The following is a 286,249-nucleotide window of genomic DNA, read 5'->3' on the forward strand; positions in this document are numbered from 1 at the left end:
CGTCTGTATCCGTATCCGTACTGAACGTTGAGCATAAATGGGCCTTGATACTGCAACATCTAGTACATCGCAACAGAAGATGTTTAAAGATGGCGGGGATGGCGCAATTTGGAAATACGGAACCAGAAATGCGTTGCTACCAAGCAAACCAATCACAGCCCTCTCGGTCTGCGCTGGGTCTGCGTCGCCTCGACGTGTAGTTACATTTTTGGGGAGGTGCACGTCAGGCTACGCCGGGGGGCTACAGCGAGCCTTCTGCATAGCCACCTACCCTACGACGTAGCGACGTCGTTGATTTAACGCAGGACCATAAATCAGGCTTAAGGTGTAGCCCTACGTAGAGCCTACAGTGTGGGTTCAGCGTCGATTCAATGTAGAAGTAAAAATGTGATGTTGATGTGGAATTTCTGTTTGAAAAGATTATTTCCATTAGAGCACAAAACGAGGCGTGAAAGAGGCGTACGCCACTTCACACACAAAGAGTTGTAATTTATACAAACAGACCTGATGGGAGAAACTTTGACCGATGGTTATGAACATTTTGGAGACAGGAAATTGGCGACGCAGATGGTGAGGTGGAGCCTGATTGTAGACACATTTTTTCTGGTGCACGCCATTTTTGGCTTTTGTCCATATGTACATTTTTAGTATGAATCCTACACACTGTTTAATAAGTGAGACCCCTGATCAGACAGTCTACAGTGTCATGTGTCGGCCCCTCTGTTTGGTCCCTCTGTGTTTTCAGACTTGATTGAACACAGTCAGTGTCATGAGACACACCTGGGCAGGTGTGCTCTGTGCACACATGAGACAGATCAGCAGCCAGTCTGTACAGGTAGGCCTCCTCTCCACACCTCTTTGCTTTGGTACATTTTGTTTCCTCTTTGTCTTTACAGCACATTTCACCTGTGAACCCCCGACATCACTGACTCAACAGTGGTAAGACGTCTTTACTGAAACTGAACTGACTTTACTTTAGATATTTAATGACATTTTCCTTAAATGTGAGCCGGATCAGCTCAGTTTCACATGTGTGGACGTCAGCTCCTGTGACTCAGACCAGCTCTGGGCCAGTGTCGGCTCTCACAGTCAGACCGCAGCACACAGAGCAGATCAGAAACAGGCTGCTGTCGGACGAAACACCAAAGTCCACTCACAGTTCTGGAGCCTTAAAGCCAAAATCTGCACTTGATGCACAGCGACCTTTGTCTCTCCTTCTGCCTCAGCTCTAGCATCACATCCTGTCACACTGACCTTGCTGCCCGGTCATGAGGCTCGTGTGTGTGTGTGTGTGTGTGTGTGTGTGTGTTGATATCATCGTGTTATAAAGGTCAGACAGTCTGTCAGACTGTTTCCAACTCTGAATCCACAGTGTGTTCACACGTTGTGGGTTAAACATCTGTTAATAAAGTTCCTCAGTCTGACTGGCTACTCATTAACCCTTTACTGAGAACTGACCTCTGCTGAGGTCAAAGGTCGGCTGTTTAAATGGTTAAACTCTCTGGATGGAGATCAGCTTCAGTCAGTCCGCTGGTAGAAGTTTAAACCTCCATCTGCTGAAGACTTCATGTTATTCTGAATCATGGAGCTGCTGTGCGGCTCGGTCGCTTCACCCACTAACTTAACCACAGAGAAGTTCAAGTCATGTTTGGAACCTGTGCGACACTCACAAACCTTAAAATGAAACGTTTCTCCTGAACCCTTCAAATTGTTCATAGAGTTTATTTAACATCATGTAGATGAAATAAATGAGGTCAGAATGAGCCTTCATGGCTGTGACCAGGTTGGTTCTGGACTGATGTCAATTGATTACACGTCATCAGTGTTAAATGAGCACACTGCTCACTCCTCTTCACTCCTATCTAAAGCAAACTCTGCATTTTATTTCACCTTCATTTATTTCTTAATGAGCTGGAAAACACAGAAAAAGGATTGTTATAGATTTTACAGCTGGCTCAGGGAATATAAAGACTCATTAGCAGAGGAGCACGAAGCTTACATCCTCCAACAAAATCATACAAAGTAAATTAAGGTCACAGATGAAGACGTATCATATATTTATATATGTAATCACAAGGAGAAACAGCTGCAGTAAAACAGATGAAGTGAATCGCGAGAAGGTCGTGGACGTCACACCCATCGTTAAAAGTTATATTTTGTTTGTTAAAAAATCTGAAAATATAAATAAGTCTTCATCATAACATAATAATGTTAATAATAAGACCCAACAAACCTGTGGGGCCTCCTGGTCCCCCTAATGTAGGTGTGTTACTCTGTTCAGGTCCTCACAACGTCTTCTAAACAAACACACACACACACTGCACTTCAATACAGTTTTAAGGTTTTTCTGCTTTTCTTGAGATGTCCGACTCACTTTTTAAGTCTCATGTTGATTTGAGTCCAGATGAGATGTGAGGTGATCAAGATGTTGAAGTATTCTCACAGCGTGGTGTTAGCGCTGTTACTGCAGTAAGGTTTGAATGCAGTACTTTTACTCGTAGTGGAGTATTCTCATGGCGTGGTGTTAGCGCTGTTACTGCAGTAAGGTTTGAATGCAGTACTTTTACTCGTAGTGGAGTATTCTCACAGCGTGGTGTTAGCGCTATTACTAAAGTAAAGGATCAGAGTATTTCATGACTGAATGTAAACACACACCCTGAGCTGTAACTGGATCCATCAGGTACCTCGATACCTCTCAGTGATCCGTGGGCTGTAATCACTTTATTCATCACCTCACAGCATTTTGTTGGCTGAATCATGCACAGCTGCTCCTCCCAGTTCTTCACTGGAAATCTGCTCGTCTGGAAGTGGTCCAGCTGTGGCGTCTCTGCACGACTCTGAAACATGACACCAGCTCACATACCGCAGCGTACAAACCAAACTATCGGAGTCCAGCTGATTTCAGAGCAACAGACAGAACTAACTCATGTTAACAACACGGACAGTCTGCAGGCCTGCACAGGATCCACTGCACAGGCTGAGTCTGTCCTGAGGGTGGCGCTACAGGAAACAGCATCAGCATCTAAAGGGTTAAACCTCTGGAGAGCAGAAATATAATCAGGATCATTTCAGAACAATCTGACAAAACTGACACTGAACATTTGTTTTAGACACAGACCTGGATCAATGTAAAGTCAAAATATATTTTGTTGATTTTAACCATTTGAACTCTGCCTGTTTGTATTTTCACTTATTGTGATGTCATTTCCTGGAGTATCTTCAATCACTTCATATCCCTAAAATCTGCACAACCTGAGCTAAAAGGGTGTTTAGTTAAAAAAAAATATCATAATTGATAAAAGTATTGAAATTATGTTATTGCAAAATAAAATCATCACATTTTACAAAATAAAAACACAAAACATTTTGATCCAAAAGATTTTTTAATGTAGAAACATAAACAAAATATTTCTCAACACCTCATAAGTTATTTGAACTATGCAGGGGCGGAAATCCCGGGGGGGACAGGGGGGCATGACTCCCCTTTCAGTAAAGCTGTACCCCCCTAGAATAATTTGACAATTAATAATTTTTGAACAATGCAGTAGTATTTATTAAAAGCACAATGTAAGCGGTGCTCATTATAAAAGCGCAATAATGTGCTATTTAAATCTTAAAAGATTTAGTCCCCCCCTCCCATTCCTAGTAGTGGTATATCCCACACTCTTTCCAACGGGCGGGGCTAGCAGCCGTTAGTACTTGGCAGCAGTTGCAGCGCGTGGCTGGACCCGGCTGCCCACATCGTGCAGGGTAAGATGTTCACTTGCAGACACAGTTTAACTTACACAAGTTACAACACATCCCATTTACTGTTACAACAAGCCCCAGGCCCAGGCTGATAATATAAACTGTCTGCAACATTTTTCCTGCATTGTTCAAAAGCCAGAGTTTAGTGATAGTCAGAGAGGACAGGAGAGAAAGAAGAGGGAGAGGACAGGACAAGAGCAGTCAGTGACGGAGCAGCTCGTAGTTAATATCTGTAGGCTCTCCACCTGTCAGTGAGACAAACATGACAGACATGCAGTTTAACTGATGAGGAGCGGCCATTACGCGCGATTATTATGCACAGTTTTGAGGTGCGCAGCGGCAGATCTCTATGAAATGGGATTCTCGCCCCTGGAACTATGTACATTATTAATATGTACAGTGTTTGAGATATGATCATTTTTATGAGCAGAGTCCAAAGACATTCATTCATTTTCACATGGTTTTGTACCACACGTATCAAATCAAATCAAATCAAATCAAACTCTCAGATCACATTTTGAATAAATATTCACTTGTTTGTGTTTTCACAGTCGTATTGTTGGGTTACTTCTACTGAAGTAAAGGACCTGAATATTTCTGCCTCCTCTGGTTATTTTATTCTAAGGCTCGATCACAAAATCACTCCAGGAAAGTTTTCAACATCACAGACTCATGATGATGATGATGATGATGATGATGATCATCTCATTCCCAGGTTGTCAAATCCCGACACCCCTCCGTGTCTTGAAGCCATGCACAGGGCACCCTTTAGCTGAAACACGTAGAAACAGGTGGTTAATGTTGTGAAATGTTGGTGTTTAGGTTCAGACAACAAAACTACTTGTTTAAGTTTATAGAAATATCATGTTTTGGGTTTATAAATATGTTCGTTATGTAATGAGTGAGTGATGTCAGTGTGAGGTGACTGTACGTCAGTTATGTTAAAATGACTTTTGGTTTCACACAGAGCACGAACTGCATTCACAGTTTCTGGCCGAAATAAATGGTGAAATATGTTTACTTTAAAAAAAATGTTTTAATTTTTAGGAAGAAGCATGTAATTTCTTTTAAACTTTTTTAATTAAAAATAATCAAAATGATTTTTCAAAATTGACAGTGTCTGGCCATGATAAATGTTTTTGGGGAAAATAAAAAACATAGGTGCCAGCCTCCCCCTTAATAAATAAGGCACAGTCCCTAAGCTCTCTGTGATGTTGAATCTATAGAAGCTGCGATTAAACTTAAACACAAAAGGCCTTTTCTTTGTCCGTCTGCCTCCATCAGCAGCTTACACGGTCGCAGAGGGCTGTTACTATGGAAACCAGCCGCTGGGCAGGGGTTGATGGGAGATTTACATTCAGATTAAACTTTACAGTAACTGTGGGAAACATTCAGGATCACTGGAGATTAACACAGCATCACATTTCTCCTGATTCAAATCTCTCTGCAGTTTATTTACACATTAAAAAGTGCAGTTATTTAATATAAACAAACACTGTCACCTTCACACACACACACACACACACAGTATGATTAATATACATGACTGAAAATATATAGTGAGAAAAACAAATGACATCAATGTGAAAGTTGTGAGGCAGCTTTAATAATGTTTTATTATATGTCTTTTATATTCATCATATGATCCATGAAGGTTTATAACATCAGCTTACAATAACAGACAGAAGAAACAATTAAAAACATCTTAAATACATCAGTGCAGTAACTTGGGAGTGTTACGCCTTTAAAACCCTTAAACTCTGCAGATAATCCATTAAGAGCCAGAGTCATCTCTGTGAGCCGAGGATTGCGACACCTTCACCTGAGCTGATGAGCAGAATAACAAAGCAAAGAAAAGTTTTCCCATCATTCACTCTCTGTGTTCAGCCAACAACAACATCACATCAGCAGCTCGCTGTTGGTTCTGCCGCCACACGCTCTGATTTTATTACATTTCTGCTGTTGGAGGGTGAAATACGACGTATCCTCACATATCTACAGCTTCTCATATAGTGTGGAGGATCAGAGTGATTTACAGCTGCTGCAGACTGAGAGAAACGTTATGTCAGGAGGAGGCAGTGATTCGCTGTGAAACAATCAAAAAGAAAAAAACATTGTGAAATCTTCAGGTGAGAAAACGAACCAACCAACCAACCAACCAACCAACCAACCAACCAACCAATCAACCAACCAACCAATCAACCAACCAACCAACCAACCAACCAACCAACACGCCTCGAGCTTCACTTTGAAGCTTGTTTTTTTGGAGGTTTCAGAATCAGTCAGTAACAATAACAGCGATTGGCTGCGTGTCATTTTGATGTGAAAGGACGGCTTTTCTTGTCGATGTCTGACGCCGGAGGTCACTGCCTAAGTGCCAGTATTCGACACCTTCAGAGTGACACTGGGTCAACTGAGACAGCTCGTTCTAGATTTATTTCCTGTATCTGTGTCACATGGTTTTCACCACTCTTCAGGAGACGAGCTGCAGCCCTGTGTCCGTTCAGTCCAAATGGTAACATGAACATGAATACAAGAACTGAGTCTTTGGCCCCAAAGTCGCCGCAGTAAATACTGGACCCAGTTTTCACAAGCCAGATAACTTCTGAACATCCTGACGCTAAAATCAACGTGTTCTCATTCTGACGTCGTCAAAAACGGCTAATCAGTGCGTTCTGGATGAAAAAGCCAACCTTTCACATTGATGTTATTCTGTAACGTTAACCGGCTACTTCTGAGTGGGGGGTGCAGGAGGGGTGGTGTGTGTGGTGTGTGTGGTGTGTGTGCTGTGTGTGTGCTGTGTGTGGCAGGTCCAACAACACATTTCTTAAATTCAACTTTTCCTGTTTCTGTTTCAAAATAAAAGCCCCCTGACAGAGTTTCTGTGGACAGACTCCCTTCATTTATTAACATGAGGCTTTTTACTGTGAAGTTTTTGCTGGACTGTGTTGCTGACAGTGGCTCCATAAATTAGTGACGTACTGGCTACTGAGGAAATACAGTAGGTCTCTGTTTGTTTGTTTGTTTTAACATTGTATTAATAAACAGCACGGAAACAATATGAATATGAACAGATGATCTTATATCAGGCCATGAGATGTTGTACAGGGAGCACAGGTGCAGTGTTTCAGTAGTTTCTGATTTTTGTTTTAATTTAAAAAGAGGGTTTATGTTTGGAAAATTTTGATTTATGAATGTGAGATTTTGTCAGTAATAGAGTCACACTGACGATATGATGCTGATTTGCTTTGGTAGGGGGAGAGCAAAAACACCAAACAATACATTTTTATAATAAAAATAAAAATCATTATACTGGGAAATAAACACAGAGACATCCTGTCAAAAAGCACAGGAGTGGGGACAAGACCAAAACAACTGGTTTACGTCTTCTGGAATCAGTTGACAAAATGAGCCGTCCACAACAATGTCCGTTTTATTTCTTTGAAGAAAAACCTTGGTGGGATAAAACCAGTGAATCATCTCAAAGGTCCCTTCCTTCATTTTATTTGTGACACGGAATGTAGACGGCACCAGATCTTCTTCTGAAGTGAGGACACGCAGACGTTATAGGAGCAGGCAGCTGTAGTGCTACATGTCACCTGACCTCCTGCTTTGCTGCCGTCATCATTACTGGAGCATCACAGTTTGGAGCGTAGAACGTCCTGAGCGTCAGAACAGCTGATGTGACATTTTGGAGGAAACTCACTCAACTTTACATCTGTAAGAAAACAAGATCAATAAACTGTTGAGCTTCATCTTCTTTATCTGTCAACTCTCTTCTTCATTTCTTTCTCTCAACACGTCTTTTGTTCCTTCATCAGATCACCTGCTTCATTCCCCTCAATAAAAATGTTTGTTTTCATCATCATTTTTACCTCCATCATTAATCTTCAGCTAAGACTCAACGGCTGAAACCAGATACTTTTAAAATCTTGATATGCTCATGAATGAATGACACATGATGGAAACAAATAGAAACATTTTCAGTGTGAATGAAATCATCTGCAGACTGAATGAACCATCTTCCAGAGTGAGGATGAGGAGTCTGGAGACAGTGAGGAAGAAGTTTGCTCCTGAGTCACGTTTCCTGCTTAGTGACTTTTTGTTTCTCAGTTTGAGCCTTGCCCGTCGACGTGTAGGCGTCCTCCAGCTTCAGGAAGTGATGCATCCTCCCCTTCCATTGGTGGAACGAGTTCTCAGAAATGAAGCTATTTCTCATTAATATGTTGGTCTCATTGACTTTGAATTCAATTAGCCGTGGTTCAAGATAAGATAAGATAAGTTGAGCTGAGTTAAGTTAAGTTAAGTTAAAATAAGTTAAGTTAAGTTAAGTTAAGATAAGATAAGTTAAGACAAGACAAGTTAAGTTAAGATAAGATAAGGTAAGGTAAGTTAAGATAAGATAAGTTAAGTTAAGTTAAGATAAGATAAGACAAGACAAGTTAAGTTAAGTTAAGATAAGATAAGATAAGGTAAGTTAAGATAAGATAAGTTAAGTTAAGTTAAGTTAAGATAAGATAAGTTAAGACAAGACAAGTTAAGTTAAGATAAGATAAGATAAGGTTAGTTAAGATAAGATAAGTTAAGTTAAGTTAAGATAAGATAAGTTAAGTTAAGATAAGTTAAGACAAGACAAGTTAAGATAAGATAAGTTAAGACAAGACAAGTTAAGTTAAGATAAAATAAGTTAAGGTAAGTTAAGTTAAGATAAGATAAGTTAAGTTAAGTTAAGACAAGACAAGTTAAGATAAGATAAGATAAGGTAAGGTAAGTTAAGATAAGATAAGTTAAGATAAGATAAGACAAGACAAGTTAAGTTAAGTTAAGATAAGATAAGATAAGATAAGGTGAGTTAAGATAAGATAAGTTAAGTTAAGTTAAGATAAGATAAGTTAAGACAAGACAAGTTAAGTTAAGATAAGATAAGATAAGGTAAGTTAAGATAAGATAAGTTAAGTTAAGTTAAGATAAGATAAGTTAAGATAAGATAAGTTAAGACAAGTTAAGATAAGATAAGTTAAGACAAGACAAGTTAAGTTAAGATAAGATAAGTTAAGGTAAGTTAAGATAAGATAAGTTAAGTTAAGTTAAGTTAAGTTAAGTTAAGACAAGACAAGTTAAGATAAGATAAGATAAGGTAAGGTAAGTTAAGATAAGATAAGTTAAGATAAGATAAACTGCATGGCAGATACAACCATCATGTACAGTCAAGACACTTTGCAACACAAACGTTTCCAACAATGTTTGAAGCCACATGTTTGTCATGTCAGAGTGTGACATGAAGAAGAATTCTCGTTCAGGTCATCAGTCGCTCTCAGGAGGTGATTCATGTGTGAAAAATTATTTGAGTTCTTAGTAAATTCTCCACAAGGCGAGTGGTCGGCTGCAGAAACCATGAGTCAGTACTGTGAGCAGTGACTCAGCAGAAAGATGGATTCAGAGGCTCATGTGTAAAAATACAACACCTCAATATTTACAGCATTACCAGCTACAGTCGTGCTTTGTTTCCACATCATGAGTCTGTGTGTCGTCATGGTGACATGTGGTCCTGGCGGCAGCACGAATTACCACGGAAACCATTTATTTTGGTGTTTGAATGTGTCCCTGCAGGATTTCATATCACGGAAAGTAAAGTTTTTTCCTCATGTGCCACTGAGCAACTTTCATAGAAAGAGGCCCCGCCCCCAACGCTGTATCCAGGTCTATTTATACATCCATCGGCATCTCACCACACATCCATCATCCCCTCCACCTCCTGATGAAGTCAGCTCAGATACTTGATATGATCCGTGTGAAACGTGCAAATATAACTAACCTGTGTTTTGCAGAAACGTACGATGGCATCATTTCCCTCTGGAGCTGTTTGTTGCAGGACGAGTTCATGGTGGTTGTTCATGGCTCATGGCTGTTAGCACACACAGACATCCTCAGTGACGATGTTCAGAGCGTGTGGTTCATGATTCAAACAGATCTGTTCTTTATGATTCTGACAGCAGAGCGAACACTGATGATGACGTGAGTGATGAAACACGTTAGTCACAGACCTGTTCTTTATTCATGTCTTTCATCAAACAAGAGTTCATTTATCTGCTCAGTATTTATTTCACCGACGTTGTCTGAAGTTACTCCTGTCTCACACGCACGCAGACATGATGGCTGCCTTAACATGGAGGTAAACATCCAACATGCTAACACACATCTGACGGCATCACCCAGATGTGCCCATCACTGGGACTAAAAGACAAACCTGAGGCCAGCTCCTTATCCCCACTGAGTTCAGCAGCTTCAGGGTGCAAACGCAGAACGTGATACGCTGCAGATGTTTTAGGTACGTGAATGGAAACACACTGAACATGACAACATACAGTACGACATCACCCAGGTGAGTAAAACAGCCTTTAATGTCCTGGTGGCGCTGCAGCTGGAGTGTTACTGTGTGGATGATTTCAGGTGGTCACTACATGACATTGTACTTGTAACGATATTACCCATAATCCTTTTGGTGACATGTTGTTTTACTTTGTTACAGCCTGAAAATAATCTCATGATGAATTTACTGAGAAAAGTGTGTTTAATGTGAAGAGTTTCTAATCAGAACAGTTTCAGTCAGACTGAAGAAATATTGTGGATGAAACCACAGAGGGTCTGTTTCTAATTATCACACACACACACACACACACACACACACGTCACATAATAATGATGCGTGTAGACAGTGTGTTTGTTTGTTCATATTATGAATTGATGTGGGTGTGTGTGACCTGCTGCAGTTTACTGGCAGTGTGTCGTTTAATTCAGCTGTTTTCCAAAGAAGTAACCTCTGCAGGTGTGTGTGTGTGTGTGTGTGTGTGTGTGTGTGTGTGTGTGTTACTCAACGAACCTGTTTTCAGTTGTATTCAAATGTTTTTATTGGGTTTTTAAACATTTACACATTTTACAGTGTGCCAACATGTGCACCCCCCAAACTGTGGGAAAATAACAATAACAGTAACAAATACAATAAAGGATATAAAAACAACAAATGAATAAATGAGACAAACTCACAGGCTGAAATAAAATACAATAAAGTCTCAGTTCTCAGGTTGTTGTGCTTCCTGTGCTTCAGATGGTATTACCGCACTTCAGGAATGATTGCCACACATTTAGGAATTTCTCTACAGAGCTCTGACTCATCTACCTGAGCTCTGAGAACTTCAAACCAGCCATCACCTCCTTCTTTCAGGAGAAATCGTTTTAGTAAAAGTGACGAGGACTCAGCAGCGTGACCTCCAGATTCAGATCCAAACACAAACCGCCAGGTTTTAGCTCCGAGTCTGTTCAGTGTGATGGATTGAAACGTCACAGCTGAGGTTAATTTAACCTGAAGCTTCGTCTCTTTTTTCAACAGTCACTTTACTGAGAATCTCTTCATGTCATAACCAGCAGCGACCTGTAGTTCCTCTAACGTCCACTCGGGTCGGTCCCCACAGACCCCCGTGCTATAACATGTCCAACTGTACAGCAGGAATTAATATGTTTCATAAACATGACTTCTGTTTTTTATTTTGGCTCAGGGTCGGCACATACAGATTTAAATGGCTGTATGTTGTATTTATTATATTTCTAAACAAAACATGCCATCATGGCTCCATTTATCACAGCTGGAAACTGTAAATAAAAAATAATAACAAAAATAAAATGATAATGATGAAAAAAGAAATAATAATAAAACTTTTCTTTTAAGTAAACATGCAGGTTTAGAGGACACGTTTTCTTTAAAAATCTGCAAACATACACAGTTTATCACAGCTGAACACTGTAATTTAAATAAATAAATAATGTTTAGAAAACATGCCTTCCAAACCCTCTTCTCTTTAAAAATCACCAAAATTACAGCCTGTATCGCAGCCAGAAAATATAAAAACAGCTGCCCTCGGACACATCACGTGTGACGAAAGCTTCTGGGGTGCGGGGGGTGGGCAACACATTTAAATGGTTGTATTTTGCATTTATTTTACGACCAGCTTTTAAAAAACGTGCCCTCCACAGCAATGGTTTGTTTAAGAAAATGCCAAAATGTCACAACCACAAACTGTAAAAACAGAAATTATTGTTGGATTTTCAAATGTCTGAACCAAATCTGAGCTTAAACACTGATATTTTATTCTATTTTTACTCTATCATTTGTACACTTTCTTTAGTGTTACTATTTTGCTTTTCCTAAAAAAACAAAACAGAGCACACTGTGACTTGTTTGCATATATCTTGTAATGATGTACAATATTTGCCAATGTGTATATGCACATGTATATATGTTTTCAGTCAGCTCTAATAAAAAATACCTGAGACCAAAAAAGTCACTTTATTCAACATTTCATTTTAATTTGTCCAAAAATAAAGCGTTTGCACTCCAGGATTTCATCTTCAACTTTCAACTTTCAAACATCAAAAGGTAAGCTTTAAAATCTAATAACAGAGGTCCCCACCCCAGAGGTCATGGATTATTCCAACAGTCACTAAGGGAGGGTCAAACTGCACCAGTTTAAACCTCCAGACTAACATGTTGCACATGAAGAAACAAGTTATGTTTCTGCTTCTTAACAGTCACATGGATAAGTCAGAGTTTACAATGAACCTGGGGACAAATCCTAGTTGGCTCACATTAGTTATTTGTTGAGAGCATAAATAGAGAGATGTTGAGCTTTTCAGATGATGATCAGTGAGTGTGTGCTCGTAAATCAGCCTTTAAACCTGTCACACACTGCTGGAGACATGACACACACATTATCTTATACAACCTGTCACCTTGAGTCTGATTTATCATCCATCAATTAGTTTAAAGAGGAAACACGTATCGAGAACAGAATGACTAAAAGTTGACTAAAACATTTTGAATTTTTGTCGAATAAAATATTTTAAATTTTTGCTGATAAAACCTATGAAGGATGAAAATGACTAACATGTGACTTAAACTAATAAAACATTTTTGTCCCAAGAGTTAGACAAAATCTGAAATACCTGTCAGAACGAACACTGACCAGCGTAAATTGACACGCCGTCCCTGAACATCCAGAAGTGACACTGAAGGGTGCCTGTGTAGGGTCACATTTTGAGGTGACAACGTGTCTGTATGTGAGGAGCTGGGATTAAAACGTGTCGGTGCAACAGTGTCTCACTGATGAGGTTTTTACAACAATGGAGGAAGTAGATCTATCAGAGTGTAGACAGACACACTGGACCTGTGAGCAGACACAGTCACTGCTGCTTCAGTCTGAACATGAAGATTAAAAATACAGAATATCATATTTATTTTTATTTCGATTTAGGATTTATTTTATTCAGTCTGATTCAGGTTGACTGTAGAGATGTCTCTGTGTGATCACATGTGAACAGATTCATCAGTGAAGCAGAACAAGTCTCGACTGTTCATCCTCTTCGTCTTCGTCTTCGTCTCCTCCTGTTGCACAGCCAGTAAAAATAGCCTCTGCATTAACTGTTTTTTAGTTTCTGCATCAAACAACAATCAGACAGCCGGCATCAGTCCAGCTGTGAGCTTTTCTTGGCGCCCTCGTCCTCTCTGCACAGTTCACATTAACACACATGTCTCACGTTAACAGGAACTTTACACACATATCTTGAAAACTAATCCTTTAAGGCTGCGTTTTCCCAGAAGCCTCCTGAAAATAATTCCTCCTCTGCTGCTCGGGAGGTGAACGGTGCCCAAAAATGCTTCAGGGAAACCTGGGAAAGTTGCTCTCTGGATTTCAGCCGCTGTCATCATCTGAGCTGAGAGTGCAGCGCGGCACAGCACACACAGGCTCAAAGTTTCACAGGTTGCACGATGTCACGAAGAGGAGAGTGTGAGGCAGAACTTTTTGGGTTTTTGGAGGTTTTTCTTTTCCCGGTCTGAAAGGTTTTCACCCTGAAGTCACGTCACTCATGTCTGTTTTTAAATTCAGCTCTCACATGCTCACTTGTTCAGCTTGTAAAAACTCTCAAACTCTCAAACTTGACTTTGTGCCAGAGAGAAAACTATAAAACTGAGTCTCACATAAACACAACGTGCAGATTCATACAGGAACTATGTCGTCTGTCATCACTCAGGGATTATGGGACAGCAGCGCCATAAAACACAGACGCATGATGAAGTGCCCCTGAGCAGGACACATTCACACCGGACTGTTTACATGCATGCAGGAAACCAGATTACAGAAGAACAGATTCACACTTTACTGTTTCAGCTTATTCTCAGAGAACAGTTCGTATGATGATCCTGTGAGTTAACGCCTGATGAATGACGTCACGTTACATCCTTACATACAGCGTGCAGTTACTGAGGTTTAGGAAACATTAAAATGACTTCACACAGATCTGAACATGTGACTCCAGGTGAAAGTGCTCAGGACTGCTTCCTGTTTACTGCTGTCAGCTCATTGGTCACGTGATCGCAGCGTCTCAGAATGTGTTGGATATGTATGAATCTGGGTGCATTACTGTTTGTACGAAACCATACAAAAACACAGCCTGACTGTTTACATGCAGCTGGTCTGCAATCAGATTCATCTCCAGTTCCAACACCGTCAAACTTTAAGGCCCGTCTACACGGGTCTACACGGATATCTTTGAAAACAGATTGTTTCTGTTCACTGACCATCGTTTTACAAAATATCTCCGTCCACACCAGAACGAAAAAACGACTCCAAACAGCTGGCGGTGTCAGCTGTCTCACGTCTCCTCTCGTCACAAAGGTTGTAAAGCTAACGTTGCCTTTCTCAAACCACCTAGTGGGGATCTCATCACTGTGTATTCTTCATTGATACAAAGATGAGAGAGCTCACTTCATGATTCAACTGACGCTCTGGACATGTGACAGTTTTCCTTTCACTTCTGATTAACAACAGTCCCACTGGAAACTGTCCCACCATCAGCTGGTTTGACTGGTCCTGATCCAAAACCATCCTTCCTGGACGACTGTAAATGTTGGACACCAACAGGTTTTCATCCCAACTCATCAAGTATCAAGTATCAGACAATGAGGCCAAAAGTCACCATTTGCAGCAGGTTGCTACACCGACAGGTGGCATGACTTTCTAACACGGCCAGACAGAACCTTTGGTGGTGTCATGATGACAGCATTGGTTTGAAATGCTGCCAATAACAATGCAGTATAAGGAGCAGGAAAGTCCCTGTAGGGTGGGATATCCAGCATGTAATATGTAGACGTCCAACTCCACTGACAATGCAGTGATAAGTTACGACTTGAGATGAGAACATGTTGAACCTACCTGTCGAAATCTGACACTCTAGGTATCCTCCTGCATCAATTTTGGACGTTCAGGGACGACGTGCCAATTGACGACTGTTACATGCATTGTGTCTTTTCAAAATAAACTTTAGCTTTCACAGGATATGTTCAGTTTCTGCTCGTCACCAGGCCCCCAGGAGCAACACTGAGCTTTGAGCTCAATTTCTGCAGTGGCCGAAAGTGGAATTACACCGTCACATGATGCCGTCTCACCCAAAAATGACTTTCCCCCGTGACGCACACTGGGAAGGACACGTGTGTAAATCAAGTGTCAAACCCCAGCAAAATGATTTGTTTCACTCTCAGGATCTGATGAAGAATTCATAATGAATAATTTTATCCCTATTTAAATTAGCGGAGCACTAAACGATGCTAACACTGGGCGCAGCAGACGCGTCCGTACAGCTGTGAAGTGCAACAGCACAGAGTTAATATATAAAGCAGTCATTAGACCTGTTGGTGCTGACAACACGTTAGCAAAAAGGTAAATTAGTCCGCTGTTGTTGTTTCTGGAACACGCTCATCACACAAAGCAACAATGAGCATGCATGAATTTAGAGGATGATGTCATCGTTTCCCAAATGCTCTGTTTTATGTCCACACAGATAAATAGAATGAGAGTTTAGAAAAATCTGCACCTTAGAAAACCTTTTTAAAAATCTGTTGCAGTGACTTAAACCTCCGTTTGCATGTGGACACGAGGCCAAAACGTCAAGAAAAATCTACATTTACAAAAATATGTGAGTTCGTGCAGACGTTCAGTGAGATCAGATGTCGTCTCTGACATTCACACTGACAGAGTTTGGGCTGATGCTGCAGGAGGAGGCAAAGTTTTTCCTACATTAAAAATACATTCCTGTATATTCTAAACTTCTGCAAACTGACCTCACGTTCATTTTCTGTCACATTTTCATGATCATCGCTGTGTGATGATGTTTCTGTCTGCAGCTCTGGTTCCTCCCCGTCTGAGCTCTCATGTTCACATCTCACTGCAAACATATTCATCTTTTATTTTTACATTTATTTTACAGTAGATGCTACATTTTCAAGCATGGCTTCAAAACCAGATCATAAAATATGTTTATATTTCATATTTAACATTTACCGCGCTGCACCTCACACAACGTCACATAAACAAAGGTTTCATGTCTCAGTGTGTGTGACTGATGATCAATCATCTCGTTTCTCCACCTGAGTTTCTTCTGTGATAATCTTCTGATGATAATCACCTGCAGTGATTGGCTGGTTGAGTTGATTGTGTAGGAGGTTCCTGGATGGTGATTGGCTCCTGACCAGCAGGCTCGGGGATGAAGAACTCCTCCTGCACGTCGCTCCTCCTTCTGCTTCCTGACAGTCTGCGAGGCCGTTTACACGTACATGGTGATTTTGATAAACGGAGACATCATGCTTGGTTTACACGCAAACGGAGATTTCTCCTCTGAAAACGAGTCTTTCTAAAAACTCCAGCCAGAGTGGAGATTTTGGAAAACTCCGGTTGCGCGTTTGCATGTAAACTGAGATAAACGGAGATAAACGGAGTTATAGGCAGCCGACGTCACAGTATGCGCCGGAACTTGCGCCTGTGTCAAAAGTGCGACCTATGTTGCTATGGTGACAATGGATACATGGAAGGCTTGAGCTTGTCGTTACACTGCCACCTACAGGTTTGGCATGCTCTTGTGTATATATACACGGGTAAGTGTAAACGAAGATCTTTTTGAAAACGGAGACAGTGAAATGTCCGTTTATGAAAATAGCCGGCCACGTGTAAACGGCCTCTGTGTGTTCATCTCTTGTTGAGATGTTCTCTGATGTTTCTGAGCTCTATGTGAATATTTCATCTTCTGGTTTCTGCTCCAGTTTAAAGAGATAAAATCAGTTTTAGTTGATTGGGCTCCTTCCTGTTTGTTTAGATGAACTTTTCCCAGCGACTGAGTCCATCAGTAAAAGTTGATTCTTGTTTTCATGTCATGGTTTTTTCTCTGAGCTGCAGTGGAGCATGAACTGACTCATGTTAACCAACAGTAACAGAGTTTCTTTAGTGCATGTAAATGCATCATCTGACAGTTTGAGAGCACACAGACACGATGCTGAGAGTGACGAAGGGCAGCGAATGCCTCTGCAGCCGAGAGAGAGTTTATATTACTGTGTGTGTGTGTGAAGTGTTTCTGTGGTCACTCACTGCAGCATTCCTCACATACTGCTGACCAAACATCAGGAAATCAAACGCACCCTCCTCTTCACACACACACACACACACACACACACACACACACACAGTGTTGACAGACTGCAGCTGTTTCTTCCACAGCTTCACTATGTTAAACTGTGTTGTGTTTATGATTTGTGGGAAAACCAAACCTTGCAGAGTGTAATTTAATATCTGCACAGGATCATTTTATAACTCAGGTGGACGTGAAGCCAGAGACGCTGCAGAGAGCAGAGATGGGGGGGGGGGGGGGTCAATAAACGTGTCTTTACATTTTGTGTCGTTTTTTGAATTTTCTCACAAACAGAAGAATTAAACATATCACACTCTGTGAGCAAAGTTTCTGTGAGCGACCAGAGGCCTTTGGGTGTAACTCCTCACCCTCAGCGACATCATGTTGTCTCTCGCTGTCAGAATGTTGCTGTTGTGTGAGAACATTTATTTATAGCTAAATAAAAGTAGTAACAGAGTAAACATACATATATTTCAGTGCAAATGTACCTGAGTAAATAAGAGTAACAGTATTCTGCATAAAACATTTTTTTACCTGTTTCTCAGACTCCGTCTTTGCAGCATTTGGTTGCTGCAGCGTCACATGTCCACGTTTGGTCGTGGACTCTCCACGTCCACGAGACGCTCAAAGCAGTGGGACGCCGTGTCACCTTCAGCTTGTTACATGCATTGTATAATACACTTCCCCAGGTACACAGCTCCTGGTGAAAACCTCCTGAACTATGAACACTGACAGAATTCTCACAAGGAGAAGTTTCAGCTGGTTGAAATCTGCAATTGTCACTACGAGATACCACTAAATCCTAAAAATGTTACGTACTGCTCCTTTAACCACCACTGAATTATAGAACATTATAGAACATTAGAGAACATTATAGAACATTAGAGAACATTATAGAACAGGACTCAGTGATTTGATTTATTTTAATGTGAAATGTAAAAACACACGAGGTCGCTCTGCTGCGTCACGTCCCCTCTGACACAATGAGGTTGTTATTTTATTAATTTGTAAACAGATTGTTCTGGTTGACACAGCTCTGTGTAGTTTTTACGTATCGGAGAGACGTGAGCTGAGTGTGAAGCAGCGACCAGCAGCGTGACAACAGAGAACAGTCGTGTGATGTCATTCAGGTGAGCGCTGTGTCTGTGATCAGAGGAGCAGCTTCGGGTCATTACTGTATAAAGGACGCGCTCTGCTGTCGCTCCATGTCCTCTGTGTCTCAGCCATAGCACTGCTTGTCTCTCCTCCTCTCCTTGTCTCCTCTCCTTGTCTCCTTTCCTTGTCTCCTCTCCTCTCTGTTTTCTTTCTTGGCTCTTCGTCAGTTTCCAGTTGATTTTTGTGGTTTGTGGTAGCGATGAAATGAAGACGCCCCATTAAGAGATTTTCTGCTTGTCAGTGCTGTGTGCATGTGTGTGTGTGTGTGTGTGTGTGTTTATAGAGGCCAAACTCCAGCAGAGAGGAGGGGAGGAGGTGCAAGGATTTATTGCCGAGCTAAACTCTTATCTTCCTACAGAGGGAGGACACCAAGTCCACGTTATATAAAAGTCCCAGAGCTCTGAGTGTGTGTGTGTGTGTGTGAGAAGAGAGAGGAGTATGGTGCTTTTTCATTAATCTTCAAAATAAAAGTATGACTGTTGCACCAATAAGAAGGAAAGTGAAGGTTTTTTATTGTTTTCCTGAGGTCAGCTGTGTGAATACTAATGAGGTGGGTGGGGCTAACCTCACTACAACATGATTGGTCACCATCCATCTAAGAATAAAAGTAGGAATGCAGAAATCACTGTATATGTGTAGAGAATGTATTTGTTTACGCTGCAGTTATTTTTTTACATTTTATTACAGATGAACCAAACTGGTAGAAAAATATTTCTTTCTTTCACACTTACATCTAAACTTTAAAAGTTTAAAGTGAAACACTGCAAAGAGGTATAAGCGTGCAGAAATCTTTTTTTACCAGTTTGGACTTGTTGATGTTTCCAGCACCTGCCAAGACCAACCCGAGTGGAGTGGTGGTCGTTCTGCATCAATTACAAATGAACCAACGTGCAACCAGCTGTCAAACCTCGGATTCAGGAGGAGCGATGCAGACTCTGTCCCAGCCGTGGAACAGTGATCCAGTGATCCAGTGGACCAGTGGACCAGTGGACCAGCTCTTTACCCTCGCAGGGCAGCCGGAGGGGTCGTGGGAGTTTGCCCATCCGGTCTACATCTGCTCTGTGGACTTGGAGAAGGCTTACCACTGCATCTGATGGAGAGTCTTGTGGGGGGTACTGCGGGAATACGGGGTACCAGGGTTGTTGATACGAGCCATCTGGTCCTATTTGACCAAACTGAGAGCTGTGTCCACACACTCAGCGTGAAATCAAACACGCTCTCAGTGGTTGTCCCTTGTCTCTGATCCTGTTTGTGATACTCATGGACAGGATCTTGAGGTGCAGCCGGAAGAAAGGGGTCTCGTTTGGTGACCTCAGAATTGCTCTTTGCTCTGCTCTATGCAGATGATGTGGTTCTGTTGGCGTCATCACACCGTGACCTCCAGCGTGACCTGGGGCGGTTTGAGTGTGAAGCGGTCGGGATGAGAGTTAGCTCCTCCAAATCTGAGGTCATGGTTCTCTGCTGGAGAACGGAGGATTGTTCCCTCTGGGTTGGGACACAGTTACTGCCCCAAGAGAAGGAGTATCTGAGGGTCTTGTTCACAGTGAGGGTAAAATGGAGCGTGAGATGGATCGGTGGTTTGGCGCAGCATCTGAGGTGATGTGGGCGCTCCCAGCTGAAAGTCCTGGGTTTGTTTGACCCATCCACCTCCTCTCTTCTGTTCGGATTTTCTTGCTCTTGGTACTAGTTGCCAGTGGTGTTACAAACTGCCAGTTCATATCATACCGCCCCAGAGTTGGGAATGAGAACAGGCTGAACTGTGACCTTCAGAATAAAAGCGGGTGAGAAAGTGTTTTTTTAAAAAAGTCACGTGTTATTTATACCCAGAGAACTACAGCACAGATAAATAATCAGTCAGAAAATAAATCACACTAAACACTTCTGTACACTGCACATAATGAAGTGACCGTGAGCCAATCAGAGCAGAGTATATAAATAAAACACTGTAACATGAAGCGCTCTGAAAACTGCATCACACTGAAATATCAAATTATAACTTCCTGCTTTCATTCTGAGCTCCAGATGATTATTTAAAAACTTTAAAATGTCCTTTAAACCATGTGATCTGTTTATTATTATGAACACTCACTGGCTCACACAGCAAAGAAAAATCTATTTTCAAATTAAAGTAATCTGTAAACCCAACAGAGCTTGACTCCACATTGATCCTGACACGCGTGACGTCTGTGGAAAATTTACCATCTTTAAGATAAAGTTTGTAAAGAAGAAGTTTTCAGTGTTTTGTCTCTGATCCCAGGTCAGTGTGTCACACATGAGTCCATCAGTCATCATCATCAGACCACGAGTCTCTGGAGTTTCCTCTCCTGTGACTCTCAGTCACTGTCCAGCTGACGCCAACACACACGGCTATATTTAACCCCGCTGCCGTCGCCCTGCAGTGACCCACCTGCATGATGTCACCGCTCTGTCATCACTGAACAAACAGCAGCTCGCTGACACTGAACCGGACTGTTCACATTCCCCACTGTCTCTCACCAGGAAGTCAGACCATGTGTGTGTGTGTGTGTGTGTGTGTGTGTGTGTGTGTGCAGATTATTTTGTCGAATCATTTCACATCATGATGATGGTTAAATTTAGGCTGAGTGTGTCAGAGCGTCATGTGACATGTGACCACGGTGTCTCTGCTTCATGTGTATAACAATCAGAGGAGAGCACCAGGAAAGTTTTCCACCTTTGAACATGAAGGATTTTATCTGAGTCACTCGTTTGTCGCTGAGGATCCTGTTTGTTTTTGTTTTTATTGTTTATAAGTTTTATTCAGTGTTTGTGTTATTTTAACATGTTGAATAAACTGAGTAAAAACACTCACTGCTGAGGAAACATGGAGACGTGACGCTGTCCTTCAGTGTGATCACTACGGTGACAGACGTGATGAAATATAGATTCAAACTAAAACACTGTAGTAACAGTGATGAATGAGTGAATCACTGGAGGTGACAGCAGCAGTTTGTAGTTTTTGGTAGGAAGAGTTTGTGAAAGCAATAGTAGCTGATAAACTGTGAGAACAGCAATGTAAGTATGAAGTACTTTAATTATTAAAGTCAGTGTGTTGCAGTAAAGTGTTGATGCTGTCAGTATATTAATATTGTACCTCATGTCTCTGGATGAATCACCGCTACATTAATGTGTCTGTGTCATTTTACTGCTGCAGATCTTTAAGTCTGAGTTCCTTTCAGTGATGCACAAAAACACCTCGTGTTTTTCTCCTGATAATGTTGAACCCAGTCAGCAGAATAAATGTTGACACTGTACTCAGGCTGTTCTCACAAATTGTTTCCCTATGAAAAGCAGTGCATCCAAATCCGTACATATCCCACGTATTTTGAAAGGCTTCGATCATGTGACCAATGAGCTGACAGCAGAAAACAAACACCGACTTTCACGTCTCCTAAGACTCTAGAGCCAAACCTTGCTCATTTGTCCTCAACCCGACCACATGTGTTTGTTGTTGAAGGAAAAAACATCAGTTGGTGGTGTTGTACTGACGTAGTGCTTTTATTTTGAAAGAGACTGTATGCAAACTGTACATTTCCTGTGAAAACAGAAGTGTATTTTGAAAACAGACAATGCATGTAACAGGCTGAAGTTGACACGGTGTCCCAGAACGTCAACAACCAACACACCCAGGGTACCTTGGACGTCATATGTGGACGTGGAAAGTCCATGACCAAACGTGGACATGTGACGAGGTCACAGTGAGGACGTGTTGGCCAAAATGCCGAACTCTAGGCTTCAAAACAATGCAGTGGGTGATGTTACCATGGTTACGTCCATTACTTTAAACAGTCTGTGAACACACAACATGTCAAACACTGAAGAAGTTGAAATTTCTCCATAATTTAATTGAGCAGAAATGATCGTGTCACAGCGATGTGACTAACATACAGTATAATTATAGGCTCCTCTCACCACTATTGTCTCCCACATACAGAGTAAACATTGAACTCACCACTGTATCAACAACAGCTCCAGTCCTCCCACAGACTCCACTGGGACTCCATCTGATCAGCTCTCTGCTGCCATGTTGACCCCATTACATCCAGTGTGTCTGCGAGCTCAGGACGCTGAGCGCCTTCCAGAAGAGCTCTGATCAGCAATTAAGACAAGCAGCAAAGAGTTGAGCAGCTGACTCTTTCTTCTTCTCTCCCATCGTGCTAATCATCTCTGGTGACCCTGCAGAAGTCAGGCCCCTCTTCTCTTTATTAGTCATGAGTTTAAACCTTCAGATTAACATGTTGCACATTTAGAAAGAAAGAAAGCCTGAAATAAAGTTATGTTTCTGCTTCTTCATGGTGAGAAAGGTCAGAGTTTACAGTGAACCTTGGTATAAATCCTCACTGATTTGTTATTCATGGTCTCAGAGATTTGAGATTTTGAGCCAAAATATAATAGTTTTTATTTCACACTTGAGTCGGCTTGAGTGTATGTTCCTCATGATGCCAATACAACCTCTTCAAACTGAATTAAATGAAACCTCACAATATTAAAAATCAGTGTGTCTGTGAACACAACAGGGTGTTCAACGCACCAACGGTTCTGTTTAACTAAACGTTTTGTGAACGAAGCTGAAGTTGATGCATGAAACTGATCCGGACTGATCAGAAGTTATTGTATTTATTATTTATTAGGAAACGATTTACAGAGCAGTCTCAGTGCCTGAACGAGGATTTTCCTTCATCACAAGTACAGATATTGTAAAAGTATTATTATCTGAACTGGATGCTCCCATAATGTGAGTATTCTGCTCAACCCTGCACTTCACCCTCATCATTTATTGGCATTAAACAACAACTATGTGCCTTTTTGTCCTCTGATACAGAGAGGAGCGTCTCAAAGTTTATACACAATGCAGAGGTGAGTGAGCCTGCGTTTGTGACACAACGTGACGTAGCATCATCAGCACAATCCAGTTCTTTAAATAAGGATGAGACTGCATGGATGATGACATCACCACAATCTGATACAGACAGAAATGAGCATGCACACTTCTCTTTCTGGCCTCCAACAGAAAACATTTTTTAAATAAAAATAAAGCCCAGCGTTGGTCGAAGTTCAATGTTATTTGTTCTTTAACTCTGATGTTTTTTCAGTGGAGTCTTGAGAAGCTGTAACGAGGCAGACGACATGTCAGGGTTTGTACGTGAGGCTCAGGTGTGAACACGCACAGCGGCGCAGAGTAAACAGGAGCTGGAGTGTGTGTGCTGAGTTCTGTGTGTCACCACAGAAACATTCACACCCACCTGATGACGGCACCTTAAATGATGAATTGACGCTGATGGGATGTAAACAGTGCAGGAAGCTTTGAAAGAGAGGACCAATATAAACATTGGACCCAGAGTTTTGTCTGACAGGTTGGTGATGTTTCTCATTACACAGTAAACTGTTGTGAGGTCAGACCACACCTTCTGCTCCGTCTGTCTTCCTCTCTTTAACTTCTCTATCCTCTGTTCCTCCTCACCCTCCTCACCCTCCCCCCTCAGCCCTCAGGCACCCCCCTCCCCCCTCCTCCCCCTCCTCTCACCTACGCAGGGTGTCTCTGGCCCGGTCCTGCGGGTTTGGCAGGGCGGGATGTTATTGTGCTCTGTGGTTTTGGAGGAACGAAGCGAATGAACCTCCAGCACGCCGAGTCATCAATCAACACAATCTGTCACCTAAATCATGAGACGAGTCATCATGGGGGGTGCACGTCTGTGTGTGTGTGTGTGTGTGTGTGTGTGGTAATCAGACGAGGAAAATAAAAATCCTTCAGGGTTTTCTTTGTTCCTCACTTCTTTAAAGGTTATCTAGTTCAAGCCAACTCTCAGTCGTTCCATTATTAACTCTCATTAACTCTAAAATTAAATCATTAAAAAATCAAAACATCAAAGAGAAAAGATTCACATCAGGAGTTTATTTTTTATGGGTTCATTCAGCTATAATAAAAATAATTTTCATGCTTCTTGTGCTGAGTTTTAAAACAGAGTGTTGAGTGTTGGTGGAGTACCCGTGACGATATTTGCTCAGTGCCAACACTGTACAAATACTCCATTACAACCATGGCTGGATTACTAATGGGGTCTACAGGCACAGGGGCCTGTCACTCAAAAAGATACATCCAGACCAGGTAGAGGCTCAAGATGATCACAAAGAAACATAACGACTACAACGAGAGGTAAAACAGCTGAACCAGATACAGAGACCACAAGTACAAAAAAGGGGCAAAACAATCATAAAGAGACAAAAAACCACAGAGAGATGTATCTTGTGTCTTCAGACAGACACAGAGATGCAAAAAGAGGCTAAACAACTATAAAGTCTGTGTTTCCTCCCCCTGTGTAGAACAGGTGGGGGCCTCTGTGTGTCTGTGCCCAGGGGCCCGGTGTCTGTCAGTCCACCCATGATAACAATGACTTTATACAGTGTTCAGTAGCAGAGGTGGAGGAACTACTCAGATCTGTTGAAGTCTTCAGGCCGGCCACGAGCTTCTGTTACCATTTGGGACTTTTATTTTGAAACTGCAGCCTCCTCCAGGGCCCCCTAAAGGCTCACGTTACCTTCTGGGGGCTTTTATTTTGAAATTGAGGCCGACCCCTGCGCCCTCAGAGAGGTGGGTGTTGTTTTCCTTGTCTAAATGAGGTAATAGGAACACTTAACAAAAGATAAGGATCATTGTGACTGATATTAAAAGTATCTGGCAGCAGTTGTTTTCTCTCAAAGACTAAAATAGCTCATGAAAATACTTTGTTTTAATATTTATCATCTGATCAGACTGAAGTGAAAATAACTGGAGCGAACCTTCAGGCTGTTTTCTGACATTTCTTCAACATGACTCCTGAAAATTCCTCACACAGAAACTAAATAAATATAAAAAGATGCCCAAACTTTACATTTTGGCTCATTTACCAAGACTTGACCCAAACACCTTCATCAGATGCCTTCAGACGTCTCCATCACCTGACTGCTCCGAGCATCAACACACCTGTTCCCGCTCCTCCCATCAGCCCTGCAGGCTCCCTGCATTCATGTGGTGTCGGAAAAATTTGTTCCTGACTGGAAAATTGTATGACTCATCTACCACCCCTCCCACCCACCCTACTCAGACCTCCACCCTTATCTTTCATTGTTGTCCCGTTGCGTTTCCCCCTGACGCCACCAGGCGCTGCTTAGCTGTAATGTCAACCAGCCACTGTCATGCTGATGAGAAAGGAGCGCTTTTTTTGTCTCTGACCAGGTGCCAGTTTTCAATGACTTCAGAGTGAGACCGGTTGGCCTAAAGTATATTAGTCACAGTGGGACTAACACACCCAGATCATGTGACTCCTGCATGTATACAGTCAATCAGACCCAAACTGGCCGAGGCGCTCTGAGCATGCTCCACAGTTTCCGCCCCGGGCTTTGACCCGGAAGTCCAATAGCATTAAATGTGTAAGAGAAGAAGAAGCCGCTAACAACATGGAGAAATCTACATCCAGAGCCGTGACTTTTTGGACGGACCAAATGTACAGAGCTGTAAAGTTGTCCACCATGGTAGCAGTTAGCTGCTAGCTAACCGTAGCTAACTTGTTTGTCCATTGTTTGGTCTGTGACGTAATAGGTCAACAGGAAAAAGGTCCAATACTAACAAGCTGAAAGGGGGCATATCTCCACCTATCGTAGAGGAGTCGCACATACTTGGCTCAATAAATGGATTCCCCTCCCGTGCTTGTATACTGGGACAAGGACAGTAGGCCAGTTAGATGTCCTCGTCCAGCTGGGACTGGAGCTCCACTTCACTGTTTCCTCGGCCCACTTTAAGGCAATCTCCTTCAAAGGAGACAGAGGGAGCCCTGACAGAGCAGCAGGAGGAGGTTTGATGTTCATATTCTGGTCTTGTGTGTGTGAAATGTGTCATTAACACAATAAAGATAAAAACTGTTTCATCTGAATGTTAAAATATAAATTCTCTGCAGAGCTGCTCTCTGCTCTGTTTGGACTTTGGAGTTTTAATTCCAGGGTTAGAGGAGTCGACGTCACAACATGGCGGCGGCTCGTGGCCTGCCATGACCTGGCATGGAGTGGGCTTCAGAGGTTGGCACTGGGTACAGAGCAGCGGCTGTAAGAGCATTAAGGTCTGTGCACATTCTTTGATGAAGAATGAACAAACACAGAACAGCTGAGTGACGTAACGCCACGCTGCTGAATGTTCCTCCTGGCTGCCGCCCTCCGCTCGGAGCTGTTAGGTAACCGTTTTCTCCTCGGTGACGTCCGAGCCGAAGGTGCCGGCCGGCCGGAGCTGAAAATCACACAATCATGATTCGGGTGCATTTTAACGAACGCTGCTTAAAAAGCCGCAACTTCCTGTTTGGTGTGTTGTTAGGCAACCGGCTCAGCCTCGTCCCGTAAACGGTGGCAGGGTTTTTGCAGAACTACCTGACCACAGGACATCAATAAAGAACAACTGTCTTCATCCCTCAGCAGGTTTCAAAATGAGCCGCGTGAAGCAACAACAGTTGAGTTTCAACATGTCCAGCAGCTGCAGGTGAAACTCCATCGGCTCAGGGTCAGACAGACACGCCACCGCGGCTCTGATGACCTCTGACCTCTGATGGAGTGACTGAACCAGATTTAACTGCTGGAAATCCAAACAGTGAATGTAGAAGAAGTTTTCTTTCTTTCTGAAGACATTTGTTTTCTTTAAGTCTGAAGGTTCTGACACACGACGGGACGCAGCTGAGACGAGAGAGAGGAACCACAGAATCATTTCATAACTCAGACAGCTACGTTCAACAGAACAGATATTAATATTCAGGAGGAGGATGATGAAGAAGAGGCGGATGTGGACCGTACACAGAATGTGGAGGACAGCTCCGCCCCTTCATGCAGCTGCAGGGAGGAAGTGATGTCAGTCTGATAGGCAACATAACACATTACGAATTTTTGCAACGAACAGAATAAAATGCATCAGACTCAGCGTGCAAAGGCCGCGGTGGTTTGGAAATGGTTCTCCATCACAGCCCTGGTGGAGAACAGGTTAGAAAATATAACAACAGAGCCACAGTGTGAATACAGTGACTACATTTAGATGCACACTAATATTCCACTATTATTCAGACTGTGACAATATTCAGAGTTTGAGACGGGTCGTATAAACAGTTTGTTCTGTCTGGATACTCTGAGTGAAGCATTTTCAGATGAAGACGTGGGACATGCTGATATGATTCAGGTTTCAGGAGCAGCTGTTGGACATGTACAACAGTTTTCACTGCAGTTTGTGACACACGGCCTCTGTGTTGTCATGGAGACGCTGTGCACAAACTAACAGTGTTTCTGGCTGTGGGATGGAGATGCATGTCCAGAAGAAAAGCCCACATTTCAGGTCAGAGGGAGAAACACTCCCAGGGGAGCGTCTTCCTCGTCAAGGGGAGCAGGAGCACAACGTAGAAGTGTGAAAGGCTGTTTCCTCCCCGGTCCCCAAACCAGACGGCTCACAGCAGGACTGCAGTTCAAAGTTATTTCTTACAGTAACATGAAGCAAATCATGTGACATGTGACCATGGAGCAAAAAACCCACACTGACACAGGGAGAACATGTCGGAGCACCTGGAGGAAACCCACACTGACACAGGGAGAACATGTCGGAGCACCTGGAGGAAACCCACGCTGACACAGGGAGAACATGTCAGAGCACCTGGAGGAAACCCACGCTGACACAGGGAGAACATGTCAGAGCACCTGGAGGAAACCTACGCTGACACAGGGAGAACATGTCAGAGCACCTGGAGGAAACCCACACTGACACAGGGAGAACATGTCAGAGCACCTGGAGGAAACCCACGCTGACACAGGGAGAACATGTCAGAGCACCTGGAGGAAACCCACACTGACACAGGGAGAACATGTCGGAGCACCTGGAGGAAACCCACGCTGACACAGGGAGAACATGTCAGAGCACCTGGAGGAAACCCACGCTGACACAGGGAGAACATGTCGGAGCACCTGGAGGAAACCCACACTGACACAGGGAGAACATGTCAGAGCACCTGGAGGAAACCCACGCTGACACGGGGAGAACATGTCAGAGCACCTGGAGGAAACCCACGCTGACACAGGGAGAACATGTCAGAGCACCTGGAGGAAACCCACGCTGACACAGGGAGAACATGTCGGAGCACCTGGAGGAAACCCACACTGACACAGGGAGAACATGTCAGAGCACCTGGAGGAAACCCACGCTGACACAGGGAGAACATGTCAGAGCACCTGGAGGAAACCCACACTGACACAGGGAGAACATGTCAGAGCACCTGGAGGAAACCCACGCTGACACAGGGAGAACATGTGGGAGCACCTGGAGGAAACCCACACTGACACGGGGAGAACATGTCGGGGCACCTGGAGGAAACCCACGCTGACACGGGGAGAACATGTCAGAGCACCTGGAGGAAACCCACGCTGACACGGGGAGAATATGTCAGAGCACCTGGAGGAAACCCACGCTGACACGGGGAGAACATGTCGGAGCACCTGGAGGAAACCCACGCTGACACAGGGAGAACATGTCAGAGCACCTGGAGGAAACCCACACTGACACGGGGAGAACATGTCGGAGCACCTGGAGGAAACCCACGCTGACACAGGGAGAACATGTCAGAGCACCTGGAGGAAACCCACACTGACACAGGGAGAACATGTGGGAGCACCTGGAGGAAACCCACACTGACACGGGGAGAACATGTCGGGGCACCTGGAGGAAACCCACGCTGACACGGGGAGAACATGTCAGAGCACCTGGAGGAAACCCACGCTGACACGGGGAGAACATGTCAGAGCACCTGGAGGAAACCCACGCTGACACGGGGAGAACATGTCGGAGCACCTGGAGGAAACCCACGCTGACACAGGGAGAACATGTCAGAGCACCTGGAGGAAACCCACACTGACACGGGGAGAACATGTCGGAGCACCTGGAGGAAACCCACACTGACACAGGGAGAACGTGTCGGAGCACCTGGAGGAAACCCACGCTGACACAGGGAGAACATGTCAGAGCACCTGGAGGAAACCCACGCTGACACAGGGAGAACATGTCAGAGCACCTGGAGGAAACCCACGCTGACACAGGGAGAACATGTCAGAGCACCTGGAGGAAACCCACACTGACACAGGGAGAACATGTCGGAGCACCTGGAGGAAACCCACGCTGACACGGGGAGAACATGTCAGAGCACCTGGAGGAAACCCACACTGACACAGGGAGAACATGTCAGAGCACCTGGAGGAAACCCACACTGACACAGGGAGAACATGTCAGAGCACCTGGAGGAAACCCACACTGACACAGGGAGAACATGTCAGAGCACCTGGAGGAAACCCACGCTGACACGGGGAGAACATGTCAGAGCACCTGGAGGAAACCCACGCTGACACGGGGAGAACATGTCGGAGCACCTGGAGGAAACCCACGCTGACACAGGGAGAACATGTCAGAGCACCTGGAGGAAACCCACACTGACACGGGGAGAACATGTCGGAGCACCTGGAGGAAACCCACGCTGACACAGGGAGAACATGTCAGAGCACCTGGAGGAAACCCACACTGACACAGGGAGAACATGTGGGAGCACCTGGAGGAAACCCACACTGACACGGGGAGAACATGTCGGGGCACCTGGAGGAAACCCACGCTGACACGGGGAGAACATGTCAGAGCACCTGGAGGAAACCCACGCTGACACGGGGAGAACATGTCAGAGCACCTGGAGGAAACCCACGCTGACACGGGGAGAACATGTCGGAGCACCTGGAGGAAACCCACGCTGACACAGGGAGAACATGTCAGAGCACCTGGAGGAAACCCACACTGACACGGGGAGAACATGTCGGAGCACCTGGAGGAAACCCACACTGACACAGGGAGAACGTGTCGGAGCACCTGGAGGAAACCCACGCTGACACAGGGAGAACATGTCAGAGCACCTGGAGGAAACCCACACTGACACGGGGAGAACATGTCGGAGCACCTGGAGGAAACCCACACTGACACAGGGAGAACGTGTCGGAGCACCTGGAGGAAACCCACGCTGACACAGGGAGAACATGTCAGAGCACCTGGAGGAAACCCACGCTGACACAGGGAGAACATGTCAGAGCACCTGGAGGAAACCCACGCTGACACAGGGAGAACATGTCAGAGCACCTGGAGGAAACCCACACTGACACAGGGAGAACATGTCGGAGCACCTGGAGGAAACCCACGCTGACACGGGGAGAACATGTCAGAGCACCTGGAGGAAACCCACACTGACACAGGGAGAACATGTCAGAGCACCTGGAGGAAACCCACGCTGACACAGGGAGAACATGTCAGAGCACCTGGAGGAAACCCACACTGACACAGGGAGAACATGTCAGAGCACCTGGAGGAAACCCACGCTGACACGGGGAGAACATGTCAGAGCACCTGGAGGAAACCCACGCTGACACGGGGAGAACATGTCGGAGCACCTGGAGGAAACCCACGCTGACACAGGGAGAACATGTCAGAGCACCTGGAGGAAACCCACACTGACACGGGGAGAACATGTCGGAGCACCTGGAGGAAACCCACGCTGACACAGGGAGAACATGTCAGAGCACCTGGAGGAAACCCACACTGACACAGGGAGAACATGTGGGAGCACCTGGAGGAAACCCACACTGACACGGGGAGAACATGTCGGGGCACCTGGAGGAAACCCACGCTGACACGGGGAGAACATGTCAGAGCACCTGGAGGAAACCCACGCTGACACGGGGAGAACATGTCAGAGCACCTGGAGGAAACCCACGCTGACACGGGGAGAACATGTCGGAGCACCTGGAGGAAACCCACGCTGACACAGGGAGAACATGTCAGAGCACCTGGAGGAAACCCACACTGACACGGGGAGAACATGTCGGAGCACCTGGAGGAAACCCACACTGACACAGGGAGAACGTGTCGGAGCACCTGGAGGAAACCCACGCTGACACAGGGAGAACATGTCAGAGCACCTGGAGGAAACCCACGCTGACACAGGGAGAACATGTCAGAGCACCTGGAGGAAACCCACGCTGACACAGGGAGAACATGTCAGAGCACCTGGAGGAAACCCACACTGACACAGGGAGAACATGTCGGAGCACCTGGAGGAAACCCACGCTGACACAGGGAGAACATGTGGGAGCACCTGGAGGAAACCCACACTGACACAGGGAGAACATGTCAGAGCACCTGGAGGAAACCCACGCTGACACAGGGAGAACATGTCAGAGCACCTGGAGGAAACCCACACTGACACAGGGAGAACATGTCAGAGCACCTGGAGGAAACCCACGTTGACACAGGGAGAACATGTCAGAGCACCTGGAGGAAACCCACACTGACACGGGGAGAACATGTCAGAGCACCTGGAGGAAACCCACGCTGACACAGGGAGAACATGTCAGAGCACCTGGAGGAAACCCACACTGACACGGGGAGAACATGTCAGAGCACCTGGAGGAAACCCACGCTGACACAGGGAGAACATGTCGGAGCACCTGGAGGAAACCCACGCTGACACAGGGAGAACATGTCAGAGCACCTGGAGGAAACCCACACTGACACGGGGAGAACATGTCAGAGCACCTGGAGGAAACCCACACTGACACAGGGAGAACATGTCGGAGCACCTGGAGGAAACCCACGCTGACACGGGGAGAACATGTCAGAGCACCTGGAGGAAACCCACGCTGACACGGGGAGAACATGTCAGAGCACCTGGAGGAAACCCACACTGACACAGGGAGAACATGTCAGAGCACTTGGAGGAAACCCACACTGACACAGGGAGAACATGTGGGAGCACCTGGAGGAAACCCACGCTGACACGGGGAGAACATGTCAGAGCACCTGGAGGAAACCCACACTGACACAGGGAGAACATGTCGGAGCACCTGGAGGAAACCCACGCTGACACAGGGAGAACATGTCAGAGCACCTGGAGGAAACCCACACTGACACAGGGAGAACATGTCAGAGCACTTGGAGGAAACCCACACTGACACAGGGAGAACATGTGGGAGCACCTGGAGGAAACCCACGCTGACACGGGGAGAACATGTCAGAGCACTTGGAGGAAACCCACACTGACACAGGGAGAACATGTGGGAGCACCTGGAGGAAACCCACGCTGACACGGGGAGAACATGTCAGAGCACCTGGAGGAAACCCACACTGACACGGGGAGAACATGTCAGAGCACCTGGAGGAAACCCACGCTGACACGGGGAGAACATGTCAGAGCACCTGGAGGAAACCCACACTGACACAGGGAGAACATGTCGGAGCACCTGGAGGAAACCCACGCTGACACGGGGAGAACATGTCAGAGCACCTGGAGGAAACCCACGCTGACACAGGGAGAACCTGGAGGGCCAGATGAAGGGTAAATTGTAACAAGGACTTTTTAAGCGGTTACATAGCGTCAATCCATTCGTGCTTCTGGCCAGTTGGCCACAGCACCACCAAACAGTGACCTGTGAACTTCCACAGAGACTGGACGTGTTTCAGCAGAGTTCAGTGACAAAGAGTGATTTCAGCCAACAAAAATAAATTCCCTTCTCTTACTTGTAAGAGAGAGTGTAAGACATCAAATCCAGCCAGATATCATGTTAACAACTGTCATGTTGCCTAAAACACAGCCCTGTTTTCAACTGTGTAACCAACTCCCAGCAGGTGTCAGCTAGGCTGGATAACATTGCCACACAGCGAGTTTGTTCTAACACACCACAGCATTTATACCCTAAGACAACTAGCAATGACTCTCCCAGTAGAGCCTTTAAAATACTAAATACCCACAACTAAATACAAGTAAAACACATAAAAACATCTATTTAAACTCACTGTGAACGTATGTGTAAAGGAAAAAACAGAACTGAGAGATGTGTAAAGAAAGAAGACAGAGAGGTGACGGAGACAGACTGACTGTGTCTCAGTGAAGAAGCACGACATGTCGCTGACGTTTTATTCCTCAACAGCAGTTTGTTGTTTCAGCTTCACCTCAAAGCATGCTGGGAATGACTGGCAGCACTAAAACTGACCCACAGACTGACAGATCACACACACAGGCTACATACACACACACACACACACACACACACACACACACACACACACACACACAGTGATGAATGCTCTGAGTTCATTAAACTGTGATTAAACATTTCGGGTCTCAGAAGTCTTCGGTTTCATTTCCCTCATAAATTCTGTTAATTAGAGGACACGTCTGTGAAACATCAAACACATCACAAACTCATTTTCACTTTTTATTTTTAATTAAGCTGCAGACCCTGTTGTGTTTGTGGTGGGAGGCCAGTGAGGGATCATGTTTGTCTCTGCAGCAGTGACTCCTTCAGCGGTGCCGTTCAGCTAACACTGAAAAAGTAACGCACCAGAGCTCATCAATATCCCACTTTATGACTCCAACCATGACCCACTGAGTCGTGTATAACCCGTGAATTTTGGAAGGCTGTGATCACGTGACCAACGAGCTGACAGGAGTAAAGACAGAAGCGTTCCAGTGAGGAGGTACATTTTAGTGATGAATGGGTCACAAAACACAGGACTTTCCACAGGAGACCAGTGTTCAGAACTGTGGGAACTTTTACTTATTTGAAGTTACATCCTCACTGTGTTTCTTTTCCTGAAACCTAACCTCAGTAACAGTAATTGCCTAAAGCCTCCTGCAGACTGTGACATCTTCTCAGTTTAGTGCAGCTACACTGTGTCACATAGATCTAATAAACACATAGAATGCTGCACAATATTAGAGGTTCACGTTATCAAAATGAATAATTGTTATGGTCATTAATTAAATGAATAAAATGTCCAAAAAAGTTGATCAAATTCCCAAAAAACATTTTTAAAATATTCCAAAAAATTTCATGAAATGTCTGAAAAATGTTACAAAAAGTCAGAAAAAACATGAACAAAATGTGAAAAAGAATTCAATCAAATTTTTAAACAATGTCTGAAAAAATGCCAAAAAGAAATCTGAAAAAAATATTTATAAAATCTCTGAAACATAATATAAAGTTTTGCGAAAAAATGTTAACAAAATGTCAAAAAAAAAAGTTTATTGGTCACTATATACTGCGGTGTGTGTGTGTGTGTGTGTGTGTGTGTGCTAGCTGCAGGTGTCTCACCTGGCAGCTGTAGCTCCGCCTCTATTTCCTTCCACGCTTCGTCCTTCTCTCCTCGATCATGGTCAGAGCTGGAGGACACATCAGAAGGTTTTCCTCACATTTCTTTTAGAGCTTTAGTTTTGCCTCCATGGTGAGCTGCTGTCTGTCTGTTTGATTGGCTCATTTCATGCTGCATTTCTATTGGTTGGTTAGTAGACGTAGGTAGTGACAGCATCACACTGTCAGAATTTGATCCCAGGCTGTCTACGACCATCCTTGAACCTCTGACTGTGTGACGTAGGACCACCGTGTTAGAGCCACGCCAAAGATAACGTCACGGTTCTTTACCGCTGATCGTCTTCAGTCTGGAGACAGACCAGAGTCACACAGTGGGTACTGGGGTTAAACTAAACCTCTGTGACATCACTCTTGGGGCGCTGAAGGATATTGTACAAACCTTTTTATGAGGACACGTTGGGTCCAGACCCACACGGTGCCATCTGTATGTTCCTCATATGTTAAGGAAAAACTTTCTATCACCATTTTAACTACTTGTGTCCTCTGTGGCTTTCCGTAGTTTCCTGCTTGAGGTCAAACTTTAAACTTCTGCTCATCTCTAACAGGACATTGTGTGTGTGTGTGTGTGTGTGTGTGTTGTGTCGTCATTAATCCCTGTGAGCTCCGACGTGATCGACTGAAATTAGAAACTCTGCTAATCTACTGCTGACTGTGATCAACATGAACACACACACACACACACACACACACACACAGAAACACACACACACACACTCCTCAGTCTTTAAATAGTAGAAGCTGTGTAACAATGAGGAGGAAATGTGAGCTGTTTACGGCTCATTACAGCTGATACGCCGCCTCTCTCAGTGTTTACACGCTCTTGTCGTCCCGTGTATCTGCCGCTCTGCGGTTCACCGCCGTCCTGTCGAGTTTTCTCTGCAGCTCGGAGCTGTTATTGTGGCTCAGAAACAATCTGTGGAAAACAAATAAACTGCTGTGAGCCAGCTCCTCTCCGCCCTCTCAGACTCTTTGAAAAGCTCTTTAATCTGCTGACGGATTCAATCAATATAAAAAATTTCAAACCAGTAATTACCGTGTCACAACACAGAGCTGCTCATGATGGATGGCGAGCTAATAGTCCCACCGCCGCACTTTAATTAAGGGCAGGGTTGGCCACTGGGCGCGTGGGAGGTGTGACGACGTCACGGTGTGTGATGCGATGTGGCACGCTGCCTGCACAGGTGTACAATGCGGCAGGGCTGGTGTGGGGGCGTAACCACGGCAACACATTAATGCGGCTCATCATTATGGGCTCAGCCTGGTAATTGTCTCGTGTCACAGCACAGACGGCGAGACGATCCAACAACACGTTTACCTGAGAGGCCGTCTGAGGCGTGTTCCTGTTTGTTTATACAACAGGAGGGGGAGGGGACATGATGTCATCCTGCTGGTTGGCCCCGCCCCTCTGCACACACACACACACACACACACACACACACACACACACACACATGAACTCACCTGGAGCTCAAAGAAATATCAGGTAAAGGAGCCTCGTACCTGTTTCTGTGAGTCTGGAGGAGATCATATGTGTGCAGCAGTGTTGGGCAAGTTACTCTCAAAATGTAATCTATTACATATTACTAGTTACCTTTATTTGAAAGTAATAAATTACTCTCTGTGTAGAGTAGTAAGTTCCTCAAGTGATGTCAGAAGAGCTGATGTTGATGTTAAATGAGGGTCATGGATAAATATCTGTGGGCCTCTGATATGAAACACAACAAACTGAATGGCGTGCAAGTCGTCACTATGACGATCACAGATTAAAACCCTGGAGCTGGAGACCCACCTGCAGGTTCCAGTGTGCCGGTCGGCTCCAGCAGCACCACAGAGAGAGTTCTGTTTAAGAACGAGACTGTGTGTCGGTGTTGCTCTGCAGCTGTAGGAGATGTGAACGGAAACACGTCCGACATATACTGACATCACCCAGATGCATCCTTCTATAACATAGTCTGTAATGACATGATGAGACGCAGCAACTTTTGGGGCTGTTTTAGTGATGGTGCACTGGCAGCAGTGGTGTGGATCAGTGATGGTAAAAACTGAACCAACAAATCATTCTGAACAACTCTTATAAACATCAGATGTGTACCAGGTGAGCCTGTCAAACGTCCGAGTGCTCGTGAATCCCTCCTCCCACTCAGGGTTACTGTAGGGTATCAGTCACGCTGCCTGTGAGTGAACGAGATGCAGCTAAATCAGACTCCAGCTCAGACAGCCTAGGACAGTGGGAGGAAGCTGGAGCACCCGGAGGAAACCCACGCTGACACGGGGAGAACTCTACACAGAAGGGCCCCGGTCAGTCGGTGGATTCGAACCTGCAGCCCTCTTCAGTAAGGCGACTGTAGCTCCTTTTACACTGCCAGATTTTCGGCGAATGTTGGGCCGTTTTGCCGGCAAGCAGCGAGTGTTTAGACACACAGAGCCGGATTGGCGAGTTGATCCGAGGTGCCCAATTTTCCGTCTCGTAGGGTAGACATATTGGTGGAACCCTTTTAGTTTAAACAGACCGAGGCGGCCTTCCGCAACGGGAGGGGCTGATGATGACTTGTGGGAGGGGCTGTTGATGACGCCGCACGTGCGAGCCACTGGCGGTGGATAAACGGTGGGAGGAAACGATTTTGGTTTTATACTGCCAATGCTGAAAAAAGACTGATTGGGCTTTCCTGCAAATTTGCACAACTCCTGTTTAAAAAGGGCTGGAGTGTGAACACCAGTGCATCATCGCACTGACTCAAAAACGTATCAGAGTAAAAAGTAAAAGTAAAAAATTGAAAGTATTCCTTCTTAAACAGATCTTATGCTTTGCTCAGGAGGAACAACATGGAGAGGAAGCTGCTGGCGGCGTCCTGCAGGGCAACAACACATGTGTCCTCACATACTGCATCTGGGTGTGGTCTGCAGGCTGCACTGCTGCAGATAAACAGACTCTACAGAGTCATCAACATACAGATGACTGTGAGGAGTAAGGATCAATCATGGGACATTACACAGTTTCAGCATTTTCACATACGTCAGAAATGGTCGCCATGTCCTTAAAAATGTACCAGTTGAGCCTCCCAGCATACACTTGATTTTCTCCAGGTGTAGAAAACTCATAAGATCCCCAGCCCACTGGACACAGGTGGGAGGGGCCTCCTGCTTCTACTTTATAAGTATAAGGCGTCTGGCAATTAAGGAAGTAAAAGCAATAACATTCGAATAGGGAAAGGCGTGTTCTCTGGTGCGACTCCAAAAATTTCAGTTAGGGGGGCTAAGTTCGAAAAATGTTTTACTCCCAGAGACAAAGAGAGCAATGGTGTGACCTCTGACCTTCCCTGCAGCCTTCGCCTGCTCCGACTACAAGACGACCACGACGTCAGTCTGCAGCAAAGATGGTGAAGGAAACACTTTCAACTCACTTTCTGTGGCAGCACATAAAACCTAAACCCTCTGAGTGCTGGATAATTATAAAACAAACAAAAACTTAACTGCTAATTTAAAAAGAATAAATCCTGTGTTTCAGTTGAATATTTTTGGCAGTCGTTACTGATCGATTACTGGAAAACGATCATTCAAATTATGAAAAAAAAGGTTAATAATGGTTTGGGGTTTTTTTTTTTCAAACACAGAATGTCAGATCCTCCATCTTCTGCTTCTTCTTTCTTCTGCTTTCAAAATACCACCAGTGTGACCAAAAACACCAGAAGAGAGAACTGAGACCAACTGAAGTCTTAAACTGAAACTCATTAAAATCAAACTGAAGACGGAACAAAACTGAACTGAAATTGAAATAAACACCAATTAAAACTGTCACTTTTCAGTTTTTTATGTTTTTACTCAGGAGGACGTCTGATGCTAACTATAAGCAGAGAGGACGAGACAGCAGGAGGACACAGAAACTGTTTCACTAGATACAGACTAATGTTTGTGTGTCATCACAGTTGAGTATCTGTTGTTATGATCTCTGTCGAGCTCACATCGTTCTTCACTAAATGAAGCTGTTGAAATATGAAAGCCATCTGTCTGCTGGGAGGAAGCTCACTTCTAATCCCTCACATCCCTCACAGGAACTCAACTCTCCCCGTTAACGCTGTCATATCTCTCTGCAGGGGAAATCAGTCCTGTTGGCTTCATCAGCCCCGGCCGCTATCGCAGCAATTTATGTGACTGCATTAACCTTCCCTCGCCAGGCACCAGCACGCCCGTACGGAGACGTTTAGAGTTCAGAGGTCATAATAACAGATTATGCAGAAATTAAGCAACGTGCATTAAATGTCCTCCTTATCGCAGCTGTAAATTCAGTGGAGACACCGAGGTGTAGAAGAGAGTCTGGACTGGAAGCATTCAGAGAGAAACCTCAGGGTGAACTCGCCTCTGAAATATGTTCAGCTCAGTTTAATGCTGCAGAAAAAAATCTGTTTACTGAGCCAAGAAACAAACGTGAAGCAAACATCTCGTCTGTTACTGAGTCTGTTAGTTACTCACTGAGTCTCAGGACCCTTCACACCTCGTTAGATCATCACTGTCACACTTCTCAGTTTGATCCCAAACAAATTTACAGGTGTGAACCGTCCCAGGACCAAAGTGCCAAACTGGTCCAATGAAAAGAGACAGGTTAAACTGAACGGTGGTTCGATTTGTTTCTCGTGTTTTCAGTGGGACGGTTTGGACTTTTGGACCAATTACAAGTTCTGGCAGAAAAATCAGGGTTCCTGCATTTTCATGGACAAAATTCTAAACTTTTTCCTGACTTTCAAGGACCAATAATCAAATTTCCATTTCAGAATAATACACACTTCTCTGTGTCTGCTGCACCTGCCGACCTGGTTACATTATGTTTCTACACACACATGCAGGAGAGTCTCGCTGGTCAAGTCAAAATGACCACAGATGCGTGTTGGCTTGCTGCAGCAGCCTAAAATGAGCTCCAGGTGCTGGCAGCATGGAGGGAAGCTGCTGTTTATCTGCACACACAGAGACGACACAGAGCTGGTTGACAATCTGCAAAGTTTCCCTTTAAATCATTGAGATTATTATAAAGTTAAAAACATATTTGTTCAACAAGAATAAGAAAACAACCTGTTGCACTTTCATTTAAGATCTTTTTGTATTTATTTTCTTGCTTCTACTACAGAGAGAACGTGAGAATGTTTTGGTGATATTTTTCAGACTGTAACTGTTTTTGTGTTGGAAACGGTGGTTCTGGAGAGCTGCAGTGAATCAGCACAAACACTAAACTCTCAAGAAGCAAGAAGTGGTTTCAGCCACTTCCTCTTTCAGGTTTGCCAACAGAAGAGACGAGAGTGAGACACATGATGGACAGCAGGGAGGAGGACCAGAAATACAAACAACAAACCCTGCAGAGCGGTGTTTGAATCCTCTTATGGACCATGTGCCTGCTCGTCACCGCTGCACAATAACACACAAACAGTCCCAGTTATATAAGAGTTCGTATGAGCTGCGAGGCTGCAGCAGAAGGAGCCGTAAAGAGCTTAAAAAACCTCCAGTCAGCATGAAACGCACTTAAAACAATGCTCCACGTCACACAACTGAAGGTCACTGCACACAAAGCACCTTCAAATAACTGTTCTGAATTTGGGACAAAATCTGTGACTCTGCAGAGCCAAAGTTCTGACGTAACTTCCAGCCTGGCCTCTGATTTACTGCTCAGTGTAGGACAAATACGTCAGTTCATTTCAACAGGCTTTTTTGGCCTTTAACACATTTAACGTGTTGGCAAAGCACAAATAAAATTAAAAGGCAGTGAATGAAATTTACATCTGATTACACAAATGACAAAAGGCAACAGAGTGAAACAGGTAATAAAATGTATTCATTCATTCATTTTCCATGACCGCTTATCCGCTGGGTGAGAGGCAGGGTTCACCCTAGACGAATCACCAGACTATCACAGGGCTGACACATAGAGACAGACAACCATTCACACTCACATTCACACCTACGGACAATTTAGAGTCACCAATTAACCTGCATGTCTTTGGACTGTGGGAGGAAGCTGGAGCACCTGGAGGAAACCCACGCTGACACAGGGAGAACATGTCAGAGCACCTGGAGGAAACCCACGCTGACACGGGGAGAACATGTCAGAGCACCTGGAGGAAACCCACACTGACACAGGGAGAACATGTCAGAGCACCTGGAGGAAACCCACGCTGACACGGGGAGAACATGTCAGAGCACCTGGAGGAAACCCACGCTGACACGGGGAGAACATGTCAGAGCACCTGGAGGAAACCCACACTGACACGGGGAGAACATGTCAGAGCACCTGGAGGAAACCCACGCTGACACAGGGAGAACATGTCAGAGCACCTGGAGGAAACCCACGCTGACACAGGGAGAACATGTCGGAGCACCTGGAGGAAACCCACACTGACACGGGGAGAACATGTCAGAGCACCTGGAGGAAACCCACGCTGACACGGGGAGAACATGTCAGAGCACCTGGAGGAAACCTACGCTGACACACTTTGGAAATGTGTCAGCACTTTCAGTGCAAGATGTACTGATGACAGTGTGATAGTGGAAGTTAAGACCTGCCCTGTTAGTGATAGATGCTCAAGTGCAGCCCGTGAAAGAGACGTCTCCTCCGCTGGATTTGGAATTCAAGAACGGGACGGGAGCCTGGGGGGGTTTCATCATGGTGCAGGGGAACTGTATTTAAAGGTCATTGAGCTTTGGGCGTGTGGGCAGGTGGTTTTTTGAAAATGGAACCGTGCAGGACTCTGATAAAAGAGCCCCACCTGCAACGCCGTATCCACCTTTCCTCATAGATCCATCCATGAAACTCATCAGTACAACAGATTAACACCTGCATAAGAGCAATATCTCAATAAAACTTGAATTTTGAGGCTTGTTTGTATAAAACTAAATTTCCCATGGTGCATTTCTTCGAGACTAGATGTGAAGTTTTTTTTTCATGTTGCTTCATTTGTTTGTAAAAACCACCTTAGCTCTGACATGAGGAAGTGAACACTGACCTTTGGTTTTGGTCGATGATCTCCAGACAGAGCGCCCACTTGCTCAGGAACACCCCGAGCAAGTGGGTGGGCGGGGACTGACCTATGACTGACACTCATCAGAGGCATTGTGGGTTTGTGTTGTGGAAACTGTGGAGCTGATGAACATTTAAACGACCTTTAAATAAATGATTTTTGCTCTTTAATTTTATTTTGTTTTGGGTTTGTTGTTATTGTCCGACTGTGTTTCCTCTTTCCTTAGTTTTGTTTCCTTCTACGTGCACTGATGTCTCCTTTATTTAGCTCCTCTGAATTTTCATGTTTTGACCCAGAGACATATGCACACACTCACAGCAGGTCACACGCAGACAGAGTTTTGTTTTGGACGGTCACAAGTTGTAACTGATGTAAAACCAGTTCTGTAAAGATGACGCTGTGATGTTACACTGAACTCATCACAACAGCTTCACTGTCGTCATTTTGTTGAAGTGCAATTAAATTTGCAGCTGCATCTCCACGTAAGAACCACATGATCAAGATATGTGAGAAAAACAATACAAACAGACTAAATATATGAAATCAAATTTAAAGAAATAATCTTGAGAATTTTCATGTAAATAAATGTCTTTTTATGAAACAGTGTCAGATTCAGGAGGATTTAGTGACGTCTATCAGTGAGGATCAAAGATTACAGATCACAGATCACAGATCACAGATTACAGATTACAGCCAGATGAAATTTCTCCTGGTTAGAATTCATTCAGTGTTCAGTGCTGAGGAGCTGAATCATCCTCAGAGGTCTCTTCCTCTCAGAAACAAACACACCAGCTGATTCACACCAGGAAACACTCTGAGTCATTTAAAGGTACATCCTCACCATGTTTCTTTTCCTAAACCTAACCACAGTAAGTCTTACTGCTAAATTCGTAGGATATCATCAACTATTCTATGAGAGTACGTTGAGAGACAACATCACACGCTGCCGTTACTCATCAACCATTTCTTTAAATTCTACTTGATAAAAACAAAACGAGTACATCGATTATTTGACAGTTTCCTCTCATCAGCTGTGTAAGACAAGACGAAAGTAAAAAAAAAAGGTCAAGCTTGGGGCGTCAAGGTAACATGATATGTCGCCATAAAGTGCTGTCCCATTCCTGTATATCCAACATGTTCTCATCCCAAGTTGTCCAATACCCCCGCTTTGTCAGTGGACCTCAACATATGATGCCCCAGGTACCTCCACTAGCTTCCTGTGTCAATGCTGTATGTTCAGGGACAGTGTGTCAGTGGGGTCGTGGATGGGACTTTCCCCTGGAGTCACGTGATCAGATCTGTGTGAGTCATGTTAAGTTTTCCAAAACTTCTAACAACATTCAACATTTTTACTAATTCCATGACTTTCCAGGTTTTCCAGGACCATGGGAATCCTGAAAAATGGAAAAACAACTAAACAAAACAAGTTGCTGCAGCACATGAAGATAGGAGGAGAGCACATGTTTAACTGATACCATTTTCCCACCAACATTAGTGCGTGTCGTCGAGCTGAGCCGAGTACTCAGATGAAATGAGTATCTGGTGCAAATGATGTACTTTTTACCTTATGAGTATCATGTGAGTAAAATGTGTAGATACTCCTGATGAAAATAAATCCTCCTTTGGGTCGCTGTGTTCCTGAGAGCTTGAACCTGAGACTGTTCGTTATATAGTTTTCTAATAAATAATATCTAATCAAACTGTTCATATAATATCCTTTCACAAATTCACGCACAACAGTTTGTATGATATCCTACATATTTGCGCCCCGCAAATGACGTCACGTCCTTAACGTGCAGTTATATAATTACTGTAAAGTTCCAGAGGTTAGCTTTAGGAACAGAAACACGGTGAGGACGAACCTTAACATGACGGCAAATTTATTTCCTGTGAGTTAATTGTTGATATAACGAATCAGCTGCAGGAAACTATGAGGGGCCGTCAGGGACATTATTCAGAATTACCTCTCACACACACATGTGAAATGCTCTTACATACACTACTGAAACACTCTCACACACACTACTGAAAAATTATTCGCTCGCATACACTACTGAAATTCTCTTACACACACATGTGAAATGCTCTCATATACACTACTAGCAATATATATGAGAGCATTTCAGTAATGTATATGAGAGCATTTCAGTAGTGTATACGAGAGCATTTCACATGTGTGTGTAAGAGCGTTTCAGTAGTGTGCGTGAGAGCATTTCAGTAGTGTATATGAGAGCATTTCAGTAGTGTGCGTGAGAGCATTTCAGTAGTGTATATGAGAGCATTTCACATGTGTGTGTAAGAGCGTTTCAGTAGTGTGCGTGAGAGCATTTCAGTAGTGTATATGAGAGCATTTCACATGTGTGTGTAAGAGCGTTTCAGTAGTGTGCGTGAGAGCATTTCAGTAGTGTGTGTGAGAGCATTTCAGTAGTGTATATGAGAACATTTCAGTAGTATATATGAGAGTATTTCAGTAGTGTATATGAGAGCATTTCAGTAGTGTATATGAGAACATTTCAGTAGTATATATGAGAGTATTTCAGTAGTGTATATGAGAACATTTCAGTAGTGTATATGAGAGTATTTCAGTAGTGTATATGAGAACATTTCAGTAGTGTATATGAGAGCATTTCAGTAGTGTGTGTGAGAGCATTTCAGTAGTGTATATGAGAACATTTCAGTAGTGTGTGTGAGAGCATTTCAGTAGTATATATGAGAGTATTTCAGTAGTGTATATGAGAGCATTTCAGTAGTGTGTGTGAGAGCATTTCAGTAGTGTATATGAGAACATTTCAGTAGTATATATGAGAGTATTTCAGTAGTGTGTGTGAGAGCATTTCAGTAGTGTATATGAGAACATTTCAGTAGTATATATGAGAGCATTTCAGTAGTGTATATGAGAACATTTCAGTAGTATATATGAGAGTATTTCAGTAGTGTATATGAGAGCATTTCAGTAGTGTATATGAGAATATTTCACTAGTGTATATGAGAGCATTTCACATGTGTGTGTAAGAGCATTTCAGTAGTGTATGCGAGCAAATAATTTTTCACACGTGTGTGTGAGAGGTAATTCTGAATATTGTCCCTGGCGGCCCCTCATAGGAGACCGGCTGAGCATCAACATTGCGGTGCAGTAGAGGCATCGAAGGCAAATGAACTCCAACAACATATTTAATGCTTCGTACAAATGGCAAACTTACACAGTTCTCATTTTCTCATACCGGCCAAGCCCTTGAGACTTTGAGCCTCTAATGTCAGGTTCAGTCTACACGATGTCGGCCTGATTACAGCCCAACGCAGCGTCGTACAGTATCGGCTCGGATCGTTAATGACAGTCAGTGCTGTTAGTGATAATCTATTGTTCTATCTCGTGTAGTGTGTCATAGTTGACACATCAACCAATGCCACCCTAACCCTAACCTGACAGTCTGGCATGTTTGATTTTCTTTTGGTCTTCCACGACTTCTCCCATCACAGCCGTCACGTTGACCAATAGGAACACAGAGCGATCTGTTGCCATGGGAACTGTAGGACAACAACAGCTCAGCCTTTTAGATATTTCCTGTAGGGACGTTAGCACACAGAGTAAAAAGCACTTTATCAACCTGGAGTCATGGAAGAAGTAAAAGTCACTGAAAGTTTTGGAAAACTCTGTAATTAATAAACTTTTTGTGATGAAATGAATTGTTACAGTAATCATAAGGTAACAGCACATTTATTTTCTCTAAGTTAGTCGTTGACATAACGTAGCTCTAATAAGCGTCAGCGTAGGGCTGCATGATCGTCTGAGCATCGACACTGTGATGAACAACAGTGACACTGAAGGATGTGTAATGTCAAGCAAATGAACTCAAACCAGAGTCTAACATGGGTCCATTCTTGATGACCTGCACCCGCCGCAGTGACACGCCGAGCAGCGACACATGTCAGCCGTCAGTTTGTAGCTTCATGTCAGCAGCTTCTATTGAAAATGAACTGTGGACTGTTGCCGTGACGCTCGCAGTGTGAACGCAGCGTGACTCTGTGGAGCAGCGTTGGATCAGATGTTTGAATCCATCTGAAGTCTGAGAGCGAACACAGTGATCAGTGATAAAAATAGATCTGTAATCACCAGTGACATTAAACACTCGATCTGTGTCTGTTGTTCCAGCTGGTTTCTGTTGTGTCTCACACACACACACACACACACACACACACACACACACTGTAACACACACTCTCAGAGAGGGTTCATCAGCCTGCAGTTTATGAGCCAGAAGAATGAGCGGATCAGGTCTCAGTGGAACAAACAGAAAACCTTTTGTCCTGGTGGTGACTTCCTGTTGTGTGTTGGCGGCGTCAGACTGTCAGGAGTCTCTGCCAGCTCGAGGTCGTCGGCCGCGTCTCAACCTGCGGTCTGAAGAAAAACAAGAGAAGAAGAGAAAAAGATCTGCTGCTGGAGCTGGAGTTAATGTGACCGACCACAGGAACGTTTCCTCTTCCTCCTCCTCTTCCTGACTTCACTACATCCTTCTCTTCTTCCTCATCTCCTTCTCTACTTCACCACCTTCTCATTTCCTTCTCTACCTTCTTCTCTCCTTCTCTACTTCTTCCTTTTCTTTACTTCTTTCCTTCATCCCCTCCTTCTTTTTTCTCTCCCTTCTTCTTTCCATCTTTATCTTCCTTCGCGACCTTCTTATTTCTTTCCCTGCATTCTTCTTTCCTTTATTAACTCCTTTTTCCCTTTCCTATGTCCTTATATCCATCTTTGCCTCTTCCCATTCTTCACTACCTCCTTCCTTCCTTCCCTCCTTGTGAGGTGTGACATCATCACTTTGAAGGAATGTTGATATAAATTTGACTGATGTGTTGTTTTTGCTGTGATGAATCAATCTGTGTTTTCCTTATACATTTATGTTGTTTCTGCCTCGATGTCCAGCTGCTCTGTGATTGGCTGTACAGTGTGACATCAACACAGCTGTACTGGACATTTGATCACTACCTGAGTTTATCTCCGAATTTCTTTCTGTCTATTTCAGTGTTTGAAACTTATCTGTGAAGATCAAACGGCTCCATCATCAGGTCACTTCAACCTCTGTCATCGACACTGAGTTTAATAAAGTTTTAAGACCGTTTGAAGTGGATCACCGTGGTAGATTTTTTTTTTATGACTTGTATTTTCATTCTTTTTATTTCACTTTAAATACACTCTGTTTTATGTTCTAACAGACATTAATATTCAGTGAACTTGTTCTTTTATCTGAATCAATGACAGAAACATTTGCTGCATTACAAGATCTCTTTATTCATTTAATCAAAAGATCAGATTTTAACAGACTGTTAACATCAGTCAAATTAAAGAACAAACACTATCAAGATATGAATGCTCTACAGAGGCTGAGTCTCTTTTCTCTCTGCAGGCCCAGAGAACCCTGAAAATGTTGTCTGAAATCTAAAAGAACATCAAATATGGTTCAGAATGTTCTGCAGTGATGTTTGATGCCAAACCATGAACCAGAGGAGAAGGAAGTGCTCAGATCTTTATCATCTCACAGTTTGCCTCAGAGGCTTTACAGCAGACGCCATCCCTCTGACCTCTGACCCTCACAGAGGAAAGAGAAAAAGTCCACAGAAAACCTCTGACAGGGAAACAAATCTCAGGGAGAGACACTGAGGAGGGAATCCTCTTCATCGACCCTTTTAGGGCTGACGTCACGATGACGTCATGTTATCAGCTGGAGGTGCAGCTGCCCCTCCCCCACAGGGCTGTAGGCTCCACAGGAGTGTTAAAATGTGTTTGTCTTGTTGTGTTATTGGGAGCCAGAATAGAAGGAGTCATGGCTCAAAACCAGCCGCCACTGCCCGTCAACAAAAACAAAGACAACTATGGTTAAATGTGATAAGACCAAAGGACTGGACGGAGGCCATCATCAAAAATGCTCACATGTGCAGCGCACACTTCATATCAGGTTAGGGAAAAAGTATTTCCTGTTGTAGGGATGAATAAGGTTATGTGTATTAAGGGTTATCATGTCCACCTCATCAGAAACTGGGGAGGGATTAAGAGGAAGATTGGATTTCTCTGCAACGCTAACTTTTTAGCACATTAGCTAACGTTAGCTTCCATAGCAAAACAAACAAGTGTGGTCCTCCTTTGTAAGATTGGCTTCCTGTGACATCATCCATCCACTGAGTGAGAGCATACGGGTCGGCCAGTCTGGTCCCGTTGGTCAGTGTTTACTTATTCCAGTAACACTGGCGGTCCCGGAGAGTGAGTGACCTGACATGGTGCATTGGTAAATTCAGTCTGACGCTCTACACTAAAATGAGAGCCCTGTTGGTGGAAGAAACGCAGCGTTATATTTCTACATGAATGAACCAACGGTTAAGTTAATCACACATTCACTCCGCTCGGCGCTCTGCTGCTCCGTCTCCACAGACAGAGTGTCCAGAGTGCGCTCTGCCACTCTGAGAGTGCGCTGCTCTGGATAACCCAACGCTACATTCAGACAGCGCTCCCAATTTATCAACGCTCCAGTTTGTGTCAGAGTGCGCTCCCACACTCAGAGTGAGTGTTTCTGAACGCACCACTCACATCATCTTCCTCCATCGTCTAAAACAAGACAACACAACTTCTAAGATAACAGCGTCACACTGTTTACTAACAGTAACAGAGTCCATAGATGTCCTGTGTACAGAACAGACTGACTAAATGTACTAAGTTACAATCCATGACTTTGTCGAGGGGCTTTAAACCGTCTCTGGTTATTTATTTGTTCGCCCCCCCCAGTAAGAGTTTTCTGGTGACATGGACTGGAAATAAAATGGAGAGAGGGTTTTTTATAAACATCAGACCTGCTCTTTAAGGGAGCAAGGACGCGGGGTGTCAGCGGCGCCTGGCACTGCCTTGGCTCAGGGGCATAAGGTCAGTGACAGGACGCTGCAGACTGTGTGCCATTCCTCAACAGATTATTCACTCACACTTTCCTCCTGCTGTGTACATGCTCCCAGAGAGCAGCCCTGATCTGTGATAAGCCCCTCCGCCATCTTAATCTGCAGTAAAAGTGAGGGAGCGAACATGTGACTGCAGGGGCTGATGGGAAACCCACAGTGGCGTGTTTGTTTAGGTGACATTTTCTACAGCATATGACCGCCGCAGTCAGATTAAAGGTAGCACACAGTTCGCGGTTTCTCAGAGGAAAACACTACCTGAACCTGAGGTCACACAGAGGTCAACTGGTTTGAGCTTAAGCTGATTGGACCTCATGCTAACGGGTTAATACGAGCGGATAACGAGCGCGATCACAAAGGCGAATGGTGTGAGATAAGTCATGAAGAAGTAATCTACTGGCTTTACCTTGACCTGCTTCTCCCACCAAATCTGATTTAAGTCACAAACAAAGGTCATACAGAGGTCAACTCCAAGTATGATGTGGAGTTACAGGTCCAGTGTATATACATATCCACACAGCTCGTTAAACCTCATTATTCATACAGTCATGGATTAAGGGACTGTACTTCATGTATCAGAGGAGGGTGGCTGGGCTGTGACTTTGTTTCTTATCTTGCCCCTCCCTGGAGCTCGTGGCACTGCAGGGGCAGCAGCCGCCACAATAATATCAGCAAGTTGGCACAGCGGCTTTTATTAGGGTCCGGGCAGCCTAAGCTGCCCGGACCCTATTGTTTTGCTGCATGTTCTTCTTCTTCTTCTTCTTCTTCTTCCGAGGAAATCATACTTCCTATGCGCGAAAAATCACCAAATTTGCACAAAGGTCCAGTCTCATGCCAGATTGCCTCAGCTGCAAGAACAAGTCAATAGTCCTGATGGTGGCGCTACAGCAAGCCTCTAAAGTTCAAAACTTTGAAAATTCATAGCAAATCAACCATATGTGCTACAGCTTTGGAACTTTCACTTTGAAATGTGCTTTTCCATGACATGGACGGCTGCTGTCTGGCACCCTGATGCTTGGCTTAGTCAATCTGTGAAGCCACACATGAACTGTCACTTGCCAGTTAGCTCAGTGAGATAGAAGACGGACCTCAGTCTCAGAAGTTGTGAGTTTAAGCCTCAGCTAAGGCAGAACGGACGTTCTAATGTGAAAGTCCTATGTTCAGGCATCACGCTATGTGGATTAGAGACTACCAAGGTTAAAATAATTATGATCCAGGCAGTTTTGCAGAGAGACAAATACTCTTTATCAACACTTTTCCCTGTTATCCCTCGTCTCTTTTCCCTGTTTATTTGGCTTAGCTATCAGTCAATATGCAGAGTCTATCCAATAGCTACTTTTACATTTTAAAAAATGTTTTCATCTTTGTCACCATGGATAATGTTTAGCTTTAAGCTAGATCAGGCCAGTTTGTTCATAATTGCTAGCAGTTACTGTTATTCTTACTTTCTTGTTCTGAGTTTTTTCTTTCCTTTGTATATTATGAGTCTGATCACTTCAGCCACTCATCCACAATTTGAAGGGCATGCCATAATTATATGATGTAACTTCTATGTTGTGATATGCTTTGTTTTAGTGTGTGTGTTGCTCAGAATTGCCTAATTTTGCCTAAAACTGCCCGGCCCCGACCATTGCTGCGCAGCACCTATAATTAGATTTTAAAATCATCTCTTTACTGTTTTACCAGATCTGGTTTGTTCGTACAGAAACTTTATTTCAAATGAAACAAATGAATAAAGTGATGTTGATTAATTATCACTATTTTATGCTGAAATTTGATTATGTTTCTTGATCATTCAAAAATACACCTAACGACACCTGAATGGCTCAGGGTGTTTTCATACTACCACTGATTCGTATCATGCTCGAGTTCTTTCGCATTAGTAATGTTGTCCAGCACCTGATTACACTGTGTCATCATCTGAAGCCCTTCTTACACAGAGATGGCGCTACGAAGTCCCGTCTTTACGCGTCTTTCACATGTTTACACAGAACCAAATGACGGCAACTCATGTGGCTCCACTGTGTGATGTCAGACAGCTTGATGACATCACAGAATCCAAAGAGGCGTTACATGTCACACAACAGCGTCGTCCTCTAGTGTGACATGTAACATACGTCTCAGCAACAATAACAATGACATCACATGTCAATAACAATCATTTAGCGTCTCTGTTATATGGCGGCTGATCTCGTCCTAGACCTCACTGTTTTCACCATTTGTGGTCATTTTCTGTTCTTCCTCTTTGAGTTAGCTGCTAACGGCTAACAGTTGCTTTTTAAATCGCCCATGGTGGTCACATGTGTAACACATCGTCAAAACGTCACACCCGTCCCATCCGTGATCCTATCCTGCTGGCTGTTCCTTTAACGTACATGTTGATTTGGTGCTGGTACTACCTCCACTGTGGACTTAAAGTAGAAACAGCTCTGTTTCTCATTCTGGGACTGTACTTTTCATGAAGAAAGACAAGGTGGAAAACAGGGGCAGTGTAAAAGGGACTCAAGTGACATTTTTGTTGAGCTGCAGTGTAGAAAAAGGCGCCATGGACGGAAACTGCTGCCCTGGCAACTATCATGAGCAGGGACCTGCAGAGCAGTGAAGATCCTGACTCTCAGGTGCAGAGCTGTCTGCCTCCCACCAGAGCTCCGACTGCAGGTTGAAGGTGGCAGCAAAGCCCAGTCTGGTCTTGTCTGCGGCGGGCTGTGCTGCCAGCTGATGTCGAGGCATCAGTATTAAATTGAGACAGTTTCATAACTGGTAAAAACGTGACGGTGCAGCTGGTGCTCACCCTGATGTGTACCGATCACATGAGTACACATCAACCGTACTCAAGACCACCTTTTCAAGTGGACACGGTCAGTGTACCATGACCACGTACAGTACATATGTTCACACCAGTCAAACAAACTGGACTTCAGACTTTGGGGTCGGGGTTCTCAGAACTGGGCACCGATCCCTGATGTGAACAGAAATGAGAACAGCGCTGTGAGCATGGAGCTCCTCAGTAGCTGAGTGGGTGGCAAGTTTGATTCCAGCCATGCAAACCATGCAGCAATGATCAGTTATAGGCGATGACGACAGGACGTAGGTATGTCGTATAGATCATAAATGTCCTGCCTGATTTGATCAGACTGTGTCCAGCTCTGCAGGCAGTGTGAGTTAGCTCAGTGTATCTCTGCAGCATCTCCAGATTCTGTTGGAGGTTTTTCAGCTCGACTGACTCAGAGGTTGCGTCGACCTCTGGGACAAATATTGACCGTGTGTTCTGTTCTGAGATCAGATAAACGCTCCGCACTGTTGAATTAATCCCAGCAGAGAAATAACTTGCAGTCTGAAGCCTCCACAAAGTCTCCACCTCTCTTTATTACAGCTGCACACCAGCTTTTATTTCCACTTTACAGCTTTTCTCAGCCGCAGAGACCAAGTGTGAGGACAGCAGCCCAGGGAGCTTCAGGGCGTCCGGGCCAGCAGTGAGGAGGTCAAAGGTCACAGCACGCACATAATAAACTAAACAAACACTCCCGTGATATTTAAATGATCACGATCATGGTGAAGTTTCCCAGAATCTCATTCCTTTCTTTCCTCTTCCTCTGTTCATTTCATATCAGCTGTTTCAGTGTGTGATTTCTCCCCTGGATGAAGAGCAGTCTTCACTCATGGTCGAATGAAGCGAACAGCTTCTTTCACATGACGTCATAAAGCAGAGTGTCTTTCAGACGGAGGGCAAACAACCTGAGGATGGTCACCAGTGACCTCCAACACTGCAGCAGTGCCTGCAGCCTGGGATACATACGTCTGATTCAATCTGTTTACATCGGGGAAAAAAGACGTGGGCCACTTCTGAGTCCCACAAAAATAGTAAAGGAAGAGGTTAAAAATCACTCACAGAGAAACGTCAGCAAACATGCATCAAAAACCTTCGTAATAAGTCTGGAGGAGCAGTTCTGAAAATGCTCCTGAACATGTGACGACTTTGTGAAAGATAACGTTGAAGCCAAAGTCACTTTGCTTCCTGCATAGCTAAAACATTAACAACAACAGGCACATCAAAATATATGACCAAAGTGAGAGCTGCGTCTGTAAGTCAAACACATTCTTGGTGGGTGTTGTCCCTTGTCACCGATCCTGTTTGTGATTTTCATGGACAGGATCTCGAGATGCAGCCGGAAGAAAGGGGTCTGGTTTGGTGACCTCAGAATTGCTCTTTGCTCTGCTCTATGCAGATGATGTGGTTCTGTTGGCTTCATCACACCGTGACCTCCAACATGACCTAGGGCAGTTTGAGTGTGAAGCCGTCGGGATGAGAGTCAGCACCTCCAAATCTGAGGTCATGGTTCTCTGCTGGAGAACAGAGGATTGTTCCCTCTGGGTTGGGACAGAGTTACTGCCTCAAGAGAAGGAGTTCAAGTATCTCAGGGTCTTGTTCATGAGTGAGGGGAGAATGGAGCGTGAGATGGATCGGTGGTTTGGTGCAGCATCTGCAGTGATGCAGCTGATCCTCGTGGTTCAGAGGGAGCTGAGCTAGAAGGCAAAGCTTTTGATTTCCTGGTCCATCTGCATCCCAACCCTCACCTGTGGTCATGAGCTCTGGGTAGTGACTGAAAGAATGAGGTCACAGATACAAGCGTCTGAAATGAGTTTCCTCTGTAGGGTGTCTGGGCAGGAAGTCGTGCACAGAAACAAAATAAAACATCGGCTAATTTTCAAAATAGCGGATAACCAGCGCTGCCGTTCTGCAACGGACACGCATCCAGTGGAATTCCGGCGTCAAAATGGAAGTGAGCTCCTGACCTCTTCATTAACACCTCACTTGAGCCAATAGGAGCTTCCAGTGATGTTGTAATGGCCTCAATAGCCAACCAGAGCCTGAGCTGAAGGAACGTATGTCACTGACATTTCCGGTTGTTGAGAGGTATTTAAAGAGCTGCTGTTTCCTTCATTAACATCGAAGCATAAAAAGGTAAAACAAACTAAAGACTGAAGCAAAAACAAAGAAAAAATGTATGAGTCTTAGTTTAATACATAATGTATATATTTATATATCATTTATATTTAGTGAGGGCTGTGAGGCACCATTTCTGTTTTTCTTTGTCTCTTTTTGTTCCTGTCACATCCACACATGTTCACGATGTTGGTACAGTAAATAACCAAATAAAAACAATAAAACCAGACACAAATGAAAACATTAACTTTACACGTAACAGTCACAAAACAAACATTTACAGATTTACTGAAACTGAACACTGAAGTTTTTGGAGCTGCTTCGGTTTTCATGCAGAAAAGATTTGGAGTAGTACAGATGTGAAGGTTTTTCATCATCATCATCATCATCATCATCATCATCACTAAATGTGTTTTTGATAATAAACTGAAATGTTTGCAGTGAGAAGGTCCAGTTGTTTACGTGCAGAAACTTTCAGAATAATCCTCTAAATATTCAGAGAATGTTTCAGGCTGACACGTTACTGACTGACTTTCTGTCTCATCTGTGTCTCTGTCACCGCCTGCGTTGTTTTCTTTGCCATCTCATTTGTCACTGTGTCTTTGTCGTCTTTGTCCTTTTGTTGTCTTGTGTCCAAGAGGAGAAGCGACCTGTGAGGAATGCGATCAAGGAAAATTACATAACAGCATGACAAAGGAGGCACATGTTAGCAGGTCCTTTTCTACAGAGACAGTCAACATCAACATGTGTTGGACAAATTAAAATAATTTCTGACTGTAACTGAAGCTCGTACAGCGACTCTGTGTTGGATTATTTTTACAGAGCAGGGAGGCGGAGGAGTTGGCTGACTGACGGCTGCTGACAGCAGGACAAACAACTGTAATATCACGTTTTATGAAAAACACTCCCTCATTGTTTCCCATCGACCCACACAACAATCAAACTGGAGTCAGCACACACACACACACACACACACACACACACACACACACGCACTTCAGGACAGAGCGAACACACTCAGGGTAGATTGAGGCCCTGATCACACAGGAAGTGTGTGATCTGCGTTTTTTCCCAGCCCCTGCATCTCTATGAAGCTTTGCAGTCGTTGCCATCCTCCACCTGTCCCTGTCACCACTGTCTCCACCTCCCACATCACCTGCTCACCTGCGTCTCATTCTCACCTGTCAGTATTTAGACCAGCCTGTTTTCCTTTAACCTCTCATGCCTGAACCTGAACCCAGATCAGTGGCTGTGGACCTTCCTGTACCTTTTACCTGCCCTGTTCCTGCTCACCTGTGGATCAAAGGAGGAGCTACAGGTGAGCCTGGACGGACACAAGCAAACCCAGACTGACAATCTCTCCACTCAACCTGTCGACGTTACAGATCAGAAGCACAGAGAGTCGCTGTACTTTACGTACTGTAACTACCTCCTGCTGATGATACTTTTACTACAGTAAAGTTTTAAGTGCAGTACTCAGTATCAGTACTTTTACTCCATTACTCTGGTTTCTGGCTGATGTCTAACAGTCTCTGTATCTGTAACAACACTCTGGATCTGTTTTCTTCAGGCTGCAAACTACCCAGAATCCCCCTCTGCACTGCTGCTCCTCTGGATCTGCTGCTTTCCCACCCCTGCCTCCATCGACCCCCCTTTCTCAGTCCAAACTCTCCCTGTCTTTGTCCAAAAGGCCTCCAAACTCCTCCAAAACCCTCCTCCTCTTCCTCCTCCTCCTCCTCCTCCCCCGCACATCAGAGCTGGCAGCTCGGCGCGCCGCGGGGAGCGTCCTGCCTCAGCTCCAGATTTTTTTATTTTATTTGCACTCCCTCTCCCCGATGGATTGTATTTACTCCTGACGGGGTTTTGATGATGAACAGCCGCTATCTGCTCTGCTGGATCACATGACCTCCACACTGAAGACATGAAGACCAGGACCAGGCCAGCTAAGACTGTTAGAGTTTACTGACACATTTGGTGGGTTCCATTTCCCTTTCAATGATTCCTTACTTCCTTCTTCCAATCCCCCCTTTCTCTACTAACCCCTTCTCCTTTCCCACATCCTTGCCTCCTTGCCAGCCTCAGGTCTTCCTTCTGTATTTTCTCCTTTAATTTCTCCTCCTTCTCTTCTCTACCTCCTCCCTACATCTGTTCTTTTCACTTCCTTACTTCCTTTTCTTTTCCTGCCTTTGAGCATCCTTTCAAACCTCAGGCCTTCCTTCTGTGTTTTGTGCCTCCTTTCCGTCCTTATCTCCTTCATCTTAAACTCCATGTTATCCTTCCTCTTGCCCCTTTGTTATCCTCCTTTTCGTCTCCTTCTTTCCCTCCCTGTCTCATCATCTCCTTCTCTACCTCCTCCTTTCCTCCCCTATCCTTCCTTTTCCTTTTTCTTCCTTCTTTCCTTCTCTACCTCCTTCCTTAGTTCTCTCCTCTTCACCTCATCCTCCATGATGTCCATCGTCTCATCTCCTCCCTCAGATTTTCTTTTGTCCCTCTTTCCCTTTCTCTCTTTCCTTCATCTTTCCTTCTACCTCTCCAGTTCCATCTCGACTTTCTTCCTCGTCCTTATCTCCTCCATCCTTTCCTACCTCCTCTCATGTTTCCTCTCCTTCTCTTTAACTCGTCCTCTGTGCCTTTCCTCTCCTACCTCCTCTTTATTCTGTTCTTTCCATCTTTTATAACCTCTGTCATCCTTCTCTCCATCATCCTCCTCTTCTTCTACTCTTCGTTTGATAAGCGAACGCACACACACACACACACACACACACACACACACACACACATGCACACACTTTCATTTCCTTTTAAATTATTTCTTCTTCTCATGCCTCCTATTTTTTACTTCCTACCTCCTCCTTTCCACACACACATCCTGCCTCTCTACTACCTTACTTCCTTTCCTACCTGCTCATGTACTTTCCTCCCTCTCATCCATACTTCCTCCCTTCTTTTGCTACCTCCTACCCTCCTTGCCTATCACCTTTTTTCCTCTTCTTCCTTCTCCTCTCCTCTAATCCCTTCCTTTCCTCCTGTACCTTTTGCTTCTTTTACTATCGTTGCCTTTGCTTTTCTACATCTTACCTCCTAACCTCCTTCCCTATTACCTTCTTTCCTTCTCTTCCTTCTCTTCTCAGTTTCTTCCTACCTTGTCCCTTCATTTCCTACCTCCACCTCTCCTCCTTTACCTCCTGCTTCTTTTCCTAGCGTTGCCTTTGCTTTCCTACGTCCTCCTTCTTTTCTCTACTTCCTTCCTTCCTTTCCTACCTCCTACTGTGTCTCCTTCTTGCCTAGTTCTTTCCTCCTGTATCTCCTGCTGTTTTCTATCCCTGCATTTCCTTTCCTGTTTCCTCCCTTTCTTCTCTACTTCTTTCCTTTCTTAACTCCTTACCTCCTCTAGTGTCTTATTTCTTCTCTCCCTTCTCCCCACTTTTTCCTCCCTACTTTGTCCTGTCCTTTCCTACCTCCTCCTTTCCTCCTCTTTCTTCTCCTCTCAGTTGCATCCCTAACTTGTCCCTTCCTTTCCTACCTCCTTCTTTCCTCCTGTATCTCCTGCTTCCTTTTCAATTGCTGCCTTTCCTTTCCTACCTCCTGCCTCACGTCTCGCCTTTCATCCCTTTCCTACCTCCTAACCTCCTTCCCTATCACCTTCTTTCCTCCTTTTCCTCCCTACTTTGTCCTGTCCTTTCCTACCTCCTTCTTTCCTCCCTTTCCTCTCATTTTCTTCCCTAACATGTCCCTTCCTCTCTTACCTCACTTTTTCCTCCTGTATCTCCTGCTTCCTTTTCTATCACTGCCTTTCCTTTCCTACTTCCTCCCTCTTTTTCTACTTCCATTCCTTTCCTACCTCCTAGCCACCTTCCCTATCACCTTCTTTCTTCCTCTTCCTCTTCATCTCCATCTTCTCCTCTGCTTCACTCGATTCACCTTCCTTTATGCAGCCTTTTTATCCTCTTTTCCGCGCTCCTCTTCTTCTTCGTCTTCTTCTCTTCTTCATGTTCGTCTTTGGATGCACACACACACACACACACACACACACACACACACACACACACTCTGTGGGCAGAGTTGCAGTGTGTTGCCTCATGCAGCAGACCTGCAGAGGGAGATCAGAAGCAGCTCTAAATGCTTTAGTCATGACTTTCTCTCCAGCAGCCTGAACGCTGGTGTCTTTAATATTTCAGGCGGCTGCTGCCGGCTCGGCGTTATCGCACCATGATGACATTTAGAGCTGAGGAGGTGTAACGCTGCTCCAACACAACCTGAGGACATGAACAGCAGCAGAAGAAGAAGAAGACGAAGAAGAAGAGCAACAACAACTCACATCCTTCACTTCAGCTCAGGATGTCATTTAAAGTCATTTCAGGTTAAAGAAAAGTAAACACACACTTTTTTACATTTGTTACGTTTCTCTCTTCGCTCACTTCACTTTTTACAAACTCTCCTCACAGTAACAGGAGTCAGTGTGACTAACCTTCGTCGCTCTTCATCACTGTAACACAGAAAGTATTCAGTGACCACATCGATCAGATCTCACACCAACAAACCTCCGTGTGTTTACGTTGTGTTTCACACCTTTACAGACCGACCCATGACTCTGCAGTTTGTTTCCTGCTGCTCTGTCCACATCTGAAGAAACCTGAAAAACATCATCATCATCATCATCATCATCATCATCATCATCGTCATCATCATCGTCATCATCAAGGGTCCAAAGCTGTGGGACAGTTTATTCTGCATCCTTCAGTAAGAGCCAACATAGTTTAGTTCATTTATTCTTTTTTATTCCAGTTTCCCCACAGTCATGGAAAACCTGGAAAAGTCATGGAATTCCACAAACTTTTTTCTAGACCTTTCCAGTCTTAGAATCTTGGAAATCCTTGAAAATCATGTTGTTGTTGTGTGTAATAAAGTTAATAGTTACAGTGATCTGCTGCAGATAAACTTCCACATAAAGCAACATAACAGGGAGTTTATTTTCTGTAGCTGCTGACGTGAAGCAGCTCTGATACGCACTGATGTTTATTTACCATCACATGTGTTTCGTCATTTACTCCCCACACTCTGTCTCTTCATGTCCAGCTGCAAACTGGACTGATGTTTGAACAGAGTTTGAAGCTGTTGTGTTTGAATAAGAAACATCAGTGTTGTGACAGTGAGATTTAACATCATGAACCCCACAGTTTCCCCCTTTGCCCAACTTCTACCTTTAAATCTTACTGCTCTGTTGAGATGGAGCGATGTTCATGTTCTACATTGTGCGTGATCATGGAGATATTGTAATGGGTCCTTGAAAAGTCGACCTGGTCTCACTCTGGAGTCGTCAGAAACTGGTTCTTGGGCAGTGACTTCCAGCGTCAGACACAGATGAAAACAAGCTGTTCTTTTACACATGATACACGGCTGGACGCCATTACTGTTTAAGGGCACCCAGCGGTGTCAGGGTAAACAACAATGAATTTTAAGGTACAAAAAAAGTCCAAGAGCAGTGGGTGGGAGGTTAACAGTCACCTGGCACTTAAAATTAAAAGCTCTGTGCCTAAATTTCACTAAAATAAAGTGTGGTTTTTACAAACCTGACATGTTTACGTTGCACGACAAGAAAATGTAACTGATGCGTTACCAACACTCAGGAAACATTGACCTGCTCCTGCTGTTGCCTCAGAACACTGTGGTTAATGTGTGGTCAGGAAAAAGTCGTGTTTTGGCTTAAACACCCAGTTTTGAGGACACAATCATCCCTGCTGGAAAAACAACAACAGGTTGCTGCAAAACATCTGAGTTTTGTGCCTGAGAAGCTGCTGGAAATGCAGTAACCTTTTATACACAGAGGTGGCGCTACAGAGCTGCTATGAAGTCCCTTCTTTACGCCTCCTTTGCATTTTGACACAGATCCAAACACTGACATCATCATGTGATTCCAGTGTGTGATGTCAGACAGCATGATGACATCACAGAATCCAAAGAGGCGTGACATGTAACATACATGTCAGCAGCTCTTTGTAAACAATAACAATGAGATCACATGTTCATTTAGCGTCCCTGTTATATGGCGGCTAATCTCGTCCTCTGCTTGGAGAGTAAGGAGCTCTTGGACCTCACTGTTTGAGTTAGCTGCTAACTGCTAACAGCTATTTTTAAATCTCCCACAGTGGGTCGCACACACAAGTCATCCAAACGTCACACCCGTGCTGCCCATGATCCCGTCCTGCCAGCTGTCCCTTTTATACAGACGTTGTTTCAGCCACGCGGCCTTCAACATGACACAACTCTGTTCCCCTTTTCCACAATTACACCTTTTCTGCAGGAGACCATCAGGATGGATCAGACATGTAAAGAGGTGGAGCGGAGGATCATCTGTCGGTGTGTTAGAGGAGAGGACACAAGGTGTGATGATGTGAGAGGACTGTGTCTGTCTGTTTCTGTCCTTTATAAGTGACGCATACATGTTTGATTTTGTCACATAAATGAAGCCGACTGAAGCATTTTGCAGCGTTTTGGATTCGTTTCCTGTTACACATGTAGAACAATCCATGACGTAAAGATCTGCCTTCCTTTACTGTAATACACTCTTAGTTTTGAGACGCAGTACTTCAGACATCGTTGCTTTCATAACCACTTTAAAAGTCTGACAGTTAAGGTTAGATATTAAGATTTGTTCCGATTTTTCCCACCTAGAGTCAAAGGTTGGTCAGACGCTGGTTGGAGGTTTGGAGAGAAGTTGGTCTTCGCTGACTCTAACCTGACCCAGTTACAGACGTCCGGCTCTGACGCTCAGTGAACTCAGCGCTGACCTCTTTGTTTACATAAAAAGATTCGAAGCCGACTGAACTTTAATGTTGATTCGCTCTTTTCAGTTGTTGTGTAATCGTCTCTGTACATCGTCTGATGAGATCATGAATTTTTTAAACCCCAGAGAGGATCTACTTCTAAGACTGTGTTGGAAATAAAATGTGGGATGGCAAATAAAAAGGAAAAACAAATGAAATCTGGGGTTTGTACAAAGATATAGAAATAAGATTTGACAGTGTTGTTTGTGGCGTGGGTTTGTTTAAACATCGGGGTGGACACACGTAACAAAATTCAAACTATTTGCTGCATTTTGATCAATTTTATGCTCATTTTTTGCTTCTTCTGCATCAGTTTATGGTTTATATGGTTTAAGCAGTCTCTCTGTGGGCTGCTCGCTCTTCCTCTCTTGATCCATGTCTTTCTCACACACCTTTTGATTTTTTTTTTCTTTTGAACAAAGTCAGCTTGCTTGTTGTCTGTCTCCTGAAGCCTCATTTCCCAGACAAAGACATGACAGTGTACGTTGGTGCTGCAGCAGGTTAAGCCGTCATTTACTCGACTCTCATTTAGAGACGAATCTTAGTGCAGGGTTGGACTACACTGTTTACTATCATACCTTTAAATCCTCCCACAGACTGAGAGATGTGATCAGTCTGATAAGTTTAGTGCAGCGACACTGTGTCACATGGATCGAATTAACTTGGGTACAACATCAGGTTTAATGTCAGCACACTGTACGATGACAGCCGACTGAATCACAGGCTACAACGCACGATGTCACAGCTTCATGTACTGAGTGATGCTGCAGCGTTATTACTTCAACTGTGAAGCACAACATGGAGGGAACATTAATAAATACGCTGAAGTTTAACTTGGACTTCAACTTTCTCGCTTTCTCCTTGACTGCTGTAACACTGGAATTTCTCAATTATGGGATCAGTAAAGGTGTATCTTATCTTATCCTATCTTATCTTATCTTATCTTATCTTATCTTATCTTATCTTATCTTATCTTAACACCAAAGACTTGTGACCTCACTTTGAGCCTTTTTGTTTGTTTGTGTTTGGTGATCAACTTTTTATTCAGTTTCTTTGTAAAGCATTAATCTCTTCCATATGTGTCCCGATGTTTTACAAATTTTGTGGTTATTGAAACTCCAGAAGGAAAACCCTCCTATCCCTGGTTGGCTGTGACATCTCAGGGTGACAAGAGAAGGAAAAAAAACATACAGGAATAAACAAGAAACTGAATAACTTCAAAACAGGTCCATACTCAGATAATAAAAGTAATAGGTCTGTCACTATAAATGTGCTGCTTGTACACAAACACTGTGTACCTATACATGTGCCTTCACATATCTTTATAAAGCACAAACAGATACATCAGTACATGTATGAACATATCAATCATCCTCATCCACATTCAGCACAGTGAACCAAAGAAGACTTGAGACTTGAGCCTTTAGACTTGAAAACACTTGAAACTTTCCCCCAAACTCAATGATTAAAAAGTTATTTAAAAAGTTTGCCCATATCAATAAAGTTCCTTTCATTAACTGAATGAACTCTCCCTAAAGGTCATCACTTGATTTTCCAGACCTGCTCTGTCTGAGCTGATCTGACAGCATCAAAAAAAGGAAGAAAGATGATGCAACAGATCATTTTGTCTGGATACAAAAACTCTGCTCTGGAAAAAACAAACTGCAGTTTGCAGAACGTGCTGTCAGAAATTACAGAGAAGCAACAACTTCCAACAAACATGTTTTAACCAATAAAAACAAACGTAAAGAAGAATTTATGATGTTTGTAAATGTCACATGTCACCACTGTGTTGGTACAATAACAACATCTGGTGAGAAGCACACTGTGAACTCAAAGTTTAGGACTCAAAACTCAAAGGTTAGGACTTGGGACTTAAATGCAAAAACTTGAGACTTGCTTGAAACTTGCAGAACAATGACTTGATCCCACCTCAGGTTATGACTCTGAGAGAGAGTGTGGTTTCTGACATTAATAGCATCAAACAGCTGCTGAGTGTTTTATGAATCCTGTGTCCAGCTGCTGCAGGTGTGAGGATCTGTTGTGATCAGCTGTGAGGATCAGTTGTGATCAGCTGTGAGGATCTGTTGTGATCAGCTGTGAGGATCAGTTGTGATTAGCTGTGAGGATCAGTTGTGATCAGCTGTGAGGATCAGTTGTGATCAGCTGTGAGGATCTGTTGTGATCAGCTGTGAGGATCAGTTGTGATCAGCTGTGAGGATCTGTTGTGATCAGCTGTGAGGATCAGTTGTGATCAGCTGTGAGGATCTGTTGTGATCAGCTGTGAGGATCAGTTGTGATCAGCTGTGAGGATCAGTTGTGATCAGCTGTGAGGATCTGTTGTGATCAGCTGTGAGGGTCAGTTGTGATCAGCTGTGAGGATCTGTTGTGATCAGCTGTGAGGATCAGTTGTGATCAGCTGTGAGGATCTGTTGTGATCAGCTGTGAGGATCAGTTGTGATCAGCTGTGAGGATCTGTTGTGATCAGCTGTGAGGATCAGTTGTGATCAGCTGTGAGGATCTGTTGTGATCAGCTGTGAGGATCTGTGTGCAGAGCTGCAGAGCTTGTGGAGAAAACTGTGTGAAAACTTTTTAAAAAGTGAACTGTCTGCAGAGAAACCAACTGAGTAAAGTTTCATTGTGAGGAAATCTTCCCATCACTGATACAACATGTAAACTTAGTAACCAGTTTGTCACTGGTTGCATCAGACGGCTGCATCACGCTGTTGTTGTTATTAAGCTCAACGCCTCGTGTCGATGCCGTCTGCTCTGAGCAGTTTGTAGATTTCCCTGCTCTCAGATCAGTGAATGGATCACAGAACAGGATGAGAAAAAACCTCTCAGTTAATCAGCAGATAAGAAAAGAAGCTGAGGCAGACGGAGCTGACGGCTGCCGTGTTTGTCTCCAGCTGTGAGATCTGCAGAGTAACCACTGACTCCAGCCGACAGATAAAGAAACCTGGAGGAATGCAGAGCAGGAAAGAGTGGAGTAACTTTAAATGCGTAAACCATGTGCAGAGAGCGACACCTAGTGGTCACCAGCAGGAGTTACTGTGAACAACTTTAACTGATGTTTGTAATATTTGTCCTTAAAAAGCTTCGAGGCCTCATCGATAACAATCTTCTTCCTCTGTTTGATGGGTTTCCCTCAGATCTGAGGATCATATATTCATAAATCTGTTTTACTGCTTGTTCATTTATGATGGGGAGAATTAATTATTATAAGATTTGTTTTCCTGCAGTGAATGGATGAAATGATCGGAGGACTGAAACCCCATTTTATTTATTTATTTATTTTTTCTTTGATTTCCTGATATCCTGAAGGTGACATTCAAATCGACCAGCAGGGGGCACCACAAATGCAAAAAATGGGGCCTGCCATACCACAAATCAGACTGAATCAGAAACTGGTCAGTCATCACAAAACATGAAGGAAATGTGAAATAATAATGTTGAATCAAGTGTGTAAACAGTTGCAAGGGGGCGTCACCCGTTCCAAACAAATTTTAGCCATAAATCAACGACAGTTTATCCAAATATTACAAAACAAGATTTGGATGAAAATGAATGAGCATCCGTCAGAAAAACTGTTGGTTATCTTTCATGAGGGCGTCATGAACTGTCAAAGGTCTTGATCCTACCAGCTTTCAAGTTTTAAAGGACCATGCTGGCTTGAACCCTGGAATTGACACTTGCAGCTACATTTTGTTTTAACGCTCTTTGGATTGAGTCGAGTTTTGAGTCACATTAACAGCTGTTTTATCTAAATGAAACGCACCATGCCCTGTCAGAGCTGCACCTCACACTCCTGCTATGAGCACAAACACTACAGACTTACGCAAGTTTTCTTTTAAAGAACTGAGACGACAGATGAAGTTCAGAGTGAAGCTAAAACTGTGAAATCATCACGGCTGAATACGACACTGATGGTGAATTCACAGACAGATTGGAGCTTCTGCAGCAGCTAAACCTGCACAATAAAAGACATACAGATATCTTCAAATGCACCCATAAAGGGTGAAATGCACCCCTAACTATGCTGCCAAGCAAACAGCACCTCCGCGCTCTTGGTTCTGTCCTGGCTCTATCTTGACTATCTTCTGGTTCTGTCCTGGCTGTATCTCGACTATCTTCTGGTTCTGTCCTGGCTCTATCTCGACTATCTTCTGGTTCCGTCCTGGCTCTGTCTTGACTATCTTCTGGTTCTGTCCTGGCTCTGTCTTGACTATCTTCTGGTTCTGTCCTGGCTCTATCTCGACTATCTTCTGGTTCTGTCCTGGCTCTGTTTTGGCTATCTTCTGGTTCTGTCCTGGCTCTGTCTTGACTATCTTCTGGTTCTGTCCTGGCTCTGTCTTCACTATCTTCTGGTTCTGTCCTGGCTCTGTCTTCACTATCTTCTGGTTCTGTCCTGGCTCTATCTCGACTATCTTCTGGTTCTGTCCTGGCTCTGTTTTGGCTATCTTCTGGTTCTGTCCTGGCTCTGTCTTGACTATCTTCTGGTTCTGTCCTGGCTCTGTCTTCACTATCTTCTGGTTCTGTCCTGGCTCTGTCTTGACTATCTTCTGGTTCTGTCCTGGCTCTGTCTTCACTATCTTCTGGCTTCGTCCTGGCTCTATCTTGACTATCTTCTGGTTCTGTCCTGGCTCTGTCTTGACTATCTTCTGGTTCTGTCCTGGCTCTATCTTCACTATCTTCTGGTTCTGTCCTGGCTCTGTCTTGGCTATCTTCTGGTTCTGTCCTGGCTCTATCTTGACTATCTTCTGGTTCTGTCCTGGCTCTGTCTTGGCTATCTTCTGGTTCTGTCCTGGCTCTATCTTGACTATCTTCTGGTTCTGTCCTGGCTCTGTCTTGGCTATCTTCTGGTTCTGTCCTGGCTCTATCTTGACTATCTTCTGGCTTCGTCCTGGCTCTATCTTGACTATCTTCTGGTTCTGTCCTGGCTCTGTCTTGACTATCTTCTGGTTCTGTCCTGGCTCTATCTTCACTATCTTCTGGTTCTGTCCTGGCTCTGTCTTGGCTATCTTCTGGTTCTGTCCTGGCTCTATCTTCGCTATCTTCTGGTTCTGTCCTGGCTCTGTCTTGGCTATCTTCTGGTTCTGTCCTGGCTCTATCTTCGCTATCTTCTGGTTCTGTCCTGGCTCTATCTTGGCTATCTTCTGGTTCTCTCCTGGCTCTATCTTCACTATCTTCTGGTTCTGTCCTGGCTCTGTCTTGGCTATCTTCTGGTTCTGTCCTGGCTCTGTCTTCACTATCTTCTGGTTCTGTCCTGGCTCTGTCTTCACTATCTTCTGGTTCTGTCCTGGCTCTGTCTTGACTATCTTCTGGTTCTGTCCTGGCTCTTTCTTCACTATCTTCTGGCTTCGTCCTGGCTCTGTCTTCACTATCTTCTGGTTCTGTCCTGGCTCTGTCTTCACTATCTTCTGGTTCTGTCCTGGCTCTGTCTTCACTATCTTCTGGTTCTGTCCTGGCTCTGTCTTCACTATCTTCTGGCTTCGTCCTGGCTCTATCTTGACTATCTTCTGGTTCTGTCCTGGCTCTGTCTTCACTATCTTCTGGCTCTGTCCTGGCTCTGTCTTCACTATCTTCTGGCTTCGTCCTGGCTCTATCTTGACTATCTTCTGGCTCTGTCCTGGCTCTGTCTTGGCTATCTTCTGGTTCTGTCCTGGCTCAGTTCAGGGAACTATATATTTCACCACCAAACTGACCCTCCGTTCCCCACCCTGAGCTCCATCCAGCTCTTCCCAGGTTCAGTTGGTTTAAACCCCCTGAAGTTTAGCAGCTCGGTCGTGTTACACCGAGCAGGAGGCTCTGTGTTTTCTGTGTAGTCGAGGGGGTCTCAGATTTGGAACTGTGTGGAGCCTCGGCTTTCTGCTGAGCCAGGCGTTTGGTGTGTGTGGAGCAGCGTGGGTTTTTATAGATCACTGAGGGGGTTCTGAGTGATTCCAGGCTCAAAGAAAACAAATGACAAACTGTTGTGTGCTTTGGAGGGATATTTGATAACTGACACCTCTGCTCCTCCGAGGCTGGACGTTACACAGTTCTTTAATAAGAAACATTAAAACAAACCATCTATCTATCTATCTATCTATCTATCTATCTATCTATCTATCTACCATTTTACTGTCTACACGCCATGAGAGTTGTGGAAAAATAATTTTCAGTCCAAACAGAATTGTAGATTCCATTTTGTCTAAATCTCTGACCACTGGACTCCAGGTTTCTGTGTGCACCAGCTGTTCGTCGTCTCCTCCCAAACTTCAGGAGGTAAAATAACTGCCTGTGGGCCAAATGCTGCTCCATCTAAAGTATTCTCCCTTTCACTGTCCCCGTCATAGTTTACAACAAAACTTTAGATGATTTTTCATCAGTCTAAGGTAGATAACAATATAAATACGACCCTCATGTAAATCCAAACAAACGACTGTGTGTCATCTTATAATAATCACAAGCACCAGATGAAGAGAGACATAAAAAGCCAAAGCTAAAGTGTCTCATTCAGCACACAGTGTTAGATAAACTAACTAACTGAATACCTCTAATAAACACATCAGACTGAAGGGAAACTGCATCCATTTTGAAAATGTATACACTGGTGAAAGATGTTTTAGATGACAGTGAATGCATTTATGAATGACTCGTTTATGATCAGGTATTTGGAGTATCCTGTTTGTGTTTGAGCATTTACAACCATATCACGTTTATGAGAATATTCTAGCAAAGAAACTAGGATGAATACAAGGAACATGAATAACCTGATTACTCTGTGCTGATGTAAACACCATATCCCTAATATGGTCATAACCAGGATGAGCCTCATAAACAGATTATTCGGGTATTCACACTCACTGAGAGCAGCCAGGGGGGTGTTCTCAGTATATGGGGACATATTTAAGTGGTGTTCTCTTGTAATATCAGATAAATTCTCATATATATGAAATGGTATTATATTATATAATTCATCTATATATTTATTTATTTCCACATGTTTTTGTTTTGTATTTCTAAACCGGTGGTGTCTGCCCTTCCCTTCTTTAGGAGGTATGCAGATGAAGAGAGTGATGCTGATGGGGACTTTATGTTTTGAAGTTAGATTATTTTTAAGAATATTTTCACTCTAAGGTATTAATACTTTCATTAAAGAAAAAGAAAAGTAGCTGCTCCATTTCTGTTACACGAGTCAGGAAGGTTTCAGTGTTTCACCACCAGGTGTCGCTCTTTATTAACTATGACTGATAAACCCTTCGCCGTAAACTGCGAGGTTTGTCCTTCCGCTCCCACCGTAGTTATAGTAAAACATGGCGTCCGACAGTGATAGCGACGAGGATTTTGTGACTTACGGGACTCCTCTGGAGCCTTTGGAAGAAGGCACAGTAACCTTTAATACTTTCACAACACGTCCGTTTGTAGTTTAACAATCTCCGGCTGTGTAATGTGGCGGGAAATGAGCCGCCATGTTTGCAGCGGTCACTTTAGCAAACCAAGCTAACGAGCTAACAACAACTTCTGAGTTGTTAGCCTAGCCGAGGTCTGTCACCAGACTCCATTCAAATATCTGCCTGTTTCATATTACTGAGTCACCGGCTGAACACACACAGTCAGTGGATCATCAGTTAAGATATTTTATAGATCTTTAGTGTTCAGTTGTTAATTCGGCTCATAAGTGATTCTCTAATTAGTAAATAAGAACCGTTAACTTTACTGTCAGTCCTCTAGAAAAGGAAGGTGCTGTGTGGAGACACAGGCGGTAACAAGTGTAAAATACTTATAATAAACGTGTCTGTTGAAGCTGATGTAGTTTAGTGACTCGTGTGTGAACAGTCAAAGAATGGTGTAAAACTGTTCAAAAGTACTCCTGACATAGATTCTGTATTGCAACAAAATATGCGAGGTTTCTGTATGAAGTTTGGTTCTGGAGGGATGATCACATAATCTCTGTCAAAACCATTTTGTGTAAACACAGCTTATCTTTAAAATGTGTCATTGCTTTGATGTGTACTTTAAAGAGAGAGAAAAGTAAGTTAATTTTCTAATATTTAAAAAAAATAATCAACGTTACTGCTTTTTGTCACACTCAACATTTTTCCTGTACTTCAGATGGAAATATTAAACTTTTCACTCCACTGCTATAAATCAGTTTTGTTACTGAAAATATTTTGCTGCTCAGATTTTCACAATTTGTTTTACTTACCTAAGTGAATTATCAAATGTAAGAGCTCTGCAGGAGTATTTTTAAAATGTGAGATTATAATATTACTGAGATAAAGTACCCGAATACTCTGTCCACTCTGGATATACAGACATAAAGTTATATATGTGTGTGTGTAATGTGCATAGATTAAGTTTGCACCTTGCTGTTCATTGTCTATCTCTATGACATTTAAATTCACCTTTATTAATTTCTGGCATTGCTTACATTTGTTTTTTGCATCTTCCTTATGAGCTTTGCTGTTTTATATTTTGTGTATTTGCACTCTTTCCTGCTTTGCTCTGCATTTATCTCAGGATAAATAAAGTATGATCTCATCATTTATGATGTATTGTGTGTGTAACATGTTTTCTGTGTGTGTGTGTGTGTGTGTGTGTGTGTTGTAGATGAGCCGTTGAAGAAACCCGTCCCGCTCCACGAGCAGACGGTGAAGGATGAGAAGGGACGGTATCAGAGGTTCCATGGAGCGTTCACTGGAGGGTTCTCAGCTGGTTATTTCAACACTGTCGGCACTAAAGAAGGTCAGTGCTGCTGCATCAGAACACCTGCACTCACCTGCATCATGAGTCAAGTTTTCAAGCTGCATATATTAATGATAATTATAAACTGCACTGATAGAACACTTTTCATACAAAGGGATACAGCTCAAAGTGATTTACAACAGAGATGCAAGACACTAAGAAGACAGTTGCAGATAAACAAAATATAAAAGTGAAGATAAAAAGTAGAGACCAGTAGGAAGAGTTGAAATTAGAGAATTAATTTAAAGTAATAATAATAAGAATTACATTAATTCAGGGATACTCAGCTTGCACTGCCACGGTGCCGCTAAATGAGAGGAAGTCAGGAGCCAGTCAGCAGCCCTGAACATGTAAGCAGGGGCGTTTCTAGGATTTGAGGACATTTGGGGCTGAGCATTGACACTGTTGTGACACCACAGCAGGCATAAACCTTGGTTAAGAAAAAAGCAAATGTGGGTCAAAGGTCATTTCACGTTTTAGTTTGTCTGCAGCATATATTGGCTTCTTATCCCGAGCTTGTTGTCTTGTTGTCTTCAGGCTGGGCCCCGTCAACCTTCGTGTCGTCCCGGCAACAGAAAGCTGAGAAACATCATGCCAGACCGGAAGATTTCATGGACGAGGAGGTACTGAGAGGAGAAGAGTTTTCATTCATCAGAACTCTGACAACACTGATGACATGAGCTCTACAAATTGTTTGTGATCATCACATTCACACTTTAAACTCCAGCACTGAACATTTTCATGACAGATTACACACATTTAAGGAGAAGTCACAGAGATTAAAGATAAAAGTGAAGGAGAATATTAATGACATTTTTAATGTGTTTCTGTTGCTGAACTCAAGCAAATAAATTACAGCAGCTAACTTTGTGTGTTTGGGTCCAGAAATAAAGAAACACTTTGTAAAACAGGTCAGTGTGAATATTTGTCAGTGGCAGGATGGAGGATTGAGAAACAATGTGTTTCTCATTCAGTCATAAAACCTTTGCTTTGAAGGCAAAAGTTTGATTTTATATGATCTGTCAGATGGTTCCATTTACTTCTCTGTAGTAAAAGGTTAATGCAGGAGCATCATTAGTTTGCTGCGATCATCACTGTAAGAGAGCTGTGATTTAATCTGTTAGAGAAGAGCTTGCTTTGATGGTGATGCAGGCTCAGTGGGACTGATTGTTGTTGTTGTTGTTGTTGTTGTTGTTTGTCAGGACTTCAGCGAGCACGGCATTGCTCCCAGAGAGATCACCACCAGTCAGGAGTTCTCGTCCAGTCGCAGAGACGCGACCAGAGAGAAGGCGAGAGCCATCAACGCTCAGGCGGCGCTGATCCCTGGAGACACTCTGCTGGAGGAGCTGATCGCACCTGCCAGGTAACTGAAGACATCCAACGCCTCTGCTGAATAAGTTCTGACGTAGTGAACATTAAGGTCACATGACTGATCAGCTGTTCCTGCTGTTAGAATCATTGCAATTAGACTTAGTCTTCAGACAACATGGTCAACATGAGCGTGACATCGAAGGTTAGATGGCGACTTGTTTTATTTCGGGTTTGTAACTCTTCTTCTACTGTTTAGTGGCAGATTACAGTCATGAGTTAAGTCACGCCTACACCGCCACATTTCTTTTTCACAGCATTTTAAGAATTCGCTTAAAATTCACTGAAGGTTTGAATGGCGCCGCCGCCGCTGACTGCTGACCTGTTTTCATTCTGCCTCTGCGTCAGCAATAGTCATGTTTTCTGGTTGTACGTCCGTCCATTCATCTGCCTATGCTTGTGAACACAATATCTCAAGAACACCTTGAGGGAATTGCTTCAAATTTGGCACAAACATCCACTTGGACTGAAGAATAAACTGATCTGAATTTGTGATCGAAGGTCAAAGGCAAAATTTCACACAAATGTCCAACAGGATAAAATACGGGTCGGCTTCAATGTGTTTATATTCAGAGGGGTTTTTCTCCTGATGTGCAGTGTGAGTTTGTCCTGAGGTGCGTTTGTTTCGTCCCACAGCTCATCCATCGGGGTGGAGCTGCTGATGAAGATGGGCTGGAAGGAGGGTCAGGGTGTCGGGCCTCGAGTGAAGAGGAAAGCTCGCCGACAGCAGACGGGTACACCTGAGAGCTCACGTCCTCACTGAGGGACTGTGTCCACATGGCATTTTGTTTGTTTGTTTGTTTGTTTGTTTGTTTTTTTGAGCTGAAATGCTTTTTCTGTCTCTGCTGTGAGGGTTAGACAGCAGCTGAGCTAAAGAATGGTAGTGATGTCATTAGTTCAGAGATATTCAACTTAAAGCACTCGGAGCGGCTGCACGAAACAGACGGAGCGCTCTGAAAAAAGACCCTGGGCACGTTGCTTTTCCTCCAGGCGGCCACTTGCTGCCACACAGTCTCTCCTCAAAGAGAACAATTTAAAGATAGACACTGGTGTTGATTTCATTCATTTTAAAACAAAAACAATCTCCTGTATTGTAATTCAATATCCATGTTGAATTAACTGCTGGTAGTCAAGACGAAAAGTTTCTGTCAATGAAATGAACACTGTCAGAGTGGATGTTGCCTGAGAGTCAGATCCAGTTTACAGCTGCTCTTGAGGGGATTTCTCTCCTCTTGTAGACGGAGAGGTCGAACTCTGCTCTTTGATATAAAGCTGCGATTGGCTGTCTGTTATAATGGAGTCTGATCGAGACAAGTTTCCACTGTGGAATAAATGTTTAAGAATGTCCATTACCATAAACCTAAATTCAGATTCATGCTCAGCCCGTCTGAATGAATCCTCTACATGATCTTGAATTAATGAGCCAAACAAGTTTCAGCTGTCATATTCATTTAAAATCATAGTAATGAGAATTTGTTGTTTTTAGCTTTAATGATGAATATATAGTTTGGTGTTCAGTCCAAATGTTTTGTCTTCTGTCCGGCTTTTTCTTTCCTCTGTGTACGAATTTAAAAATGATCTTTGACTGATTCTGTGTTTTCATCTGTAACATTCAGTTGTCTTTCTTCTTCTCTCCTGACAGATGGGAGCAGCAGAGTTTTGGGCCCTGCGCTGCCCCCTGCTGGATCAGAGCACTCAGAGGTGGGTGAGACAGCTGACACCAGACTGATGTTTGTCCTCTCAGACAGACAGACAGACGGGCTTTAGGAAGACACCAGAAAGATGACGTTGTTTTCAGTGGTTTTCTTTTTGTGGCTCAGAGATCTGTCGTCTCTGCAGTTGTTTCAGTTCAGGACAAAATCTCACATGATACTGCAAAGAAACATTATTCACTGTTGAAATATTTTTTAGTTTAATCACTTTTCACAGAGAAACAATAAACACAACAACACACAGCTGATGGTTTACTGTGTTAAACAGAACAGACTCAGGCTGCATCCCATAATAATCATGAACCCACAGCCTCTAATGTAGATCTGATGGAAAACACAGCGAGATAACTTTATAACTGTCTCATTGTTTCATGATCACTGTGATTACACGTCTGTTAAACACATCATAAATCTAAATCATGCTAAAGTTATAAATATGAATCAAAATGAAAATGTCCCCGTCTCCTCCTGTGAAGAGTCCAGAATGATTTCACACTCAGAATCATTCGTATTTACTGTGGTGATTGATTTTAGGAGAAGCTCAGCTCCTCATTGATCTGTCCTGACCGGAGTCGTCTGAGTTTGACACCAGCGTCGTCTTCACTGGAGGACGCTGGTGTCAAACTTATCAAACTCTAAAATAAAATAATCACATCAAAGCTGCTTCATCAGAACATTAATATTCAAGTTCCTTCCTCTCTCTGCCGGCAGGATGATGATGATGATGATGATGATGATGATGAAGAGTTTGCTCCAGAGAACGTGACCTTTGCTCCGAAGGATGTGACTCCATTTGACTTCACTCCCAGGACCGGGGTTCAGGGTCTGGGGTACCGTGGTCTGGACCCGGGCCTGGCTCTGCTGGGCGGAGGGGCACATGAACACATCGACCTGTTCAGGCCGCAGTCTGAGGCGAGGAGTCGGCTGTTTGGAGGCGCTCACAGAGGCTCACGAAGAGGAGGCGTGGCCGGACAGGTGAGACCTCTGACAGCTCTGACATCATGTCATAAGAGAGCAACTGTATCTGTAACTGTGACCTTTGACCTGCAGGCGTTCGGGGTGGGGGCGCTGGAGGATGATGATGAAGATATTTATCACAGAGACTCCATGTCCAGATATGACACAGTGCTGGGAGGAGAGGAGCCTGGAGACGGCCTGTACGGCTGGACGGCGCCGCAGCAGTACACCAAGAAAAAAGGTAATGCTGCCTGGAAAAGACCTGGAGAGTCCTGGAGAGTCCTGAGTCAGTTAGAACACGAGCGCTATGAATAAATTATTGACCATAATTTATCTGATGTTTAATAAAATGAACCAGAATATCTGTTCAGTAAAATCTGTATTAAGAAATGTTGGAAGATTAAATATTTTGTCTTGTTCCCAGATAAAAGCAAAGACGCATCGTACCTTGGTAAAATCCTGGAGGGATTCACTCTGGCCCAAAAATCATCTGAGGAAAAAACAGTGAGCAGCTCATGAAGTCTGATGACGCATCATCGTCTGTATCTGAAATAAAACCTCCGTCACTGATCTGATTTTCTGTCTGTAGATTTTCCCTCCTCCGTCTCTGCCCAGAGATTATCGTCCTGTCCATCGTTTCCGTCCGTCACTGGATGTTTCGGGTCTCTCTGGGGTCAGTCCAGCGTTGGCTGAGGCTCTGAGGAACTCCAGGGGTCACATGGTCACAGAGGAGCCCCAGCAAGGAGGACGCCACCAGCTGGACTCCGGCCAGAGGAGGGCGCTGCTGGGAGAAGACACCCTGCAAGGTGGGAGAAGAGTCTGTTGTCATTTATCTTTAATTTGAGCCTTAAACGTTTCAAGTTTGTCCTGAGAGTTTTGGATTGATGAGCTCTTTTAATCCATGAAGAAAGTTTGAGACTTTCTAGTTTTGAGTTGTTGTGATTCTGGTCGTATCGTCTGGTGACCTGTTCAGGGTCGATGATTCGACGATACCCTAACCCTTCCACCCAGTGTCAGCTCCTCAATTTGAGGAGATTATTTCCTGTGAATATTAAATGACACATGAGTTTTACTGATATGTTGTAGTAACTTTTAATATAAGTCTCTATTTCTATTATGTTTTTTCTTACATACTTCTTCTTTGACAAATTAAGTGTTTTCTTCTCCCTGACGCTCAGCCATTGTTCTGTGAGCTCTGTGGTTGTTTTAACTGCAGGACGAAGCTGTTCAGCAGAGTGACGGTTCTGTGAACATATAACTTGTGTTCATGTCGTCACTGTGAGATAAAGTTTATATCTTGAATAATAATCCAAATTTTACAGCACAGAAATGAATAAAAAGCTGAGATACTCGCCCACTCTCCTTTTTCTTACACAACTTAAAATTAAAAAACCCTCACGACCCCCCATGAAGGTTTGGTGAGCCGTAGTGGGAGTCAGGACCCCATATTGGGAACCAGTGATATAGACCAGCAAGATTTTAGCAACCAACTATAGAAACTGTATCGAAGAAACAAACTAATCACTACATCAGATTTGTTTTGACCTCAGTAAACATCAGATCGAATAAGTAACAGATGGATAAAACTTCACCTTATCAATACTGATTGATATCTTTAAAGACTTATTGTATGTACATTATTATTATTATTATTGTTGTCCTGATCAGGTCCCAGTTCAGTCATGGAGCTCCTGAAACCTGAAGACCGACAGCGACTGCTCAACCTCCGCAACTCCTCCAACCTGCCCTCCACCAAAACCACCACCCCGCCCTCCCACGATACGGCGCGGTCGTTGGCAGGGTCGGTGCCTGCAGCCTCCTCCTCTGTCTCCTCCTCTTCTGTCTCCTCCTCCTCGTCTGGTTTCCAGCAGCAGCAGGAGGCTCTCACAGCTTGGAGAGGAGTCCAGAGCTCCTCACAGACCTTCAGACCGTTTGAGAAGAACCCGAGCAAACAGGCGCGCTACGAGCTCTACCTGAAGCGCCTCCAACAGGGAGACAAAAGTAGGATGCCCACATGTCCCAGCATGCACTGCAAGAGCGTCTGTCTGCAGCAGCTCAGTGTTGTTTATCTGTACAGCAGCTGTCATACAAACTAAGAGCTTCTCAGGGCAAAACTGAAACAACACTAATATAATAAAATCAGATAAAATAAACACCAGCGATAAAAATATTGCAAAACCTGCACTTAGAAATTAAAGGCTATAACATGACACATTTCTAATGGAGTGTAGAGTTTTATAAAGAGCTGCATTTCATTCACTGAATAAAAAATAAGTGACTAAATAAAAAAGACACCTCATCTCATAATTATGAGATCCTGGTCTCGACAGGTATGAAGGTTCCATGTGCTTTTGTTGTTGTTTAGCTCCAGCGTCCTGGAGTGTCAACGGCAGACGTCAAGGGATACCTGGGGCGCAATATACAGGCGTGAAAGGCGACTGCAAAGCAGCGATACGTGACGACTTCAGAATGAAAAGTCAAGATAATAAATGAGAATGAAAATCAGTAAGAGAGCAATGAAACAGCTCAGATAAAACCAGGATCTGCTTTCTGATAGACATATGTTTTTGCTTTTTGCCATTAATGAACAGGACATAGTGAAAGAGGGTGCGAGAGAGAGTAGGGGTTGACATGCAGCATGGGGTTGCAAGCTGGAGTCAAACCTGCGACCGCTGCAGCGAGGCATCGCCTCTATACGTGGGGTGCCGGCACTAACCACTACGCTACCGACGCCCCTGATAGACGTATGTTTTTTGGAGAGACCTAGATAAAGACAGTGACTCAGACAGCTTTGTATCCTCGGGCAGGTCGATCCAGAGCCTCAGGGGCTGATCTCAAATGCTCCGTCCCCCTTTAGTCTTCAGTCTGGACTCTGAAACAGACCGACAACTTCTGCCCAAGGATCTCAAACTACACAGAGGTTCATAAGGGACTAACAGGTTTAAATATATAATCTGGAGCCAGGATGGACTTCAGCAGATCAGGACCAGACATAAACACATGATTCAAAGTGCTGATATTATAGTTTGAAACAGTTATTCAGCATTTCATATGTTAACGTCCTCCTGATGAATCATAGAGTCAAGTATTAATGTGGTTTTATAGAAGCTGCTTTTATCAATCAATCAATCAATCAAAGTTTATTTATATAGCGCCTTTCATAGATCAAAAATGCAACCCCAAAGCGGGTTGCCCACCTTTAACTCCGCTGTGTCTCTGTGCGTCTCAGACGGCCTGGAGCAGAGTCTGGACCCGGGGATGACGGAGTGGGAGCGCAGCAGAGAGAGGGAGGAGTTTGTCCGAGCCTCCATCCTGTACAGACCCACCTCCTCCTCGCTGTCCTCACGCTTCACCAGGGCCAAAAACTCAGAGGACGACGAAGACAGCGTGGAGGTCGTCCGGGACGAGGAGGTAAGACCCCGCTCTGCGGGACTGTGAATACTCACACACGTACAGTAATACCACATGCTAATACTCCTGTAGTAATTAAAATGTCCCACAATGCACCTCTGTTTTATTATTACCTCTGATGTTGAATCTTTAGTTTTCAGATGCAGACTTTGTTTGTTGATCTGTGTTTGTTTGTTTGGTTCCCAGGGCGACGTGGATGACAAACAGGCCGCCGTAAAAATGAAGATGTTCGGAAAACTGACCAGAGAAACGTTCCAGTGGCATCCTGACAAACTGCTCTGCAAGAGGTTCAACGTCCCCGACCCTTACCCCGGGTAACACACACACACACACACACACACACACACTTCTTAAACTGGAAGTTGTGAATCCAAACTATAATCTAATCAGTGGTGGAAGAAGTTCCAGTACAACAGTATAAAATCCTCTGTTACAATGAAAGTGCTGCGTCACAGTCCTGTTCTCGACACGTCACAGACAGTTTGAGAATTATATCCAAAACACAAGTTTCACTCTCAGCGGTTTCTGTGCGTTTAGAAATTCTTTATTAATTAGTAAAGTCACCTGACGCCACAGTTTTGTTTTTCACTTTGGAGGAAAATAATAGAGTCCATCCCCCGACACGTCGATGGTGAATTTACTGCGTCCTGTCAGATTTGAAAGGTTCAGGGACGCAGGCCGTGTACTGAACAACATCACTGAAGAAAGTTATCTCTCACACACTGATCTGTTATTTCTCTTGTACTTTTCTTGTAATTTTACCTCTTTGGACTAAAAACAATAATTTAAATGGAACCGTGTGAGAAGTTGAGAGGAGAAACGTCTCTTTGGAGCTGACAGCAACTCAAACATCTGAAACATGACGAGAGGCTCAAACTACACTCTGATCTTTGTAAGACGTCATGTTCAAATAAAAGCAGGGAAACACTGGTTTGATACAGGGAGTCTGCAGGTCCTTAAAAGTCTTCTTAGTATAAGGCCTTAAAAAGTGACATTACCATAAAGCTTCCTTCAGCCTGACACAGTGACCATAAATAGCATTTATGACAGCGATGAGATATTGATTTCTTTTCACATGAAGACTTAGAGCTGCTGTGAAACTGCAGCAACTGATGGCAGCAAAGAGTTTATCTTGTGTTTGTCAGTACAATGGACAACCGGGAAAGGACGGCAGAGGAGACACCTGCACACCGATACACCTGGACTGGACTGACACATGAAAGATTCACAGGCTGAGACCAATGAACAAAATCTGTGCACACAGAGAAGGAGCTCAAAGTGCAGAAAGTCATAAAAAGTGATAAAAACAGCAGCAAACGTTTCAGTCCCTGACCATCATCAATGCACTGTTGATCAGTGTGTATTTCCACAGCAGGATTGGTCTTAAATTTCATACAAGGTGGTTTAAAAGGTCTTAAAAAGGTCTTAAATATAACTTGGTTGTATCTGTAGACACCCTGTGATGTTTGACAGTGTTGTAGTTTAGAAACTTCTCAGATGTTTTTATTGTAAATCTGTACAGTAACACCTGAGATGTAGAGAAGAAGTATAAAGTCTCATAAAATGTAAACATTACCTCATCACTGTACATCAGTGCAGTGATGAGGTAATGTATTCGTACACAACATGACCTGTGATCCTGACAGGAAGTGGAGTCTGAATCCAGCAGAGAGTTTCCTGTTCAGTTTCCGTCTGACTGCTGATTTAAAGAATCTGACTGTGACTGTTGTTGGTCGTTCAGGTCGGGTTTGGTCGGTCTGCCCAAAGTGAAGAGAGACAAGTTTTCAGTCTTCAACTTCCTGACTGTGACGGAGAGCCGAGAGACAACAGGTAACCTCAGTCACCTCCAGGTGGCGCTAAGTGTTTACTGATAACTATAGATATATCAGGTCTCCTCCCTCACACTGTCCTCTCAGGGTTTAAAACTTTGATCTGAAACATTTCTTATCTTTTTATCATGTCCTGTGAATTTGTTCCTGGTCCCTCTGACGCTTCAGGGTTGTGTTCACACCAAACGCAATGTGAATTTTCATGTCACAGTACTCGTGTGTATTTGAACACTAGATTATTTTATGTTGACTCACTTCATAGGCGCAAATTACTGATGTCATACTCAGTATGACACTGAATCACTGAATTAATCGATTGAGCTTTGCTGGTATGTCCTCGGCGTCATATGTCCCTGGAGGCTATTGTGGCCCGAATTGGTACTGAAGTTAAGATTTTTCAGCTCTGGTGAATAAACATATGTCGCGTCCATCACGTCACTCAGTGGGAATTCACATCTAGTCACGTCTTTACATGGACTACACATGTAATTCACTCACACTAATTGTTTCATTCATGCCCAGTGTGAACGCAACATCAGTGTTGGGAGCAACAGGTTTTATTTAAGGGCGGGTTTGTCTGCGTTCTTTACCTTGTTTTTCAAATAGAAACTTCCACTTCACTGTTATCAGAAAGCAGTGACATAGATTACAGCGCTGATCCCCGCCTCCATCTGCTCTGACAGTCTCACTAACAGGCTAACCGATCGGAGACAGAGTAACGAGTAACTCCTCGTGTTCTGTGAAGTAAAATGAGTGTTTCTGTCAAAGGGGTCTGGTGTCTGTGGACGGGGGGCAGCAACAAAGCGTATTTTAGCTTCTAAAAAAGGGCCGATTAAAAGGTGATGCTATATTTAGATTATTCTACCTTTGACTGTACAGTCAGACGGTTCTTTCAGACGAGGAACTAAAGCTGTTTTCAATGCTCTCCTCAAAACTTCCAGACTCCATTAACAGAATCAGTCATTTTACCTCACAGTTCACACAAGTTGCCGGTCGACCGCAGCAGTATGTGGGTTGTAGTGACGTCATCAAGGAGTATATCTTCGTCAGGTCATGTGGGAAAAGTTTTCAAAGGGACTTGGACAAAAAACATTTTGATCCTAAAACATCCCTCGGCCAGAATTTGAATGTTTTTCATTAGAATACATCAGGAACACGACTGGAAAGCTACAGAGCGAAATATTAACCTCAAAAAACAAATAAATAATGGAACCGCTCTTTAAGTTTCTACTTAACTGATTATATTTCTTCCCTTTCTGCAGCCATTTAAATTAAAATATTTTTTATATCGTTAGGTCTCTCTTTTTCTGACAGTCAGAAATAATATTCATGTTATTTATTTGTTATGTGATATGTCAGATTTCTGTTTTTCATTTTAACACTGACGTGTGACAAAATTATTCCAAGCTGGGTGACATAACTATTATCTTGTGTACTCTCTTCTTCCTCCTCCTCTTCCTCCTCCTCCTCCTCAGCTCCTCCAAAGCCTCCAGAGGCAGGGAAAAAGTCCAGGTGGGACGTTTCAGACCAGAAGGAGGAGAAGAAGAGTGATCCGCTGAGTGAGCTGCTCAGCGCCGCACGACACCAGACTGACACCTCCACACCTGCTCTAGCTGCTCCACCTGCTCCACCTGCCTCCAGCAGCACCAATGATCAAACTCCAGACACTAAAACAGAGGTAACAAAACCAAACTCTTCGTCAGTCTGAAAGGTTCGTCTTCTGGAGAGCAAAAAACTTCACGCTGTGTTCTCTTCATGCAGACGGAGTCAGCTGATCAGCAGAGCTCAGACAAGAAGAAAGAAGGTGATGAAGAGGAGGAGGAGGAAGAGGAGGAGAGCAGGCCTCCCATGGATCTGTTTAAGGCCATCTTCGCCAACTCCTCTGATGAGAAATCCTCCTCTTCATCAGAGGGAGAGAGCAACGACGAGGAGGAGGTGGTGAAGGACACAAAGAGGGACGAAGTCAGAGCTGACACACAGCCGCTGAACCTCTTCAACATCACCTCCTCCGTCACCTCCTCCTCTGTCACCTCCTCCTCTGTCACCTCCAGCCAGCAGACAGGTAAGAACAGACATCATGTTGACTGTATGATGGGATGAAGTTGGTGACATTGGTGATTATTACCTGTTGAAGAAACATTTTTATTTGTTATTATTTTTTTATTTATTTGATTTTTTATGTTATTTTATTTCATTTCAGTCTGTCTTATGAAAGTTTGAATATTGATGTAGTTTTCTATCATTTATGTTTCTTGAAAATCTAATGTGTTCTCTGTTTCCGTAAAAAGCGACAGTCTCCTCTCAGAACTCGACACAAAAAGAAAAAGAAGAAGAAGAAGTGTTTGGTCCGAAGCTGCCGCCTCCTTCAGCTGCTCTCAGTGAGTTCACACACACACACACACACACACACACACACACACACGACAGCAGCTCACATCAAACACTCAAATCAGTTCACTCGTTTAGTTCAGTTTAGTTCAGTTTCGTTTTGTTTCGTTTCGTTCAGTTCAGTTCAGTTTAGTTTAGTTTAGTTTAGTCGCACATACATGTGTAGAAAATACAGAAAAAAGAAATTAAACATTTGACTCATAAAAAAAAAAAAGTGACTCATAAAGATACCTCCCACATTAAATAACAACAATCATACATAAAAAGAAAAAGATCAAAGTGAAGATTGAACGAGAGTTCCAGATTAAGAAGTCACACAAAACTGTTAAAGATGTACAATTCACAACAACAACAACAACAACAACAACAATTACAAATAAATCAATGAAGTGAAGAGTCTCTGTAAATCGGAGTCCTTTTCAGGTGTTTTTTTTTTTAATAAGATGAAATGATGATGATGATGATGATTGTAGAGGTGGAAGAAGGTTGTTCCCCAGAGAGGCTCCTCTTTATTTCACTGTTCACATTGTTCCTCTCTTCAGTCAGAGGAGGCGCCACCTCCCCCTGTGAGGAGGAGAAACCCAGCAGGAGGAGCAAAGAGAAGAAACACAAGAACAAGAAGCAGCACAAACACAAGAAGGAGAAGAAGGTAGAAAAAGAAAAGACTTGATAAAGTGTCTGTTTGATTCTTCTGGTTTGACATCACAGTGATTTTATCTTCTGCAGAAGAAGAAACATAAGAAGCACAAACACAAAGCGAAGCAGCAGAAGAAGAAGAAGGAGACAGACAGCAGCTCAGAGGACAGCGACGAGGACAGCGACGGCGAGGATGCACATGTGACCACAGACGAGCTGCTCAAGAGGTCAGAGGTCACTGTACACACCAGGAACTAATGATTTAATACTATTTGTTGTCGTCATGTCATAAAACAACCGTCTGTTTAATGCAAGTTTATTATCGTCGACTTAAACTACAGAAAACTAAAAAAAACATTTTAGTGAATCGGGGGAAAAAAACGATTTTGTGTATTTACAAAACTAAAATAAACAAATTACAGAAAACGTCTTCAGTTTCAAACTTTGTCACGTTGGTCAGATTCATCAACATTCATTCTGTACGTCTTAACCCCGACAGATACCCCTCATATTATAATTAAAAAAACCTCAAGCTAATAAAAACTAAACTGAAATAAACAAACATGCTCCTCAAACAAACGTGGAGTAAACTAACCAACATTTTAGGAATCGTGACATGTTTTTAGTTTCTGTGAATAATGTGTGTTTAATTTAGAGCAGAATCGCAGTTTGATATGAATCCAGTCATTTACAGGAAACATTAATCTGAGTTTTAACATCGACGCTAAGATCATTTTCAAGTTTTGGAGATTTTGTGGACCACGTGTGAAAAATGTTACCATCAAAACATTTTGTTCAAAAATGTTTTCAAGTCTGAATAAAATAAATCAGAGTTTTCAAAAGCACCACTGACGTTATTTTTTACATGTCCACAATTGTTCTGGTTATGATCGGTTTTTATTTAATAATGTTTGAGGATCCTGACGGTGTGTGTGCATGTGAACACATCCAGTGTTGATTCTCTCAACATCAGCAGCAGCACATCAACATTGTGTTATATTATCATTAGCCTACTGTACGTCGCCAGAGGCATTATGTTCTCAGGTTGTCCGTACGCGTTTGTGAACATTTCAAGAACATCTTGAGGGAATTTCTTTAAATTTGGGACAAAGGTTGAAAAGTTGAAATAGATAAATAATAAATGTCTCTGTGTGTCCTCTCCTTCCAGACTGAAAAACGTGCGGTCACATCAGACCTGGTGAAAACGGTGGAGTGTGTCCTCTGTGTCCTCTGTGAGGACGTCCATCTGCTCTACACTTGATTTTACACAGCTGGTCACATGTTGTTACTGCGGGTTTAAAATAATAAAATGTTTATAATTAAATGTTTGTGTGTGTTTGTTGTTATTGGAGTTATGACGCATTCAGTGTTGTCAGAAAAATGTAATGAAATGATGTAAAATAAGGTAAAGAAGGACATGTTTTCACTGATTGGTTAAAACATGTTAGATTTGTGACGTCACAGAATTCACCCTCTGCGGACTGAATTTAGACTCGTTGTTTCTGTCAGCAAACCGTCTCTTTAATCACTTATTACACGTGAAATCTTCTTATGTCCCACCGCTCCTGAAGGCATCACCCGTCAGTCGTCAGGGGGGCTGTTGCTAAAGTGACTGTTGCTATGGTGACTGTCGCGGCAGAGAGTTGTGTGTGTGTGTGTGTGTGTGTGTGTGTGTGTGTGTGTGTGTGTGTGTGTGTGTGGCTCACTAACAAAGTTTTTACCAAAAGTTTCTGAAGAAATGGCGACAAAGACCCTGAACCCACTGTCAGTGGAGGAGGAGCAGGAGGAGCAGGAGGAGGAGGAGGAGCAGGGAGCAGCAGGAGCAGAGTGGAGCCTGGAGACTAAGGTAAAATATGAGAATATAAAACTGTAACTGCGGAGGAGTTTCATACTTCCACAGACTGTGTGACACGTTACATCACATCTGTATTTATTCAGCAACAACTGAAATGAAAATTCTCTTTGAATATAATTACAATGAAATAAAAATCAGAGTAACTGTCCATCAGAGGTTTGATTTATATCTGAGCTAAGTCTCCACTATAGCGAAGACTATTCTTCCTGGGTCCAGCCACATATACAAAAAAGAAAAATCACAATTGTATTCAAAACAGTTAAACAGTTAAAGTTAAAAAGAGTATTAGTGTAATCATTAACTTTAAGTGAAAAATCATAAAGTAGGTAAAAAACAGAAATCAGCAGAACAACAAAAGTTTATCCAATAAGACCAAACCTAATTTCTCGACACATCACAACATCCTTCAGTTTCTTTTTAGAGTTAAACAGTTACAGTTAGATGGGGGGGGGGGGGTGTTCTTCAGTGCATTGGTTCTGGCCTGAGTAAAGCCTAAGGCCTGTCTGGTGTCATAGCCATGTCTGTCATTGGTTGGTAAACAAGAAACCAGGTTTGTGTGAAGTATAAATGCTTCTCAAATCCAGAATGAGACTGACTGCCAGCCTCTCATCCACCATCATCCATGACAGCCTGGCATGCATCTCCTCTACACTACTTCTAATAGAGCAGGTGAGAGCAAGGCGTGCCGCTCTGTTTTGAGCAAGTTGTAGTTTAATAAGTTCTTGTTTTGAGGCACTTGACCGAACTGTTGGGCAGCAGTCCAGATGCCACAGGACTAAAGACTGAACTAAAAATGTAACAGTAGCTTCATTTAACAGATAAGCAGTTACTTCTTCTAATGTTAGAGATGTTAGACACTATGTTATTAATATGAGTAGACCAAGATAATGTTCCATCAACAGTTACACCCAACAGCTTGGCCTCTTTAACCTGTTCAATAGGAACGCCTTGTACAGAGACACAGTTGAGGATCCGACCTCAGGGCAGGTTTAGAGACAAAAACAAGACATTTAGTTTTTAAAACATTTAGTTTAACTTATTTTCAAGAACCCAGTTAGAAACCAGAATTAACTCCTGTTGAAGCAACCTGTTGACAGACTCAGTGCTCTCTGCAGAAACATGCATGGTTGTGTCGTGCGCGTAGATTTCCATCTGCATTTTTTAAAACATATGGCATATCATTAATAAAGATGGAGTAAAGGAGAGGTCCAAGACAACACCCTTGTGGAATACCACTTTCCAGCGTCACAATGTTAGAAAGGGTGCCGCTGAACACATGACTAAAGATAAGACATATCTTATGACAGTTACTGTGCGTAAGTATCAAAAGTTATTTTATCATATTAAATGTAATTTAAATATTGAAAGTACAAGTAAACGCTGGTGATAAAAAAACAATCAGTTTATTCTTTTTAACATGAACATCATCTTAAAACTGGAGCAAACATCACACCTGAAGAACGAAGGTCTCTCCTCTACTTGAAAGATTTAAGTACCTCCTTCCTTCCTTCCTTCCTTCCTTCCTTCCTCCTTCCTTCCTTCCTTCCTTCCTTCCTTCCTCCTTCCTTCCTTCCTTCCTCCTTCCTTCCTTCCTTCCTTCCTTCCTTCCTCCTTCCTTCCTTCCTTCCTTCCTTCCTCCTTCCTTCCTTCCTTCCTTCTGTCCTTCCTAGTATGTTAAGATTGTTTTAAATAACTGAGTAAAAGCAGTTTTGTTTTATTCTTATACAATATATTTATTAACAATAATACTGAAATAATAAGAATGACTCAGGTGAGACTGAGGTCAGGACGTGTTGTGTTAGCTTGTATCCTGTTAGCATGTTGTTAGCATGTATTCTGTTAGCATGTGTTGTTAGCATGTATTCTGTTAGCTTGTGTTGTGTTAGCTTGTATTCTGTTAGCTTGTGTTGTGTTAGCTTGTATTCTGTTAGCATATTGTTAGCATGTATTTTGTTAGCATGTGTTGTTAGCGTGTATTCTGTTAGCTTGTGTTGTGTTAGCTTGTATTCTGTTAGCATATTGTTAGCATGTATTTTGTTAGCATGTGTTGTTAGCGTGTATTCTGTTAGCTTGTGTTGTGTTAGCTTGTATTCTGTTAGCATATTGTTAGCATGTATTTTGTTAGCATGTGTTGTTAGCGTGTATTCTGTTAGCTTGTGTTGTGTTAGCTTGTATTCTGTTAGCATATTGTTAGCATGTATCTTGTTAGCATGTGTTGTTAGTGTGTATTCTGTTAGCATGTGTTGTGTTAGCTTGTATTCTGTTGGCATGTGTTGTGTTAGCTTGTATTCTGTTAGCTTGTGTTCTGTTAGCATGTGTTGTGTTAGCTTGTATTCTGTTAGCATGTGTTGTGTTAGCTTGTATTCTGTTGGCATGTGTTGTGTTAGCTTGTATTCTGTTAGCTTGTGTTCTGTTAGCATGTGTTGTGTTAGCTTGTATTCTGTTAGCATGTGTTGTGTTAGCTTGTATTCTGTTAGCATGTGTTGTGTTAGCATGTTTAGAATGGTAAACGGTGCTGTGATGCGTTCACGTGTCTGCAGATTCCAGTGAAGGTGTTACGAGGTCACAGCGACGCCGTCACCACCGCTCGATTCTGCTTCAACGACAGCCGCATCCTCAGCTGCTCCTTCGACTGCAGCGCCATCCTCTGGGTAACCTGCTCCACCCAAACTGTTCACACCTTTATTTATTTAAGAATACTCCACCTGAACAGTTACCACTTTATTATATTGATAAAACTGCAGCCGTACAGTTTCTGCTTTATTTAAAACCTATTTAAACCGCTCCACCTTTACTGTAAAAACGTCTCCATCCTTTCTGAGTCAGGCTCTGAGTGTTTGATTCTCTGTGATGATGCTCACAGTAAGATGAAGCCTGTCCTGTTGACCTTTGACCTGTGCAGGACGTGGAGAGCTGCAGACCTCTGAGGGTGTTTGATGGAGTTCACAGTAAAACCATCTCTGAGTGCGCTCTGATCCCCAACACCAACAGGTGAGTCTGAACCTACAACAGCTGCTTTAACACATCATCAGGTCCTGGATCGATTCAGACGATCAGCTGACACCAGAGGAGTTTTATTTTATACTGTTTATCAGTGTTCTGTGTCTAAATTGTTTCAGTTTGAACCAGATTAAAGTCCTGCTGTCGTCCCTAGAGTTTGTCTTGAGAGAAGACAGAGGCTCATTCATCCACAGCACAATTAATCTCTCAAGACAGATTCTGCAATCTAAAGGAAGAATGTTTTTTTTTTTTACCTGTGGATTTCCAGATTGCAGCACAATATACACAACAAAGAATTTACACACATTTTAAATGTAGATTGATAGATAGATAGATAGATAGATATACTTTATTTAATCCCCAGAGGGACATTTTCCCCCTGGGGATTAAATAAAGTATATCTATCTATCTATCTATCAATCTATCTATCTATCTACATTTAAACTTTAAAGGAAACAACCTTTAACAGAGTGAAAAAATGTTGTGCTGCTGATGCTGATCTGAAAAGTCAAATAAAGCCAAGCCAGACATGAGAAGTGAAACTAGAAATACAGTCTCACCAGCTGTGCCTGAGCAGATTTGTGTTTCTGACATTTTAAAGTGAATAAATGAAGGTTTATTTGACCATGTGTGTGTGTGTGTGTGTGTGTCAGGATGGTCACTGTCTCCTGGGACAGGATGATGGTGTCCACAGACGTGGAGACAGGACAGACTCTGGTAACTCTTCTTCTTCTCTCTGTCTGCAGTAGTTTTTTTGAATGATGACCGAAACCAGTTTTTAAACCAGTTTCCTGATTCAGAGTTTTTTATCTGAACATTCATTTTTAACTTTGTGCCTGTTGTTGTTTTATGATTATTTCTGTCAGTATGACGTGTTGAATATAATAAAAGGTTTTGCTTGAGGAGGCCTTAATAATGACGCCTCCTTGTTTCTGTGATCATTGGGAGAGTCATCGTTCATATTGATACAGCTTAGTATCATAATATTTTTGTGTGGCAGTATCGTATCGTCACACAGTGCTAAATATTTTTTATCATATAAATTATTAATATGAAAAAATACAAATCAAACTTTAGTTAGCTTACGGGAATAATGTAATCAAATGCTTTTGTCAGTTTACTACATACATGTTGCTGCTGCTGCAAAAAAAAAAGTCTGACGTGATGAACAGACTGAAAACTTTCTTATTAGATAAAACAGATGTTGACAAAGTTTTCCTTTATAATCCTTTATAATGATTATTAATCATTATTAATCATTAATCCTTTATAATGATTAATAATTTACAGTTAAAAAAGGTAATAAATCTCAATATATTTTATTGTAATACTCAGCATATCACAACATATTTAAAACCACTATAATATCGTATTGTGGATCCTCTGGTGATTTCCACCCCCAGACATTAACTGAAAGTGTCTCTGTGGCGTCTGTGTCCCTGATCTTCTTTTTTATGGGCTTCAGGATGAATCCATTAATGGATAAAATAATTGATAGATTATTAGCTAACAGAAATAAGTGTTGATAAGATGCAGCCCTTTACTCTCGTCCTGACAGACTGATATATTGATGGAGACAGATATTAATATTGATTATAGTCTCTGTATTGTTGGACAGTGGAGGTGCAGGCAGGACGGCCTGCTGACCTCCTGCAGCTCATCGTCTGACAGCCGGCTGCTCGTCTGTGCTGCAGATCCACAGAACGTCGTCTCCATCAGTGACGCAGCGAGCGGACAGACGCTGCTCCGCCTCAGCGGTACGACAGCTCACACACTGTCTGTGTCAGTGACACTGTTCAGAGTCAGTGAGTGAAGGCGCGTTTGTTTCATCTGTCACAGATCACCACAGCACCACCATCACACGGTGTCGCTTCGACCCTCAGAGCCAGCGAGTGGCCACGGTGTCCGGAGACCGCCGCATCAAACTGTGGGACCTGCTGGCTCAGAAAACCACTCTGTCCATCAGCAGGTGAGACATCACACCTGAGACACGTCAGCTGTTTCTGGAGTCTGCTTTTATTTTACTCAACATGACCTCACTGACCTCCAGCCCCTCATTTCTGTCTGTGATCCCGTGAGTCAGATCCTCAGATTGATCCCAGTCTCATGTCTGTCTGTTAACTATGGACCTACAACCAGCAGCTGTTAGCTTAGCTTAGCATAAAGACTGGAAACAGGGCGTCATCCATATTCTCCCTTCCCCATTTCCTGTCACTCTCCAGCTGTTCAATAATAAAAGCAAAAGCCCTAAAAATTAATATATAAAAAAAGAGGAAAAAACAAACATTTGGAAAACAGCTAGCTTAGCTTAGCATATAGACTGGAAACAGCTGGAAACAGCTAGCTTAGCTTAGCATAAAGACAGGAAACAGTGGGAAACAGCTAGCTTAGCTTAGCATAAAGACAGGAAACAGCTAGCTTAGCTTAGCATATAGACTGGAAACAGCTGGAAACAGCTAGCTTATCTTAGCATAAAGACAGGAAACGGTGGGAAACAGCTAGCTTAGCTTAGCATAAAGACAGGAAACAGCTAGCTTAGCTTAGCATATAGACAGGAAACAGTGGGAAACAGCTAGCTTAGCTCTGTCCAAAGATAAAAGCAGCTCTTCTACAGCTCAGTGATTAAAATATGTTTGTTCTTCAAACAAACTGAAGTGTCATTTTTGATCGTTTCTTCTTCTGTCCTGTGTTGTTATCGTCCTGTCTCTATTTATGTCTCTCAGTAACCATAGAAACAACGTCTCTGACTGCTGCTTCACCAACAACGGACACTTCCTGTGCACAGCATCATGGGATTTGAGTTTAAAGCTGTGGGACCTGCATGCAGGAGGGTTTCGATCTCGCGGTGGAGCGACGCTGCAGGGAGGCCATGACGGCTGCGTGAGCTCCTGCAGCTTCTCTGCTGATGGTGAGTCCTCTGAGCGACGTCTCAACGGGGCGGTGATGGCGAGGCCTCTGAGTAATGCTTATTCTAGTATGTTTAGATCAATTTTTTTGTCCACCAGGATTCAGTATTTCTCCAACACAAGTCTTCTCTTAGCAGCATGTCGAGGTTTTGAGTTAGCAGAAAGACGCTTTATGTTACAGGTCCTAACACTTTTGTTGGACGTTTTCTGGAACATATTTAAAATATATAATCTGGTATCAACTGTAGTGAGAAAAGAGATGAATATCTGAGACTGTTATTTCAGTCAGTTGTATTTTATGTGTCTCAGTTGACTTTGTCTCAGAAGCCTGGAAAAGAAGATTTCTCTGAATGTTTTCGACAGTGAAGGTCTGGAGATTTGACTGTGAGATACTTTTAATGTTTTTTATCTGAAAATATATACAGAACTCTCTCTCTCTGGCTCATGTGACTTCATGGTGTCATGTAAAAGTATTCAGGCTTTGCAGGAAACAGAACTGAACGACTAACTATGAAACATTCAGTGACATTTTTCAGAGACTTATTGTCAGTGGAGTTCAGGTGTCATCAGTAACTGTCAGTGTGCAGTCAGGGGTGGAGGGCGTGTTTGGTTTGTTGAAGTCTGATTTTTTTTCTGCTTTGTTTAATAAAAACACTTCCTGTTGTGTGCCCACAGCCGACCTGCTGGTGTCTGGCTCCTATGACAGGGCTGTTGCACTCTGGGATATGCCCTCCCTCTGCCAGACTCTCATCCTGAAGGTGACTAAACTCTGCTGCACACTTGACACATCCACACCCAGGGCTGCACCCGACCCAGGATTATGTCAGTCCAATCAGAGTCAGCTGTTTAATATTAATAATCAACAATTATTTTTTTCCTCCATATAAAGTCTGCACAGGGCTCAGCGATGTTTAGTGTGACAGCAGCATCATGCGATATAGTAAACAAGCTCACACCAGATATCAAACTAAAGAGACTGTCATATTAAATTGATGTAAGCTGCAAGATCACCACTTCTCAGCAGAAGAGAGAGGATGATGATGTTATCTCAGAAAGTTTCTCCTCCTCTGTGCCGCTGCATCGTGTCTGCAGCTGTAGAGTAGTGCGAAAGTCAAGAGCGCTCACTCTGCAGCAAAATCTGGGGACCAAAACGTCTCCAGAAGAACACTGCACACTGAGTAGCAAAAACAACAACTGCTCGACTTGAAGCGGAGCAGCCCTGTCAACAACAATCATTTATTGTGTTGTTTTTTAACGCTAGGTTCATGTTTCTGTTCTCTGTGTCACAGGGCCACAGTGATTGGGTGACTGATGTGTCAATCAGCTCTGACAGGAAGTTGGTGGCCTCTGCCTCCAAGGTACCGTATGATCGCTGTCACGTTAAACACAGCTGATATGAATTAACCACTGGAAAGATTTTTAATAAAACCAGGATGTCTCTGCAGTAAAACAGACACCAATACTTTTGAAACTGATGCGACACAACCAGAGGACCCAGCAGGGGGTTCATTTACACACACACACACACACACACACACACACACACACACTGTTATGATACAAAGCTGAACTGTGTGCATGATCTTCAGGATATTTTTATTCAGGTATTTTTAATTTTGTCTGTAAAGCAGCGTCTAACTTTAGTCAATAGAGCGTGAAATAAATAAAGTTTATTATGATCATATGAGCTGTTGAGAAGCAGTGACATCACAGCTGAGTGTCTCGTGTGTGTGTGTGTGTGTGTGTGTGTGTGTGCAGGATGGGACTGTGAGGTTGTGGAACATCGAGAACATGGAGGAGATCCCAGAGGTCATGAAGAAGAGGAGCACAGAGGGAACAGGAGTCCACATCCTGCAGGTGAAAAACTGTTGTTTACCGTCTGTTTTGGAAACGCTGCGTTCACTGTATGTCACTGTGATGTAATGAGACATGATGAGTCATCGTTGGCGTGATGTTGGCTGGCGTCAGCGCTGACCTCAGTGTCTGCTTTCAGTGTGAGGAGTGTGGGAAACCGTTTCCAGTGTCCAGACTACAGACCTCCGAGCTGCTGACTCAGTGTGTCGTCTGTCGACTCAAATCACCCTCCAGGTACCGACCGCAGCCTCCGTCGCTCATGTGACTTCCTGTCCAGGAGGTCAGAGGTCAGCAGCTGGTAGGGACTCGACATCTTTCTGGTGGACACTTACTCAGGCTGTGATGATGATGACAATGATGATGATGACGTGGACATTTTAATAACCAGACTAGCGGTCTGATGTCCTGCTGCTGGAGGTTTTTAACCCCACAGTTACAAAGTTCTCAGCAGTGTGAATAATGTTAATATTGTTACTTGTTGTTAATAATAAAAGTGATCAGGTTGTCCTGAGGGTGGCGCTAAAGGTCATTAAAATGTAAAGCTTTCATTACATGTTTCAGATTGATGTTTTGTATAAACGACATTTTGACTAAATTCAAACAAACTTTTATTATTTTGCATGAACTACATTCATAAACTCTTCACACATTCTTCATTTCCTAACAGAGAATATTCAGAAAGTTCTTCTTCACATTAAAAAACAGTCGTGTGATCACGTCTCTCTTCAGCCGTCACTCAGACAGAGACAGGAAGAAGCATAAATGTCTCGTCAACCAGCGCCATCAGGTCACATCCAGGGCTGCAGCCATGAGTTGTTTAATCGTTAGGAAATTGTTCTAAAACTATTCTGATCATTAATGAATCATTTTAATCATTTTATAAAGTAAAAAAAATCTAATTATTCTCTGATTAGCTGCTTTTCTTTGTTTTATGTGATATAAAAGTTAATATGTTTGAATTTGGACCTTTGAAGGGATCACTGCAGGCTCTGGGGAAATGTGACGGACATTTTTAACTATTTCCTAACGTGTTTTAGACCAGTGATGAATCCATTAACTGAGAAAAGAATCCTCAGATTAATCAATAGTTAGCTGCAGATCGAATCTCATCCATCACTCATTACTAACGTGTGATGGAACAGGGCACATAAGCTAGACCTCAGCAGTGATGACTTCCTGTCACTGACAGGTGAGAGGTCAGCTGTGCAGCGGCGTGGCTAACGATACACTTCCTGTCTGAGACACAGAAGTTACAGATCGTAGCTTTGACTGAAGAACATTTTGTCCTGTTAGACGAACGTGTCCAAAACACAAAGTTCATCCTCTGAATGAGCTTCATGATGAACACACAAAGTGTTGGACGGACTGACGTGGACATCAGCTGTTTCATGTTAAAGCCTGGTCACATGATGGAGCCGTTAAAGCTCTGTGCATCAGAGCTTCAGATCCGTCACGTCACACCACCCACCTCTGAAGAGGAGCGTTGGTTTTAGTCTGCAGAGCGTCTGTGTGACATCAGAAGGTGCTCTGCAGCAGACAGTGGCAGCCGCAGCCGGCCGGACACTCGTCCTGCCGACGGAACCAGTCCATCATGTGACTGGTGTGTCCTCCGTGACCACAGCTCAGGCAGAAGTTGGAGGAGCCTCGAACGGCCACGTGACAGATGGCGCACTGGAAGGTCAGACGCTTACAAACGGCACACTGAGTCCCACGAGCCTGACTGCGACAGTGACAGCAGTAAACACCAAACTCTGCAGAGAGACAGCAGAGTGTCAGCGTCAGCAACAACACAGGGTCTTTTTGAGAAAGATCAGATCAGCTGATCGATCTGCTGATAATCCAGACGTCTACATAAATACGTTTGTCAGATTTTTATTTGGCCTCAGTGCAGAAAGTATGAATTGGGCCTTAGCGAGCTAACAGTGCTAACAGAGCTAACAGTGCTAACAGTGTTAACAGAGCTAACAGAGCTAACAGTGCTAACAGTACTAACAGAGTTAACAGTGCTAACACTACTAACAGAGCTAACAGTGTTAACGGTGTTAACTGAGCTAACAGTGCTAATGGTATTAAAAGAGCTAACAGAGCTAACAGTGCTAACAGAGCTATCAGTGCTAACAGAGCTAACGGTGTTAACAGAGCTAACAGTGCTAACATTGCTAACAGTGCTAACAGAGCTAACAGTGCTAACAGTGTTAACAGAGCTAACAGAGCTAACAGTGCTATCAGTGCTAACAGAGCTAACAGTGCTAACAGTGTTAACAGAGCTAACAGAGCTAACAGTGCTAACAGTGTTAACAGAGCTATCAGTGCTAACAGAGCTAACAGAGCTAACAGTGCTAACAGTGTTAACAGAGCTAACAGTGCTAACAGAGCTATCAGTGCTAACAGAGCTAACAGTGTTAACAGAGCTAACAGAGCTATCAGTGCTAACAGAGCTAACAGTGCTAACAGTGTTAACAGAGCTACCAGTGCTAACAGAGCTAACAGTGCTAACAGAGCTATCAGTGCTAACAGAGCTAACAGTGCTAACAGTGTTAACAGAGCTAACAGAGCTATCAGTGCTAACAGAGCTAACAGTGTTAACAGAGCTAACAGTGCTAACAGTGTTAACAGAGCTAACAGTGCTAACAGTACTAACAGAGCTAACAGTGCTAACGGTGTTAACAGAGCTAACAGTGTTAACAGAGCTATCAGTGCTAACAGAGCTAACAGTGTTAACAGAGCTAACAGTGCTAACAGAGCTATCAGTGCTAACAGTGTTAACAGTGCTAACAGAGCTAACAGTGCTAACAGTGTTAATAGAGCTAACAGTGCTAACAGTGTTAACAGAGCTAACAATGCTAACAGTGCTAACAGTGTTAACAGAGCTAACAGAGAATTCCTCTGTAAAAATTCTGACTTATCATTTGAAGATTATCAGAATAATTTTGTCTTATTTGACTTGTTTTGATCATTTCATAATAACTGAAGTGTCTGTAATAACGGTGTAATAATCATGGCGGTGGCTCAGCAGGTGTTGGTGAGGTGAATGTGAAGAGAACAAACGTACCGATGCCTTTGTGAGGTTCAGGAGGACACGAGGCGAACTTCAGCACGTCGGCTCTTTTCTCCCTCAGACCCCAGCGGTACAAGATCTCACCGTAACACTTCTTGAAGTCATCAAACTGCAGCGTGTTGGCGGGGTCCAGCAGTCTGCAGGGGACAGGAAATGACATCACAGTAACAACACAAACCAGTCACACCAGTTCTCCCACTGCCCTCTGTATAGAAAGGCCCACGTCTTCACATAAACAGATGACAGATATTTCACTCTGTGTTTCAGCTTCTCGTCCACAAACACAAAACTCAGATTTTTGAAAACATCTTCTGAGCTGCAGATTTTTCTGAACTCTGGTCACTGAGTCTCAGAGTGGACATGTAAAAAGGAGCACTTGGGAAACGATGACATCATCTCCTCAGATCACACATGCCCTTTGTTGCTTTGTGTAATGAGCACGCTCCAAAACCAACAACACCGGTGACCACTGTCACAGAAGAACGGAGGCGTCTGCTGCGCCCGGTGTTATTTGGTCCACTTCAGCATTCGTGGTTTAAAGTTTGCCAGAAATGACGGTTTGGATCTTTCTTCTCTGGTATTTGACGTATTGTTTACATCACCTTTATCGCCACCTGCTGGCCTGGGGAGCGTTAGGAGTCGTTTTTGTGTTCTAGTGTGGGCAGATTTATTTATTATCTCTTTTTAAAAACATTCATACTCATCTAGACGGGGCTTAAAGGTTCGTCACCTCTTGTTCATGTCGTGCTGCTCTCGCTCACGTTCCCGTGGATCGGTGTAGGCCTGGTTGCCATAGCGATAGTCATCAGGAGAAGACTCGCCCCACGGGTTGGTGTGCTCAGACTCTCTACCTGTAAACAAAAACAAAAACACCTGACCGGGCCGCAGAGAAATCTAAACTCCACACAGGGATGTGGTCACACAGCAGCCGGCCTGTGGGCGGCGCTGTGGAGTCTCACCTGTGTTCCAGGTGGTGGCGGTGATGGAGTCAGAGGTGCTGGAGCACGAGCCCGAAGTGACGGAGCTGGACGTGTAGCTAGGCTGAGACCACATCACACACATTATTACATCACTTCCTGTCTCCTGTCGGTTGTTCTTTATTTAAACATCATGTAGAGACAAAGTTCTGAAACTCAGTCATGTCTGTAGACCACAGCTAGGCTAACAGTTCCCCCTGCTTCCAGTCTTTGTGCTAAGCTAGGCTAACAGTTCCCCCTGCTTCCAGTCTTTGTGCTAAGCTAGGCTAACAGTTTCCCTCTGCTTCCAGTCTTTGTGCTAAGCTAGGCTAACAGTTTCCCTCTGCTTCCAGTCTTTGTGCTAAGCTAGGCTAATCATGTTTCTGCTCTGGATGCTGCGAGTTATCTTGTCTGACACAGACACTGATGTAAACAGAGAGGACTTACGTATCGTGAGTGGTGGGGCGGGAACATGGAGGAGCGTGACGGATGATGTCCGTACAGAGAGTAACTGTCGGGGGGCGGAGCCTGAGTTCTGAACACGCTGCACAGCATGGCCAGAGTCTGAACGTCACTCATGTGACTGTAGTGATCCAGACTGAAGGTTTGAACACACAGAAACAGGTTTCAGTTTGAGCTCCTCGTTCAGTCTCATTTAAGGTGAAACATCGGCTTTGTTCCTCTGTATGAAACATGTTTTCTGTCCTGCTGCCTCTAAAATATTCTCTCGGTCCTGTGAAGGAGTGTTAAAGAGCCAGCTCCATTATTTTTGCGGTCGTTACATCACTGTAGCTTCCCAGTAGTGTTCCTCATGTATTTAAATTCAAACTTCAAAATTTTGATTGAAGTACATTTTAATGTTTTAAGAACGCTGCAGCTGATGAGGAACTTCCTGTTGAAGCTGCTGTCACGTCAGTGTACCAGAAGAACGATCAGCTGCACAAGGAGCTTCTGTTGAAAAGAACGTTTTGTCAAATGTTTAAAACACCAGTTGATCTCTGCACGCTGTTACATCTGTCCATCAGTCAAGGGTTATTTTTCCCACCTGACGGACCATCTACACCGCCCAATCACTGGTCCCTCAGCGCTCTGTTACATGTTGATAACCTGTTGATTTCACATCGGTGATTCATGTGGTGATGTCAGGATGTCAGAGATCAGCTGGTTGTGACTCTGATTAAAAACATGTGATCGGACTGAGTTCATAAACTCACAGAGTCTCCAGCAGGTGGCGTCCAAACGGGTGTCTGGCCCAGGGCGTCTCTGTGTCCGGGTCTGAGTCTGGACTCAGGTCCTGACTGGTCGCTGCAGACGCCAGCGCCCACACCTGAAAACACACAGACATAAACACGTCACACACAAACACAGACTCTAACACAGGTCGGTGACCTTCACAATCAAAAGAGACAAAATAATCTGCCTGGAGCTGCAGAACATATTTGAGCCTCAGAATGATGCAGCAGTCTAAATACACACATCAACATTTGACCACAAGGTGGCACTATGCAGCAGGCTGTTTATGATTGTTTGGTACTTTAACTTTGCAGGGTTGGTGGGAACAGCAAACAGATGTGTCAGCGCACTGTTAAATTCTTTATTGTCCTCTGAGACTTTTTTCAATCTAGAATCCATAGCTAGCTCAGCGAAGGAGCTCCAAGACAAGTCTTAACTACTGAGGTGGTCGTCGACGGCAACAGGCTGTATGACACACACTTAGTGAAATGTAAAAACATTTTTTTAACTCAGTGAATAGGCCACAGCTTTTTACAATAGAGAATGTAAGAATCATTTAAGACCTACAACAATGAAAAATGATTAAAATGTTAAAAATAGCCGATAATAATTTCTATATCACTTCTTGCCAAAGCCACATGGAGCCAGTGGAGAGGTGTGACAGAGCGTGATGAGGTCCTGGAGCCACAGGCTGCCGACCCTGCTCTCATACCAACACTGATCATAAAACAGCAGCAGCACAGAGAACATTCAGAGGATTCACACTCAACATGCACTGAGCTGGAAAAAAGGAAATTATTTAATTTACTTTGAGTGAATTCTCATGTTTCTCATCCTCAAACTCAAATATCTTTTTAGTTTTCTTTATTTCATTCAGAGGAAATAAAAGATAAAATGGTAACCTTCGCCACGTCTCTGCGTCCGACTGTGAGCGACGCCGCTGCGTTCTTCTGACACGTTTCCTGGATGTCATTCATGTTCAGACTGAGGGACAGAAAACACCTGCAGATATTAACTGAAATACACATAAATACTAAACAAACGTTAATGAGTGTCAAATATGACTGAAGACAAAACATCTGACGGGTATTTTCTCTGTTAATAAAATATCATTTTGGCCAGAAAACAATAAAAATGACTGTTAATTTTTTAGACTTAATCTCCAGAACCAGTCGATCGATTAACGGACTGATTGTCTCGGCAGGTTTACGTCAGAGTGTTTGTGTGTCTCACATGTAGCTCTCTCCCAGAGCTTTGTGGACGGGCAGCAGACAGGAGATCTCCTGGATGATCACTTTCCCCGCCAGCTTGATGGGACGGTTGCCATAGTCAGTCCCCTCTCGCTTCGTCTTAAATCGGCGGGATTTCTGACAGACAGACAGACAGACAGACAGACAGGAGGAGGAGGGAGACAGCAGGCCGAGTGGAGACAGAGGACCACCTGATTAAAAGTGGTCTGGATGATAAATTACTGCAGGAGAGAGTTCACACTGCGAGACGCTGACTGAAGCTGGACCGAGCAGAGAATCAGTTTCTGTGAGCAGCTGTAACTCTGAGGGGACGAGAAACAGCTAAACAGAGACTGGATGAATCGTAACAAGATGATGACGGTTCATCCTCAGGGGACCATAAATGTCCTCAGTTCATTAAATTTGAGTTCAGTGGTTAAATTATTTTGCTGGTTGTCTCTCAGCAACTGTCCGTCTGTTTAACCCTTTAACACCTGAACAAACTGACTCCATTTCTTTTAAAAACATGGGAAGAAGGCAACCGGCAGCCAAAAAAGAAATCACCCAAAAAATAAGTAAAAAAAAAAGAAAAGTAACAAAGGTAAAAACAAACAATGTCATGACCTGGAAAGATGCTTCAAATTCTAATAATTCTGTAACATATTTTTAAAATGTAATAATAATAAATACTTATTAGAAATATAGTTTTCCCTCCTCCCAACTTCTTTTTTTTATGTTTATTTATTTATTTATTTTTTGCAATGTGTGGGACATTTCTTACCAAGTTGCTTGTTGCCTTTTTCCCATGTTGTTGAAAGAAATGGCGTCAGTGTGCTCACAGTTCAGAGGGTTAAATACCTGTGAAGGCGTCTGAAAGCTGCACACGGAGATGTGATGTCACTCTGGTTTCAAAGGGAAGACAGAGCTGTTACTCCAGGAGGTCAACAGCTGCTCATCAGAGGTTTACACACTCGTTCATTCGTCCCTGACTGACACTGCAGAGGAGCTGAGTGGGATCTGACCGCTGCAGGTCTGAATCACTGAATCAACTGTTGATGGTTCGACGGTGACAAAGTGTCGTCAGCAGTTTGTCTCTGAGCTCGCAGTGTGAACACACGGTTAGTTCTCAGTTCATTAACAAACTCAAATTACCTCCAGAAATGTTTCAAATTACGTTTAAACACACAGATAAGAGTGAAGACAGAAACTTACCTGCTGCTGTTAGACGTTAGTGAACATTAAAGCTTCAGACAGATGGAGAGCAGACAGGAAGTCAAGCTTAGTGGCTCTTGATTTGAATTGAGCTAACGATGCTAATCACCATGCTACAGTTTTTGTCTCCTGTGGAAACCACATGGGCTAAAGCTAAGCTAACAGTGACTAATAATGCTAATAATGCTAATCAGCCTGCTAACGTTAGAGGATAAATACTCTGAGCTGAGTGTTTCTGCTGGAGAACGACAGGAAACACTGACGTTAATCAAACTAAAGTTAACGTGAGATAAATGTTTCTGTGATGAGAGACTCGTCAGTATGTGACAGCATGGATGTTGATGTCAGCATGTGGTTAGCTTAGCTTAGCATAAAGACTGGGAGCAGTTAGCTGTGAAAAAATATTTCTTGTTGAAGCTTCAATATATTTCTTTGGACTGTCCGATTATTTCTTGAAGACTTAAAAGAATTTGTCGCCCTCAAAATGACGTTTGTATATAAATGACTCACCCTCACTGGGTGCGGTTACATGATGGCTTCTCATTCAGAATGAAATAAATCTGAATGAAATCATTCGGAATTAAAGTCTTTCCAGGTAGTTTACATGAGAAATATTCATTCTGAATGAGGGTTTACACGGAGATCAGTTCAATCGCCTTTATTCAGGTCTGCGCAAGGTTTGGGGCAGGGAAGGTTTCTGATTGGATAGGGGGCGGGGCAGATGTTACGTGTTTATGTTTACCGGAAGAAAACACTGTAGTCCTCGCTCCGGATAACAAGATGCTTGACGACGCCGTTCTTAGTGCCTTTTTCAGGCTTGTTTTGCTTATATTCTTGAAGCAGCAGTACGACAACAACCTTGTTCTGCTAATGCTTCGTCTGTTGAGGAGGAGAAGGGAGGTAGAAGGTCGAAGAAGGGAGATAGAAGACCGTGCTGTGGCGAATGGAAACCGGTGAGTGCAACGAGTCCGACTGCTCTATCTCAGCCCGTTGCTATGCGCGCTATATACGTCATGGCGCCAGAAGGCCAAGGAAACGAGCATGTGCAGAAAGACCGGAATGAACTGAAAGAGGAATGAGTGTATACAAGTGTGAGAAATTCTTTCATTGGGAATTAGAAACAGAATATTCCAGCCTTACATCGGATTGAATTTTCAATCGCATTGGCCATTTTCATTCTGAATTAGGTGTTTACAAGATCACTTGAACTTTCATTCAGAATGAAAAGGGAATTAAACTGTCCATGTAAACACACTCATTGTGGTCGTCTCTCACGCCTCCACCATGAACAAAGGATTCAAAAACTACTGAGATGTTACTTTACAAACTGAAGTGAACGGAGTCGACGTTTAACACCAGCAGAACTACATCAAAACATCAGATTACAAACTCTCACACAACTTGTGCAGAATAATCCAAGTCTCATTGATCCACTCTGATGATCAGGACCCTACACACACACACACACACACACACACACTCACACACACTCACACACACACTCACACACATGCATGCATTTTCACTTAAACATACAACCATGACTCCAGAAAAGTTAAAGACACTGTGTAAAACATGAAAATAAAAAACAGAATTAATTAAAATATCTTTGGACAGCATTACACTGATTAAAGTCAAAACAGATTTACACATCATTTTATTCTGTTTTTGTTTTATGGTGCGTTCGTTTTGTACTCGGAGGTCGGAAATTCCCAGTTCCCAGTTGGAAGTTTAAACTCAAACGCACCCTGAGATCAGATTTCCAACTCTGAAATTCGGAGCAACCGCATCAACCCCAACTTATGAATTCAAGATGGCTGCCGGTCACATACACAGTGAGTAAACACTCTGCTAAAGTACTGTTTACAGCAATTTTATCTTATTTGTTTCACATCAGGTCAGCCTCATCTGCGGCGTTCATCAGTTGGAGTGCGTGATGGTTTTGAAGCTGTCTATACTCTAAAGTGTGAGGGCAACAAAGGCTTTCTTGCGGACATCCATGTTTTTTCTGACTTGTCCACTGTTGTCAACTAGAATGCAAAAATTGTTGTCAACTCGGAGGTGACGTCATTCCCACTACCGACTTCAGACCTCCGAGTGCAAAACGAACGCAGCATTAAGCCACGTCCTGACTTTTATGGAGTCAGGGTTTAATTATTTAAAGCACTTCTGTATGAAGAGTCTCACACAGGGATGAGTCGTGCACCTGGATGAGCACGAGTGTTTGAATCGCGCTCCGTGAAACACACACGCAGAGTTCCAGTGTTTTAAACAGAAATATATAACACAGGGATGTTTCTTTAAAAATTTAATCACATCATCAGTTTTGACACTTTGTTTTGACATTTTCAACACTAACTCAAACTTTTCAGCTGCACCCTTCAGTCGATCTCAATTATGATTTCATTTATTCTTACATCTTTTATTGGTTTTAATTCCCATATGTTATTTATTTATTGTCCTCTTTTCTTTTAATTTAATTACACTTTATTTTTAGTTTTTTACTGGTTTTAATTCACGTCCTATTAATAAATACCTGTTGGCTGCTGATCTGTTATTTTAATTTCTATTTGTGCTTCTTTATGTTTTCTCTCATGTGTTTTATTTCTGTGTCCGTCTGATGTTTTATTTTAACTCCACCCACACAGTGTTTGAGTCACAGCTCAGCGCCGTCTGTGCAGCGGAATAAAATGTGCTTCATAAATAAAGTTTTATTTGCTGTTCAGATGCAGAACACATGATGTCAGTCCGTTAGTGGTGCAGCTCTCAGTCTGCGTTAGCCAATCAGTGACATGCAGAGTAGCGTTAGAGTCAGAACCGCTGTGGCGATGGAGGGACAGATGAGAGGAAAGAGGGATGGATGGACAGAGAGCAGTACCGGCCAATCACGGAGGGTTTGTACAGACCAGCGGCGGGAGGCAGAGATTGGGAGCTTCTGATTGGAGGAGAATAGGAAGGAGGAGGGGCCCACAGCAGCATGGGGGCAGGTGATTGGACGGAGAAAAAAACAACAACACAGGAAGAAAATAAAAAATAAAAACCAGAGGCCCATCAGGGAGACAGAGACGAGACGATGACATCATCAATCACATGACAGCAGAGTCAGGTGTTGTTGATCCATGTCAGTAACTCCGGCAGCGCTCCACATTCCCAGTGCCCCTGAACTACCCATCAGCTGGCTGTGTTTGCTGAGAAAGTGGACAGTGAAGGAGGCGGAGCTTCACGTGTCGAGGTCATGAGCGGCGACCTCTCATCACTCAGTTTGTATGGAAGCTTATCAATGACAAACGTACAGACGGCGAGCAAAGTCGACCAGTGATCTTTCTGTGACGTCGTGTTTGAAACTGAATTCAGACATTAAAGAGTTAAACTTAGTGATAAAATGAATTTAAAATGTTTAATAATAAACCAACAGAAAATTAATCTTAAAAGTGTTTTATTATAAAATGGAAGGAGCTGCGTCGGGTCTGTGAACTCACTACAGGATTTTTATTGTATTCTATAATCAGAATAAAATGTATTGCTGCAAAAGGTTTCGCGTTCAAGGTTGTGTGTGTGTGTGTGTGTGTGTGTGTGTGTGTGTGTGTGGTGCAAAACAATAATAATAATAAACTACTGTAAAAGTCAAAAACATAAATATAAAAAGAAAAATGACAATAAAAAATATGAAATAGATTCTGTAAACACACTGAAATACAAAAATATTGATCTTTCAAAAACAATTTATCAATAATGAAATTAGTTCTTTGTTCGAGCCCCGACTGTTGAACTAGTCTCTGCGTGCTCGCGTGTTCACACACAAACTGATGTGAGGTCAGATTTGATTTGTTCTCTGTAGTTTTGGCTTCAATGAACTTCCACACAGTTTCTACAGAGACGTCTCCAGAGCAGAGAAAGTGTTAATGAGAAACACTGAGTGTGTGCACACCGACCAACACAGACTCTGGTGCCTGTTAATGAATGGAGGACAAAAATGACTCAAGTATCAGTAAATAAATACAGACACAAAACATAAATAAAAATAAATAAATGCAGAAACCAAAAAAGAAATAATTAATAATAATTAAATGTTAATATTATGTTTTGTCTATGTGTTAATCAGGTGAGGGTTCTTTACCACTGCATTTATTTCTTTAGGTGCTGATTTCAACATTTATTCTTTTATTTATTTCTGTTGTTATTTATTGACGTGACGTTTCATCACTTTGTGTATTTATTCATTCATCAGTTCATTGATACTTATGTTATTTTTCATCCTCCATATTAATCCAGTCAGACGTCAACAAAGTCACCTGAACATTTCTGCTGCAAAACTTTACACATTAGTGAGTGTGTGTGTGTGTGTGTGTGTGTGTCTCACCCGTTCTTTATAGTAGAAGGAGGAGATGGACACGGTGTCTTTGTCGGAGCGAGTCGGGCTGCCGCTGTACAGACGCAGAGTGCTCTGAGACTCTGTGCGCATCTTCATCGGAGTCAACACTCCGCTGTGATAGGCCGACAGAGCGGACAGCGACCTGAACACACACACACACACACACACACACACACACACACACAACAAATGGGTCCAGATGTGTTGCAGCTGAAGACAAACACTTATGTTCATGAGTATTAAAAACACAAACACTGCGTGTGTGTGTTCAGGGGTGTGTTCTAACCTGGGGGTGGGCTCAGTGGGCGGGACAGAGCGGTGCATTGTGATTGGTCGGGTGAAGTAAACCAAACAGCCGGTGCCACAGAAACGAGCGCCGGAGGTCCGAGGGAACGGGATGTTGGCATCCTGGGGAACAAAGAAGAAGCAGAGAGAGGGAGCTGTTTGTGCCCTTTAATGATTCATTAATCAGGATTCACACGGTCCTGGAAAACCTGGGAAAGTCCTGGAATTAGTCAAAATCATTTAATGTTTTATGAAGTCCTGGAATTTTTGGTGTGTGTAATGAAATAGTTACAGTAATCTGCTGTGGATAATCTCCCAGGTGACGTAACATAAGGGCGAATTTATTCTCTGACGCTGTCGATGAATGTTTTGTTTACCATCACGTGTGTTTCGTTATTTCCTCCCTGGGTCTGTCTCTCCCTTCCTGTTTGCCTGCTTGCTGAAATTATGAATAGTGTGAATCTGATGTGTTTAAAAACAGCGGGCTAATGGGGCAATGAAAAAAAAATCTTAATCATGGGTCCTGGAAAAGTCCTGGAAAAGTATTGAAATGTTGCTCATGAACATGTGTGAACCTGATTAATGGAAGATATTCTGGAAGATGTTCACAGCTTCTTCCATCAAACATGATTTTATTCATGCTGCTGCTGCTGCTGTGTTGTGTTTCGTCTGTTTGCTGTGAAGATCCTCAGAGTTTCCTGCTGCAGGAGAGACTGAACGTTTGTTACCTGATAGGATCCGTACGTGTTGGTGACCCGAGGAAACGCCTGCAGGGCCGGAGTGACCGGGTTGGACAGGACGAAGGGGCCCGAGGCCGGACCGTCCTCCTGCGTCTGACAGAGGAAACACGTCATCAAGATTAAACTGATGATCTGCTACACACTCTGACACCAGCTGTGTGTGTGTGTGTGTGTGTGTGTGTGTGTGTGTGTGTGTGTGTGTATCCCCTCACCATGTCTGACTCCAGACAGGACACCAGCTGTCGGACACACGGCTCCAGACAGTTCTGGTTCCTCTTCACTTTCTGCAGCGACGTGTCGGTCAGAATCTGAACAATACACAGAGTGTCATCATCATCATCATCATCATCCTCACAAACATGTTTTATTCTTGGAAAACAAAAAACAGGAACAAGTTTTAAATGTTTAAGTCAAAGGTAAAATTTACTTTAACAAAAGAGTGTGCTGTGGTGCGTTTAGGTTGCCTGTAAATATTAGCTCTTGGTCTGTTTTTAGATTTTATTTTTACAGCAACAAAAAGATCTCTTCATATCATATTGTGTCGGTTTATATTGAATATTTAACAAAAAAGGTCAAATCAAATTACACAGACAGGCACTGTTACTTCTAGTTCGTCATTATTTTGAAGATTTTCACATTTTAAAGAAATTAAGTCGTTCAGCAGCAGAAACTGCTTAAATAAAAAATAAGTAAATGACCTGCTGAATTAATATGCCATTAAATATATTGAATAAATAAAGCAAATTAAGCAGTAACTGGTATAACTTAATATTTCTCTGGTAGTTTCTGTCTTTATTTACTTTTCTATTTCATTTTTATTGATTTTTAAATGTTTTTTTGCTTTTAGAAAAAAATATTTTAATGTATTTATTGATGTTTAAATATCTGTATTTAGTCTTTCTTTATCATCTTTTTTGTTTTTGTTTTGGCAGCTTCCTTCTTCCATAATTTTTTGTGTGCCATGGTGCGTTCAGGGTCGATGGTACCTTCTGGATCTTGGTCTTGGTGGCGGAGGGGATGGTCGTCGGGGAGACGAACTGGAAGGTGGGCGCGGCGTTGTTTGGATACTGGGCGGGGAACTTGACCACCAGATGAACCTGATGGCTGCCGAAGTGAGCCGACACCACGCAGCTGCGGTTCAACGCGTCCATCTGCACAAAACAACACAGCTCAGTCTGATGTCACTGAACACACCGTGGTCATGGAATTATACTCAGTTAAATAAAGTTTTCCTTCTGAAGTGATTTACAGGCGATTATAAAAAGTCTGAGAATCAGAGGTTTTGAAAACAGGAAGTTGCTGTGGAAAAAGAGACAGAAGAAGAAGAAGCTGCAGATCAGCCTGATGATCATAGATGTTCCAGTCTCACCTCCACGTTGACGTTTCTGATCTGCAGGTTGACCAGAGAGAACTCCTGCTGCAGAGTCTGAGGGACACCTGAACCCACCGCCGAGCTCAGAGCGCCGTCCTGATCTGAGGGACGACAGGACAGACGACAGGATGGAGAGAGGACAGACAGGACAGACGACAGGATGGAGAGAGGACAGACAGGACAGACAGGACAGACGACAGGATGGAGGGAGGACAGAAACAACCACACTCACAGTAAGAGGACAACATACTGTCTTTACGCTGTGCTGTTGCCAACGTACTCACATGTGATTTTGACAGTTTCGGTCAAAATAATAATAACAGTTATTTATTACAGTTAATCACTGGTTTTATGGGAAGTCGTTCAGTCTGCAGAGTTTCACGTCTTTAACCAGAACTCTGACTCAAGGTTTTTCTCACCCTGCAGGTTTTCAGCAGCAACGCCGACGCCGTATTGACTGTCGGGCTCCTGAGACGACAGAGACTTCTCCGACTCCATGGTGAGAGACATCCCCTCCATCAGGTCCTCCACCAAGTCACTGACACACAGCTGCACAACAACAACAACAACAACAACAACAACGACACACAGTCTGAAAATATAATTAAAATATCAAAAAAATATTAATCAAAATGTCCCAAAAACTGATAAAAAGTCTGAAAAATATTCCACCTTCTGCAGCTGAGGATCCACCCTCCATATCCTCAGAGTCTGATCTCTGGACCATGTGACCAGCTGGTAATCCTTCGAGCCTGAAACAAACAAACACAGTAAACAACAACAAACAGCTGATTTTCCCCAGGAGAGGAAAAAAAAACATCTTTCAGAAACTTTGTTTTCATCGACGCTCTTTGTAAATCCTGTCTGTGTTTGGAGGACGCTGAAGCTGAGCTAAGACCTGAAGGTTCTAAATCTCAGCGTGTGATTGGTCACCTTCTTTCTGAGGCCTCCACTGGAACTCCAGCACCACGTCATCGTGTCCGACGAAGGCGTGAACGGGACTGTTGAGGTCGAGCGTGCTCCACAGCAACAGACTGTTCTCTCGTCTCAGCTGAGGAACCATCACTGTGACCAGACCGTTAGAGAACGGCTGATGGCGAGACAGACAGAGACAGGACACAAGAGACAGGACACAAGAGACAGGAGACAAGAGACGGGAGACGGGAGACAGAGACAAGAGACGGAAGACGGGAGACAAGAGACAGAGACAGGAGACAAGAGACAGTGACAGGAGACAAGAGGCAGAGACAGGAGTCGAGAGACAGGAGACAGGAGACAAGAGACAGCAACAGGAGACAAGAGACAGAGACAAGAGACAGCAACAGGAGACAAGAGACAGGAGTCGAGAGATGGGAGACAAGAGACAGCGACAGGAGACAAGAGACAGAGACAGGAGACAAGAGACAGGAGTCGAGAGACAGGAGACAGGAGACAAGAGACAGCGACAGGAGACAGGAGACAAGAGACAGAGACAAGAGACAGCAACAGGAGACAGGAGACAAGAGACAGGAGACAAGAGACAGGAATCGAGAGACGGGAGACAAGAGACAGCGACAAGAGACAGGAGACGGGAGACAAGAGACAGAGACAGGAGACAAGAGACAGGAGTCGAGAGACAGGAGACAGGAGACAAGAGACAGGAGACAGAGACAAGAGACGGAAGACGGGAGACAAGAGACAGAGACAGGAGACAAGAGACAGTGACAGGAGACAAGAGGCAGAGACAGGAGTCGAGAGACAGGAGACAGGAGACAAGAGACAGCAACAGGAGACAAGAGACAGAGACAAGAGACAGCAACAGGAGACAAGAGACAGGAGTCGAGAGACGGGAGACGAGACAGCGACAGGAGACAAGAGACAGTGACAGGAGACAAGAGGCAGAGACAGGAGTCGAGAGACAGGAGACAGGAGACAAGAGACAGCGACAGGAGACAGGAGACAAGAGACAGAGACAAGAGACAGCAACAGGAGACAGGAGACAAGAGACAGAGACAGGAGACAAGAGACAGGAGTCGAGAGACGGGAGACAAGAGACAGCGACAAGAGACAGGAGACGGGAGACAAGAGACAGCGACAGGAGACAGGAGACAAGAGACAGGAGTCGAGAGACGGGAGACAAGAGACAGCGACAGGAGACAAGAGACAGAGACAGGAGACAAGAGACAGGAGTCGAGAGACAGGAGACAAGAGACAGCGACAGGAGACAGGAGACAAGAGACAGAGACAAGAGACAGCAACAGGAGACAGGAGACAAGAGACAGGAGACAAGAGACAGGAGTCGAGACACGGGAGACAAGAGACAGGAGACGGGAGACAAGAGACGGGAGACAAGAGACAGGAGACAGAGACAGGAGACAGTGTGAGCACTGATACAGCGACACAGCTGAGTGATGGTTCAGTGTGTCGCTGTAACTATAACTATAAATGTGTGATGAAGGTCGATGCGTGATTCTCACCGTGTACCTGGCCTTCCACACCGGCACCTGACAGGACAGGATGTTCAGGTACTTCCTGGGCTGTCGGTAATCCCAAAACTACACACACAAACAACAAGAGAGAAAATACACAAGTTACACACTGACAGCAGAGATGATTTCAAGTTGTTGTCTTTATCTTCAGCCATGACCTCACACATATCCTTCATGTTAAAGCCACGTGTACCGTAACATGACAAGGTGTCAGGGCTCAACATTTGGACCTGTTTTCTTTTGGTCATCCAGCGTTTCCTGTTTGGGTCTCTCTCCCTCCAGGTTTAATCACCTGCCTGTAGAAACAACGGTGCGTTTGTGTTCCTCACCCTCACTGAGTTGTCCTGGCTCGACGTGGCGAGGATGAACTCGTTGTCTGGATGCCAGTCGAGGCCGTGGATCTTCGACAGGTGAGCTGCCACGTACTCCGCCGCCGTGTTCGGCTTCTGTTCAGAGAGAATCACACAAACACTGACACCACTGATGTGACGTCACAAACAGCTGACTGCAGCTTCACACTGTGGCTGCTCACTCTTTTATCCCAGATCCGAACGTCTCCGTCGTGACTGGACGCCAGCAGGTACTGGTTCTTCCTGTTCCACTTCACCTGAGACGCTCCGGCTGGAGACGAGAGAGACGGAGAAGACGGGATGAAGAGAAGAGTGTCAGCTCAGAGAGGAAGAACAGGTGTGAACGTTCAGAAAACATGCTGACTAATGTTTCAGTCTTTAATTTCCACATCATCCATCAGTGTGTGGACGGAGACAGAAGAAAAACAGACGGACGACACGTAAAACATTTCACTGGAATAAAACTAAAAGACGGTCTGTCCCTTTAAATACTCACCGACAGCTGACAGCACCACCGTCGGTTTCCGAGTGTCTCTGTGGAGTCAAACAGAGCGACTGAAAACTGGACAACAAACAGCTGCTGCTGAGTCATTAAGATTAAAACTAATAAAACATAAATTAAAAATGAACATAAATTAATTTCAGTGTTGGATTTTTAGCTATAAAATATCAGGACTGTAAAAAGAAGACGGCCTATATTTCGATAAACCTTTGTGACACTAAACGAAGAGAAAACAACAACTAACTCTCCTGAAAAACTAAAACTAAACTGTTCTAAAATAACTAAATATCTAAAAACTAACTAAACTTAATATATTTAAAAACGTAACCTTTTTGAAAATTAAATAAATGTATAAAATTAAAACTAACCCTTTCTGAAAAACTAAACTAAAACTGACACACTCTGAAAACTAAAACTTAACAAGAACAGAAAAGTTATTTTAAAACTAAAATAAGATAAAAAGTAAAAAAAATCTAAATTAAAATGAAATAAAAAACCCAAATTGTAACTTGAGAGCTCTCTGCAGCTTCTTTATTTTTCCTAGCAAGACAACGTCAGAGCTCAGCGAGTTTCAGATCAATATAACTGTGATAAGATAAATTATTTATCTGATCTGTGATCAGCTCCAAACAGGTCAAAATATTTAGTGAATATTTATTACATGTCATGAATCAATAATCTGCTCTGACCTGGTGTCCCAGATGTAAATGTAGGTGTCCACTGAGCTGGTGACCAGGAACTCTGGTTCAAACCAGGACCAGTCCAGATCGCTGAGGATTACAGAGAGGCAGTGAACACAACACAGAGTCAGTGAACACACCACAGAATCAGTGAACACATCACAGTCAGTATACACATCGATGAGTCAGTGAACACACCACAGAATCAGTGAACACATCACAGTCAGTATACACATCGATGAGTCAGTGAACACACCACAGAGTCAGTGAACACATCACAGAGTCAGTGAACATACCAGAGTCAGTGAACACACCACAGAGTCAGTGAACACACCACAGAGTCAGTGAACACACCACAGAGTCTGTGAACATACCAGAGTCAGTGAACACACCACAGAGTCAGTGAACACATCACAGAGGCAGTGAACACACCACAGAGTCAGTGAACACACCACAGAGGCAGTGAACACATTACAGAGTCAGTGAACACACCACAGTCAGTGAACACACCACAGAGTCAGTGAACACACCACAGAGTCAGTGAACACATCACAGAGGCAGTGAACATACCAGAGTCAGTGAACACACCACAGAGTCATGGAACATACCAGAGTCAGTGAACACATCACAGAGAGTAAGTACACACATAACAGAGTCAGTAAACACGCCACAGTCAGTGAACACACCACAGAGTCAGTGAACACATCACAGTCAGTGAACACACCACAGAGAGTCAGTGAACACACCACAGAGTCAGTGAACACACCACAGTCAGTGAGCATACCAGAGTCAGTGAACACACCACAGAGTCAGTGAACACACCACTGAGAGTCAGTGAACACATCACAGAGTCAGTGAACACACCACTGAGTCAGTGAACATACCACAGAGTCAGTGAACACACCACAGTCAGTGAACACATAACAGAGTCAGTGAACACACCACAGTCAGTGAACAGAGTCTGTGAACACACCACAGAGAGTCAGTGAACATACCACACAGTCTGTGAACACACCACAGAGTCAGTGAACACATCACAGAGTCCAGACAGAGGTGCGTTTGATGCTGTTACCTGATGACCCGAGTGTGTCCCTGCAGAGAGGTGTGAACTTCTCCACAGCCGTCACGCCACGAGTACAGATCCACACGCTGGTTACTCTGAAGACACACACACACACACACACACACACTCAGAAACACACAGAAAGTATTTCAGCTGGGTTTATTGTGTGTGTGTGTGTGTGTGTGTGTGTGTGTGTGTTTTAGGAGCAGAACTCACCGAGGCGGCGAAGACGTGGGACTCTGACCTGTGAGGGTTCCACTGGACCGTCCCCACGTCCCATTTACTCTGTCGCCCAATTTTGCGCGGCGGCTCAGACGGAGCCTCGAGGTTCACCATGTACAGGAAACGCCGCCTGGACAATATTTAAAACAGGAAGTGACGCTGAGAAGAGTCTCCTCCACAGAGCAGGTGTTCATCCTCAGCAGGTGAAAACTAACGCTCAGTCAGTGAAGAACTGTGGTGCGTTCAGGTACTTACCCGGACAGTACAGCGTGTGAGCCCAGGCAGTCCACTGACATGGCGGTGGCCTGAAAACACAGAAGAAGAAAAAGAAAACAGCTGATCTGAAAATAATGTACTGTAGCACTGTGCCCAAGATGAATTTCCCTTAGGGGACAATAAAGTTTACCTTATCTTACCTTAACTGCTCATTACTTTCTTTTCTTTCCTTTTGAGTCTGTCGACTAAAATCAAATCTGACTGATACAAAAATTTAAATATTTAGGAGTCTGAAAAACATAATAATGATTTCGAGGATATTTGTTTGTTTTATAAACACTTGGATCTTTTCAACGTGGCTCTTAAATCAGAATCAGGTTTTCACTTTAGAGGAATCTGTCTTGTTTGGTGAACAACAATTAGAAACTTTCAGAGGAAATACAATGAGGAAAAAGACACCAGAAAAAATGACAAACATATTTTAAAATACTTTAATAAACGTGTACAGTGTAACTGAAGAAGAGAGTCTGAAACAATCTAAAGTGTGAAAATAAACTGTGTTTCTAAAATGACCTCAGATATTTTTCTCTGATCAGCTGACTGTTTGTAGAACGATGTAAATCATCAGTCTGACTCGTTTTCCCTGAACGCACCATACTGGCCTGAATTTAAACAGGTAAAATGAACCAACTTTCCACAGTGATGATAAAACAGAGCAGCAGCAGAGACAGTTTAAATGTTCAGCCCCATCACACTCTTCATTCTTTGATTTATACGACAACATTTATTCATTTTTTTTTTTTTTTGAGTAGATACTTGATGTAAAATGCTGCCTCGGAGGCGTCTCACCTCGACCAGAGCACAGCTCTCTGATAAAACAACGATACTTCCTGTGGTCAGATTTAAAGATATTAAAAAATATTGTTTATCAGCAGCTTCAGTACAAAGAATCTGTATTTGCTGAGGCGCTGACAACATGTCAGACTGTAAATGGTTCATAAGGCAGCAGATGATTTAATCTACTTCTTTAACAGCTTCAACTTTTGTGGGGAATCATGAAAACGTGTGATGACAGTGAGGAGTCGACTGACTGAATGTGCACAGACTTTTCTGAGGATATCGCAGCTGTTGATCATTAGTTTTGTAGATGGATGAACGTTCTCAGAATCTTTCCACTAAACAAAATAAATATTTGAAGGATTTGTTATTTACAGGTTATTATGAAATGGTTTTACTGGTCCGGCCCCTTTAGATCAAACTGGGCTATTTGTGAGTTTGACAGCCCTGATCTTTACTGTGATTTTATCATGTTGATCTGTTCTGTGGACACGACATCTCCTGTCCATGTGTCCATCTGTCCATCTGTCCATCCATCTGTCCATCTGTCTGTCCATCTGTCCATCTGTCCATCCATCTGTCCATCTGTCCATCTGTCTGTCCATCTGTCCATCTGTCTGTCCTGGAGGAGGAATCTGTCCTCAGCTGCTCTTCATAAAGTTCATACTTTTTATCCACGTTAAAGTTTTTTGGGGAATGTAATCTTCTCTGCTGTGACGGTCTGAGAGCAGAGGGAGGTGCATGTTGTTTAATATAAAATATAATATAATATAAAAATATATTAAGTTTAGTTTTTATATATTTTGTTTATGTTTGTTGTTGTTGTTTTCAGAAAGGGTTAGTTTTAAGTTTTATACATTAAGTTGAGTTTCCAGAAGAGGTTATCTTTAATCTTTAAATATTTAGGTTTTCGTAAAGTTTTAAGGTGATTGATGAAATTGGACTTTATATAAATACAACTTAAGTGAACACTGAAAACAATTTAAATCACCCAGATATATTTATATTAATCATCTGTAAACTTTAATGGACTGATGGTTTAATTTATTCATGAACTCGTGATGTGTTTGAATCTGTCGGGAAACTGAAGCTTCAGATTAATGTGGTGGAGCTGAAGTAAAGAAAAAACAACTCCAGTGAAGAACCTCAAACTGAGACTTGGTCACATTTCTCCACTAAACTTCACCACATTAAAGATCTTAAAGTAACTTCTATTTAATAATGAATCATCTCTGATCTATTGATTATGTATCTCCTCTATGATCAATAACTTCTCTCTGACCTGCTGCTCTGACTTTCAGGACGAAGCTGTGACCGGAACATGTTTTTAACTCCTTCCGATCATCTGAATATGAACATATGATCGATTAACTGCTGCAGATCAAACATTAATGAGTCAAAGTAAAATAAAGTGTGGCGCTGTAGACTTTGACTGTGTTTCACTTTTCCTGACGCCCTTAAACTCCCCTCCACCTGTTCACCTGTCCGTCCCTTTGATCCCACCGGAGCTTTCGGGCGCACATACCTGGGCATCCCGAAACTCCACCACCACATTCTCACTGCTCCAGCGGGCCGCCATCTTCCCTTCGTCCTCTACCGTCAACAAAACGTCACGTGACCGTGAAGAGGCGTGACGCTGCGTTCAAGACCCCCTGGAAGAAATGGAAATATTAAATCAAAGCGATGATTCCCGTGAAAATATGAAGACGGTGGGCCTTTTCTATTTATATAAAAATATATGTTACTCCTGCTATGTTATATGTGTTTGTAGATGTTTGTGTACTTAATAATTTATTTGTTTAATTTAATTTATGTTGTTTCATCATATTTATAGTTACAACTTTTTTAACATGTATGTTTGCATGTGTCACGCGTATTTTTCCTTTTCTTTTAAATTAATCTAAAAATTAAAAAAAAAGCTGAAAATACTTTAAATCAACAGCTGCTTATTGACAACTCATAATTCTACAGCTTAAATATTAATAGTAACGACAAAAACATGTTTTGCAATTCTTTGTTCAAATATAAAAGATGAAATGAAGACTGAAATGAAGATAAAAAGAAGAACTTAATATGAATTTAAACATCTTAGCGTCACACATAATTTACACTAAAATATGTGCCTAAATATTACACTTTTTTAAAATTAATTTCTGTAATTCAACAAAACAATGACAACAGCGCTTCTAAAAAAAATCAATGACAGGGAATAAATTACGAATTATGGGGAAAAAAACATGGTTATAAACTCCACATGTTGAGAATAATATAAAATGAGTCTGCTGTTATTTTACAGACATGTTGGTGTGGGAGTGTAGAGCAAAGATACATGTCAGAAATAAATAGAACTAAAACAATATTCACAATCAAGAAAAAATAAAACCAAAATAAAATAATTTACTTTATTGATGAAAAGAACGTAAAAACATAAACTCATAAAACTATAAATAAAATACAAATATGATTCTAAACAACAAACATCAATCAAAAACAAATTATTGGCAAATCATTCCGACATTTAAACCACAAAATAAACTATGAAAATAATAAAATATATGTATATCTTTACAGGTGTTTAAAGTCAGGAGTTCATGAACGCATCACATCTCTGTCTCATAGATCCAAGATGGCGCCTTCCCTAGTGGAGCATGTTGTCGCAGACGCAGGAGCGTTTTTAAAGAAAGCTCCTCTACAGGTCAGACTTTATTCATGTGTTCATTAATTCATGTTTGAACCGAAAAGTAATCTTTTTATAAAAGTAACGATCCGTGAGTGAGCGCGTGACTGTCGGTGGTTTCCGTCAGAGACCGGAGAGAAACTAACGGCTGTGACGTTCAGGGCCCTCAGCTGACAAACATATATTAACATAATTTATACATTCTATGAGTTTATGTGCAGTTTATACACGATACAGTTGTATTTTTTATTACACAAAAAACCCCAAAGTTTCACTTCGCACATTAAACATCTCTGGACTGAACTCAGTAACATTAAGGTTAATAAATATTTACAAATGATTGCATTTTGTTTTAAATTACGTTTAACGCAGCGTCCAGACTTTTCTGGAATCAGGGTTGTCGTATCTGTTCACCTGTGAAGGTTCGCTCCTGATGATGAAAGTGATTTGGGATTATTTTACAGTTAGTTGTTGTGATTTGTGTTTCAGGAGATCGGCAGGAACATCTACACACTGAGAGATGTGGTGGACGAGATCAGAGACAAACCAACCAGGAGGAGTCTGGCCTTCCTGCCGTACCAGCTCAACTTCAAAGAACCGCATCCTGAACACATCAGACTGGGTAAACTGACCCCGAACGCATCACACTGGGTGAACTGACCCTGAACACATCAGACTGGGTGAACTGACCCTGAACACATCAGACTGGGTAAATTGACCCTGAACACATCAGACTGGGTGAACTGACCCTGAACACATCAGACTGGGTAAACTGACCCTGAACACATCAGACTGGGTGAACTGACCCTGAACACATCAGACTGGGTAAATTGACCCTGAACACATCACCCTGGGTAAACTAAACTGACCCTGAACACATCACGCTGGGTAAACTGACCCTGAACACATCAGACTGGGTAAACTGACCCTGAATGCATCACACTGGGTGAACTGACCCTGAACACATCAGACTGGGTAAACTGACCCTGAACACATCACACTGGGTAAACTAAACTGACCCTGAACACATCACACTGGGTAAACTGACCCTGAACGCATCACACTGGGTGAACTGACCCTGAACACATCAGACTGGGTAAACTGACCCTGAACACATCACACTGGGTAAACAGACCCTGAACGCATCACACTGGGTAAATTGACCCTGAACACATCAGACTGGGTAAACTGACCCTGAACGCATCACACTGGGTGAACTGACCCTGAACACATCACACTGGGTAAACTGACCCTGAACGCATCACACTGGGTGAACTGACCCTGAACACATCACACTGGGTAAACTGACCCTGAACGCATCACACTGGGTAAATTGACCCTGAACACATCACACTGGGTAAACTGACCCTGAACGCATCACACTGGGTGAACTGACCCTGAACACATCAGACTGGGTAAATTGACCCTGAACACATCAGACTGGGTAAACTGACCCTGAACACATCAGACTGGGTAAACTGACCCTGAACACATCACGCTGGGTAAACTGACCCTGAACACATCAGACTGGGTAAATTGACCCTGAACACATCACGCTGGGTAAACTGACCCTGAACACATCACCCTGGGTAAACTAAACTGACCCTGAACACATCACGCTGGGTAAACAGACCCTGAACGCATCACCCTGGGTAAACTAAACTGACCCTGAACACATCACGCTGGGTAAACTGATCCTGAACACATCAGACTGGGTAAACTGACCCTGAACGCATCAGACTGGGTAAACTGACCCTGAACACATCAGACTGGGTAAATTGACCCTGAACACATCACACTGGGTAAACTGACCCTGAACGCATCACACTGGGTAAATTGACCCTGAACACATCAGACTGGGTAAATTGACCCTGAACACATCACACTGGGTAAATTGACCCTGAACACATCAGACTGGGTAAATTGACCCTGAACACATCACACTGGGTAAACTAAACTGACCCTGAACACATCACACTGGGTAAACTGACCCTGAACGCATTACACAGGGTAAACTAAACTGACCCTGAACACATCACACTGGGTAAACTGACCCTGAACGCATCACACTGGGTGAACTGACCCTGAACACATCAGACTGGGTAAACTGACCCTGAACACATCACACTGGGTAAACAGACCCTGAACGCATCACACTGGGTGAACTGACCCTGAACACATCAGACTGGGTAAATTGACCCTGAACACATCACACTGGGTAAACTGACCCTGAACGCATCACACTGGGTAAATTGACCCTGAACACATCAGACTGGGTAAATTGACCCTGACACATCACCCTGGGTAAACTGACCCTGAACACATCAGACTGGGTAAACTGACCCTGAACGCATCAGACTGGGTAAACTGACCCTGAACGCATCACACTGGGTAAATTGACCCTGAACACATCAGACTGGGTAAATTGACCCTGAACACATCAGACTGGGTAAACTGACCCTGAACGCATCACACTGGGTAAATTGACCCTGAACACATCAGACTGGGTAAACTGACCCTGAACGCATCACACTGGGTAAATTGACCCTGAACACATCAGACTGGGTAAATTGACCCTGAACACATCAGACTGGGTAAACTGACCCTGAATGCATCACACTGGGTAAATTGACCCTGAACACATCAGACTGGGTAAACTGACCCTGAACACATCAGACTGGGTAAACTGACCCTGAACACATCAGACTGGGTAAACTGACCCTGAACACATCACACTGGGTAAACTGACCCTGAACGCATCACACTGGGTGAACTGACCCTGAACACATCAGACTGGGTAAACTGACCCTGAACACATCACACTGGGTAAACAGACCCTGAACGCATCACACTGGGTGAACTGACCCTGAACACATCAGACTGGGTAAATTGACCCTGAACACATCACACTGGGTAAACTGACCCTGAACGCATCACACTGGGTAAATTGACCCTGAACACATCAGACTGGGTAAATTGACCCTGACACATCACCCTGGGTAAACTGACCCTGAACACATCAGACTGGGTAAACTGACCCTGAACGCATCAGACTGGGTAAACTGACCCTGAACACATCAGACTGGGTAAATTGACCCTGAACACATCACACTGGGTAAACTGACCCTGAACGCATCACACTGGGTAAATTGACCCTGAACACATCAGACTGGGTAAATTGACCCTGAACACATCAGACTGGGTAAACTGACCCTGAACGCATCACACTGGGTAAATTGACCCTGAACACATCAGACTGGGTAAACTGACCCTGAACGCATCACACTGGGTAAATTGACCCTGAACACATCAGACTGGGTAAATTGACCCTGAACACATCAGACTGGGTAAACTGACCCTGAACGCATCACACTGGGTAAATTGACCCTGAACACATCAGACTGGGTAAACTGACCCTGAACACATCAGACTGGGTAAACTGACCCTGAACGCATCAGACTGGGTAAACTGACCCTGAACACATCAGACTGGGTAAATTGACCCTGAACACATCACACTGGGTAAACTGACCCTGAACGCATCACACTGGGTAAATTGACCCTGAACACATCAGACTGGGTAAATTGACCCTGAACACATCACACTGGGTAAATTGACCCTGAACACATCAGACTGGGTAAATTGACCCTGAACACATCACCCTGGGTAAACTGACCCTGACACATCACACTGGGTAAACTGACCCTGAACACATCAGACTGGGTAAACTGACCCTGAACACATCACCCTGGGTGTGTGTTCTGATGCTACATGTGTTGGGCTCCTGCTAACAGTGTCTCGTTGTGTTTCCTGTTTCAGTGACGGAGTTCTCCAAGAAGACCGGAGACTACCCGAGTCTGTCGGCCACCGACATCAAAGTCTTGGCTCTGACGTATCAGCTGGAGCTGGAACACGTCGGCTCCAAACACCTGAAGAAAGAGCCGGAGATCAAGGTACCTGAGACGCTACTGTCACTGAGGAGCTGAGAACATGAGACATGAGACGTGTGGAACGATGAGGAGGCTGTAACCTTCCTCACATTAACACATCAGACACTCCCATCATGTCCTCCATGCTCTGAATAACCTGCTGCTTCTTTCTCTGTGGTGGATTAATGGCATCTGACTGCAGAGTGAAGGTGGAAGTGGATTTATGCTAAGCTATGCTAAGCTATGCTAACACAGTCCCATGTTATTGATTGACCTGATTTCTCCCGACTGTCTGTGAATGCAGCGTGATTCAGTTGGTTGACTCAGTAACATTTGAACGTTTTGTGTTTCAGGTGAACGTTCAGAGCACACAGCGCCACCCAGAGACTCCTGTTAATGTTGCAGGATTCCACTTCCCCTCCAAGGTAAGACACGGGTCACAGATCTGTTTAAAGCACACACACACCAAACCGACGTCGGGGAACTAGCGGCGACGAGCCCCCTGCTACGTCACCTCTTGCGCATGAACACACCAAGCCAACGGCCAACGCATATGTTTTGCTCCTGCTGAGAGGAAATAAGTCTCCACAGCAGCAGACGGCGGTCGTCTGTATGCATCATTGAAAAATGGAAACAGGAAGAGCGTCTTGATGCTAGTTAGCCAGTTAGCACATGAACAACACAGTCAGAGCATATTTACCGTGCGCCAGTGAACAATAACACAAAACATCAGGAAACGTTTCTGCTGAAGAGAAAAATAATCTGACCTGATGGAACAAGTTGGTTTGGTCTCCCTCCATCTGGACTTTAGCTCCTCCTTTACTCACTGACGCTGCTCTGCTCCTCACCTGAGCTCAGCTCACAGTCAGAGGGAGGTCTAATGGGCTCCACTGTGCAAAAGCCAATGAGGGCCAACAGTGGGGGCACCACACCAGCGAGGGTGGCAGACGCTCACAGACGGCCCAACTTTGACCGGCGGCTGACTGTCAGCTTGGTGTTTCAGGGCTTTAAATGATCATCTGTACGTTGTTTCTCTCAGGAGAGTAAAGTCTAGAATGTGTCTGCATGTGTAATAAACCCTGAAACATTCGTCCCCTCAGAAACGTGTGGACAGTGTGGACAGTGTGGACATCCCACAGACTCAGAGAGAGACAGAGACGTCAAACAGTGACGAGTTCAACAGCTTCCTGTTCTGGAGAGAGCCGCTGCCGTCCATCGACAGCGACCTGCTGGATTTACTGGTGAGTCGGACCGACTGTTAAACTCTATGCATCAAACTACGAGCTCACCACCAGAGAGGAGCTCCGTGTTTGTCCTCCGTCACTGCAGCTTACTCAGGCTGAGCGTGAGGAGTCCTCAGAGACAGACTGTCCAGGTCCACCTGGACTTCAGGAACTCATTTATCAGCTGTGAGAGTGCCTGAGAGTGAGTGTGTGTGTGTGTGTGTGTGTGTGTGTGTGTAAAGTCAGAGTCAGTCCAGACTTAGTTTACTAGCGACACCTGTCTACATGTGTCCAAAGATATTTTTCCCTCCTTTTAAAAATGTTTTCATCCACAAGACCTGGTTTTATAAAACATCTCTCGTCCAGGCTCGACTGACAGGAGACAGAAACAAACACTGACACAGTTAACTCAGAGCGCCACGCTGTCAGCTCACTGCTGCTCATGTCATTGTGTCGTTGGTGTTCCTCCAGGACCCTGTCGAGGCTCTGAATTCAGCAAACACACAGAAACAGACGGACACACAGAAACAGACGGACACACAGAAACAGACGGACACACAGAAGTCTGCTGTGACGGCCGACAGTGACGAGTTCAACAACTTCCACTTCTGGAGAGAGCCGCTGCCGCCCATCGACGACAGCCTGCTGGATTTACTGGTGAGATTCCGAAACATCAGCTGGACGCAAACGCGACTCCGACAGTGGAGTCAGCGTTAAATGTTTTCATAACTCCGGGCGGAGACACGTCGGCTCTTCTGGACTCTGGTAGTTGTTGATTGGTTGTCATGGTGACCTTTGATGTTGTTTGTGTTCAGAAAGTGGACGACGTCTCCACAACAGAGAGCAGGTTGGACACATCACCGCAGATGCAGGAGTCAGAGGACCAATCAGACGACGCGGACAAAGAGAACGAGCCTGAAGACGAAGATGAGGAGGATGATGATGATGGAGGAGGATGGATCACTCCCAGTAACATCAAACAGGTGAAGATGGACTCAGCTGATGGGACGGCTCCTGCTGACGTCAAAGTCGGATGTCTGACCACTGACTTCGCCATGCAGGTAACTTTCAGTGAGGTCACCGGGAGGCGGCGAGACGGAAAGACGTCTGACGCTTAATTCATCTCTTTTAATTTGTACTCTGATTTTTCAAATTCAGATTTGTCTCAGTTAATGTGACAGTTACTCTCTGGATTCAAAGTTAAGTTGATAAACTGATAAACTGGACGTTGTGTTGTGTCTGTGAGCAGCGTCCTGTCGGAGCTGACAGGTTAAATTATGATGTGTATTAATGAGCAGGTTACAGATGAATGTTTGACCAGTTCCTCAAAGCTCAACACGACGGCTTCAGATATCTTGTTTCATTTGTCCAAACCCAAAAACATCCAGTTTGTCTCACAGCAGACAAAGAAGAGAGTTAACGTCTCCATCAACAGATTCTCTCTTCATCAGTGACTTGATCATTTCAGCTCTGATCTCTTGTGTTTGCAGAACGTTCTCATTCAGATCGGACTTCATGTTCTGTCTGTTAACGGGATGCTGATCAAACAGGCGAGGAACTACATCCTGAGGTGTCACGCCTGCTTCAAGTGAGTACGACACGTTTCACCGTCACAGGTTTAGTCATCGATACCAACACCAGTAACATTCTACAATTCTTGATCCGGAATCAAAGTGAAAAATAAATAAATAAATCCCATTAAATTAAACACATTCCTTTATTAAGAATATTAAAATTAAATTTAAATTTGATTACTCAGCCTGATGAGCCGCCTCAAACACAGTGTCTATATATTAAAGGGAAATTTCGGTTTATTTCAACCTGTCTCCTATCGTCCTAAATTTGTTTCAAGTGACTAGTGACATAAAAATAATAGTTAGCATGTTAGCCGTTAGCCTAGATACAGCCGGGGCGCATAGTAGCGTCAGACCTGTTAAAACGTAAGTGAACGGGCAACCTTCAAGTGCAAAGTTAGTCCACTAAACAAGCTTTTTTTCCACAAAGACTGCCTCATATCGTTAGGATAAATGTCAGAGAACATATAGAAAACGACATGTAAACGTGTTGTCTTACCTTACCGGTGTGCTGCCATGTTTGTTTATCCATCTAGCTCTGCTTTCCAAAGCGCGGCCGAAATATATCTGGCGAGCTCTAGATAAAGCCCAGCTGGATACTACTCCAGGTGGAGGTGTCTCGTCCTCGGTCACATCCAGACCTTGAAAATAAGGCTGCAACTGGTCCCATTCCTTGCAACAGAGGCATTCCTCTTCTGTGGGCACTGGGGCACAGCATTCACAGGTACACCACCAATCTCCAGAGCTACGCAGCCTTGCAGCAGCCATTCCTCCTCTCTCGTCCTCTACCTGTTGTGCCTCTCTCTCTCTCCTCCTCCGTTCTTCAGTTTCACAAAGCTCTTCGTCAGTGTATTCTGGCTCAAATAAATAAGGGCGGCCATCAAACTCTGCAAAATCAAATTCCTCCTCCACAAAGTCGAAGTCTGGCAAAAAGTCAGCCATTATTCTATAAATCTTTCATAAAATAAATGAATGAACTTTTCAGGCTACTGTCCGGTTCTGACTTCCAGCTGTTGCTGCTTGTTCTCGCGATATTTCGGCCGCGCTTTGGAAAGCAGAGCTAGATGGTAAACAAACATGGCAGCACACCGGTAAGGTAAGACAACACATTTACATGTCGTTTTCTATATGTTCTCTGACATTTATCCTAACGATATGAGGCGGTCTTTGTGGAAAAAAAGCTTGTTTAGTGGACTAACTTTGCACTTGAAGGTTGCCCGTTCACTTACGTTTTAACAGGTCTGATGCTACTATGCGCCCCGGCTGTATCTAGGCTAATGGCTAACATGCTAACTATTATTTTTATGTCACTAGTCACTAAACAAATTTAGGACGACAGGAGACAGGTTGAAATAAACCGAAATTTCCCTTTAATATACAGCCTGCAGAGTATGAACATATTTCTCCTCCATTGTTGTACATGTCAGATGTGACACTTGGTCTTTGTGGTCGGCTGTTTGTCCCGCCCCTCCTCCACTGTGATTTGACGGCAGTGTCAAATGTGACACTCAGTACGTTTCCATGATAACAGTGAAGTGGAGCTCCAGTCCCAGCTGGACGAGGACATCTAACTGGCCTACTGTCCTTGTCCCAGTATACAAGCACGGGAGGGGAATCCATTTATTGAGCCAAGTATGTGCGACTCCTCTACGATAGGTGGAGATATGCCCCCTTTCAGCTTGTTAGTATTGGACCTTTTTCCTGTTGACCTATTACGTCACAGACCAAACAATGGACAAACAAGTTAGCTACGGTTAGCTAGCAGCTAACTGCTACCATGGTGGACAACTTTACAGCTCTGTACATTTGGTGCGTCCAAAAAGTCACGGCTCTGGATGTAGATTTCTCCATGTTGTTACCGGCTTCTTCTTCTCTTACACATTTAATGCTATTGGACTTCAGGGTCAAAGCCCGGGGCGGAAACTGTGGAGCATGCTCAGAGCGCCTCGGCCAGTTTGGGTCTGACTGACTGTATACATGCAGGAGTCACATGATCTGGGTGTGTTAGTCCCACTGTGACAAGTTCACTGCAGGAACATTTCACTCACACTGACATGTTTACAGGGATTTTATATGCATCCATTTTCTCTGATGTCATGGAAACAGACGGAGTGACGAGTGCAGGACTGAGATCAGTTCAACAGAGCTGTGAGGATCAAGTGTGTCTCTGGTCAGATGTTGATTTAAAGCTGAGCGTGTTTAAATTTCAGGACAACGAGCAACATGAACAAAGTGTTCTGTCCTCACTGTGGGAACCAGACACTGAAGAAAGTGGCCGTGACCATCAATCAGGACGGCAGCAAGCAGATGCACTTCTCCAAAAACCCCAAAGTGCTGAACCCCAAAGGGCTGAGGGTGAGACACACACACACACATCAAACTATACACACAGGACACACACACACACACACACACACATCAAACTATACACACAGGACACACACACACACACACACACATCAAACTATACACACAGGACACACACACACACACATCAAACTATACACACAGGACACACACACACACACACATCAAACTATACACACAGGACACACACACACACACACACATCAAAAAACACACCCTATGTGTCCTGATAGTCTGAACTTAGCAGCTGTATTGTGTCGTGTCTGATGTGTGGTGTGGTGTCATGTTGTGTGTTGCAGCACTCTCTGCCGCTGCCTCAAGGAGGGAAACACAGTTCCAACCCTCAGCTGGTGGAGGACCAGCATTTCCCTCAGCAGAGACTCTCCCGTAAAGCTCGTCAGAAGACGGACGTCTTCAACCCCGACTACGTGGCCGGAGCGTCGCCTTTCTGCCAGAACGACGTCTACAGTCGAGCAGCCAACCTGCAGATCAGAGACAGCCAGTGTGGCGGCGGCAGGAGGCGAGCCAACCCCAACGCCACACGCAGCAAGTTCATCAAGAAGAAGTGAAGAGCTGAAGGACGTGTGGACTCATGACATCATCATCATCACAGGTGTTTGATGTTAAACTAAAGGAACATACAGGAGCTTCAGTGTATCTGAGTCCCACATGATGAAGGTACAGAACACAGAAACTGTGGAATGGTCCTTTAAATACAAAACCAGCAGATTCTCTCTTTAATAAGTTATCATGTTATCAAATCCCCTCTGAGTGTGTTTCAATATTATCTTTATATTCTGCCCAATAAATGTTCAAACTTCAGCTGCTCATGTTCAGTGACGTCATTATTTCAATATAAAGACACATTTATGATTCTCAGATAATCCCTTAAACCTGTTAAGGAACTGTCTTTGTGCTAAGCTAGGCTAACAATTTCCCTCTGCTTCCAGTCTTTATGCTAAGCTAGGCTAACAGGCTCCCTCTGCTTCCAGTCTTTATGCTAAGCTAGGCTAACAGTTCCCTTCTGCTTCCAGTCTTTAGTCTCTGGCGCGGCACGGCGAGTCTTAACTGACGATAGAAACAAAAATCATTTCTACCGTTTTACTGTACAGTATATCATTTTATTTTTCATGTCGATGATGAGGTGAACAGTAGAAATACAGAGAACAGACCACAGCTGCCATTCAAAGAGATTAATTTAATTATCGATCTGTCAGTTTTCTTGATTAATCATTTGGTTCTTAAATTGCCAGAAGTGCCGAGTCTGAGGTGACGTTCCTGAATCTCTCCTTCTGTCTGACCCAAAGTGTTTCAGGTATAATGTGAGGACAAGTAGAGCAGCAACTTCTCACATCTGAGAACCATCAAAGATTTTGTTTATTAGCTTAAAAATCATTCAATAAATCGACTATTAAGCAGAGACACTGTCATGTTTTTAATGTTGTCTGTTTTCACTCTGAGCGCTTGCTGATGTTTGATCAGACAATAGTCACCGTCATCTTTCAGTAAGAGTCGGGACAGTTAGAGAAACGACTGTTTATTAAATTATCATTAAAGTGTCCACAGAGACAAGATGTCCGTCACCAGTTCCCAGAGTCCATAGTGATTCATCATTCAGACCAACAGCCCACAGAGAAGTCCTCACACATTATTTCAGTCCTTCTGTCCGTCACTCCAGAGAAAAGTCTTCATCCTGTATCGTCTCCTCATCTCGCTCTTCAGGGTCTCTGAGACCAGAGGGGGGCGGCGTCAGGGCGGGACTTCCTGCCTCCTCTGTGAGGTCCTGACCTGTTGCTGGTTCTTTGAGCTGCGTCTCAAACGTCAGGCTGCTCAGTTCAGAGGCGATGTCAAGCTCTGGCGCCGCTGAGGCTGGCGGTGGCGGTGCTAATATCTCTCTCTGTGGGAGCACGAACTCCAGAGGCTCCAGGATGGCGGCGAGGTCGATGCAGCCCAGATTGCCGTATTTGTGCAGCTGAGTCGGAGGAACTCCTGCAGAGAAACAAAGAATGGCTTCAGACATCTGTTTACACTCTGAGAAGGGCGCCACCTTCAGACTGAAGTGTTTATCTCACGGTATCAAAGTGTTGGACAAAAACATAGTGACCATGATTAAGCTTTTAATGCTCTACTGATGTTTATCAGAGAGGAAAACAGTTTCTTCACAAATTCAAGGTAACGCCCGGTGAGTAACAGATAAACACGCGGTCCCTTTAAACAAACAAACAGGAGGAACAGGATGTTTGTTTCTCACCGAGGATGAGCGCGAGCTGAGCCGGAGGAAACAGGACCTGCAGGCAGCGGTTGAGGAACGGCAGCAGGTCTTCAGCGTACGAACTGCAGAACTGAACAAAAAGCTCCTTCTCTCTGCTGCTGAACGCCGACTCCTCGGCACGGTGAAACACCAAAATCTGACGGGTCACCTGACAGGAAACAAGACCGACAACACTCAACACGCCAGAGCCTGGTCACATGACAGGAACTTGTGTATTTTGTTAGAACAGCTGCTCACCATCTTGAGGGCGTCCTCGAGGCTCGTGGTGACGTCCTGAGCGAGTCCGATGGGGCAGCAGAGCCGCAGGTCGTTGAAGGCAGTCAGGATGTTGTTGAGGAAGCAGGCCAGCGGCTGGAAGTCCAGCAGGGACATGGGGGGCTGCAGGGTGCCGGGCTGGGTGCTGGGGGCCACGGGGGGGATGGTCCCTCCGAGCACCGAGGGCAGGGCGATGAGCGTATACAGGTTCATGTCCTCCTGGAACTTGTCCACTGCCTCCTGCACGGCCCTGCGGAACGTCTCCGCCGCTACGCGCTGGAACATGGGCGCCAGCTGGCCGCGGAAGTCCGCCCCCACCCTGCTGAAGGACAGACCGAAGTACATGCACTGACCCAGCAGGGAGTCCAGGCGGCCCCCCACGCCCCGCTGCAGGTCCCTCTCTAGCGTCTCCAGGAACTCGGCCACCTTCTGCACCACCCAGCCGTGGAAGATGGCAGACTCGTTCACCGCCACCTGGCCGCCTGCGGGAGGCACCAGCGGGTCCTCATCAGAGAAGATGGCTCTGTACTGGGTGATGATGTCGAACAGGTGGACTCTGCAGGCCTCGATGGTTTTGGTGATGTGGAAGTAGGGGTCATCCTCAGAGATAGCGGCGAGGATGGAGTGCAGCCAGGTGCCTCGAGCCTGCAGGAACTTCACCCGAAGCTCCGCCTCCGTGAACACGTCCATCCTGCGCAGGTAGCCAATCACACGCAGGCAGACGGGAAGCTGCGAATTGCTGCGCAGCTGCTGGAGCAGCTGGTTGAGCATCAGCTGAGTCGACTGACGCACTTCACGCACGATTCCCTGAAAATACGAGAACACGTATCAGAGAGTTAATCAGCAGCTGTTGTGATCGTCAATGAATCATTTTGGTCACGTCTCAAACAAAAACAGTTCCAATAAATCCCGCCGTCAGGAAGAAGCTTCTCATGTCATGTTGACCTGGACTCACCTGGATGACGGGAAGCGAAGAGTGCTTCTTCTCCAGCCTTTTAACGTACGCCGCCAGCTCCAGAGCCTCCTCGTAGTATCCGTTGCGGACGCAGGTGTCCATGAGCTGCGGGATCTCCAGGATCTCCAGGATCTCAGTGTGACGGTTCAACGTGAGGCTGTTCATCCGTCGACTGGCTCCGATGTCCTCCGCCTCCTTCATGAAGCCCCTAAACACAAACAGACACACACCTACAGGATGTGTTCACGCCAAGAACACCAGTATTACGACCAATTCTGAGACCTGGATAAAACGGAGCCCGACGAGTCCAGAGCTTGTAGAATAAAATAGAATAGAAAGCCTTTATTATCATTGCACAGGAACAAAAGGATGCTACATATACAACAAAATGGCGGGGGCTACTTCTAAGGTGCAGACAAGTACAGATATTTAGCGTGTGAGGATGTACTGATGACATTTCTTAACTTCCTGTTTCTGAGTCTTTTAATGTTGATTATCAGCCAGTTGTATTCATCGTTCCCTCATCCTCAGTGAGCCTCTGGGATCTGATGAAAACATGAATGTCTCTATTTAGAGTCAGTGTTTGGTTTGTCCATTCTGGGCTACTGTAGAAATATGGTGATCTCCCGAGACGCGGACCCGCTCCATAGTATGTAGATATAAATGTCTCACTCTGAGGTGACAAAAACACAATGAGGCTCATTTTCAGCTGATTATAAAGAAAACGCAACCATTATATTATATTTCATCTCTGACTATATATCCGTCTAAATCCTCCACACTGGAGCTTCAGAGGTTTTTGTAACTGATGATAGTAATGATTATATTTGTGTAATATCGAGACTATTATCATACCATGAAATTCTCATCCTGCTGGGTAGTTAGATCTAATCTAATCTTAATAAAAGTAAACCTGATCCTGGTACTTGATGACGTGTATTCTGATACTGGTTCCTGCGGGTCTGGGGTCCCGGGGATGTTACCGGTCCATGACCCGGCTCTCAGCCTCACTCACCTGCATCTCTCGCCGAAGCCGGGCAGCTTGTCCAGCAGCCGGGACACGCTGCTCTCCACCCGGCCGAAGTCCCGGTAGATGTGCTCGGTGCAGTCGGCGGTTCGGATGAAGGTCTGGTAGTTGGAGAAGGCCAGCTCCCGGGTCTGCTGCAGGATCTGAGCCCGCTCCTCCGCCAGCCGCTCCGGCTCCCGGCTCAGCTTCTCCACCCCGAAGGAGCTGAGCTCGGACAGGTAGGCCGCGAAGTCCGGGTTGTCCCTCCAGCTGTCCGGGAAGCTGTCCTTAAAGATCGACGCCAGAATGCTCTCATCCTCCACGTCTACCGCCGCCATGTTGGACCGAGAGACGCTGTAAATACAACGACCGCTGCTGCTGGAGGGCTGTCACCGAAACACACTCATCAACACCCGGTAACCGTGACACACTTTACACATAAACTGCCTCAGAAGATAAAATAATGTTGTTCTCTACCAGGATACAAACTGAGAGGCCACTGTTGACAACCACTTCCTGGTTCCGCCAACTTCTTCTTCTTCTGTCGTTTAACCAGCAGCAGCAGTATCACCGCCACCTGCTGGCTCAACTTTGTAGCTGTCACATTCTTTTTTAGAAAAATGATTCGTTTCTATTGTTTTTATTTTCTATTTGTTGATTTTTTTAATTGTACTTTTAACTTTGTATTAACAGTTTTGACACAGTACAGTCAGTTTGTGTATAAACTTTTAAATAACAACCAAAAAGTACAAATGAAAATAATGAGACAAGTCAGCGCAAACGTCAGTAACAGTGATGTAAACGTACAAAACCAGACAGACAAAAATAAATAAAATAGACACGTATTCAGTACGAACACACACGCATGGGTTTACCTAATTAGTTGTAACAAATAAATAAATAAATGCATAAATTAATAGTTTTATGTTTTATATTGTTTCAAGAGATGCATCTAGATCTAATCTTTTAAAGCAGCATTTGTCACATTCTCTATTTCTCTACTCCACATCTCTGCTTCCTCCAGTACAGCACTTATAATACCATAATAGTAAAACAACAACTATCTTATCTTAAAGCAGTTTATCAGCTTCTTCTGTCTGTGAAATTAAAGGCAACTAGTAATATTAGTAATATTAGTAATATGAACAACTCTCCCAAATCCAAAAACTAGATTAGTGATGTCACAGAGAGCAAAGTCTGGAGCTGCTCCATAGACACTGAATGTTCTGAGTATGTGGCAACATTTCCTGTTTCAGAGCTGAGAACGCTGCAACAGAATAAAGATCATTTATTAAAAAAAGAAAACAAACAAAATTAGTCTCACATTCAGTGTCTATGGAGCAGCTCCAGATTTTGAACCCTATGACATCACAAGATTATACTTGGGAAGTTTCATATACACAAATCAAAATGGTCTGGCTCTAAACCCTGCTTTCGTCGCTTCATTGTTGAACTCCAGCAGTACGGCACCACGCTTGAACGTGTTAACAACAACAAAGCTGCAAAGACTCTCAACCTGTTAAAAACTGTGCATTTAATTTGAGTTTTGAAAGGTCTGGCAATGAACTCTAGCAGCCCTGGTCTGTTCAGTGTTCAATGATTTTTTGCCATGTGTTTGTTAAACCTCATATTTGCAAATAAAACATTGTGGGGGAGAAAAAAAAAAGACATCACAAGATTGAAACTTCTGTGTTTTCCGGTCCTCTAATGTTGTTAAAACTTTCCTGGGCCATGGAGATAACATTTGAACTCTTCATTCAGGTGCTGTTCCCCTTCAGTGTGGAAATACAACCTAAAGTATGTTAATTGTTAATTTAGGCTAATTAGTGGTTTTAAAACGCTGAAAAAAACTGCAGGTTGTTCAGTTTTTATTGTATTGACTGATTATTAGCGGTAGTGATAAATAATCACTCACTATATATGTGACATTAAGACAGAAAATAATGCACATTATTAAAACAAAGATCATGTTGTTGTTAATAAAGTTGTTTTAAAAAGTTTGACGTCAGCGGAAGTGAACTGTGTGTCGCCCAGTTGCTAAGCTGCAGCGGAGGAGCAACCAGACTGTCAACAAGTTGTCAGCAATCAGCGGCTGAGACGGATTAACGTTAAACTTCAACCTGCTCTCCGCTCGTTACCGACGGCGGACACACGGAGGTAAACTCAGCCACACGTCTCTCCGGTCATAATAACTAGCTTAGCATTAATTAGCTAACGCTGCTGACGAGCTCTGTTACTTCACTGCTAACTGAGCTAACGTTAGCTAGCTTTGGTTAACGACAGTTTACTCACCTACCGGGACGGTAAGTCACACTAACGAGCGCTACAGGTAATCGATTACTATAACTCAGTAAGATGAGTTAACGTGAGCTGATCTGTTGTTTGAAGTGATGCTTAATAAATTAGTTTAATGGAGTTTTCTTAATGAGCTTAGCATCAACTTAGCTTTCTAGTGAGTAACTGAGCTGATTAGCAGTGATAGAAGAAGTACTCACATCTTTTACTGCAGTAAAAGTACTAAAACTACAGTGTAGAAATACTCTAAGTAAAAGTCCTGCATTCAAAATGTACTTTAATAAAGTACAAAAGTAAAAGTTTTGAGTTTTGAATGTTGTAAGATTTACAGACTACACATTAATATGTGGATTATTGATCTGTTCACACAATTAATACTGAGACAAATCTATCTCCTGAATGATATTATTGTTTTATAATTTTTGAAGCATTAATGTGTTCATCAGTTTAAGACAGAGCTCATTTTAATGACTTCATATACTGCTGGGTAGTTTCATCTGTAATAATATACCATCGTTTATTATTGATTATATTTTGTATTAATAGTTGGAATCTGTAAAGTAACTAAAGCTAAAAGTGCAATACTTACTTGTGAAGTGTAGTGGAGGAGAAAGTAGCATAAAACTGAAATACACTAGTAAAGTAAAATTACCTCAAAACTGCATATAAGTACAGTATTCAAGTAAATGTATTTCACCACTCTGTGACCTGAACAGGAGCTTCTTTCTGTGTCACATCTATCAGAGTGTGAGTGTGTGACCTTTGTGATGTGAATACTGTGGTCACACTGTGTTTTGATAACAGCTATAAAATTATAGCAATAAAATGTGATATAAAGTTTTCCAGGTGAGACTCCTCCTCAGGTGAGACGTTAACCCTCTGCTGCTCTGTTTCTACCTGAGATGAAGACACGTCAACCATCCAGGGTTCAGTTAATCAGTTAATTCAGATCCATAGGAATAACTTATGTATTTAGTTTTTGTAGTGTATTTATTTATTGGGCACATTTCAGAATAACTAATGTTGACCAAAATGTGTGACATTTACAATCAGCTAAGATATAATGATTTAAGTATACTGTACATATCCATATATACTGTTAACAAGCTTTATAACAGGCAGAGCTCAGCTGTAGTCCGTCCAACATGTTCTTCATCTTCTTAAAGGCACCACACTGAGTCTGAAACTAACCCCTAACCCTCCTGCAGGAGGGCTCACAGCCTGCAGGAGGGTTCAGCCTGCAGGAGGGTTCACAGCCTGCAGGAGGGCTCACAGCCTGCAGGAGGGCTCACAGCCTGCAGGAGGGTTCAGCCTGCAGGAGGGTTCACAGCCTGCAGGAGGGCTCACAGCCTGCAGGAGGGTTCACAGCCTGCAGGAGGGTTCAGCCTGCAGGAGGGTTCACAGCCTGCAGGAGGGTTCACAGCCTGCAGGAGGGCTCACAGCCTGCAGGAGGGTTCACAGCCTGCAGGAGGGTTCAGCCTGCAGGAGGGTTCACAGCCTGCAGGAGGGTTCACAGCTTGCAGGAGGGTTCACAGCCTGCAGGAGGGTTCAGCCTGCAGGAGGGTTCAGCCTGCAGGAGGGTTCACAGCCTGCAGGAGGGCTCACAGCCTGCAGGAGGGTTCAGCCTGCAGGAGGGTTCACAGCCTGCAGGAGGGCTCACAGCCTGCAGGAGGGTTCACAGCCTGCAGGAGGGCTCACAGCCTGCAGGAGGGTTCACAGCCTGCAGGAGGGTTCAGCCTGCAGGAGGGTTCACAGCCTGCAGGAGGGTTCACAGCTTGCAGGAGGGTTCACAGCCTGCAGGAGGGTTCAGCCTGCAGGAGGGTTCAGCCTGCAGGAGGGTTCACAGCCTGCAGGAGGGCTCACAGCCTGCAGGAGGGCTCACAGCCTGCAGGAGGGCTCACAGCCTGCAGGAGGGTTCACAGCCTGCAGGAGGGCTCACAGCCTGCGGGAGGGTTCACAGCCTGCGGGAGGGTTCACAGCCTGCGGGAGGGTTCACAGCCTGCAGGAGGGCTCACAGCCTGCGGGAGGGTTCACAGCCTGCGGGAGGGTTCACAGCCTGCAGGAGGGTTCACAGCCTGCAGGAGGGTTCACAGCCTGCAGGAGGGCTCACAGCCTGCGGGAGGGTTCACAGCCTGATGATGTATAAATAAAAATGGACCTGACTGTTGTCTCATGTGCTTTGTGTCCCTGCAGGTGGACCTCTGTCCCTGCAGCTCAGTGCAGACGGTAAATGAGGAGCTGATGTCTGAACCCGCTGATGCCGACTGAACTTCAGGAATAACTCTCAGCAGTGGTGCGCCAGTTCAAACACAGCAGCCAGTCTCCCAGTGTGACCAGTATGGCTGCAGCCAGCGCCACCAAGATCTCATGGAGACTGCGTGAGTTTAAGCTCTGTGTTAAACTTTTAATTCAGAGCTCTGATGACACGTTCACCCTCAGCTGGTGGAGAGGAAACTGGATTCACCACCTCATCATTTTAGCTCCAATTTAAAAGTTTGAATTCTCCAAATCGTGTTGAGTGATCTGAAAATAAAACCTGAGAGACAGAATAACTTGACTGTGTTAACTGTCAGAAATATTCTTATTACACAGAGGGACTTTTTCCTTTAACATTTCTGTTTGTTTTAGATCAGTATCTGTCAGCAATGAACCCTTACATCAAACCTGGTGACCAGTTCAGGTTGCAGATGTTAATGGGTTGTGACCAGTTTAACTGAGTTTTTTTTTTCTTTGAAAACTTCATCGAGGCCTGAACGTCAAATTATCTGGTAAAACACAACATTTAAATGATTAGAGGAATGTCTGAAAAAAGAAACCTGATTTTTTTTTTGTGGCAGAAAAACATTTCCTGATTTTCTACACTTTGATCTCTCAAATTTCTATCATGGCCACTCGGATGATCTCGACTCCCAGGATCTCAACGGGGTGGGCTAGTGGGCGGAGTCATACAACCACAGGCGGGGGAGTCTAGTTTTCAGATGAGATGAAGCACTTTGTCAGTGGTTTAATTTAATGGTTTAGACATAAACACAGTGTATTAAGTTTTGTGATATGAAATATTACACACATCCCATGATGGAGGATGTTATCCACGTCACCCGCTGCTGTTATCAGACTTTTTACAGCCACCACAGGTTGTAGGCTGCCGGAAGAAGTTTCTGCTTTACTTTTTGAGAATGTTGCTGTTTCCAAGACAGTTTCATGGTAAAATAAATTTAGAGATGAAGAAGCAGTGAGATTCCTCTGTGGTAGCCTCAGGTGACAGTTCACACTTTGGTTCACTGGTTTGGTGAATCAAACAATGTGAAGAGGAATAATTAAGAACATCATGGTGAAGCCTGTGTTTTTGTTTCCATGACCAGTGAGGGCAGTACATCAGGATGTTTGGTACAGTCTGCAGCAGACAATCACAATCATGGAAGAAAGCTTGGAAGAGAAATGTATATTTGTGCTCTGCAAAACTAAAGTTCTCAATGAAGATTTTCTGGTGTCGTTCAGGGATGATTTGGCTCTGATTAACTTTTGGATCTGCAGGTTCGCTCACAGTACTCAAAGAAGTGTGTGAATGATGATGTCACTGCCTCTTGTAGTTGCTGAAATAAAGTAGATAAGGGATCATTCTCAGTCAGTGCAGCAGCTGCAGCATCCTCACCCACAGAGCACAGCTACATCTGTCCCTCATGTTGTTGTACAGAGGAGTTCGAGGCTCACTCCAGCACTGTTTCCTGTTTGGCTCTGGGGAAAAAAAGCGGCCGCCTGCTGGCCACAGGAGGAGAGGACTGCAGGGTCAACATCTGGACTGTCAGCAAGGCCAACTGCATCATGGTGAGACCTCCTCACTGTCTCATCACCTACAGACCTTTGATATGAACACTGCAGTAAAGGCTATCATCAGACAAGATGGAGCTCTGGACTGTTTCACTGCCGTCGTGTTATAAAGAAACATTTTAATAAGAACATATTTACATTCTAGTTTCACATGTTGAAGGAGTTTTAAGATGTTTACAGCTGCAGCTGCTGACTCTGTGTGTGTGTGTGTGTGTGTGTGTGTGTGTGTGTGCGTGCTTGCGTGCGTGCGTGCGTGTGTGTTATACCTCAGAGTTTGACTGGTCACAAGAACGCAGTGGAGTGTGTCCAGTTCACCTCATCAGAGGAGCAGGTCGTCACCGGCTCACAGTCTGGATCAATACGAGTCTGGGACCTGGAGGCTGCCAAGAGTGAGACCCACTTTGTTCTCTTTGTGTGTGTGTGTGTGTGTGTGTGTGTGTGTGTTGTGGAAAGGTGTTTCTCTTCAGCTCGACAGCTCTTTACAAACACATGACAGAGAGAGGGATACAGTTACTTCTTTTCCAACATCTGATGGGGCCACACTATTTATTTGATATTCTTAAGGCTGAACCCGACTCATGATTATGACCTTTATACTAACCTGTGGTGCCTCAATCAGAAAAGGCAGATTTGTCCAAAAATCTGTTTTTTAAATTTGGTTAAAAATCATCTTGAAAGGGTTTTTATAAGCATCGGCTGTAAGCATCTGATACCTGTAGAAACTCTGATCGTGATTATCATTTTAATCGTAATCGTGCAGCTCTAACATCAGACTAGAACTTTGGAGGTTTCAGTCCATCTCTAAAGCCTCTTGGCTGCATTTACATTTGACTTTTTTAAAATATCAGACAGCTATCTGCCCCCGAGATGCTGAGTGAATTCAGGGTCATTCTTCCATCAGTCCAGCTGTGTGACTCTGCTGCTTCCTGTCTCCTCCAGTTTTAAGGACTTTGATGGGACACAAAGCCAACATCACCAGTCTGGGCTTCCATCCGTTTGGAAACTTCCTCGCCTCGAGTTCCATGGACACAAACATCAAGGTGGGTGTGTCTGTTTGTTTGTAAAGCTACGTTGTGAGGACCAATCCTGAGTTTTAGACAGTCATTGTGAGGACATTTTATGTAGTGAGGAGGACATTTCTGCATAGTGAGGACATTTCTGCATTGTGAGGACTTTTCTGCATAGTGAGGACATTTTATATAGTGAGGAGGACATTTCTGCATTGTGAGGACATTTTATATAGTGAGGAGGACATTTCTGCATTGTGAGGACATTTTATATAGTGAGGACATTTTATATAGTGAGGAGGACATTTCTGCATTGTGAGGACATTTTATATAGTGAGGACATTCTGCATTGTGAGGACATTTCTGCATTGTGAGGACATTTTAGTCCTCATTGTTAATATGTCTACATATCAGTTGCATTTATGTGGTTAGCTCTGTATGACGGCCACTGTTAAGTTAAGAGGAAGTGGGTGACTCTTATTGTTGAGGGAACAGGAAGTGTACCTTTTATTGTGGCACCTGAAGTGTGTGGTGCAGATGACCGTCGCCAATAAAGGAGCAGTTGATTCACCTTAAAAGTTTGTTTTCTTGACGAGTAACGCTCACTGCTTCAAAGGTCTGCTTGAATGTTGGTTTCAAGGTTCAGAGTCGGGGTTGGGTTGGGGGCCACAGAATGTTAAATGTTAGTGAGGGCTCCTACAAGTGTAAGGGGCCGTTCAGATGTAGCGTCTTCTCCGCGCACAAATCCATTATATTCAATGTAGATGCACGTCAAGCGCGCTCACAATCCAAAGCGACACCGTAGCAGCACGCATTCAGTGCGACACGCCTGTTTTTTCATGCGCGTGCGCGGCGCACAGAGATGGAAAAATCTCAACTTTTTCGAATGCAGCAAGCGCACTGCATGTCATGTGATAAGAATTAACCAATCAGCTCCACGGACCTGCTTCTTCCTTTCCGTCCAACGGACTTCACAACATCCGGTGGTGTGAAAGGCAGCAAGCAACAGAGGAGCGACTGATCATTCTTGTCCAGGGATACCCAGAGTTATATGACCTGTCTTCCTACTACTTTGACTCCAACAGAAGGAACAATGCCTGGAGAATTATCAGCTCGGAGCTTGGGATAACTGGTGAGCGCAAACTTTGTACCTTTTTTTACTCCCCCTGTGAGTGACAGGCAGTTTTGGTTGCTTAGTAACGGCAGGCGCGACAGTAGCACAACCTCCGAAGTGCCTTGGATAAAAGGATGGAAACGGCACAGCTGGCGTTTTCCACGCGGTTTTAGATGCTACATCTGAACGGGGCCTAAAAGTACAAATGTGTGTGTTTAGAAATATCTATGACTGAGTGTTTGTGTTCATTATCTGCATTAATGAAGTGTTCCTTCTTATTTCAACATGTGAATCTGGACTCTGTCAGCTGTGGGACGTTCGGAGGAAAGGTTATGTGTTTAGCTACAAGGTAAGACCTGTGTGTGCAGACAACAAAAAACTCTTGTCTGTAAAGCAAATTCAAAAACTTTAAAGATTTTAATAATATTTAAGATAAAGGTGAAGGAGGTGCATTGCATTCACTGAGAAAAGAGAAGAGACACATTATGTCATAATTACAACATAAAATCTGGTAATGATGAGATCCTGATCTAGACAGGGATGAAGTTGCCATCTGCTTTTGTTGACGTCCTGGAACGTAACAGCAGATGCCAAAGGATACCTAGTGTGTAACGTATAGACGTGAAAGGTGACTGCATAGCAACTACGAAAAGAGAACGGGCTGGATATTCAACGTTTTTACGGCTATTATCTGCATTAGCTCTGTATCAAGCTCTTGATCTCTCCCAGTGTTGGGTGTGTTGGAGGCTCATGGAGGCAGATATTTCACAGTTTCACTCAACTGGAAATAATCAGAAAAATAATCAAGAATGACGATGCAGTTAAGAGCACAACAAACTGAATGTCTGTCCAGTGTGTAGTTAGGGAACATATGAAAGTGTAATACGACCCATTTCATTTCTGTTGAAGATAAAAGTAATGGAAAATGAATATCCAGCCCATCCACATTCCCGAAGTCGTCACATGTTGCTGTATATTAGACGCTCGGTATCCTTTGGCATCTGCTGTTTACGTTCCGGGATACAGCAACCCAACAACAACAACAACAACAACAACAAAAGCACATGGTGACCTGACCCCTGTCTAGATCAGGACCTTATAATCATGAGATCTTATGTCGTCATTATGAGATAAGGTGGGGTTTTTTTGTTGTTCAGTGAATGTAACATGCTTCTGTAGAAAGTCACAGCATCCAGAAGGTAAACAGAGAACGAACCCTAGTTTTTCATATCAAATGTTAACGTTCACTCTGTGGTGTGTTTTGAGAATAACAGTTGTGTGTGTGTGTGTTGTGTTGCAGGGTCACACTCAGGCAGTGAGGAGTCTGGCCTTCAGTCCAGACGGGAAGTGGTTGGCTTCAGCCAGCGACGACTGCACCGTCAAGGTACAGATGAGCTGCTGCTGTGAGAGCCGGCTGTCTGAACTGTACAACAACTGAACCCTGTCACCAAGTGTCACATTATCATTTCTCTGATTCAAACCAAAGATTTCAAACGCATGAGAAATAGATCTTCATCCTCCATTACTGAACACACACACCATCCTGCTGACACACTCACTAGAGCACCACATGTGGATTAATCCGCTGCTGAAAGTAGTCCCCAGCAGAGTCACTATTTCTTCCTGTGTGTCTGATACTGTCTCAGCCGTGTGCCGTCTGCTCTTGTCTCTGTCAGCTGTGGGACCTGATTCAGGGGAAGACCATCACAGAGTTTAAATCTCACACTGCAGCCGTCAACATCGTCCAGTTTCACCCCAACGAGTACCTGCTGGCATCAGGCAGCTCCGACAGGTACGTCACCACCACCTGAGCTCTGTTACACACCACAGGGCTCTGCTGTCGTCCACTGTTTGCTCTGTCTTCTCCTCATCGTCAGCGAGACAAAGTACTTTGTTGTTTATGAGTCAGCGTGACGAGGCCTGACACGATAATGACGTTATTATACCACATATGGATGTGTGTTTGTTTACATAAGAATGTCACCAAAATTGTAGCCAACATGACGCAGAATAAACAGAAGGTTTTTTTCAGAATATTTTAAGACTTGGGCGCAGCAGTTCTTGTTCTTTTCCTCTCCTCTCCGCCTACTTGTGTGAGTGCAAAGAAAAATAAAACAGCACCTCAGAGCTGTTACAGTGCAGCTCATCGTTAACCTGCAGCTGCACTTTGGGAGTTTGAAGAGACGCAGTCCTGATAGTCGTCAGCTCACCAACCTCTGGTAACCAGCAAAAAATCCATCATTTGTAGTTTTATTTTCCAACAACTTCATCCTCCACTCCGCCTGATTATCGAAGTAACTGTGGTGTTGGAGAACAAGGTAGTGTTTCTTAAAAATGTGTATTTTTCTTTTTTTTTTATTCCAGTGTCTGAATATTCTTAAAATTAAAAGTTAGTTGCACTTTGGAAGGGCAGAACTGCATTATGTCAGTCTAATCAGATTTGGCTGTTTTATTTTTATTTTTTTCATATGAAGTTTTAAGTTTTAGTTTGTTTGATCGCGGCTCAGCAGTACATTCAGTGTGACAGCGGCATTCATGTAATATAGGAAACAAGGACACTAACGATTAATTGGAAATGTGCAACAATATTTTTTTGCTGACACTAGATATCAAATAAAAGCCAGAAACTGTCGTTGCCTCAGAGTTTCTCCTCTGTGCTTGTGCCTGTCTACAGCTGTCTTTACCAAAGAGTGGCGTGAAAGTAAAGAGCGCTCGTTTTGCAGCAAAATCTGGGGACCAAAACTTCCCAGATGTGCACTGCACAGCACATTGACGAAAAAAAATATCTATATGACTGCTCAACTCAAAGTCTTGAAGTCTGAGTCGACTGATGGGTCTCCGAGCGATGAGGGCAGCCCTGATATTATCATCATATCAGAGGCATAATGTGGTCTCAAAATGACAATACTGTTGTTTATGACAGGACAATATATCATCCAACAAAAGGAGTTCTGATGACAGGCCAAGTTGACAGTGTCAAAATGATTAATAGATTATTAAAAATGATTTGTTGAGTCATCATTTCAGCTCATCCTGTAAATTAAACCCTGGTTTTCTCAGCAGGCTTCTTGTTTCTTTATTGTATTTATTAATACTTTCTTCTTCTCGTGCTCTGATGCCTCTGATGTCTGTGTTAGTTCAGGAGGTGGAGCTAATACAGGATGTACATTTATCTTCCTGTTAAAGCTGTTTTATAATAAAGCTGTGCTCTGTCCACAGGAGAGGATTCATCGCTCAGTGTTTCAGGCTGTATTATCTGAGTTGATCTTAGTTTATGACGCCTGCTGGACGTTGACAGTGTGTCTGTGTTTGCAGGACCGTCAAGCTGTGGGATCTGGAGAAGTTCACCATGATTGGCTCGTTGGAGGGAGACACGTCTCCGGTCAGGTGAGTTTACTCATCACAGATGTTAGCAGCACAGTATGTTGCAGGACTCTGACCTCTGACCTCTGTGGGTTTAGATGTGTGTTCTTCAGCTCGGACGGCAGCTGTCTGTACAGCGGGGCCACAGACTCTCTGAGGGTCTTTGGCTGGGAGCCCAACCGCTGCTTCGACGTGGTGCCGGTGGGCTGGGGGAAAGTCTCTGACCTGGCGGTCTGCAACCAGCAGCTGGTGCGTAGCTGTGGGTCATTATTCAAACACTGGACTTTACATCACATCCTGAAAATTCAAATCTCACTGCTCCTTTTCTTTGCGTCAGATCGGCGTGTCTCACCAGCTCTCCACTGTGTCTGCCTACGTGGTTGATCTGAAGCGGGTGAAGAAGAACGGCGGTTCTGTGATTCAGGGGATCATCCAGGACAACCAGCCGCTCACTGAACCCAAAGATCCCAAAGGAGCTGCGCTCCGCCGCAACTATGACAGACCCACGACCACCTGCAGTGCACATAGGTACGACAGCGCCAACAGCAGCACATTAACAAGTCCCTCCAGCATGTTACGATGTTGTGATCGCAACAGTTAACACAAACTCAGCCAATCCCTGTGCATTCTGTGCGGCCTTACAATTTTGTCCAGTCACTGCGTCTTTACAGCAAATGTGACGATTTAACCCGGTGGAATCTCATTTCATCGTAGAGCTGCGTGCAGCATCTTGATTCATTTAGAAAGTAACTTCATCTAAGTAAAATACCAAACAGAAACTGTGTTGTGATTTCACTCAGTCACATGTTGTGATGTCATCAGGGTGAAGCAGAGTTCAGATGCTGATAGGCGGAGCCCCGAAGGCGAGAGGCGGAGCCCCAGTGAGGACGAGGCGGACGAGAAAATGTCGTCAGCTGAAATCCACAACGCGGAAGACTTTAAGGAGATTTTCCAACCCAAGAACGTCATCTGTAGGTCGACTGTCAGCGTCACACCTGTCAGCGTCACACCTATCAGCGTCACACCTATCAGCGTCACACCTTCACAGCGTCACACCTGTCAGCGTCACACCTGTCAGCGTCACACCTTCACAGCGTCACACCTGTCAGCACCACACCTTCACAGCATCACACCTGTCAGTGTCACACCTGTCAGCATCACACCTTCACAGCATCACACCTGTCAGCATCACACCTGTCAGCGTCACACTTGTCAGCATCACACCTTCACAGCATCACACCTGTCAGCATCACACCTGTCAGCATCACACCTGTCAGCGCCACACCTGTCTGCGTCACACCTGTCAGCGCCACACCTGTCAGCGTCACACCTGTCAGCATCACACCTGTCAGCATCACACCTGTCAGTGCCACACCTTCACAGCGTCACACCTGTCAGCGCCACACCTTCACAGCATCACACCTTCACAGCATCACACCTGTCTGCGTCACACCTGTCTGCGTCACACCTGTCAGCGCCACACCTGTCAGCGTCACACCTGTCAGCATCACACCTGTCAGTGCCACACCTTCACAGCGTCACACCTGTCAGCGCCACACCTTCACAGCATCACACCTTCACAGCATCACACCTGTCAGCATCACACCTGTCAGTGCCACACCTATCAGCGTCACACCTTCACAGCGTCACACCTTCACAGCGTCACACCTGTCAGCGTCACACCTTCACAGCATCACACCTGTCAGCATCACACCTGTCAGCGCCACACCTTCACAGCATCACACCTTCACAGCATCACACCTGTCAGTGTCACACCTGTCAGCATCACACCTATCAGCATCACACCTATCAGCATCACACCTTCACAGCATCACACCTGTCAGCATCACACCTTCACAGCATCACACCTGTCAGCATCACACCTGTCAGCATCACACCTTCACAGCATCACACCTGTCAGCGTCACACCTGTCAGTGTTGCGCCCGTCAGCGCCACACAAACATGATAGAAACTAAACACGTGACATTTCAGTTTTAAAAGTTTAGTTATTTTTATTTGTGACTTCAGTTCTCGTCTCTTCCAGCTCGAACTCCTCCGAAGATCTCGGAGCCTTTTCCTGCTCCTCCAGAGGACGGTGAGTCATCACAGCTTCATCACAGACTGTTTTTACACCTGAAACCAGTTCACTGTGACACATCAGGTGAAGACAGGAAGTCACATTCACTCCAGTTCACCTGCAGCTGCTGAATATTCATATTTCTCCTCTTCGTCCAGCCACATTCACTGACACACTTCAAAGCAGCTACAGTAAATATTTTTCAATCACTTCTGTGTGTAACGAGGAACTTTTTTCAATGTTGTTAAAATATGAAAACATGTCCCATAAGAGGTTCTGCCCTCAGACAGAATCAGACACATGATGTCTCACAGTGTTTTAATGTGAATGATGGAGGACACAGTGAAGACTGTCTGCTTCTTCTTCTTCTTCTTCTTCTTTATAGAAACTATATTAGCGATCGGCCGTCAGATGAAGGACATGATAACGTCTTTTCCCAACAAGCAGCAGGTCAGTGAACGCAGCAGCAGAAGGGATTTGACAGTAGAACGAATCTGCATCTTCAGTCATGTGACCAAACAGACATTCATTGTGTGTGTGTGTGTGTGTGTGTGTGTTTTGAAGGCTCCTTTGGCCTCCTCCACACCTGTCCAGAGGGTGGAGCCTACAGTGGTTTCCTGTGCAAAGCGCCCCGCCCCCTCAGCTGTCAGCCCGGTGCCCTCAAACCCCCCCACCTCCGGCCCGCCTCCTCCTCCTCCTCCTCAGCCTTCCGTCACCACAGCGAAGTCTAAACCACAACCGAAAATCATCCTCAGCACCAGGAACGAGCCCATCGGACTCAACGTGGCTGACTTCCTGCCCGTGAGTTGTATTTTTGTTTATTAGATTTTCATACATGAATCAGCTGTTCATTGTTTCAAGTTTCAACATCTGTTTCCAGACAAACAGGAGATAGAAATAGTGATTATAAAAATTAAATTGAAAAAGACTTCATTAAAAAAAAAAAATTTTAATTAGATAAAACGGAGAGAGAGATGTTGAGTCTGTTACAAAATATCTAATTAAAAAAAGACTTAATTCATAATAGTTTTAACAAAATACTAAATAGTATTTAGTTTAATAAAATGGGAGCTGGTAACAGTGGTACAAAAAATCTGAGCAAAAACGAATTGATACAAAATAAAAGTACAATTAACAGTAAAAAAAAAAAAAAAAAGGAAATGAATGAAACCATGATTTTCCTAAAAGGAAATGTAAAGTTGTTAAATGCACACATTTTCATTTCGTTATTAAATATGTATTCATACATCACCTGACGTGTGTGAAGTCATTTGTTTGCCTTTATGTGGATTTTGAGATTTACAGTGTGCTTCAGTTACAAATGAAAGAACATAACTACAAAGTAAAAACTGTGGTGCTCAGATTATTATTTAGATATTTATTTGTGTGACGTAGTGATTCTGTCTGTGCGTCTGTCCTTCAGTCTTCCCCCAACAACAGAGGCGGAGCTCTGAGCGACGAGGAGGCTCTGTCTCAGATCAAGAAGGGTCACGACACCATGTCTGTGATGCTGAGCAGCCGACACAAGAACCTGGAGACAGTCCGAGCCGTGTGGGCCCGAGAGGACATCAAGGTGAGACTCTGCTGAGGTCATGAGGTGAAGTTTCCACCGTCAGCCAATGGGAAACCAGCTCTGATACCTGCCTCTGTTCACTTGCTGTTTCCTGTCTGTCCGCAGAGCGCTCTGGACACTGCCGTCTCCATGAATGACCTGTCAATCGTTGTGGACATCCTCAACATCATCAACCTTCAGCCGTGAGTCAAACACACACACACACACACACACTATACTGATTAGTTAAGACAAATTAATAGTAATAAAAATGAATAAACTTTATCTATGAAGCACCTCTCAGAGCCGTTACAAAGTGCTTTACAATAAAGTTTTAAAACACAGGGAGAATGAAACAAACTGTCACCAAAGTCAGCGTCGGCCTCTAGTGTGACATATAACATACGTGTCAGCAGCACTTTATAAACAATAACAATGACATCATGTGTCAATAACAATCATTTAGCGTCCCTGTCATATGGCGGCTGATCTCGTCCTCTGCTCGAAGGGTAAGGAGCTCCTGGACCTCATTGTTTTCAGCTGCTGTTCTTCTTCTTTGCGTTAGCTGCTAACTGCTAACAGATACTCTTTAAATGTCCTGCTGTGGGTCGTACACATAACACGTCATCAAAACGCCACACCTGTTACGTCCATGATCCCGTCCTGCTGCCTGTCACGTTTATACAGACATCACTGAGGTGCTGTTACTACCTCCGCTCCGGCTCAGAGGTGACAACACTCTGTCTCTCTTAGAAAAGAGACCTGAACCTCAATCACTGCGTGATTATATAAAGGTAGAAAAATAAATAAAATACAGAGGAGGAGAATAGAATATGAAACAGCCTTTATTTCATTAAAAACTAAATGAAAACAATGAAATAGGAGCGCTATTCCTGACCAGTGCGTCAAAAGACATCCAGGCCAGGGAAACGAAACAAACAACCCCATGAATCTCTTTATTAATAGCCTATAAAATGACGTGTTTTCTCCTGCGGGACGGGAGAAGACACAAAATCAATGCATCTCTATTATGGTGCGGGCGTAAATTCTCAGAGTTTTGCGGGAGCGGGCGGGAGAGTAACACACATGTTGCGGTTGCGGGCGGTAATGGTCAGAAATTCAGCGGGAGCAGGATGAAGAAAACAGTCCTGCGCAGGGCTCTACCATGAGGGGCCTTAAAGGTAATCAATAATAACACAGACAGGGAGCTGATGTAAAGATGCTGAAACTGACGTGGTCGAACTTCTTGGTTTTGGTTCAAAGCCGAGAAGCTGAGTCTGTACAGTCTGATGAAGTATCCAGGCTGCTGCAATAATCAAGGTTTGAAAAGATAAAAGCATGAACAACAGTTTGTGCATCTCTAAAAGTAAACTAGATGTTATTTCTGAGGTGATAAAAACATGGTTGGACGAGCTCACTGAAGTAGTTAAAACATAAATTACTGTCAGACATGACACACAGATACCCTGCAGCACTCTGTGTGTTGTGACAGGTGACCAGTAGGTGGCAGTATCTGTTCAGAGATATGTTGGGACCCAGTGACAAGGGTTTCTGTTTAATTTATAACGTTTGTTTTTAAATTACATATTTTTATTACACATTATATATATTTTAATCGTAGTGTAACTGTGAATGGACTTTATACATTTCATTCATTTTGAATGTGTTTGAATTATTTAACTGGCTCAAACATTTACTTTCAAAAACGATCTATATCAGACTTTTTGGGTTTTGACATGATAATTACTCACACATTTTGAATAGATGAATATATATAAAAATAATAATAATAATAAACTTAATTTATGAAGCACCTTTTATACAAGAATTGCAGCACAGTGTTTTACATTGAGGGCCATATGAGCACTGAGTGCTTCACATGAAAACAGACAGACAAACAAGGGGATTCCATATAAAAGGACATTTGAAAACAATTTTTAAACAAAAAATGAAATGAAATTGAGCACGTAGAAGAGCGTCACAGCTCAATATCAGCGGGAGTCAGGGTGGTGTGATGTCACAGCTGATCCACCTGCTAATGAAGGCCCCGATCGCACAGATAGCATTGTGCAGGTTGCAAAACACGAGTTGCTCCACACTGTTGTTTTTTTTTAAATGAATCCCACACTTGCTCTGCCTTTTTATTGTTGCCAGGCAACCACCCCATCACCTCCTCACCCTAACCTTCCCGTGTAATCAGTCTACAGTTTCTGTATCCTGCAGTGATCAGTGTGTAGCTGCTGCCATGTTGAGGCAGAGGGTGCTGTCTGTAGCTCTGGTTGAGGGTGAGAGGCTGTCAGCAGATAAACAGAGATCTGTGTGGGTACATGAGACCCTAAAAAAGAGGCTGGATCATGGGGAGTACCACCAGTTGGTCCAGGAGCTTCTCCTCCATCATGGACGTTAACAGCCAGATTTTAGGATGACTCAGGGGCAGTTTGACAACCTGCTGTCTATCATCAGGCCGTATAGATCTGGGTATCCAGCAACCACTACCACCAGTTTCTCCTCCACTGTTTACCAACTGTTAACATGTTGTCGTGACCACCACAGAAGCCCCGCCCCTCAAATTCATTAGACAAAGGTGAACTCGAGGAGTTCAGAGCGCTCCAGCAAAAACGCCAGGCGCCCAGAGCGCAGAAACATGAGGTACATAAACAAACGCAAAAACAGCGGGCACAAAGTTTCATTCTCATTGAAACGATTATAAAAAGCCACCTCCAGCTGCTGAAACACGTCCTGTGTGATCGAGAACTGAGACACTCCTCAGAGTTCGACGGAAACCTGTCAGCTGCTTGAAAACATCTCTGAAACACTGTGATAAACATGCCCCTGTTCAACCGGAGATTCTGATGTTAACGATCTTTTATCTTTAAACGATGATTAAAATAATGGTTTTCTTACATGAGCTGCTGTTACTGTTACAGGTCTCTGTGGAAACTCGACCTGTGCACGACCATTCTTCCTCAGATTGACGAACTGCTGCAGAGTAAATACGAGAGGTAAGCTGCCTTTCTCTCTGTTTGAAAGGTTGCAGTTGTCGGCTTTCTCTGTTGATCAGCTGAGTCTTCACTGCATTTATGGACTCACTGTTACATCTGTAAAATGTCAGAAAACACCCGTCCCCCCAAAGCTCAAGCTGACGTGTTCAGTTTGCGTCACGTGACAACAAAAACTTCTGCAGAGAATGTTTTGGCAGCTCTGCTCAGAATAGTTTATTGAAAATATTCATATTCTGTTAAACGATTAATCAGCTGAATGTTTCTGTGCTGTTGACTCTTCTGTTCTTATTTAGGTAAAGCACTTAATTGTATGACTTTACATTGATTCTCATTCTGTTACTTTAATCATAAAATCACAAACTCTGTTCTTCTGTCTGCGACATTTGACTGCTTCTGTCACCAACCAATCGTGTGTGTGTGTGTGTGTGTGTGTGTGTGTGTGTGTGTGTGTGTGATCAGCTACCTGCAGACTGGCTGCACATCTCTGAAGCTGATCATGAAACATTTCTGGATGCTGATCTCAGACACGCTGAAGGCAGCGCCCTCCGTCGGAGTCGACATCACACGAGAGGAGCGGTGAGTCTGAACTCACAAACACACTGACGTGACTAACAGACTGCAGCAAAACCTGAATTAAACCTGTAATCCTTTATAAATGTAGCCGTGACTTTGTGTTATAGATATTATTTGTTCACAGTGTTTTCATGCATGGTGGGAATATTAAATTACACCAGCAGATATAAATGTAAATGACTAATCTGTAGAGAAGAAGTAAACCTCATGACGTGCAGCTCGTTTTCATTTAGTTTCCATTCAGCCTGGTTTGAATGAACAGCTGTTTAACCCGGTGATGAGTCAATAAAATCATGTGACCCTCATCATCCTGAGAGCTGCAGGAGAAAACAGTCTCCAGTTTATAGCTCCAGTAATGTCAGACTGGCCCACAGAGGGTTCCCAGTTTGGAGGAGCAGCAGAAATACCACCACAGAAGCTAAACAGTGTCCTGCTGTGCACCCAGGAAGACATATTTCAGACACCTAAAATATCACTGTCAGTTTATGAGTACGCTATATTTAGAATATTTTCACCACTTAACCTCACCATCAGTAATTTTTGACGGGAAAATTAAGCCGTTATATCTCTCTCTGTTCACCTGAAACTGAGCTGATGATGATGATGATGATGATGTTTGTGTCTCCGCAGGCACAACAAGTGCAGAGCGTGCTGCAAGCAGCTGAAGAATCTGAGCAACATGGTGAAGAACAGGGCGGCGCAGGTCGGCCGTCACGGCAGCGCCTTCAAAGAGCTGCAGCTGCTCATGGCGCCGCTCGACGACTCGCTCTGAGACAGGCCGACAGTTTCTACTGATGACATCATCTCTGGACCGATCAGCTGACACGCAGCAGGACAGACAGACAGACAACACTAACCGTCCTCGGTCAGTCTGGTGTGAGGAGAAGAAGAACAGTGTTATTTAAAGACGTTAATCTTCTTGTTCTCTAAAGAACACACTGGCTGGACGCTGCTCTGCTCTGCTGAGTGACTCAACGTCTCAACATAGTGTCCATCAGCTGTCCAGCAGCAACATTAGGAGCAGACACAGATGAGGAGGAGGAGGAGGAGGAGGAGGTGGTGTGGATTGTGAATCTCAGCTGAACTGACACTAAAAGACAATCAGCACAGGTCTGGACGCTCTCAGGACGCCACAGTAAAAAGCCATCTCACCTCCAAACTGAGACTCAACACTGACTGAACTCTGAGCGAAACAACAACCTGAGAACAAATTCATGTCAAAGGACTGGTTAGATATTTACTGACAGTAAGAGGAAATTAAATCCACCTGTATTCATGCTAAGCTAACAGGCTGCTGGCTGAACATACAGGTATCAATCTGAACATCTCCCTCTGTCAGAAAGTAAATGTCAAACTACTCCTTTAATGTCTCTGCACTGGGTCGAGTCTTTAAAACCAGACGTGTTGTTAATGTGTGTGTCTGCTCTCAGGCTGTTGACTGATGAACTGTTCTGAGGTCAGAGGACACCAGAGGGGATATAAAGAAGAAACACATTTAGACCATCACAGACGATGTTCAAATACTGTCACTTTCCTTTTCTACTTTCTCTGCTTTTCAAACAACTAGGCCCCTCCCCTTTTACAATGTACTGTTCTTACTGTTTATTTAAATAAAGTTATACATGTTGGAATTAAAAAACAGTCTCTTTTTCATCAGTTTTCAACTTACTCTGCTATGACATTTTTAATGACAGTTTTTAACATACTACACTTTGTGACCTTTTCGACATTCAATACTAACATTTTTTAGGACATTTTTGACATACTATGCTACGACATTTTTCACAACATTTTTCAACAAACTATTCTATGAGATTTCTAATGACCTTTTTAGACATGCTAAAGTATGACTTTATTCACGATTTTTAAACAACATAAGTCATAGTATAGTATGTCGTCCAAAATCATGAAAAAAAGTCATGGTATAGTATGTCGTCAAAAATCATGAAAAAAACGTCACAGTATAGCATGTCGCCCAAAATCATGAAAGAAAGTCATAGTATAGCATGTCGTCATAATCATGAAAAAAGTCATAGTATAGCATGTCGTCCAAAATCATGAAAAAAGTCATAGTATAGCATGTTGTCCAAAATCATGAAAAACAGTCATAGTATAGCATGTCGTCATAATCATGAAAAAAGTCATAGCATGTCGTCCAAAATCATGAAAAAAGTCATAGTATAGCATGTCGTCCAAAATCATGAAAAAACGTCATAGTATAGCATGTCGTCCAAAATCATGAAAAAAACGTCATAGTATAGTATGTCGTCAAAAATCATGAAAAAAAGTCATAGTATAGCATGTTGTCCAAAATCATTAAAAAAGTCATAGTATAGCATGTCGTCCAAAATCATGAAAAAAAGTCATAGTATAACATGTCGTCCAAAATCATGAAAAAAAGTCAAAGTATAGCATGTCATGATTGTTGTTTTTTCATGATTTTGGACAACATGCTATACTGTCGTCCAAAATCATGAAAAAAGTCATAGCATGTCGTCCAAAATCGTGAAAAAAAGTCATAGTATAGCATGTCGTCCAAAATCATGAAAAAAAGTCATAGTATAGCATGTCGTCCAAAATCATGAAAAAAAGTCATAGTATAGTGTGTCGTCCAAAATCATTAAAAAAGTCATAGTATAGCATGTCGTCCAAAATCATGAAAAAAAGTCATAGTATAACATGTCGTCCAAAATCATGAAAAAAAGTCAAAGTATAGCATGTCATGATTGTTGTTTTTTCATGATTTTGGACAACATGCTATACTGTCGTCCAAAATCATGAAAAAAGTCATAGCATGTCGTCCAAAATCGTGAAAAAAAGTCATAGTATAGCATGTCGTCCAAAATCGTGAAAAAAAGTCATAGTATAGCATGTCGTCCAAAATCATGAAAAAAAGTCATAGTATAGTATGTCGTCCAAAATCATTAAAAAAGTCATAGTATAGCATGTCGTCCAAAATCATGAAAAAAAGTCAAAGTATAGCATGTCATGAATGTTGTTTTTTCATGATTTTGGACAACATGCTATACTGTCGTCCAAAATCATGAAAAAAGTCATAGTATAGCATGTCGTCCAAAATCGTGAAAAAAAGTCATGGTATAGCATGTCGTCCAAAATCATGGAAAAAAGTCATAGTATAGCATGTCGTCAAAAATCGTGAAAAAAGTCATAATATTGCATGTCGTCAAAAATCATGAAAAAAACGTCATAGTATAGCATGTCGTCCAAAATCATGAAAAAAAGTCATAGTATAGTATGTCGTCCAAAATCATGAAAAAAAGTCAAAGTATAGCATGTCATGATTGTTGTTTTTTCATGATTTTGGACAACATGCTATACTGTCGTCCAAAATCATGAAAAAAGTCATAGCATGTCGTCCAAAATCGTGAAAAAAAGTCATAGTATAGCATGTCGTCATAATCATGAAAAAAGTCATAGTATAGCATGTCGTCCAAAATCATTAAAAAAGTCATAGTATAGCATGTCGTCCAAAATCGTGAAAAAAAGTCATAGTATAGCGTGTCGTCATAATCATGAAAAAAGTCATAGTATAGCATGTCGTCATAATCATGAAAAAAGTCATAGTATAGCATGTCGTCCAAAATCATTAAAAAAGTCATAGTATAGCATGTCGTCCAAAATCGTGAAAAAAAGTCATAGTATAGCATGTCGTCATAATCATGAAAAAAGTCATAGTATAGCATGTCGTCCAAAATCATTAAAAAAGTCATAGTATAGCATGTCGTCCAAAATCATGAAAAAAAGTCATAGTATAGCATGTCGTCATGATCATGAAAAAAGTCATAGTATAGCATGTCGTCCAAAATCATGGAAAAAAGTCATAGTATAGCATGTCGTCAAAAATCGTGAAAAAAGTCATAGTATAGCATGTCGTCAAAAATCATGAAAAAATGTCTCAGTATAGCATGTCGTCCAAAATCATGGAAAAAAGTCATAGTATAGCATGTCGTCCAAAATCATGAAAAAAAGTCAAAGTATAGCATGTCGTCAAAAATCATGAAAAAAAGTCAAAGTATAGCATGTCGTCCAAAATCATGAAAAAAAGTCAAAGTATAGCATGTCATGACTGTTGTTTTTTCATGATTTTGGACAACATGCTATATTGTCGTCCAAAATCATGAAAAATGTCATAGCATGTCGTCCAAAATCGTGAAAAAAGTCATAGTATAGCATGTCGTCAAAAATCGTGAAAAAAGTCATAGTATAGTATGTATTCAAAGGTCCATGAAAAAAAAGTCATAGTATAGCATGTCGTCAAAAATCATGAAAAAAAGTCATAGTATAGTATGTCGTCAAAAATCATGAAAAAAACGTCATAGTATAGCATGTTGTCCACAATCATGAAAAAAAGTCATAGTATAGCATGTCGTCCAAAATCATGAAAAAAAGTCATAGTATAGCATGTGGTCCAAAATCATGAAAAAAGTCATAGTATAGCATGTGGTCCAAAATCATGAAAAAAAGTCATAGTATAGCATGTCGTCCAAAATCATGAAAAAAAGTCAAAGTATAGCATGTCATCCAAAATCATTAAAAAAGTCATAGTATAGCATGTCATGATTGTTGTTTTTTCATGATTTTGGACAACATGCTATACTGTCGTCCAAAATCATGAAAAAAGTCATAGCATGTCGTCCAAAATCGTGAAAAAAAGTCATAGTATAGCATGTCATCATAATCATGAAAAAAGTCATAGTATAGCATGTCGTCCAAAATCATTAAAAAAGTCATAGTATAGCATGTCGTCCAAAATCGTGAAAAAAAGTCATAGTATAGCATGTCGTCCAAAATCATGGAAAAAAGTCATAGTATAGCATGTTGTCAAAAATTGTGAAAAAAGTCATAGTATAGCATGTTGTCAAAAATTGTGAAAAAAGTCATAGTATAGTATGTCGTCAAAAATCATGAAAAAAACGTCATAGTATAGCATGTTGTCCAAAATCATTAAAAAAGTCATAGTATAGCATGTCGTCCAAAATCATGAAAAAAGTCATAGTATAGTATGTTGTCATAATCATGAAAAAAATCATAGTATAGCATGTTGTCCAAAATCATTAAAAAAGTCATAGTATAGCATGTCGTCCAAAATCATAAAAAAAAGTCATAGTATGGCATGTCGTCCAAAATCATGAAAAAAAGTCATAGTATAGTATGTCGTCAAAAATCATGAAAAAAACGTCATAGTATAGCATGTTGTCCAAAATCATTAAAAAAGTCATAGTATAGCATGTCGTCCAAAATCATGAAAAAAGTCATAGTATAGTATGTTGTCATAATCATGAAAAAAGTCATAGTATAGCATGTTGTCCAAAATCATTAAAAAAGTCATAGTATAGCATGTCGTCCAAAATCATGAAAAAAAGTCATAGTATAGCATGTGGTCCAAAATCATGAAAAAAGTCATAGTATAGCATGTGGTCCAAAATCATGAAAAAAAGTCATAGTATAGCATGTCGTCCAAAATCATGAAAAAAAGTCAAAGTATAGCATGTCATCCAAAATCATTAAAAAAGTCATAGTATAGCATGTCATGATTGTTGTTTTTTCATGATTTTGGACAACATGCTATACTGTCGTCCAAAATCATGAAAAAAGTCATAGCATGTCGTCCAAAATCGTGAAAAAAAGTCATAGTATAGCATGTCATCATAATCATGAAAAAAGTCATAGTATAGCATGTCGTCCAAAATCATTAAAAAAGTCATAGTATAGCATGTCGTCCAAAATCGTGAAAAAAAGTCATAGTATAGCATGTCGTCCAAAATCATGGAAAAAAGTCATAGTATAGCATGTTGTCAAAAATTGTGAAAAAAGTCATAGTATAGCATGTTGTCAAAAATTGTGAAAAAAGTCATAGTATAGTATGTCGTCAAAAATCATGAAAAAAACGTCATAGTATAGCATGTTGTCCAAAATCATTAAAAAAGTCATAGTATAGCATGTCGTCCAAAATCATGAAAAAAGTCATAGTATAGTATGTTGTCATAATCATGAAAAAAATCATAGTATAGCATGTTGTCCAAAATCATTAAAAAAGTCATAGTATAGCATGTCGTCCAAAATCATAAAAAAAAGTCATAGTATGGCATGTCGTCCAAAATCATGAAAAAAAGTCATAGTATAGTATGTCGTCAAAAATCATGAAAAAAACGTCATAGTATAGCATGTTGTCCAAAATCATTAAAAAAGTCATAGTATAGCATGTCGTCCAAAATCATGAAAAAAGTCATAGTATAGTATGTTGTCATAATCATGAAAAAAGTCATAGTATAGCATGTTGTCCAAAATCATTAAAAAAGTCATAGTATAGCATGTCGTCCAAAATCATGAAAAAAAGTCATAGTATGGCATGTCGTCCAAAATCATGAAAAAAGTCATAGTATAGCATGTCGTCCAAAATCATGAAAAAAGTCATAGTATAGCATGTCATGATTGTTGTTTTTTCATGATTTTGGACAACATGCTATACTGTCGTCCAAAATCATGAAAAAAGTCATAGCATGTCGTCCAAAATCATTAAAAAAGTCATAGTATAGCATGTGGTCCAAAATCATGAAAAAAGTCATAGTATAGCATGTCATGATTGTTGTTTTTTCATGATTTTGGACAACATGCTATACTGTCATCCAAAATCATGAAAAAAGTCATAGCATGTCGTCCAAAATCATTAAAAAAGTCATAGTATAGCATGTCGTCCAAAATCGTGAAAAAAAGTCATAGTATAGCATGTCATCAAAAATCGTGAAAAAAGTCATAGTATAGTATGTCGTCAAAAATCATGAAAAAAAAGTCATAGTATAGTATGTCGTCAAAAATCAATGAATACGAACTAGGTTCCCACTTTTACACAGATGATACTCAGCTCTACATATCCATCAAGGCTGTGATGTTTTTTCATGATTTTTGATGACATGCTATACCATGACTTCATTTCATGATATTTGACAACATATTATACTGTGACGATTTTTCATGATTTTGGATGACATGCTATACTATGACTTTTTTTTTATGATTTTTGACAACATGCTATATCATGATGATTTTTAGTGATTTTTGACGACTTACTATACATGAAGTTTTTTCATAATATTTGATGTCACCAATAACTGTTTTTCATGATTTCTGACGTCATACTATACTTTGACTTTATTTCATGATATTTGACGACATTCTATACTCTTTTTTCCCATGATTTTGGACAACATGCTATGCTATGACTTTTTTTCATGATTTTTGATGACACAGACTTTTTTTCATGATTTTGGACGACATGCTATACTACGACATTTGACTTTCAAATCCTACCTTATTGACAGATCTCACTTGGTTTTTCATAATAACTGCTCTTCAGAATGCAAAAAGGTCAATTATGGTGTACCACAAAGGGTCTGTGCTTGGTCCCATTCTCTTTAACATTTACATGTTACCCCTCGGTTCATTAATCAATAAATACAAACTAGGTTCCCACTTTTACACAGATGATACTCAGCTCTACATATCCATCAAGCCTGTGACGATTTTTCATGATTTTTGATGACATGCTATACTATTACGTTTTTTAATGATTTTGGACGACATACACTACTATGACATTTTTTCATGATTTTTGATGACATGCTATACTATGACTTCATTTCATGATATTTGACGACATATTATACTGTGATGATTTTTCATGATTTTTGATGACATGCTATACTATGACGTTTTTTCATGATTTTGGACGACATACTATACTATGACAATTTTTCATGATTTTTGACGACATGCTATACTGTCACGTTTTTTAATGATTTTGGATGACATACTATACTATGACTTTTTTTAATGATTTTGGACGACATGCTATACTATGACTTTTTTTAATGATTTTGGACGACATGCTATACTATGACGATTTTTCATGATTTTTGACGACATGCTATACTATGACGTTTTTTCATGATTTTTGACAACATGCTATACTATGACGTTTTTTAATGATTTTGGACGACATGCTATACCATCATGTTTTTTAATGATTTTGGACGTCATACTCTACTATGATGTTTTTTCATGATTTTTGACGACATGCTATACTATGATGTTTTTTCATGATTTTTGACGACATACTATACTATGACTTTTTTTAATGGTTTTGGACGACATGCTATACTATGACGATTTTTCATGATTTTTGACGACATGCTATACTATGACGTTTTTTCATGATTTTTGACAACATGCTATACTATGACGTTTTTTAATGATTTTGGACGACATGCTATACCATCATGTTTTTTAATGATTTTGGACGTCATACTCTACTATGATGTTTTTTCATGATTTTTGACGACATGCTATACTGTCACGTTTTTTAATGATTTTGGATGACATGCTATACTATGACTTTTTTTCATAATATTTGATGTCACCAATAACTGTTTTTCATGATTTCTGACGTCATACTATACTTTGACTTTATTTCATGATATTTGACGACATTCTATACTCTGACTTTTTTCCCATGATTTTTGACGACATGCTATACTATGACTTCATTTCATGATATTTGATGACATTTTATACTGTGACGATTTTTCATGATTTTTGATGACATACTCTATTATGACGTTTTTTAATGATTTTGGACGACATGCTATACTATGACGTCTTTTAATGATTTTTGATGACATACTATGATGTATTTTAATGATTTTTGACGACATGCTATACTATGACTTTATTTCATGATATTTGACGACATATATTGTGACGATTTTTCATGATTTTTGACGACATACTCTATTATGACGTTTTTTAATGATTTTGGACGACATGCTATACTATAACTTTATTTCATGATATTTGACGACATATCATACTGTGACGAATTTTCGTGATTTTTGACGACATACTCTATTATGACGTTTTTTAATGATTTTGGAAGACATGCTATACTATCACGTTTTTTCATGATTTTTGACGACATGCTATACTATGACTTTATTTCATGATATTTGACGACATATTATATACTGTGACGATTTTTCATGATTTCTGATGACATACTATACTATGACGTCTTTTAATGATTTTGGACGACATGCTATACTATGACTTCATTTCATGATATTTGACGACATATACTGTGACAATATTTCATGATTTTTGACGACATACTCTATTATGACGTTTTTTAATGATTTTGGACAACATGCTATACTATAGACTCACAAGTCAGTCTTTAGACGCTTTGCTTAACTAAAGACTGATGACTTTCTCCCTGATTTTGTGTTTAGATGGGCGGATACAATTTCAGAGTTTAAAAAAACTCCCTACATTGCAGAACCAATAGTAAATCTGCAGGGCGGTCCTTCGGTGGCTCGCTGAACTCTTGTGCTTGTAAACATAGTCCCACTAGAAACACGTGTAGCGGTACAAAATGGCTCAGCCATGCTCGCAGAAAACGCCGTCAAAGCTAGTGGATGTTTGTCACGTTTGCGGCGACACATTCTCGCCAACTAAAAGAAACAAACATAATCTTTTACAAGGCCATGACTCATCCAGCTGGCCGGACTATAGAGGGAATCGCCTTGTTGTTTACAAATACTTCGGGTAGAAAACCAGCAGAGCTTTTAGCTATATATATATCTATATATATATATATATAGATATATATATAGCCTATATATCACATTTTTCACATCACTGTATCACCGTTTGGACTAATCCGATGTTTGTAAAGTCTAAAAACACAATGATTGAACAAACATTACTATTTCTGTGTGCACGTTTAGCTGGGCTAACCGTTAGCTGTTAGCCCTGTTAGCCGTTAGTGGTGTCTGTAATAGGTAATAACTCATTAAAAAAAAAAAAAAAATCTTTTCCAGCGGATATCTTAGTTACAACATGATTGAGCTAGCAAAGCAGTTTTGTGTTGTTATGTGTGGTATTTATTCAGTTTTGGGAAATCACGATGTCTAGAAAGCATCAGTGGCTGCAGCTGACAGGGACAGCTAACAGCAGCAGCAAAGCTAACATCAGGACGTCATCTGTTAAAAGCCTCCTGTTGTTGGATACGACATGAAACTACTCCAGTTAGCTCAATCATGTTGTAACTAAGACATCCGCTGGAAAAAATATTTTCTTCACGAATGAGCACACGTTTGATAAAACAGAGTTAAATCTCTCGGCATCCATTTTCAACCTCTCTGTGTGCTTGTTTCCTTGCGGACGAGAAAAGGAGGAGCGCACATTTCCGAGAAGGCGTGTCTTTTTCAAAAATGCAAGAGGCGTTGCTTTGTTGCCGGCCGTTTTCGCCGGTGTGTTAAACACACTTTAGAAAGGAGTGTCCCCAGACTATCAGAAGGCGGAGATCTCTGATTGTCTGGTGGCGAGACTAGCTATATATGACGTTTTTCATGATTTTGGATGACATGCTATACTATGACTTTTTTTTTGTATGATTTTTGACAACATGCTATACCATGATGATTTGTAATGATTTTTGACAACTTACTATACATGACTTTTTTTCATAATATTTGATGTCATCTATGACTGTTTTTCATGATTTTGGACGACAGGCTATACTACGACATTTGACGTTCAAATCCTACCTTATCGACAGATCTCACTTTGTTTTTCATAATAACTGCTCTTCAGAATGCAAAAAGGTCAATTATGGTGTACCACAAGGGTCTGTGCTTGGTCCCATTCTCTTTACCATTTACATGTTACCCCTCGGTTCATTAATCAATAAATACAAACTAGGTTCCCACTTTTACACAGATGATACTCAGCTCCACATATCCATCAAGCCTGACACCTCTCATCAACTCATCCATCTAGAACATTGCACACAAGGAATCAAACAATGGATGTTGTCACACTTCCTTCTGTTAAATAATGATAAAACTGAAATGTTAATCCTAGGTCCAAAGCACATCAGAAACAAATAATGCAATCTCACCTTAAACTTCGCTGATTCTATCATTTCACAAAGCCCCGTGTTAGAAATCTACTACACTATGTTGTTTTTTTAATGATTTTGGACGACATGCTATACTATGACTTTATTTCATGACATTTGACGACATGCTATACTATGACTTTTTTTCATGATTTTTGATGACATACTATACTATGACATCTTTTAATGATTTTTGACGACATGCTATACTATGACGTTTTTTAATGATTTTGGACGACATATACTGTGACGATTTTTCATGATTTTTGACAACATACTATACTATGACTTTTTTTTAATGATTTTTGACAACATACTATACTGTGACTTTTTTTTAATGATTTTGGACGACATAATATACTGTGACGATTTTTCATGATTTTTGACGACATACTATACTATGACTTTTTTTTAATGATTTTTGACGACATACTATACTATGACGTTTTTTAATGATTTTGGACGACATAATATACTGTGACGATTTTTCATGATTTTGGACGACATACTATACTATGACTTTTTTCATGATTATGGACGACATGCTATACTATGACGTTTTTTAATGATTTTTGACGACATGCTATACTATGACATTTTTTAATGAGTTTTGATGACGTACTATACTACGACATTTTTTCATGATTTTGGACAATATACTATACTATGACGTTTTTTAATGATTTTTGATGACATGCTATAGTATGACTTTTTTTCCCATGATTTTGGACGACATGCTATACTATGACGTTTTTTCATGATTTTGGACGACATACTATACTACGACATTTGACGTTCAAATCCTACCTTGCTGACAGATCTCACTTTGTTTTTCATAATAACTGCACTTTAGAACGCAAAAAGGTCAATTATGGTGTACCACAAGGGTCTGTGCTTGGTCCCATTCTCTTTAACATTTACATGTTACCCCTCGGTTCATTAATCAATAAATACAAACTAGGTTCCCACTTTTACACAGATGATACTCAGCTCCACATATCCATCAAGCCTGACACCTCTCATCAACTTATCCATCTAGAACAGTGCACACAAGGAATCAAACAATGGATGTTGTCACACTTCCTTCTGTTAAATACTGAAAAAACTCAAATGTTAATCCTAGGTCCAAAGCACATCAGAAACAAATAATGCAATCTCACCTTAAACTTCGCTGATTCTATCATTTCACAAAGCCCCCGTGTTAGAAATCTACTACACTATGTTGTTTTTTCATGATTTTGGACGACATGCTATACTATGACTTTATTTCATGATATTTGACGACATGCTATACTATGACTTTATTTCATGACATTTGACGACATGCTATACTATGACTTTATTTCATGACATTTGATGACATGCTATACTATGACGTTTTTTCATGATATTTGACGACATGCTATACTATAACTTTTTTTCATGATTTTTGACGACATGCTATACTATGACTTTTTTTAATGATTTTGGACAACATATTATACTGTGACATTTTCTCATGATTTTTGACGACATGCTATACTATGACATTTTTTTTTTAATGATTTTGGACAACATATTATACTGTGACGATTTTTCATGATTTTTTACGACATGCTATACTATGACTTTATTTCATGATATTTGACGACATGCTATACTATGACTTTATTTCATGACATTTGACGACATGCTATACTATGACTTTATTTCATGACATTTGATGACATGCTATACTATGACGTTTTTTCATGATATTTGACGACATGCTATACTATAACTTTTTTTCATGATTTTTGACGACATGCTATACTATGACTTTTTTTAATGATTTTGGACAACATATTATACTGTGACATTTTCTCATGATTTTTGACGACATGCTATACTATGACATTTTTTTTTAATGATTTTGGACAACATATTATACTGTGACGATTTTTCATGATTTTTTACGACATGCTGTACTATGACGTTTTTTAATGATCTTGGACGACATGCTATACTATGATGTTTTTTAATGATTTTGGACAACATATTATACTATGACGTTTTTTCATGATTTTGGACGACATGCTATACTATGACTTTTTTTCTTGATATTTGACGACATTATACTGTGACAATTTTTCATGATTTTTGACAACATACTATACTATGATGTTTTTTCATGATTTTGGATGACATGCTATACTATGACGTTTTTTAATGATCTTGGACAACATATTATACTATGACGTTTTTTCATGATTTTGGACGACATGCTATACTATGACGTTTTTTCATGATTTTGGACGACATATACTGTGACGATTTTTCATGATTTTGGACGACATACTATACTATGACGTTTTTTATTTATTTTGGACGACACACTCTACTATGACGTTTTTTCATGATTTTGGACAACATACTATACTATGACTTTTTTAATGTTTTTCAACGACATACTATACTATGACGTTTTTTAATGATTTTTGACAACATACTATACTACGACATTTTTTCATGATTTTTTACGACATGCTATACTATGACATTTTTTAATGATTTTGGAAAACATACTATACTATGACGTTTTTTAATGATTTTGGAAAACATACTATACTACGACATTTTTTCGTGATTTTGGACGACATACTATACTGAGACATTTTTTCATGATTTTTGACGACATACTATACTATGACTTTTTTCATGATTTTGGACGACATGCTATACTATGACTTTTTTCATGATTTTGGACGACATGCTATACTATGACTTTTTTCATGATTTTGGACGACATGCTATACTATGACTTTTTCCATGATTTTGGACGACATGCTATACTACGACATTTTTTCATGATTTTGGATGACATACTATACTATGACGTTTTTTAATTATTTTGGATGACATACTATACTACGACATTTTTTCATGATTTTTGACGACATACTATACTATGACATTTTTTCATGATTTTGGACAACATGCTATACTATGACTTTTTTCATGATTTTTGGACGACATGCTATACTATGACTTTTTTCATGATTTTGGACGACATGCTATACTATGACTTTTTTTCATGATTTTGGACAACATGCTATACTATGACTTTTTTTCATGATTTTGGATGACATGCTACAGTATAACTTTTTTCCATGATTTTGGACGACATACTATACTATGACTTTTTTTCATGATTTTTGCATGACATACTATACTATGACGTTTTTTCATGAATTTGGACGACATGCTATACTATGACTTTTTTCATGATTTTTGGACAACATGCTATACTATGACTTTTTTCATGATTTTGGACAACATGCTATAGTATGACTTTTTTTTCATGATTTTGGACGACATACTATACTATGACTTTTTTTCATGATTTTTGCATGACATGCTATACTATGACTTTTTTTCATGATTTTTGGACATATAATTTTGAGTTTTTTTCCACGATTTTTTTCAACATAATCTACTACGACATTTTTCTATGCTACACCATTTTTCATTACATTCTTTTAGCCTACCATGCTATGACTTTTTGACTTACTAAATTATGTTTCATCACCTTTTTTGACACGGTCTATGACATTTCTCATTGCATGTTTTGGTTAACTAAACCGCCATTTTTCGACATATATCAGACATTTCTGACTTACTATGCTGACATTTGTCATGACGTCTTTTTGACATACTATAGTTTGACATTTTTCATAACTGTAACATTTACTTTTGTATTTTATGCCTCAAACTATTTTCTAGACACTAGTTCTTTAATGAATTTTATTTTAAATGTCCTTTTATATTGTGTTTCTTTTGCATTTGTGATGCCTTTAATGTTTTATGTCGAGCACTTTGAATTGCTTTGTTGCTGAAATGTGCTGTAGAAATAAACCTGCTCTACATAAGTAACAGATCTTAATGCTCCTCCTAAGGACTAAAAAAACATTGGATGAAGCTTTAAGGACACACAGTCATGTTTCAAACACACTGGTCAGGTGGTCTCGCTCGCTCTGATTCGACCTCCGTTCAGGATTGGTGCAGGCTGTTTGACTGACAGCTCTGGGATGTTGCCACCCGGTGAGAAAAGGGTTCTTTTAACAACCTGGAGTTTGATGACCTCATAAACTTTCACCTGAGCAGAGTTGGAGAGGGACAGGATGTTTTATTTGTTTGTTTGTTTTTGTTGTTGTTTTTCCCAGGTTCACATTACCTTTTTTGTGCGCGTCCATATTTCCTGCATGAAGCTGATCGTCTTCTGAAACCACAGACTTGCTGTTGATGCAAGAAAAATCAGAAAGATGCAGAATCCAGATTTGAAGGAACAATTCAGATGGAGATCAGTGTTACGTCTGTGTTTCAGAGTCAGAACACAGTCGGCTCAGCATTTAGAAAGTTCACTAACGTTTCTTAAGTTATAAACTCTCATCTCATTTGGTTGAGTTGTTGGTGCAAACCCCGCCTCCAGCTCTGTACTCAACACACAGATATGAGAAATGGTTCCTTCAGACATCTCACAGAGGATCAAACATAGACACCAGAGTTACAGCTTTGTTTAAATGTTTGTTTATTAAAAAGGAAATACAAAAAAAAACAACCTGTAGAAACCTACAGCTGAGACAAAGCAAGCAGACATGTTGATCATCGGGTCAACGACACACAGCAGCTCATCGCGTTTCTAAGCATTCCTGTTACTACAACTACGACTAACTATTTGCTCCACCTGTGTCACGCCAAGCTTGGCGCCAGTTCAACAGCTACAGGTCTGTCCTGTCTGAGGTCAAAGGTCACCTGTGGCTCCCTAGGATTGTATTCGTACACAGGCATTAAGACGACAGCAGGAGCACGACGAGGAGAAACAGTCGAAGGAAAGTGAAGAAGATTTGAGCATCATTTTGTTCAGCGAGCCAAAGGAAGACAAAACTTCATCAGCGTGAAAACAAAAAACATCCACAGGAAAAGAAGATCGAGGAACAACAATCGTGTACACAGGAGAAGATTTCCTCGTATTGCTCACCTCTTACTGGACAGCTTGGTATCAGTGGAGTACCCTGATTGGATAAAAGAGGACCACGAGGACACGAAAACATCCTGTTAGAAAACCACAGAGGATTCAAGACGTGATGAAACGAGATTAATCTCCATTTTCTGAGAAAACAGAAAAGATTTCAATCAGAACATTTTTATCTCATAATTTTAAGATTAGTCTCGTTTTCATGTGTCCGCGTCCTCCAAAAAAAATATTAAAATAAACCAAAATAATGAGATTAAAGCATGTCAAACATAAATACAGAACCATATTATGCATATATTATAAATCAGCCACATCTGGAACTGTGGGTTAGAAAATAATCTCAAAGTTTAAAGTGCAACGTTACAAAGAAACAATAAAAGAAATACTGTGATTGGAGAGCGTATACTGTTTGTCGGGTCAGAAATAAATGTTACGGAGAATTAGTTCAGTTCAGTTCAGTTCAGACGGGCAGATCTCCAGAACGTTTCTCATCAGAGTCACTTTATGTCTTTAAATGTTCATCGTCACAGCAACAAGAAACGTTTGGCCGCTGACAAGAGTCTTTGATTTCAGATTCATCTGTTAAATTCCCATCAGTCTTTGCTCCTTCATCAGGGGGTTAAATAATCTGGCGAGGACAGGAAAGACAACGTGTCCAGCAGGGAGACGTCTCAGAGTGTTGGCAGACACCCTGCAGTCAGAGACGGACGTCCCTGCAGCGTCGCCTCCATGTCTCTCAGGCCGTCAGCTTCAATCGTCCTGCAGAGAAAAGCAGACTGTCAGTCAGAAGTCATGTGACCTGTAGTCATGTGACCTGTCAGATCATGTCCACACTGCCGCAAATAAATGTGAAAACTCTTTTTATTAAACACCAGCAGATGAATATCCATCGATCCCCCGTTTTGATTCAGATAGAAATATCAACAACCATCGGATGGATCGGCGAGAGAGTTTGTGTCGACGTTCCTCAGAGGACGAATCCTGCCGACCTCAGTGATCCTCTGATGTTTCCTCCTCCAGCGTCATGAGGTCAAAGATTTAATTTGTCCAGTAAAAACTAACAAGCAACCAACAAACATCCAGCCTCATCCGTACTTTGTGTTGACTGCTAAACGTTAGCTAAAATACAAAACTTAAAAATCAAAATTAATTATAAATAATTCAGGTAAAAAATCTGTTAGAACTCAAGTATGGAAGCAAATAACAACCATAAGGATTTAAATCTTGAGACAGATTCCAAGTGAAATATTTTAATAGTATTTTAATTTCAACATCGAGTCTTTAGCAGAGAATAAATGTATCAGTTAGGTATTCAGTTACTTTAATTTAATTCAAATCCCTGAGGCCGTCACCTGCTTCCAGCTGGACACACACGATGATTCATTTACAAACTATCTGGACAGTTATTACACTTTCTGAAGCATCAGTGCTGTTGCTATGGTAACCTGCGGTTTAACTGTTGTCGGAGTCCTGTTTCAACATGTAAAGATCTAAGAAGAGTGTTTTCAGATTTATCAGTGTGGACATGGAGCTACAAATCCCACAATCCTCGGCTCAGCAGCGGGACGCCTGGTGAGGCCACAGAGCAGCAGAGACGAGGGAGGAAGAGGAGGAAGAGGAGGAGGAGGGGAGGCACATGACTCATTCAGACACCAACTAACTCTCAGCACCCTCACACTCTGAAGTCACAAGGAAAAGATTCAGGATTTAAATCAGTGGTTCTCAAACTGTTTTCATTAACGTCCCCAATCTCCGTCCTGACCAGCGACCTGCAGTCTGGCTGGGATAAAAAAAAGTCTACAGATCATTTCAAGGCCTCCTGCAGTTGCTAGGAAACAACATTGTTGTTCCACTAAGGCCTCGTGTTCACCAAAGCGTTTCGTTTCCGAGCTGAAGACCCCAGGCGCTTCTCAGGAAACATCCAGTTGGGAGAGTCTGAGAGCGCTTTGGAGGCGTGGCCAAGAGGCAAGTCGCAGCAGTCCCGCACAGGTCGGGTGTACGCTGGAGCGGTTCTAGGATTTGACGATATCAGGGGCTCAGCTGGGTGTGTGTCTGGAAGCTGCAGACCCTCCCTGACACTTTTTACAAAGATAATCGAGCTCTATTCTTGTGTTTCTCTGACGCCTTCTTTACAAACAAAGTACAACTAGAATCCCCGCCCCACTGATGTATGAGTCACCAAATGTCTCCCCTTCTGTTCCTGAGATAATTACTGTATGAATTCTTTGACCACCAAATTCTCATCAGTGTATTCTTCAGTCCAGGTGGACGTTTGTGTTCTTGAGATAGTGTTCCCAAGAATGAGACAGATGCGATGTCAAACTGACCTTTGACCACTGAAATCTAATAGAAATCCATAAGTTGAGTATCACTGCCTCAGAATGAGCTGTTTATATCTACACAGGGAGCAGGTCCTCGTCTACAGAGATCACCATGTTGCACCGCCATGTTTCTACGGTAGCCCAGAACAGACAAACCAAACACTGGCTCTAGATGGAGACATCCATGTTTTCATGTCGGCCACAGTACGTAGTTAGCAGCCTCTCAGTAACGAGCAGTGATGGAAAAATACAGATTTTTTTGTAACGTGAGGCGTCTTTGTTCAGAGTGTTTCCTGTTGTCAATCAGCTGGTGTGTTTGTTTCTGAGGGGAAGAGACCTCTGAGGATAATTCAGCTCCTCAACAATCAACACTGCAGGAATTCTAACCAGGAGAAGCTGGTTGTAATCTGTAATCTGTAATCTGTAATCCTCACTGAGAGACGCCACGTACCCCCTGCAGTAATACGAAGTACCATAACCTCATCTGAAAAACCCTGATTTAAATCCTTCAAAGGTCTGATACAGGTTTAGCCTAGCTTAGCACAAAGACTGGAGGAAGTAACAGTTCTCCTGCTTCCTGTCTTTGTGCTAAGCTAGGCTAACTGATCCGGGATGTTTGTCTGTAGCGACACACAGACATTAAACTGAAACAAGTGTGCGTGTGAGTAAACGTGTCATTTCCTTGTGACTTGAACACATCGTTTCACTCAGCATCAAACAGGCGACACAAACAGCGCAGTCCGCTGGGTTCTGTGGGCCCTGCTCACGGCCCTGCAGGCGCACAGACAGAAGCTCTCTGTGGTTACAGGTGGGGAGTGTTAGATGGGTGGAGGGGGAGGGGGGGAGGGCACCATGCCATGCTGAGCGCTTCCATGCCAAGCTGTCCACCAATCAGCATACAGCCCCACCTACCTGCCCACCGTCCCCCACCAATGGGCTGGCTCTGTCTACCTGTCTGTCTGTAAACCAACCAATCAGACCACAGAGTGAGGACACAGAAGAAGACGGAGGACAGACTGACGGGAGGTCACGGTGGTTTCCTACATTTCCCACAATGCCTTTTGTCAGCCTCCAGAAAAGTGTGAAGAAAGACCAGAGGTCTGTTACATCAGACGTCATTTGAGACTTTTGTTTTAGAAACTGTGATCAGTTAATCAATCAATGAGCTCGATAGATAATCAATCAGTGACACTTTGAATGATCAACTGTATCAGAAGTGTTCTCCAATAAAAACTGGTATTTAAATAAACAAATAAATGGCAACAGTTGAGCTAATGCTACGACCGTTACTTAACAATTCACCTGTGGAGAGTTGTGTGTATTTATACTGTGTGTGTAAATGTACCTGTGCACCTGTCTCTACTTGTACTGTACCTGTGGAGAGCTGGGACTGGGACCTCCTGCGGGAGCTGCTGGGAGTTCTGGAGGCGGAGGAGAGGGTGGAGCCGGCGCTGCTGGCCCGAGAGATGGGGAGAGGGACGGGGGTGACCGGGGGTGAGTCCAGCTGAGGAGAGGTCAAAGGTCACGACAGGTTATACATCATTAATACATTGTGTTGTAGGATTCTTATTCGGTCTTACAATTTTATTACTAATTTTATTTTTTGTTCTTAATTAAAGTAAATCTTTATTTCTTTATTACTTTATTTTAGTATTTTATTTACAGGTCATATCATAATTATATTTTTTTTAATATTCATTACCACTGTATAGTTTTATTTACAGAACAAAATTATTCCATTATATTATGAGCTTGAACTGAAAGCTAAAATATTGATGCCAATATAAATTTAAGTAAAAACATTCTGTCCTCTGTTTTATTGTGTAGAAAATATAATATAATATAATGACTTTCCAAATGTAACAAGACTGAATCTTTTAAAGGAAACTGATACAAAACAGGAAACATAATGAACCCTGTTGGCGTCCGTTACCTCGACGCTGTCGTGGGTGGGCGAGGACGAGGTGGACGAGTTCTCGTGTCTCCTGGAGGACGAGGACGAGGAGCTCAGCTCCACGCTGCGAACACGCTGAGCGAACTTCAGCGAGCAGACCGACTCGCTCATGTTAGCAGCCAGTGGAGACACCTGAACACAGCACAGACAGCAAGAGTCACATTCATTCATTCGTTCATCTGCTCCTGAAGGAATAACCCGTTTACAGTCTGACACTTCAGTCTGCTTTTAAAACAAGTTCACATCCTGTAAACTTCACACTCCTGTTAATCACCCTTCAGGTTTCAGTTCATGTGTCATAACACAGAGTTTTTCCGGTGAACAAAAAAACTTTATGTTGCTGCCATTACACGTGACCCTGCGCTGATGCTGCCCACCAGCCTGCTGTGAACCTGGGGTTTGATCTGATGAACAGTAAACGCATCAAATTCAGTGCCAAATATTGTTATATAAGAAGAAATCCCACCATTAGAGGAAACAATGACATGAAATATATTGTGATGATATGGTTTTAGCCAGTTAATTTTAGCTGTCGTGAGCTTGCTAGCTAATGCAGATAAATTGCTAGCTAGCTAGCTAGCATAGCAAAAATATTGTACTGAGTGATTAATGTCATTTAATTGATGCAGACTCGGGGGCTGTTCTGGCAGGTAAATTAGTTAGCTCGCAGTTTGCAAATTAATTTCATCATCTTAAATTATGAAGCAACCAACACCACAGCTTAATTAGCAGCTAGCTGGCTAACCTTAGCTTGCACAGTAGTGAACAGTAGAAAAATACAATGCTCAGGTGCTCACTTGCGATTTTAAGATGTCGCCTTTGGCTTTTGAAATTTTTATTTTATAAACCCAACTATTAAATGCTTAACAGAGTAATTTAGTCCCTTCAACCTAAAACCAAATCATTGTTCAGTTCTACCTGTTAAATACACTCAATCACGTGTTTGAGCTGAAATCAGGAGGATTAGAAAATCAAGCAGTATTAAACATAAACAGCCTTTGTAGATTTGAAACCTTTAGAAACAGCAGACTGCTCCTTTAAACCTCATCTTGGTCTTACCTGCACCATCATGAGTGTCTTGCTGTCTCCGTTCAGAGAGTCCTGCAGCAGGTATGTGAGGCGGGAGTTCCTGAACGGGACGTGGGAGTGTTTGCTCCGCAGCGCGTTGATGACGTCGCCGAGCGCTGACAGAGATTTGTTGATGCACTGAGCTTCTCTGAGGCGACTGCCCTCCGCCCCCGACTTACCGATCCTTTCCGAGCCCGCCAGGTCCACCAGGTTCAGCTTTCCTGCAGACAAAACACACAGAAACACATGTACACAAGGTCAGATTATCAAAGCCGTGTTCAACATGGTGCTGCACAATTAGATTAATTGTGCAGCACTATGTTGAACACACTCGTTTGTTGACCATTCCACACTGGTGACGGCTGCATTTTACCAAACAAGTGACGCCATGTTTGTTTGATGATTGTGCATTAAATTGGTTATTAAAGGCAGGTTGTTATGAGACCAACGAGGTACCACAAGGTTTTGTACTGGGCCCCTTACTGCTCACACACTACGTATAAATTAGACTCACACCAGCACAGACTTACGCTGAGCTCACACTACACAACATTTTTGTCCTTTCCGACAGTCACTACGTCAGATTAGGTGATTATGGATTCATAAAATCTTGCTGTAACTTCACCGACAGACATGACAGACTACACGGTGGTCTGAAACTTATCATCCTTGGTCATCTTTCATGACATGCGTGATGTCATCAGGTTATTCTTGTCCTTTGTTTTATTATTATTATCATTTCAGTCACCGTGTCGGTTCATGTCCCAGCCAAAATGTTGTTGTAGTATCGTAAAAAGTGTCACCACATGGGCGGAGCTACATTTAAAGTACGGCATGAAAACTATGACAGTCAGGAAGTTCCTGCAAATGTTTCACAATAAAAGCCTTTTTAGAAAATGAAGAGATTCTCTCTGAAATGATAAGGGGCTTTTAATTTGAAACAGAAACAGGAAGTGTTGAGTTTGATTAAACTAAGAACAGAATGATAAATGGTGTGGTGTGTTTGAGATGCAGCTGGTAGCCTCTGCAGCTGTGCTGAGTAAAGGCCCAGACACTATCCGTGAGTTTGATTCCTTTATATCCTCCATTATGAAGAAAGAACATTCTTTGCTAGCTTGATGCTAATGGCAGTACTCAGCGGGTTGATAAAGTGCCTCTGCTGTTTCCTCTTTACTCTGTGTGCTAACGTCCCTACAGGAAATACAGTAACTACAGCAAATACAGCACCAACAGTGCCGTAGGACACTGTTGTTGTCCTACAGTTTCCACGGCAACAGATCGTTCTGTGTTCCTATTGGTCAAAGTGACGGCTGTGACGGGAGAAGTCTTGGAAGACAAAAAGAAAACCAAACATGCTAGACTTTCTGTTGGGACGTTGTGAGGCGTCTCAGACGTGGCGTAGTAACAAAAAGGGAATTATATTCTATCATCTTTATTTCTAAAGATCTCCTGCCTCAGTTCATTTATTTCTTTTTCATTTAAAAGTTCGGTGTGTGTGTGTGTGTGTGTACCTTGTGTGCGGTTTCCAGTGGCCGTGTTGAATCCAGACACAGTGATGATGAGCAGAGCGTGGGAGCGAGAACTGTGTTCATTCAGGTTGGTGCAGGCTGTCGCTCTGTTCATGTGACCCAACTCAAACACCTGACGACAGGTATGTTCACAAACACAATTTGTCATAACCAGTTCATCTGCAATATTGCTTCTGATTAATTGTTCAATCAAGTGTCAGAAAACAGTGAAAAGAGTCCAAATAAAATATTTATATACCTTTCGTTTGTCTGATAAAGAGTCAAAAACTCAAAGAGATTAAAGTCATTTCATATTAAATGAAGAAAACCAGAAAATATTCAAACCTAAAAAGCTGGAACCTGAAATATTTAGTTTGTTTGTTTTTTTGAACTGAAACAATGTATAATAGTTAATAGATGGTTTCAGCTCTGATGATGTTTTCATTTGCTCATTTAGTCCACTAATAAGTTTTTTCCTGAATTTTCAAAGATACAGAAAAGTAAGTGGACCTTGAATAAAAATTTTTCCTCAGACGACTGTTTTCAGGGTCTTTACAGTTACGTTATGAGGTCACAGTGGCAGATAAAGATCAGAGAGCAGCAGCTGGCTTGAGGTGTTTTATACTGAAAAGACAAGCACGGCAGGAAGTCCTCACCCTGTTGATGTCCTCGGGGCTCTGGACGGTGATCTCGGTCAGTCCGGGGACGTAGAGCTGTCCGCTGCCGTCAGGGTTCATCTTGATGTCCAGCTTGTCGGTGGGATTCTCCCCCAGCAGGTTCCTGATGGACAACACAGACATTTACAACCTGCAGACTCGACTCAGGGCAACACATCACACCTGTGAGGGGGCGGGGCTTCAGGAAGGATCAGTGAGGCAGATTCACTCAGTGAGTTTGTTTTGAAAAATCTCCCCTGAACTCACTGCTGCTGTTTGAAGCTCAGAGTTGATCTCTGTGCATCTTCACAGTGAGTGAAACCATCGTCCACAGACGAGGTCGTGATAAACTGACGTGTCCTGAGCTGACTGATAATCTGAGACTTTAATCCGACTCAAGTGTTCTGGACCTTTCAGCCAAAAACTGTCGACCCAGCGTCCAGATGTCGAGGCTTTTACACAGATGTTCAGTTACACAACAGCTGGACGGATGAACTCAAACAGATGATATTTAATATGATCCTGATTTTACATAACTGCTCTCAAACTGCACTGAACCTGACCTCCATGTTGTTGTATCTTCATCACAAACCAGACAACACAGACAACTTTCCTCGTCGTAAACAGCAGCTAACAGTGATGTTTGTCCTGCTGGTGGCGCCACAGAGAGGCTCATGTTGTGTGGTGGGTCGTGGTGTGTTGTGCTGATAGTAACTCATGTATCCTGGAGCCGACAGCAGAGACGAGCAGCCGCCTACAGGAGCCCCTTTTCCACTGGACGATAAATCCACTAACATCTAGATTTAGTGTTCAGTGTGAAAGGTCACAGTCAGCACTCACTCAACAGCAGCAGATTCATCTTCTGATCACCGTCAGCGTCCGAACTCAATGTCCAGTCCAGTAACGTACTGAATCGTAATCCGTCTGATGGCTGCTGAGAGATTTCACTATGTGTCTGACTGACTCGGGATCAGCTCAGTGTGTCTGACTGACTCGGGGATCAGCTCAGTGTGTCTGACTGACTCGGGATCAGCTCAGTGTGTCTGACTCGGGGATCAGCTCAGTGTGTCTGACTCGGGGATCAGCTCAGTGTGTCTGACTCGGGATCAGCTCATTGTGTCTGACTCGGGATCAGCTCAGTGTGTCTGACTCGGGATCAGCTCATTGTGTCTGACTCGGGGATCAGCTCAGTGTGTCTGACTGACTCGGGATCAGCTCAGTGTGTCTGACTGACTCGGGATCAGCTCAGTGTGTCTGACTGACTCGGGATCAGCTCATTGTGTCTGACTCGGGGATCAGCTCAGTGTGTCTGACTGACTCGGGATCATCTCATTGTGTCTGAATGACTCGGGATCAGCTCATTGTGTCTGAATGACTCGGGATCAGCTCATTGTGTCTGACTGACTCGGGATCAGCTCAGTGTGTCTGACTGACTCGGGATCAGCTCAGTGTGTCTGACTGACTCGGGATCAGCTCAGTGTGTCTGACTGACTCGGGATCAGCTCATTGTGTCTGACTGACTCAGGATCAGCTCATTGTGTTGGTGTCTCTCACCGCAGCGTCTCGTTGTAGATCTCCGCCATGCTGACGGAGATCTTGTAGTCCCAGTCGGGAGCTTTCTCCGTCACCTCAGAGAACAGCAGGCGGAGAGCTCGCTGGTTGATGCCGGGGTTGTCCACCTCGCCCTGAACACACACACACACACACACACACACACACACACACACACAGATATGTACTATTATTAAATCAAAGATGTCTGTTGGACCGGACCTCATGGTGACAACATTAAAACACTGAGCGTACCTCCATGGTGTAAGTTTTCCCCGAGCCTGTCTGTCCGTAGGCGAAGATGCAGACATTAAAGCCGTCGATACAGGAAGTGACCAGAGACTGAACCTCCAGAAACACCTGATGGAACAAGTATAAATTTGAGGTTCTTAACTTGAGTATCTCCGAGTCCTGAAACTCGACACTTAAGTGATGTAAAGACTTCCTGTCCCCCACCTCTTCCTGCGTGGCCTGAGGAGGGAAGACTTTGTCCAGTTCAAAGGTCATCATTTTGCCCTTGTTGGAGAGGTAGAGGATGGCGTCATCGTCTGAGTCAAAGCTCAGCATGGTTTTGGCGTCGGCGGAGTCCTGCTCCTCCTGACTGACCGGCCGGACGCGGCAGAAAACACGGATGTTACCTGGGACAGAGAGGACACAGTGAACATATCCAAGTGTTGCACTAAACATTCAGACACTGACGACAGTTTACAGAACTTGTTTCTTCTTTTTCCACAGCTGAAACATTTCTGAGTCTGATTGTAGCCTCTAGTTGAGTTTCTGATCGTATGAAGGAGCCTTTGAGGCAGCGTGTGGCCCGCCATGTTGGACAAGAACAAACAAACCACAACACTTTATTTTATGGGTCTGTGATTTATGTGGAAGTTTCCAGGGAAGAACGATTTAATCTGCCACTAACTACACATCAGCATGTCTGAAGTCCTGCCCGCCAGATTTCACATAAAATTTAACAGTCTGAAAACTTGATCCAAACTTTATTTGTTGTCATGTGAACAACAGTTAGAGAGGAGCAGTCGTTAGATCTCAGCTCCCTCTGATACAACTCCTTCAATAAGTTTAAAAAGAAATAATAAGACACAAGTAAAAGAGAAGAGTCTAAGATATAAAATCAAATACATATTTGTGTTGTACAGCATTTACAAAGTGAATGAACTGTAATGGAAATATAGATGTATGTATGTATATATATATATATATATATATATATATATATATATATATATATATATATATATATATATATATATATATATATATATATATCAGAGATGTAAACAGGAGTAAACAGAGAGTGAAGGTGTAACTGTGTGTGTTTGAGGTGAATTTCAGACCTTTGAGTCGAACCAGCTCGTTGTGACATTTCTTCCTCAGGTTCATCTCTCTCTTGTATTTACGCAGCAGCTCCTGATTGGTGCTGCTGACATCACTGATCACCTGACAGATCTGACACACACACACACACACACACACACACACGCTTGTCAATATCATAACACAGCTGTTTCTTTACTTTAGTCAACAATCAATAAACTGTTTCTGTTGGAGGAATGAAGATGTGAGGAGAGAGGAAGACAAGGAGTGAGGACAGAAGGAGTGAGGACAGAAGGAGTGAAGACAGAAGGAGTGAAGACAGAAGGAGTGAGGACAGAAGGAGTGAAGACAGAAGGAGTGAAGACAGAAGGAGTGAAGACAGAAGGAATGAGGACAGACAGAGTGGGACTCACCTCCTGCTTGGCCTCTGTGATGGCCTTGTCCAACATGAAGGGAAACTCCTGGACCTGTCTCTTCAGACAGTTGTAGTCACAGGTGAGAGTCCTGAGGGCCGGCTGCAGGCTCAGCAGGTTCATCCGCACACCTGAGACACACACACACACACACACACACACACACCGTGAGAAGACACACACGCCCACACAGCGACACACACTGTGACCCAGGAAGACAGAGAGGACACTGACCTGCCAGGTTCTCGTGGACGGCCTTCATCTCGCTCTCGGCTCTGATGAACGCCTCCTCGATCACGCGGTTCTTCTCCTCCTCCAGATTCTGCATCTCCACCTCCAGCTGTCCCTGAGCCCGCTCCATCTCCCCCTCATACACCAGGATCTGACGGGGGACAGGGAGGACGTCGTTACAGGGGACAGAGAGGACAGAGAGGACGTCACCACACAGGACAGAGAGGACACTGAGCACATCAGCACAGAGGACACAGAGGACAGACTCTCTGCAGTCAGTTTACAGTGAACTTCTGCTGTCCATCTGATGATCACAGAGTCAGAGGACAGAGAGGACAGAGGACACAACACTAACGTCACAGAGTCATAAAATCCTGTCTCACAGAACTATAAACCTCAGGCTGGACTTCCTGTCCTCACCTGTATCTGTAACAACACACCTACAGGACGTCCCTCACAGCCCCAACACATTCAACCAAACTGCAAGAGACATTAAAGTCCTCTCTTAGTTTGAAATCAACTTCACTCACGTTCTCTCTGATCAGAAACACACACACTGACAGATTTAAAAATAACACACTGCACTGCTTTAAGATTATTATATCGTGTCAGAGGGAGCATGAACGAGTGACGTGGTGCGACATGGCGCTGTGATGTCATTCATGATGTCCAGTAAGAAAACCAAAAGCAGAAGCTGAAGGAGTCAGAATGAGAAAAAGATGGACATGTGTCAGTGAGAGCTGGAGCGAGACTTTACTGTCAGCTTTAATATCTGCTGACAGTAGCATGCTAACTGGAGTTAGCCTCAAGGGCTAATGTTTACTGTAGCTTGGCAACACCATCAGCTGCTCTGTGATCATCCAGCTTTACAAACTCATCAGACTGGATCTGTCAACTGTTCAACTCTTTGCGACCAAGATCTCAGATCAGACTGTCGGGAGGGAGAATCAGTCCTGAACCTGCTGCAGTCTGTCTGTCCTCACTCATCGTCTGGAGACTCAGAGTCAGTATGAAAACACATTTTCAGATCTTTAGTTTCACTGAAGATTCGTCTCTTAATAACCTGTATGGACACATGAAGCTGCTACCACTGGAGATCACTCAGGTAAATACGACCACGGGCGCACAGGTTCAGGAGGAGGAGTCAGAAACAGGAAGGACACATTCACACTGCAGCCGAGGCCTCGTCCACACGGACACAGGATGTTTTTAACAGTTTTCCTACTTTAATATAAAGAAAAAATTCCCGCCCACACTCACAGTCAGTTATAAAAAACTTTGCCCGAATGGAAACGCACAAACAAAATAAAACCAGCAGGCAGTGATGTAACAACAACACTAAGGAAGAAGATGCTGGCCAAACAGAAACAGCAGTTAGCTGAAGTTAGCTGTAGCACTGACCTCTGACCTCTGCAGTCTCATCTCTCAGTGATGTGCTAAATGCTTAGCACAAAAACTGGAAGCGGAGGAAACTGTTAGCCTAGCTTAGCACAAAGACCGGAAGTGGGGGAAACTGTTAGCCTAGCTTAGCACAAAGACCGGAAGCGGGGGAAACTGTTAGCCTAGCTTAGCACAAAGACCGGAAGCGGGGGAAACTGTTAGCCTAGCTTAGCACAAAGACTGGAAGCGGAGGAAACTGTTAGCCTAGCTTAGAACAGAGACTGGAAGCGGGGGAAACTGTTAGCCTAGCTTAGAACAGAGACTGGAAGCGGGGGAAACTGTTAGCCTAGCTGCATTCACATTAACATTAACGTGTATGTTGAACAGATGCAGAAACAGAAATGTCAAAAAGTTTAGCAGCAGTTAGCACCAAAGCTATTCATGTTTATAACTTGCAAAGTCAAAGTGTAGCTAAAATCTAGCTCGTTAGCAGGTCAGCTGCCTCACTTGCTATCAGCTAGCCTGATGCTAACACGTTAACTTGCTGCGTTCCGGTTCATATTGTTGAAACAAATGTGAAGAACTGATCACGTCCGCCTCGTGGTTGTAATTATGATTGTTATTAACACTAATAATGTTGATTCATCTGATTTATGAAGAGTTTTATATCGTTGACATCTGGTTTTACTTGATAAATAATCACATTAAGCTTATTCTATTTACATAGAGTTTAGTTTCTCCCTCTGTTCAGTCTGTGTGCTGAAGAAAAACCATGAAGTGAAAACCAAATAAATAAAATAAAAATGAAATAAAATTCAGATCTCAATAATAAACGATCCTTAAATCTCAGCTGTAGTGTGAACGCAGCCTCGATGGTGTGGAGGGGAACAACAGGGAGCACTGGGAGAGGTTTACTGGGTCCATATCACAGACTGGGAGATCTGACAGAGTCTGACAGGCTCCAAAGCTTCCCAGTAAAACCAGTTTAAACTACATCATGACTTTGTTTCAGCTGTAAACTCATTTCAGAAGTTCAGAAAAACAAGTGAAGCAGACTGAAACTGTTTAACTTCAGAGGACATCTTTTGTTTTTAATGAAGAACGTGTAGAAATTAAATAAATACATAGAAGTTATTTGAGAAAATAAACAATTAAACAATTTAAAAACATAAATACATTTTCCCAGAAGTTTAAAAAGACTTTAATTCTTGTTTGATATAATTTGTTTTGTTGTAACTTGAGCAAATAAATTAGTTTCTTTGGGTTAAAAAATGATTGAAACTGTTCTCCTGAGAGCTGCACTGAAGATCAGTCAAAATTAAGTAAAGCTAAATCTATCATCTCTCAGAACACAGAAATGAAACTGATTCTAGTGTTACTAGTTTTTGTTCTTGTGTGTATTCAAGTGTGTGTTTATGTCTTCACACGTGTGACGCTCGTCTCACACAGTGCGCTCTGGTTCTGAATGAGTCTGTTTACACCTGGTGTTAACATGTGTCCTGGGTGATCCAATCACAAGCGGACGGCTCTAAATAAAAGTCGAAACCACTTCCAGGACCATCTGATGGCTCAACCCACTTGTCGAGGTGCTCTGGGACAAATCTGACCACATATCTTTTGTAAGATAAGACATGTGTCCTGATGCGTCGCCACGTGACAGGAAAACACGTCATTCTGCTGAAACCGATATCTCCAGTTGTACCGACACAACCCGAATGTGTGGACGGAATATCTGTGTGTTTGACCTTCCAGCGTAAGAGACATAGACAGAAACAAAATCTGAACAAGTGGAGACACGTGACAAACGAAGATGTGGACAGCGATGTGTCTCATTTGTCCACTTCAGTTCTGATCACTGAGACGATGTTACCCGCAGGTGTAAACAGACTCTGCGCCGCTGTCTGACGCGTCTGTGGTTTATTTGGCAGCTTTGGAGCCCGAGCTCTCAGAGGGTAACACCTCCTCTGCTCTCTGAATCTTAATGATGTCACAGGGGAAGGGGGCGTGGCCAACCTTGGACAACCTGCGAACCATCTCGCCGTTGCCCCTGCCGACGGCCTTGCAGAGGAGGCCGCACAGACGACTTCGATCGGCGTGCAGCTGAAGCCGAGCACATGCAGAAAGAAGAGGGTTAAAGTGCAGAGGGGGAGTTTAAACCGACCTCAGATCAGTCTGTTCATCAACCTGACATCATCACACTCCTCCATCCTGAGCTACATCACCTGTGGCTCTCCACGTCAAGCACACCTGGGCTCTGTATCATGACCCCACATCAGTCTGGCTTCATCTGGGCCTGCTGCGTGTCCCACTCTGCACTCGTCAGCTCCCATTCAGAGGAAACAAGGACTCGCACAAAACGTACGTCTAGTTTTTAAAATAAATCTGATTTCATGTGAATCACTTCAAATGTTTGTCTCACAGTCTGATGTAAAATAAACAGGAAGAAGCCGCCATGTTGGTCAGAACTTTCCTTTTAACTTGAAGGTTTTCTGATGTCATGACGCTTAGTTTAAACCAGAGCAGATCACCACCGTCACCTAAAATTAATCTCAATAAATCTTCTTCTTTTTTTATTACTGAACATGTCATTCAGTAATAAAATCATTCCCACACTCATCTACAGCCTTATTTATAATATCCTGGAATTATTTCTGGTGTTTCTACAGTTTCCTGTTTCACTCTGCTTGTGATCATATTGTTGATGTTTTAATATCACTGTTTAACACCACCACAACCTCATTTCCTCTGAGGTGATCAGAGCTCCTCCTCTCACACTCACAGCTGCTCAGTAAACCAACAGAACCAGTTAATAACCAGCTTCATGACACTGGTTTATATCCAGGACCAGTGATGTGAGGACAAACAGAGCCAGACTGAGCTGAGCTTCATGATACAGACTCCAGGTCAGTGTAAACACAGTGTGAAGGGACAGTCAGACACACATGAGGAAAGAAACATCTGATTATAAGATTCAACACCTGCTGTCAGGTGAGAGAAGGAAAAAAACCCGGACACCAACAATAATGAACCACGGTCAGTGAACTCTGCAGTGAAGCACCTGAACTCATCGTAATGTGAAGTGATGGTTTAACAGAAGAACGACAGGCTGTGATTCTTAACGAGACATCAAAGAGCACCAGTTCAGTATCTGACCAAATGTCTCCCCTTCTGTTCCTGAGATATGACGTTAAAACATGATGATGTCACAGTCAAGCTGACCTTTGACCTTTTGACCTTCATTATTTTATCCTGTTAGACATTTGTGTCAAGTTTGGTCAGAATTAGTGAATGAATTCTTCAGTTATGGACAAAAACATGTTTTGTGAGGTCACACTGACCTTTGACCTTCGAGGACAATATTCTACTTAGTTCACAGTTTTCCATGTGTCCTTGTGGACGTTTGTGCCAAATTTAAAAAATTTAAATCTTGAGATCTCGTGTTCACGTGAACGGGACGGACGGACAGTCAACCTGGAAACATGATGGCCCTCATTTATCCATCCTACAAGCCAGCTCAGATGTGAACGCAGAAATTATCTTACAACAGGGTTCACGTGTGATTCACCAATCACAGCGTAGCATTACTGACAACTATGAGCAATGAATCTATTAAACACTGCAGCTCTACCAGCACCAGCCAGTATCTGACCGATCTGATGAGCTCTTCTGTTTCTGTTATGACAGTTTTTGTCTGACCTATCACATCCTACAGCTCAGGACAGACAGACAGATGGACACGCCCAGAATGAGCCCCTCCTCCGTTTATTTTGTTACTGTGGTGATGAGTGCCGCCTCATCTGACTGGCTGCTGGACGCTCAACTCATTTGACGCTTGCTCTCTAAATCCACATGGCTATCTGTTCACTGGAGACAATTTTAATAAAGACGCGGACGCTGAGACAAAAAGTGTGGACAGAGTGGACAGACAACATGAGACAATTCATGCAGCGGGCTGCAGACTCCCTGTGTGAGGCTGGTTATTATTGTTGGTGAAACTCAAACTGAAGAAGACAGACGGACAGAGAGACAGACAGACAGAGAGACAGGGTGACAGGGAGACAACAGCTCCTGATGTTACCTGCGTCCTGAGCTGAGCGCAGGTCCTCTGAGAGTCGTGCAGCTGCGTCTCCAGCTCTCGGAGCAGCTGTCTCTGCACAGACAGCTGCTCCTGCAGGCTGGCGTTCTTCGTCTGCAGCTCTGCCAGCGCTCTCTGAGAGTCAGCTGACTCCACTTCCACCGTCTGAGTCACATACTGAGGAAAGACAACTCTCATTAGATCTCCTGTGTCAGTGGGACCCAGTCTGACGCGTCTCTGACGAGCGTCTCCTCACCTTGACTCTGGGGGGCGTGGCCGCCTGCCTGGCGAGCTCCTCCTCACACTCCTGCAGTCGGAGGCTGAGTTTATGCTCGGCCTCTCCCTGCCTCCGCCTCGACTCCTCCAGCTGCCTCCGGCCGTCGTCCAGCTGCCGCGTGGACTCGTCCAGCTGCAGGCGGAGACTCTCCACTCTGGAGGTTTTCTCCAGCAGCTCTCGCTCCAGCTCAGCCAGCCGCCGCTCCCTCTGGCGGGCCTGGCTCTCCCAGCGAGACACCTCCCTCTGCAGGGACTCTGCATCCTGCGGGACACAGTCAGAGGTTATACGTCTCCTACCTGAGACGGCTGAACTGCATAACTTTATTTGATTAGAAAGCAAAAGAAACAGTTTGTTATCTTGTGAGTGAACTTCCTGAGAAAAACATCAGGGCATCCTGCCGGTTAACACACCGGGAACCTTCATCACACCCGGGATTACCTGGACAAATATCTCTACAGAATGTATCTCTACCTGTCTGTGAGGGCAGTGTGTACACCTGGGTGTGTATATATACAGTATCTACCTGTCTGTGAGGGCAGTGTGTACACCTGGGTGTGTATATATACAGTATCTACCTGTCTGTGAGGGCAGTGGCTGCAGCTGCAGCTCTCTGCAGCAGCAGCGGCGGCGTCGAGGCTCTGAAGCTCTGGGCTCCTGCATGACTTCAGCTCCTGCTTCAGACGCTGGTTCTCCACCACCAGCAGCTCCAGCTGCTTCTCCAGGTCTGTCGCCCCCTACAGGACACAAGGACACAGTCAGGCGGCTGTGGCTCAGAGGTAGAGCGGGTCGTCCACCAATCGGAAGATCAGTGGTTTGATCTCTGGCTCCTCTGGTCTGCATGTCGAAGTATCCGCCAACAGCAGCGCCACAAAGCATGTTGTGTTGTTGTGTTTTTCCTTTCCTTAAAGGAGCCCTTTACTATAACTGAGTAAACTGACGACCCCTGACAAAGTGACACTTCATATTATTCTCAGTGAAGAACAACTGATAATCTGTGCTGTTTTTTTTTTTTTTTTACAAATTCAATATTTTACTTGTCTTTTTGTCGGCAGTTGTTCTTTTAGCTTTTCAAATGCACAATGAGGCTGTTCAGCAGAGACTGAAGGTGTTGTGATACAGTCTGTGTTCAGGTCTTCATCTCACCCTGATCCTATTTTTAAGAACGTTCTGCAACACCCCTTAAAATCAAGACCCCCTCCCCCCATGAAGCTCTGGCGACCCCTAGGTTGGTAACCAGCGGTGTAAACAACTCCCCATGTCCTAAACATGAACTTGCGTGTTCCATTCGAAGGCAGCGTGTGTGTGTGTGTGTGTGTGTGTTCATGTGTGTGTCTGTTTCCCAGGGTTCCTCAGGAATGCAGTTCAGCAGGGTCTCACCAGTTCAGAGCGAAGTCTCTCCACCTCCTGGGTCTGATCCAACAGCTTCTCCTCCAGCTCCTCCACCTGCAAACACAACAAACATCCATCTGAAGAACTCGACACATCAGCTCTGCAGAGAAGTCACACACACACTTTTAAATCTGTGTGCCTTTTCCTTTATTCGCAAAAACTAAGATCTGCAAACACTTGACAGGGATCAGAGTTTTGACTTGAGTCAGTCTGTGTGATGTGAAGTATTCGGACACGTCACTGAACACAGAGTCACGCGTCAGAAAGCTGCTGAACAGACAGACTGTTTATTACATCAATAAAACAAACCTGACAAAGAGTCACACTGGTTTCACATCTGATGCTGATGCTCACAGTTCAGTCTGACAGCTGAGACGTCACCTCTGATTATTCATGTCACAGAGAGCTGTCACACACCCTCGACTATGTTCAGTCCAAACACAGATGTCTCAGCCCTGACTGACAGTCTGACAGCACTGATACTCGACTCTCATTAACCAGGTTACAGGTTTTCAAACTGTGAGAGAGTCGAAGTAAAGACATCCTGCGAGGCCACATGGACAGGTGCAACAGGAATTACATGGCAAACTCAGTATTCAGCAATCTGAACAAATAAAGACCAAAAGAAACAGGCTCAGGTTGCAGCCTACAGCTAACTGACCATTACAACAATATACTTCATGTTGACATCCCCTAAAGCATGATGGGAGGAGGGTGAAGCAGCTGTACAGGTGTGATGTCTCTCCTGGAGACCACGGCTGCTGAGCTGTGTTTTTCAAAGGGCCATATCCTCAGACAGCTATGGGCCCGAGGGCCCGACAGTTCCCTGAGCGTTTATCCTCATGCTGTACACTCGACACAAAACAGCACGACTTTTAAAAAACTGAATTACAGATTACATCTGCTCATGAAGCCGCTCGTCACATGAAGTCTCTGATAAATGCTGTAATTAAGGCATTTTTTGGCAGGTTGTTGTGTTCAAGGACAGTTAGGCCAACTGCACAGGAACACTCTGCTGGTTTGAAGGATTTATTGTGACATCATTTTTTTTTATCTACAGGATAGAAATTTTACTTATTTGTTAAGAGAGCTGACAGGCGGCCACAGCCGGCCTGCATAGACATACCTGTGTGCGCAGCCGAGTAACGAGCTGCTCTTCTTCTGGACAGCTGAGACGATCCAAAGGTCGTTCACCCGGCTGCAACACCCTCACACCTACACACACACACACACACACACACACACACACACACACACAGTCAATGTATAACATCAGGTCTGCAGCTGTAACCTGTGTAACATCAGGTGTGTTCTCACCGTTGGGCTGAGCCGACTCCTCCAGCAGCGTCTGAACACTGCTGACACACGTCTTCTCCTGAACGCTGTGCTGCTGCAGCTGCTGGAGCAGCAGGTGACGAGTGACTTCCTCAGAGTGAAGACGAGCCTGAAACTCACAGACTTTGTCCTGTAGAGTCTGAACACACACACACAGAAACACAGAAACATGAATGAATGAGCGTCAGGTTTTCAGTTCTGTGGAGCTAAAGGAGCTGCAGAGATCATGACACACGTCTACATCTGTCAGTCAGTGAGGAAAGAGAGGATGAAATGACAGGTGGGAAAAGGACACACGTGCAGAAAGAAAAGAAGGAGGCTCTGAATGAAAGCAACAGAAACTAGGAAACAGAGGCAGAATGAAGGTTTTTACGTTGGCAGGAGTCCACCAGCAGGACCAGGTGACCCTCTGCAGACAGACGACAGCATGGAAACATGGAGGACAGCAGAATGAGACAGAACCAGAGACATATGAGCAGACGTGTGGAGAACAAGGCAGATGAAACAGTGAATGTTTCTTTGAATGGGAAGGAATCTGACTGATATTCAGACTAAGGAGTCACTCATCATGTCCGGCTGCTCTGAGGTCAGTTTAAATCTACAGTTTCTTTGATACTTGTAAACATGAGGGCTGTAACAGTTTGTGTGTTTGTACCGAGCCGTCACAATAATACAAGTTAACGTTCCACCTTAAAAGTTGCCGGCAGTCGGTCCAGTGAATGAAGTTATTTTTTTCTCTTTCATTTTATAGTTGTAGTTTACTGATGTATGAACAGAGGTTACATAAAACCAGAGTGAGCGTCCTCTACTGACCAATCAGACTGCAGGGTTTCTAGCTCCACCTTTTAGTACCAGATCTGTGTGCTAGGTACCCCAACAGAGGGGGGACCAAACATGGGGACGCTAAGGAACGCTGCTGTTGGGACCATCCACAACTTTTACTGTGGAAACAGAAACAATGCGACTAAAGCAGAAAAAGCTAAAGCTCGGTGGAAACTGCTGCTGTGTGTGTGTGTGTGTGTGTGTGTGTGTGTGTGTGTGTGTGTGTGTGTGTGTGTGTGTGATGAGGAACATGCAGAGTTACTCAAACATCAGAGTGGATCTACTGTAATGTCACAGATGTAATGAGCAGGTCGACAGGAAGTGTCCCCCGAGGTGTAAACAGAGTTTGTGCTAATGTCAGCGGTGAGTCAGCAGTCTATCACTACACGCACACAGTTACCTGGATGAGCAGCTGCTGGCTGGGTGTGTTTGTTTCGGTCAGCTCTGCAGACAGAGAGGGGCGCTGTGAGAAGGCGGCTGTGGGCAGAGACAGGAAGGAGCCGTCGTCTTCACCATCACTCATCAGGAAGTCCACTGAGCTCGCTGCGGGACACGAGGGACAGACAAACAGCAGCAGGTGAAGGACATGCTGACGGACACACTTCCTTCGTATGATCAACGTTAAAATATACTCTTCCTGTCAGCCCGACCTGCCGTCAGCCGATCACTGCTGCACACACATAATCACTCTGGGTCCAGGTCCAAAGTTCTGGACTCAGTCCGTCCTGACTGAGGACAAACATTCAGTCTGACCTTCAGCTGCTGCTCTGACAGCTGCAGGCTGATGCTGACTGCAGGTGGAGGTAAACAAACTGACATCATCTACAGAAATACTGACATGTTTGTACAACTACGACCCAAAGATCCTGACACGTTTAAAATAAAGCCAGTCGACAACTTTAATAAGGTTTTAATCTTTTCCACTTTTTCAGCATCAGACTTGTTCAAACTAAGGCTGCACGACACGAGGAAAATATGCAGGAACTACAGTTAGATATATATCAGGCCAATAAATCATCTGCCAATAATGAAATGTTATTATAATTATGCACTATTTCAATAATTAAAATTAAAGCCGATAAATGAAACTATTAACACAAAGCCAGACTGCTTTACTTGACTTAACAAGGGCAGCATCTACACCCCGACACAGTGGGTGGCGCTACATGTACCTTTAAACTTGGGTTGTGAGACGCCAACAAACACAGAGAAGAAGAAGAACATGTGCAGCACGCTGTCTAGAAGACAAAACGTGGCAGTGTGGTCATCTTTCACAGCTCCAGAGGAAGACAACAGGACTGTGTCGACGGTCTGACCTCTGACCCCACAACACCCACCAGATCAACAAACTTCCTGCCCTGAACTGAACGCAGACAGCACCAACAGTCACATGTCTGAGTGCAGTTTTCTATGAACACTTTTAAATGATTAAAAAAAGACAAACACACTTTTTGTTCATGATGTGTTTATCGCACAAGTTGACAAGTTAAAAAACTGATTTCTGATTCAGATGATGAGTTTCACCACACTCACACAGACACACAAATAATCAGCACGTCAGAACTTCCAAACAACAGTGTGGAGGTGTTTTGGGAGGATTCAGCTGCTGCAACAGAAAGCAGGAGAGCAACTTCAGACAGATGAATTCAAACTGTCGCCCTGATGAGAACTGCAGACTGAAACCAGCCCGTCCCGTTAACTGTACGATTGTTCCTGGATCAGACCTCCTGATGTCGGTGTGTGTAAATCTCTTAAGGAGAAAAGAGTGAACAGAATGAAATCAGTAAGCAGATTGTTGGTGAGATTACCGAGGTCAACGTCCAGAAAACTAGAAACAACCTCAAACTGTTTCCTTCCTCTCCTCCTCCTGCTCCTCCTGCTCCTCCTCCTGCTACTGAGGAAACCTGCACTCCTCCTCAACACCACAGAAACCAGTCTGACCAGATAACAGCTGATAACCACCGCCGCTGACATATTAACCTGCTGCTCTGTGTGTGTGTGTGTGTGTGTGTGTGTGTGTGGTCACAAGTTTCTTGTACAAGGCCTCAAATCTTATCAACCTGAGAACAATCTGCACTCTGTGGGAAAAATCTGAGCATTAAACAGACTTAACACACACACACACACACACACACACACACACACACACACACACACACGGACTTATACCTGCTTTAAACCAAACACTGTTCTGCAGCGACACACTGAACAGTATTACACACACACACACACACACACACACACACACACACTCGTGAGAAAACGCTGAGCGTTTGTTTTTCCTGGACGACAGTAAATGTGACACACTGCTGAAAACACAACACACAGATAATTCAAACACTGAGAAGTCTCAACACACACACACACACACACACACACACACACTTCAAAAAAATCCCATCCACAGAATAGTTTAAAAAACAAAATGAATGAAAAAATTGAAAACACAAATAAAGCGCTGTGAGGAGCCAAACCATCAGGTAGCGACATCCACAGAAGGGTCAGTGTTATGGGAGTGTTGTAACATGGAGCAGTGACCTCTGACACTCATTCTGACGTCTCCAATCCTCAACATGGACGAAGAGTGACGGGACATTTATGTAAAGCCTCCCGTCAGCAGGTCAGAGCAGCGCCATGTTGGTCACGTCAGACACCGAATGAAACATCAACTCACAGAGGAGACAACAGAATACACTGATATCACATCCAAAAACTCAGTTTTCCCTCGCCCCTTTTACACCGCCACCTCAAGGCGGGAATTTCACGCAGTCACTCTGCCTCGCCATGCCGTATAAAAGGTACAAGGTGGAGCGGACAGACAGAGTCAGCTCTCCTTTAAGGCGGCAGCAGAGGGTTTAACAGCACCGAAACAACGTCTGTTAAAAGGGACAGTTGGCAGGACGGGAACATGGACATGACGGGTGTGGAGTTTTGACGACGTGTTATGTGTGTGACTCGGGACCACGGGAGACCTAAAAAGTAGCTGATAGCAGTTAGCAGCTAACTCAAACAATGAGGTCCAGGAGCTCCTTACCCTCCGAGCAGAGGACGAGATCAGCCGCCATGTAACAGGGACGCTACATGATTATTGACATGTGACGTCATTGTTATTGTTTATAAAGAGCTGCTGACACGTGTGTTATATGTCACACTAGAGGCTGACGCTGTTGTGTTACATGTCACGCCTCTTTGGATTCTGTGATGTCATCACGCTGTCTGTAAACACACACTGGAGCGACATGATGCCGCTGTTGTTTGGTTCTATGTAAACATGTAACGGAGACATAAAGACGGGACGTTGTTGCGACTCTGTGGCGCCATCTGTGTAAAAAGGGCTTCTGTCTACACGTCGACACCTCTTCGCCCTCGGCTCTTTTAAAAAGGATCCGTTTTCAGTGACCTCGAACACAGTCTGTGTTTTATAAAGAACCAAAACACACAGAAACTATCACATTAATATTGTCACAGATTCTGAATCTCACTGAGTTACTGTTGTTGTTCACAAACTAAAGAAATGTTTCTTCAGTTTTTACTGAATACTTGAAGCAAACTGTGAAACTATATCATTTATTTTGTTGCAATACTGTTTTCTTAAACTGATAGTTAAATGAACATATATATATATATATATAAATTCACTAATTTGTCAGATCATCAAGAATATTGTTATCACAACTATATCCTAAAAATATCCTGATACTATTTTAGGGCCACATCGCCTACTCAAGAACATATTGACTAATCAATAAACCAATCGAGTGGAAGGTGGCAGCCCTACTATTTTGTTGATTAATCAATTCAACATTCTGTCTATAAAATGTCAGAAAACAGTGAAAAAGGTGACGTCTTCAAACGTCTGATTTTGTCCAACCAACAGTCAAAAATGTTCCAAAAACAGCGACAGACAGAAAAGTGTTGGACGAGTTGGCTTCATAAAAGACTAACAAAGAATCAACTGTTGAAACAGTTTCTGACTGATCCTGTCAGCTGTGAACAAACCAAACCTTTTCATGATTGACACGACGGCCGGGAGGAAAATGATCTTTGATAGAAACAGAGAATAAACTCAGAATAATGAGACGAACACAGTCCGAGCAGAAACAGCAACTCTCTGTGAGTCTGTGACAAAAGCTGCAGTGTTGTTGTTAACCTGATCTGTCGTCTCCTGAGAGTCCGACTGTAAAACGATCAGCTGAGAAAAACACACACACACACAGAGCCAACAAACACACACACAGATAAACAAACAAATAAATAAACATGATGTGATCTCACCTGTTCGTCTACGCTCACACACACTCAGGTTTCCTCTGCTTCCTCTCACTGCTGAGCTCCATTCATTTCTAACAGGTATGACTCACCTCTACACACACACACACACACACACACACACACACACACACACACACACAGTCATGCCAAAAATGCAGCCACGCTGGTGTTTTCTGTTCCTCCTCCTCTGCGACAGACGTCTGACTCACCGTCCAATGAGATATCTTTCTTCCAGAGCTCCTGCAGGCAGGGGGCGTGGCTAAGGTCCCAGGTCTTTCTCGTGCTGAACATGACCGCCGGGCTGAGCAGAGCGCTGGACCGCTGGACCGGCTGCAGACAAACACACACACACACACACACACACACACACACACAGAGGAAAACAGAGCGTCACACCTGGGCCTTTCAGAATAAAGCTGACATGATTAAAAACAGTCCTGTGAAGGAAGTGGAGTTTTCTCTTTATAACAGCAGCTCTGCAGAACCCTGTTCACATGTTTATGTTACCTGAGGGCCACCGTAGGTTCACTGCAGGGTGGGGGAGGGGCATTTAATCTGCAACCTCACAGGTACATGTTACTGAATCCTACACACCCAACCAGGGACGTCAGTTTCTGTTAATTCTGCTCTCAACACCTGTTTACTGCCGACTGATTGGCTCTTTGTTCAGGAAACATAAAAATAAAACTGAGCTTTAGCACCAAATTTAGACGTGAAGACATTTTAATATGTTGTGATGCAAATGTTTTTGGTTTGGTTTTGCCGACAGACGGTTTGTTAGCTGCATTAACATGAAAAAATGGCGCCCAATGCCCATCCTCTGTTCTCTGTTTAGCTAACGTTGGCCTCTGCACTGCACACCAGCTGGTACGGGTGGAAGTTAGCTTGTAGCGCCACTCATTCGTGATTACCGCTAGTAACTGGGATGGCATTGCAGCCATACATGGTGGCAACTCTCTGATTTCCCCCTGGTGGCCACGGTGAGTAAGCAGCTTCATTTTGAGCTGCAAACCCCCTTTAGCATTGTCAATTATGTTAGCACAACTATCTGTGCTGACCCTGCTAACGGCACTAACAGCGCTAACAGTGATAACAATGCTAAGGGGGGTTTGTGGCTTTGAGCTGCTTCAGCTGCAAACACATCGGCGCTGCCGCAGTACGTCATGTGCCTCCCCAAGCACACACTGGACGTGTCGCACTGCAGTTCGTCAACAGACGACCACACAAAGTTATTACTGCTTTTACAAAGAGATCGTTAGCTTAAAATGATGTGTGGACTAATTAGCCCACAGAGTCGTCATCATAAAGACCATGCTCTTAAAGATACTTCCTGGTGAGTCACAGCTCTGGAGATCGGTTCTTCAGGGAGAAATTAACTTTAATTAGTGGCTGTTCACGCATGATCTGAAGCTAACACACAGGTGGAGGAAGTACAGGTCTGTCAGGTAAAGCAGTAACAGCTTTGTGTGGTCGTCTGTTACTGAGCTGCAACACGACACGTCCGGTTTGTGTTTGGGCGGCAATCTCACAACAGGTGAGTGGGTCCAGTGTGTCCAGGGCAACGCTGTTGGGTCAGGACGGCGTTACAACCAAGTCCCCAGGAATGGTGTTCAGCCGCACGGCAAATTTGTTCCAGTGGCCACTCACGGTATTACAGTGAAAAAAACCCCCACAGTTAGCACCATCTGAATAGAAAACAGCAGATAAGTGCAGTACTGTAAACGTCCATGATGGAGGAGAAGCTCCTGGACCAACTGGTGGTACTCCCCATGATCCAGCCTCTTTTTTAGGGTCTCATGTAGCCACACAGATCTCTGTTTATCTGCTGACAGCCTCTCACCCTCAACCAGAGCTACACAATCATAGTTTATATTTGATCGATCTGCTTCCATCCTCTCTGTGTCCGTGATGAGGGAGTACAATCTGTAGGTTTGAACAACTACCCAAGAGCCAGTGCAAATCAGCTGGATGATGTCCAGAGAGATCTGAACGCTGGCTTCATCCCACAGACTACACACACATCGTTATCGTACAGAGATGATTTAAAATCTACACCCTCGTGTCACACAGGTGAGGTCAGCTGTGTTTGATTTAATAAATCACTATCTCCCAACTCGTCTGTCCTCATCCCAATCCTCGACAGCCTCCTGTCCCGTCTCACCTGTGAGAGCCACCAATCAGACGACAGCCTCTACACTGACCCTGTTCCTTTTTGTCTCACCCGTCCATGTCCGCGGCGAGCCTTCAGCTCCAACGGATGGACGCAGCGCTCTCTCTCCAGCCAGCTCTTGTTGATCAGAGTTCCCACCCAGCCCAGCATGCTGCCGCTCCACACTCACATCCTGCGAACTGGTCCCAGTCGGCCATTCACACAGAACCAGTGACCTTCTGCCGAGCTGAGCCGACCCAGATCCACCTGACCTGGAGTCAGTTAACCCGCCTGCTGTCTCTGTCCTGAATGTCAGTGGGATTAGCAGCACCTGATCTGAGAGCAGCGCCAGGATGGACGCAGCGTGAACGTAATCTGTTAATCCTCGGAGCAGATGGCCTCGTTAACCCTCGACTGACCGCAGGACGCAGCCTCAGGCCTGGTTTACTATCAGATCACACTAAGAGGTTAATGAATGACTCAAACTCTCACTCACACATTCACCTCTCAGCGGCCACTTTATTAGGTCCACCTGGAACATCTAACTCAGTCCAAAAGTATGGAAGCCCTGAGAGGAAGAACCAAATCTGAGAGTTTATGACTTAAAAAGGGGAAATAAAAAGGTGTCATGGGTGCACCATAGTGTCATCTTCAGATCAACATTTTAATGTGTCCAATACTTCGGTTTAAGACCAAATACCTGCAGAATTGATGACGCTCATCAGCCTCAGCTGGACTCTGTGTTTAGTGATAGTTAGCTAATGTTAGCATTAAGGATGTCACTTTTTGTTTTTTTGTGATAGCCTGAAACACCCAGAAACCAGTAATCAGTTGAAGACATAGCGTGTGTACGGCCTTCTATACATCCAAGGCCAGAACGATGCTACTAACAGTAACTGCCAAATGAGTGGCAGCGAGCTCCCATCAGACCCAGATGGTGTTAACACATCTGGCAGCTGACTAACAGCGTCACATGAAAACCTTATTAGCTTTATTTTAATGTGACAAAGTGCTGAGACTAAACTGAGAGGAGCAAAATAAAGCTGCAGACGGACACGTGCACCCTGTCAAAAATATCCTCAGCAATAAACTGATGAACCGTTGACATCTCCAGCTGCAACTGAACATATTTTCATTATTGATTATTTTTATGATTAAAATCAATGAATAACCATCAAAGAGTCAAAAACCTCAAAATCTATAAACATAAAAACACATAAATATGTTTCCTGTGTTTTCAAACATTTGGCAGGATTTCACAACAACTGACTTATTCTCACATCGACGTTCCTTTGATGGTTAAAACCTCCAGGATACGAAGATATTACACACACACACACACACACACATACACACACACACACACGATGCATTGTGAGTGTGGATTAAAGCTTTAAGGATACAGTAAGATGCTGGCAGCCACACACACACACACACACACACACACACACACAGACAGTATGACAGAGTTATTAATGTTGACAGCTGCTGACACATTTCTCCCTGCAGACTGTCCACACTGCAGAGCTCAGCTTCACCTTAACCCCCTCCCCCAAAATATACACACACACACACACACACAGAGTTTGGTCTCAGCTCGGTTGATATTTTCAGTAGATGAGGAACACGTGGAACGATGACTTTTTTCCAGCCAAAGTTTCCAACCAGCCGAATGTTTCCTCAGAGACATCTGCTGCCGTCTGACACCTTCACACTCCACACACACATACACACACACACACTCTGGATCAGTGTGACACAGTTTACAGGTGAAACTGATCACCCAGTGATTCTGTAGCAGGTCACATGACGCCCCCTGGTGGTAAAGTTTACCGTCTTTCTCAGTCTGTTCTTTAACGCTAAAGCAATAAAAATAAAATGGTGGGCTCTCCTGTGGCAAAGTGGTCCCAGGGGAGGGGCCACACTAACAGTGATTCAAGTAGGACTTGATGACGTGGCATATTTGGACTTCCAGTGGGCGTCTGGTGCCCGGGCCTTGAGCCATGGGGCCTAACAGAGAGCTGCTGCTCAGCGGGCCCACCACCTGCAGGGACTGGGACACCTGCAGCTGCAACACGTCTGTCTGAACCACTGCACAACACACCACTACATTTATATTAGAATTAATCTTTTCATTTAAGGATCCACAGAAATGAATTAATCAGTGACTGACATCAGCAGCTGTGTGAGGCTGTGCTCAGACACAGTGACGCTGAGAGCTAAATGCTAACACTGATGAGTAATGTCTTATTTATGGTGTTAGCATGCTAACATTAGCTAATTAGCACTGATAACAGTCGAAGCAAAAAAAACTAGAGACAAAATATATTTATAATTGTTATTATTGTTACAGTTTAAAATTATGGTGCAGATTTATTTTAATTTCTCTCTTTTAAGGTCATTTCCTCCTTAATTTGTTTAACTCTTGTTTTCTTGTTTTTAATTTTCTCTTAACTACTTTCCTAATTTTTCGGGTCATTTCTTTTCTGGTTGCTCATCACCTCATCACCTTGTTTATAAAGAAATGAAGTCAATCAGCTCAGGTTTCAAAGGGTTAAATGATTACTATCAGATCATTATTAATCTAAAGATGAGCAGAGGGATTTATCAATCAACATTTAAACTGAAATATTTCCCCCAACATTTAACGTCACAATATTAAAACACTGACAATAAACCATGAAATCTGCAGCACATCATCTCTGCTCTGTTTCCCTCCTGGAGACACTCTAACATCCTCCTCTTCATCCCTCCTCCCTCCTCTTCTCCTCTAAACTGGGTCAAATCATCTCATTCTGTTGTGTTTCAGTCTCCATGTGTTCACAGTCAAACCCTGTCTGCACTCTCTCTCACACACACACACACACACACACACACACACACACACACACACACCAGAGACTCCACACAGACAGAGTGTTTCTGTAACGTGAGGTAAATCAGATCAAAACAAACTGTTGGTGTGAATGAGCTCATTAAAACATGATCATCAGTGTTTGTGTTATTTTCAATGATCTGATCTGATCAGCGTCTCTTTCTTTGTGTCTCTTCGTCCGTCTGTAAAAACAGGAGAGACATGTTGTGTTTCATCGTCAGCAGCAGACGAGTCTGTTCGCTGAGCCACAGCAGGAGAAACCGCTTCATTAAATCAGGCAGAAAAATGCTGGAGCAGCTTTTATGAAAAATAAACATATTTAAAATATGAGCCTCAGATATGAAGCAGTAACTGTTGATGTCTCTGCAGCCTGATGATATTCACAGTTTCTTCTCTTTCTCCTCTGACACAGCGTTTACATTTCATTTGTTTTCTTTTTAATTGTCTGTTATATTTTTTTCTGTCCTAGGATGCTCCTCCATCCCTGTGGAGGTGGAGGGAGAAAGGAGAATGATCAATCATCACTCATCACTGGTCGTCTTTCACAACATGTGTGATGTCCTATTGTTATTATTATTATTATTATTATTATTATTATTATTATTATTAATTTATTTATTTTTTATTGTCTCAGTCACTGTGTCTGTTCATGTTCCAGCTCAGCTGTTACTGTAGTAAAATAAAATGTGTCACCAGATGGGCGGAGCTACATTTGAAGTACCACATGACAGTCACTGAATCCTCCACAGGAAGTTCCTGCAAATGTTTCACAATAAAAGCTTGTTAAGGCCCATACACATGCCACGTTTTTTTGCACCTTAAAATTCATTGTTTTCAATGTAGACGTGCGACAGACGCACTCAAACGCCAGAGCAACACCGCTGCAGCAGGGCATGCATACCTGAGCACCCATTTTTCAGTTTGAGATAAACTGAGTTCAAATTATGGAACGCAGCAGCGCACACCTCATGTCATGTGATGAGGACCAACCAGTCACAGCTGACAGATATCTTTCCTTCTTCAGTTAATATCAGTCTGTGATAAATGTGAGAAGACCTCAGATGCAGCCTGCCGCCACGCTCTTAAAAGCTGCCACAGAAAAGGCACAAGAGTTGCACCCAGCGCCAACCTCTTGTTTTCCAGGTGGTTAAAGACGCGGCGTGTGGACGGCCTCTTAAAAAATGAAGGGATTCTCTCAGCTGAAACGATAAAGGGCTTTTAATTTGAAACAGATACAGAAAGTGTTGAGTTTGAAATGACGGCACAATGCATTAGATTTAACAGGACAGGGACGCCCAGTGGGTAGAGCAGGTGTCCCCTGTACAAAGGCCTTGCTGCAGCAGGCGTGGGTTTGATTCCAGCCTGCTGCCCTTTCTGCTGCCTGTTTTTTTTTCTTTCTTAAGAATAAACTGTTAGTCACAGGTTTCTGAGTCCAGCTGAAGAAAATGATGAACGTCATCAGCTCTGCAGGTTTCACCGGGTCAATGGTCTCAGGCTGTCAAAGGCAAAACTGACTGAAACCCACATCCCAAGCTGCAGCAACACATCTTTACATCATATTAGAGACACGTCTGTCCACAGCAGCAAACAGCTCTCTACTAACACACACACACACACACATATATACATCAGGGGACAATCCAGGGCTCAGTGTCCTGCTGAAAGACGCCAAAACACAGTGGAGACAGCGACCGACCAACCAAACACTGAACACATGAGTCGCTCCGTTAGCTGCAGCCTGAAACTAAAACCTTAACAGGAAGCTAAACCCTGCACAGCACAAAATATCAATGAGATATGAATCACACAAACACACACACACACACACACACACACACACAGCTGAATGAAGTCGATGAAAGCTCCACGTTTTGACCCACTTTAATAGTGGCTGAAATCACAATGAGACCTGGAGATTCTAAAAATACCAGCGTGTAGCTCCGCCCACACCTGCTGAGACAGGAGGGAGCGTGAGACCGCCGCTGCCACTGAACGCCGCAGGCTGACACGCTGCATCCACGATCATTTTCAACCTCTCCTCTCCCTCTACATGCTGCCGTTTGTCCCTCATCTGCACCTATCGATGGGTTACTGAATGGGCCTATGGGGCACAGGCCCTGGGGCCCAAACTGTCAGAGCCCCCGACACACCCTTCCCCTGCAAAATGTTGAAGGTAAAATCACAAGTACCGACCAGGAAGAGACTCAAAAGGACCACAAAGAGACACAATCAGAATCCCCGTCCTGTGGTTGTATGACTCCGCCCACCAGTCCACCCTGTGGTTGTATGACTCCGCCCACCAGTCCACCCTGTGGTTGTATGACTCCGCCCACCAGTCCACCCTGTGGTTGTATGACTCCGCCCACCAGTCCACCCTGTGGTTGTATGACTCCGCCCACCAGTCCAGTGTCTCTGACAGTCTCCATCCATGTCAGTGAAAACATGGATGCTTCACACACAGATCTATACAATCAGCACAGTTTCAAGATTAGAGTCACCAATTCAGTATCTGACCAAATGTCTCCCCTTCTGTTCCTGAGATATGACGTTAAAACATGATGATGTCACAGTCAAGCTGACCTTTGACCTTTTGACCTTCATGATCTTATCCTGTTAGACATTTGTGTCAAGTTTGGTCAGAATTAGTGAATGAATTCTTCAGTTATGGACAAAAACATGTTTTGTGACACACTGTCCACACTGACCTTTGACCTTTGACCACAAAACTCCAATCAGTTTAGTCTTCAGTTCGAGTGGATGTTTGTGCCAAATTTGAAGAAATTGCCTTGAGGCATTCTTGTGATAGCGTGTTCATGAGAACGATACAGATGGCAACCTGAAGACATAATGCCTCTGGCCGTGGCTATCACCGGCATGGAGGCCTAATAAAGATAACTGTGGATGATCATGTGACTCCTGAAACTGACGCGTGATCAGCTGATGGTTTCACCAGTCAGGAAGTCTCACTCTGTTGGTTTGTCTGAAGCATAAAAATTCTCTGACCTTCTTCACGCATATAAATCTTAAATATTTTCCAAGGTCACAGCGACCTTTGACCCTCGACCACCAAAATCTAATCAGTTCATCATTGAGTTTAAGTGAACGTTAGTGCCAAATTTAAATCAAAATTCCCCCAAGGTATTTTTGAAATATTGCATTCACAAAATGAGACAGGGAAGGTCACAGTGACCTTGACCTTTGATCTATGACCATTGAAAACTAATCAGGTCATTGTTAAGGCAGTGTGCATGTTTGTGCCAAATTTGAAGAAACTCCCTTCAGGCGTTCTTCAGATATCGCGTTCACAAAGACGGGACGTACGTATGGACAACGTGAAAGCATAACGACTCCGGCCATGGCTGTCGCCGGCGTGGAGAGGCGTGTCCTGTTCCTCTGTAGGAGAGGGGGTGGGGCCCTGAGTGTACCTGTGCCCAGGGGCCCACTGTCTCATAGTCAGCCCATGTCTGCACCTGTATCCTGTATCCTGTGTCTGCACCTGTTCTGCGGCGTGGTGTGAACACGTCCACCTTTGTTGGCGTGAGACGAGCTGGACAGTGAAATTACAACGAGAAGCTCCGCCTCTAAAACAAGACGAACGTTAATAAAAACCAAAATCATCAGACCTGCTTCAGCGAGCCGCAGACAGACGCTCATACATGTGAGACACAGAGACGATCACAGCAGGCAGAACACAGAGAGGAAACGTTACCAGACAAAAGGAGGATTATCAGGACGAGTGAGGACGTCCACACGGGGACAGAAATCACACAGAAAATAAAGCTGCACGCCGCCGTCCCTCTGAACACACGACACGTATTCAGGTCATCACTGGAAACACAAGCTGCTGCATCAGGTTACAGCCAGACCTCCATCTCACCCACTGCTCCCCACCTCTGTTCAACATGTCTGTGTTCTCCTCTCTATCCTGAGACCTCCGTCCCTCTGTCCCACCATCGCTCCTCTTTGTGTCCCTCCATCCCTTCGTCTGCTCCTTACCTCCCTCCCTGCGGCCTCACCGTCCGCATCATCGCTGCATCCTCCTCATCCTCGCTGCAGCTCCACACACACACACGCAGCAGGATCAGTGTCAACGCCACCCGTAGACCCCCTCAACACACACACACACACACACACACACACACACACCTTCCTCCCTCTCTGTTCCCCTAGCAACAGCACAGCAGCATCACACCTCCTCTGGCCCCGCCCCCTCCTCCTCCTCCCTCCTCCCTGATAAATATTTCAGCGTCAACTGAAGCGTGAGGAGCAGCTCCTCCCCCAACTGAAATATTCAACAGCCCTGTGTGTGTGTGTGTGTGTGTGTGTGTGTGTGTGTGTGTGTGTGTGTGTGTGTGTGTGTGACTTCAATAACTTAATCTGGAGTTTTTACTTTTATTTTGTCATTTTGTCTCTAAAGTGTTACATCACATCCTGTTTTTATATTTCTACACTTTGTTTATGTTTATTGTTCTTTATCGTAACTTCCCTTTAAATTAAATAAATACAATGAAATTTAAAAACTGTCCTCAGCTTGAAACTTTTTGGCGGTTTGAGAGAAAACAAATCATTTTTTGGCCTGAAATCATCCATCACATTAATATCTTAAATAGACAAATAAATATTTAGATGGAATTCACAGTTAAATATTTTAGAATCTTTCTAATCTTAAAACAGACGTAAAATATAAAACCATAAATTAATAAATGCTGAAATCAGATGAAATGTTTCTGTTCACATTAATGGTTATGGGAGGAGGTCTGGCAGAGATGAATGCACCTGTCATGTTGTTAAAGCATCAGGTCATCACTGACCTGCAGTTTGGTCGAGTGCATCAAATAAAGACGCAGTAAAACTACAGTTAGTCCAGAACAGAGATACACGACTGACCTGTGACACAAGAGCTGACATCATCAGACGTCGTTTGGTCACTGGTGAAGGACATGATGGTTTTTTCTCTGCTCAACAAATCCTCCAGGAAGCTTCAACTACTTCGGCTTCTTCTGAACATCATGTTGTTACAGGTGAATTTTCTCTGTTGCTGTCAGGCTGTCCTCACATTTTACTCAAAATCTTTAATCTGTTGTCTTTCAAATTCTCTGTAAATATTTGTTTTTATGTTTTTTAAAATCTCTTTTATAATATTTTTTCTATTAACTTTTATTATTTATAGATTTGTTTGTTCCACTGAACTCCAGATTATTATTTCTGTGTTTTTACTTCATTACTCATTCATGTGTGTTTATATGTTACTGTATGTTATAGTATGTGTGCAAGGCGAGCTGCTGCCCCTGGTGGGATTAATTAAGTTGTCTGAATCTGATTTATGAGAAATATTTTATTGTCTAAACTCCAGATATCCTTTAACAGCAATTTCTTACAGTAGTAACGGCGATTAAATCAACACTTGGCGTGAGGCAAGAGGGTGTTTTTCACTTCCACCATGCTGTGATGATCAGAGGGATGAAATTATGGGATGGTTTGCCATCAGACATCACACATATAACAAGTGCAGCTGTTTTTACAAAGAGGTTAAAGACACAAGAGGTTGTTTGTTTATCTTGATACAGTGTGGATACTTGTTGTCATTGTTGCCATTAATAGTTTTATTGTGGTTAATCTATTGGTTTGTTTTTTTGATTCCTGTTTTCTTGTTGTATTTTGCTCCTTTGTGCCTTGGCTTTATAAAGATATATTTGTGTTACACTATGACGTAATGTTCGCTTGTGTGGACCCCAGGAAGAGAAGCTGCTTCTTGGTAGTGACTGATAAACAGATAAACACATGTTTAAAAGCAGGATGTAACAAACTGACCGTAATGTAAAGACTTTAATGGAGCTGCAGACAGTTTGAACCTGACAGGTAAAAAAGAGAAACGCTCATTCCTGAAGTCAGTTTAATAGAAACCTTCACAGCTGATCTTTGATACAAGTACAGACGGGGGTTTTTGGGGCTGTGCAGGATCAGTTTGTGTCGTCAGAGATCAGCGGTCAGATTATCATCATCAGATGATGAATGTGTGGTTACATAACTCCTGATCTGATGGACAGAGACTCCACACACACCAGCGTCCACATGTAAAAGGATTTCAGCCTCTAAACATCATGTGATCAGAAACATTCCTGCTGATGACAGCAAACGTCACGCTGACGACCGCAAACATCCCATTTCACTGGAACGTTGACCAGGACATACACGCGCACACACACAGACACACAGACACACAGACACACACACACACACACACACACAGCAGCAGCATGACAAGTTTCAGTTCTAATGTTTCTCCATGTGCAGTGAATCAATAACAACCAGCAGGATCTCTGTCGTCCAATCAGAACCTCCACAGAGAAATGTTGAATTTAGGCCTCTGGCTTCACAAAGACTCTCTGACTGATTCACACTCTGATAAAGAGCGACATCACCACGACCACAGCCATGTGCAAACGTCTCTTTGTATGAAACAGGCATGTTTTATCCACCACTGCACATAAAGTCAATATTTAACAGAAGTTGAATTTGTTTCAGCTTCAGATCAAAATCAGTTTCCTGCAGCTTCATAAAATACAGAAAAAGTCAAACAACAATAAACACAAGAGATGTTTCAGTCAGAGGCTGATAAACTCTACACCATGTATGGACTCGACTCACATGACTCGGACTCGAGTCACAAATTTGACAACTTTACACTTGACTTGAAAAAAAATCAAAAAGACTCAATTTGGATTTTAAAGGCTCATTTATGCTCAACGTTAAATACGGATCTGGATACAGACGCAGCCTTCTGTCCGTGCTCTGCGTTCATTTCGTCCGTATTTCTGCACCTTTCCATAAAGCTTACGGATACGGGCCAAACGGAGCAGTACCACCAGGAACCGTGGGGGCAGTGTTGCTGTCACTACCCGATACGTAGCTCTAGTGAGACACGAAGAAGAAATAACAATTCAATTTCTTTCATCGGCAGTACTAGAGAAAAGAATTCTCCATCCTCCAGTCGCGATGTATTTAACGGCCTCACCGACCACCGCCTCCTACAACGCTGCCTCTGTTTTTGTCTTTTATGCAAGAGGTACATTATCAATATCTCCTCCACAGTCGCCATGTTTGTTTCTGAGTTTGTTGTTGTCATGAACTTTTGACTCTGGGCTGCCCCCTGGTGGATATATTGGTTAGCATCCATGCCAACGTAAAGGGCGCATGGAAGTATGTGGGCAGTGACGGTAACATCGTTTGAAACGGACGTATACATTTTCGTACGTAAAGGGAGCATAAATGAGCCCTAACACTGATGACTCGTGACTTGACTTGGACTTGCCACCTTCCTCCAACCCAAAGATGAAAGTCTTTAATGAATTTTCCTTCACTTCCTGAATCAACCAACATTAAAACTGTTTGTTGTCAGAGTGTCGACACTGAACTGCTCAGATGATCCACTTTGTTCATCATCCAATCAGACTGCCGGAGAGAAGAACTGATGTTACGTTACTGACCGCCAGTTGAAAAAGAAATTAGTACTAAAGATAATTTAGCTCACGTGCGAAAACTTCATGGTCAACAAAGAACAGACTGCAGTATGTAACACGTGCAGGTTTTGTTGACGAGATGAACTGTTGGTGGTGGACACACATAATGACTAAAATGTCATAAAGTTCATCAACTGAAATGTTTTGAATTTTTGTCGACCCAATTTTTTTTTCAATTTTCAGCGACTAAAACATTTTGAATTTTCGTTCTCTGATATGTGGACGAGTTTGATAAACTGAGGAGTTTCACAGGCACATTGGAGATTATGGAGATTCTCGTAGTGACTTCCTGTTGACTCGTCTCCGTACACAGGTGGAAATGAGGCATAAGTCGTCCATATTTGTGCAAGTTTTCTGAAAGCTCACAGATACACATCACATGGAGCAGAACCACCAGAAATTCTAACAGACGTAATGAATCAGTAATATAGGGAAGAGAATCCTCCGTCCACACGTCAGGATCTATCTAATGACCTCACAGACCTCCGCCATCCACAACAATGCCTCCATTTAAAGGTACAATATTACGACCTCGTCCACGGTTACATCTTTAGTTGCTATGTGAAACTTTTGACTCCGCCCTCTGGTGCCATCTATTGGCTGTTTCTATGGCAACATAAATGACACATGGAAATATGAAGACGGGGACCTTTGCAACGTTTGAGACAGGATTTATTTTCATTCGTAAAGGGAGAATAAACGACGGCGTTAAACTGTCGACCTGAACTGTGTCCGAGGTGGAGAGACAGCTGCCGGCCAATCAGAGAGCAGGATTCTACACGGCATAAAATAATTGAACTTCCAGGAAAGTTTAATGTTTAAAGTTTTAGTGTTTCGTTTACAGCTGCGGTCGGATCAGATAACGTTATCACCTCTTTTCATCTGGTCATCTGATCTGGATTCATCTGGATTTTGTTCTTTCAAGTCGAGGGTGAAGAAGTATTCAGATATTTTACTGAGGCAAAAGTCGCAGTATGACAAAATAAAAATACTCCAGTACAAGTTAAAGTCCGGCATTAAAATGTTTCTCAGATAAAAGTAATGAGACGTACTCAAAATATCAAAAATAGAAATACTCAGTGTAGAAACGAGTTATTATTAATTACTAATTATTTTATGCATCATATATTCATGAGATGATTCTGTATGTTTTGTTAAATCTAACTAAAGCTGGAAATACTCGTCTACAGTAAAAGTACCTCAGATCTGTACTTGTAAAAGTACTTTCCACAGCAGTTGGTAAAACACAGACCCTCTTGTGTCTGAACCTGATCTCCATCTGCTCACCTGCCCTCGCTTCCTGCTGTCGGGGACGTTACGCACGCCGCCACCTCCTTGTCTCCTCTTCCCTTCAGCCCTGCAGCTCCTCGCTCCTCTCCGCTCCACCTTCACTGCATCATCTCCTCCACGCTGAGACCTGGACGCCCCCCACACCTCAGGGACGCCTCCATCCTCAGGACGGTCTCTCTGTCCTCCACCCTCAGACCTCCGTCCGGACTCCAGCGCCTTGTTGTTCCAGCTCTTGAGGAGGCTGTGGAGGGTCAGGACCGCCAGGGTGCACAGGACGTACATGACCTTGTTTCACAGGTCCAGCTCACCTGGAGGAAACCGCTCAGACCGAAGGTTACTCTCTGTGGACGATCAGCTCCATCGTATCAGGTGAAGACGAGGTCGTCCAGGTGAGAGCCGGCAGTGTTTCCATCCTCAGACGTTTGAATTCAGCCTCTGTGTCCTCGTCTGAATATTTTCCCTCCGGCTGAACGAAGCTCATCAGCTGTTTTAATCTGCTGCACTTTGTTTAATCCGCTCTCCGTCTCTGCTTTTATATCTCACCTGTTTCACCTCTGCACTGAGCCCCGCCCCCTCACAGTCCACAGCTCCTTTCCACAGAACTGATAAACACCAGTGGACCTTGTCCCGTCGTCTCTGTTGTTGTCACGTCCTCAGCGATGTGAACAGTAACCAGAGCCAGCAGCTTCAGTTTCTCAGTAACTCAAGACTAGCACAGCGATCTGTCTTCACGTCAGGTTAAAGTCGCAGACACGTCATTATCACACTTATTCAACATCTGCACGCTGAGCAGACGTTGATTAAGTATTCTTATAAACACAGAGGAGCGAGGGGCAGTTCAGTGTCACACAAAAAAGACAAAAAAATAAAGAACAATTGGGCTGGATTTTGATTTTTGTTTGACTTAAAAAAGTAATGATTTAAACAGCAAGTCACAGGGCAGGAACAGAGTTTGACCTCTGGTGTTTCACTTGAAAACATAATCTGAAAAGAAAAAAATAAAACTAGATTTTTGTTTGTATATGAAAAAATATAAGACCAGAATAAAACTAAAACAAAACGCAATTTTTCCAGCTAGATTTCAATTTTTGTTTGACCAAAAAAAGAATTAAATAGGAAGTTGCAGAAACAAGATCTGACCTCTGGTGTTTGACTTAAAAAAATTGTTTTTCTAGAAAATACGTTTAATTTTTTTTTGCATTAAAAAACTTTAAAAGCAGGAGAAAAAAGTTATTTAAGCTAGGTTTGGATTTTCGTTTGACTAAAAAACTTTAAGTGAGAAAAAATAATTTTTTTGTAAAATTATTCAAACAAGAAATTACATTTAGATTCTATTTAAAAAAAATGTTTAAAAGAGCAAAACAATTTAAAAATGTATTTTGTTGGCAAAATTTAGATTTTTGTTAAATAACAATTTAAGTGAAATCGGTCGAAGGAGAAAATACATTGATTTTTTTTTTTTACTAGAAGAATCTTTTTAGCTACATTTATATTTTTGTTTGAAACAAAAAACGATGATTTAAATTTTTACCTGGCAGAAAGTAACCACTGGAGTTCCACTTAAAAAAAAAAACGCTTTTATTTCAACCTGTCAAACAGAGAAGAAAATATATTTAATTAATTTAAAAGAGTTTAATTTGTATAAATAGCATGCTTTTCTTTTAGCTAGATGTAGATTTTTGTTTGACTAAAAAAAAAAAACCCTAAGTGAGTAAAATAAAAGAACATAACTTTAAATACAGTAAAACTTTAAAAGAGTTTCTGCAGTGATACAGTTACTTCCAACATCTCCACTTTCCCAGCGGGTATGAGTCTGAATAAAATCCTGCGTGACGCCGATTTAAATCAGGAAATGATCCAAGGAACAGAAAACAAGACGTTGCAAACTTCCTGAAGTTTGTTCTCCAGCCTGATGGGAAAACTCCAAATCATCTGCTGAGTCTGAACTTGACGTTTGTTCCACCGTCGAGCTCCCAGTGTTCGACTCCATCCTCCGGCTGCTTCGTTAGTTCATTAGTCCGGTTTGCCCTCTGATTGGACGAGCAGCAGGTCTGAAGGTGAAAGTAAAGAGCTGCAGGCTCGTCCCTCGCTCTCGTTATCCTCTGTGACAGATTAAAGCCGAGTCTTCACCTCCATCAGAGAGAGACAGAGCCCTCCACTCAGAGTGCACCTCTCTGGCCCCTCCCTCCCTCCCCGTCCTGAGACCATCTGTTGTTTCTGCAGGATAAAACTCTGCAGAGGACGCTCGCTGATGATGTAACACGACATCATACCACAACATGGCTTTATGTTCAATATCTGCAGATCGATCTGTTGCTCTCAGAGAACTCACTGATGGAACAAAACAACTTTTAAAGTTCAGTCATTTCACATTTCAGACTTTTGTATCAATAATTTCTGTCATATAAACAGAAATGTGACTTTAACTCAGACTGGAGTGTGTTTACATCAGCTGATTCACGGATTTGTCACATTTATTTAATTTTTATATCAGGCTCGTTTCTACGTTTGTAAAACTGTATTTACACATTTTATTATAAATATTCTTATTTTAAAGTTGTCACCATGTAAAGCACTCTGGTATCATGTTTTCAATCTCCGTTACACTCTACTACTTGATCCAAATACTGATTCACAACTCATTCATTCAGTCATTCATTCATAATCTGTAACTGCTTATCCTGTTAAGAACTGTGGGGGGTGGAGCCTATCCCAGCTGACACTGGGTGAGAGGCAGGGTTCACCCTGGACAGGTCACCAGACTATCACAGGGCTGACACATAGAGACAGACAACCATTCACACTCACATTCACACCTACGGACAATTTAGAGTCACCAATTAACCTGCATGTCTTTGGACTGTGGGAGGAAGCTGGAGCACCTGGAGGAAACCCACACTGACACAGGGAGAACATGTCGGAGCACCTGGAGGAAACCCACACTGACACAGGGAGAACATGTCGGAGCACCTGGAGGAAACCCACGCTGACACAGGGAGAACATGTCGGAGCACCTGGAGGAAACCCACGCTGACACAGGGAGAACATGTCAGAGCACCTGGAGGAAACCCACGCTGACACAGGGAGAACATGTCAGAGCACCTGGAGGAAACCCACGCTGACACAGGGAGAACATGTCAGAGCACCTGGAGGAAACCCACGCTGACACAGGGAGAACATGTCAGAGCACCTGGAGGAAACCTACGCTGACACAGGGAGAACATGTAAACTCCACACAGAAGGGCTTCCTCCTGGGATCGAACCAGCAACCCTCTTGCTTACGAAAATGGATGATGAACAAACTGACAACAGACAGCTCTGTCATCAAGTTACTGAACTAACAGTACTTGGTGATCAGCTGATCAGAGTAAAGACACACAGCAGAGTTCAGTAAAAACACCATCAGCAGTTTGAGAGGCGGTGAGAGTGATGTCACCCTGCTGACAGATCAGTAAACGCTTCAGTAGTCTGGCTCACCAGACCTTTCTCAAGAAAAAAAAACGCCCCGGCTGCTTGTACCTCTTTCAACCAATCACAATCGTTCTGGGCGGTGCCACAGCAACGGTGCGCTTGCAAAAATATTGCCGGGGGGAAACAGGTTTTGGTGTAACACGCCCACAAAAATATCACCTACAGGACGCGAACCATGGCAGAAAAATGGCTACATCCCTGCAAGATCAAACACCGCAAAAGTTAGTAAAGGACGTGTTGAAAACTGCTACACAACCGGAGGTGGTAGGGCGGGACTTCAGCAGGTGGCTCGTTCCACCCAATGAGAGGCTGATCTATGCAGCGAACTTCCGCCCACTCAGACTAACGCTTCAGTGTCACGTTCTAACTAAAAGAAGTTTTGATTTTGATTTAGGATGAAGATGGCGGCGGGGCTCAAAGTCTCAGCAGCTCTCTGCGTTGACACCTGATCAGACGCTGCACTCCTGATCTGGTTGTATGTTCTTTGTACGATGACAATAAAGGCTTTCTGATTCTAATTTTCAGCTTTAAATGAAGGACTCGTCGTGGTGGTCAGAGGTGACCTGGTTCTGGCTGTCATGGTAACTTCAACCCTCTGGTCCAGTATACGTGACAGACTGGTGGATCCTGTGGGGACTGGGCTCAGTGGGAGCTAACGGTCTGAATCATGATGCACAGATCATTCAGCCCCTCGCTGTACATCACAGAGACGTACTGTAAAACAAAACCGTTCTGCTGCAACAAAAGAGGATGTTTCCAGTCCAGCGGGCGCTTTCAGGGTCCTAATGAGAGGGGCGGAGTCACAGCAGGAAACTGAGTCAAACTGTCACCAATAAGACGGCTCACATGTTAAACGCCTCTTCACAGGGAGGACCCGGGGGCCGATGGAGAGCTTCAACAGGTCCTGGAGAAGGTCCTGAGAGTCCCTCAAGAGCTTTAGAGGATGTCTAAGAAGCTGTAGGGGATACTATGACCAACTCAGGAAATAGAAATACACAAACACAAAGCTCCATGTCAGGTTCACTGAACCACTCAAAGTCCAGGTGAGGCTGAATGTGAGACAGAGTCCATGTCGCTCCACCTGTAATTAAAATCTCTTCTGTTTCCTGCCAACTCAAACAAACCGTACCTGATAAAGAATAAAATAATAAAGAGTAAACATGGGCGGAGTTAGTTAATGTCTTACTCAGAGAGATGAATGTGGGTCAATGATCAGATCAGCCTGATATGTTTCTGAGGAAACTGGATCACTCACCACAGGAACATCAAACCAGTCACGTCTTCAATAAAGTTCATCCGAGGGTCACCTGGCTCAGGTCGGCGCGCTGTAAACATCTTCAGACCGGGTGTTGTATGCAGGGCTGAGTATCACCACTGATTCCCTGAATTGATTTGATTTTGATTCACAACGTCCTGATTAAATTCAGTATTGATTCGATTGGGGATATTTCAGTTACAATACACATTTTGTATTGCATTTTTCAAGCAGCAACAGAATATTAAAAGAGCAAAGTCACAAAATAAACTCAGTAATATCTGACTGGAAACAAATCTAAACTATCAATAAAATAAATCATATTCCTGACGTCACAATACTGAGTGAAGTTTAGAAAGAATAAAGAACACAGACATCATCATCAGTCCTGCTGCTGAGGAGACTCACTGCCTGCAGGTCACATGACCACAGGTCACATGACCACAGGTAAGTTTTAAGATACGAGACAAACCGTCAGACATAAACAGGCGTTGTTATTTCAGCTTGCTATCAGCTGTAAAGCCTCTGTGCTTGTTTATAACATAATATGATCGGCGGTCCTTTCCTACATGTTAACACGTAGTTGATCAGGTGTATTGATAAAGTATTGACTTTATTTTGTGAAGGTTTTATTGCACTCACAGTAACAAGCGTAGATGTTATCTCATCGAGTTATCTTCACTTCCTGTCTCCACTACAGCATCTCTGCTCTGTGTTTGTGTGTCTGTGCGACAGACAGCAGGAGGAGCGGCTGCTGCAGCACGATCAAACACACCAACACATAAAAACAGTGAGCTAACAGTTACAGATAAAAGAGCCGGCTTTTAAAAATACGTACGTTAATAATTTAGTGCCACGGCTTGTTCACTACCAGCGAGATTAACGAGGTTAAAGCTTCACACATGCATGTAAACAGGAGTATATTAAAAGATTAATGTTGGATTTTATGAATCGATATCACATCATTAAAGGAGGATCAATTTGAGTCGGTGATTTGTTTATTTTAAGCTCTAGTCTTATTCGACTCAGCAGCTGCTCCTCAGTGGAACATAATGACAACAGGAAATGAGCGTCCAGCGAGCGTCCCCTAACATCAGAGCTCTCTGAACACACTGCATCCATCAAATATACACTTCTGTTACATCATTTAAACAAACCACATAACGATCAGCTGTGAGCTCCACATCAGACTGGACATGTAACCATCACAGTATAAAACTGATATACTGCCCAGCCTCGTATGGCGCCTAACTTTAGTGGATCCTATCAGGTATGAAATTAATCTGCAGATGCTCCAAGATGAGACCAAACTTGTCTCTGGATGTCAGTTTCTGAGACACAACGGAGGACAGAATGTGTCCTGTGACACACGTGAGGCTCGCTGTTTTTAGCCGAGATGATTTCTGTAAACCTTTCGGCTCCTGTCGGCCTCTGAAGAGGAGCGAGGAGTCAGTGACGGAATAACACGAGCAATAAAACAGGTTTTCAAATATCATCAATCACCCGAACCACAAGAGGGCCTTCAACATACAGTCATACGTGTGCACCAGTAACTGTAAGAACAAAAGTCTTGATGTGTGTAAACTGTGTTCAGCTCGTCCACCTGGACTCACTGCAGCTTTAAACCGCGATGACGAGAGACAGGCTGTTTGGGTTAAGTGGTTTACAGATTCCCAAAATGCACTGCACACGCCCATTTCAGCTCTCCGTCAGAGCTATTTCAGGAGGAAATTACAGAGTGAGCAGCTGGATGGAAACACACACACACACACACACACACACACACAGAGTCATGTAACGTGGTTGTAACATGACATCAGTCGTCTGGGAAAAAAAGGAAAAGTGGAGGAGAGAAGAGAAAAGCTGACAATGAAGGAAACAAGGGCCTCCTCCTCCTCCTCCTCCTCCTCCTCCTCCAGCTTAAAGGAAGAATTCAGATCTTTTGTAGTGGGGTTGTATCAGGTTTTCATCCACTGCAGCCCGTCCACCAGGCTGCTGTCCTGCTGTGGACGGGCTGCAGCAACAAAACATATTTTAAACACCTAAAGTATAAATATCAGTTTAAATGTACACTGTGTTCAGAATATTTTCACTGCTTTACCTTCAACTCAACTTTATTTATATAGCACTTTGCACACAACACCGTTGATACAAAGTGCTCAACATCATACACAGAGGAAAACAAAAAGCAAAAGAAGAGAACAAGAGAAAAAGAATAGTGCAATCAAAGACAACAGTACAATTAGAATAAGGTGCAATAAAAACCTGATAAGGATAACAGTAGAAATAAAAGCACAATAAAGGCACAGACTTCAGGTTAAAAAAACTTGGGGTGGTTGGCTTAGGCACAATCAAAGGCGGTGGAATACAGGTAAGTTTTTAAATGACTCAATCTCAAATCTCAACGGTGGGGGAGAGCCGGATGGGAGGAGGAAGAGAATTCCACAATTCTGGGGCAGCGATGGAGAAACTCCCATAACTCCCATAACACTTAGATCCACACTGAGTCCTAGATCTCGGGACTGATAAAAACCTTTGCTCTCTGGCTGTGTGATTATGGGACAGGAGTTCTGTTAAGTAGGAGGGGGCGAGACCACTGAGCGCCTTATATGCAAGCATCAGAATTTTAAAATCAATCCTGGAGCTAACAGGCAGCCAGTGTAGTGAGGCAAGAATGGGGGTGACCTTGTCAAAACTCTGGCTGCTGCATTCTGGACAAGATGAAGACGGGATAAGGAGGACAGATTGATACCCAAGTAAAGTGAGTAACAGTAGTCAAGGCGGGAGGATATGAAGGCATGGATGACTTTCTCCAGGTCAGAAGCACAGGGAAATGATCTGAGTTTGGATTCAGTGAGTAGCTGCATGAAACTTACTTTAACTACCTGATTGATTCGTTTGTCAAATTTTAATGCCGCGGTGAAAATGACTACAAGATTTTTTTCATGAGATTTGACAGTGGGAGCTGACGGGCCGAGGTGAGAAGGGATAGATTGGTCGGACCTTCATGTCAGACAGCAGTTTCTGACAGGAAAATGAAGCTGTTATATCTCTCCCTTCACAGCCAGACTGATTTAACACCAGTGAACTCAGGAGCTGCTGGTCGACTGCTGCCTCCATCAGTTAGTGTGTTTGTGTTACTGTGTGACTTTGGTGTTTTAAAGGCTTAATTCAGATTCACCAAAGTCACACAGTAACACGAACACACTGGAGGCAGCAGTCGACCAGCAGCTCCTGTGTCCACTGGTGTTAACTCACTGGTTTTCTTAATGGAGTCTGGTGGACTTTCTCAAGATCATAGATGGCCAGCCAACAACAGCTTCCTGTTGGAACAGGCTGTCTGACAGAAAAGTAAAGAGGTCAAAATATTCTAAATATAGCACACACTTAAACTGATATTGATTTTTTTTAGGTGACTAAAACATATCTGGCTGCTGACCACGTCCACAGCAGAACATCACTGAACTTCCAGCCTGTTTCTCCAAACTGACGACATGCTGACTGACATCTACTGTGTGTAACACACTGACTGTGGAGAAGTACCTGATACAACCCCACTACAGATGTCCTATCTGTCCCTTTAAGGCCCAGACACACCAAACTGACACCAAAGAACCAGCTGTGATGAAGGCCGACTGTTGCGCCGCCTTATGTCACCCGTGCCTCCAACAACAAGTTGCACAGACTTGACAAGACAAAGATGACAGCCGACGGCCAACCAGCACTCTCCACACCAGCAGACAGCAGTCGTGTTTTCATCATTCAAAAAAGGAAACAGGAGAAGAGCTCTGAGTCCAGCCCTGGTCATTAACTGAGCATGATGTTTTACGTGTGACTGTCAGCGGCTCAGACTTCATTTACTGCTCAGTTAAACTCCAATAAAACAACATGAGAAGCTTCATTCAGTTTCACTGCAGAGACGTGTTCTTCAAATACAAACTCCATTTAAAGTTTAACTTTTTATGGAATTTAAAAAGGCTTGGTTGGTTAAAGGTGGCGTCAATGGTCATTTCCAATAGCAATCATTTGTTATCTTTGTTTTTACAATTACTTCAGTCCATCATAATAACCATAAATTATGTTCATAAATGTTTCAGGAGTGTTCGTGTTTTTCCATCTGGTAAGGAAGAAACTAAGAATAATATGTGACGAGAGCAGTCACATCTTAAAGAGACTGATAAATGACATCAGCTGAATAAATCAGAACGCTCCATTAAAAACAGAAACAGGTCTGAGGTCAGGACGGCAGGAGGAGGAGGAGGAGGAGGAGGAGGAGGAGCAGTCGAGTCAACTGTCCAGTAAAATCAGTCAAAATCTGAATGGAGTTTGGTTCTGTCTCATCAGCTCTGCAGAGGAGCAGCTCTGTGTTTTACTGAGCAGGAAGTGAAGTCAGAGTCCGACTGTCACACAGACAGGAGAGCAGCATCCAGCCAGACGCCCTGCAGCATCATGGGAAATCTGGCTCAACAGCTCCACCTGCTGGACTCACAGAGGATCAGTGTGACTGTCTGTGGCCGTCTGGTTTTAATCACACACACATTACATAACAGCTGGATTCTCACTCACACACACTAACACACACACACACACACACACACACACACACTGCAGAGTCGTGCTCTTCTGATGCAACCTGAGTTTCTTCAGTTTCAGTATTTTTCTTTATGGTAACAGTTAATTTCCTGTCGTGTTGTGTTCAGGCTCTCTGGATGAAGAAGGTCTGACATCATCATCATCATCACATCTAAAAAGACGTTATGTTTAAAGCACCACACCCACACTGCAGACTGAGAGCAGCGTGTCAGTCAGAGTCATGTCTGACGAGAAAGTCGAGTTCACCAAACAAGTCCAACAGAAATTCATAAAGACAGAATATGAAACTCATTAAGGTGCAGTGTGTGACTCTGCAGGAAGAATTTAATTTAACTCTAATTCAACTCAAAACACACACACACACACACACACACACACACGCTCCTTCAGAAGCTCCTCCCCCAAACTCATGGACACACACTGCCAAGGCAACAACAGTTACAACATGGGGACGACACAGACTTTCAGTTACCTCTCTGTTAGCTGCTGTAGCGACTGATTCAGCCAAAGCAAACCCCAGTGCCGGGGGTTTGATCCCAGACTGCCCCGTCTCCCCACCAGCCCGCCACATCAACAGCTTTCTGTTGCTGGTTAGACTGAGCGCTGCTGCCAGCACTCTGACACCCCGGCGCTGGGGTCGATGGATCTCCATCCATAGTGAAGTCACACATAAATCAATATACTGGAAACACTGTATTTTTGTTTCACTACTGTAGTGAGGACGGTAGGTGGGAGAGGACGAGGGAGAGGAAGAGGGAGAGACAGAGACAGAAGAAGAGGGAGAGGAAGAGGAAGAGGTCAGAGATGTGTCTGTAGTGCAGCTAACAGGTCTTCGTGGCAACAAAATCATTTGCAAACATTGTGCGGCGTACAGAGCGAGCAGCAAAGCCAGTGATATAACTTTACCTAATGTTAGCATTAGCATATGTTGCTACAGTTGCTGCTGCAAAGCTAACACACAAAGAGGACAATATGTTTTCCCTGGGCCGGCACACCAGCTCCAGACAACGCCACTCACAGCTGACCTGCAGGTCTGTGAAACAGTAAAACTTGTGTTACCCATCTTTCTAGCAGAAACACAGCAACCTTCACCCTAACGCCTTTCATCTCTCACAGGTCTCTCCTCAGTGACGTTGAAGCAGCCATTGGCCCGGACCTGATCACATCCCTTTCTTTTATTTTTTGTTCCTCTGACCTCCTCGTCTGTGGCTGTTTCTCAGCTGTCACACTGTGGATTGTCTGTTACCCATTTACAGAGCCAGGGTCGTGTTTGAACACCAGATTTTTCCCATGCACACAGAAGAGACAGCGAGCAGACTGTGAGAAGAATAAAACTGATGAGTTTCACAACAATTGTATTGGATTAGAATCAGACTCCACCTTCACTCAGATTAAATCCAGTTGATAGAAACAAAAACATCTGTAACCAGGGTTGCCAACTCTCACGCATCCGGCGTGTGACACATGCATTCACCTTCCATCTCACGGTCTCACTCTGCCCAACCAATTCTCACGCCAGCTGGCAGATGAGTATTCGAAATTAATTTCAAACAGTAGGCGCGCCGGGTGGGCGGACTTGAAGTTTGCAGCCAGACTTCAGAGAGGGGAGAGGACCTGATCGGCGTACTGGTTGAGTGAAATGGAGTGCAGCCGAATGTTTCTGTGGAAAACTATTCTCTGATTGGTGCGCAATCCATATTTGCGCTTTGATTGGACAGCTGTCAGCCGACTACGGCAGGGTTGCCAAGTGTCATGCATCTGGCGTGAATGTCACTCTCTCAAGCCCGTTTAAGAAATCTCACTCCACCGTCTGCGAGTCCTTTTTTTGTTTTTTTTTCCCACGTCCAGCCCATTGTGTGGCTTGGATGTCCACTGGATCCATCACGTGCGCAACTTGGCCACGGCGCGGACTCATTCCGTCCCGTGCCGGGCGTCAATGTCCACTGGAACTGTAGCGGCGCACACGCGAGCAGCTGGAATTGTCGGATCGCGAGATCATAATATCACGCGATAATTTGCGGAAACCCTGGAGGTATAAAGCAGGGCTGGACTGGGACAAAATAATGGCCCGGGCATTTTTGGCCATGGCGGCCCACTATGAATAGTGAAATGCCATACGCACACACTGAGCTGTTACCAACATTAAAATAAATCTCAGTAGTACCCTACATGAAGTACATGAGTACCAAGGCTAGAAAATCAATGTGCTCATTCACTTCTCATAAACATCCTGGTGGCAGTAGATGGCCCCGGAGTACACAGTGCCTATGGTGAAAGCACTTGCCAAAGAAACTCTACAAGATTCATCAGTTCAATTTTTAATAAAATGTGTGCAAGTACAAATAAGATATATTAATGTCGGCATTTTGTTTGTCCCAGTCCAGCCCTGTACACAGGTCACTGAAAGTCCTTAAACTGATCTATTTCTGTATGAAATTGCAGGAAAATAAGATTTCGCCGTGTGAATTTCTAAATTTTCCCAGGGGAGAACCCCCCAAGAAAATCTGTTTGTCACAACAGAACATATTACTGGATTGTTTAAGCAGATGACTGTACTACCATAGACTGATGAAACTGACCTTGATCTGTGCCGTAAAACAAATATACATCTATGGACGTATGTGGGGCTTAGGCCTATAGATATGAATATGTAAACATACACTCATTTCTTCTGTTTGCCTCATGTGAATATGAACTCTTTTAAGGTTAAAAAAAAACAAAAACCACCATTGATGACCACGCACGCACAAGCAGATATTACGTCACAAGCTAAAATCTCACTCCGGCCCTCTGACCAAAGTTGGCAACCCTGCATGACCTCACTCACACATTTACAAGTATCTTAAAATATAATGTTATTCTAAATCTGCAGAGTCAAACTAACATCATGTGACGTTACTGTCACATCATGTTTTCATTCAACAGAATGAACCCACAGTCAGCACCAAAAAGGAAGTGATGTCATGTGATGCAGGAAAAGGACACATAAGGATCAGCGCGATCACAGACTGACAACAGTGTCATAATGTACTAAATGTTCTAATGTATATATTCAGGGAGGGAATCACCAGAGGACACACAACACTATATCATCACAATACTTAGGTCATGATACGATATATTGTGATTTATCACCTTTTTATCCAACTGTAAATTATTTCTCTAAAAGGAAAAGTTTGTCAGCTTCAGTTTCACCTCCTGAGATCAAGTTTTCAGTCTGTTCATCGACTTTAATCATTTTAATTGCATGTAATGCAAATGTGACACAGAGCAGACAGACTGACCAACAGCGTCATAACACCTGTCAGAAGTGCTGCAGACACCTGACAGACTGAGCTGTGGGCAGATTTAACGCCCTCTGTTATTACAGATAAAACGCTGTGACTTCAGTGTCACCAGTCGATTGTGGATCTGTCGGCTCAGTGAACGTTTAAACACAGACTCTGGATCAGCTGTCGGCTTTAGCTCCTGTAGAGTTACACTCTGAGGTCACGGACTGATGATGTCATCAATGAGCTCACCTCCTCTCAGTGCTGAGGAGCTCATTTAACATCCTGTTACCACTTCCTGTCTCTGCAACACAAATCAAAGAACATCTCAGCTCATTAACTGAGTCAATAAACCAACAGGCTCCACACAGTCCCTACTGTCACACTGCTGCTCCCTCCAACACTCAGTACAGCTCCATCACTCTGACTCCACCCAGTCCCAGCTGACTCCTCCCTCCATCACCCATTAATTCTCCATCACATCAACTCTAACCACAAAAATCCTCCACTCCGACATCAGCAGAGCCACGTTAGCTGTCTGTCAGTCCGTCTGTGTCCGTCCTTCACTTTGTTCCTGACTGAAACATCTGTTGGATGATCTGTGATGAAGTGTGCTTCACTGTTGATGTTCCCCTCAGCATGAACTGTAATAACTTTTCTTCTTCTTCTTGCATGGTCACTGTTAGCATGTTAGCATCAGAGCAGTTAGCATGGCTGCAGGCGTGTTTACACACAGTGCACATATTTTACACTTTGCTGAGTTTCACACAGACATATTTATAGATTTAGTAAAAACATATGAGGCGATGTTTCTCTGAGTGTTCTGATGTTTATAGCTCTCTGAAGGACCAAGAAGATTTCCTGAACCTTTATTGCACCCATCACTATGATTCACTCACAGCACACTTTAATTTAAAAATCTATTTGTAGCATCTAACCTTCAGTTTTCCTTAAATGTACAAGAAGACATAAACTCCACAGACTTATGGCTGAACTGACACTCTGTCACTCACTGAACACTACAGTTTAAATTTAATGCAGCAGAATCACATCATCTTTTTTACTACATGTGTTCTTCTTCCTCATGAAAACCTGAGAGATGAGCAGCAGCTGCAGAGGTCTCACTTCTCTCTGACTCCACACCTCCAGATATTTTTACTTCTCAATCTTGAGTCGGCGCCAGTCGAAGACTACAAGTGACTAGGGCTGTAGTCTCCTGGTTGACTAGTCGATTATTTGGTTGCTATGCTCTCGTCCGACCAAATTCTCCTTAGTCAAATAATCGCCGTGTTACTTTCATAAGGAGAAAAGTGCTACATCAACAGCTTTCCAGGATTAATCCATTATTTCCTGCGGTGGGGGGACAGGCTAAGTTACCTGTGAAAATAGGGGTGTGTTCAAAACACCCCCGTTGTTGACAGAAAGTTGAACTCGCCCACCCTCACGCTCAGAGTCGCGGTGACGCAGACCTCCTGTCTGTCTCTGTAAGCTGACACCATTTCCCTCAGTGGAAACAAAGCTTATATTTACTGTATTTCACAGATAAGAAACAATAAATTGTGAAGACAATAAAGCCTCCACTAAAATAGCACTTTAAGTCATGTGTGTGATTTATCCTGACCTTACATGAGCAGAGGAAATCCCCGCTCGTCGCCAGGCTAATGTATACAATGTAAAATGTCATAGGCTTGTGCTAATAACGTTAGCATGTTGTATTTGCTTGGAAAACGTGTTTAGTATAAGACAGTTGTTTTGTCGGTGAATGTTGTGAGCTGTAATGGAGCCAAATTATGTGCCGTTACCTTTGTTACATGTTGCTGTTGTCCCTGGTTTCATATGAGAAGAGGAAAAGATCGCTAGACGCTAGGCTAATGTATACAATGTAAAATGCCATAGATTTGTGCTAATAACGTTAGCATGTTGTATTGGTGGGGAAATGTGTCTCTATTAAGTCATATTTAATGTGTGTTTAATGTGTGTTTTGAATCAACTATATAAATAAAGTTTGATTTGAACTAAACTTTACAGCTCTTAACACAGTCCTCCACCGCCGACTAGTGTTTTGGAGGTGTAACTGCAGAGTGACACAGACACACCACCGCACAAGTAAAAATAACGTGCAGATTTTTTTTCCCCACGACTAATCGATTAGTTGAAGATTATGTGCGACTTTAGTCGACCAAGATTTTCTTTGGTTGACTGCAGCCCTACAAGTGACATCATCATCTGAGGACATTTATCGTCGTCACACAGCTCCCTCCACAGACACATAGGGCTTTATATTACTGTAAAACTCCCAGAGACACAGTGAGGTAGAAAATCCTTCCACTGTTAACAACGTCACACACACACACACACACACACACACACACACACAGCTTTAGAGGCGACCCTCTGTTCATACACATGTTTGAGGTTATTAAAGCAACACCAATGATCTCACAGCACAACTTCACCACTTTTTCCAACTTGTATTTCTTTTCATGGCTCAGATCACCAAACTAACAGATGAAATTAAAAGAACAAACAGACTCAATAAAAGCAGAATAGAACGATTTCATGATCGCTTCCTTAAAAAGAACAGCCGTTGGTTTGCTGCCTTGTTGTTGTTTATAAAGAGCTGCTGACACGTATGTTATATGTCACACTGGAGGCCGATGCTGTTGTGTTACATGTCACGCCTCCTTTGATTCAGCGATGTCATCATGCTGTCTATAATCACACACGTGATGCCGCCATCATTTGGTTCTGTGTGAAAATGTCAAGATGGCGTAAAGCAGTAGTGGCTCTGTGGCGCCACCTCTGTGTAAAAATGGCTGCTGTCACAGTTTGGCACTGACTTTCTTTTATTTTGAAATGTTTTCACACTCACTCTTTATGTGTTCAAACAAACTGCTGCAGTTTAGAAACAGAAACTAAAGGTTTTAAGACTTTTTCAGTTTCTGTTGCCAGAAAATAAAAACACATTTTAAAAGTCAACATGTCCTGTTTCATTCAGACAAACTCTCTGAGCTCTCCTCTCGATCCTTCACGCTCCTCAGTCTGCAGTTTTTCCCACAACTCCACACGCAGTCCGTTGTCTGAAACTCTGAGGGACTCGATCTGATTATGAAGCAGTAAATCACATTTCCACAGACGAGCCTGAACCTCGTGCTGCTGCAGTTCATTTTCAGCTCATCGCTGACAGACTGAAAGAGCTCTGGAGACATGAAGACAGAAACTCTGCTGACTTGTTGTCATTAACAACAGTCCCACCTGCAGGTGTATTAACACAAATATTACCTGTCAGCAGCTCTGACTCGACCCTGAACGCAGCACGGAGCAAACACTGAGTTAATCTTTAATGAAGTGTGAGCGGCTGCAGTTGGACTGAAAGAAGCTGCTTCCTGCTGCTTTGTGTCTTTTTACCATGTAAAGCAGAAACAACTGCAGGAAACACAGCTGGATGCCACAGAGTCCCACTGTAATCTAACACCAGTGAACACATCACATGCTGGTCGGTACTGTGTGTGACAGTTTTACAGTCAGAGAGTCAAAACACAACTTCTTATCAGAGGAACGTCAGCACTACCCGGACGAGAGGGAGGAAAAGTCTGAGTCTGGAATGTAACATGAAGCTGAAGGACCTGTTAGCTTAGCTGTTAGCTTAGCTGTTAGCTTAGCTGTTAGCCTAGCTGTTAGCCTAGCTGTTAGCCTAGCTGTTAGCCTAGCTGCTGCTCTCCAGCTGGTCAGTGGTCATGTCTCTGGTTACATGGACCAGTTTTTCTTCTGTCAGTTGTCTTTAATCTAATTCTATACCCACAAAAACACCATCAGTCATATTAAATTAAATAAAAACAAGGACCCATGAATGTATCGTAAGAGCTGGATAATGGATCCAAAGATGGCGGCCACTAACTTGAACGGAAACTGCTCGCCGAGTGCATAACATGGATGTATTAAGAGACCCGGAAACAGCTGGAGTCAGGACCCCGTTCGCTCCTATAAAAGTTGCTCAGAGGTGCATGAACATGTCTCCACTGTGTGACACGACCTGATTGATCGGTGCTGCTTACACATCATTGGGCCCACAGAGCAGGTGCATTAGAGACTTCCACCAGCTGAGCCGACTTCTTCTGGTTCAGCAGTACACTAACTTAAATGGGAATAAGATCATTTAATCTTGCGGCTCCTATTGACGTCCTAAATGTTATCGGACTGAATGGATTCAATCCTGACAGTGAAGCCAGTCATTTCACAGGAGCTGTGACAGAGACTGCATACAAAGATGGACGACATGACAGCTCCCCAAAAGTGAAGCCAAAACATCTGGATCGCCCCCTGGTGGCTGGCTGCAGTAGTGTTCAGTCAGTGTAGTAGTGTTTCTTATGCTTGGTCCACTGACTTTATGTTGAGACATCATAACAAATACAAAATATCTGTTGGTTAAAAAAAATTAATGGAACAGATGTAATAACTGGACGTGTCCTGTCAACAGTTTTACAGACGTCTCTTTTATGATGGAGGTCTATGGGGAAAATAAAAGGAGACTGGGTTTAGTGTTGGACGCAGGGCCCTGTCCATTCCTATGAAAGCTGCTCAGCAGCACATGAAGCCAAAAATAGTTTAATTTCTGGTATAAAATTACACAGATCATCCTCATCCGTAGAGGCACTAGCATTTCCTTTAACCATGCCTCCCAGGTCGTAGACTTGCTTACATGATGAATGACTAAAGATGGATTTTTTCCAATACCAGTGCTAAAACCATTTAAAAATAATACCAGTGCCTAAACGGTGCACATCAGCATGTTATTAACTGAAAGCAGAGTGGTACATCTTCTCAGGAGAAGATCTCTGACTGAACTGAATCAGCTATATCTGCTCAGAAACTACAGACGGTCACACGACACACTGCTGAAGGTTTTAAATCAGAGATATTCTGAGCTCCACGTCAGTAAAACGTGCTGAGCTGGTCGTCAGTGATGTGGCTGCTGCTGCTGCTGCTGCGGCTCACTGATACAAGACACAAAAAAACCTGCAGACAAAACCGAGTTTATTTATAGAAAGATTTGTGCTGGAGCGGTCAGTCTCTGCAGACACACCCTGCAGGCCGCTGCCTCCTCAACCAACACACTGATGTTACTGTCATCATCACCACACACACACACACACACACACACACACACAGGAAACCAGAGAGAGTGTCTGCGTCCCAAATGTCCTCATGAGGACAGGAAACACACATAACTCACTGCAGAGTGAGGACGTCCAGCAGCAGCTCCTTTAACGAGTTGTTTAACGTTCAGACTCAGAGGTTTTTAATCAGACTGAAGTTCAGAGAATCAAAGGAGCTGCGTTAACGCCCTCACAACAACATCTGCTCCTCACAGGACGATTTACAGACATGTTTTTAAACCTAACAGGATCCGACAGCTCACTATCTGAGTTTCACTCCGCCGTCCTGTCAGAGCTCCAAAACTTTTCATGAGTTAGGAAAAAAGCAGCTGCTGGAAACACTGAGACAGGAAGTGAGACGCAAAACAAAAACTGGAGCTAAAAGAGGCTGAAAAACTGTACAGAGCTGCAGAGACAGAGAGGATCAGGCTGCACACATCGCTCATGTCCTCTGACATAAAACACAATACAAGCAGCTTCAATGACTGATAAACAGTTTGTGGCTTCAGAGAAGAGAAGAAGTCATTACTCCATTTATCAACACTTCTATTAATCAATTATTTGTTTCGTCCTTGATGAAGCAAATCTGTCAAACGTTCTTTGTCTGCAGCTTCTCAAATGTTCAGATTTGCTGCTTCTCAGTTTTATAATCACAGTAAACTGTTGGTCAATAAAACAAAAGAGGTGGGAATCACCAGCGGCTCCCTGAGCGGACAGTATCAACGTATCACTGCGATTTTAAATATTTTGCATTGTACTGACTATTGTGCTAACATATATCGCAATTTATTTTCTTCCAGTGGCAACTTAAAGTTAACATTTGTTTTTATCTAATAAAGTTTTAGTCTTTTCGTCTCTTCAGTTACTGAAACTAAATGTTTCTACTGAACCGAAAAAAGAAATTGATTTTATCATCAAAGTTTAATAATATGTATTTGCAACTTTAATCATTTATGTAATGAAATATTGATACTTGGCGGTTTTGTATCTGTTCGATATGGCCACACAAAATACCGCAATATTATGATGTGTCAAGTTTTCTCCGCCCGTACAAAACAAGACGTCTGAAGACATCACTCTGGACTCTGAAAACTGTGATCAACAGTTTTCATTTTTCTGATTAAACTTTCAAGTTTGTTTTGCCACATACTCAACACAGCTCTATGCTGTGCAGTGAAAAGCTTCACTGCTGCTCCTCCAGTACTGTACTTTATATATACACACACACACAACAAAATAAATATGTATACAATGATGATAATGTCTTAAATATCAGGGGCTGACCCGAATCCTTCAAAGCTTCAATTGTTGCCAAGCAATCGACGTCCAAATCAGTTGTTGTTAAACTCAGTGATAGTTTTGTGACTCAGACTCAAACTCGGTACTTTTTGTACTTGGTACCGATTCACGTCGGTACTACCAAGTACCGATTCACTTAAAATGAATCGGTGCCAAATTTCGGTACCTGAGGTGGAGCGAGAGCGCATGACTCGCACCTCAGACTCAGCAACAATGGCGAGCCGAAAGCGGTCCAAAGTCTGGCTGCACTTCACGCCAGTCGACGGAGACAGTGCTCGCTGCAATATTTGCGACACAACGTGCAAGGCAGGCGGGGAAACACTTCCAATTTAAGGAATTGTATTTATTTCTATTTAAATCTTTTTACTGAATTTTCAAAATAAATGCATGTGCAGACAAAAGTTAACGTGCAGCACTGTTCCTAAATGTTCTCAAGAAAATGTTGAAACTGAGAAGTTTAGATTTTGAAAAGTACCGAAATAAGGTACCGTTTGGTACCGGTACCGAATTCCAGATACCGGTACTGGATCGGCTCAGTTATGAACGATACCCAACCCTAGTCACCATCAGTTCATCGCAGTCTGACCACATATGACAGGCTCACAGATCCGCCAGCAACATGTCAGAAACATCTGGAATCGTTTCAAAATTTGCAGCGACGATCTCCAAAATCTCGAGTGCCAGATATGCCAAAGGAAACTGGCACAAATCTACGAGCTTTGATCAAAAGCAGATATTTATCACTCAAGCTTCGATGCACAAAAACTGGTGTTCTGATTAATATATAAATATTAAATGCATCACACAGATATTAAATATGGTGCAAATATTAAGAGGACACAGAGGAAGAGAAGAACTAGAGCACAAATGGATCAAAACCATTTTCTGCAATCAGTCAGTTAGTAGCTCAACAGAAAACTAATCAGCAACATTCTGAGAATGAATTTGGTGATTTTTCGAGAAAAACTTTGATGTTTTTATTATTTTATTTTATAACAAACCGAACATTTGGTGGTTTTGGACCGTTAGTTGTAGAAAAACGAGACATTTAAATGTCGGCTTTGACTTTAGACAACTGTGACGGGCATGTTATAGAATTAACTTTCAGTGACCATCCTGATAACTACTTTGGTGATTTCACAAGTAAAAATGCAAAATATTTGACAGTATCAGATTCTCAACTGTGACCAACCTTTTTCATCATTTTACATTAAAACAAACTGAATATTTTAACTTTCTGAGTGCTGGTCAGATAAAACAAGACTTTTATATACTTTTAAATTTGGACATGATTTATTGTTTTGTAACAGAGTGATCGATTAATTAGTGATCGAAATGAGCGATAATGAAAATATGTGTTTGTAGATATGACTGATCGATTATTGAGTGATTATTTGACTGACAGAACTTTGTGTTTGTTTTGTCCATTTACCAGTAAAGTTTTATCTTTTCACTGTTTGTAAATGTGATTTTATTGAGTTTCAGGTTGTTGACAGACTGACAGCAGCATGTGCTTTACCAATAATCAATAAATATGTTGATCCCTCTGTAGCCCACAAACACAGACACGTGCATGTGTGTGTGTGTGTGTGTGTGTGTGTGTGTGTTGACCAGGTGAGGCCGTGTCCCTTTTGTCTGACAGAGAAAAGCGAGCAGTGAATGAAGCGGTGGAAGCTGCTGGACGGTCCCATGAAAAGAGTCAGTCAGACACAGCGAGGTGAATCAGATCTGCACTGTTGGACACTTTTAACCGCTGGTTCATTAAGAGGACACCGACAACACACCGACACTGCGGGGACAGGACACCGCGTCCCCGTAAACCACCACAGCCAGACTTTGTGCCACGACAGTCGGAAGAACACAAAGTTTGAGGAGTCCAAACTTTTCCTTACCTCCGGTCCCAAGCAGCGACTCCTCTCCCTCCTCTCCCTCCTCTTCCTCCTCCTCTGTCCGCGGCTCCCTCTCAGTAAATCCCTCCAGTCTCTGTCGGACAAACAGCTCAGCTGCTGAACCGTGTGTTAACAGTCTGCACCGGGCTGTGGGGTCACGGTAGCTCCAGGTTTCAGCGGGAGAAGGTCGGTGTGTCTCCCCGCGGCTCTGCGTCTCTCCGCCGCTAAAAGTCAAGACTGCTGCCTGTCTGTGCTGCCTTCACGGACGGTCGGACATGTGGGGACTCAGAGGCTTGAGCGCGCATGAGCGAAGGGAAAAACACTAAATTTATAGAAACGAGGGCGGGTCGGGTTTGTGGCTCTGGACCACATGAAGACAAGTTCCAGGATTCAAATAAGGAGAAAAGTTTTGACATGTTTTCATTAATGTAACTTCAATAACTAATTTATATTTTATTTGTTCACAGAAACTATTACCACATTTATCCACGGTCATGTCTGTCTGTTTAATAAAGTTTGATTTAAATAAAACTTTAACGTCAAGTGCGATTTTTCTTCTAAAGGAGCAGTTCAACATTTTGAGATAGTCTCATGTCTACAGTGGACCACCATGGGACCTTCTTTTGGAAAAATCAAGGGTGTAATTTAGGGGAATCTGGAGGAAAAAATAAACAAAAACAACAATAACATAAATAAATAAATAAATAATTGCAATATTATTTTCTAAGTGCTTCACATGTTGATAATTTAAACAGACGAGACATGAAAACAACAACTTTTAAAAGAACTGATAAAACAGAGGAAAGAAAAGTTTAAATTAACTTCAAACTGGTCTGAATGTCAAAGACGTCTTTCAACACATCACAACATCAACCTGTCAAAATTACAGATTTGTTTATTTTCATAATGTGTTCAGTTGTAGGTCAAACGAGAGATGGTAAGGACAGGTGCGCAGGTATTTCTCCAAATTCATTTTGCACTGGTAGGTGAAATATGGTTCACAAAGAGACGTAACTTCAACACATTTAATGTGTTATGTTTAGTCGTGTGACCGTGGTGTAGTTTGTTTACGGCCTGGTTGTGACGGTAACATTACGTCATGTGACCGTGGTGTAGTTTGTTTACAGCCTGGTGGTGACGGTGACGTTACGTCATGTGACCGTGGTGTAGTTTGTTTACAGCCTGGTGGTGACGGTGACGTTACGTCATGTGACCGTGGTGTAGTTCGTTTACGGCCTGGTTGTGACGGTGACGTTACGTCATGTGACCGTGGTGTAGTTCGTTTACGGCCTGGTTGTGACGGTGACGTTACGTCATGTGACCGTGGTGTAGTTTGTTTACAGCCTGGTGGTGACGGTGACGTTAAGTCATGTGACCGTGGTGTAGTTCGTTTACGGCCTGGTTGTGACGGTGACGTTACGTCATGTGACCGTGGTGTAGTTTGTTTACGGCCTGGTTGTGACGGTGACGTTACGTCATGTGACCGTGGTGTAGTTTGTTTACAGCCTGGTGGTGACGGTGACGTTAAGTCATGTGACCGTGGTGTAGTTCGTTTACGGCCTGGTTGTGACGGTGACGTTACGTCATGTGACCGTGGTGTAGTTTGTTTACGGCCTGGTTGTGACGGTGACGTTACGTCGTGACCGTGGTGTAGTTTGTTTACAGCCTGGTGGTGACGTTAAGTCATGTGACCGTGGTGTAGTTCGTTTACGGCCTGGTTGTGACGGTGACGTTACGTCGTGTGACCGTGGTGTAGTTTGTTTACGGCCTGGTTGTGACGGTGACATTACGTCGTGTGACCGTGGTGTAGTTTGTTTACGGCCTGGTTGTGACGGTGACATTACATCGTGTGACCGTGGTGTAGTTCGTTTACGGCCTGGTTGTGACGGTAACGTTACGTCGTGTGACCGTGGTGTAGTTTGTTTACAGCCTGGTGGTGACGGTGACGTTACGTCATGTGACCGTGGTGTAGTTTGTTTACAGCCTGGTGGTGACGGTGACGTTACGTCATGTGACCGTGGTGTAGTTCGTTTACGGCCTGGTTGTGACGGTGACGTTACATCATGTGACCGTGGTGTAGTTTGTTTACAGCCTGGTGGTGACGGTGACGTTAAGTCATGTGACCGTGGTGTAGTTCGTTTACGGCCGGGTTGTGACGGTGACGTTACGTCATGTGACCGTGGTGTAGTTTGTTTACGGCCTGGTTGTGACGGTGACGTTACGTCATGTGACCGTGGTGTAGTTTGTTTACAGCCTGGTGGTGACGTTAAGTCATGTGACCGTGGTGTAGTTCGTTTACGGCCTGGTTGTGACGGTGACGTTACGTCGTGTGACCGTGGTGTAGTTTGTTTACGGCCTGGTTGTGACGGTGACATTACCTCGTGTGACCGTGGTGTAGTTTGTTTACGGCCTGGTTGTGACGGTGACGTTACGTCGTGTGACCGTGGTGTAGTTTGTTTATGGCCTGGTTGTGACGTTACATCGTGTGACCGTGGTGTAGTTTGTTTACGGCCTGGTTGTGACGGTGATGTTACGTCGTGTGACCGTGGTGTAGTTTGTTTACGGCCCGGTTGTGACGGTGACGTTAAGTCGTGTGACCGTGGTGTAGTTTGTTTACGGCCCGGTTGTGACGGTGACGTTAAGTCGTGTGACCGTGGTGTAGTTTGTTTACGGCCCGGTTGTGGCGGTGACGTTAAGTCGTGTGACCGTGGTGTAGTTTGTTTACAGCCCGGTTGTGGCGGTGACGTTAAGTCGTGTGACCGTGGTGTAGTTTGTTTACAGCCCGGTTGTGGCGGTGACGTTACGTCGTGTGACCGTGGTGTAGTTTGTTTACGGCCTGGTTGTGACGTTACATCGTGTGACCGTGGTGTAGTTTGTTTACGGCCCGGTTGTGGCGGTGACGTTAAGTCGTGTGACCGTGGTGTAGTTTGTTTACGGCCCGGTTGTGGCGGTGATGTTAAGTCGTGTGACCGTGGTGTAGTTTGTTTACGGCCTAACGTTAGCTTTTTCCTTTTGCTGATTGAATTAATTCTTCAATTATCATAAAGTTCATCAGTGAAGTTTATGTCACTGAACAAAACCTGAAGGATCAGAAACATTTGTTCGTCACAGAGTTTATTTTCTGTAATAATCCAAACCCCAATGGAAACATCCTGTTGGCTTTGTGATGAGGGAACCAGGGCGATGCTGTCTTCAGGCTTGGCCCTAAAAAAAAAACGTCATCCCTGATGCGCTCTGTTCAGTGTGACACATTTCTTCTTCTGCTGTCATTAATCAGCAGTGATGATGCAGCTTCCTGTGTTCAGCAGCATTGTTTCTGTTTTCCCGCCTTTTCTGGTTCCCTGTGTTTCCTCTGCGCCTCAGACTGACACAATGAGAGCTTCCTCTGCTTCCTCAAGCTTTTCCTCTTTTTCTAAACATGGGAGGCACCGACTGTGCGCTCCAAACCCTCCACACCACCAGACGATACAGTACGCCAGAATCAGATTTAGTATGTCCTGGGACACAGCAAACACAGTGTGCATAAAAATACCAGGATGTTTGACTGCATCTGGTCTGATTTTGCAGTATGAAAGGCGACAGAGTGGACGATACGTCACAGAACCACAAACAGATGTTAGTTTGACAGGACGTGTGATGAGGCCACATGATTTCTGATCCTAACCTAAAAATTTCCCTAAATCATTTTGCGTTACTGATATCTGATCTCAGGGAACAGAGACGCTTCTGTCTGAATGAATTAAAATATGAACATTGACTCTGAGAGACATTTTATATTTGGACACTTTCTGTCCCACTGCATTGATCACAGAGACACTGAGCCTGGACACTGACTGTTAGATAATACCAGCTGAGTCTGACGGTCTAACACACTCTGATGATCCTGACTGACCTGGAAACCAGTGGAGTAAAATCATTAAAGAGCTCAGTTTGTGTCAAAGTTATCGACAGTGGAAACAGGAAACAGTCACAGCTGGACGGAGCAGAGACACACAGTTATGTCTCATCACCTCAGAGCTGAACCTTCACTATCTGACCTCGAACAGGCGACACAGATTTACGATGCTGCAGCCATGACGTCCATCACTACCTGTGATTTGGCAATAAATAAATAGATGAGCAAAACTTTTTTGAAGGTAAATGAAGACAAAACTAAAATCCTGCAGGATCACACCAAGAGATGTAACCTCACATTTAATCCCTCCACGGGCTGGGGCCGAGCTGCGTCACTAAGTCCCTTGTTAACTCTTTGTCTCCAAGAACACTGCGATCATCTGCTGCTGGTTTATTGGAAGAAGATCAGGGACGCAGCGCCGTCAGTGACGCCCCAAAGTTATGAACACACGACCTTCAGATATCAGAGAAGCTGCTCGCTGAATATTTTTATCTGTTCACTTTAGACTTTAACTCGCTCTGACTCTCCTCATTCAGCTCTGACACTCTTTGTTTTTACGCTTCACGCTGCTGCAGCCATTTAAAATGTTGTGTCTTACTTGATTTTATGATTTATGAATTTGAATCACTCATGCTCTTATTGTGAAGCTCTCTGTGCTGCATTTCTTGTATGACAGGTGCTATAGAAATAACGTTTATCATTATTAATATTATCCTAAGTAGTAGTAATAGTAGTATTATCAATAACAATAAAACATTAACAATAAAAACAAAACTATGAACTTCTCCATCGTCATCATCTTCACGTGAAATATGAAGCTGCTTCTGAGACATAATGAGCTCAGTGAAGGCCACAGTGCTGACAGGCACTAAAGCTGCACAACAGAAGCTAGGGACTCTGGGAAATGGAGTCACTGTATATGAACATGTGGCCAAAGAGGTGTGGAGGCTCTTTAAATAATTATCATACAAATCGATTCAATATCAAATCAAATCAATATCAAATTGAATTGAAATGGAATCAAACTGATATCAAGTTATAACGATATCTAAATCGAATCATATTGATATCAAATCGAATCAATATTGAATCGTAATCAAATCGAATTGATATCAAATCAAATCCAACAAAAAGGAAATGGGTGGCGATACGCAGCCCTCCTCTGCAGAGTTGGAGGGATTTACCAAACAGAATGAACACGACACAGAGAAACACAAACTGCCTCAGATCTTATATAATAATAATTTTTCATGGACAGATTTAAATACGTCATCAGCAAACGTCACCTGTGGTGTGTCATAGCTGATATGATCCAAACAATAACAGGTAACTCCAGAACAGGTTGAAGTCAGAGGTCAAAATTTATTGAAAAAAGATCTTTGTAATCATTTCCAAAATTAATTTGTCTATCAAAATATTCTGCTTCAGTCTCTATCCGTCTGCGTTTAGCTTTTAAAAACATTTCCTCTGTGGTCTGTTCTTTAACATCAGGTCGGCTAACAGCGATCTAACGACACCAGATATGATTTTCATTAAAGATGATTTTAATCAAATTCAACAACGAAACCATCCGACTGGTTTTATATTCAGCTGCGTTCACGCTGATCTGAGCACGCTCTCAATGTCTAGTTAACCAATCAGATCGTCTGACTGGATCTACGTGTCGTACGATAACTTTACAGCAGCAGTTTATCCTCTCTAAATATCTGCAGTACAGTTCATCACAGACGAGTTAAAGCCGACTGACAGCTGACGTCTCAGGTCACTACTTCCTGTTTCCTCCTGCGTCCGTCCTCACGGCCTTCAGAGGGACATGAGGAAAAGAAACAAGCGAAGGAAACAAGGAGACAAGTAAAAAGCGAATGAGAAGCACCCAGAGAGGAGGAACATTTGAATATATTGAGATGACATCATGTGTGTGACTGTTCTCAGAGTTCTTCTTCTGCACAGATTTAAAATGTGTCTAACACCAGGAGGACGAGGACGTGTGGAGAATCCACCAGAGAAGAAGAAACAGAGCTGGCAGGAGGAGGACAGGGACCATGATGCTCTGGGGTCCGTCGTGTTTCTCTCCACCTCCACCTGAAACCCACGTCTCTTCTGCGGAGGCTGCTGAAAGGCATTCTGGGAAGCTGACTGAATCCTGAGAGGACGACAGCTTCCTGTCTCCTCACTCCTTCTTCTCCTCCTCTCCGTCCCCAGGCGCCACCTCCACGGTCAGCACCTCCTCCCCCTGTGGTCGCGGCGTCATCCTGATGATCACCGAACTGTCGGCCGTCTCCGACACGGTGTCATCATCGTCCTGAACCGCGGTGAGAGGGACCGGAGAGCGGCGGTGCATCGGAGAGGGAGGGGGCACCGGAGAGATGGAGGGAAGAACCTGGGAGGGAGGAGGAGACGACAAGAGGAGAGGATCAATCTGTCTTTCTTTATTCTTTCCTTAATTTCTTTTATCTTTCTGTCCTCCTTCCTTCAATCTTTCCTTTCTTCTATCCTACCTTTCCTGTCCTTCCTTCCTTCCTTCCTTACACACTTTCCTCCTTTCTTTCTTCTGTTTCCTCTTTTCTTCTTCCTTTTGTTCTTTCCCCAATATTTCATTTCTTTTCTCCTTTTTTCTTCCTTCACATCCCTCCTTCCTATTTCATTTCTTTCTTTCCACCTTTCTGCCATTCTACCTTTCCTCCTTCCTTTCCTCTCCTCTCCTCCCTTTCTTTCTCCTGCTCTTCCTTTTCTTCTTCCTTTTGTTCTCCTCTCAATATTTCCTCTTTGTTTTCTCCTTGTTTCCATCCTTTCTCATTTGTCTTTCTTTCCACCTTCCCTTCTTCCTGTCTTTCTTTTGTTCCTTTCCTTGCTTCCTTACTGTCCTCCTTTCTTTCTTCTGGTTTTCCTTTTGTTGTTTCCCCAATATTTCCTCTTTCTTTTCTCCTCTTTTCCTTCTTTTACATCCTTCCTTCCTTTCTCATCTTTTGTCCTTCCACCTGTTCTACATTTCCTCCTTCCTTTCTTCCCTTTTCCATCCTTATTTCTTCCTTCCTTCCTTTCTTTCTTTCCTCTTTTCTTTCTTTTGTTCTTCCTTTCCATCTTCCTTCATTCTCATTTTTCCTTCTTTTACATCCTTCCTTCCTTTCTCATTTCTCTTTTCATCTTTCTTCCGCTCTACCTTTCCTCCATCCTTCCTCTCTTTCTTCTGTTCTACCCTTCTTGTCCTTCCTTCTTCCGTTCTTTCCTCTGCTCTTCTTTTCCTTCATCATTTTGTTCTTTCCCCAGTATTTCCTGAAACGTTAGCTAGCATGCTAACGTTAGCGCTCACATTATTGTCCATGGTGCCAAATCACCACAGACTCAACAAACATCACTGACGGCTTTAATTCAACAGCAGTTTTGGTGCTTAGTGCAAACACACATGTAACTCCCTTGTTGTCTCCAGCTGCCATGTCAAGAGCTGAGAAGTTTGCTACGTAACAAAGATGGCGACCGTTGAGGGTGAGAAGTGTAAACCGCCAGTTGTACGCTGCATTTTCATTTCCTGTACTCTGCAGTGTGAATGTACTTTGTGTCTAAAATCTGATCCTTTTGTATTAATAATTTAAAAAATTAAAAATTAATAATTTGAGTACGCTCTGTATTAAGCTAAATGTGTCAGTTGGCTAGCTCGCTAAATTACTTCCCCGGGCTAACATGATCCATGATATTAACTGATGTATTCTAACAAACATTATATCGGTTTAGCCAACAATAGATGAACAGTACAAAGTGCCTTTTAGTCAAGAGCGATGCTGCCGCAGCTAACAAGCTAACTGTAACCTGAGCTAATGTTAGCCAGCTAGCTGTATTTTAGCTACTCACACACGCTTTGTACTGTCGACTACTTAAGTAATTATTAACAGTAAGCTGGTTCAAATCAGGGAGCCACTGGTCCAAATGAAATATAGGAACATTACATACTCTAAATATGACTGTAATTTATTTTAAACATGATGACAGTCAATCTAAGTCACTCGTGTTCGTCAGTGTTTTGGTCGATGCTAACGGAGGCTGATCAACAGGACGCTGACAGAGGAGGTGTCACTGATAACAGTCACATACAGAACCTTTAAACACAGTGAAACAGAAACACGTCCATGTTCTCCCTCTTTGTTGCTGTTTCCTGACACATGACTGTCTCTCTGCACGTTGCTGCCCCCTGCAGGCGGTTAGCGGAGCAGCATGAAACCAGGTAAACAGAAGCTGAATGAGTCTCACCTCTGCTGAGCTCTCAGACGGTTTGTAGCTTGTCTTCAGTTTGGAGAAGACGCCCTCTATTCCCACCTGCTCCGTCACCTTCAGCGCTGCCTTGAACATCTCAGGGGTGTCCGGTCGGGGCGGGATCACCTGCACCGCCTCTTTACCTGCTGCCTTCTCATCTGGCTTCTTATCCTTCGTCAGCATCGTCCTACAAACACACACAGTCACACAGTCACACAGTCACACAAAACACTGGAGCTCAGCAACATTCAACACTTTCTATAAAGACGTTTCTACACAAACAGCTGCTCAGATAAAACAGACAAACGACGGCACATTTCAAACCCTCACCACCACCTGCAGCACCCCCATCCAGCCTGCTGCAGCACCATGATCTGACTGAGCAGATCAGCTGAGAGCATGAAGCCCAGCAGGAGGATCGCTCCGACCATCTGACCCCATTCCTTCACCGTCTGCCCCACAGAGCACGCTGACCTGAGTGAGCAGATTATAGAGCCGAGTCTAATCCTGTCCAGGACAGATGAGACGGAACAGACGGGAGGAACGTGACGGAGACAGAAGGAGGGTAGAGCAGGCAGCAGGTGGGCTTCTGATTTATTGACTTATGCTTAAAAGTCATAATTCCACATTAATGATCTCTGCTGTTTCTTTGCAGCTTCTACTGTCTGTTTCACATAAGAGCTGTTGTTAATGTGACCATCAGTTTCACTTGTCATGAACAACACCCTCCTGACTCCGGTGGACTTCCTCCCATTCTGCAGCGAACGCCTCACACACGTCAGGTCATGTTTGTTAACACAAACTGGACTGTTTCATCAGCTGCAGGGAAACACCAGCAGGAACACAGGTTCAACAGGCACGCCCACTGCAGAGCCTCACGTGCACGCTGCGGCCAATTTAATTAACTGGCTCGTCTAGACAGGAAGTACTAAATACCTCAGAGAAGCTCTAATCTTCCTCTAAGGCTGCTGCTGCTGCTGCTGCTGCTGCTGCAGAGTCTCTGCTCTTTATCTGCTGGTGTTGTCGAGCTGCAGTGAGATGCTTTGTTTGTTCTGTCAGGTCACTGAGTGTTAAACTTCAGACTGATGATCCTGTGTTTAATGCACAGGTACGACAGCAGGTGGAGAAACATCCTGAAGCTTCCGGCTGCTTTAATCACCACGTGTCCAGATGTCGGTCACCAGGCTTCAAGATTCAAACCACTGATCAGACAAGTGTGCACGTGACTTTGATTTTGACAAAAGATTTAGCACTACATTGACAAATGATGGTGATGTTGAAAAGTAATATTGTACATGATGTTAAAAATATTTATATATTTTTAACTCTGTTTAATATATTGCAGTGCTACCGTGTTTTTCATGACACCAACAAACCCGCTCTCTGCTGTCAGCTGCTGCCCCCTGATGTCTGCTAACAACCCTTTAATTTATGTGTTTTGATCATAAGAGTCTGACTCTGAGTAACCTGTCCTCCGACTCATTAACAGCTCGCGTCTGTGTCAGTGTGTGAATTCATCTCTTCTGAAGGGAACTCTGTTTGTTTTAATGAACTCAGTGAACTTAATGAGTGTATTCTTCCTCAGGTGCTGTTGCTGACGATTTGTTCTTAAGTTGTCCAGGCAATATTTCAGGGACAGGACTGAGTCTTACTTGGCCTTCTTGCGGAGGAGTTTCTGGGACTCGGGGTAGTGCACCAAGATCTCTGCCAGGTCCTTCTTATCCAGGATGAAGAGGTTGGCGAATCCGTGCGCCTTCACGTTAGCTGTACGTCGATTCCCTCCGCCTCCCGCCAGCAAACTGACCAATCACAGAAAGGAAAGAGCCGTCAGACGTCAGTGTGTCAACCTGCTTTAAATTAATCACACAAGTCATCACCTGTTTTTTTTACAGTCAGGAACGTGTAGTTTTTAGATTTACTGATGAAGGTAGACTTTATTCTCTGACTGGAAATATTTTCAGAGCTGGAGAAAGTAAAAGTCTGCAGTCGTGCTGGCGGAGAAAGAGTTCATCCTCAGAGAAAAAGTCACGTTCATTAAATCAAACAAGTTAGCATATCCACATTCCTAAAGTACAGCCCCAATCACACACACACTTATGGTGTGTTCGTTTTGTACTCGGAGGTCGGAAATTCCCAGTTCCCAGTTGGAAGTTTAAACTCAAACGCACCCTGAGATCAGATTTCCAACTCTGAAACTCGGAGCAACCGCATCAACCCCAACTTATGAATTCAAGATGGCTGCCGGTCACATACACAGTGAGTAAACACTCTGCTAAAGTACTGTTTATAGCAATTTTATCTTATTTGTTTCACATCAGGTCAGCCTCATCTGCGGCGTTCATCAGTTGGAGTGCATGATGGTTCTGAAGCTGTCTATACTCTGAAAGTGTGAGGGCAACAAAGGCTTTCTTGCGGGCGTCCATGTTTTTTCTGACTTGTCCACTGTTGTCAACTAGAATGCAAAAATTGTTGTCAACTCTGAGGTGACGTCATTCCCACTACCGACCTCCGACCTCCGAGTACAAAATGAACGCAGCATAAGCATCTTAGCAGCTGGAGGCGTTTTTTTTAATAGTTTTCAATGAGAATTAAGTGTTTCGCCGCTGTTTTTATGCTGCTACACGCCTCGTGTGTCTGCGCTCTAGGTGTCTGGCGATTTTGCCAGAGCATTCTGAACTCCTCCGAGTTGAAAAAGCTTCAACTCAGAGCAGAAAAGCGCCTCACGTCATCAAAGCTTTTTCCCATTGTCTAATCAGATGATCTGAGAGGCGGGGCTTCTGTGGTGGTCACGACAAGTTAACAGTTGGTAAACAGTGGAGGAGAAACTGGTGGTAGTGGTTGCTGGATACCCAGAGCTATACGGCCTGGTGATAGACAGCAGGTTGTCAAACTGCCCCTGAGTCGTCCTAAAATCTGCCTGTAAGCGTCCATGATGGAGGAGAAGCTCCTGGACCAACTGGTGGTACTCCCCATGATCCAGCCTCTTTTTTAGGGTCTCATGTACCCACACAGATCTCTGTTTATCTGCTGACAGCCTCTCACCCTCAACCAGAGCTACAGACAGCACCCTCTGCCTCAACATGGCAGCAGCTACACACTGATTACTGAGAAAGAAGTAAGTAGTTTTGGCGGGTGGTTGCCTGGCAACAATTAAAAGCTGCGGTCATACCATTACTTTGTATTGAATCTTAAACAGATTTTGTGGTATCGTCCACCCCTGCTGTAAAGGTTGTGTGTTTACAGGTGTTGGAGAGTTTTGCTGCACCTTCAGTGTCTCCACAGAAGCTGTGTGACGTCTGCTATATGTCCGCAAGTGATGTCACTCGAGTCAGCGTCAGTTGAAGACAACAAGTTTGAAAAGTTAAAAAATCTGGAGGTGTGGAGTTTGATTGATTCTGCTGCGTCGATTTTGATCCTGTTTTTTTTTACGTGCCCATCATGAGTCTGACTCCGTTACAGGAGTGTGATAAAAGTGTGAAGAACTCTTCTAACACATTGTTCTGACAGGAAGTAAACTGTGTGTTTGTGCAGGACATCATCTCTCAGAGTCACCAGTGGAACTTCATGACATTTAACGAATGTTTCCCTTGTCCGTCCGTCCACACAGACGTCCCACAGTGAACCGAGAGGACCTAAGACCACCAGGCCGCCCCACATACTGACTGTAAGTGAGTTAATAGGATGACAGGAAGTAGCTCTGACCTGATCTCTCCGAACACCGAGCCGGCTCTGATGGTGACGAACACCGTCTGCAGGTCGGGACCGCCCACCACCTGAACCTCCCCCTGTTTAATGATGTACATCTCCCTGCCGATCTCCCCCTGCAACACACACACACAGAGCAGGTCAACACACACACACACACACACACACACATCTGCTGCCTCAGCGCTCAGAAACAGTTCACACAGGTGCGTGTTCACCTTTTTACAGACAAAGTCTCCGGGCAGGTACACCACAGATTTGAGCCTCGTCAGCATGTCGAACACCATCTGTCGGTCACAGCCCTGAACACACACACAGACACACAGAAACACACACACACAACTTCAAATATCAGTTTTGTTTTTTGTGTCTGTCTCCACATCAAACAGAATCTCTCAGTTTGTCTCTCAGCGTGTCTCACAGTAAAAAACACAGCATCTATTTTTGTCTTCTGACCTGAAACAGGGCGACTTTACTGACGATGGAGTAGTTGACGTCCACAGCGATGTCGAGCCTCATCTTGGCAGGAAGTTGCACCAGCAGCTCCTGTTCATCTGCAGAGAAAACACCACAATGCTCTGAATATATGTCCATGCAAAAACAAAGCAAGAAGCTGCTGCAGTATTATCAGCAGCATTGGCACCTGCATTTCACAGGCTTAAAGAATCTTGTTTGCAGCTCAGCACTAAAAAGACTGTATGTATGTTTTTCTCCCGTCAGTCAGCAGAGGGCGACCAACCCTCTGTAGTGGTCAATGGAGAGAGCCTTGATGCAGAGGAAGAGTTCAAATATCTTGGAGTGGTTTTTGACACAATTTTAGCATTTAAAGCACGTTATCATCAAATTCAACCTGTCAAGATTCCGTCATATAAGACCTCCTCTAGACAGCTAAAGTCTATATGCATGCCATGATATTTTCACACATAAATTATTGTTTTACAGCTTGGACACACACAACAGAATGTACATTAAAACCCATCAAGTCTCTCTTCAAGAAGGCAGTTAAATGTTTGGATAGGAAACCTCCTCATTTTCATTATTGTAATATTTTAAAAAAGTTTAATATTCTTGACTCAGACAGTTATCAACTCTTCATGGATGTTTGTCTCATTTTAAATTTAGCATTTGTGCTAAGTCTGGCGCATTTACATCGATGTTTATTGCATTAGTGTTGATTAATGTGCATTGTCCCAATTCAATAAATGAATAAATGAAAATGAAAAATGAATGTACCTGAACTAAACACGAGACATTCAGGGACAAAGTTTACTTATGTATCTTCCTGTAAGTTCCTTATAAACATAGCCTACCTCACTTTACATGAGGTACATAACTTAAAGTTTAGTAAATAACGTGACGACACTTTCATGTGGCGTTAATTTGTTATATATTACACGCACCAGTTAATTTTCAAAAGTGATCTTATAAACTGTTTCCTGAGGAAATGTTGTGTTAAGGTCTGTAGCTCACAGAGGATTATGCAATTTACGCCAAAGAAAAACCTCCTGATTTACTTTCTGACATAACCTTAAATAAAATACGCAGAAATGTTAATATTGAATATCCAGCATTCTGTTTCCAGTTTCTGGAATGAGCCTTTAATCTTATCTGTTTTCACATGTTTTAAATTTGAAAATGAATTTTCTACTATCAGAGTGTGTCTGGAGTCGACGTTTGTTAAAAGTACCATCACTGACCAAACCAAATCTTTGGCTCTTGCGTCGTCACGTCTCTGTTATCCACACGTCTTACTGTCTGGTTTGCTTACCCAGCATGCCCTGGCTCTTCCAGGTGTAGTCGTACCAGGTCTTGATGCGGTTCTGGACCTCTCGCGGGATGTTGTAGGAGGTCATGTACTTGATGGTGCTGTCCATGCAGGCTCGGTAGTAGTTCTCACCGGCCGTCGCAGCTCCGAACACGTCTCTCATCTGAGACCAAACGATCACAGTCACATTCGTTAGCGCTCAAAGAATCAGACCTTTATCTTCTTTCATTGTTTTTAATCCTTGATTTACTGTAAAGAACTTTTTAATGTTAATTATTATTATAAACAGCACCCAGAAATTAAAAATGATTAACTGACCTGACCGATCATGATGGAGAACGCAAAGACGCCAACAAAGTAGTTAATGAGCTGGAAGCAGATCTCAAAGACAGTGGTGGGGTCCGGCAGCCCTCCGATGGTGATCAGCGTCTTCACGGCAAAATAGTAACAGCGGATATAACTGCAGGAGAGAAACAAAAACTGAACGTGAAATGTATAAATGTATAAATGTACACAAAGAAATTCTTCTCACAGTGTTTATTTAAAGTAACATCACATCGCTGCACTCAGCTGAAAATCATGTTTGTTCAAACCATAAACTCTCCAGTAAACATGTCTTGTTTTTGGCTTGATACGGTGGCTTTGACAGGATGTGTTGCAGAAACAGAAAAATGTTATCGGCTCATAAAGGAACATGTCAACAGACAAAAACATTCTAATCACCAAACTTACAGATACGTGAATTTTGTTTCTGGAAATTAATAAAAATCAGTAACTCGCTAATTTTACTTTCTAATACTTTTCATGTTTTCACAAAATGAACCGTTTAATCTCTTTAAGAGACACTTAAGCACAGATTTATACACATAGCTGCTTTCTAGCTCTGTGCTCATGTTATTGTTCCCTTCAGTCATCCTGCTGTTCTCTGCTACTGATCGAGAAAAGAAAAGTCGTCATTGTCATGGTTCTCTGCTGGAGAACGGTGGATTGTTCCCCTGGGAGAGAGTTACTGCCTCAAGAGAATAAGTTCAAGTATATCGAGGTCTTGTTTACAAGTGAGGTCAGAGTGGAGCATGAGATGGATTGATGGTTTGGTGCAGTGTCTGCAGTGATGTGGGCACTAAGCCACTCCTTCGTGGTTCAGAGGGAGCTGAGCCAGAAGGCAAAGCTTTTGATTTCCTGGTCCATCTCCGTCCCAACCCTCACCTATGGTCATCCAGTTTCAGCAGTCCAAGCAAAGTTCCCCAGACATCCCTCTCCTCAGCGACAGTTTCCGGGGCTCTGCCCCGGGGCCTCCTACGAGTTGAACCAGGAGGATCCTGATCAGATGTTGAACCACCTCAACATGAAGGAGCAGCGGCTCTACTCCGAGCTCCCTCCAGATGTCTGACTCCTCCCCCTATCTCTAAGGCTGAGCCCAGACACCCTACAGAGGAAACTCATTTCAGACGCTTGTATCTGTGACCTCATTCTTTCAGTCACTACCCAGAGCTCATGACCATAGGTGAGGGTTGGGACGGAGATGGACCAGGAAATCGAAAGCTTTGCCTTCTGGCTCAGCTCCCTCTGAACCACGAAGGAGTGGCTTAGTGCCCACATCACGCTGCGCACCAAACCACCGATCCATCTCACGCTCCATTCTCCCCTCACTCATGAACAAGACACCGAGATACGTGAACTCCTTCTCTTGATGCAGTAACTCTGTCCCAACCCAGAGGGAACAATCCACCTGTTTCCAGCAGGGAACCATGACCTCAGATTTGGAGGTGCTGACTCTCATCCCGACGGCTTCACACTCAAACTGCCCCAGGTCATGTTGGAGGTCACGGTGTGATGAAGCCAACAGAACCACATCATCAGCAAAAAGCAGAGCAAAGAGCAATTCTGAGGTCACCAAACCAGACCCCTTTCTCCCCCGGCTGCACCTCAAGAACCTGTCCATGAAAATCACAAACAGGATCGGTGACAAGGGACAACCCTGGTGGAGTCTAGAATGTGTTTGACTTTATGCTGAGTATTCAGATACAGCTCTCACTTTGGTCATACACATACAAAATAATTAATTTTGATTGATTACCTTCAGTGCCAGTTTTTCCCGTCATATTAAAAATGGTTGGGGCAGAAGTTGCCGAGGTAGTGAAACAACTCCAAGGCGGCGGAGCCCCGGGGGTGGATGAGATTCGTCCTGGATATCTCAAGGCTCTGGATGTTGTAGGGCTGTCCTGGCTGACACGCCTCTGCAACATTGCGTGGACATCGGGGGCAGTGCCTCTGGAGTGGCAGAGGCACTGTGGTGGTCCCCATTTTCATGAGCTGGTCATGAGCTCTGGGTAGTGACCGAAAGAATGAGATCGCGAGTACAAGCAGCCGAAATGAGTTTCCTCTGCAGGGTGTCTGGGCTCAGCCTTAGAGATAGGGTGAGGAGCTCAGACATCGGGGAGGGACTCGGAGTAGAGCCGCTGCTCCTCCACATCAAGAGGAGCCAGTTGAGGTGGTTCGGGCATCTGGTAAGGATGCCTTCTGGACGCCTCCCTTGGGAGGTGTTTCAGGCGTGTCCAACCGGGAGGAGACCTCGGGGCCGCCCCAGAACACGCTGGAGGAACTACATCACCCGGCTGGCCTGGGAACGCCTTGGGGTTCCCGCGGAAGAGCTGACGGAAGTGGCTGGGGAGAGGACTGTCTGGGCTTCTTTGCTGAGGCTGCTGCCCCCGCAACCCAGACCCGGATAAGCGGAGGACGACGAGTACGAGACGAGTACGAGTATCAATAGTCTAAAGATGTTGTACCGAAATTAAAAATTCCAGTATGGTGACAAACCAATGAGTGATGCCACAGTGGCTACGTTCTTGATTTTATAGAGTCTATGTGACTGACTCATAAAAACATTAGCATTCACTAACATGGCGCTATAGTGGTCAGAACTCCACAGGACACCTGCAACTCCACCGCCCTCTTTAACTCCACCATCCTCCATCTGTCTGACTTCTTAAAAGTGGAACATTTCTGTTTCTGTCACTTCTAAACAAACACAGATCCCAGATCAGTACTGACGTGTATTAACAGTGTAATTTGGAGCCAAAGCATCACAGACTTACGCGTTGCCTTTTCCATTGTAAACCCACTTGGTGGATCCGAGTCCTTCGTAGTCTGAGCCCCAGTAAAAGAGACAGGCGTTGATGTGCAGAGAGTACAGCAGGTAGGTGGAGGTTCGGATCACCCTAACACACAAGAACAACATCAACAACAACAAATATACAAGTGGAAGATTAAATGAAATGAATTCACACTAACACATGCACTAAAATAATTACATGTGGGGTTCTTCAGGGATCAATTCTGGGGCCACTTTGCCTCTGAGACAAACAGGGCCGACGTTCCTGTCTTTAAGAGGCTGTAACGGGCTGAGTTTTTATGCTAGAGTGAAGATACTGGTATCAGGTGAAACTGTATGAAATAAGAAGACCTAATGAATGGAGTGGTACCAACCACAGCCTGTCAATAAAACTCCAATGTAAGGCAAAATTTTGGCGAAGAAAACTGACATCTGAAAATTCTTTCATCTGAAATCTGAAAATCTGAACTTCCAATCAGCACTGAGATCCTCCATGGAAGTATGATGCTGAGGACGTACCAGCAGAAGTTCATTCATCGATTCAGCGATTTCACGCATGTATGAAGAGAGTCAACACAAAATACTGTAGAGTTCAAACCTGTGCGAGTAATTGCGTCGCGTTTGGTGTGAATACATTACTCAAAAAACCAGCAGAGAAGGGCCACGCAGAGGATTAATATTTCAACAGTTACCTGTTAATTTTCACATCAGATGTTTCCTGTTTTATGAGGCGCTACAAACACGTGTCCGAACACCTGCACCAACCAGAGGGCGGTTGGTAGTTTGTTTGTTGTCCATCTGTTGTTGTGATAAATAACGCGTCTCTGTGATGAAACTGTTCTCACCTGTAGATGTACGCCTTCTTCATCACAGCCTCCATTCTGTCGTTGAACTCAGAGAACACCATGTACTGAGAGGAGAGACACAGTCAGTGGTTTTTATCTTCAACGCTCAATGTGAACATCAGCAGGAAGATAAAACTCATCCTGACCTTCAGCAGACGAGGGAATCTCAGCAGAGAGTTCACTCCAGTGAAATAGTAAAATATCTCCATAGGAAACAGGCTGATGATGTCCATCTGCAGACACACACACACAAACAGTGATGAAACACACACTCACTAAACTTCTCAGTACATTTCCATGACATCAGAGAAAATCAATTTATTGTGTCAGTCCGACCTTTTAAAACACACGTAAACATGTCAGTGTGAGTGAAATGTTCCTGCAGTGAATGTGTCACAGTGGGACTAACACACCCAGATCATGTGACTCCTGCATGTATACAGTCAGTCAGACCCAAACTGGCCGAGGCGCTCTGAGCATGCTCCACAGTTTCCGCCCCGGGCTTTGACCCGGAAGTCCAATAGCATTAAATGTGTAAGAGAAGAAGAAGCCGGTAACAACATGGAGAAATCTACATCCAGAGCCGTGACTTTTTGGACGGACCAAATGTACAGAGCTGTAAAGTTGTCCACCATGGTAGCAGTTAGCTGCTAGCTAACCGTAGCTAACTTGTTTGTCCATTGTTTGGTCTGTGACGTAATAGGTCAACAGGAAAAAGGTCCAATACTAACAAGCTGAAAGGGGGCATATCTCCACCTATCGTAGAGGAGTCGCACATACTTGGCTCAATAAATGGATTCCCCTCCCGTGCTTGTATACTGGGACAAGGACAGTAGGCCAGTTAGATGTCCTCGTCCAGCTGGGACTGTAGCTCCACTTCACTGTGACTGGACACGTCATGACTACCAGGTGAGCAAACAGGGCACAAAATAAAATACTTTTTAAGAATTTCACCTACACTGAAGAGAGTACCAGGTCCTGAAGGGTCCTGAAGAGGTGACACACGGCAATGGAAAGTCATAAACTTTGTGCAGCAGAAATGAATTTGTGTGAATCATCGTGTGACCTCTTGGATTCATCTTGCGACCCTGTGGAGGGTTTACGCTTCCATGTGATATTAACTAAAGTTCTCTCTCTGCATCATCTCTGACAGACTTACAGGTGTCAATCTTACCTTAAACCTCTCGGTGGTCATGTAGTTTTCTCTCATGTCCTTTTTATCACACTGAAATCAAACGGTTTCAGGTTAAAGACATCATTTGTTCTGAATTCAAACCAAAAACAGATTTGTTTTGTTTCTGTCGATCCACTGACCACGATGTCTCCTCCACGGACGAACTGCAGTCTGGGCTGGAAGACGAGGATGTCAGTGATGTAGATGAGGTCGCAGGTGTAGTCCATCAGCAGCCACAGGTGGATGTTCTCGGGGGTTTGGTACGGAAACGCCCAGCGGACGGGGATCAACCACACATTCCAGTTCCACGCTGCCACCACACAGAAGAGCCAGAGCACGTAGATCAGATCTGTGGAGATGTGGACAGGAAGTCCTCATTACATCAGGTCAACATGGTGGAAAGTACATTTACTAAAGTACCGGACTTAAGTACAGTTTTGAGATACTTGTTCTTTATTTTCCATTTTCTACTTCTTTCTACTGTTTTAGATGAAACAACTCAGCAGTTTATAAAGTCATTAAAGTGAGCGCCACCTTCACCAGATGATCAACTTTAAACTGATCAACACATTCACGCATCAATAATTATAAAACAATGATATCATAAATATATTATTCTGCAGAATCAGTACCTTTAACTTTTTGTACTTTTATGCGTCTGTCGCCGGCGTGGAGGCATAAAAATTCTACCTCCCAAGTCTGAAATATTTGAATGACTTTTGAATGATTGATTTGAGACATTTTAAATACTTAAGGAAGTCACCGCCTTTTCAGACTTTTTGAGATGATTCTGTCTCTGCTGATGTGTCCCTCTGAACCCTCCTTACTGGATGTTTAAATGAAGCTTTCACAGTAGATATTACAGTCCTGTGGGGAGAAATAAAGGCTCACCACCAAACGGGTCGATGCTGGAGGGGAAGCGGTACTCAAGGATGACTCGGAGCCAGTCGGGCATTGGGGGAAGTTTGGGCAGTTTGGGAATTTTCACTGGACGTCCCAGAAGTTCAAAAGGGAGCACATACTCCTTCTCGTCTTCTTCTTCTTCTGCTGCTGCAGGGGTGTCATCCTTCTTCTCCTCTGGTGGAGGAGGAGGAGGAGGTGGAGGTTTGCTCGGGGCTGCAGCAATCAGAAAGAATCTAGATGATGATGTGTTTATAATTTAGATGATTAGTTTCACTCACTCATTGCTGGAAACAGCAGTTGATAAATACTCTCAACTCAAAGTCCAGTTTCCTGCTCAGTCTGAACCTTTTGACCATTTAACATGGTCCTCATCAGTTTGCTCAGTTGCCATAGAGATCTGAGTCTGAGCCAACATGGACAGATCTGTTAGTTTGAACCAACATGGACGGATCTGTTAGTCTGAGCTAATTGAATTTGCTTTGTACATCATTAAACAAAGACAGAAACATGAAGAAGATAAAAACCTGGTGCAGACTAATGTCTGAGACAAAGTCTGTAAGACGAGTTCTTACAGGCTGAAGGACTCTCCTCCTCAGACTCGTCCGGGTCCACCAGCCGCTCTTTCTGACGCTCCGTTCGACCTCTAAACATCCTGACAAGGTCGCTGAGACGGTCCTGGATCACGACGCTGCCGACACTGGCTGCTGACAGAGGGCGGATCCTGCAGGACAGACAGACAGGACGGTGAATGTGGAGGACAGAGGTGACTGGGACGGAGGACAGAGTGTGTGTCTGTGTGTGTCTCACTCATTGTCTGCAGTCAGCAGGTCTCCCTGACTGGACCAGGTCTTCAGGCCGCTCTTCGACGGCTCATCATCATCCTCGTCTGCAGACAGGTCACCTGAGGGACTGAGGGGACACGGCAGGAGGACATGAGGACATCAACATGGACACACAATGATCACAACAACAAGGGAACAAAGTAGAAGAATAATTCTCTCACAGACTTAGCTTTGTGATGTACTGACTGTGAGATGTTTTATGATTTGTTGAAACACTGTTCAGTGTTTTTCTCTCTGTCACCTGACTTGTGTGTAAGAGCATGACACATATCGTCTACCTGTAACTGCAGGTTTTAACATTTTATTAAACCCTTATCATGACAATTGTATTTCATCTAGGTTTACTTTCTAATGCTGCTCTGCATCTCTGAATGTGAATGTACGTTGCTGCTTCATGTTGCTCGCTCTGCTGTTGCTTGTTGCTTTGCATGGCTTCTGTTCCATCTTGACAATTTCTAATTGCTGTAGTTACTGCTGTCTTTATGTCTTTATGTTGTCTTTGTCCTGTGAATTTTATCCTGTTATTGGTTTCAAAACATCTTGCCAATGGACTGCAGTTGAAAATTAGCCAGCTAGCTAACACTGGCACATTTACAGAAATGTTGATTAATTTGCATTGTCCTTATAAATAAAATAAATGAAATAAATAAAAGAAATGTCAGGTTTGATAGTGGCAGAGTGTCCGAGGGCTTTGTGTGCATATAGTGTTGCCTATCGTCAGCATAGCAGTGGACAATGAGACCATGTTGATGTATAATATGTCCAAGAGGGAGAATATACATGATAAACAATAAAGGTCCAAGAACTGAGCCCTGAGGAACACCACAGGACAGGGGGGATGAGGGAGATCTAAAGCCACTAATGGAGACAAACTGTTGTCTGGATGTGAGGCTGGATCTGAACCAGGATAAAGGAGTACCAGTAACACTGAGTAGAGTTTCTAACTGGTTAAACCGAAGATGATGACAGACTGCATCAGAAGCAGCAGTGAGCTCTAACAGTATGTTTAGGTGACCGGGGTCAGCAGCGACAAGCAGGTCGTTGATGACCTTGGTAAAGACAGTCTGGGTACTGTGTTTAGCTCTGAACCCAGACTGAAACTCTTCCCATAAACTGTTATTGGACATAAACATATAAATGTGATAATAATTAAACATGACAACATAAAGACAAATAAATAAACATGAAGAAACAGATAGAAACACAGAACATGAACTTAGAATAAAAAAGACATGACGTGAACATGTGTGTTTAGCACGGTGAAGACGTGTCTGTTACCTGAGCTTTGACAGCAGGACGTTGGGGACACTCAGAGATCTAAACTCTGGTTCTGAGGTGGTGATAATTTTGGGGATGTTCAGGCCTTTTTCCTGCTCCACGTCCTCCACCCTCAGCACCGGAGCTTCACTCAAACAGAGAGCAGACAATCTGTTGGACTGGTTCATGTCTCTGATAAACCAAGTTAAACGTCAGGTTTAACTTTCAAACAAGTTTATCAGACACTGTTTAATATACATCTTCTGTGTAAATGAATCATTGAATTTTCAGTTTATTTTGCTGCACTGGACTGTAGAGCTGTTTGTAGTCATGTCTCTGTCTCTTTGTGTCTCTGTGTCACTGTCACTGAACCAATTGTCCCTTTGTGGTTAAATGTTTCTATTTAAGAAAAGGAAACAGTCAAAAGCAGCAGAGGAGTTGAGCGTAGCACAGCACAGACATCACCTCCTGTGAGATCACCTGCGGGATGGCGAGCTGGCAGCTGATGGTGAAGCAGTGTGGAGCTGTGGATCATGATGGGAGTGATGATGGGGAGGGTGAAGGCTGTTATCAAGGTCCGTTAGGCACTTTGAAGGTTTACGTCTACACAACAGTGAGGTGTCTATGAGGTCTTTCTAAAGGGTCTGCTGGAGGAGGGTGGGGTTAAGGCTGCTGAGGCTGCTGGGAGGTGGCGGTAAGGCGTGTGAAGCGGCCGGCGATGCTCATGCAGCATTGGCGCGCCTGCTTGGGGAACTGTGACAGCTCCTGGGTCAGCTGGGCGAGCTCCGGAGGTGGAGTTGGCATGGACAGTTTGGACGGGGTAAGGTCATGCTCATGCATCAACCTCCTGCAGCTCTGCAGACACTCGGCAACGCGTGGGAAGCGAAGCAGAAAGCTCGTAATCGAAGAACAAATGTCGGGAACTAGACAGAGAAACAGTCAGAGAGCAGAGGAGAAGTGTGACATCCTGAGGGGACGATTTTGTACACAAACACTGGACTGAACTGGACCTTAGCCTAAATTCTTCAGGTTTATATAATCCACCATAAATCTTCACTAAAAGTATTCACTTTAAAAAAAAATAATATGTTTACATTGTCCTGTTTTTTTTTTCTGAAAAAGAAAAACATGTAAAACATGAATATCTGAAGCCACTAGGAGACTTTGAGAGGGGGACACATGTATGTAGGAAAAAAACCGCAGGGCCTGGGACTGAAAGGGTTAATTGTGATTTTAAATTAGTGTGACATGTATTTCTGTTGCTCCTTCAGGTGCTACTGAAATCAAGTTTCTGCTCTCACCTCTACATTCACCCTCTGCTGCAGCGGCCTGAGAGAAGAAGAGGAAAGAAACATTTTAGAAACACTCTGCACATAAAGAATGAAATAATTTACCTTTGTCAGAATTTAAATGTAATCTGTTATTATAGCATCACCATTCATTCTTTTGGCCTGAACACTTGCCAGGCTTTTTGTGTCCTCAGATCTGTTTTCTTAATGTAGATGCGTAGAAAGCATGTTCAAAAGCAAGAGCACGTTGTGGTAGTGTTTCCAGGAGCCTGTTTTTTCAGAATAGATGTCTCTGCAGACCAGAGACTGTAAGGTGGCGTGGCAACTGGCAAACATTTTTTAATCTGGCCAATTAGTTTGTAGTTTGTAAGTGTTTGCAATTGCCTGCTTAAAGTGTAAGTAGACAACTTTTCCACTAGCTAGCACACTAGCGCACTAGCTACACGATGCTAGCAACCTACAGTGGTCCCTCTAAAATAAACCTTGTCAAGGTTTAATGTCCAGAGAGACAAGTTCAGCCACCTGGAGGGTAGGGGCACTAAATCGCTAAGGAAAAATATGACAAAGTCCATGGCTCCACATCCAGGCGTGTGTGGAGCAGATCACAGCCTGGGGCAGAAGGGTCTGATGGAGGCTGTTTAGGAGCTCAGAGCCAGGACGTGTGTCATATTTTCAAGATTCAAGATCCAAGATAGCCTTTATTGTCATTGTACAGACACCTATACAACGAAATTGGGAGTGCCACAACTGAAGGTGCATTAGAAATAAATATAAGAGCAAAAATACAACAAGTGGAGACAACCCAAGACAAACAAGACAAACGAGACAAACGAGACAAGAGCAAACAGGTCATGTCATAATAAAAACAATAAGTAAAAACAATTGTATTGCACTTAATAAAAGAAGGTATTGCACTTAAGTCTGTAAGAGTCTGTAAAAGGAGGCATTAGTGACTCATGTGAGCATTGAGTGTCCTGACAGCCCACGGAAAGAAGCTGTTTTTCAGTCTGTTTGTTCTGCTCTTTATGCTCCTGTACCTCTTTCCAGAGGGCAGCAAGCTGAGCAGGTGGTGTCCTGGATGGAGGTGGTCGCGAATGATCTTCCTTGTTCGCGTGAGGCATCGGGAGCTAGCGATGTCATCCAGGGAGAGCAAGGGACAGCCAATTGTCTTCTCAGCTGACCTTATCACCCTCTGCAGCCTTTTCCTGTCAGCCGCTGTGCAGCCAGCACAGACAGGGGTGGCTGCACAGCGGGTTTCCTGTCCCTGTCCTCTGGATGGACAGACTTGTTCCTCCGAACTATTTTAGCGCTAATCAAGTCAAAGTATTGACAGACGGCGACATTTTCAATCAACATTTTAATGTGGAAATAGACAACTCATCAGCTAACCAACGCTGGGTTTAATGATTGAAAGAGGAAATTTTAAGTCTGTTATTTTTGTGTTATCTGATGACTTCCTGCTGACTGATCCACTTTCAACCAAATCTATAGTGGTTTTTCATATTTTGGGTAAGTGTGATTCTCTAAAGTTAAAGAGCACTTCTTTTATTTTTGTAGTTTTGTCCATCACTTCTAACAGTAACACTATATTCACAGATTTAATATCTTGGAGCTCAGAGCACAGCAGTCAGAGAAAAGTAAACCAACAGTTTATCTAAACACCTTCGTTTGGAGGTTAAACCTCTGAACATGAATGTCTATAAAATTCACTCCTTACTAACAGAAATGAGACTCAAGTTGTAATAAACTGAAATTATCATCAAGCTGCCGATGAGTTGTCAGTGTCTTCTTTAAAGTGACTTCACTACACCAACCAGTAAGAGGAGTTTTAACTTTAAGCCCTGACGATCAGATATATTAATAATAAGGATGATACGTCAGAAAATAAAGAACACCCTGCAGCTGATCAGAGCATGGCTCTGTCTGCGGCCATACAAACGTTACATATCTGCTGGACATAAAGAGTCTCATAACCTGCTTCACCTGATCCGTGGTGGTAGTGGAGGTTGGTGGTGCCTCAGCTTGTGACTCTGGTTGCTGGGTGATGGTTTGGGAGACCGGACTCTCCAGGTCTCTCCTCTCGGATGCTGGTTCCACATCTGTTGATGAAGGAGAGGCCTCGTCTTCAATCGGACAGACGTCCATCATGGTCCTAACGGACAACAGAAGAGCAGAATAAAACCTCCTGAGGATCCCCAACTGGTGTCCTCGGTGTCGTTGTAACAGGTGGAGGTGGAGAAGTAACATGATTGGTCAATGATTTGTTCATAAATTATTTCCCCTGCTTAAAAATAACCCTAAGAGACCAGCTATTGGCTGTTTAATCACACTGTGCCCATCACATACAGATATTACAGGAACAACTACCTGAAAAAATGTTTTCAACAAAGGTTCAAAATGACCCAAAGACACAGATCCAGCATTCGGTCCGTGAGCTGCTTAGCTGACGGTAAAATTCACACCTACCTTTTGAGTTCTGCCCTGAGTCACGGAGGAAAAGTTAGAAAAAACCAATACAGAATAAGTTAAACCACGAGGAGACGCTGTGGAACGAGACAAAGCTTTTGCAGAACAGACCTGCAGCAAACTGTGTGAGTATAAAGAAACTATTCAGAGTCAAAGTCCCATCCTGTTCGAAACTAACACCAAGCTAAGAAAGCTAAGACACGTGGATAACTAGACTGGACGCAAATGTGCTTTTCCTAGGACAGCGAAGGCGTGACCTGCTCTATTCTCCTTCTGATTGGCTGGTACTTGTTGTCTTCGTTGGTTGGATTGATTCTGGTTAGAGTAAGGATGTCACACACATAGATCAACGGGTAAGTTAAGATCTTAAACCTCAAGCCCAGCTCCATCTACTCACATCGTGGTAGGATGAAGCATAGTAAAGAGACCTGGTGGAAACCTTGCACCTCTATGGCAGGTGTCACTGATACCCCTTTTTCACCTCATTAGATCTGGTTCTTGAACCGGACCCATTCAGGATACTTTTAACCTTGGCGATATCTAGGAGCCACCTACGTTTCCAACAGTTTGTCATGTCATCAACAGAGGGCGCCACGCAATGCACAACAGATGTAAACAGTAGTAACAAGATGGTGGATCGCATTGATTACCTGCATTCTTTTGTTCTGTTTTACAGTTAAAAAAAAACATTGGCCGACTGTTACTGAGACCACTGCACAATCTTTTTTGCTGACGACTTCTCACTTGACTTCTCCAGTCTGAAGAATATGACGCGCCCACTGATGTTGTTACGGTTCAAACTTCAGGTTAAGAAAAACCTCCTATTTTATGGTTCCAGCTGAGAACCAACTTTTCAGGTTCTGAAGCAAACATGTTGGTCACAATTCGGTGAATGGGTGACACAGTGGTGCGGTGGTTAGCACTCTTGCCTCACAGCGAGATGGTTCTGGATTCGAATATCCCGGCCAGCCAGGGCCCTTATGTGTGGAGAACAGAAGAACAGAGCCTTTTCCATGTCAGTGGAAAAGAGGTATGAGGTAGCCAAAAAGATCAGCAGTGGCAAAGTGCCCGGGGAAGATGAGATACTAAAGGCTCTACAAACTGTTTGTCCGCCTTGGTTGACATACCTGTTAAATATGACATGGAGGTCAGGGACAGCGCCTGTGGACTTCTACACCACACCAACCAAATGGGTGGTGGTTCCCATTTCTTAAAGAGGATCTGAAGGTCTATATTGACCCTGTCAAGAAAGCTTATTCTGAGGAGCTAGAAAGGATCTTAGGCCAATTCCATACTGGTTTTGGAACAATGGATGAGAGGAAGACACTAGGTGAGTCATGAATGTTTACCCATCTGGTCTACATGTGTTTTGTGTAAATGGAGAAGGCCTGTGAACCCAGGATGTCTTCCTGGGGATGTTCGGGTTTGGGGTTAGCACTTTGCCAAGGTCGTAAATCATCTCAACTCTCTTTGTCTGAGCTGCACCCAGAAATTCTGTCTGGGTGCAGCCAAGGAATCAAGAACGTCCACATTTTACAGGTGTCCTGCATTAAGAGCAGATATTAACCTGGAACAGGGCGGGACTTCGGGTCTCTCTAAAGACCCGCAAGAAGTAATAAGCTCAGTAGATCTGATGGTACCAAAGTACAAGCACTCAGTGTGAGCTAATGCACAGGGAAAGTGCAACCTATATAAAAATATAATTAAACATTTCTCACAAAACTCCACAGTGAGATGATGTAAATAACTATATCAAAGACACTCATTAGTGATGATCTACAGATAAATCAGATCTAAATCAGAAGTATGGGAGCAGGGGAGAGCCTTTATCTAAATGTAGCTGAGCTTACTTATCAGGTTTATTCTCTTCCTCCACAGCTGTTTTCTTAATTTCTTCAGGACACTTATTGTCTGTGCTGTCGTCACTGTCCTCCTGCAGGTTCTGCAACCTGAACGGTGTGCAGCAAGGGACAAACAAGACAGAGATCCCCTGTCAGCGACTCAAAGCAAAAATATACATATATACACATATATATAGCATTGTACGTTTCTGCAAACTATGGGGAGGAAACATTTGTATGTTATTATGAAGAGGATACATACTTTGATTAGATTTGATTTGATTTTGATTAACGTGGTTCAGTCAAGGTACGAAAACCACTCAGTTACAGTTTGAAAAGGATCATGTTTTGGCTTAAAATACCCAGTTGTATGGGCACAATCCCACCTTGAAAACCAGTGATGTCTCAGTAAAAAACAATTGCCTTTTGTGCTATGATCCCTGCTGGTGCCTAATGTAGAAGCAAAAAAGTCAAGGTCCCAAGCTGGGCCAGTTAGCTCGCGACTCGCGCTCTTTTCCTCTCAAACGGACTTTCTTTATCTTCCATTAGATATCAAAAACTCAAATACTCAGAGGTAAAAAAAAATCACTGGAGACACGTAGAATCAGATGCAACTGAGTTTAATGTGCTCGCAGGCAACAAACATATCACAACCCAAATGAGCCAAGCTCCGGAGCAAGGCTGGAATTTCTTTGTTTGCGCTCGCTCTTTTATCGTAGAATTTCTGCTGAGTCATCTCTTTCCCTTAATCCTTCTCACTTGGCTCTGATCGTAACATATCCCACCTCTGCTGAGTCACTTTTTCTCCACCATAATGGTGTCATATTTCTGCTGACTCAGCACTTTTTAGTCCTTCTCCCTCTAGGGTCATTCTCAGGACAAGCTGTAATTCCCCTAATTTTCCACTAGTGTTTTCTGAACCCATCCTCATGCTATTTTTAGAAATGATTCACAGTGAGTCCTAGGTACTTCTCCACCACAATGCTTAAGTGCTCAATAAGTGTGTGTGTGTGTGTGTCATAAGAATACATGAAATATTAAACCAGTGTGTAATTTGTCAGTTGCACAGATTATATTGCTTCAACACATATCTTTTAAAGGTCAGCTAAAAGGTACAGTATATGTCTTCAGTAAATCAGTACATTACACTACACTAAAAATGCACTGGAAACCCAGTAATGACTGTTTGCTGGTGTTGAACAGTGGTCTGTAGGTTGCCAGGTGTCACACCATCCACCATCCCCTCCACCTCTTGATGACAAAGTCAGCTCAGATACGTCATTTCAGAAATGTTGATATGATACATATGAAATGTGCAAATGTAATGTATCTGTGGACTGAAGAAACGTACAATGCCAACATCACCTCCTGGTGACTGGGCTGCTGTCAGACAGTTCAACTCATTGCTTCAGAAAGCAATTAGTTGCTAAAGGGAGCAGCATCTAAGTCAAGCAAAGAGCAGTAGAGCTCGAGGTGAGAGCTTTTTTAAAACAAAAGAGGTTATGGAGGTTGAAAATTGCAGCAGAGAGTGCTCAAAGAAAGTGCATAACAAAGTACAGCCAAATGCTGTACTACACCCATGTTGACAATTGGCATGTAGTCAATAAGGAGCCCCTTGGATGATCCCACATACATGTAGGGCCCTTTTTCAGCCCATTTATTACCCACAGGGCCCCACATGCAGATGTTGGCGGGGAAGTAATAATCCAACCAACCCTCTGAGTATCGAACACCTCAGAGTCAAACCAGAGGATAAATATCAGTTTCTTCCCTTTTTGATTCAGTACAGAGACCACATGAAAATAAACCCAACAAAGTGTGTCAGTATGATGTTGTTCCTCCACAAGACTAAGCAATCAGCAGTGAGCTAGCATCTGATCTGCACGTCATTTTCAGTCGACACAGAAGCTGCAACTATGAGCAGTTAACTCAATATAGCAGCAGGTGACGGGGTGTGTTTCAAGAGGACTTACTCTGGGTCATCTTCGTTTTCCTCCTCCAGGATGTTGGGCAGTCTGTTGAGGACAAACAGGAGGACAGTGTCTTAGGTCAGGGTGGTCAGTGTCTTGGATGTGTTTGTCTCTGTGTGTACTTGTAGCATCTAATGTAAACGCACTACCAGTTTAATTTGTCTTAAAATTTAAATTCATCTCAGATTCAGCTTTTCTTCAATCTGGAAAGAATTCAGCCAGAGTCGTGAGCTTCTTGTTCACAGAGCAGTTAGGAAATGCAAGGTTTTGACTGGACAGTTAGTGCATAAATGTGTCCTTATGCTGAGTGTGTTAATGTGACTTACTGCTCGTTGGACTCTGGCAGCGTTTCTATGACTATCTTAGCCGAATGCTCCACCTCCAGCTGTCGGACCGCCTCCTCTGCTGCCTTCCTGGCCATCTCCTCTGCAATTCGGGCAGCCTCCAGACGACCCTGCTGCAGTCTGTCCAACAAGGAACAAGCTCAGTTACTCACCAACATTCAAGGAAATTACAGTCTAAAATACAGCGCCTGAACAAAAGACAGACAAAAACCAGCCTGTGCGTCCTGATACAGTCCCATAAGGGCTGCAAATTTATTACATCTTACAAATCAAAGGCCAGAGTTTTGGACGGAGAGAACAACCAGCAGATGTTTTCATTCTTAGTGAAGAAACAGAAAGAGGTAGAAAAGGAATATAAAGTCAAATAGGCAGACATCACTACCTTTCCTCCATTTGAGCCAGAACGGCCTCTCCAACCTCCTCCTTGATGCTGACCATCAGTGGAGCACTCTGATCCATCTGGGTCTCTGCATCTCCTTTCTGCAACCAACCAAAAATTTCCTCACATGAAAAATCTCTGTCAAATACAATTTGAGTGCCTCTTCAAATATTATAGTAACAATGCCATCATCACCACAGTACCTTCTATGTCATGGTATCTATCATGGAACTTATTCCCTTACCCTCTAAAGTACCATGGTGCCTACTCTGGTGCAACTCTGCTACCCTTTGAAGTATGATGGTACCCATGATGGGACTTGGTACTCTGAAAGAAGCACAGTAGGTATGATAGCGCTTCAAGGGGTACTGCAGTATCTGCCTATCCCCTTGTACCCGAAGTGCTACTGTACCTACTCTGATACTACTATATTACCCTTTGAAGTGCTATGGTACCTACTAAAGAACTACCGTAGTACAGTAGTACCCTTCCCCATGGTACCTACCATGAGACTGTTCTTGTATACTTTAAAGAACCACAGTAGATACCAAAGCATTTCAAGGGGTACTACAATCATAGTAACCTTGTAACCGCTATGCGATAGTACCTATTCTGGAAATACCATAGCACCCTTCCCATGGTACCTACAATGGGACTATTTTTGATACTCTCTAAAAACCTACAGAAGGTACGATGAATTTCAAGGGGTAGTACACCTACAGTCCCCTTGTAGCTGAAATGCTATGGTACCTACTCTGATACTACCGCTTTACCCTTTAAAGTGATATGGTACTTACTGTGGAACTACCTTAGTACCCTTCCCCATGGTACCTACTACCATGGGACTGTTGTTGGCATTCTCTAAAGAACCACACTAGATCCCATAACACTTCAAGGGGTACTACAATCATAGTCCCCTTGTAACCTATATACGATGCTACGTATTCTTGAACTGCTGTAATAACCTTCCCTAAAGTACTTACAACGGAACTGTTGTTGGAGCTCTCTAAAGGACCATAGTAGAATCCATAGTACATGCCAAAGTACAATCATGGAAGCCTTGAAGCCAATATGCAATGGTACCTATTCTGGAACTACCGTAGTACCCTTCTCCATGGTACCTACTATGATACAATCATAGTACCCTTGTAGCCTAAGTGCTTTGGTACCTACGCACTTACTACCATGGTACCCTTCAAAGTGTCATGTTGCCAAGTGTTCCAATAAATAAGTAGCAGTTCAGGTTTAAGTGTACCGTAGTGGCAGGGTACCATGGTACACTGTAACTTTCTACTGCTACTTTACTACTATGGCACCTTTCAAAGTCCAACAGTTGGTATTTTCGGACCAAACACTTCTGGGGACTGTCTGAGAGTAACTGCCTACTGGGAAGCTCCCCCTTAGAACTACTGAACCTTCAAGGGCTTTTTTTCTCTGTTTGCATTTGCACTCCCAATAGGAATGTTGAAATGAGGTACGCTGGCTAAGATTCTTGTATTTTGCCTAGACGAGTCAAAACTGTGTGGTACTTTCCCCGTTGCATACATGCTAAGTAAAACCTGGACTTGACTGTTGGTCCATTTATGTTTTTTCCATTTTGTTTGTATTAGCTGTTGTTTGTGTTTTGTGTGTTCAGTTTTTTCCACGGTGAATGGGTTTTTAAAAATGGCGTTTGCCATAGCTGCATTGGCTCGTGTGTTCGACCAATCACTTTACACTTACGTACTGTTCCGCTTGTGTTAGGAGAGTACCTACTCTAAAGTAGAAGTGCAATGGCCCTCTAACTACGATTGTTACTAGTTCTTGCAAACATAATAAAAAAGGAGGTTCTAAGAATGATGAAAAAGTTCCTCCAGTCCAAAAATGGTCAGTCAGGAAACAGTCGTAATCTTCTCTGAGGTACCTACCAAAGGACTTATCTGGTAGTCTCCGAAGCACAGCAGTACTTAAGCCTGTACTACCATGGTACCTTCAAAGTGTGACAAAACCCTAATACTGCTGTGGTACCATTCTCAGTGTCATAGTACCACCTCTGAAAATATCATGGTACTCTGGTTAGCAATATAACATGCATGCTAATAACTATTGGATTTAAACATGCTACCATTATCATGTTAGCATGCTATGTCTTGTGCTCAAATTAAAAGAGGTTGACGGAAAAGTAATTTGTAAGAAAGGCTTCCTGTCATGAACTGAAGTGTTGGACAGTCGGTAGGATTCATCCTCTGGGGAGCATGAATGTCTGAATCAAATTTCACATTTCTGTGAGAGGCTGGTCACTGTCTTAATAAATGTTTCCTCAGAGTTCAGACAGAACAGGGACGAGTCTGGCTCACCAGACTCTCTTTATTCTGCAAGTCCTGTCTTACCTCCTTCTCCTTCTCCTCCTCCTCCTTGACCTCTTCCTGTCCGATGTCCTCCAGCACCAGGTCTGTTTTCTTCTGTACAATGCTGACTGAACGACACATGGCAGGAAGAGCAGGGTCGAGGATTAACTGTGTGTCTTGTTAACATATCAACCACAGGAAATTAATTAAATTCATGTCACAGAGAATTCTTCTGGTTATCGTCTATTTTCTGGAGTGTTTCTACTGGCAGAGCTCACATATCTTTGTATCAACGAATTTATCAGTTAATAAGTTTTGAATCTTAAATGAAAATGTTGATGTTGTTTCCAGAGTTTGCTCATTACACAAAATATCAATCAGTACACGTGACTTGACAAGATAACAATGTTTTCCAAAGGCTCAGTGTTACACGTCCACACAGATAAACAGTAAACAGAGTTATGATAAATCTTCACCACATCTGCTTTAGTGACTAAAAACTGTTCACAAAAATATGTGTATACATATAGACAGGACCTTATTTTATGATATGGGGCACTGACTTTATACTGTATATCAGACCAAAAATGACACAAGAGTTAGCTAACGTAGTTTTGGCCTCACATCTGCTGCTCAGAGACAATCTGCTCAGGAGGAACATGGACAGCAGCTCCAGAGACGGACCTTCCGTCAGCGGCTCTAATTCAGTCAGCACAAACCTCAACGCTAAGTGAAGGTTCGTCTCCAGGCTGCCGCTGCTAAATGTAACTGAAACACAGCATGTGTGGACTCTGTTGGGTGCCGGTCATTTGTTGATGTTAGCAGATTCCATGTCTTAGCTAACGTTAGCAGCTGCTGTTGGGGAAAGTTTGCCCAGAAGGCTTTTTTCCAAAAGGGATGTCTTGGTTAAGGTTCATCACATTCTTTGGCTTTTCCCTGAAAATTTGTCCTTAACTCTGTCCAGAGGCCGTCACAGGCAACGGAGGAAGTCAGGGAAAGTCTCTGTTTTTAAGTTCCGTTACAAACTGTTGAAAAAATGATGTAGAAAGTTACATACAGAACCTTTAATAACTGTTTGATAGACCCATTGATTGATTGATTGATTGATTGATTCCCTTTCCCAACATGTTCAGGTTTACCAACCAACACAACAAAAACACTCAACAAAGTTCTTTTATTTTCCAATCCATGTCTTTATTTTCATGAACATACAGCAACATGCCTTAGTGAGTTGTGACGTCTGTTCTTAGTTAGCTGCCTTCATCAGCAAAAGCCTTTAGATAACACAACAGATGTCCTGAGCTGTCAGCGGTCCAGATCTCAGAACTGTAACTAATATATTATGCAAGTTTCCATTGAGTAGCACAGACAGCAGAATAATCCCTGTTAAAAGGTGAACTCCAGTATTTCTAGTAAACCTGGAGCGTTTTTCCATGTTTGGTTTTCTCTTGTTCAGGTGACTAATGGGAACAAAAGTTTTGGAATTGGACAAGTGTTGAGAGAGAACGCTGCAGTATTGAAACAGGCTGTAATGTAACACCATCCGTGTCCGTCCACTAACAGTGTTTGTTTTGTCACTGACAGGCTCAGATTGTTATTCTAAGTGTGTGACAGCATTATGAAAGGATCCCTACAGAGACAGAGCTTTGTGTTAAAGAGTCAGATCCTTTTTGTTTAACCAGAAACAGTCCTGAAATCACCGTCACCAAACCCACCAGACTCCATTTAAATAAACAGTCATGTTAGTGTGTATAGAGGCAGCACGTTGTCACAGCTAACTGGTGCATTAAGGGTTAATTTACACCAAACCACAGCTGGTGACTGTTGGAACAGTGGAGAGATAACCAAGATGGTTTCTGTTGGTTTTAAATGAAGTGTGTTTTATGATGATAACATGACTTTATTTAAATGGAGTCTGGTGGGTTTGGTGACGGTGATTTCAGGACTGTTTCTGGTTAAACAAAAAGGATCTTACTCTTTAACACAAAGCTCTGTCTCTGTCCTTTCATAATGCTGTCAGACACTTAGAATAACAATCTGAGCCTGTCAGTGACCAAACAAACAGATTTAGTGGACAGACACTGACGGTGTGAACAGAGTGGTTACATTACAGCCTCTTTCACAGCTGCTGGGCTCTCTCTTAACATTGGACCAGTGTTTGGTCATTCAGGCTGCTGTCAGCCCTAGAGTGGTCTCCTCTGGTCTGAATCAGGGACTCATGTTGTTCCAAAGTTGTATAATTGCCTAGAGTTGGTTGGTGTTCTCACGGCAGCATTTACAAGAGGACCAGATCAAATGCCTTGTGTGAGAAAGCTGCTCTTGATTGGTCAGAATTTCCATGTGGGAAAAATCCAGGAAGTAAAGCAAACGTTGAAGAAGAGTACACTTGCAAGATAAATGTGACACTTTCTAATGTCACAATGGAGGGACAACTACGCAGGTTGATTTTAGCGCTGCTCATCGTGGACTATATTGCTGTCATTGTTCATTTTAGTCAAACCATACAGTTTGAAAACGAGGCGCAGCTCCAACTAGAAAACAATGTTTTGATGCATTGGATGTGCTGAATGTGCATATTAAGGCAGTACAGGAGGAGGTGCACATTAATAATCCTCCAGGACTGTAACATGCTCATGTTTAACCCAAACAATGTGTCATGTGACTGCAGTTGCTTCACATCCAGGTCGGAACACCTTCTCACCACAAACCAACCGCACCAGAGTTCCTTTGGAACCGGACCGAGACCACCTCTTCAAGAAGGTCTCAGTCTGGTTGTTTTGGTGTGTTCACACCTGCACAAACAAACCGCACTGAGGGGGCAAACCAACTGGAGTTTGACTGAACTGAACCAAACAGGGCAGGTGTGAAAGCACCCCTAGACAATAAACATGGAAACAGGCTCCAGGCTGGAAACTGAACTAACTACTGAACTAAACCTGACAGCTGAGTTGGGCTCAGTGGGTAGTTACTATACTGCAGCATGGATTATTGAACCAGGTAGTCCAATAAAGACTTTCTGTTATAACTGGTTCTTTGAAATACAAAGGTTTAAATATATTCACAGCCAGACTGTGGATCTCACATTGTATTTTCATTATTAAAAACATCAGAGTGAAAACTGGGGAATTTAATACAATTATGTTCCTGATCCATACAGGTTTGAATGTGTTTACAGCAGACATCATAAAGAAAACAATTTCAGATTTCACTCTGTGTGTTCTGAAGTTTTTTCAGTTACATTTAGTAAAGAAAAGTTAATGATGCATCATAGCTGTGCAAAAACCTACAGCAGAGCAGCTTTTAATCACTACAGGATGAAGTTAATGGGGTCTGTTTGTGTGTCTGTGTGTCTGTGTGTCTGTGTGTCCTTCAGTCAGTCAGTGTCAGTGTGAGCGACTCTGTCCTGCTCTTCCTTCTCCTTTTATTTTAAGGGGCTCTTGCCGCCTTTCCCCCCTGAAACAGAAGGAGAAGAGCAGCCCGGTTAGAGTCTGCCTCATCACTGACACCAACCTGCCAATCAGTACACAGCTAGCAAACCCATCATTTAATCAATCAACCAATCAATCAATGCATGTGTTAGTTATAGTTAAGACAAGTCTGACACCTGTGACCACACCCAGCAGTGATGTCACAGTGTATGGACACACCCTGAGGTGCATGTCTACATCACTGCTGCAGGGTGGGAAGTTAAACCACTGAAGGTCAGAAAAAAAAATGCAGCTGCTGTAAAGCTGCTTTTAAATAAAGTTAATAAGTTTCAACACTGGATGTAAATGAAAGTAATAAAAGACTCAAAGAAAACTAATTATCTACAACCATAGTTTAATTTACAAAAGCTTTTTAGATGTTATGTCACCACACAACCGTCTGGTTGAACCTTTTTGTTGCAGTGAAGTTGTGTCTGTAGCTTCTGTTTATTACCTGTAAATATTATCTGTACATTAAAGAGTAACTAAAACCAAAGCACCTTCTTTCAGCTGAAAACCAGTGTATCAGGGTATTTGGTAGTGTTTGCTAAATCTTGACACTGTAATGCAAATTATTTGAATTTTCAGCCAGTCACCAGATGAAAATATTGGCAAACTACGTTTACACGTTTCATACACATCATATCTGTGTTTCTAAAGGCCCTGACACACCAAGCTGACGGTTGGCCGTTGACCAAAGTCGGACCGTCGGTGAGCGTCTGTCGGCCTAGTTTTTGCGGTGTGTCCCGCTCTGTCAGCACTTCGGCGTCGGCGGCTTTTTGGGCGATTGAGCATGTTGAATCGGTGGCGGAGCTTGTCGGTGAGAGAGATCACTCTGATTGGCTGTTCAGGTTTTATTTCCTCGCCCCTGTAGCGAGTGAATCTGCCTGTAGTGAAACCGGGGCTAACTGGTGCTTCCTCCTCAGGCTCCACTTCACTCAGCTGCCCCACAGACCCGCTGCTTCTTCACACTTTAACCTGAATAACAAACCGGGGCTAGCTGGGAGCGGCTAGCGGAGCGTTAGCCGCAGCATGACCGGAGGGAAGCACAGCCAGTTAGCCTCCGCTAGTCTCTGAGCTAGCCCCGGCTCTCCGTTTGGATCCAACCGGAGCACCGAGCCCTGGTTTGTTATTCAGGTTAAAGTGGGAAGAAGCAGCGGGTTTATCGGGCAGCTGAGTGAAGTGGAGCCTGCGGAGGAAACACCGGGACCGTCTGGATGTAATAGTCCGTGGAGGTGCTGCGGTGCTCGGCTGCACAGATAGGAAACCCCTCGGCTGACAGGATGTACCACTCTCTCACTCCGCTCTCTCTCACGCAGGCGCAGAACGTACGTGCTACTTGGCCGTCGGATGTAGTCCGTGTAGTGTGTTCAAATGCAACTGACACAGGGCGACGTGAGGCGACGTAGACGACGCAACAGTTGGCTTTCGTCACCGCTAGTTCTTTGATGTCGGTTTGATGCATCCACACCTTAAAGTGTCGTAGTATCTGAGCTGACTGTGTCATCAGGAGGTGGAGGGGGTGGTGGATGGTGAGACACCTCAGAGAGACGCCTGCAGAGCTGCAGACACTGTTCAACACCAATTAACAAAACCTGTTGTGTTCTACTGACCCATTGCTGCATTTCCTTTCTGATATAGTGCCACAAAAAGTGTTTCTTTTCACTGAGATAACTGCAACGTTCCCTGCCAAGGATGGTGCCACAAAAAAGACACTTCTTTTTACAGAGATGTTGCTGCGTTTCCTGCCAGAGAAGTGCAACTAAAAGTGATTGTTTTTTACCACGACATCGATGCATTTCCTTCCAGAATAGTGACACTAAAAGTGATTGATTTTAAACAAGACATCGCTATGTTTCCTGTCAGAATAGAGCCACAGAAAAAACCCAACCACATTTTCTGCCGCGACAGAGCAACGAAAAAAATACCTCTTTTTACAGAGATATTGCTGCGTTTCCTGACAGAGAAGTGCAACTAAATTGGTTGTTTTTCACAAGACATTGCCACGTTTCCTTGATGAATAGTGCAACTGAAAAATCAGTTCTTTTTTTACAAAGACATGGCTGCATTTCCTGAAATTAATGTGACACTAGAAGCAGTTGGTTGTAAACAAGACACTGCCATGTTTCCTGTCAGAATGGTGCCACAAAAAGCAATTTTAGTTTTTTGCGAGTCATTACTACATTTTCTGCCGGGATAATGCCACGAAGAAAGACAGGTCTTTTTACAGAAATTAAAGCAGTTGTTTTTAACGTGACATTGCTGCGTTTCCTGCCTGAGAGGTGCAACTAAAAGCGGTTGTTTTTACATCTCCAGCGGTGGTTGTGCCAAATAAACTGGATATTTTAAGCCCAAACATGATCTTTTCCTAACCGAGTGTTTTTTGTGCCGGCACACATTAACCACAGTGATGTTAAAACAAGCCGACACAATAACGTACAGATGTTGTGTATGTGTGGTCTGTACAATGCCAACATTTATTCTGGTGACTCAGTTGTGAATTCTTTATATTGTGTTATTAATATACATAGCGACTGCCTTTGTTGAAACCTGACTATTAAAATGTAATTTTGGTTTTCCTGTATCTGGTGGCAGGTGATGTATTTGGTGGCAGCTTTTGTTGCCACCCCCTCCCGTCCCATCACAGTCTGAAGTAGTGAGTGGGCGTGTCTCAGGCCTCTCTCTGACCTCTGCGCATGTTGATACCATTTTGCGTTTCAGAGGTATTTTTCGATTTCCCAGGTGACAGATTATTTAGCCCAAACTCTAGGGTTTAGTTCCTCTTTAACAAAATTCAGCTGCCGACAGCCGTGCACAATGATATCAGATATGAGAGTAACGTGATTCTCCGCCGAGCAGAGTGTAATGTGTCAGTGTGTGTGAGCTGTGGAAAGCTTCATACTTACTGTTCTGCACCTCATCGCTGCTCGAGTCCTGCAGGAGGAGAACAAATGTTATAATGACATAATCAGTGACGGTCAGCTGTCCTAATGTGGATCTATGTGAATTACTGCGGCGACTCACCTGCTTCTGTACAGGCTGAGGTAACATACGACCGATCTCACTGACGATCCATCCCATCATACTATCAACACAACACAGAGCAGTTAGACCTCATCAAACACTGTCTGTCCAAAGTCATTGGTCCTGACCTCAGACACTCGGGTATGTCAGACATTATGGTCACAGCCTGTAGCTGTGTGACGTTAGCCAGCATGTCAGACGGTCTTATGTTCGCTGAGGATAAAACATCTACACTCAGCATCTCTGACGTTTTACTTCCTGTTTCAAATCTGATGTTACGATTCTGCTGTCTGACTTTAACCACAGTATTCACACATCAACCACTCATGTTAAAATGTTCTGTTTGCTCGTAATGTCTTTTTAAAATGTTGGAGTTTTATTTCCAGAGAATAAACTCCATCTGAAGCTACGAGCTCTGATGCTTGTGTGATGTTGGATCAACGTGTTTCCACCTACTTGGGCTGCGGCTCTGCTTCTTTGGGAGACCTGTGAGGACAAAAGAAAAGAGATCAGTGTTTAACAACCGACACTTTGACACCTGTAGTTAGCTGTGATTCCAACACGGCTGATTCTCCACCTGAACCTGACTGGACTCGACCCAGTTGACCTATGGCTAAGCCCCGCCCTCAAACGCGATGAGCCAATCACAGTGCGTATAGCCATCCCCATACACTGGGACATTCTCTGCCTGGACGTCCATTGAAATGCATTACAGAAAGTCAGTTTGTTCGGTTTTATGAGCTTTTTCTGAGATTTGAAGTTTAAAAATGGTCAAACGGTGTGCATGGGGTACATGCAACTCTGACACAAGGTATCCTGAGAGGCTGGGCGACCAGGTGTATTTTTACACTTTAAACCACATCTCAAGCGAGAAAAGTGTCTCCTTTGGATAAAGTTGTGTGGTAACGTTAGACCACAACATCAACTCAACGTGAATAAGATTAACAATGATGTCTACATCTGTTCTAAGGTAAGTCAACATTGTGTTTGAGGCAACATATTGTCACTTTGCTGGAAAGAAATATAAAGTTATCTTTAACATCTCTAGCTAACGTTAGCTAAAGTTAGCCTAACGTTAGCTCCTAGCTGCGTGGTTCATCATGTCACCTTGTTTGCTGGGAGTTCATTAGCCTATTTTGTTCTAGTTTTGTACTTTGGTGATGGTACATCATTGTTAGCTGTTGTCCAAAGGGCTCTAGTTAAGCTAACGTTAACTTCTGGAGCTTAGCTTCATTAACTTATCTGTAATGGCAGAGATAACAAAGGTTGGCAAACGTTATGCTGAATGATTCAGTGTAAATACTGTAGCACCAAACTAACGGAGAGACACTCTTGGTAAAGATGGTAAAAAGGCCGTTATCCTTTTCTCATATTCTGAGCCAAAAACCTTAACTTCAGTGGCACTTTAACTTGTTGTCTTTGATGGTGACGGCAACCAGATGCGGTTCACAAGCGTACACTGTGACCTGTAAATTTTGGCTTGTAATTTAAGCTTTTCATCGACCTTCTCAACAATAAAATGATGAATATATCCCTCCAATGCGTAGTTTAGGCCCTTTTGGTTACTTCTCAATGACATCTGATCGTTACGTCCCCAAAAATCATCAGTTGCCTCCTGTGAAATGCCGTGTACTGTGACACCTGCCATAGCGCCGCTCACTGAATGTTGATAGTTTGTCCGAGTGAGTGGAGGGGGCGTGGCTTAGCCATAGGTCAATTGGCTTCAGGTCAGACTCCAGCTTTAATATACCATATGTGGCATATGACTGTTTTTGGGTTTTCATAACGTTCAGGAGGAAAAGGATGTGTTGGAGATTGTGTCAAAAATGTCTCTCACTGCACTGAGAAGACTTAATCTTATGTTTGGTTTTAATTTTAAATCTCCAGTGTGCAGGATTCAGGGAAAGGAATATAATATAATCAGTCTGTTGTCTTTAGTGTATAAACTATAAAAATATTAGAATGAGACGTTTATATCTACACAGGGAGCAGGTCCTCGTCTACAGAGGTCACCATGTTGCACCGCCATGTTTCTACAGTAGCCCAGAACAGACAAACCAAACACTGATTTAAGACAGAGACATTCATGTTTTCCTGTTGGCCACAGTAGTTACAGCCCCTCCATCAAGAACAGCGTTGTAAAAAAGACAGATTTTTTTTGGTAAGATGATTATTCAGTGTTTTCACCTGGAGCCTCATTTATAAGCACTGCGTACGCACATAAACAGGACTGAAATGTGTGTGCGCCATTCTCTAAGCATAAATTGGGGTTTGTAAAGAAAAACTTCACAGAGACATTTAGGTACATTTAGGGAAACTCTGATTTTGGAGATGGGAAATTGGCGACACAGATGGTGAGGTGATGAACTGAAGTCAGACTGTGACAGGGATCATTATAACAACCTCTCACCCATTTTAATTCACCTCACATCACACATTTCTTAGAGACCCACTTCAGATGCAGCAGTGTTATTTGTGTTTGTGCCAGTGAGACAGAACTTTTCCAAAAGCACCTTCTGATTGTACAAGACACGTCAAATCAAATCCTGCTCGATACTTTGCTGTCTCACCACCAATCACCCCTGGTGATATAAACCACTAAAAAACACTGAATAACACCGTTTCATGTGTTTTGCAGACACTCTTGTCGCGGAGGGGCCGCTAACTACAGTAGCTGACACAAAAACCTGAATGTCTCTCTCTATAGCCAGTGTTTGGTTTGTGCTTTCTGGACTACAAACATGGCAGTGCAACATGGTGATCTCTGTAAACAAGGACCAGGGGTCTCATTTATAAACACTGTGTACACACAAAGTGAGGTTTGTAAGAGGCGTATGCCACCTCACAAAAACTTGACCCATGCTTACCAACTTTTTGGAGACAGGAAATGGGGTGACGCAGACGGTGAGGTGGGAGCAACATTTTTAGTTTGGATCCTACACACTGTTTTATAAGTGAGACTCTTGCTCCCAGTGTAGATATAAATGTCACCTAAATCCTACACACTGGAGCTTGAACTGCACCTATTGCAAATATAAATCAACATGTTTCTCTCTAACAGACTTGTCCACTTGATCTTGACCTTTGACCTTCACTCTGTCCCTCTTTGAATCCCTTTCTTTCCCTCTCATACCTTCAGATATCTCTGTCTCTGACTCGCAGTAATTCAAGTGTGTAAAGTTCACCACACACTGACAGAGATCTGACTCACTTCTCTGTGTCGTCGGCAGGTTTCGGGGCAGGTTTCGGGGCTGGAGGAGGTTCTGGTGCCGGAGCAGGTTTTGGTGCCGGAGCAGGTTTTGGTGCCGGAGTCTCGGCTGTTGACAGAAACAGGAGACACTCGGGTTTAACCTCTGATGCCATGACATCACTGTGAGGTAAGAACATGTGACATGATGCTGTGAGGCCGACCTTTAGGCGCAGCAGGAGCTTCAGTCTTCTCGCTGACTTCTGTCTTTGAGCGAACAGGAAGCTCCGGCTGAGGAACCACCTTCTCTATCCCCTGTTTGATCCAGTCTATCATCCTGTCGGTCACATAAACATGTATGTTCTGATGTCACACATGATCCTGAGTGCAGGCTGCAAAACTCGAAGCGCACTGCCTTTTGTTTTTAAGTGAATGTCACTAGGAACTATCACACACACACACACACACACACACACACACACACAGACCTGGGTGGCGGTGGCGGTGGATTGGTGTCAGTTTTGTCCTGTTGGACTGATTTCTCTGCCACGACAGCGGCCGGCGGCTCTGCAGCTGAAACAAACCACAGTATGATGTCATGATTTATCGTCCACTCTGAGTCTCTGCTGTGTCTGCATAAACATTCACATCTGTCTCACCTTTATCAGCCACTGCTGTCGGACGCACCTGAGGAGACACACACACACACACACACACACACACACACACACACACACACACATCAGGTCACATGACCAACAGGTGGAGTCGTGGCTAAGTTCTGACATTAAAGGAGCATTCCACTGATTTTACACAGTTAGTTTAACTCAGCCTGAGTTAATAACATCTATATCAGGGACATCTGGACAACTGTACAAGACAGAGTCTGCATTAGAAACCTTTCATCAGGTGAGGTGCATCATGGGAAATGTAGGATCACTGATGTTTTTCCCTTTTTAAAGAATTATCTATTTATTTGAGTTGTTCAGGTTTTCTGGTTTATCTCTGAATTTCTGGGATCGTTTTGGTCTCCTCAGGGTTAGTCTTGAGTTTCAACATTAGTGAAGGTTTTGTTCGGGGTTTCCGTGGAGTTTGACGTTTTTCAGGACATATGCTCACAGGCTCCTTTAAATCAATGTTCTTGTTTTGCAGAGATATAACATGTTCATTACTGAACTTTAAGCTGGAGATACATTAACTATGTCTTCACATGTGCATGATGGCTGCCGTGTGTATCCTGCATCTGTCTGGTGTGTTGACGTGATGCATCCACAAGACGCAGCATGCAGATGAACGGTAGGGGCAGCGTAGGGATGGTATGGTGACGTGGCAGGGTCAGGGGTCAGTCAGCATGTCAGCAGCTTTGAGGAAAAGCTAATACACCAGGTCCATAACTTCTCGCATCTGTACCATGTTGATTTGAATTTGATTTAATTTCACATCATCATGAGAACAAAATATTTGTCTTGCGTCCCAAGACGTCAACTGTTTTACAGAAGTACAACAAAACCATAACACAAAGCCCACACATCACATCAGACATTATGGAGAGTGGATGCAAAGCAACAAATGATCATTCTTATGACATTCAGTGTTCAGCTACACTGAGGCTGCTGTGTGTCACTGACACGACTGATTTGTAGTGGTCTTCATACATCTATGATGGCACCACTGTGATCTCAGGATTAACAGTATAGTTATCTCCTTCAGTGTCGTCGTGTTTATCTTTTACATTATGTAAACCTGTAAATGTCACAGGTATCAATGTACAGGTCTGCTGCTCTCTGATAAAACCACAGGAGTGTATTTCTGTCCTGTCTGTGGTGCAGGACGTCGTGCAGTAACTGTGATGTACCTCGGCCGGCGGCTCAGCTGCTGCTGCTGCTGCTTCTGCTGCTGTTTCCTTCTTGTTCAGTTCAGGCTTCGGAACGACTTTCTCCAAACCCTGAGCGATCCAAGCGATCATCCCTTTTCTGAGGTGAAGAACAAACAGAGACAGAGAGTGAATGGACGTCAGACAGCTGCTGAACAGCAGAGGGCGCTGCAGAGACGCTACAGGAGCCAACGACTGGGAGAGATGGGCCGATTGATTCTTTGCACTGGATCAGTTCCTCTGAGTTGATTCATGTAAATGAACCTTTCAGCTTTATAAATCATTGAAAAACATGTTGTCAGTTTCTCTTTTGTTTTCCTACATGCACGTTTAACAGTATAGTTATCTCCTTCAGTGTCTTTTTTGATTTTTCCCACTTTAACCTGAATAACAAACCAGAGCTAGCTGGGAGCATGACTGGAAGGGAAGCACAGCCAGTTAGCCTCCGCTAGTCTCTGAGCTAGCCCCGGCTCTCCGTTTGGATCCAACCGGAGCACCGAGCCCTGGTTTGTTATTCAGGTTAAAGTGGGAAGAAGCAGCGGGTTTATCGGGCAGCTGAGTGAAGTGGAGCCTGAGGAGGAAACACCGGGACCGTCTGGATGTAATAGTCCGTGGAGGTGCTGCGGTGCTCGGCTGCACAGATAGGTAAGGTGAGTGGGGGGTGGAGAGCAGAGGTAGAGGGAGGTGTGGCTCATGACACACTTTGTTTGGTCTACAGGCAGTGCACAACAGCGAACCTAGCGGTGAAACGATTTCGCTTTTTTGCCCCTTTGAAGTGGAAGCAGAAAACGTTTCCACTAGGTAGCGCACTAGCTCACTAGCTAGCGCTGTCTGCTTATCAACTCCTCAACGTTAGATCGTTAGAGCCTCCCAGGCACAAGAAATCTATAGTCTTACGAGCCTGTGATGCCGATGAGAACGAAATAGTTGAAATGTTGACTCGTCCCACTGCTGTGAAGTGATTGGTTGAATTAAAAACTGAGAAGTTTTTGACTAACATGGGATTGTAAGTCTCTGATTGGCCACATTAAAAATGATTGACAGATACCTTGCCCGCTCGAGTTTACGTACGCACACGTGTAAATCGGCGGCTCTTCAGCTCTGCCGGGGGATGATGATGCAGTGACTGAGCGTGCGTCTGTATGTACGGAGGCTCTGTGAGCTCAATACAATGTGACAGAAATGTCACTGAACAACCGTCTGTTGTTTTTGAGGGGCGAATGGCAGTAGTTCAGTGACCTCCACCACCTTGTGCTGCATTCATGTGCCTCTGGAATAATCTGCAAAGTGAGTTCTGGATCATACGTCTCACCTGATCCGTTTCCTTTGATCATCTTCTCTGATGTTGTTTCCACACCACAGCTTAAAGCTCATGAACACACCTAAGTTTGAAAAGGAGCACCTGAACGCACCAGCAGCCTTGGCTGGCGGAGGTCTCAACTCGAGTCTGATTAATTTCTCCTCATTCGTCGTCACTGCGTTAAGACATGTATCATGAGCACTCAGATTCATTTCTTAAAGAGACATTCAGAGCGATTGGTTCGTTCGTTTCTTCCGTCACTACAGCCTGAAACTTTGACGATCTGAGATGTCGTTGGAACGAATGTGACAAAGATCATGTGATCAACAGAAGCAGCTCTGAGTCTCTGAAGGTGATGAACTCGGAGTTTAATTAAAGGCAGGAAGTGTTTCAGTGAGACTCCACTTAGCTTCTAGATTTAACGTTTTAGAATATTGGCGGCTGACGGTTCGTCCACAGACTGAAGGTGAAACACAAAGTTTGACTTTAGGATTTTATTTTTATTTTTATTTTTTTTAAAGATCACTATTTGGCATTGTGCCTGCTGACCGGTTAATAAAGCAGCTCACTATTTGGCATTGTGCATGAGCAGCTCAGTATTTAGCTTTCTGTTTGTCAATGTGTTTTCAAGGCAGCTCATTATTTGGTAGCCTGCCTGTTGAAGGGTTTTAAAGCAGCTCAGTATTTGGCATTCTGTTCGACAATATGTTGGCAAAACAGCTCACTATTTGGCAGTGTGTCTCACTCTTTGGCATTCTGCCTGTCGATGGGCTTATTATAAACAAGCTCACTATTTGGCACTGTGCATGTTCAAGGGTTTTAAAGCAGCTCAGTATTTGGCATTCCATTTGTCAATATGTTGGCAAAACAGCTCACTATTTGGCAGTGTGTCTCACTCTTTGGCATTCTGCCTGTCGATGGGCTTATAGGCAAGCTCACTATTTGGCATTGTCCCTGCTAATGGGTTAATAAAGCAGCTCACTATTTGGCATTGTGCATGAGCAGCCCAGTATTTAGCTCTCCGTATGTCAATGTGTTTGCAAGGCAGCTCACCATTTGGCAGCCTGCCTGATGAAGGGTTTTAGAGCAGCTCACTATTTGGCATTCTGTTTGTCAATATGTTGGTAAAGCAGCTCACTATCTGGCAGAGTTTCTCACTGTTTGGCATTGCACATGTTAAAGGGTTTTAAAGCAGCACACTATTTGGCATTGTGCCTGGTGATGGATTTTAAAGTAGTTCACTATTTGGCATTCTGTTCGTTAATATGTTGGCAAAACAGCTCAATATTTGGCACTGTGCATGTTCAAGGGTTTTAAAGCAGCTCAGTATTTGGCATTGTGCATAAGCAGCTCAGTATTTGGCACTGTGCATAAGCAGCTCAGTATTTGGCAGCCTGCCTGCTGACAGGTTTTTAAAGCAGCTCAGTATTTGGCAGTGTTTCCTGTGGTGGTTACTCACTCGTCTTCAGGTTTACTGTCGTCAGAGGAAAAAACAGAACGCAGAAGAAACATCAGGAAACTTTTTACTGCGACACGTCATAGTCATAAAAAACAGAGTTTACAGAGAAGAGTCAACCTGAAACATTAAACTCATCCTCATCAGTACAACATGACACGCTGAAGACTCGAGACATGATTTAGTCATTTTAAGACTTGAGATATGACTTGGACTTGTTGTCTACCCTTAGGTGGGACCAGGACCTCGAGTGTTTCGAGGGGTCACAACAGATTATCTTCTGATTCATCATTTCACCAATGTCCACAGCTGCCCAAGTCAAGCCTGTTGTCTTTATAAAACAAGTCTTAAATCTTATCAAAACAAGTCCAAGTCAAGCCTGTTGTCTTTATAAAACAAGTCTTAAATCTTATCAAAACAAGTCCAAGTCAAGACTGGAGTCTTTCAAAACAAGTCTCAAGTCTTATCAAAGCAAGTCTAACAGTGTGAGTCTACATAGGGCCTCCTTCAGCAGTAAATCATTAGCAAGATGCTGTGGAGCGCTTCAACCCAGTGCTTTTCACATAACATACTGTGCATGGGTTTTCTTTCTATGACAACAGTATCTTGACATTAACGTTAGCTGGGTAGCTGATGTAACGTTACATTAACCGAAGACTGACGACAACATGTACGGTGCTAAAAGAAGAACACTCAGCAGTAACACTCCGGGTACGGCCGAACTGATCCGCAGATCTGATTCTGCCGTGATTGTTTCTGACCTACAGCACAGTTCAGGTTCGACAGTGGCTGAAGGAGTGGCAGTGACATCACCAGCGCCTTCCTGAAAACTGCTGTGCGAGGCACTGTTTGAGATCAGTCAAACGACCCAAAGTCAAGTCTCAAGTTTATTGAAGCAAGTCCAAGTGTTTTCATCCACAGTTCAGCCTGAACCCTACTTACCTGGGTGTTGTGTTTTCCTCCTGTGATGGACGGAGGCGAAGAAGGAGAGAGAAGAAAGGAAGACATTATTAGGTGCATGTGTTGTACCATCTGATCCTGGGTCAGTGTCTGGTCCTCACCTTGGTGGTGGAGTTGGCTCGGCTCAGTTTCGGTGAGAGTGCAGGTTGAGGCAAAGCGCTGCTGATCCACGTCAACACTGCGGGCTGAGACGCAGGTGCCGGGCTGAGAACAGGAAATTAAAGTCATCGTTAGATTTTAACTGAAACACGCACTGAGCCACAGCTGCTTCATAAGGACAAGCACATAAAGCATGAAGTGATGCATTTGTGAGCTAATTGACAACAGTAGTTCTTTTTTTTTTAAAGATTATTTTTTCAGGCTTTTGCCTTTAATTGACAGGAGAGAGTGAAATGGGGGAGTGAGAGAGAGTGGGGGGATAAGATGCAAGAGTCGAACCCGCCACCGCTGCAGCGAGGCATCACCTCTGTATATGGGCCTTTAAAATAAACCTAACTACATAAAAACAGGATAAGACACAAATGATATACAGCCTGTAAAAAATAAAGTTTCATTTTAAAATAAACTTCAGAAAATATCTAACAGGCAGATTACACTCTCTTTGGCTGTGAAAACACGTCTGACTCGAGGTCAGAGGTGAATCTGAGATATTAGATACAAAGACAGAGATAGAAAATTAAACTGCATCTGTTGTATGGCAATAAATCTGTTTGAAAGCCTGTTTATTTCTCTTTGAAATGGTGCCACATTTGTAAGGAACATGCATTTGTGGGGTGAGCAGCAGAGCTGAGTATGTGGGCTGTGCCAAATCTTGTCTGCCAATGCCAAACAGGTTTTTTGACTGTTGCTATAGACTCTTGATTTGAGCTTCTGGTACCCCCAGGTACCTGTTAGCATGGGCCCTGCTACAGTGGTCACTTGGTGTCTGCTCCAAGAATCGGCACGCCACATTTGACTGATCTGGAAAGGGCCCGTGCGATAGGGCAAGTCAAGCTGGTGTTCTGTGAGCCCCAGTACCATCTGCAAACTGAAGGCCAAGTTCCATATAACTCTGTGAAGACGGCGCCCCAAGAAGACCGCTTCCTCATCCTGTCAGCACTTAGGAACTGTAGGCAGTCTTCTACAGATTTGCAGTCAAGGTTTGCGGGATGATATGGCCGACGGCTCTCTGCCCAGACAATCCAGAACAGACTGTACACAGCCAATCTCTGGTCTCATAGGGCTGCCAGGATGCCTGCCATGACTGCCCATCACCGTCACGCCTGTGTGCACTTGTGTCTGCAACATGTGCACTGGCACCTGAACATGTGGAGGAATGTTATGTTAAGCAATGTGTCCAGATTCTGCCCCCGTGGCTCAGAGGTAGAGCGGGTCATCCACCCATCGGAAGATCAGCGGATCGTAGGGTCAAAGTGTGGAGAACACTTTGCTGATTGCTGCACTGATAGTCCCCCTTGTCATTGCTGTCTCTTTCCACGCATTATCTACTGCTATTTCATTAGAGTGCAGGGCACTAGAACTGTCATATAAATGGGGGTGTGCCTGTACCAGTTCACAAAGTTTTTCCTCCTCGCCCGCCATATTTCATACCTACTTCTTCTGTGAATCACAAAAAGTGGTTAATTTCAAGTACATCACTTGCATCATCATCCCTGCTGGCAACGCATGGTATTACACGCGTCGCAACACATTTGAGACGCAAGCACGCATCATGGCAGCCAATGCATCTCGATGTGTCCCAATGCGTTTGCGTCTGCGTGCCTTTGCGTCGACTATGAAACGGCCCTAACTCTGATAACTTATGTTGACGTCACTGTGGACGTCAGCTGGACTCACCCGTTCTCCTCCGCCACCTGGACTTCCTGTTTGGGTTTGTCAGCTTTCGGAGCTGTTAATAAAAAAAAGATGAATATTTATGTTTAATACGAGGGACGTGAACTGAAGCAGATGATTTTCACTGTGTGAGCCGTCTTACCTTCATTTTTAGTCTCATCCTGAAACGTCACTTTCTTCTCCTGTGGAAAACACAGTGTGATGTCATCATTACGAAGTTATTATTACAGTAATACATCATGTCTTATTTATCTAAAACATAAAATCATCTTTCGGCAGAGATTAAAATCACCTCTGTGTGTGAGATTACAAATTCTGACCATTTTTATTGATGGAACAGTCAGTATATCCTGATTCAGAAATTTATGTAACATGGAAATGTCTGTCAATCAAAACATGCAAATATTTTTGGACAGTTTTTTGATGACGTGAAAGGACAGCTTCTTTTGTCGGTGACGCCGGAAGTCACTGACCAAGCGCCACTTTCCGATGACTTGGCAGTGAGACCGGATTGAACACGCACGCCTTCTGCTTATTCAGTGGTGCAGAGAATCAGGTGCCCCAGAAAAGTTAACTCAATGAAAATAAAAATATAAAAATCAAAATGACAGTGTAACAAATAAGGGGCGTGGCTTACAGGAACAGGGGCTGGGGCAGCTGCAGGAGGCGGGGCAGCAGCTGGGGGCGGGGCAGCTGCAGGAGGCGGGGCAGCGGCTGATTTCTCCTCCTTCTTCTCGTCAGCTGTTTTGGGTGGAGGCTCAGGCGGCTGGGGAACGACTTTGACCACCCAGCTCAACATCCTGGCAAAAAACAAACACACACAGACGCCGTCACTGCTGGAAACACGTTCAACCATCAACCAATAAAAACAGATGGGAAAAAAATAAAATAACAGCTGGTCAAATTAAAACTGGAGCCGATCTTCACATTTTGTGTCTAAGTGACAAATGGAAGGAACAATTCCTTAAAACTGGTCCAGTATTGACAGAGACAATTTGAAGCACCGTCAGTTTGCGTCCACCAAAGCTTGTTTTTTTTGTTTTGTTTGTACCTGTCGTGGTGTCGTCTGCTCGCTCAGGGTGAAGTCTCTTTGTGTTGTTACTGACTTGTTGCAGGAAAATAGTGGAAACGCTGGTGATAGTTGGAGAGAGGAGCTCCAGGAACAGTTCAACGTGTTGGAGAACAGAAAAACCTCTTTTCCACCAAAATGAGCTCGTGTACTCAGATTTTTTTAAACACAAGTAAACCTGCTAAGAATATGTGATAGACTCTGTTCCCAGTGCGAGTAGATCAGAGCTGTGCACACGACTCTGCAGCAGACGGTAGGCCTTTCTGTGTGTGTGGGTTTTTTGTTGTGTCTCGTTCGATGTCACGGACAAGCCGGAAAGCAGGTTATTAAACAGTAGAAAGCAGCAGGAGGCCAGAGAAACATCTTTTTTATATGACTTACATTCAGTCTCTCATTCGAACTCAGTGCAGACTTATTTGGAAAAGTGTTTCAACGCTGTTCAGGTGGAGACAGACAGTATTTTGTGGCGGCCCATCATAGCTGTTTGAGGGAGCTAAAATTAGCGCGTTTACCCAGGTGTTGTGTTTCCATAAATGCTGATGCCGATTAATCCCTGTGACTACTGCAGAGTGAGTGGTGATCTCTCTCTTCCCATTACGATAAAAAGCCAGATGCGGGGCTAAAGTGCAGCTCGAGTCTGTTTCCCTGTGGGCAACAACTTAAAAAAAACAAAAAAGCAACGTCATGCCTGCAGCACTCTGTGCACGGCTCTGGATGAACAGTGTATCATCTGTTTTCAATGGGTTTTTCCATATTAAAATAAACATACACAGACTTATTTTAGTTTTTTATCTTTTAAGTGTGATGGCTGAATATTTGGCTGATCTTCACGATGTGGGAAAGTCAGCGGCGTTACAGAACGAGACGCCTCCCAGCGCGAGACTCAATCACACACATCAACAAACAGCAATGAGAGGCGACAAAAACAATCCTTTCCACCATGCTGTGACACACTCAGATTAACTGTCTGAGCCTGTTAGTGGAAAAATAAACAATACAAAGAACAACAAACAAAACAAAACAAAAATAAACAAACAATAAAGTCTTTTACTGGATGATTGACAGTGCACAAATATCTGTCAGCATTACATTTAAGCCTGAAAAAAAATTAACAATAAAAAAGGTTTCCTTTAATTTATATTTAAGGCTTCACTTTCTTTCTTTAAACCAATTTTCACCCAAAAAAACAACATAGAAAAGAAAACAGAACTGTTTTTCTCTTTTTTACCTTTTTGACTCTTGACTTCCTCTCGTGTATTTAAGTCAGTATGACACGATGATAATAATCTCACCACAGGCCATCGCTGACTTGACAAGAAGCCAAAAAGGAAAAATGAACATTTGAGCATCAACAACTAAACGACACCTGAGAAACGACCTTCTGATGAGACTTTAAAGCTCCAGTACAGATGTAAACACAGTTTGAGGTGAGATTGTTTTTCCACTTTCACTGAAACCAAATTAAAAGTTTTAACACACAACTCATTATGTAATGTTTGTCTGCAGCAGACCGTCACATGAAGATATCACATATCTTTAAATGTTACTCAGGTGAGTGTTTGTTGTTTCTGTGGAAACTTTGGAATCTATAAAATTAAAAACTGAGAGTTTAATAAATGAAATCTGAACTTTGTTGGATTTATAAACAAATAAAAAACTAAAATAATTCATTGTTTTCTTTATTGAGTTCAGAACTGACCCTCTTCTCTCCGCCTGGTGCTTAGTGGTGTTTAGATCACGCCTGGCTGAGTGTCAGCTTCAATTAGAGCTGACTGATGATGACCCCAATCCACCGCCGTCGCAGGAAACAGCTGTGTCACTGTGCTAACAGACGTCCATTTAAACTGGCATCCAGTTTGACACTTTCACTTCCCAGTTTGCCTTTCAGCCAGATTCAGAGTCGACCAGTTGCAGTCGGACAGGTCGTTTTCCAGTTGTCATCAGGCTGGTTTACCAGTTTACCAGCCAATAAACCAGTTAACGAGTCGTCCAATCAGAGAAGCTGCCAGTATCAATCAGCCAGGTAAACAGACGGGCAGAGATCCAGGTAGAAAACCAACCAGACACTGAGCTGATTGGTGCGTTAGCCCACCAGCTGGCAGAGTAGTTAGCCTGTTAGCTCGTCAGCTAACTGGTTAGCTCATCAGCCAGTAGAGCAGTCATCCAGGTGAGCAGTCAGCCAACAGGTAACCTGTCAGTTAACCAGCTGGTCCCAGAACTACGGAAGCCCATTTGCACCAGTGTGATTAAAAAAACAGATTTAAAATCTTACAACTAATGAGAAATGATATTGAGCTGTTATGTTGGAAGAGTTTTTTACTCTTTTTTGTTTCTCATTATTTTGAAATACAAAGTCATGTTTTTTTATTATTTTGATAAAGTTTGTCATTATTTCAAAAAAGTATTTTAAGACAAGTCATTAACTTGACTGAGTCATTATTTACTTATTTTGACATTTTTCTTTTAGTTTTATTATTTTGAGAAAGTTTCTCTTTATTTCAAAAAGTATTTGCAGACATTAAATTATTATTTTGAATACTAAGTTATCCCATTATTTTTTACATTGTTTTTTTTTTTTAACTTTTTTATTATTTTGAGAAAGTTTCTCATTATTTAGAAAAACAAAATCTGAAGATATTAATTAATTGTTCTGAGATAAATAAGCCATTATTTTTGACTTATTAGGACATTATTTCAGTATTATAAGAAAATCATTAGAAAACGTTTCTCATCATTTTAGTCGTTATTTTGAAATACTGAGTCATGATTTAATCATTAAGTCATTTATTTATTTTGAACTTTAAGTGTTTTTTTTTTAAGTTTCCCATTTTTTGAGGAAGATTCTCATTTTTGAAATGTTTGAAAAATTTTTTGAGATATTAAGTCATTATCTTATTATTTTGAGTTATTTGTTTCAAGATGTTTCTTCATATTTTTAAGATATGAAGTCTTTATTTTGAGAGACTTTACTTCAACAAAGTTTTTCATTAAATTTACAGGATATTTCTTCTGTCATCACACAGGTAGAAATGGTCGTCCACACAGATCTGTCCACAGTGGAGCGAAGACTCTGCTCACCAACAGCAGAAACTGAACTGGCTCAGTTTGTGTCTGAGTGTCGGCACGCTCGGCTGCGTCCCAGGAGAGGAGGACCGAATGTGATGCGATGGGTCTCTTTGAGTTTGTGGACTCAGAACACACTGCAGTTATCAGCAATCTGAACAGGTCGGGAGCTGTTTGGCAGATTGTGGCTCCGTATTTATCAACTTAAGTCAATTTAATTTGTACAACTTAAAATCACACATCTGCCTCACAGGGCTTCAGTCTGCTCAGCAAACACTCTCTGTCGTTACAGCCTCCTAAGTCTGCCATGGGCGCAGCCAACGTGATTCAGGTGGTGTCGGTCCAAATCATCTTGGCTCAAAGTTACATGAACAAACAAGTCTGTTTCCCCAAACTGAAGCTACGGCTGATACAGCTGGTTTACTGCCACAAAACATCCCAAACTTCAGTGTCTGGTGTGTCTCTCAGTCTCGGGTGTAAAGGTCCAATATCAGATCCCAAACTCTGCACTGACTCCAGACTGACAAGACGCTGTGAGACGTTCAACCTGGTAACTGAGGCACAGGATCAATTTTAGGACTGAAAGATCTGTTCTGGTCCTGGTTGGTCTTTTCAAACTCATCAAACCACAGTTTAACCAAAGAACATCACGTGCAGTAAAGAGAACTCTAAAACCAGACGATGCAGACACATTTCAGATTAACCAAACTCAAACAGACAGAAACAAATCGTCTGTGCTCTGCAGTGTGTCCGCAGCTAGCAGCAGCTTCCCTGAGGCTGTAGTACCATTTTAGGATGTAGTGTGGAGGTGTGGGTGGTCTCTTGTCCTACCTGAGTTGTTCAGTCTGGGTCCAGCAGCATCCCACAGAGCTGCGGTGAAGAAGCTGTGAAGACCTGCAGGGATCTGAACGCTGTGCGAGGATTATGGAGGAACTCTGCTAACGGGATTACTGAGTAAATGAAGGGCAGAGTGAGACAGAGCGGGTCGGGACGGGGGCTCAGATTAGACTCCCAAAAGCTGAAACGTGAAGGGAACCTCAGGACAGACAAAACGGTCGCACAAGTCCAGGAATAAAAGACAAGAGAGACGAGATATGAGAGAAAAAAGACAGAACACTGAGGTCATTTACTGTCCTCTCCAGATTGAGATGAGCCGACGGACATCAATTTCATCAGTCTGTGTTCACCACAGAGACAGATTCATGGACACGTTAGCCTAGCTTAGCGCACAGAGGATGTGGGACGTTTAAAGCTTTTCCACATAAGGCAGATTAATTTGTGTTGCACTATTCAGCAAAATCATTCAAAGTAAAAAAAAAATAAAGTAATTAAATGTTTTACACTCAACACAAACAGACATCAGGAAAACATCCGACAGTAATTTGAGATTAAAAAGTGTACATCAAATAAAAGACAAACTTAAACAGATTAACCATCATCATCCTCACTGTGACCTCGTCACATGTCCACGTTTGGTCATGGACTTTCCACGTCCACATATGACGTCCAAGGTACCCTGGGTGTGTTGGTTGTTGACGTTCTGGGACGCCGTGTCAACTTCAGCCTGTTACATGCATTGTCTGTTTTCAACATACACTTCTGTTTTCACAGGAAATGTACAGTTTGATACAGTCTCTTTCAAAATAAAAGCACTACATCAGTACAACACCACCAACTGATGTTTTTTCCTTCAGCAACACACACACACACACATACACACACACGTGGTTACGTTTAGCCGACACACACACGAGGTTACGTTTAGCCGACACACACACACACACACACACACACACACACGCGGGTACGTTTAGCCGACACACACACACGTGGTTACGTTTCGCCGACACACACACGTGGTTACGTTTAGCCAACACACACACACACACACGTGGTTACATTTAGCCAACACACACACACACACACACGTGGTTACGTTTAGCCAACACACACACACCTGGTTATGTTTAGCCAACACACACACACACACACACACGTGGTTATGTTTAGCCAACACACACACACGTGGTTACATTTAGCCAACACACACACACACACACATGGTTATGTTTAGCCAACACACACACACATGGTTACGTTTAGCCGACACACACACACGTGGTTACATTTAGCCAACACACACACACGTGGTTACATTTAGCCAACACACACACACACACACGTGGTTATGTTTAGCCAACACACACACACATGGTTACGTTTAGCCGACACACACACACGTGGTTACATTTAGCCAACACACACACACGTGGTTACATTTAGCCAACACACACACACACGTGGTTACGTTTAGCCAACACACACACACACACACGTGGTTACGTTTAGCCAACACACACACACCTGGTTATGTTTAGCCAACACACACACACACACACGTGGTTACGTTTAGCCAACACACACACACCTGGTTATGTTTAGCCAACACACACACACACACACGTGGTTATGTTTAGCCAACACACACACACATGGTTACGTTTAGCCGACACACACACACGTGGTTACGTTTAGCCGACACACACACACGTGGTTACATTTAGCCAACACACACACACGTGGTTACGTTTAGCCAACACACACACACGTGGTTACGTTTAGCCAACACACACACACACGTGGTTATGTTTAGCCAACACACACACACACGTGGTTACGTTTAGCCAACACACACACATGGTTACGTTTAGCCAACACACACACACACACACACACGTGGTTACGTTTAGCCAACACACACACACCTGGTTATGTTTAGCCAACACACACACACATGGTTACGTTTAGCCGACACACACACACGTGGTTACATTTAGCCAACACACACACACGTGGTTACATTTAGCTGACACACACACGTGGTTACATTTAGCCGACACACACACACGTGGTTACATTTAGCTGACACACACACACGTGGTTACATTTAGCTGACACACACACGTGGTTACATTTAGCCAACACACACACACATGGTTACGTTTAGCCAACACACACACACGTGGTTACATTTAGCCGACACACACACACGTGGTTACATTTAGCTGACACACACACACGTGGTTACATTTAGCTGACACACACACGTGGTTACATTTAGCCAACACACACACACATGGTTACGTTTAGCCAACACACACACACACACACACGTGGTTATGTTTAGCCAACACACACACACACACACGTGGTTATGTTTAGCCAACACACACACACATGGTTACGTTTAGCCGACACACACACACGTGGTTACATTTAGCCAACACACACACACCTGGTTACATTTAGCCAACACACACACACACACACACACGTGGTTATGTTTAGCCAACACACACACACACACACGTGGTTATGTTTAGCCAACACACACACACATGGTTACGTTTAGCCGACACACACACGTGGTTACATTTAGCCAACACACACACACGTGGTTACGTTTAGCCAACACACACACACGTGGTTACGTTTAGCCAACACACACACACACACGTGGTTACGTTTAGCCAACACACACACATGGTTACGTTTAGCCAACACACACACACACACACGTGGTTACGTTTAGCCAACACACACACACCTGGTTATGTTTAGCCAACACACACACACATGGTTACGTTTAGCCGACACACACACACGTGGTTACATTTAGCCAACACACACACACGTGGTTACATTTAGCTGACACACACACGTGGTTACATTTAGCCAACACACACACACACATGGTTACGTTTAGCCAACACACACACACGTGGTTACATTTAGCCGACACACACACACGTGGTTACATTTAGCTGACACACACACACGTGGTTACATTTAGCCGACACACACACGTGGTTACATTTAGCCGACACACACACGTGGTTACATTTAGCCGACACACACACGTGGTTACATTTAGCCAACACACACACACATGGTTACGTTTAGCCAACACACACACATGTGGTTACATTTAGCTGACACACACACGTGGTTACATTTAGCCAACACACACACGTGGTTACATTTAGCCAACACACACACACATGGTTACGTTTAGCCAACACACACACATGTGGTTACATTGAGCTGACACACACACGTGGTTACATTTAGCTGACACACACACGTGGTTACATTTAGCTGACACACACACGTGGTGACATTTAGCCAACACACACACACATGGTTACGTTTAGCCAACACACACACATGTGGTTACATTTAGCTGACACACACACGTGGTTACATTTAGCCGACACACACACACGTGGTTACATTTAGCTGACACACACGTGGTTACATTTAGCCGACACACACACACATGGTTACATTTAGCCGACACACACACATGGTTACATTTAGCCGACACACACACGTGGTTACATTTAGCCGACACACACACACATGGTTGGGTTTAGGAACAAAGAACAGGGTTTGGCTTTACAATCTTACAGGAAGTGAACACCGGCCTCCTGGGTGACAGTCAGTGGTTGTTGGACCCCTCCCCCACCCCTCCCTCCGACCCTACTAGGACTTCCACTGCTTTAACTTTTGTTGCTGTCCCGCTGTGTTTCCCCCGACGCCGGCCGGCGCTGTTACACATTAACTGTGACCGGCTGCGTATCACGCCCATGTGAAAAGACGTCTTTTTTCATCAGTGTCTGATACCTGAAGTCACTGACCAAGAGACTGAGGTCATTAAACAAGAGCATTAAAGTTATGGTGCAGTTACACCGACCCAGAATAAATGTTGGCATTAAACGTCCATGGATATGTCACATTTGTCCGTAATTATGTAGTGGATATATGGACATTTTACGTTTCACCAACACTGTGGTTAGCTTTAGGTGCAAATCCATTTGGTTATGGTTAGATCATGTTTTGGCTTTAAGTACCTGGTTGTGGTGGCACAATCCCTGGTGGAAACACAACGACAAACAACAAAAAAATTAATATTAATTAATTCATTCAGGCTGCTGTCAGCTCCAGAGTGGTCTCCTCTGGTCTGAATCAGGGACTCATGTTGTTCCAAAGTTGTATAATTGCCTAGAGTTGGTTGGTGTTCTCACGGCAGCATTTACAAGAGGACCAGATCAAATGCCTTGTGTGAGAAAGCTGCTCTTGATTGGTCAGAATTTCCATGTGGGAAAAATCCAGGAAGTAAAGCAAACGTTGAAGAAGAGTACACTTGCAAGATAAATGTGACACTTTCTAATGTCACAATGGAGGGACAACTACGCAGGTTGATTTTAGCGCTGCTCATCGTGGACTATATTGCTGTCATTGTTCATTTTAGTCAAAGCATACAGTTTGAAAACGAGGCGCGGCTCCAACTAGAAAACAATGTTTTGATGCATTGGATGTGCTGAATGTGCATATTAAGGCAGTACAGGAGGAGGTGCACATTAATAATCCTCCAGGACTGTAACATGCTCATGTTTAACCCAAACAATGTGTCATGTGACTGCAGTTGCTTCACATCCAGGTCGGAACACCTTCTCACCACAAACCAACCGCACCAGAGTTCCTTTGAAGGTCTCGGTCTGGTTGTTTTGGTGTGTTCACACCTGCACAAATGAACCACACTGAGGGGGCAAACCAACTGGAGTTTGACTGAACCAAACCAAACAGGGCAGGTGTGAAAGTGCCCCAAAAAACACCCAGGTTTGGTGCATCCATGGTTTTTTTGGTAAACCTGAAGACAACCAGTTTAGCTGTTTGTTGGTGTTGAACAGAGGTCTTCAGCTTTACAAACGTCACACCATCCACCATCTCCTCCACCTCCTCACTTTACATTCATACAGTCAATTTGTAAACTAATACACTGTGTTTGTCAGTGACATGACAGATGTTAACTGTTACAGCTGGAATATCAAAATATGGTCTTTACCTTCAAGTTCTGCACACAGAAACACTGCAAACCACTTCTTCAGCATAGAAACATACATTTCCCTGCAGCACCTCTGTGTGTGTGTGTGTGTGTGTGTGTGTGTGTGTGTGTCGGGATCAGCTGATCCCAAGAGCCCAGTCTTGTTTTAATGTTGAAATTGGATTGAAGCTTCAGTCCTGAAGTCGACCTGATGTCCCGGAGCGACTGAACACCGACGAGCTTAACAGCTGCGAAGACCAACAACCAAAGGTAACGTGAGGAAAGTGACGTGTCATGGTGAACAACAGGTAAAGGTACCTGGCGTGACTTTACCTGGGTACGCTGCAGCTCACAGTCCGCACCTTAAAAGAGTCCTCTTGATTACAAAACCTAAGACGAAATCTGTTTCGTTTTCATCAACTAAAACCTTTTCAATTTTTGTTGACTAAGACCTTTGGAATTTTCATCAAATGAAGTATTTAAATTTGTGTTTACTAAAACATTTTGAATTACTATAGACTAAATTTTTTTAAAATTTTTTGTCGACTAAAATGTTTTGATATTTGTGACTAAATGTGACCAAAACTAATAAACTAATACATTTTAACTCTTTATTTTCTGTGATAACGTTACCTACTTTAAATTATTAATTATAACTGTTATTAATTAATTAGTCTGACTATGTGAGACTTTTATTTCAGTGTGTTTAAACCTGTATAACTTCTAAAAAACGTCTGACAAAACGTCAACTTCAAAAACCTCATGAGAACGTGCACGTACGTGTACGTGCACTAACAAAAGAACAAGAACAGCTTTCAGTTTATTTTGGGTTTTAGTCTTGGGCGAATTTAACCGGATGCATTTAAGGTTTTAAACACGCTGCTGCAGTTTTTAAATGTTTATTTGATTTAATTTACCTGAGCTCTGACACACACACACACACACACACACACACAGGTGGTGGGCATGGTGTTTGCAGTGTGTGTGCCAGCCTCTCAGTTGGGAGCATATTGCGGCGGCTCCAGGTTAAAGCTGTTAATGTGGCCCTGAGGAGGATTAGCTGCTAACGAGGTTAAGTCCAGCGTCAGCGAAACAGAGGATTGGAGCTCAGGTGCTGCAGCTACCTGAGCCAGATCACAGACCTGAGGACAGACCCGGGGGGGGGGTGTTCCACTTCTCTGTCCCAAGAGACAGACAAACTTTTTATGTCCCCAAACTCTGCAGACGCATGAAACCATCATTGAGACACTTTGAGGTATTTGGAGCTGAGTCTCTGTGTTTTCTGTCTGACAGACAGGAAGTTGGCCGATGTGTCCTAAACTTTGTTCTAACGTTTCATCTGAGATTAAAAACGTTGATTTTAAATTTCTTATTTAAAATGATAAAGTTAGACAAACATTTATTTTGGTCTCTGCTGTCTAAATTAACAAGACAAAAAACCTTTTCTTCTTTCGACATTATTTCTTTTTCTCCATCATCTTCCTCTTTCTTGTCTTTCCCTTCACATCCTTTCCTTGTCATTACTCCTTGTCTCCTCTCCTACACTGTCTCCTACTCTTCTCTGGATGATAAAATCATTTTAATATTTTTCCTACAAAGATTTAAGATCTTAACTCTACAATAAGGTGGTTAAAGGTTTCGTCCTGAGGGGTATTCCAGAAAACTCAGAGTAAGTTAACCCTGAGATGAGGGAAACTCTGAGTCAGTCACCATGGTAACAGACTCTGTGAACATAACCTGCTCGCTGACAGGTTTTCTTCAATAAACCCTGAGTGTTTCTCTGTCTCCTCCCTCTTACACGCTGTTTCATTTCCTCATTCATTCAGTCCGTGTCAAAGCTTGTATGGAAGCGCATTCATTAGCGGAGATTTACCGTCTGTCACAGTCTAAATCCTGCTGGATATTAGTTTGTTACTCAGGACTGTCTTAAGTTGCTGAATTTATGCACATCAATCATTTCTTTGGACATCAGTTTTTGTCTTTACATTCAAATATTACACAGCGAGAATTCACCCTCAGCTCAGAATCAAACCTCTGTCCTTTTTATATTTATTATTTTTATAACACTGTGCACAAGGATCAGACTGTCAGTCTGTCAGAGCAGCTCCCAAATGTTTATTGCACATAATGTGTAGGTCTAATTATTTAAATGTTAAAAATGGGTATGAAGCTTTAGACACGTAGTATCAATGACTAATGATCTCTGTCACTGATGTCACTGGTCGCACTGATGGAACATAATTCCTATAGCCTAATATTGGGGATTATATGTTCATATTTCTGAGTGAGCAATGGTGCAGCATTTCACTGTCTTTACATTTACTACATTTGTAGCTGAAATAAAGTCACTGAATGCTGTTGAGTCAAGATACAAATAGATGTCCAACATTTTAAAATCTACTGTATTTTAACCTCAACGTCTTTTCAAGTGCAAATCACCAAACATATTATTACTGGGTCAGACTGTGAGTTTACAGTCATGTCTTTATGTCTTTGATCTATAGCCTAGCCTATATGTTTTAAATCTTCTGCCTCCTGTGTTTTTCCCCATCAGATTAAATCTGAACAAATATATTATGATATATTATTAATATAATGTAATGTATCTACAGCCTGATACACAGTCAGATTCCACCACTTTATCTTCATTAAGGAAATGTAAGTCTGATAAATTATGAATAAACTTTTTTATTAACTTTATGGTTAACTTATTTACACTTTCCTCGCTCTGACTCAGGCTCTTCTTTTAAAGATAAACGTGCACCGTCTGCTACACATGCATTAATATCTCTACATCCACTGGATTAAAATGGAGGCGCTGTCTTTTATTTACCTGTTGCCATGGTGAATCGTGGAGTCGGAGCTCCATTGATGATGGCTTTTTATTGTCGGCTTAACTCAGAGTGAACATACTCAGAGTTGACTGAACTAACTCAGATCAGCTGTTCTGGAGCCGGATACTCAGAGTTTCCCATCTCAGGGTAAATCAACTCAGAGTTCAGGGATAGACTTAGAGTTTGTTGAACCTCCTACCTGGAATACTCCTCAGGTCTGTTTGGGTCAGTAAAGTTTGATTCTCTCCTGTTTGGATGTCAAATAACATCCTCATCACTTCCTGTTTATCAGCAGACCTGAGAGGTGACGTCAGCTCACAGCGCCATCCTGTGGACAAACCGTTCACTGCAGCATCAGTGAGTCTGAGTCAGAGGATCAGTCACACCTGCAGATTCACTGAGTCTGTTCCTAGATCAGGGTAAGATTTAAAAAGAGAAAAGAAACGAGTGAAAGAAAAATAAAGTGAAATGAAAAAGAGAAAGAAAAAGATAGAAACAAATAAAGAAAGAACAAGTGAAATAAAGAAGGAAAATGATGGACAAAATAAAAACAAATTAACGAGCAAAATAAAAGAATGAAATATAAAATTAAATTCAAAATATATATAGACAAATGGATGGATGGATGGATGGATAATCTTTTTTCATGTCAAAAAAACAAAGTTAAATTAAGCAGGGGAAAAAATAAAAATAAAGAAAATAGAGAGAGTGTGAATGAAAGTAAGAAAAAAGAAAGGAGGAAATTCAGAATTAAAGAGTAAAACTGAAAGAAAAAGATTGTCTCCTTTTTTACAGCGTATATTAAAATATTCTTGTTTTTTACAGTGTACATTAAAAAACTGTTCTGTTTTTTTTACCATGTACGTGAAAATATTCTTCTTGTTTTATACAGTGTACAGTACAATATTCCCCTAATTTTTTACAGTGTATATTAAAATATTCCCCTTGTTTTTTACAGTGTACATTAAAATATTCCCCTTGTTTTTTACAGTGTATATTAAAATATTCTCCTTGTGTTTTTTACAGTGTTCATTAAAATATTGTCCTGTTTTTTACAGTGCACATTAAAATATTCTCCTTGTGTTTTTTTACAGTGTTCATTAAAATATTGTCCTGTTTTTTACAGTGTTCATTAAAATATTGTCCTGTTTTTACAGTGTACATTAAAATATTCTCCTTGTGTTTTTTTACAGTGTTCATTAAAATATTCTCCTGTTTTTTACAGTGCACATTAAAATATTCTCCTTGTGTTTTTTTACAGTGTCCATTAAAATATTGTCCTGTTTTTTACAGTGCACATTAAAATATTCTCCTTGTGTTTTTTACAGTGTTCATTAAAATATTGTCCTGTGTTTTACAGTGCACATTAAAATATTCTCCTTGTGTTTTTTACAGTGTTCATTAAAATATTGTCCTGTTTTTTACAGTGCACATTAAAATATTCTCCTTGTGTTTTTTACAGTGTTCATTAAAATATTGTCCTGTTTTTTACAGTGCACATTAAAATATTCTCCTTGTGTTTTTTTACAGTGTTCATTAAAATATTGTCCTTGTGGTTTTTTTTACAGTGTTCATTAAAATATTCTCCTTGTTTTTTAAAGTGCACATGAAAATATATTGGTTTTTTTATAGTGTACCTTTTATATTCTTGTTTTTTACAGTGTATATTAAATATTCTCCACATGTGTTTTTCAATAAACTGACTGGAGTTACTGAACTGTTTCTGAACTCTGAGAACTGAGGTCGGGTTATCTCACACAGATA

At 43.2% G+C, this 286,249-nt stretch overlaps 8 protein-coding genes and 2 long non-coding RNA genes across 15 annotated transcripts; 6 read left to right on the plus strand and 4 right to left on the minus strand.

Moving 5' to 3' along the window:
* The first annotated feature begins 55,281 nt into the window (after positions 1-55,281).
* Positions 55,282-58,473, plus strand: LOC144458960 (uncharacterized). 2 transcript variants are annotated; one of them, XR_013488289.1, is made up of 3 exons: positions 55,282-55,497; positions 57,702-57,894; positions 58,101-58,473. It is a non-coding gene; the product is annotated as an uncharacterized LOC144458960 (long non-coding RNA). The 2 variants fall into 2 exon arrangements; XR_013488290.1 differs by having other exon boundaries at positions 57,702-57,883.
* A 9,129-nt stretch (positions 58,474-67,602) lies between these two features.
* Positions 67,603-82,699, plus strand: gpatch1 (G patch domain containing 1). Its single transcript, XM_078173040.1, has 20 exons — positions 67,603-67,712; positions 68,940-69,074; positions 69,612-69,697; positions 70,277-70,437; positions 71,079-71,176; positions 72,085-72,143; positions 72,866-73,129; positions 73,205-73,352; positions 73,536-73,615; positions 73,701-73,917; positions 74,780-75,112; positions 76,341-76,522; positions 76,709-76,836; positions 78,264-78,352; positions 79,827-80,029; positions 80,113-80,413; positions 80,640-80,729; positions 81,282-81,388; positions 81,466-81,602; positions 82,544-82,699. Exons 1-20 carry the CDS (start codon positions 67,643-67,645, stop codon positions 82,575-82,577), a joined length of 2,922 nt encoding a protein of 973 aa, XP_078029166.1. The 5' UTR covers positions 67,603-67,642; the 3' UTR covers positions 82,578-82,699.
* A 414-nt stretch (positions 82,700-83,113) lies between these two features.
* Positions 83,114-92,742, plus strand: LOC117252883 (WD repeat-containing protein 88-like). Its single transcript, XM_033620134.2, has 11 exons — positions 83,114-83,221; positions 85,771-85,881; positions 86,133-86,221; positions 86,884-86,947; positions 87,849-87,987; positions 88,070-88,199; positions 88,954-89,138; positions 89,812-89,894; positions 90,426-90,494; positions 90,895-90,993; positions 91,130-92,742. Exons 1-11 carry the CDS (start codon positions 83,114-83,116, stop codon positions 91,253-91,255), a joined length of 1,203 nt encoding a protein of 400 aa, XP_033476025.2. The 3' UTR covers positions 91,256-92,742.
* wdr59 (WD repeat domain 59) lies at positions 91,582-113,392 on the minus strand. Of its 2 annotated transcripts, XM_033620010.2 has the most exons (27): positions 113,311-113,392; positions 110,988-111,037; positions 110,727-110,862; positions 110,520-110,605; positions 109,457-109,537; positions 108,762-108,799; positions 108,448-108,536; positions 108,245-108,361; positions 107,904-107,981; positions 106,381-106,537; positions 106,120-106,199; positions 105,867-105,996; positions 105,445-105,548; positions 105,062-105,226; positions 104,288-104,383; positions 104,064-104,168; positions 103,337-103,458; positions 103,039-103,192; positions 101,557-101,613; positions 97,471-97,604; positions 97,140-97,221; positions 96,219-96,331; positions 95,452-95,602; positions 95,008-95,089; positions 94,779-94,899; positions 94,043-94,185; positions 91,582-92,741 (listed from the first exon to the last, which is right to left on the minus strand). In XM_033620010.2, exons 1-27 carry the CDS (start codon positions 113,362-113,364, stop codon positions 92,506-92,508), a joined length of 2,961 nt encoding a protein of 986 aa, XP_033475901.1. In that variant the 5' UTR covers positions 113,365-113,392; the 3' UTR covers positions 91,582-92,505. The 2 variants fall into 2 exon arrangements, with proteins under 2 accessions (XP_033475901.1, XP_033475910.1); XM_033620019.2 differs by lacking the exon at positions 101,557-101,613.
* On the plus strand, positions 105,543-111,522 carry LOC144465087 (uncharacterized). Its single transcript, XR_013492433.1, has 5 exons — positions 105,543-105,680; positions 105,874-105,946; positions 108,198-108,325; positions 108,461-108,602; positions 110,714-111,522. It is a non-coding gene; the product is annotated as an uncharacterized LOC144465087 (long non-coding RNA).
* Positions 113,393-114,401: 1,009 nt separating the features above from the next.
* On the plus strand, positions 114,402-124,974 carry nob1 (NIN1 (RPN12) binding protein 1 homolog). The gene is made up of 10 exons (XM_033620099.2): positions 114,402-114,480; positions 114,952-115,084; positions 118,282-118,415; positions 118,745-118,816; positions 119,492-119,632; positions 120,086-120,271; positions 120,430-120,675; positions 121,105-121,202; positions 123,399-123,543; positions 123,855-124,974. Exons 1-10 carry the CDS (start codon positions 114,412-114,414, stop codon positions 124,122-124,124), a joined length of 1,494 nt encoding a protein of 497 aa, XP_033475990.2. The 5' UTR covers positions 114,402-114,411; the 3' UTR covers positions 124,125-124,974.
* Positions 124,975-125,076: 102 nt separating this feature from the next.
* Positions 125,077-128,576, minus strand: cog8 (component of oligomeric golgi complex 8). Its single transcript, XM_033620086.2, has 5 exons — positions 128,053-128,576; positions 127,038-127,245; positions 126,065-126,889; positions 125,807-125,975; positions 125,077-125,544 (listed from the first exon to the last, which is right to left on the minus strand). Exons 1-5 carry the CDS (start codon positions 128,379-128,381, stop codon positions 125,225-125,227), a joined length of 1,851 nt encoding a protein of 616 aa, XP_033475977.2. The 5' UTR covers positions 128,382-128,576; the 3' UTR covers positions 125,077-125,224.
* A 1,483-nt stretch (positions 128,577-130,059) lies between these two features.
* Positions 130,060-148,494, plus strand: katnb1 (katanin p80 (WD repeat containing) subunit B 1). Its single transcript, XM_033620074.2, has 20 exons — positions 130,060-130,200; positions 132,532-132,716; positions 134,033-134,163; positions 134,438-134,555; positions 135,106-135,206; positions 136,595-136,636; positions 137,588-137,671; positions 137,964-138,079; positions 139,603-139,674; positions 139,749-139,899; positions 139,988-140,178; positions 140,473-140,621; positions 141,696-141,746; positions 142,114-142,178; positions 142,293-142,529; positions 143,152-143,301; positions 143,407-143,483; positions 146,208-146,282; positions 146,742-146,858; positions 147,486-148,494. The coding sequence occupies exons 2-20, from the start codon at positions 132,677-132,679 to the stop codon at positions 147,625-147,627; spliced, it is 2,109 nt and encodes a 702-aa protein (XP_033475965.1). The 5' UTR covers positions 130,060-130,200; positions 132,532-132,676; the 3' UTR covers positions 147,628-148,494.
* Positions 148,495-162,362: 13,868 nt separating this feature from the next.
* Positions 162,363-222,315, minus strand: kifc3 (kinesin family member C3). 4 transcript variants are annotated; one of them, XM_078173077.1, is made up of 22 exons: positions 222,177-222,315; positions 187,617-187,737; positions 183,536-183,678; positions 182,296-182,452; positions 182,105-182,193; positions 180,967-181,032; positions 180,165-180,323; positions 179,569-179,850; positions 179,316-179,489; positions 173,861-174,008; positions 173,627-173,757; positions 173,234-173,345; positions 172,341-172,522; positions 172,140-172,244; positions 171,888-172,018; positions 170,334-170,457; positions 169,681-169,810; positions 168,161-168,390; positions 167,081-167,233; positions 166,522-166,651; positions 166,060-166,106; positions 162,363-163,585 (listed from the first exon to the last, which is right to left on the minus strand). In XM_078173077.1, exons 2-22 carry the CDS (start codon positions 187,696-187,698, stop codon positions 163,577-163,579), a joined length of 2,784 nt encoding a protein of 927 aa, XP_078029203.1. In that variant the 5' UTR covers positions 187,699-187,737; positions 222,177-222,315; the 3' UTR covers positions 162,363-163,576. The 4 variants fall into 4 exon arrangements, with proteins under 4 accessions (XP_078029203.1, XP_078029198.1, XP_078029202.1 ...); XM_078173072.1 differs by lacking the exon at positions 222,177-222,315 and adding an exon at positions 201,239-201,657; XM_078173076.1 differs by lacking the exon at positions 222,177-222,315 and adding an exon at positions 196,428-196,582.
* Positions 222,316-227,421: 5,106 nt separating this feature from the next.
* Positions 227,422-272,552, minus strand: cngb1a (cyclic nucleotide gated channel subunit beta 1a). Its single transcript, XM_078162695.1, has 34 exons — positions 272,242-272,552; positions 267,396-267,558; positions 266,066-266,183; positions 264,870-264,897; positions 264,699-264,783; positions 264,435-264,547; positions 264,235-264,340; positions 261,480-261,509; positions 261,024-261,084; positions 260,906-260,933; positions 254,575-254,660; positions 252,209-252,306; positions 251,809-251,946; positions 251,486-251,527; positions 247,189-247,357; positions 245,218-245,245; positions 244,590-244,839; positions 243,938-244,108; positions 242,625-242,726; positions 242,390-242,538; positions 241,806-242,030; positions 241,055-241,263; positions 240,915-240,965; positions 239,887-239,973; positions 239,741-239,805; positions 238,879-239,001; positions 236,102-236,243; positions 235,787-235,946; positions 234,475-234,572; positions 234,237-234,320; positions 234,016-234,134; positions 231,966-232,112; positions 230,311-230,500; positions 227,422-228,448 (listed from the first exon to the last, which is right to left on the minus strand). The coding sequence occupies exons 1-34, from the start codon at positions 272,486-272,488 to the stop codon at positions 228,239-228,241; spliced, it is 4,122 nt and encodes a 1,373-aa protein (XP_078018821.1). The 5' UTR covers positions 272,489-272,552; the 3' UTR covers positions 227,422-228,238.
* Between the last annotated feature and the right edge of the window lie 13,697 nt (positions 272,553-286,249).

Source organism: Epinephelus lanceolatus, chromosome 2, assembly GCF_041903045.1.
Source record: "Epinephelus lanceolatus isolate andai-2023 chromosome 2, ASM4190304v1, whole genome shotgun sequence".
Taxonomy (NCBI): Eukaryota; Metazoa; Chordata; class Actinopteri; order Perciformes; family Serranidae; genus Epinephelus; species Epinephelus lanceolatus.

Excerpts from the sequence above, each read along its gene's own strand:
- gpatch1 (XM_078173040.1), top strand. The coding sequence starts at position 67,643 with ATGGCGTCCGACAGTGATAGCGACGAGGATTTTGTGACTTACGGGACT. Across the intron at positions 69,698-70,276 it reads AAGATTTCATGGACGAGGAG|GACTTCAGCGAGCACGGCAT; the intron begins GTACTGAGAGGA and ends GTTGTTTGTCAG. Across the intron at positions 76,837-78,263 it reads GTCCCCGACCCTTACCCCGG|GTCGGGTTTGGTCGGTCTGC; the intron begins GTAACACACACA and ends TTGGTCGTTCAG.
- LOC117252883 (XM_033620134.2), top strand. The coding sequence starts at position 83,114 with ATGGCGACAAAGACCCTGAACCCACTGTCAGTGGAGGAGGAGCAGGAG. Across the intron at positions 89,895-90,425 it reads GCCAGACTCTCATCCTGAAG|GGCCACAGTGATTGGGTGAC; the intron begins GTGACTAAACTC and ends TCTGTGTCACAG. Across the intron at positions 90,495-90,894 it reads TGGTGGCCTCTGCCTCCAAG|GATGGGACTGTGAGGTTGTG; the intron begins GTACCGTATGAT and ends GTGTGTGTGCAG.
- wdr59 (XM_033620010.2), bottom strand. The coding sequence starts at position 113,364 with ATGGCGGCCCGCTGGAGCAGTGAGAATGTGGTGGTGGAGTTTCGGGAT. Across the intron at positions 108,362-108,447 it reads TTCGGATCTGGGATAAAAGA|AAGCCGAACACGGCGGCGGA; the intron begins GTGAGCAGCCAC and ends CTCTCTGAACAG. Across the intron at positions 92,742-94,042 it reads TGAACCTCACAAAGGCATCG|AGTTTGGTGTTTACTGCTGT; the intron begins GTACGTTTGTTC and ends GTCTCTCTGCAG.
- nob1 (XM_033620099.2), top strand. The coding sequence starts at position 114,412 with ATGGCGCCTTCCCTAGTGGAGCATGTTGTCGCAGACGCAGGAGCGTTT. Across the intron at positions 118,817-119,491 it reads GATTCCACTTCCCCTCCAAG|AAACGTGTGGACAGTGTGGA; the intron begins GTAAGACACGGG and ends TCGTCCCCTCAG. Across the intron at positions 120,272-120,429 it reads ACAGCCTGCTGGATTTACTG|AAAGTGGACGACGTCTCCAC; the intron begins GTGAGATTCCGA and ends GTTTGTGTTCAG.
- cog8 (XM_033620086.2), bottom strand. The coding sequence starts at position 128,381 with ATGGCGGCGGTAGACGTGGAGGATGAGAGCATTCTGGCGTCGATCTTT. Across the intron at positions 126,890-127,037 it reads CTTCGCTTCCCGTCATCCAG|GGAATCGTGCGTGAAGTGCG; the intron begins GTGAGTCCAGGT and ends TCGTATTTTCAG. Across the intron at positions 125,545-125,806 it reads TCAGCTCGCGCTCATCCTCG|GAGTTCCTCCGACTCAGCTG; the intron begins GTGAGAAACAAA and ends GTTTCTCTGCAG.
- katnb1 (XM_033620074.2), top strand. The coding sequence starts at position 132,677 with ATGGCTGCAGCCAGCGCCACCAAGATCTCATGGAGACTGC. Across the intron at positions 140,622-141,695 it reads CCAACCCAAGAACGTCATCT|CTCGAACTCCTCCGAAGATC; the intron begins GTAGGTCGACTG and ends CGTCTCTTCCAG. Across the intron at positions 141,747-142,113 it reads TCCTGCTCCTCCAGAGGACG|AAACTATATTAGCGATCGGC; the intron begins GTGAGTCATCAC and ends TCTTCTTTATAG.
- kifc3 (XM_078173072.1), bottom strand. The coding sequence starts at position 201,523 with ATGTACGTCCTGTGCACCCTGGCGGTCCTGACCCTCCACAGCCTCCTC. Across the intron at positions 179,490-179,568 it reads CCACGCCCCCCAGAGTCAAG|TATGTGACTCAGACGGTGGA; the intron begins GTGAGGAGACGC and ends GTCTTTCCTCAG. Across the intron at positions 174,009-179,315 it reads GCGCTCAGCTCAGGACGCAG|ATCCTGGTGTATGAGGGGGA; the intron begins GTAACATCAGGA and ends GTCCCCCGTCAG.
- cngb1a (XM_078162695.1), bottom strand. The coding sequence starts at position 272,488 with ATGGTTGAACGTGTTTCCAGCAGTGACGGCGTCTGTGTGTGTTTGTTT. Across the intron at positions 244,840-245,217 it reads AGCAGAGGGTGAATGTAGAG|TTCCCGACATTTGTTCTTCG; the intron begins GTGAGAGCAGAA and ends TTCTCTGTCTAG. Across the intron at positions 244,109-244,589 it reads GCCACCTCCCAGCAGCCTCA|AGACATGAACCAGTCCAACA; the intron begins GCAGCCTTAACC and ends TTGGTTTATCAG.